The following is a 264,063-nucleotide window of genomic DNA, read 5'->3' as shown; positions in this document are numbered from 1 at the left end:
TCCCCATGGGAGACCGGTTAGCAAGGTAAGATCTCACTTAATACAGGGAGAACTAGCCATTTGGAATCAGAACTGGCTCGAAGGTAGAAGACAGAGGGTGATAATGGAGAGTTGCTTTTCAGACTAGAGGCCTGTGACCAATGGAGTGCCACAAGGATTGGTGCTGGGTCCGCTGCTTTTCATCATTTATAAAAATGATTTGCATGTGCAGATAGGAGTTATAGTTAGTAAGTTTGTAGATGACACCAAAATTGTAGTGGACAGCGAAGAAGGTTACCTCAGAGTACAATAGGATCTTGATCAGATGGGCCAATGTGCTGAGGAGTGGCAGATGGAGTTTAATTTAGATAACTGCAAGGTGCTGCATTTTGGAAAAGCAAATCAGGGCAGGACTTACACACTTAATGGTAAAGTCCTGGGAAGTGTTGCTGAACAAAGAGACCATGGTGTGCACATTCATTGTTTCTTGAAAGTAGATTCACAGGTAAATCGGATAGTGAAGAAGGAGTTTGGTATACTTCCCTTTATTGGTCAGAGTATTGAGTATTGGAGTTGGGAGGTCATGTTGTGGCTGTATAGGATGTTGGTTAGGCCACTTTTGGAATATTGTGTGCAGTTCTAGTCACTTTCCTATCAAAAGGATGTTGTGAAGCTTTAAAAGGGTTCAGAAAAGATTTACAAGAATGTTGCCAGGGTTGGAGGATTTGAGCTATAGGGAGAGGCTGAATAGGCTAGGGCTGTTTTCCATGGAGCATCGGGGCTGAGGGATGACCTTATTGAGGTTTATAAAAAATCATGAGTGGCATTGATAGGGTAAATAGACAAGTCTTTTCCCCCAAGGTGGGGGAGTCCATTATTAGAAGGCATAGGTTTAGGGTGAGAGGAAAAGATGTAAAAGGGACCTAAGGGGCAATGTTTTCACACAGAGGAAGGTGCATGTATAGAATAAGCTGCCAGAGGAAGTGGTGCAGGCTGGTACAATTACAACATTTAAAAGGCACCTGGATGGGCATATGAATAGGACAGGTTCAGAGGGATATGGGCCGGATGCTAAAAAATGGGACTAGATTAGGTTAGGATATTTAGTCGGCATGGACGAATTGGACTGAAGGGTCAATTTCTGTGCTGTACATCTCTATGACTCTATGACTCTTCTTATAACTCAAATCTTCCAGTCCAGGTAGCATCCTAGTAAATCTTTTCTGCACTCTTTCTAGTTTAATAATATCCTTTCTAAAGTAGGACAATCAGGACTACATGGAGTACTCCAAATGTGGTCTTGCCAACATCTTGTACAGCTGCAACAAGACATTCCAATTTAATGCTCTGATTGATGAAAACAAGCATGCTGAAAACCTTCTTCATCACCCTGTCTATGTGTGACACCACTTTCAAACATCTGATCTTTTGATCTTATGGTTTTGTAAAGACAGACCTCGAATACAAAAGCAAAGAATTTATGGGGCGCCTTCAGAAAAGACTGCCTCAGTCTCAAGAGGAGTGCTGAGTCCAATTCTGGGCACTAGTTTCAGAAGGATATGAAAATGTTCAAGAGGGGCAGGGGATGCTAAATTAAGATGAATGGTAAATAGCTAATATCAACAGATAGAGTTAAGGATAATCCAAAGGGGTTCTACACGTACATTAAGGACAAAAGGGTAACCAGGGAGAGAACAATGTAACGCTGAACAATGTATGGAACTGCAGGAGATAGGGAAGATACTAAATGAGTATTTTGCATCAGTGTTTACTTTGTAGAACAATGTGGAAGATTTGGAATGTGGGAAATAAATACAGATATTTTGAAAAATGTTCATATTATAGGGGATGAGGTGCTGGATGGATTAAAATGCATAAAGGTTGATAAATCCCTGGGACCTGATCGGGTGTACCCTAGAACTCTGTGAAGCTAGGGGAGTAATTGTTGGGCACCTTGCTGAGAAGTTTGTATCATTGCTAGTTACAGGTGAGGTGATAGAAGACTGGAGGGTGGCTGATGTGGTGCCACTGTTTAAGAAAGGTGGTAAGGAAAAGCCAGGGATATATAGACTTGTGAGCCTGACATTGGTGGTGAGCGCGTTATTGTGGGGTATCCTGAGGGACAGAATTTACATGTATTTAGAAAAGGTAAGGACTGATTCGGGATAGTCAACATGGCTGTGTGCGTGAGAAGTTGTGTCTCACTAACTTAATTGAGTTTTTTAAAGAAGTAACAAAGAAGATTAATGAGGGCAGAGTGGTGGACATGATCAATATTCCTCATGGTAGACTGGTTAGCAAATTTAGATTACATGGAATGCAGGCAGAATTAACTATTTTGATACAAAACTGGCTCCTAGGTAGAAGATAGGTAGTGAAGGGTTGCTTTTCAGACTGGAGGCCAGGATCGGTGCTGGATAATTTGCTTTTTGTCATTTATATAAGTAATTTGGGTGTGAACATAGGAGGTGTAATTAGTAAGTTTGCAGATGACACCAAACTTGGAGTATAATAGGATCTTGATCAGATAGGCCAATGGGCCGAGGAGTGGCAGATGAAGTTTAATTTAGATAAATGAGGGGTGCTGCATTTTGGGAAAGGCAGACTTATACACTTAATGGGAAGGCCCTGTGGAGTGCTGTTGAACAAGAGACCTTGGAGTTGCAGGTAGATAGGATAGTAAAGAAGGTATTTGGTATGCTTGCCTTTATTGGTCAGTGCACTGAGTTGAGGAATTGGAAGGTCATACTGCAGCTGTAGAGGACATCGGTTAGTCCACTTTTGGAATACTGCATTCAATTCAGGTTTCTGTACTATCAGGAGGATGTTGTGAAACTTGAGAGGCTTCAGAAAAGGTTTACAAGGATCTTGCCACAGTTGAAGAATTTGAGCTATAGGGAGAGGTTGAATAGGCTGGAGCTGTTTTCCCTGGAGTGTCAGAAGCTGAGGGATGACCTTATATAGATTTATAAAATCATGTGAAGCATGGACAGGGTAAATGATAAAGGTCTTCTCCCTGGGGTAGAGGAGTCCAAACTAGAGGGCTTAAGGTGAGAGGGGAAAGATTTAAAAGGGACCTAAGGGGCAATTTTTTCATGCTGAGGGTGGTGTGTGTATGGAATGAGCTGCCAGAGGAAGTGGTGGAAGCTGGTGTAATTACAACATTTAAAAAGCCCCTGGATGGGTAGATGAACAGGACCTCTCCGCCTCCACCCTACTCCGACCTATCACCCTCACCTTGACCTCTTTCCACCTATCACATTTCCAACTCCCCTCCTCCAAGTCCCTCCTCCCTACCTTTTATCTTCTCCTGCTGAACACTCTCTGCTCATTCCTGAAGAAGGGCCTGTGCCCGAAACGTCGAATCTCCTGTTCCCTGGATGCTGCCTGACCTGCTGTGCTGTTCCAGCAATAAAGTTTCAACAGATGAACAGGAAGGCTCAAATGCTGGCAAATGGCACGAGGTTAATTTAGGATATCTGGTCAGCATAGACAAGCTGGACTGAAGGGTTTGTACGTCTCTATGACTTTATGATAACATGAGGAAAATTATCTTACCTATTGAGTGATTAGGATCTAGAAAGGAATGCCTGAGTGCGTGGGAGACACAAATTCAATCATAAATTTCAAAAGGTAATTATATATCTATCTGAAGACAAGAGATTTACAGCTCAGTGTGGAAAAGGCAGAGGAGTCAGTCTAGTTGAGGTGTTCATGCAGATAGCTGGCACAAACATGACAGGAAAGAAGACATCATGCTGTGCTTTAACTATTCCATAATACTAACAAAGGATCAGACGATGAAAGCTCTACTGCTATTGTTATTCAGGTTTTTTCAAGAAATATCTCTCCCATGAATTATTGGGTCAAAAGATGGCACATGTGATTTACTAGGCTGACAGACACCCACAGTTTTTGCAGGCTCTTGAGCAGAGATTTGGGATGAGAAATACATTTTCATAGCAACATGCCTGCAGCAACAGCCCCAGTGGGGTCTGCCCCTGGGGGAGTCATAGAATACACTTAAGTATATTCGGTATCACTGGTAGTAGTGCCACATAACAAATACCTCACCATGCCTTATTGGGAATCTGATCCCCAGTGGTGCCCTCCAGAAGGATTTGTGACATTTGTGAGCAAAACAGTGAAAAGTCAGATTTTTCAAACAATCAGAATGAATCTGTTTGTATGGTACTGCTTCAGTCTACAGACTTATACTGAGTTGGAGGAGCCAGTGTTAGATTGGGGTGGACAAAGTTAAAAATCACACAACTCCAGGTTAGAGGCCAACAGGTTTATTTGGAAGCACTAGCTTTTGAAGGGCTGCTTCTTCATCAGGTGGTTGTGGAGCAGGACCATAAGACAAAAAACTTAGAGCAAAAACTTACAGTGTCAGACTTATATTGATTACTTGCAGGCAGTAATTTATATGGGCATTACCTCCATTGTCCATGCACATTTTTCAATGATATCAGACTGAGTTTTTTGAAGTAACAAATAGGATTGATGAGAGCAGAGCAGTAGATGTGATCTATATGGACTTCAGTAAGGCATTCGACAAGGTTCCCCTTGGGAGACTGATTAGCAAGGTTAGGTCTCACGGAATATAGGGAGATCATTTGGATACAGAACTGGCTCAAAGGTAGAAGACAGAGGGTGGTGGTGGAGGGTTGTTTTTCAGACTGGAGGCCTGTGACCAGTGGACTGCCACAAGGATCGGTGCTGGGTCCACTACTTTTTGTTATTTACAGAAATGATTTGGATGCGAGCATAAGAGGTACAGTTAGTAAGTTTGCAGATGACACCAAAATTGGAGATGTAGTGGACAGCGAAGAAGGTTACCTCAGATTACAAGGGGATCTTGATTAGATGGGCCGATAGGCTGAGAAGTGGCAGATGGAGTTTAATTCAGATAAATGCGGAGTGCTGCATTTTGGGAAAGCAAATCTTAGCAGGACTTATACTCTTAATGGTATGGTCCTAGGGAGTGTTGCTGAACAAAGAGACCTTGGAGTGCGGGTTCATAGCTCCTTGAAAGTGGAGTCATAGGTAGATAGGATAGTGAAGAAGGCGTTTAGTATGCTTTCTTTTATTGGTCAGAGTATTGAGTACAGGAGTTGGGAGGTCATGTTGCGGCTGTACAGGACATTGGTTAGGACACTGTTGGAATATTGTGTGCAATTCTGGTCTCCTTCCTATCGGAAAGATGTTATGAAACTTGAAAGGGTTCAGAAAAGATTTACAAAGATGTTGCCAGGGTTGGAGGATTTGAGCTTTAGGGAGAGGCTGAACAGGCTGGGGCTGTTTTTTCCTGGAGCGTTGGAGGCTGAGGGGTGACCTTCTAGAAGTTTACAAAATTATGAGGGGCATGGATAGGATAAATAGACAAAGTCTTTTCCCTGGGGTCGGGGAGTCCAGAACTAGAGGGCAAAGGTTTAGGGTGAGAGGGGAAAGATATAAAAGAGACCTAAGGGGCAACGTTTTCACACAGAGGGTGGTATGAGTGTGGAATGAGCTGCCAGAGGAAATGGTGGAGGCTGGTACAATTGCAACATTTAAGAGGCATTTGAATGGGTATATGAATAGGAAGGTTTTGAAGGTATATGGGTCGGGTGCTGGCAGGTGGAACTAGATTGAGTTGGGATATCTAGTTGGCATGGATGGGTTGGACAGAATGGTCTGTTTCCATGCTGTACAGCTCTATGATTCTATGATATCAATACTAGAAGTGGCACTACATTAATGAATTTCTTCCTTTTAGAACTGAAACCAGGATGTATAAAATAACATGAATTAGATTTAAGACATGCACAGAAAGCAAAATAAAATTGGGAAAGAAAGATGGCATTAAGAAGAGGTAAAGGAGACAAGGATAAAATAAAGCAAGTTTTTAAAGAAAACTTTCGAACACTAATTACATTCTAAAACAATAAAACTACCTTTGTTTTTCTTCTTAAACATATCCCAACTCCTGTCTCCTCCACCCATGAACCTCTTTGTCGTTAAGATCAAGATAATCTGATCAGCTGCCTTAGCATATTTCCGTCTTGCACCTGCCCAGCAAACAGTATTTTGTCTCCTGGCACTTATCAACATTACAAATTGTATCCTATGCGAGTGTGACAAAAGTAACCTTTCCATTCTCATCCTTTTCAATTTGTCTGCAACCTTTGACACAGTTGTCTAGACAATACTCCTTCCAATGCCTTTGCAGCTGGGTGGGACTGCTCTCCCTCTGCTCCACTATGAATGATCTAATTGCAGCCAGAAATTCAGTTGCAATGATTATATTTCTTGCTGCTGCATGAATACATTTGGTGAACTGTAAGGATCAGTTCTTGGTGCCCTACTGATTTCTCATCTACATGCTGCCCCTGCTGTCATCATCCAAAGGCATTCCATTAATTTTTACATGTATGCTGATGACCCAGGTTAACCTCAAGACCTCTCTTTTGACTTCTCCACACTTGTTAAAATATTAAACTGCTTATCTACATCCAGAACTGGTTGAGAGGAAGTTACCTCAAATTAAATAATGAGAAGACTGAAGCTATAGCTTTTGTTCTCTATTTCAAATTCCATTTCTTCGTTACTCACTCTATCCCCTGTTCTGAAGAATCTGGAATTAAGTCAGGTTGTCATTTGTTCAAGATATGAGGTTACAGCTGACTGAGCCAATACTAATTGCCCATACTTAATTGCTGTTGAGAAGCTGTAGGTGTGCTGCTTTCTTATTGAGGCTGCACCTTATCCAGGCATGTATTCCACTACCGTCCTGTTGATAGTGAACAGGCTTCGGCAAGTTAAAAGGTGAATTACTCACCTCATAACGCCCAGCCTCTGATCTGCTTTTGTCACCACAGCATTAGTATGCAAATACAGTTCAGTTTCAGATCAATGATAACTCTCAGGATGCTGATTCCTCTATTATAGTCCTACTTAAAGATACAATCACTATGTGAATGTTAAAACATTTTCTTACATCCTAATGTTAAAGAGAGTCAGTGATCGAACACCATTGAATATCAAGAGGGAAATGATTAAATTCTTTTTTATTAGAGGTCAGTGTTTGACCTCAAGTAGCATGTAACATCCATATCAGTCAAAGCTTTAATGTTGTTTTGGTCTTTTTGTATATGGATATGGACCAGTTCAGAGCTTAAAGAGTCATGAATTGTGCAATTATCAGTGAATATACCACTTCTGATCTTATGATGGAGGAAATGTTTATTGCTAGAAGAGCTGAAGATGATCATACCTAGCAATGTCCTGGGGCTGAGATGATTGCAGTCCAACAATTGTAAGTGTCTTTCTTTGGTGACTCTAACCAGTGAAGCTTTTCTCCTACTTCCCATTGATTTCGTACTGCTGGGGATTCTTGATGCACTTGATTAAATGCTGCTTTGATGTCAAGGGTAGCTACTCTCGCCTCAGATCTGAAGTTCAGTACATTTAGACTAATGCTGTAATGACGTTAGGAGCTGAGTGGCAAAATCCAAACTGAGCTTGAGATTGTATAGTCGGTGTCATTTTGATCCCAGGATGAGCTTCCAAACTCATATTTATGCCATCTCTAAGATGACCTATTTCCACTCCCTTGACTTTGCTCCACTCTCAGCTCCTCTGTGGCTGAAATCTTCACCCATGCCTTCATTATTTCTTGACTCACCTATTGCAAAGCACTCGTGAATACTGCAGTTCCTCACATTCTCCCCTCTTGTTAACTCAAGGTCATCCAAATCTTTGCTGCCCCATCTTATCTTGCAGCAAGTCCTATTCCAAATTGGAAGTGTGACAGCCACATACTAAGAAGGCAAAAAAATGATAGTTTTTGTGGTTGACTGAGATACATGTACAAAAAGAAGAGAACCCTAATCCTGTCGCAACTGATTGTAACAATGCCCTTGATCTTTCCCATTCTTCTGGGCATCTTTATATATTTTGATACAGTTACCCATGATATATTTCTGTATTATTGTCCTGTTTAATGATACAACCACTATGTCAATGATAAAACATTTTCTCATGTCCTAATGTTAAAAATCAAGAGAAGTCAGAGCAAGAATACGTCACATGGCTTTTGAACCTGTTCTGTCCTTCAACATGATATAGCTGACCTTCTGTGTTGTATTTTCCAATCACATTCCATGCATATTGTTTCTCTGATAGATCAAGAATTTATTCTGCCTCAGTCTTCAAATGACTCAATCATGGAACATCCACAACTCTCTGGTGCAGACAACTCCAAAGACATACAACACTTTGAAGACATTTCTCTTTATCGCAGTTATAAATAATTGATGTCATGCACTAAGACTGTGCCCTTGTGTACTAGATACTTCAGCCAGGACAGCTACTATGGCAATGCCTTCCTTCCCAAACTCCTTCGCAATTTTGTATATTTCAATGAACAAATCTTCCCATCTGAGTCAAACTCCTCACTTAAAACCCAAATTAGACAAGACACTACCCCTTAACTTCAGAGGAATTCTCCAGCCTAACTTCCCAATGAAGCAGCACAGTTCAGTCCAGCAATGGTAGGAGACAGCAGCTGAGTGGATCGGTGCTGAAACCACATCTCACTTTGATGGCAGTAACTGCAGTGTTTTGTGGTGTCACTGGAGGTTCAAAATGGGAGATGGGGGTGTATGTTAGGTGTCTGGGAGGGTTGGGTTGGTATTGGAGCAAGATTGAAACAGGTTCAAAAGCCATGTGCTATATTCCTTCTTTTATTTCTCTTGTTTTTAAACGTTAGGACATGAGAAATTTTTTTAACATTTGTATCATTAAACAGGACAACAATAGAGGAATATATCATGGTTAACTGTATCGAAATATATGAAGATGCCCAGAAGAATGGGAAAGATCATGGACATTGTTACAATCAGGTGAGACAGGGTTAGGGCTCCCCTTTTTTTGTACACCTCTCTTAGTCAAGCGCAACAACTATCTTTTTTTGCCTTCTTAGCTTGTGGCTTGGGTTGGAGTTGGGTGGGAAGGGGGTGCCAGGATTGGGGAGGGTGGTATGAGTCCATAATGGATCAGATGAAGCCGGGGGTTGGAGAGATGTAGTTGGGTTCCTTGGGAGCTGGAGTCCAGGCCAGGGTGTGTTGTTGGCTCTGAGGAAAGGGCTTGAGGGGAGAATCAGTTGGGGGGATGTCCGGTCTGCATGGGGAAGTGTGGACATGGGCTTGGGCAATGGGAGTCAGGTCAGGCAGGGGGTGGGGAAAAGAGGGAATGTCCAGAGGGCAGTCAGTGGTGAGGTAGGGTTTCAGTTTATTTGTTACATTGCAGTTAGAACAAGTTGTAATCCTTCTAACTCTTCATATTATTGTTTGTCAAAACACTTGAAAGTCTTGAGGTTTAACTCAGAATCAGGGATTTTTGCGAAGGATTCCAAATGTCATGTAATTACCCAACTAAAGTTTCAACTTGCCTGAGCAATTGCCATGGAATTTGTTGTATCAGTGTGTCCAGACCTTTCTAATGTTCAATGCTAGTCTATGTTTCAGTGACAACAATCTTCTTGCAGAAGATGTGGGCCAATGAGATCATGTTTCACTCGTCTACACTCCAGAGAGTGAAGGTAAAGTTGTCATAGTCCTGCTGGACCACAGTTCTGCTCTCTCATTAGAGAAAGATAACAAGTGTCAGTTTAATCTGGGGGTCACCTTGTGTCAGGCAAGAGGAGAGGTTGAGTAGGAGAATCCTTTATGGTAACGTTAGCTAGTATGGGAACTGAGCCCACACTGTTAACATCACCCTCCAGAGAGATAGTATATTTCTGCTGTCTACAAGTGCAGAGCACTAAATCATCTCACACTGTAATCCATGATAATACAAACTGGTCAAACACAGTTAGCATAACCCATAACTCATTATGAAATTATGTCAAAATCACCTTCCCCAATGAGCAGCATTGTGGGCATACCTACACAAAAAGGACTGCGGCAGTTCCAGAAAGCAGCTCATCATCACCTTCTTAGGGACAACTAGGGATAGGTGGTAACCGCTGTTCCAGCCAGTGAAGCCCATGATTGGATAATTGTAAAATGCACACACCTGAAGCAGGTGAGACATGAACCAAGTCCTTCTGGTGCAGGGACTCTACCACTGACCCAACTGACCCCCTAAAATCCACCAACTGCTATGGTATGAATTTAAATCTGTGACTCCAGAACATTAGTCTGGGCCTTCAGATTACCAATCTAGTACAAAGTTAAGAATCACACAACACCAGGTTATAGTCCAACAGGTTTATTTGGAAGCAATAACTTTTGGAGCGCTGCTCCTTCATCAGGTGGCTATGTGATTCTTAACTTTGTACACCCCAGTCCAACACCAGTGTCTCCAAATCATGACTAATCTAGTAACATTACCACTTACATCACCACCTTCAGATTACTAATCTAGTAAAGGTACTTACTAATCTACTAATCTAGTAAAGGTACTTACATCACCACCTTCCACCAGCTTGTAATTATATGGTGATGTCACTCAGCTCTACTTTTCCATCATTTCTCTCAGCTACCTCAATTTGTAAGATTGCAGCTGTCTGACACCAAATCAGGAATGTCTACATTTTCTCCAGACTAAAATGATGGCAGTGAAATTGTCATCTCCCAATCATAGTGATAAAACGCAGTGTGGAGAGACACAGCATGGTGCTCAATATTCAGCTCTGCCGCAAATAGGACACAAAGGATTTTACACAAAAGCAAAACACTGCAGATTCTGGAAGTCAAATAGACCACAAAAGGTTTTGCACAGTTTGCTACAACTTGAACAAATGGTAATAGAGCAGAGCATATCAATGGAAATTCCATTACCTGTTTATTGTGCATTGCTAGCTTTAGCAGTCAGTTGGCTGGCTTGTTTATGATGTGAGGAGATGTCAACAGCATGGGTTCAATTTCTACACCAGCTGAAGTGATAATGAATGTCCCACCTTCTCAATCTCACCTGAGATGTGGTGTCCTTGAGGTTAAATTCACAACCACTCATCTCTCTCTCTAATGAGAGAATGGGACTATTGTGAATTTAGCTTGACTAAATTTGCAAGCATGACCTGAAAGTTTATAAAGCTGGTTAGGCCAGAGTGGCAGGAATTTCCCTGAAGCACCAAGAAATTCAATGGTCAACCAGATTCTAATCAGTTGACAAACATGCATTATTATGTAAGTAGAGCCATTCATCCAATGTAAGTTATCCATTTTCTGGAATTAACAATTGATGCATCTTCAATTGCAGTCCATTCCTGCAGGCAAAATCCGTTCTAAGTAATCAATCAGGACTGATAAAAACTCAAAAAAGTCTTTGGTTTGTAAGACTACAGCTTGAACTCTTAACATGAACAATTTGACTGAGATGAACAGTACTTTTGATCAATTAAGATAATCTAGATTAAATAACAGATATCCTGACAACACAATTCAGCCCCTGAAATTAAAGAAGCAAAGACATATAGTTAACATTACAAGAAGGTGACATAAGTTTATCCAGCTCTCTAGTTTAACTAGACCTAATAAATAAATGTTTAAAAAAAAAGATAAACCTCAGTTATGTGGGCAACAGAAATCAAATTACTTGCAAAGAGGTATATACAACAAATGTTCAATGCCAGACTTCTGTCAGGTGAATTAAATGCAAACTCGACTATTTGGTTATCTCTGGCAGAGAGAAAGAAAATTGCAACCGGCTCATTTATTGAATTTGGATTTGCAGAAGGTTCTGCAGTAGTAAGATAAATGTTATTAGAAATGAGTCTGACATGTGGCAATACATCACTCATGCCAAGAACAAACTGTCAATGAGAATACTTTAACCTTGTTCAAACAACCTTTGCATCTGCACATTCCTCTTCACTACAAAATAAAATCAGAATTCCTAATTCTTCAAAAAGTCTCAGTCAGAAAATTCCCTGTTTTAATTAGCTTCATTAAGCAGAATACCTACGGGTTGAATGGCTGCTATTTTTAGATGCTATGTATGTGCTCTGTAGCTATAAGTGCAAATATATTTTGATGTACACTAAGGATAACACAACTAGGGTATAGTTACTGATTAGCAAAAAATAACTTTCCCTAATCAAAAGATTTGATCCAAAGTATCTAATTTAGCAATGCACAGACTACAGAAGAGAAGGGATAATTACTGAGTTTTGAATTACCTTCCACGAAATATCATTACTGCAATTTGAAAAACAAAAAAGAAAACCCTGTTTTCAACAATTCAACTATGTTTGCTTTCTTCATTAGAGGCAAGTGTCAATGGACTTCATTTGCTGCCCATTCTAATTGCCCTGGAGAAGACCGTGGTGAGTTGCCTCCCAGAATGTCTATCTGGTGTAGGTTGATTCACAGTACTGTAAGAAAGTTTAAGATTTTGGTCCACTGACAGTGAAGGAATGGTGATACAGTTCAAAGCCAGGATGCTGCGTGAGATGGAGGGAAACTTGCATGTAGTGGTGTTTCCATGCATCTGCTGCCTTTGTCTTTTAAAAGAGGCTTGACAAGTTGCTGCAGTGCATTGTTGACACTGTACATTGATAGTGGAAGAGAAAATATGTAAGGTTGTGACTGATTAAGGGAGCCTGTCGAGTAGGCTGCCTTACTGAATGATGTTGAGCTTATTGAGTGTTGCTGGAGCTGTGCTCATCCAGACAAGTGAAAAGTATTCCATCACATTGCTCACTTTTGCCTTATGGACAAGCTTATGGAAGTCAGGAAGTGTGTTACCTTTCATTGAATTCCTAGCTCTTTTTGCCATAATTCTTTTTGGCTGGTCTGGTTAAGTTTCAGGGAGGCAAAAGTGAGTACTGCAGATGCTGGAGATCATAGTCAAGAGTGTGGTGCTGGAAAAGCACAGCTGGTCAGGCAGCATCCGAGGAGCAGGAAAATTGACATTTCGGGCAAACGTCCTTCATCAGGATTGAGGCTGGAAGCCTTGGGGGTGGAGGGATAAATGGGATGGGATGGGGCTGGGGGAAAGTAGCTGAGAGTGCAATAAGTGGATGGAAGTGGGGGTAAAGGTGATAGGTCGGAGAGGAGGGTAGAGCGGATCGGTGGGAACTATATTGGTCTGAATGTGATTTGGAGTCCATGTGGGATCAGTTGGTTCCATAGGCAGGCACTGAGGAAGATGTAGCTGTAGTAGTTAGTCTGTTTTAGAATGCGGCTGAAGAGCTTCAGGGCAGAGGAGATGACCTGGCGATTGCAGTGAGAACTCACTGAGATCCTTGTGGTGAGAGGAAGAGAACTTCTTCAAAGTAGGCATCCTTGGAAGAATGCCTGAAGGAAGAACGCTTCATCACCCTTCAACCATAGAGCATCAATGTGGACTTCACCAGTTTCTTCATTTCCCCTCCCCTCACCTAACCCCAGTTCCAAACTTCCAGCTCAGCACTGACCTCATGACCCATCCCATCTGTCCATCTTCCTTCCCACTTATTTGCTCCACCCTCCTCTCTGACCTATCACCTTCACTTGCACCTCCTATTGCACTCTCAGCTACCTTACCCCCAGCCCCACCCCCCCTCCCATTTAACTCTCCACCCCGAGGCTCCCAGCCTCATTCCTGATGAAGGGCTTTTGCCCGAAACATCGATTTTCCTGCCTCTTGATGCTGCCTGACCTGCTGCTTTTCCAGCACCACACTCTCAACTCTGATTAAGTTTAAGGTAAATGGTAAACCCTGTTCTCTTGATGATGTGGTATTCAGCAATGGTAATACCATTGAATTTCAAGAGACAATGATTAGGTTCTTTCAAGTTCAATAGTTTATTAGAAAATGTACTGGAAAATGGATCACATATTAGGTCATAATATAACATTTACACTTTAATACTTGGAACAAAGTGTCTACTGACACCACTGTCAACCAATGAGCAGAATCATGGATTCCCTGCAGTCTGGAAGCAGGCCATTTTGCCCATGGAATCCACACTATCCCTCCGAACAGCATCACATCCAGGCCCAGCCCCCTACTCTATCTCTGCATTGCCCATAACTAATCCAACTAACCTACACATCTTTGGGCTGTGGGAAGAAGCCAGAGCATCTGTGGGAAACCCACATAGACAGGGGAGAATGTGCAAACTCCTTACAGACAGTTGCTTGACGTGGAATCACACCCATATCCATGGCACTGTGAGGTAGCAGTGCTAACCACAGAGTCACTGTGCCTCCCCAAACAGGAAGAGTTGCAGATGGAGTGACACTTAGAGCAAACCTACTGTAAATTGTCTACAGCAAACAAAGTCCATTTACTTAGAAAGATGTAGAGTCTGTTTAAACAGCACACTCCTGTAAGCAGTCAATTTATTTCAGATGTTCATCCAAATTAATCTTTACAACCTACAGGTTTATTTGAAATCCCAAGCTTTCGGAGCACAGAATTTATAGGCAGAGAGATCAATGGGTAGCAAGAGATTTTGTGCCTGTGTACTTCTCTCTCACTTCCCCTGATGAAGGAGCAGAGCTCCGAAAGCTTGGGATTTCAAATAAACTATAACCTGGTGTCGTCTGACTTCTGACCTTGTCCACCCCAGTCAACACTGGCACCAAAACATCATTTAAAAACTACAACAAACATAAAACTTGATCAAAAAACGAGCAAATTCTCCCAATAAAAGTAGGTTATTTCAGGAATAGTTGTGTAACATTAGTTATATTTGGAAGAGGGCTTATGCCCGAAAAGTCGATTCTCCTGCTCCTTGGATGCTGCCTGACCTGCTGCGCTTTTCCAGCGACACATTTTTCAGCTCTGACCTCCAGCATCTGCAGTCCTCACTTTCTCCTAGTTATATTTGGAATGTCAATTTCAACAACTTTAAATAAGATTAATAGGACAATAGTTGTTAAAGTGCGGAGCTGGAAAAAGCACAGGAGGTCAAGCATCACAGGAGCAGGGGAGTCGATGTTTCAGATTGAAACCTTTCATTAAGGCAATTTCCCAATCAACTTTCTCTTGGCTGGTATTGGTGGTGCCACTAATTAGACATTTTTTGTATATTAAAACAGTTGCTGCCGGAAAGACTCAACCGATCCAGAAATATCTTTGGGGAAAGAATGAAATATCACCACTTCAGAACAATAACCTTACATCAGCATTTGGATAATGTTGGAGATTAACAGTCAGGGTAAAGGGAATGGGAAAGGAGATGGGGAAAAATAAATCTGAGACTAATGGTCGGCATGAGTGATTCAAAGACAAAAGTACTGATGATGCAAGACAATAGGGAATGATAAAAACACAAAAAAAATTGAAATAAAAGACAGGTCCAGTGGACATTCAGTTGGTCACAGGAAAGTCAAGGAAATGGTGAAGGGTGTTGTCACATGTAGAAACAGACTACCCTAAATGCTGAATGAAAAAATGTTTCTGATTCGACTTGACAATTTAGGTTCAGTGTGCTGTATACAGGAAATACAAGTCATCAGGCACTGCCAAAGCAGAATTTCATCGAATCATAGTATGACACAATCCAGAAAGAGACCACTTTGGCTCAACCTCAAATACTTCCATTCCCCTACTACTTCCCTTCAAATACTGGAGAGCAGAACTCTTTAAGATGCTGGATGGTGAACGTAGATTTTAGATTGCAGTCCTTTCAGCGAGCTGTTCTGACACCAGAGACTGGAATCCAATATTTAAGTGTTGCCGTGTCGCAACTCTTGGAACGAAATGTTCCAAAGTTATTACTAATCATAGATTGCTGGCTTACTTAGTACAAAAATTGTTAATAAATAGAATGTTTCATCACTCTAAATTTTTGACAGGATTACAGAGACTCAATACTGAATATAGCATCATGTCAAAGAAGGATGTTCGATCATTAGGTCTTTACACACCCAGGAAGATATTGCATCCTTTATGGAATCATGTTCAGAAGCAACCTGAGAAAATGACCAAAACAGGAATTGTTTCCCAAGTGACAAAATCAACCAAATGCTCTTCAGGAATGGTTATTGTACCCAAACTTATTAAGCCCATGAGAATATTCAATGACAACAAACATCAACCAGGTGTCATGTGGAAAATCCACCCTGTACATGCATTAGGCTAGACTTTAGCCAAGTTTTCCCAAGAGTACATTTATCATTACATCCAATTTTCATTAAATACAGGTGCCTTTTGACTGTTTATGACATTCATTAGTCCATCTGAAAGATTTTGCTTCAACCGACAGGTGATTTGTAATCATTTTGCTTGAGAGATTTTTTTTCAATGCTATGAACAATATATTACCATGTTTAGAAGCAGTTATATGCAACATTGAAGACATGGGGAGATAATTGATGAATATGACCAGAAGCTGCATGCAGTTTTAAAATGCCTACAGACTGAAGGAGTTACCCTAAATGACTAATGTGAATTTTCTAAGAATCTCACATAGGTTTGCTTGTATGATTGTGTCAGATAATGGACCACAGTTTCGTAACGAGTCTTTCAGTCTGTTCTCGACTTGAACAAGTTCTGGAGCTTGAGGGAGACCAATTTGTCACTTATGTCCCTTAATAATCTTGGTAACAATTAGTGTTCTCTATAATACTTTGTTTTGTTGCACGGGCTTCCGAGCTCTTCTCACAGTAACAAGTAGAAACTGTTCGGCATGCGCTGAACTGCCTAGTGGCCATACAGTTCAAGTGGAAGAGTGGTAACAATATCTAAATAGCTAAGAGAACATGGACCCAATTATAATAAAACAGTGAACTAAATCTTTTTAGACAAGAGCCTCTTCTTGATAAGACTCAAATGATTGTAGCTCTACCACTGAAAATTAAAAAGGCCCTTCGGCCCAGTGAAGGAAAGAGAAATGATGGTAGCATTCTTTTATCTACAAAACCAGAATGAATTACTGTAGTCTTTGTATGTAGGTATACTCTCAGAGCTGCTAAGAAGGGAGTAAACAAATGTAGTTACTAAAAGTGCACAATCCTTTATCCAAATATCTCGGGACAAGCTGGTTTTCAAAATTCAGAATTTTTTGAATTTTAGGATAATTGACAGATTGATGGTGAAATTTTTAAAAATCTTACCAAAGAACAGACTCACTGAGAGTAAAACCGGCCCTCAGACAGAATTGAGGCCTGCCAGTGCAGGGCTACGCCCTCCCACATCTGAGTGACAGGCATTGAGTGGGTGTGGGGTTGGGTTAACTGTTTGCACGCCAAACAACCTTGTTAATGAGAAAAGCACTACACAAAAAACCTTCGGGTTTCAGAGCTTTTTGGATTTTAGGATTTTGGATAAAGGTTTGTCTACCTGTACAATTAGGTCCCGTTCTCCAATTTGTTATGGATCCTTTCGGGATGTTCCAAATTGTCAAAGTCTCAGGTGAGCCAGGATGAAATTTAATTCCCTGATTATTCACCCAAGATTAATTTAAAGTAAGTGTCTGCTGACACCCAGCATTGTTTGAAACTGCCCACTGCACCAACCTAGAAATGATACATCATCACCAGAGTTCCAATGACATCATATGGAAAGGAACTGCGAAAGCGCAGAAGTGCATTACTGAAACGGAGCTCAGGAAGAGGGAGTGAAGGACAGTGAAGCTGGGTAGGAGTGAAGCTGGGTAGGAGTGAGAATGGGGAGGAATGTGAAGTAGGAGGGCAGGGATGGGAGAAGGCAGAAGGGGACTGTGATAGAAGAGAGAAGGGACAGGCTTGGAAATAGGACAGGACAGTGATGGGGTAGAGAAGAATTTATTTTCTGCAGCAATCCTCTTTAAAAACACTCACATTTTGGAATTATAAACATAGATTAACTATAAATACTTTGGGATTCTGATCCATTGTTGTAACAGTAGTAAACAATGACATAGATAGTAACAGACTTCAGGAGGATTTAAACAGACTGGTAAAATGTTCAGACATTTGAAATTGAATCCTTTCTTAGGCAGTCCTTTGGGTTTGAGGTGACTTGCTTCTATCCAAATTCAATAAGTCGTAAGAACCCTGGTAAAACCAATGTGTGACGTGGAGTCTTTTTTATTCTTTATTCATTTGTGGGCCATGAGCATTTCCGGCTGGCTTTTGCCCATCCCCTTACAAATATGGGCAGCTGGGGTTTGAAGTGTTTGGTAGATGAGGCTGTTTGGAGGCTTATGCCCTTCCTCCAATGCCTCCATGCTGTTTTTACATGTTCCTATTGCAGTCTCTCAGTGTGTTTGGTACATTCCCAAATGTGTCTTCCCCTTTTTGGTTGGTCACAAACTAGGGTCTTCCAAGAGACAGTGAGTTTGCTTGCCTTCTAGGGACCTCCTCAAAAAGTGCTTCCATCGTCTTTCTGGGGGCTTCGCGCCAAAGGCAAAACCGGTGTTTGAGAGTCTAATATCAGGTACATGAAAAACAAAACCCAATCAACTGAGCTTGGTTTGTGTAATTAGTTGGTTAAGCAGAGGATGGTACTGTTGAACCCTCTTTATCATCATCAGATTTGGAGGAACATGGGATGGCATCACTGATGGTCATTTTCCAGTGCTTTGAAGTGTTTGCTGTGGATTATCAAAGTGTCCAGAGCAAACTATAGGTGTGTGGGAATCAAAGCAGCTTGGTAAACTATCATTTAACTCTTGGGTTTTAGATTCCTGGTCCTCAAATACTCAGTTAAATACTGGCCTAGTGCATTGGAAGTAATAATTAATTTTATCTGCATTCACCTTCATTGAGAGGAAGCTCCCAAGTTAGAAAAACTTAAGTTCACATTTTCCAGGATTTTGCTGTTGATGTTCATCAAAGGTGGTAATGTTGTATAGCAGGAATTGATAATAAGAGGACATGAGCTTTCTCGGTGTTTGGTGAATGGCCCACTTTGTCATAGGCTATGGCTATTGGACATTAACCTGGAATTCTGTTTGAATGAGCACATGTAAGCATCCTCTCTATACTGAAGCTCCAGGTTGGAGTGCTTTTGCTTCCGGATTAATAGCAGCACAAGTTGCACACTTTCCAGCTGTACTGAAATTTATCTACACCATTACCTTGTAGGTAATTTGCTGGAGGTGAGGTGAAGGATTACAATGAGGAAAATAATGTGGATTGCTACAATGACAAAGCTTTGATTGACATGTTTACACTCAATTGGCTCAGAGCTTGCATGTTATCATGCAGTAAGCAGGGATGGTGACAGATTTCAAAGGTTGGTCAAATTTGAAGAGGAGATTGCATTAGCTTCATGAGTGACAGAAACAAAGGTTTTCAGTTGGTGAAAAAACAGCTGGTGCTGTTCCTTGCACTTTCCTTCAATTTGCCATGCCGCGTTCGTAATCAGGTTTTGTAGAGGAAATGGGTTTGCTAAGAAGTGGAAAAGAAACTAGAGTGAGAGTTCATCATTAGGCCAGTCATGTGGATATTTTGAGACAAAATTCCATGAATTATACACACTTGGCACCACAGATAAGGGTGGAGGGTTGAGGAAAGTGGCGTAAGTAGGGAGATTTTTCAATTAACATCATAGAGTGAGATCACCCTTACCATATAGGGTACTCGTGGATTATTTCTGGATTTCCAGTTGGTGCTAAATGAGATGTGGTAATTCTGTATTTACCTGTCTGAAAATGACTAACAATGTTCCTTTTTTACAACCAAAACAAATTTTGAACTTGGGACATGCCAAAATCCATATACCATTTAACGGTAAAGAACAATGTTAGCTCAGCTGCTTTTGCTTCATTCCTGCTTTTTGCTTTGATCGCATTTGAATTGAGTATTTTCTCCAACTAAACATATGATTTTCTTAAATTAAATAGATTTTATTGTTGCTGCTTAAATTGGGACAATACCAATTTTCCCAATTTGCAGTGGTTACTTTTCCCCTATTACATCATTTAAGCTTAATATGCTTTTTAATTTTAAGATAATCTTAATTGTTTCGTTATAAAACAACTCCACAAAACCCATTCAATAAGTTTCCAATATATTTGCTAATTATTTTCACATTCTTATCTTGCAATTATAAAAGTTCTAAACTTTTTTATAAAGTCTGAGAAACATGACCTTATAATTAGAATTATACATAAACATATTTCTAATTATTGGGCTGTGATGATTTAAGGAATTTATTGAAGGCAGACCACCCAGATATAACATTTATGGATATCTGTCAGTGGAAAAAAAGTTTGTCACAATCAATGGGACATAAAATTGAACAAGTATAAATTATAATACTTGCAACCAGTAGTCTAATAATTTTCCTGACAAAACATTCCTTTAATAAGAATTGGATGAGTGTCTTACTTTAAACAAGTTTGTTCATACATTGCTCCATAACAGTGACTGCACTTCAAAAGTGACCTATTTGCTGTAAAGTGCTTCTGAGACAACCCTTAAGATGTGTTAAGGATTAATGACATTACTTTCTTTGCTGAAAGCAGTAATAACTCATTGTCCTTGATAGCCATTCATGGTAATGAATATCATATCTCAAATATTTAATTATGGCAGTGTATTGGGTAATTAAAATATTTTCTGCATACTTAATATTTGGAGATCCAATTTGAAATTTGATCACAAGTAATTTAATAGAAATGAGTTGACTAGATGAGAACATTCTAACAATCTGCATTAATTACACTTTTTGGAGGACATACTGTCAGTTTTGATCACTTCCATTCAAATGGGGCATAAAGACAGGTGGTAGTATGATTTTGGTTCAGAACATAACGAGATTGACAGAAATATATTACTTCAGTGGTTGATATGTAGAGTTGATTGTCACCACGGAACAGTTATAAGTGGTTGTTGCTTTCACCCACTGCAAATATTAGAACAATTTAGCCCGTACAAACAATCACAAACCTTAATCTACAAATCAATATAAAGCACGTTTCAAGAGCTGTAGATGTTTCCAAGTTTTATTGTTAATCTGAAGAACATACAAGCTTGTACGGATTTTGCATTAACCATCAGAATTGAAGCCTAATACAAAAACAAGAGTAATGTTACATAGTTGCTAAGATTGCAGTGGTTACTTTTCCCCTATGACATCATTTAAGCTTAATATGCTTTTTAACTTTAAGATGGTCTTAAGCCACATTTTTCCAAGATATTGATGAGTAATTTTCATACAAGAATAAAACAAGCCCATCAAATAATTGAAGTCAAAATCTCATTTCAGACCTTATTGTAATGTCCAACAATGGAAAGTCAACTTCTCTAATAGGAATGAGATATAAATGAACACAAATATCAATACTTTCCCTTGGACAAATCACACAATGCTAATACATATTTTAAAAGTGTTTTGCATAAATTACTTGCAAAATTATTCATTTTGGCAACAGCTTTAACAATAATGATTACTTTAACTATTTCACACACAAGTTGGGTAAATTGATAAATGTCCTGAAATAACTCACAACAGACATATGTCTTTGAGCTGCACAAATTTCTTTTCTTGGTTTGAATAGTGTCTTAGTTCACTTTTTTGAGGAAAGTGATTTGGTAGCAGTTCCATCAGTGACACCAAGGTAACTAACTTCTAGTTTAGCAAATCTATTCCTAATTCTCCAAACCATCTAATGTAACTTTCGCGAGCTATCATCAAATGCCCATAAGTGGCAGAAACATTTACTTGGATCCCAACAATCTTCAACCAGGTTTACAGTGGAAAATCAGGAAGTCATGGAAATTACATAGAATACACCATAACGATGCATTCATACATTTTCTCATCACCAAACTCTGTCCCCACTTTGATCAATTTCCCATCTTTCTCAAAGAGCAGTACAACAATATGTATGGTTGTGATGAAGGTGACAGAGTCTATTTTGCACTCAAGTGGATTGAAGAACAGAGGATAGATTTACAATGGTACAGATAAGGAGGTCATCCCAACCCAGGGCAGTTGAATATTTATGAGAATTAATAATACCAGGGGAAATGGTCATTTTAATTATGCATTGAGCTCTTATCATATGAAATGTACTATTTGAAAGGACAGTGGAAGTAGATCCAGTTGTGAATTTCTAAAAGCAATTGGGGATATACTTGAAAGAGAAAGAAAGTACTGGATTATGGTTAATGAGTACCAGACAGAAGGATAATTAAATAACTCTTTTAAAAAGCTGACACAGATACTATTGACTGAAAGACAACTTTTTTGCCTAAGACTCTATGGCAGAGATTTTTGTGGAGTTGGAATGACGGTTGTGGAGAGCGGCCTGCACCTGCAGCAGAGGGAACCAGCCTCTACTTGTCCATTCTGTGCATTCATTTAAAAAAAAATACAAAAAGTCGAGCTTCTCTTCCTGTAGCACCATCTTCAAAATTGATTTCTGCCACTTATCAATGAGGTGTGAGCAACTTTCTCTTTATAAATACACCACCCTACTGGTGGTATTTTTAAATAAATGCACACAGCATGTTGGTGTCACTGGCTAGGCTAACATTTATTGCCCACTTCTAATTGCACACTTGGCAGTTAAGAATCATTGCTTTCAGCCTGGACTCGGGCATGTAGGCCAGATCAGATAAGGATGGTAAATTTCCTTCCCTGAAGGAGGTTAGTGAACTAGGTTGGTTTTTACAATTATAGACAACTGTTGCACTGTTGCCACTGGCTAGCTTATTACTCCAAATTTTTATCAAACTTGATTTTCACCTTCTGCCATGATGGGATTCAAATACATGACTCCAGAACATTTGCATGGGGTTGTGGACTTCTACAACAAAAAAGAAAGTACAGTGAATGCTGGAGATCTGAAATACAAACAAAAAGTGCTGGAAAATCTCAGCAGGTCTGGCAACATCCGTGGAATCAAAACTAAAGTGAGCATTTTGCATCCAATTTGACTGTTCTTCAAACTTATATCAGACTCAAAACATTAACTTTGTTTCTGTCTTTACAGGTGGTGTCTAGACCTGCACTATGATTCAGAACCTAAAATACCAATCTTGAAAAAAACATTGCTGTTCTGACAATCTTATGACAGTGTCAAACAGAAAGACTATTAAAGTATCAAAAGTCTTCAAACACTCAAACCCCTTGGTTGTAAGCCCAGACTAACTGAAACATTAACTCAGCGTTGGGTTATGTTTAATAACTGAAATGTTTGACTTTATTTCATTGAATATTTAAGTGGTTATAATAAGTTGTTCATTCTGTAATCTCTTTTGCCGATGGTTCAGTTTTTAGTTGGGAAAAATTAAGAGGTGTGAAGTCCTTGAAGCCAGTTACTGATTCTGTCTGACTTACATTTATGCGATTGGTAGAACAACAATTTTTCTCAAGATTTGTTTTTTTTTCTTAGTGGTTCCATGCTTGAGAAATGAGGACTAGAGGGCCAAAAGGCTTCTAATGCAGCTGGGACAGTGTCCAGAGAACCAAAGTGGGCCTTTTAATCAGCTTGCTCAGGACTTGCCTTGCTTGTGCCCACCAAATGATCTGCATCTGGAGGCAGTGGGCCTGACTGTAAAACTATACCCTTGCCCCATACTTCACTTCCATGTATGTTTGCTGAGGCAAGTTGGGAAGTTTCCAGATTATTGCAAACAGACTTGGTAGCCAAAATCCAGCCCTAAATCCAGTATTCGGTATTCTATCTTGTGTATGCACATCTGCAATTCTGAACTTGATTTGGAAAGTACTGTTTCATTTTGTTTAGAGCATAATCATGGGAAAGTAGGCTTCTGGAGGATAAGAATGAATTGCATAATACATTTTCCATTGTCTTTGTAGTATCTGTCTACCAACTTGTTTCTGAGGAAGAAATTGCTAATTTGTTGCTTGGGTGATAATATTAATTAGAAGTTATACTTCGCTAACTGATGTTTATAAACAGCATGATGCTGCTGTAATGGGCAAGTGTGTATATTGGGAAAATCTTCCCTTTTATCAGGTACCACAAATGACAGTTTATCATTCGTATGCTATGTCAGTCTGAATCCCATAGATTTGAATTTAATCAATTCATATGGACTCCATGCCCAATATAATTTTGATGGTTGACTTTCCTTTTCATTTCATTTACATATCAATATATTCTTAAATCACTCAGTGCATCTCAGGGCCAGGAATGCTGTACAATCAAAGACATGCTAACAATCTAGTGGTTTGAATAGCTTGTAGCAAAATTGATTTCTCCACAAATCCTCTGCTGTTCTACAAAAGCTACAAATGAAGCATATATTTTGTTGTCCTTCATAAAGCCAATTTAAAATTATCCACATCAGTGAAAAAGAAAATTGCCTTAAACCTTAACGCAGTGTATTCTTTCTGGGGAGGTCAGACTTCCCGTATAAAATTTGATTGTGTTAACTCCCTTGCTGATTGTGTTAGCCTCCTTCTCAGCATGACAAATATGTAAATATAGCTTTATAAATGCCAGACTGACCGACTTCTTGGTGATAAATCAATTTTGTGTAAGGTATGTAACTTCATTTCTTTTCAAGCTTGCCATAAAAGCAGTGAATAAAAGGTTCACAAGTTTTACCATCTTCAGCATCCAACAAAATTCTAAGCAGCAAAACTCAATTATATGAATTGAATTTGAAAAGACGACTGCAAGATCTGTTATTGGATAACTATCATTTTTAATACTCGTCAGCCTTTGGAGACACATTAAAAAGGATACTGCAGCTCTGGAAAGATTCCAGAAAATAGGAAATATTCTAATCTAAAGTAGCTCTTGTGAAAATTAAGAGACTTGTAAAGCTATTATGATTAAACTGAAATATCAGTAACATTACCAGACAAATGAAATTTTGGCAATGAGGATGCAACTTCTAAAATGTTGTACCTTCTAAATTACCTGTGCAGATTATGAATATTTTGCAAAACGTTTAACATTTATATATTTATCATACCTAGTCAATGTGAGATTGGTGTGATATAATAGCCAGCAACCTTAGTTCTCAAATCAGGGATAAATAAATAGTGTGCATCAGAGTTGTAATAAAGTTTGTGGTTTGGTTTAGGGTACTTATCCTCATTACTAAAGCTCTGAAGTTTGTGCCATTTTATCCAGGAACAAGGTGGAAATTACTATTGCGGGGCATTAAAAGAGATGCAATTGACTGGAACATTCAATCAGATATTTTTGCAAGCTTTGTTACAGTCCTGTGCCTAAAAAAATATGAAAGCTATACATGACAGCGCCACATGTGAAAGCCTAGCTTCATAGACAGAGGCAACAACTAACAGAACTGCCAAACACATGGTTTAGTTGTTATCTTACAGTAAAATGGTACTTATTTAAAATGCTCATTAATGTTAGATACACAATATAAACACCAATATTCAAGTCGCAAATAATTTAGGGATCCCAGTCAATAATGCTTCAGTGCACTACATGGTCCTTTTCCTTTATCATTAAACAGATGCTTACCACTCATACACACTGACTATTTTATAAGTTTAGTGTTTTTATACTATATTGACTGTAATAAGTGCTTTTAAAAACAGATATGATAATTAAACTAAACCAACACAATAACTGAACTATTTCAGTACGTGAATAATTCTGAAAGTGTCAAACAACAGCATCTGAATCACATTACATAGGTGTGAATTTTGTATGACTTTGTTATAATTTAATTTGCTGTATTGCAAAAATTAACAGTAGGACAATACCATCTGTATGCATCAAGCTACTATATAACGAATGACTCAAACTGAGTGACTTACAATGACATCATGTAGTATGTTCATTGATATACAAAGGTCATTTTACATTTATTCAAATCAGAACATAACTGAATATATTAAGATTGAACAGACAGCTCATTATATTAGCTCACTCAATCTTAAATCCACACATCTTTTTTTTCCCTTTAAATTAATCTCCTAGACAATAATTGCCTCTCTTTTGATTAAAAAAAAAACTTTCAACAGAATTACTTTATTTGAAAATGCCAACATGCAGTACAATAATGATTGACTTTGGAAACCTGGCATGCACTCCAAACAAAAGGTGGCTGATGCATACCCACACATTAGCATTTATTATCTTGTGTATTCATGAATTTATTGTTCTTCTATCTTTAGGGTCACAAACTGTCTTGGTTTTCTCCTTTAATATTTTAATTATATGTCCAATGCACATACACTTGCATCATCAAGTTTGCAAGTAGGAAGGTTTTTAAGTATAATTTCATGCATGTGGAAGAATGGCACCTAGAGACAGTCATTGCCTCTTACAATGTGGGACATGCATAATTTGTGGAATGAAAACTTTATCAGTGCTCAATTGTTTCATTGTCTGGTACATTGTATTAATAAAGAGGAACGGAAACTGAATGATTGAAAAGTCTATCACTGTCAGGAGCCAAAGAGAAATAAATGCTTACAATAAATAGGATACAATAATGGCACCTACAATAATGATGAGAGATTTTAGTCCTATGCATATCAATCAATTTTGCTGGAGGCGGGGAAAGGACGAAAAGTTCGCAATTATAAAAAGATTTTTTTCATTATGTATAAATTAACAAAGCACATGAAAATAAACTTTTAAGGAAGAAAAATCACCATTTGAAAATTTGATAAAGGGCAGACCTTGACCAGATATCTTGATTCATGCCGATCACAAACTGAACACTAGTTCATGAAAACCCTTTGATATCTTACAGGTTTGTGCAGTTTTTGTCGAGATATTCTAAGGACAATTTTCTTGAAAATAGCCAGTATTCATCACTCTTCGGTGCATCCCAGTAACTCCATCCGCAGTGTGATTCTGCCATACCATGACCAGGGCAAGATCCTAATATATCGTGCGTAAATAGGAGGATCTATTACATTTTTTCTGTGTGTGTCATTGTCGAAATTACCTTGGAAAACCTGTCAATTGAAAAATAAAATGTGTTATTATTAGACCAATCAGTAACATGACACCTCAGCCACTACTAAACATTACCATTTGGTCATTTATGAGGAGGCCCTGGCATAACGGTAATGCTAGGGGGCTAGTAATCCAGACCCTCATGCTATTATTTTGAATTCATGGATAAAAACTCCAGCATGACAGAAGGCATAACTTGAATTCAATAAAACATGGCATTAAAATCGAGTTAAAAGTGACCATGTAACCATTGTTAATTGTCATAAACACCTACCTGGTTCACTAATCTCCTTTAGGAAAGGAAATCTGTTGTCTTACCTGGTCTGGCCTATATGTATTCCAGAACCATAGCAATGTGGTTCAAACTTAACTTCCCTCTGAAATGGCCTATCGAGCCAAATAGAATGAGCAAGAAATGACAGCCTTGCAGTGATGTCCACACCTCATAAAATATTTTTAAAAATAATATTAATCAGGAGATTTCAAGTTACCATGAAGGAAACAAAGGATTCCAGAAATGGCTTGATAGAATGGGAATGGTTATACCAAATAGATGTGGAAAGAATGCTTTCAATACAAAACTACAGGCAATAATTATTATGAATACATCCAGTGGAAATAAGGAGAAATTTTTTGATTCGGGGTGGTTTTTAAGTACATTGAGGTACCATAGCAAATGGTTGAGGCAAATATCTTAGAAGCTATCAAAAAGAAACTCGGTTCATACAAAAGAGAAAAGGAATAGAAAAACAAGCTGAAAGGTTGAAATGAAGGAGATAGATTGGGAGAAGACTTACGAGGGTGTGTAAACATAGGCACAAACTAGGTGAAGCCAAATGGCCCATTTCTGTGCTAAACTCGGAGTGTAAGGCTCTTCTAAGATACTGATTCACTTAACAAATGAATTTCACTCTCTTGGCCTTCACCATGTGGTACCAACAAGCCAATTGTCTATGGAATGCTGATTCAGTTTCATTCCCAAAGGCATTCAGCAGCTCTGACCTTTGCTTGTTTTGGGTATTACAAGGAATCGCTTTCCACATTCAAATTCTTGTTCCTTTGATATTTTTTACGTTTATTTGGGGCAGGAATAAAACTAGATCATGTAAATTGGAACTGAACAAGTAATTTAAACATATTCTTTTGCAAGCTGATCCAATTAACTTGCTCAGCCAGGGCATAGACACTATAGAATCAATAGCAACAATGTCTATTGATATGTTCGCATAAATACGGAATCCCTAAAGTCTTTCCAGTTCTGAAGAAAGATGACTACAGATCCTGCAGCACACTTCTGAGTCTGGGCTTTACAACATTTTCAATTACATGTTAATATGCTCGGACCTGATGCTTCAGGATCAAACTAGTGATGGGGTTTGGGATTTCTCAGCTTTTGCTGCAAATAAAAGTCTATTTGATTCACTTGCCAATAACTTGACCACCATCTACATTGCAAATTGCTTCCTCTCTTTGAATTGGGTTTTTGTCTGTTGATGTTTTAAAATGCAAATTTGAAAGGGAATCATCAATTTTGCAGACTTTTATACCAAGGTGCTAATTTTGAATAAAGCTCTGAATGTGCTTTAGTACTTGCCTTCAGAAAAGCAAAATCTGATGTGTTTTAATTATTTTGGGTGTAAATGAAATATATGAAATGGGAAATAAAATCTTCAGAAATTTTCAGGAACTCAAGAAATACTGTTAACTTTTTTGTTTGAATCAGGCCCACTTAATATGTAAAAATTTTATTTTTCCCAATACCAACCTTATCCTTTTGTTGTTTTATGTCTTTATAAATATACCAGGTCCTTCCGTCATTACTGTAGGCAACTTTGTATGAACCCACAAACTGTATGTGTCCAAAATCTTTTGCACCCTGGGTGATTATACCAGTCACCTTAGTCGGAACAAGCAGATCAATCTAAAAGTAGGAGAAATGTAAATTATTGAGCGCTTCCGGCATAACAGAGAAACCCACCAGCTTATTGAGAAGAAAAAGTAGTATTCCAACTTATGCATGTGAAGTGAAACAGTAACTTTTCTGTTATATCTGCATTAAATATTTTCCTTATCAAAGTAACTTTACACTCACTTAAACTATTCAAAATATTATCTATTTAAGTCATGGCATAGTATACTACTAACAAAGAATAAACAAAATTAAATTCAAGTTGAGGAAATGAAATTTATAACAGTTTCTGAATGATTGTGCTCATTTTGATGTAGAGGTGCTACCACAGTTGTTTAGAGCTATGTACAATAGTGTACATTCAAAGAATTTGGGCAGCATGGTGGCTCAATGGTTAGTACTGCTACCTCAGTGCCAGGGACCCAGGTTTGATTCCAGCCTTAGATAATTGTCTGTGTGGAATTTACACATTGTCAACATGTCTGCATGGATGCTCCAGATTCCTCCCACAATCCAAAGATGTGCAGGTTAGGTGGATCAACCACAGTAAATTTCTCCATAGTTCCAAGGATGTGCAAGTTCAGTGGTTTAGCCATGGTAAATGTGGGCAGGATGCTCTATTGAGGGTCAGTGCAGACTCAATGGGCAAATAGCCGCTTTCTGTACTCTTGGGGTTCTAATTTGTTGCAATAGTTATATATTTACAAATGAATTCCAAAAAGAATGAAATTCATAACTGAGTGGGCTAGATTTTCTATTTGCAAATCGGGCAGGCTAGCCTCCCAAACAAACATAAAATAGGACATGATGTGTGAATGTAATCAAGCCAATTTCCAACATTCCAAAAGGTGAGCAGGCAAGGATGGCAGCAACTTGCCTGTCTTTAAGAAATTGTGAATTAACAAGCTATTGCATAAAATCAGTAATTCAACCAGCTGAAATTTTTCAATGTTTGCTGCCTTTTCGCAGCTTCAGACTTGAAAATGTTTGGGAGAATTCCTTGTGGTAAATGTATCAAGGTGATCTAAAACTGGTAGAAAAGCCCTGGCTGAATGTAGCTGCAAATTCTGATGTGGATGGCAACATCTCTTGTTGTCGAATTCTGTCAAACCATCCACAAGAAATCAAGAAAGATTCAGAGATCTTGCAGCCGTGACTAACTTCCTGTTCACAACATTACCACTCTCCAACATGATGTTCTATCCTAAGGTCCTGACTGGGTCTGAAGTGCCCTTTGAAACTATAGCTGGCTGTCTTTTGACGAGGAAACACTGTTTGGCTGTCCACTGCATGATTCAGTGAGCTGAGTAGGTAGAAGTGAAAGCAAGTGGAAAATTTAGTTTCCGTTCCACCTCTCTCACCACACTGAAAACAAAATCCAGTCCAAAGCTTCTAAATCTTTGTGACTGGCTTCTATATTATTTTAAAACACTTAGTAAAACAGTGTTAGTTTACATTCAATAGCAGCAAATATATAAATGTGATAGTTGTAGTGTCACTGGACTAGTAATCCAGAGGATATGGAAATTAAAGAACATGAAAGCATGGGAAGGGTTAAAGCATGAAGATCACTGGTAACCTGTGTCCTGTGGAATGCAGGATGGGATAACCACAGTGGAACATTCTTACACCAATTAGCAGAGTAAGGTTAAGGCTAAAAGGTCACTATGGCAAGATGAGATAACACAAGTAATAAAGCAAGTTTCTCTGTTGAGTGTTATTATGACAGGATTGGGACAATAAGTATTTGGGACATGACATTAAAATATCGAATTAATAGTTAGTAGAGTCAGCTTGAGACAGGAGACTATTGTACTAGATGGAATAGCTAAATATCTGTCAGGATAGGTTAGTCTGCAATGGAAATAACTGTAGTAGAAGTGATAATAAATATCTAATCATGACATTGGGAAAATATTAAGTAGGGTCTGGAATGAAAGACCACTGTAGCAGAGTTAGCAATAAATATCTAACCATGACATTAGAATCACATTAGGTAGAATGTACAACTAAAGAGATAATGGGAACTAACATCACTGGTTTATTGTGTAGCTAGAGTGAGGTACTTTAATTAATATAGTTGGACATGCTGATAAGCTAACAGAAACATGATAAAAAAGATATAAAAATCCACGGACCCTGAGGTTCGTGGCCATTTGAGAATCTGCTTTCTCAGTGTCATGGTTTTTTGTTTACAAATAAAAGACCTACTTCTTGAAGAACTCTCTGCGTCTCCTGGTGGTTCTCTATATTTTCTCCACAACAAGGGTTAATACTTTGGGGACACAGGTTCAAATCTCAGCATGATTGCTGATGGTATTTAAAAACAAAGAATCATAGAAATTCAATTAACAAAATCAGGGATTATAAACTTGCAATGGTGATAGTGCAATTATTGTCTTAAAATCCCATCTGATCCACTAGTTTCTCTTTAGGGTAGAGAATCTGTTATTTTATGTGATCTTGTCTACATGTGATGTTAGATATGCAGACACATATGCAGGAGACCCCTCTTGCAGATACAGGTCCAGTGCTGGTCGAAGGAGGCAGAGGATCAACTCCGGTGCTGCCTGGAATTGGCTGACTGGGACATGTTCAAATAGTCTGCAGGTCCCTTGGTTGGCTATGCCACCACCATCACAGACTTTTACAGCAAGTGTGTGGAGGACAGCATACCAAGGAAGTCAATCCAGGTGTTCCCCAATAGGAAACCCTGCATGAATCAGGACTTACAGAATGTGCTAAAATGCAGGTGTGAGGCCTTCAGATCAGGAGACCCACTCAAATATAAGGAATCCAAGTGTGACCTTGCAGAGCCATTAAGACAGCCAAGGATTAATAACTAGAGACCCAGACAGACACTCGGTACAATGGAAAGGACTGAATGAAATCACAGATTCTAAAAAGAGACAGTGCAAGATAGCAGACGATGACACATCCCTCCCAGATTGTCTCAATGCCTTCTATGCAAGCTTTGAGCAGAATTTTGGCAGAGAGGTAACACCTATTCCAACAAGTCCTGACAAACCTATCCCAACTGTCAATGCATCAGAGGTCAGATCAGTTTTCCTTTGTGTGAATCCGAAGGAAAGTGATGGGACCAGGCCGTGCACTCAGAACATGCGCAGATCAACTGGCAGAGGTCTTCTCCAACATCTTCAACCTCTCCCTACAGCAGGCCACTGTCCCTGCCTGTTTCAAGAGGGCCAACGTCATCCCTGTGCCTAAGAAGGCTCATGCAGCATGTCTCAATGACCACTGCCCAGTGGCCCTAACCTCGGTGGTCATGAAGTGCCTTGAAAGGCTGGTCATGGCATTAAGCAACTCCAGCCTCCCCACTACACTTGACTCACTCCAATTTGCCTTTCGGACAAACAGATCCACGTCAGATGCTATATCACTTGCCCTTCACTCCTCCCTAGAAGATCTTGACACCAAGAACAGCTACGTAAGAATCCTACTCATTGACTACAGTTCAGCCTTCAACACTATTATCCCCTCGAGACTAATTACTAAACTTAGTGATCTTGGACTAAGCCCCACTCTCTTCAACTGTATCCTCAGTTTCCTGACCCACAGACCATAATCAGTGAAGATTGGGGACAATATTTCATTCTCACTAACACTCAACGCTCGAGCCTCCGAAGGGTGCATTTACAAGTTCGCTGATGACACCACCATAGTTGGTCGAATCTCAGATGGCAACAAAACAGACTATATCTACGAGGTGGAAGACCTGGAAAAATGGGACATTGAGAACAACCTAGCTCTCAATGCCAGCAAAATCAAGGAACTCATTATCGATTTTCAGCAGGATGTTACTCATGCCCCCCCTACACATTAACAGCACAGCGGTGGAATGAGTGGACAGTGTCAAGCTCCTGGGAATGGTCATTCACAACAATCTTTCTTGTACTCTTCATGTGGATGCACTGATTACAAATGCCTGACAACATCTCTTCTTCCTTAGGCAGCTGAGGAAATTTGGCATGACAGCAAATGCTCTTGCCAACTTTTACAAGGTTCATCAGCAAGAGCATTCTGTCTGGATGTATCACTACCTGTACCATTCAAGATCGGAGATGGTTACAGAGAGTGGTGAACTCGGCCCAGACAATCACAAAGGTCAAACTCCCATCTATGGAATCCATCTTCCAAGCCTGCTGTCAAGGAAAGGCTGCCAGCATTCTCAAAGATCCATCCCACCCTGGCAATGCTTTTCTACAACCTCTACCATCAGGGAGAAGGTACTGAAGCCTGAAAACATGCACCAGCTGGATTTGAAACCGTTTCTACCCTACTGTTGTCAGAATACTGACTGGATTCACAAACTCTTAACATTCGCCTGTACCTGTGTTTTTGTTTTGCCGCTGTTTACCTATTATTTACTTGTCTAGGCTATTTAACTATGTGATCTGCCTGTAAAGCTTTTCATTGTGCCTTGGTACACGTGACAATAAATTCAATTCAATTCAATTCTGAACAGCCCAATGAGATGACCAAGCAAGGTGCTCAGTTCAAGGGTACTTAAAGATGGGCAATAAATGCTGGCCTTGCCAGTGAAGTTCACATTCTGTGAAAGCATAATTAAAAAATAAAATTCCTCTTTGGACATGTTTTGCTCCATTCCAAAATATCTAAACCCAATTAGAATTTGATTTGTTTTTCTTCTTTCATTAAAAGAATATTCTGAAGTTGCTGGATACAGAGTGATGCCAACAATGTGGGCTCAGTTCTGCTTGGCTGAAATTACCATGAAGGATTCTCCTTCTCAGCCTCTCTCCTCACATGTGGCATGCTGATCCTTGGGTTAAACCACTATCAGTCACCTCTCTCTGTCTCTAATGAGACAGCAGCCCAATGGTTTGGTAGGACACTGGCAACTTTACCTTTATCTATTCTAAACTCTCATCATTTTTAAATGGATGCCAGTCACCAGAAGTTTTCCAAGTGCTAAATTATCATGTGGCTGACATAAATTCTGATATTTGTTTGTGCAAGAACTTCTAGTCATGAACACAATTCATTTATCTTTCCAGCCACAGATCATAATTTATCTTCTAAAAAATTGCAAAACCTCACACAGCCAATGGATTTCTTCTCATTAACACGGACCTCTGTGCATCTTTTGATGCGATCAACTTCCCAATTATCCTTCAAAGCCTCTTCTTTGTTGTCCACCACAGTTGAATTATCCTTGCTTGGTTCCACACTGCCGGTTTTCTCATTAGCAGGATAATCCTTGGTCACCTCTTCTTCTACCTCAGCGCCAGTGCTTCCAGAAATCCCAAGGATAGACCTTTAGCCTGTTCATTTCTTCATGCTATTTCTTGTGTTATTATCTGAAAACATCGGGTCAGCTGCTATCACTACTCAACCCAATTTCACCAAAATCTTCTTATGACCTTCCCACTGCAATTGTGTTGTTAGACCATTAGTTAGGCTTTCATTTTTAATTCAAACTTTCCATAACTACTGACTTGGTCTGAAAGAAAAAAAACTATTTACAAGCTTGGCACCTGAAATGGTCAGGAACTGAGCTCCCAAATGCATAACACAAATGCAAAACACAAGAGCAACACCCATGGCTCTGTGCTTAGCAGTGCTACCTCACAGTGCCTGGGACCCAGGTTCGCTTCCAGCTCGGGTGACTGTCTGAGTGGGTTTCCTCAGGGTTCTCCAGTTTCCTCTCACAGTTCAAAGATTAGGTGAATTGACCATGCTAAATTGCCCATAGTGTTCAGGGATATATAGGTTAGGTGCGTTAGTCATGGGAAATGTAGAGTAAGAGAGGTAGGGGAATGTGTAGGGGTGGGATATTCTTCAGAGGGTCAGTGTGGACATGTTGGGTCAAATGGCCTGTTTCCACATTGTAGGAATTCTATGCTTATTCAGTTACACTGTTATTGAAACAATTGCCCACAACCTTGTGGCAAGTACATTAGTTTATTTCATACCTTGTTTAATTGGTCTCCAATTAGACTGGATATTTTACTCAATCCAAACCTCTGCTAACTGTATCCTTTCCTGTGACATGACCCATGCACTGATTACCAGCCCTCATTAATCTACTTTGGCTCCTGGACTCTTCACCTACATTAACATTATTCATTCTGCACCCCACCCTGCATTCCATTCCCCACAACTTCAGTCACCACCAAACACCAGTGGCGCAATCTCACCCTCGTGGCTGCCATGTCTTCAGCTGACTAAGCCTCAAGCTTTGCAACATCCTCCTTCACTCCACCTCTTCTTTAAACCCAGCTCTTTGATCAAGCCTTTGATCACTTCTCCCAATATCTACTTTTGTGATTATGTCTGTGAAGTTTTCCAGGATGCTGCACTAGACTAAAGTTACAAGTTGCTGTTAAGAAAAGATTTTCTGTTTTCCAGGTGGCACGGTGGCACAGTGATTAGCACTGCTGCCTCACAGCGCCTGAGACCCAGGTTCAATTCCCGCCTCAGGTGACTGACTGTGTGGAGTTTGCACGTTCTCCCCGTGTCTGCGTGGGTTTCCTCCGGGTGCTCCGGTTTCCTCCCACAGTTCAAAGATATGCCGGTCAGGTGAATTGGCCATGCTAAATTGCCCGTAGTGTTAGGTAAGGGGTAAATGTAGGGGTATGGATGGGTTGCGCTTTGGCTAGTCGGTGTGGACCTGTTGGGCCGAAGGGCCTGTTTCCACACTGTAATGTAATCTAATCTAATCTAAAACCTCAAGTGTCCAGTAGTGTGGATTGAGCTATTTTAAGAAATTGATCATGAAGGTCGCTTCTGCAAATTTCAAATTTGAGTGGGTAATGTTAATTGAACAATTTTGAATGAAGAGGAATTGACAAGGAGAAAGTTCCTTTTTTATTGTGAAGTAAGCACAAACTTTAAAATCTAAGTTGAAAATGGTTTGTCCTTTAAATGTCTGCCCTCCTGTATGTTTTATTTCTCCCATGACTATAAAAGAGAAATGTAACATATAATTTCTAGGCTTATACCAAAATGTCATGTGAAGAAACAAAGACACTTTTCTGTAATCTAAACACTGTGAAAATTACATTAAAATCAAGCCAAACCACTCAAAGATTTAAAGTATTCGGTTGTCATGCCAAAAACATAAATCTCAAATCAATATAGTGAAGTAATAAATTGTTCTGGAATAAAATACGTTAATTCTTTTATGAGAAAAGCTTCCATGTGTGAGATCACAGCAGATACTGAAAATGCAAGTTTAGTACCAAAAGACCATAATGATGGTGATCTATTTTGAAGGAATTTTCTATACAAAATCTAATTAGATTAAAACTATAAAATTACCCATGTGACAGAAATCAATAATGAAAACTTAATTTATGATGTTACAACATTCTAAAAAAATTAATAGTTCTAACCATTGCAAGTAAGAGTTTAATTCAGCTAACAAATGGTCTAAATGCGACTTTACACTTAGAGCAATGTTGCTTCCTCTTAGCTGATCTTTGAAAAGACTGAGCAAGCCACTCAGTTCAAGAGCAATTAGGAATGAGCATAAATCTTACCTGAGATACCCACATCCCATGAAAGAATAAAGGAAACAAAACCCAATGCTTCATCTTGAAAGATGTGATATCAGAAATTAATTTTAAGGAAATCTGCTTACCTAAACATGACTTAGTCCTTGAGTGCATTTCAAACTAAATGGCCAGAATGCTGGCAAAGAACACTGAGGACCTGTTTTACTGTTGGGGTGAAATGAAGGACCCAGTGAGATTGATCCTATTTAAAACCTGCAGCCCTGCAGTACATGGCAACAAAACTTTAAACAATATTTTGCCATTTGTGGGGCAGGAGGAGTGCAACTGGCTTCACAAAATCATTCTCTAATCTACCCAAATATCCCTCCAAAGTGACAATTTGGGCCTCTATAACTTTAATGCTTTGTTTACAGCAAAATAAGCAAGTAATTTCCTACTCTTTGAACAGTTCCTTTGGAACTTGCATGCTATTATTAACAGCTAAAAATTATTTTCCTTTTTAAGGCTGAATCACAAAAATAGTTTGTGGACTGAAAAACATCATCTGGTAATGTGGCATGTGCTGCAATTGAAAATCGCTTCCCATGTGTCCATTGGTAATCAACGGCATTCATATCACCACTATTCGTGTTGATTAAATGTGTAAGAGCTGATTTTCCTCACCTAAATCTCTAGATATAAAACTAAGGGAGAAGAGAAGGAAGAATCATTGCACCAGGTCTCCAAGCCCTTGCTATACTATCGGTATAACTTACTCCTGGGTTGGGGTGGCGGGGAAGGGAGAATAGGATTTGTTATACAAAACTATGATGATTAGACAGAATTATGTGAAACTGGCACTGCTATTTATCCTCCCCTTCCAACACCAGATGGACACCTATTTAAAAGACACCCTGAGACGGCCTTAAGCTTTGTGCCTGGATTTTCTCAGGTCAGTGATTCCAAAACAGGCAGGTAACAAAACGATGCATGCTTCTAGATAACATCCCTGTGCCTGAGGGTTTTTCAGTGCTACTTACAAATGGTAGCAGGATTGTTTTCATAACCAATACTCTAAAAGAATTTTGAAACCTATTTTGTACTTTCGGAAAAGATTTATTGTATTGTATGTACTTTTATTTGGTTATGGCATTTTAAAATTTTAATTAACTACAATAGCAGTATTGAAATTCAGAATAAATGTGCTTGAAGAATAAAAACTGGTTTTATTCTATTCATTTCCGAATGAAACTGCATTATGCACACATACAATTATTCACTTCAGAGGAATCTAATTTTACAAAGTATGAATATATGCTGAATATATAACTCTGATGTTGAAACATACCCTGAGCCCAAGTGAAAAGGTTTGTAAGGGCACACTACAGTTTGGTCATATTGGTATTGGAAACAAGCCGTTCAAATTGTAAAATGTAGACAGGTGGCCATTCAATCATGCACACTTCATTGGATCAATAAAATAGTTATTGTATTGTGAATGACCACTTTTCACTGTCAGCTTGTTATGGAACAATTCTATCTGTTCTCTTAAGCAGTGAGTACCTGAAAGGGTAACTGACATTGCTCCACTAATCAGGATATAGTGGATTGTTCCTGGGAGGCTCTATCAGATTTGTTAGCATTCTGTAACTGCTACTGGTGCTGAGAGAGAATAGTTTAGTATTCTATTCTATTTAGTACTCTATTCTCTGCGTTGATCTTGATATCTTACAACAAACCATCTGTATCTCAGATGTAATGTAACTAACTGTTAAGTAAAATGTAATTAACTTGTTTGACATTGATCAAGATTGAGCCTACCTTATGTCTAAGGTATCATGTAGGTATCGTCCTCCCCACATTATATCAATAGACTAATGCCAGCAAAGATTGGTGGTAATAAATTCAACTAAGGCATTCCAGATGATTCAGGCAGATGACCAAGACTACATAACACTATCAAAAAAGTCAATAAGGCACATGCTTTTTCTCAATTCAAAGCTGTTTTAAATTTGCTTGCATTTTTGTGTGCTAAATTAAAAACTGCACAATTTGCAGTTGTTTCTAGTGTCATGAACTTTACTATTGATAATTCCAATCACATGCTGTTACACATCAAAAAGAATTCATTTCTAATCAGAGATATTGTTTATATGGCTAGGGATAGGACTGAGTGTGATATTGGATTCACTCTCTGTGGTTTTCCCTCTCCCACCTGGATTATGATTTCAGATGGATACAGGAAAAGCTCTTCAATGTGCAGGTGGCAAGGTTCCTAAGTAAATAAACAACTAATGCTGGAGATCACGGCCAGCCAGACAGCATCCATGGAGAGAGAGCAAGCTAATATTGAGTGTAGACGACTCTTCATCAGAGCTGATGAGCATTTGTTGTTTTCAGTGCAGATTCCAGAATCTGGAGAAATTTGTTCCTAAGTAGATAAACTTGCGTAGGCCCAAATCAGTTTCCAGTGGCTGTACTGAACCATTTGATATTACTGCAAGTGTCTCATGAAAACAGTAGCACACAAAGTGGAATTATTACTCTTGTATATTCAAAAGCTTCTCTGAAAATAGCATGAATGCATATAAATGGGCAGGATGGGATGGCATTGTAAAGACAGTGTTAGGTGTCTAAAGACTCCCTTTCTCTGCAGCATGATGTGCTATACTTGGGCTTTGTTTGACGTACACTGGATGCCTTAATAGAAATGTTTTATCTTAGCAGTGCTCATTATCATCTTAAGCAGATCTTTCAGCAAACTAAAATAAACATGATCCTCCCAGGTGAGATTTGATCTGAGACAGCAAAGTGTACAAAAAAATGGGGGCTAATACAACAAGCAGGGAGAATACAAAATGTCTTCATATGTTTGACTATAATTTTGTGTCAAAGATAAAGAAATAAATCTCCTTTGTTCTTTTGTGATAAAGATCATAATTACAAACTATTTCTTACTACAGGCAATTATTTAAGGTTGCAGATGCAAGAAAAATGTCAGCAAATCCTATGCGTATAAACACACAAATTATTGAATTTAAATAAATTAGCCTTTTGAAGTATTTAAAAATAAATTAGTTGCAGGCTTTAAAACAAATGTTTTCCATTATAACAGGAATACTGTATTTAGGGCCTATATGCCAACCAAGTATATAGGATGACCCCAGATTTTTAATGTCAAAATACACATCGAGGCCTATTATTGGCATATAATTTAAATCCCCATTTTTCAGCTTTTAATTTCATATCCAAGGCAAAGTTCATATTCAGAGTTGGTCTCAATTTTTTTCAGCTCAGAAATGTATGTTCAGGTTTATACTCATTTCCTAAGTTGATCCATTGTAGCAAACCAAGCCACATTACAGAATCACTACAGTGCAGAAAGTGGCCATTCAGTCCATGGAGGCTGTACTGACCTCTGAAGAGCATCCAACCAGGCCCAGCCTCCAAACCTATTCCTGTAACCCCATATTTCACATTGCTAACCCACCTAGCCTGCTGATCCCTGGACACTACTGTAATTTCAGCATGATCAATCTACCTTTTTGGACTGGGGAAGGAAACTGGAGTACCTGGCAGAAACCCAGGCAGACACAGGGAGAACATGCAAACTCCACTCAGTCACCCAAAACTGAAACTGAATCTGGGTCCCTGGCTCTTTGAGGCAACAGAGCTAACACTGAGCCATTGTGTTGCCCTGAACATTTTTGAGTTAAGAAAATGCTTTGGAGTTGAAGATACGCTCATAGAGAGCAGACCACACTTAGAGACCAATGAACATGAATGGGTCCTTCTGCAGTAAGATTAATAGTTCACATTTTATTTTCAACATATGAGTCAACCTTTCTTTTTGGAATAATATATCAAAGCTCCAAAGGTTGACTTAAATGCTTCAACCTATTGTAATACAAATTTAATAATGTAATTCAATTACAAATCCCAATGTTAGAAATAAAAGGTCACTTTCTATGAAGTGCAGCCTTTTAAAAAGATTTTTTTGGACAACTTAAGATGTCTTCCAAAATCACAGCTAGCCTCTGTAATATAATTTTACCTGAAGTTCAAATATAATCCCTTCAGATAAGCAGAAGCTATAGGATTCATCAACTCAAAAGCATAGGAAATAGGAACTAGAGCATGCTATTCAACTCTTTGAACCTATTTCACTACTCAGCAAGATCATGGCTGTTCTGACTATTGTCGTAACTTTCTTAGCTTTTTTGGGTTTTATTCAGTTTTCAGAATTATTTTTTTTCTACAGTTAACTACATACTATTTCTTTCTTCTTGTCCTTTATTGATGTTCCACTACTTTCACAAAATAATGATAATCATATTTATTGTTGCTGTTATACCTTCATTATCTAAAGTTAAAACTGTTCCCTTTTTCACTGAATCACCCTATTTTCTTTCAGTGTTCTTTAACTTGCTGTAATTATAAGGCCCCTCCTATATTACCTGCTACCCTTCATATTCATGTATAGTTCTCTAAATCTCATTTTTTAACCTCCTCATTACTATGTTTATGGTTTGTCATAATATTTCTATTCCAAGTAATATTATACACCATACATGTTGTGTTTAGTTTGTGACACTCTCTTTATACAAAGGTAAATATAATTCATTGATACAACCATCAAAATTAATGTTTGCTGAACATTATTCTCCTTATATTTTAGTTTTAAAATACTCAAGGGGTTTCCACCACTCATTACTTAATAGCTTCTTTTAATTTCTTGTTTGACAGCAACTAGATAGTGTCTACTCAAGCAAAGCTTTCTGTTCTATTTCAGTAGTTTTATGAATCCTACTCTCCCTCGTTAACCTAAGAAGCAGATTTGCCCATGTTCCCGACAAAATAATCGGAGTCATTCCTAGTGCCCTATTTAGCCTCTCCATTAATTCACTGCTTCCATTATGATTTGGGTGAAGGCCCTTAAAATTGTCTTTTCAAGTTGGAGGGGTTACTTTCAGCTGGTCCCCTTTGCACCAGCTTGTTCTTTCGAATTTTCCAATGCGTGACAACAAGTTAATCGGGAAATGTAAACTTTGAGAAATTGCTTTTCACTTTGGTGCATAACCTTTTAATCTTTCTTTTTAATACCTTTAATTTTTATTTAGACCCATTACTTTTGGCTGCATTCTCTTTTAATGCACTAAAGGGTAGAAATTGGGCCTTCAGCCTCATTGGCATATTGCTGATAAACTGTAGAGCACATCTAACCACATCTCTTTTGTAATCAATTACATACCTATTACCATCCTGAAGTAGCGCACAGGACATCAGAAAAATATCTTTTGGTAAAGAAGTGAATTTAAATAAATCTTAATGTAAAATAAGTTGCACAAGGCAGAATATCAATACTTCTGCTTAATTATTCCTTTTAAGTTACATGAAATAACTCCACAGAGGCTAGTATCCCATCACCAAGTCACTCTTTATTTATATATGGAGCATCCTGGACACTGATAATGCTCTCTCAGAGCCAGCTGTCAGAGTGAACAGGATCCCTGACACTCCTGTTCTTATCTTCAGCCAGACTCCCTGATTGGACCAGAATAACAACCCCAGTCAGGGAACTCATATTCTATGATGCTGACCTTGTTACAATCGCTACAATAGACACCACATTGTTCTGGCCTTTCACACTTCACTGACTTTGTAGCATGATTCAATGAACCAATTAAGTCATAATGACCGCTGACTGGGGAACAGACGCTAAACTGCATGATTTGCAACCAACAGAACACAGAGCCAGTGTAGATACTCCCTCAAATAAAATCAAAATACTGTGGATACTGGAAGTCAAATACAAACACTGAATCATTGAAGAAACTCAGCAAGCTGACAGCATCTGTGGAGAGATACAAAGTTAACATTTTGAGTTCAGTATGACTACTCTTCTCAGCTTGAAATTTTAATTTTGTTCTTCTTTCTCCACAGATGCTGCCAGACCTGCTGAGGTTCAGTCCAGCATTTTCAACGTTCATCCCACAGTTGCCGAAGAATAAGGCTTAGATCAACAGCGGGAACATTGACATAATGTTCATGTTCCTCCTTAGGAGCTTGTGTCAGAAGTGGGGGAATTATCCTACAGACTAGTTATGTAGCAGCTTTACATAGGTAAATGTCAATGAATATAACTGACAGGACTAAATTTGTGAAAAACTAGAAGGGCATCACATCTTAGCCAAAATGATGGCCAGATGTTCTGCCTCTTTATCTGGTGGCTACCAATTTCGCCATGTAGAAAACAGTGGTGAGACAGATTTCACACAACTGCAGCTCACAGAAATATTTGCACATTTAAAAAATGCTATTTCCTTCAATCACAGCAGTTTCAATGACCCAAAATGTCCTTATCTTTGTCGTAAATGTGTGACGGCTTAACTTTAAACAGTGACCCCCTCGTTCAACATTCTCCCATGCAAGGGAATATCCTTTTCACATGCATCCCAACAAAACCGCTCAGGTCTTATATGTTCATTCAACTCACCTCTTACTCTTGTCTAGTTTGTCTAATCTTTCTTTATAAGACAACCCATTCATTCAAGCTATTAGTCGAGTATATCTCTATGAAGTGTTTCCAATGCATTTGCATCCTTCCTTTAATACGATGAACAATACTTTGCACTATATTTCAGATGTGGTGACATGGTGGCCAGGGTTCGAATCCAACCTTGGGCGACTGTGTGGAGTTTGCAGATTCTCCCCATGTCTGTGTAGATTTCTTCTGGGCGCTCCTGGTTTCCTCCCACAGTCCAAAAACCTAATCTTAGGAAATAAGGCATGGCAGGTCACTGAGATGTCAGTGGAGGAGAACTATGGGGCCAGTAACCATAATTCTATTAGTTTTAAAATAGTGATGGAAAAGAATAGATTAGATCTAAAAGTTGAAGCTCTAAATTGGAGAAAGGCTAATTTTGATGGGATTAGGCAAGAACTTTCCAAAGCTGATTGGGTGCAGATGTTTACAGGAAATCAGGAGGGCAAAAAGGGACATGAGATAAATTTGGCAAATAGAGTTAAGGAGAATCCAAAGGACTTTTATGAGTACATTAAGGACAAAAGGGTAACTAGGGTGATAATAGGGCCCCTCAAGGATCAGCAAGTCGGCCTATATGTGGAGCTGCAGGAGATGGGGGAGATACTAAACAAGTATTTTGCATCAATGTTTACTGTGGAGAAGATGTAAAATGTGGGAAAATAGATGGTGATGTCTTGAAATGCATATAAATAGATAAATTCGCAGGACCTGATCAGGTGTACTCTAGCAAATCTATTTCTTTGAAATAATTTATTATGAGACATTATCTGGTTCCTTGTGTGTGGGCATCAAGTTATGGTTGCTCATATTAAAAAAAATAGTCCAAATAATAGGATGTATTTTTCCTTTGTCAGCCAATAGTAAGCCTTTATAGTATTACACCATGATGTTTTAATTTTTCCTGAATATCAGGCAATAAGGATATTTTGAGTAGTGATTAATTTGGTGTAAAATGAATTTTGTAATAATTAGATTATCATAATAACAGCTTGGTACAGATCAGTTATATAATTTTAGGTTTTCTTATTGTAATTGTCTAGAAACTATTTTAACACGTAATTAAATGGCGCAGTATTCAGATGATTTTTAATATTCCCAAAGCATAACGTTATGGTGATTAGTGAAAAATAAATGGAACAACACAAGCAAGGGATCACATTGTTAGGTTATATCATTGTCTTGTATGCATAGTTGAAACTCATATCACCTTGAATAAAACGACAGTCCTCGGAACTGACTATCAATTTGACTGGCTTTTTAAAAATTAAAAATGGCAAAATATATATTTATTGATTCTCTGGTCAGGTTTTCTGCCTCATTCATATCAGGTTTGGTCAGTAGTGTTGAAAAGCCGGCAGTAATTCATTACAGAATCATAGAAATGCTGCAACATATGGAGGAGGCTTTTTCAGCCAGTCACATAGCCCTCTGCAATAGCAACACAACTACTCTCACTATCATTTGGTTTACTGTAGATTTTCTGTTCCGATATTTAGCCAACTGTATTCTGAATGTCTTGCTTGAACCTGCCTCCACCAGGCTCTCAGGCAATGTATTTCAGAACCCAACTACTCCTTGTTTGAAGATGTTTTTTTCCTTTGGGTTGTTATTTCTTCCTTCATTTACTAATCATCTTAATTTATCCCCGTCTAGTTCTTAATCTTTGCACCAATGGGAAGTTTTCCCTATACACTAAATTCCAAGCCACTCAGCATCTTGAATTGGAAATATACTCCTTACTATCACCATCATGGATCTCTCTCGGACAAGTGGACTGCAATGCTTCTCAATAGCAATTAGGAATGGACAGTAAATGCTGGCCCAGCCAGTAAAGACAGCAATGCAGTCCCAAGTTCTGCATCATCTGTCACTTTTGAAATCACGTTCATGCACCACCCAAGTCTTGGTCATTAATGTTTAAGAGAAACATTATGCCCTTAGGAATATCATAGAATGACAGAATCCATACAGTGTGAAAAAGGGCCATTCAGCCCATCAAATCCACACTGACCTTCCAAAGAGCATCCTACCCAGACCCACCTCATCTCTGTTACCCTCCATTTCCCATATCTAATCCACCCAACCCACACATTCATCGACACTATAGGGCAACTTAGCATGGCCAATCTATCTAATCTGCACATCTTTAGACTTTGTGAGGAAACTGGAGCATGCGTAGGAAATCCATGCAGACACAGGGAGAATGTGCAGACTCCATACAACCAGTCACTAAGGGTGGAATCAAAGCCAGGTCCCTTGTGTGGGAAGAGTTTTCAAACAGAGTTTTACTTGCCAATAAAAGTTGGTTTTGTCCATATGCCATGCATGAATAAAGGAAAATAAAACTGAGTGAACCTCAGCAAAAGCAGGACAAGGTCCTTATTTATCATCTGTTGGTAAGGAGCAGGCAGGAAAGTTGACCATGGGCAATTTCATCAATAACTTAATTCTGGCAGGCATAAGGTAGTGGTGGGCTGAAAATGTGTTGCTGGAAAAGCGCAGCAGGTCAGGCAGCATCCAAGGAACAGGAGAATCGACGTTTCGGGCATAAGCCCTTCTTCATTCCTGAAGAAGGGCTTATGCCCGAAACGTCGATTCTCCTGTTCCTTGGATGCTGCCTGACCTGCTGCGCTTTTCCAGCAACACATTTTCAGCTCTGATCTCCAGCATCTGCAGTCCTCACTTCCTCCTCTAAGGTAGTGGTGGGGCCCATACACCCTTATTTATTCTATTTTCCATTCTTTGCCCCTTCAAGCTCACAATCAGTGGCAGAACATTCCATTTCAGAGCTTAAACAGAAAAATCAAAGCAAACATTCCATTGCAATCCTGAGGGAGCGTGGCATTATTGGAAATGCCATGATTTGGATGAAATTTTAAGCAGAGATCCTTTCTTCCTGCTTGGGTTGATGTAGAAGATCACATGGCACTTCCTGATGAAGAGCTTTTGCCTGAAGCGTCAACTCTCCTGCTCCTTGGATGCTGCCTGACCTGTTATGCTTTTCCAGCACCACACTCTCGACTGTAATCTCCAGCATCTGCAGTCCTCACTTTCAGCACTGTACTAAAGGCAGCTTATCGCATTCTCAGTTACCTTCCCCCCAGCCCCACCCCCCTCCCATTTATCTCTTTACAAAACTAACATTCTTTCCATCACCTTTTCAGGGAAAGTTCTAAAGACTCGACAACCCTCTGACAGAAAATCTTTGGTCTGCTGTTTTAAATGGGCAACTCTGAGTTTTAAATGTAGGTTCAAAATGTACCTCATTGGTTTAAAGGTTTAAAATGTACCTCATTGGGCTTTCATCATGTCTGTTAGTTTTGTAAAGTGCTATACAAATGAAAGTGTTTGTTTCTTATTCATTACTGGAAGCCCATATTCCCATTTCAAAGACTAATAAAAATATTTGGGACCATTTATCACCCCAGGCATTATCCTGAGAACTTACCGTTTGTGAGGAATGCAATAGTTTTGTGCAAGGGTTGAAATTGTAAACATGACTATTGTTCAAAATGAGCTGAAAATGTGTTGCTGGAAAAGCGCAGCAGGTCAGGCAGCATCCAAGGAACAGGAGAATCGACGTTTCGGGCATAAGCCCTTCTTCAGGAATGAGGCAAGTGTGTCCAGCAGGCTAAGATAAAAGGTAGTGAGGAGGGACTTGGGGGAGGGGCTTTGGAAATGCGATAGGTGGAGGGAGGTCAAGGTGAGGGTGATAGGCCGGAGTGGGGTGGGGGCGGAGAGGTCAGGAAGATGATTGCAGGTTAGGAAGGCGGTGCTGAGTTCGAGGGATTTGACTGAGACAAGGTGGGGGGAGGGGAAATGAGGAAACTGGAGAAATCTGAGTTCAGCTAAGATAAAAGGATCATTGTTCAAAATGATCAAGCACACACAAGTACAAGAAATGCAATTTTTGAGTGAGATACTGTCACCAATGACACTGGATTGGAACATGGGGAGAGAAGGAGGAAAATGAAAGGAGGTGTGGGCTTGCTGATCAAATTGGTTTCATAAATTAAGATCAAATAAAAATAGTTCAAGTGAAACTGTCCACCATTCAAATTATCTTACACTAATATGTTCAACTTGACCTAATGTGAGTTTTACCGATGCAATTTCATCTCCGGTGGCAAGTTATTACAAAATTATTCATTGATTGTTCCCTTTCTGAAAAGACAACAAAAAAGTGTTCTACCTTCACATCCCACATTGTTCATCCCTGACCAATTAGCTTCCTGGAATGTCTTGGAATCTCTGAGGTCCAAGAATTCAGATATCAGAATGTTTCCACACTGTGGTCAATCATCTGTTTAATTAACCTAATAAATAGTTAGCAGATATTTTAATGATGTGGAGCTTCAGCCCACCTGCCAAGTTTTAAATCTACAGGGCTGCTAATACCAGGCAATTATTTTTCTTGTAAACAAAGCAACTGCTACCTCTTTGCTTATTCAAACAGAGGGAAAAAAAGCAAAATCTTTGACTTTGCACTGATCTTAGGAAGGTCAGTTACATGCAGTTTTTAAAAAATATATGCAATGACAAAACCTATGTTTCTATTTGATAAGGTAACCGATAAGAGGTTATACACACAATAGAAATCAACACTTATAAATCAGAGCAATGTATGACAGCCTGCAGTTCACTTTGACCAAAAGCTCTGCAAGTCTACCTCACACACATTGGCAGAAACTTGCCGAGGTGATGGGGTTTCAGGAGGGAAGGGCAGAACCAGTGAGATCCCCATGTTCTTGTTTTCAAGAAGGTCCACTGCATCTCGTGCCACACAAAGACTTAACAAGTCAGAAGTGGGCCTTACCTCAAGGCCAAGCCCTGCCTGGCAAGAGCTGCCATCCAATCAAAGGCTGGAAGTTCGCTGAATCGCAGTGACACTGGCAAAGCAGTGGCTGCTGCTGGTATCACACTCATTGGAGACTGTGCATCATGGGGGCAGGGAGGGGATGGTGCAAAAGTTAGCAGCAAGGTCAGGAGCCTGTCTTTCAGTAATCTGGCTTCCTTCTCATTCCCTCAATCAGGAACTGAGTTCCTTTAAATGAGGAACCCCTCCCCGGGAGCTTGGAAATGAATTTGCCAGTTTCATGTGTCATGTTTCTTCCAAACCAAGAGCCTTCATCTCTGCTGGATTACCATCAGTGGAGAAAGCATGATGCTATTAATTGACCACTTAAGGGAGGCAGGAAACATGTTTCCGCTGATGGGTGAGTGCCGAACCAGAGGACACAGCTTAAAAATATGGGGTAGACCATTTAGGACAGAGATGAGGAGAAACTTCTTCACCCAGAGAGTGGTGGCTGTGTGGAATGCTCTGCCCCAGAGGGCAGTAGAGGCCCAGTCTCTGGATTCATTTAAGAAAGAGTTGGATAGAGCTCTCAAGGATAGTGGAATCAAGGGTTATGGAGATAAGGCAGGAACAGGATACTGATTAAGGATGATCAGCCATGATCATATTGAATGGTGGTGCAGGCTTGAAGGGCAGAATGGCCTACTCCTGCACCTATTGTCTATTGTCTCTTGAGTGAGAAGACCATCCACAGCAGACTTAATCAGGATAGAGATGGGAAAGTAGGACAATCCCCATCTGTCCCTTGATTAAACACCCCTATAACCAACTCATCATGGCAGGAATATCAAAGACACTACCTTGTTCAGAATTAGAATTAGAATCCCTACTGTGTGGAAACAGGCCATTTGGCCCAACAGGTCCATACCAACCCTCCAAAGAGTATCCCACCCAGACCCATTCCCCTATATTTATCCCTGACTCATGCACCTGACCTATATATCCCTGAACACTATGGGCAATTTAGCATGGCCAATTCACCTAACCTGCACATCTTTAGATTGTGGGAGGAAAATGGAGCACCCGAAGGAAACCTACGCAGATGCAGGGAAAATGTGCAAAATCCACACAGTCGCCCAATGCTAGAAGTGAACCCAGACCCCTGGTGCTGTGAGGCAGCAGTGCTAACCACTGTGCCATATATTGGGTTTCAAAGAATACACTCTGTTGTTTCACTGTTACCAAATCGATCAGCCTTTCAGGCAAATTAAAAATACTGATTTTGTTTACTGTTCTCACTGGAATGGACCATTGTTATTTTTTATCAGAAATTAAGGCAGGTCTGAAAAATGCACAAGAAAACATAGGCCGACATGTTGAATGTTACATTCCCCTGACAACATGCTTGACAATGGAGTAGTTTGTAAAAATGCAATGTGTGGCTTGCCTGCCTGACCCAGACTGGTTTCCCACTGTGAAAGTTGGGGATTGGGGGGAGGAAAGACAGCTTGCTCACCTTTGAGTCTATTGAGGCCCGTAAGCAGTCAAGTAATGGTCTCCTTACGTGCCTCAGCCTATTTCATCACTGATGACTGTTTGCTTCCATAAAGCGAGCACATTAGTGAACCATGTGGTACACTTTTTCCCTGACAATCAACAATAGGTTCAAGGTCATCATTAGACTCTTAATTTTTATCGAATTCAAATTCCACATCAGCCATAGTGGGATTTGAGCTGACATCTTCAGATCAACAGTCCAATGATAATATCACTACGCCATCACCTCTCTTTACTTTTACTAGGCAGCTTGCTGTTGGGCAAAGGATTGTACCCTCCTTGAAGCGTTCCTGATGCTCATTGGAAACACACTTCCCCCCAAGACCATACCATTTGTTTAACTATCCCCTGGGCCTCTCAAACCTAACCCAGGTCAGTCAGTCAGTCTTATTGATACCACTGCATTTGTTTTGGGGAGGCCCAGAAATGACCAACACTCGAGCCTGCAAATACTGGGACAAAAGAGCTGCCGACTAATCTAAATGGTTGGCCACACTCTCAGGCTGGAATCTTCCCAAATTGGGACATAAATCCTGCCCTGAGACAATTCACCTGTAAATGGCTACCATGCAACTGCTGGTGGACTTCTTACTGAAAATTTTGTAAGGGACAGATAGGGGAGTGTGGTCAATAGCAGGGAATATGATATCCTATACAGACTTCAAAGGACACAAGTGAGTTGAGACAAAACTTGGAAAAGTCTTCATTTCCACGGGGATGCTGTTTCCTTCCTAAGAATGAACAATACTTATAATTCTGGAACATCAACATTGCAAGGTTCATTTTGATTTTATCTATAGTTATGTCAGGTAAAAAATAACTACCCTGTGCAATCAGGAACTGTACCTGTGCAAGAATGTTTCAAATGTGCATCACAGATTTTTTCCTAACATCATCCATGTTCGTATGTCCCTTGTGTTAGCTTTGTTTTTAACATCTTTTTCCCTCTTATTTCATTGCAGTCTTTTCAGGATCTATGTTTCAAAATTTAACTGTCAAACTTACACTTAGTTACTTCACACATAGGACTGCAAGAGACATTGAGAAAGACTAAACTTGAGCTTTAAGCTCAATTAAAGGGAAATATTTTGCCGATATTTAGATTAGATTGCTTACAGTGTGGAAACAGGCCCTTTGGCCCAACAAGTCCACACCAACCCGCCGAAGCGCAACCCACCCATACCCCTACATTTACCCCTTACCTAACACTACAGGCAATTTAGCATGGCCAATTCACCTAACCTGCACATCTTTGGACTGTGGGAGGAAACCAGAGCACCCGGAGGAAACCCACGCAGACACGGGGAGAATGTGCAAACTCCACAGTCACCTGAGGCGGGAATTGAACCCAGGTCTCTGGCGCTGTGAGGCAGCAGTGCTAACCACTGTGCCACCGTGCCTCCCACAGTGTAGTAAAACGGGAAACGGTTAGATACTGTGTCATCATTTTGACAGTTTAGAGGGGGAAGGTGTAGAATGGGAAGTCATTGAGAACTGAAGCCAACATGAAATCACCAGTGTAAAGCAGATATCCTCAGGTCAGCTATACCAATGACTGGTGCTGCCAAGTGCAGGTCCTCGAGGCAAATAATCCTGATTTTCTTTGGGTGTGACAACTTGGAACCACTTTCACAAGGAGACTTGGGGCCATTGATGCTTTTGCCTGGGGTCCACAAATTTGCAAAGATTGGTGGACCACTGAATAGGATCTGAGGCTATTATATCAAGAATTGCCACTGCAATTGCTGCAGGCAACACAGCGAAAGGCATCTGAACGCAACAGAGACTAAAAGACAGCAACTAGAAGGCAGCAGTAACCTCTGCACAGAATCTACAGGCCAAGGGTCACTTTCCTGGAATTCTGAGAGCAGCAGTGATGACAAGTGCAGCCCTGTTGGCTCAAATGATCACCGACCTCTGTATCCCCATGAAGATGATGTAAAGCCATCAGGAGCAGGTGCCCATAAAGATCAAGATGATCATGACGCTTAACTGTTTTTGCATCTCGTTCATCCAAGAGCTCAGCTGCTGACAACTGCGGAACAATAGAATCCTCAGGCAAATTACTGCATCAGCGAGATGACAGATGCTTTACTTGGGAGGGCACCACTATAAGACTGATGCTGCTAGTCAAACCTGGAGGGTTGTATGCTTTGCCTCCCTGGCAAGATTTGCCCAGGTCTGGGCTATTACATACTGCACCCATGTGGGCAATTATGATTCTGGTGTGCTGGACCATCAGAGGTTCCTCGTCTCCTTGAAGGTCCATCTGGTGTGTGATCACCAGGAGGTGTGCATGAAAATCCATGGAATTAACATCATGCCTTTTTCAATTTCCACTAATTGATACTATTTTACTTGTGGCACTCATTTTACTTTTAGTCTTTTCAGTTTGGAATCTATGTCAAGTTTTAGATGTGGCCTGAAAAACAAATACAGCATTCTTGATAATTTGAGTCAACTATTATTTTTCTCCTCATTCTTAGCCAATAAAACTACTTCCAACACTGCTCTTTAAACCCACTGAAGTCTCCCAGCTGTTTATTTCAGCAATATGTGACAAAGAATTACCTTGGGAACTGATTAAACAGATATTTTTAATAGGCTTTTACCCAGATATAAAATGTTCATTCTGCTGGGTCTTGCCTGCGCTATCTTACTTTTATACTTTTCTATAAAAATGTGCTTTGTGTGTGTAAGCATCATTATTAATCATTAAATTCCTGGTAATGGGATTAAAAGCATTGCAAGTTTGGGTGTCAATGCATCTAGGCATATAGAAACTGCAAGCAGCAAATGATATTCTAAAGTGTACCATCAAATATTAGAACATGACTAAGACAATAATACAAGGAGATTGGATCAGTAATTGGCTTGCTGAAAGAAAACAGAGGGTTGTAATTGATGGAACATGTTCATCTTGGTGTCCAGCTACTAGCGGCGTACCGCAAGGGTCGGTGTTGGGTCCACTGCTGTTCGTCATTTTTATAAATGACCTGGATGAGGGCGTAGAAGGGTGGGTCACTAAATTTGCAGATGACACTAAGGTCGGTGGAGTTGTGGACAGTGACGAAGGATATAGTAGGTTGCAGAGAGACATAGATACGATGCAGAGCTGGGCTGAGAGGTGGCAAATGGAGTTTAATGTGGACAAGTATGAGGTGATACACTTTGGCCGGAGTAATCGGAATGCAAAGTACTGGGCTAATGGTAGGATTCTTGGGAGTGCAGATGAGCAGAGCGATCTCGGTGTCCATGTGCACAGATCCCTGAAAGTTGCTACCCAGATTGACAGAGTTGTTAAGAAGGCATACAGTGTTTTGGCCTTTGTTAATAGAGGGATTGAGTTCTGGAACCAGGACGTTATGCTGCAGCTGTACAAAACTCTGGTATGGCCACACTTGGAGTATTGTGTACAGTTCTGGTCACTGCATTATAAGGAGGATGTGGAAAGGGTGCAGAGGAGATTTACTAGGATGTTGCTTGGTATGGAAGGAATGTCTTATGAGGAAAGGCTGAGGGCCTTGAGGCTGTTCTCGTTAGAGAGAAGAAGGTTGAGAGGTGACTTAATAGAGACATACAAGATAATCAGAGCGTTAGATAGGGTGGACATGGAGAGCCTTTTTCTAAGTATAGGAACGGGGCAAACACGACGGGACACAACTTTAAAGTGAGGGGAGATAGGTATAAGACAGATGTCAGAGGTAGTTTCTTTACTCAGAGAGTAGTAAGGTTGTGGAATGCTTTGCCTGCATCGGTAGTAGATTCGTCAAGTTTAAGTGCATTTAAATCATCATTGGACAAGCAAATGGACGTACATGGAATAATGTAGGTAAGATGGGCAGATTAATATGACAGGGCGGCGCAACATCGAGGGCCGAAGGGCCTGTACTGCGCTGTAATGTTCTATGTTCTACGTTCTATTGGAGAATTAAATTGGTGAGTAACCAACCCAACCTCACCAATTACCTGCCAGTTGGGAGTGCTTAAACAATTACCATTATTTTGGAGTTCTTGTCAAATCTGTTACCAGTTTTCACACAACACAATAAATACACAGTTCAGTTTGGCTATTTTGGGGGACTGAACATTTTGGAAAGACTAATTACACTCTAAAGGAAGAGATAATTAATTAGTAGGCAACAACATGGATTTTAAAGAGGAAGGAATATTGTACTTCACAAACCCTGTAAATGTTTTTGAGGAAATTATAGATATGGCAGTTGGGGGATTGCGCCTAGACTATGATAAAATATCAGGCAGGGGACTATTGTTGAAGATTATGGAATATGCAATTTTAGGAAAATTAGCAAGTTGAATGAAAAACTGGTTAGAAATTTAAAACAGAGTGAGAGATGAAGGTTGAGCTGAAAATGTGTTGCTGGAAAAGCGCAGCAGGTCAGGCAGCATCCAAGCAGCAGGAGAATCAACGTTTCGGGCCTGAAGAAGGGCTCATGCCCGAAACGTTGATTCTCCTGCTCCTTGGATGCTGCCTGACCTGCTGCGCTTTTCCAGCAACACATTTTCAGCTCTGATCTCCAGCATCTGCAGTCCTCACTTTCTCCTGAGAGATGAAGGTACCCATTTGCTGGAAGCAGACAGTACAATATTAGACAGATCTAGTCCAGGATGCCTTCTGTTCACTGAATTCAATGATTAAATGGAGGGTGAGAAGGAGTAGGAGCTTACCCAAAAACAAATCCAAAAAACATATAATTAAGTCCAACAATCAAAAAATACTAATGAGGTGGTCAACAAAAGGCAAAACAAACCTGATAACATGCAATTAAATGCAGGGAGGCAGGAGGCTGGAAGAACACAGCAAGCCAGGCAACATCAGGAGGTGGAGAAGTCAATGTTTTGGGTGTAACCCTTCTTCAGGTCTGGGGGTGGGTGTGGTGGCAGCTGCAGATAAAGAGGGAGGTGGGGCAGGGTGGTGAAGTGGGCATAGGAGAAGACAGGTACAGGGTACAACTTTCTTGGTCAATGGTGGGGAATGAATCTGGGTTGGGGCAGGGAGCAGTGGAAGGGATGGGGAGGGGCTGGGAAGGGAGTCAGGGGATGGGGAGGGAGGGTATTTGAAACTGGAGAACTCAATGTTGAGTCTTCTGGGCTGTAGGGTGCCCAGGCAGAAAATAAGGTGTTGTTCCTCCAGTAGAAGCGTGGTTTGTTATGGCAATGGAGGAGGTCAAGGATGGTCATGTTGGAAAGGGAGTCGTTGGGGGAATTGAAGTGAGCAGTGACTGAGAGGTCCGGTCGGCCACTGCGGACCCGACTATGATGCAATGCCAGTTTGTGTGGTGTGAGGTAGTTTGGTAAATCAAAAATAATAATTACCTTTGGATGGGAGAGGTCATATTGCAGAAAATCCCAGGAACTTGTAGGTTCACAAGACATAAAAGGAAGTACCTCAGGCAGATAAGACAACAAAAAAGTCATGGAATTGCTTCTGCGGCGAAAGGTACAAATATGGAAGTTGAAATTAATAGTAAATTTGTCCTAAACCTTACTCAGAGTACAATTAGAGTACCCTTCACAGTTCTGGGCTCTGTGATGGATGAATGTTGAAGGATTAGGCAACATTAGGTGCACATCCACTGAGGTATAGCCTGGTATGAGGATATCACATAACAAAAGGTTTGAAGATTTGATATTGTTTTCATTAGAACAGGGAAAAGCATGATGCAATTTGATAGCAGTTTCTAAATTATGAAGGGATTTCAGGGACTGGACAAAATTGATGGTTTTGAATGGTTGAGAAGACATGGATGTTATAAATTTAAATTTGAAAGATTCAGGGATAAAAGAGCTGCAGAATTCTGTTTTTTATACAGCAAGCCATGAACCAGATGAATGCACAATGAACTGCTTCGATCTTGTAAATTCCATGTAAAATGATAAAATGGAATGCTCACTGACTTTTGCCATCACTCCAAAAGAATAAATCAGCATTTCACCGTTGAACTGTTTTGAATTCGAAGAGCGTACATAAATAAATAAATAAATAAATAAATAAAGGGCATTCAATTCAGTCATGGGATTATGGTTTCCACTTAAAGAAGAGATAGAGTGTTACATGAGATAACAAATTGTGAACTTCAAAATCTGGCTGCAGATTTTTATTAAACTACATTTTCTAAATTCTAGGAGCAAGAAATTTATTAGCAGGTTCCAGTTGGATTTATTTTAAACTAGGGCCTCCTTTGAATATATTAATTGGCAGCAGAGACACAGCAAGTGCACAGGTAATAAAAGATTCACAGTTTCAAAATTAAATGAATACCTGTAGCCACTGTGACTGATCACTGCGGCCTGATGTCCAAGCATTAATCTTCCCTTGTTTATCCAGACGGGCTTTACTAGGTTCCCACGTAAACATATCCATGTTTAGGGTCCGAAAGATGTTGGAAGCCGTAATCTGATAATCCTGGATTTGTCCTGACTTCATCCCCAGAGGCTCTGAGCAGCCTAAAGGAATAGAACAAATTTAAAATAAAACAAATACAGCACAATATACCAGACATTACCTTTTCATACATACAAAAATTCAGCAATGCTAAACTTGAATTTAAGTCATCATAGTGATGTTTTCTGTTTCAAAAACATGTTAAATCATTTGGCTACTTCTTTTCCTCATTATTTTTCCAATGTTCTAACCTCCTAATGCAAAGGTACCAGCTTCTTACTGTTTTAACGATGCCATTTGTCATCCAACAATTCATACAACTGAATTAATATTTGGGCATGGATGGAGATCACAGATTATTCAGTCATTAGTGGAAGTATAACCATACCCAAGATGTCTTCATCCAGCATTCACATGAGCACACTTCCAGTCTTAATATTAGCTAATGATCACACATGGGAATCCAGCTTGAATGTTGATCCCAGATTCAGGAGGCTGAAGCCAATCACTGCATCACCAAAGTTATCATCCCATCTGAGGTCTTATACTTCAGTCTAAATTTGAGATTTGATCTAGCTACCTGCTACCAGTCAAGGTATTGACACTCATCACTTGACATAGATTAGTGCTCTCCTTCAGAGCAAGAGATTATCATCATCTAAAATAATCTGCACACAAATGAAACATTAGGTATAAGCTGTCACACTCATGTTGGTATACATGATTTGGAGATGCCGGTGTTGGACTGGGGTGTACAAAGTTAAAAAATCACACAACACCAGGTTATAGTCCAACAGGTTTAATTGGAAGCACACTAGCTTTCAGAGCACTGCTCCTTCATCAGGTGGTTTGAGCAGCGCTTCAAAAGCTAGTGCTTCCAATTAAACCCGTTGGATTATAATCCGGTGTTGTGTGATTTTTAACTCATGTTGGTATAGATAGTGAAATAGGAGAAGCTCTGGCTGTGACTTCAATTGCATTAAATGAGGTAACCTAATATCTGACTTATGAGTAACATTTGAATGATTTTTAAGATGGTGAGTTTATGGGATTGGATAGGTGGATGGGGGGATGAGGCAGAGGTTTGGATGTTATAATCAGGAAAAATTGTAAAGTGCAGCAGAAAGCAGAAAAGCTCTGATTTTGCAAAGGTGGAACAATGGCATTTCTCTGTGTACCACTGCTGGGCTCAGGATTCACTTCACTTGTCTATAATTTGACAGATTGAAACTGGTAGCAGGTTAGAAGGTGCATGCTTGAAGTGCATTTCTATGTAATAATAAAAGGTTGTATAAATTGGCTCCAGTACTATATCTTATCATGAGGCTTTCTAAACACGCTACTGGCATTTTAAACATGTTAATGAGACAGGCAGCATCTCAGCCCTCATGCAGCACAATGGTAGTGTCCCTACCCCTGGATCAGGAGGCCTGGGTTCAAGTCCCACCCGCTCTAGAGGTGTGTAATAAAGTCTCTGAACAGGTTGATTAGAAAAATAGGCTAAAATAAACATAACATGTATGGCTTTTTGCAAGGCGAGTGCAGCTTTGGGGAAAAGATAGGTGTCTTTTACAGAGAGGAGAAGCAGAAATGTTTCTCTTCATTTCCCAAAGAATCATGAAGAGGTGATAGCCTCATAATATTGTTGCTGGACTCATAATCCTGTGACCATGGCAATATTCTGGGGACTTGGCTTTGAATAGTGGATTTTCAGTTTAATAAAACAATCTAGAAATGTCTCAAATAATACCATCACCATCCAAGGGTATGACCTGTGCCAAAAGACCTCAATGTCCACCAACAAGAATGGTTGGGCAGCAGCACTACTGACTGAACTAGTCAGGTCCTGAAGGCCACTGCAGCTAGACCAGGTCCATAGCAGGTGGTGAGGGAATCACCAAGAAGTAAAAACATACTTGTCCTCATCCTCACTAATTTGCCTGTTGCAGATGCATCCGTCCATGACAATGTTGGTCAGAGTAATCACCGAATGGTCCTTTTGGAGACAAAGTCCCATCTTCACTTTGAGAATACCTGTCATGAATTACACCTCTAATACAGTACAAAAGACAACAGACTTCAAATGGATCTTAGCAACTCAAGACCGGGCATCCATGAGGTGCTGTGGGCCATCAGCAGCAGCAGAATCATACTCCAACCTAAAGGCCGACCATATCCCATACTCAACCATTATCATCAAGCCAAAGGATAAACTCTGGTTAAATAAAGAGTGCAGGAAGAGCATATCTAAAAATGGGGTGTCAACCTGGTGAAGCTACCAAACAGGACTACTACCATGCCAACAGAATAAGGAGTAAGTGATAGACAGAGCTAAGTGATCCCACAACCAAAGGATCAGATCTAAGCCTGCAGTCCTGCCGCACCCAGTCTTGAATGATGGTGGACCTTTAAACAACTCATTGGAACATTGTAGAACGAGGGTCTACAAACATTCCCATCCTCAACGATAGGGGACACAAGCACGTGCAAAAGATAAGACTGAAGCATGCACAACAACATCCAGCTAGCATTGCTATGTGGATGATTCAAGGTGGCCTCCATCAGAGGTCTCCAGTATCACAGATTATAGTCTTCAGCCAATTTAGTTCACTCCATGTGATATTAAGAGACTGTTGGAAGCATTGGATACTGGAAAGGATATGGGCCCTGACAACATTCCAGCAATAAACTTGTGTTCCAGCGGTTACCATGCCCCTGGCCAAGCAGGACAGCCAAAATAGAAGCAAAATACTGGAAATATTAAAGGAAGATTAAAAATGCTGAAGAAACTCAGCAGGTCTGGCAGCACTTGGGAGAAAGAGAAACAGATGGTTCAACTCCAGTATGGCTCTTTAGTTTCTCTAGTATATTTTGGTGTTTGCTTGGTTCAGCAATTTGGCTGGAGTGATTGCAGGTGGGCCTAACATAGCCTCGAGTGAACCCTGCATTAGAGAAGAGTTTGGGTTCCCAGCAGCATCCATGTCCAGCGCAGATTAGGGAGGTGGTGGTGGAGGTGAGTTTAGGTCTGGGTTGGGATCCAGTGGCACCAGCTGTAGCTGCATTGGTGAGATGGGCCCGAAGTGGAGTCATGGCGGCGGCAGGGTCAGGTTTGGACCGCCAGTGCAATTGGTGTCACCTGCAGTGACGAGGTCAACTGAGGACTCACAGTAACAAAGGGTATCATGGAGGCAAGATGGTGCTGAAGAGCGGGCAACATTTATTCCAGTGGCGGCCAGTGAAGGGGGCTTGTGTCTGGCCAGCAGGCCCACGGCAGAGCACTTAACAAGAAGAATTGTAAAGTTGGACACCTATTCTTTATTTCTTCCTCTTTCTGCTTTTATATTCCATACTTTGGTTTATTTTTTCGTGTTTTAAAATGGTGCCGGAGAATGGCAACACCATACAACACTTTTCACTCTATTTTGTAACAAAATACTCATGACAAAACAATTAAAAGCAAAAGCCACAACACTGACATTTACCTGACAATGTGGAAAATTGCTCTGTATGTCCTATGCATGTACACAAAAAGCAAGTGAAATTCAATGCAGCTAAGTACCATCCCATCTGTCTTCTCATGATCCTCAATAAGCTTGTATAAAGTAGAAACTTTATTGCTGGAACAGCACAGCAGGTCAGGCAGCATCCAGGGAACAGGAGATTCGACGTTTCGGGCACAGGCCCTTCTTCAGGAATTCCTGAAGAAGGGCCTGTGCCCGAAACGTCGAATCTCCTGTTCCCTGGATGCTGCCTGACCTGCTGTGCTGTTCCAGCAATAAAGTTTCAACTTTGATCTCCAGCATCTGCAGACCTCACTTTCTCCTTGTATAAAGTACCATCAACAGTGCTATCAAACAGCAAAACAGCATTTTGTTAGCTACTGCCTGCTCACTGGTGCCCACTTTGGTTTCAGCTGGAATCATTTTCCTCCCGACTTTATTACAGTTTCGGTTCAAACATGGATAAAATTACTGAATTCCACAGATGAGGTAAGAGTGACAGCCCTTGACATCAAGGCTATATTTGACAGAGTGCGGCATCAAGGACCCCTGGCAAAACTGGAATCAATGGGAACTGGGGGCAAAATCTCCACTAATTGGAGTCATACCTGGCACATAGGGAGATGGTTGTGGTTGTTGGAGGCCAGTCATCTCAGCAGGAGTTCCTCAGAGCAGTGTCCTCACCCAACCATCTTCAACTGCTTCATCAATGATCTTCCCTCCAATACAACATCAGAATCGGAGATGCTCGCACAATGTTCAGCACCATTCACAACTCTTCAGATCCTGAAGCATTCTATGCCCAAATGCAACATTACTGGAATAACATCCAGGTTTGGGCTGACAAGTGCTAAGTATTTTTTTTTCTATTAGTTCACAGAATGTGGGAATGAATACTGATGTGGGATTTAAGAGTTTAATGATTACTGTGAAACCACTGTTGATTGGTGGAAAAATCTATCTGGTCCACTAATGTTCTTTAGAGAAGGAAACTGCCATCTTTGCCCAGTCTAGCCTCCATGTGAGTCCAGATCCAAAGTATGGGTAGTAGTACTAACTGAGGACCTCTTATAGAGAGCTGACACAGAGATGATTGGCTGAAAGGTCTCTTGCAGTGATTTGATTATGGGATGAGATATTGCCATTGAGTTCAGGCTGCATAGTTAGGTCAGGATGAGCAGTCATCCCATCAGGCTAAGGTGGATCTGAAGAGAACGTCTTCAGAGGGGGACAAGAAAGGCTGCTTTTATCGTGTGATCCCACAAAGAAAATTTACTGCCTCCTTGTCTCAGAGTTTTCCTATTCTGGAAGGCATGGCTCATGTGGGAAGTCCTTGAACCCAATCCCATTGACGACTTTGTATTTTGACAACACACAATTTTCTGTGTCTTCCTCCGTAATTTACATCTCACTAAAGCTTCTTTGTAACTCCTGGCAGTTTGGGATATTCTCATACATCAAGTTATTAAAACCATTACATTTTTATTATTATTTTTACTTACTATCATATTGTAATTATTATATTCAAATTCAGCAAACAAAACTTCTCTGAAAGTCCTCAGAAAAGTAGGTTTTATTCAAGAAATGTTCAGTCAAGTTCAGAAACTCATGTGGCAATCCAATTAATTGCTCTTTGCAATTACCCAAAAATGTGAGAGAGATTTCCATTGGGAATACCAATTATGTGGCAATTTTTCCATGATAAAACATTAAAGTGCTGTTAACTGTGCATACATCATATTTTATTGCAATGATTTTGCAGAAATCTTACTCTATATATGTCTATTTAGAACAGCATAGCTCGACCTTGATTCACACTGACTTTGGTTCTAAATTCCCCTTAGATGCAAAAGTGCAAATGCACATGCAACTAGAGATTTCACCTGCAGAAGCAATATTATAAATATGGAGCTGCTATAGATAGTTTGTTAGATTCAGTGATGTTAATTATTCCATGGTGCTTATAATCCTGTTGGTGCCTTGTATCTGATCATGCAAAGTAATATTGGAAGCTTGGAAATGCGGAGTTCAAACCCAACAGTAAGCAGTTGCAGACTACGGTAGACTGCCCCCGTGACTGGAGATCATAAATTAATCTAGGGAGGCTTAGAGAACAGCAACCAGGAGGGATATAAAGATTGAGGTGGGGGAATGGGATCTGAAAATGACAGGATAAGAAATTGCAGAGACAAAGAGAAAATTCCTTGAGTCAGGGACAAGTCTAGGTTAACTAGCAGGGATTTTGGGGATGAGATTTCATGACTGATGGACATTATGGCAGGAGAGATCATGAGAAGGAGAGATTGCAGGGTGATAGAATGAATGGATAAAAAAGATGGTTGCTTAAATCATAGTAACCGAATTGTGTTCAAATTTTCTAACAATAACTCCATCTATTCAGAGAGGGTACCGAGCCAACCTCAAAGCTGCCATGGTGAAACCAAAGGTAAGCAAGCTCATGGGATGCTGTCATAGGTTTTTCACAGTTACTCACTTAATAGCAGCTTGCCCCACCACACCCTGATCATAGCCTGTGTGTTTTGTGGGAGGTTAAATTTATCCTCATCTTGCTTTTGTGCGCTTCTCTGACCGTTCAGAAAGAGGACTAGTTTACATTTCATGGAAATATAGCAAAATATTATTCTATTTACAGAGCAAGAGTCATTAACTTCAATTCTTACTTGTATTTACATAATATCACAAATTAACGAAGGAACTAAGATTGTAGTTTCTTTTTCTAATCTCGGAGTCTGGCAAAAATTTGCCAGTGCAGCTTTCAGAGTCTATAACCTGTGTTGAACTTTTTGCCATCTGTGTTCATAATCAGAAGAGCGAGCCAATGGCCAATAATCCCTACTGTACAATTAGGATCAATGACATCCAAACAGAATTGGTGAAGTGCTTGCTAATTACTGAGAGCAGTGAACAAATTGCTTCTCATAAATCTATAGGGAAATAGCTTCAGTGCTTAGTTCATTAGCATTTTCATCACTTTTCATCTCAATACTTTAAAATTGTATTCATATGCCTAATTTTACAAGTCTTAAGTGCAATTCTTTTCCAAATGCCTTTTTTTATTTCAAAATTGGTCCAAACAAGCTAATACCATATCAAAATACTTCTGCAGTAGTCTCACACTAAAGTACAGGGCAGTGTATACTGTAATTCTAAAACCAAACAAAGTAACACTTCAAGGAATATAACTTATTTCTACTTTCAACTATGCTTAAAGAACCAAGGAAATAACCAAAACACTGACATTAAAAAACCATTACAGGTTACGTGACTACCTGTCTGGTTTGTTGGATGACAGAATATTATACTTCCACAGGCTACAGGCCAAAGTTCAACTTGTCCTAAAACAGTAAAACGGTGGATAAGATTGAAAACTTGAAGTGGAATATAATTCTGTCCATGGTAATGAGTGTTGAGCTGAAAATGTGTTGCTGGAAAAGCGCAGGTCAGGCAGCATCCAAAGAGCAGGAGAATTGACACTTCAGGCATGAGCCCTTCTTCAGGAACCCTGCTCCTTGGATGCTGCCTGAGCTGCTGCGCTTTTCCAGCAACACATTTTCAGTTCTGATCTCCAGCATCTGCAGTCCTCACTTTCTCCTCCTTAATGAGTGTTGAGGCAGATATAGCAGTCCATTAGGTATGGTAACTAGACGCCACCAAATTCCAGCCATGGCAGAACTATGGCATGGGCAGTCAGGCATGTCCTTCATGCCACACTGTGAATAAAGGCTCCAAAATGACCAATTATGATTGCCTAAGGCTCTTAGCCTGCCTCTGCTAGGGTTAACCTAGCTGCAGACATTCCTGATTGCTACTATCTGAGACGGGTCCCTTGATAAACACAGTGTTGGAGCAACTGGGCATTGAGCAATAGGTAGACTCTGGGGAGCTAGCCCCTTGCTCCTGCACCTAACCTCCCTGACTCCCCTCTCCTGAAGCACCTTATCCTACTGCACTTAGCTTAGTACTGGATTGTCTGTGATACAGGAGTACTCTTCCAGCAGCAGTCTCCTTCATGCATTGCTGTGTACAGGAGCTGTCAGTCTCTGAACAGCTCTCACTTGGCAGGAAACTCTGTGCCTGGGGAGCTGGTCCATGCCCTTGCCACTGCTTGAATGGCTTATGGTTCGGCAGGCGTTACGTGGAGGACGGAGTGCCACTGTCTTGCTGGTTCACTAGATAGTTGAATCGACCCCTGATGCTTGAAGAAGAATCCACCCTTTATTTCAGCATCTTTGGGAAGTACGAGGAGAACACACTAGCTAGAGTCTCCACCTTTGCATGCTGTAATGGCTTATACAAAATAACTACATTCACATAGATGTTGATTATCTCAGATTAACTTTCAAGTACTGAACATCTTTTAGAGCTTGCATGTTTAGTCAACAGCTGAAAGAAGATTAAAAAATAAGATGCTGGCAAGACACCAGATGCTATTGGCCTCTATGGATCGTATTATAGCAGGAAGCAAAATAGTGTGTTTGGCAGAATGGGGAATTGGTGGGAGGTGGTGGTGGGGGAGATAATAGTCATTACATCTCCCTGTGCGCCAACCAAATTTTGCAGGATATTGTAATTTTGCTCTGCGGTGGTCAATTTATGCAATTAGTTGAAGCAGAGATGTAAGGTTTGCCATTACAGTGATGCTGCAGCTTACCATGTTCATTTGTGTGCATGTAGTAATTTATCATCTGGAAAATTCAGCGTGCAGAGAAGGTCAGTCAGTGGCAGGAATTCATTAGGGAGGGGGCAATGGGTCCGTCTGCAGAACAATAGGACACTAAGGGAATAATATGTCAATGAGGTAGAACATGTTAGATGGGCACAGTCGGTGAGTATGGGAGACGGTAAGATAAAGGAAATATTTAGTCAGTCAGTTTGTGAGAAAGGATGAGTCAGAGAAAGACAATCAAGTCAATGAGAAAGGACTGGTCAGTAGGAAGGACATTCAGTCAGTTAGTGAGAGAGCACTAGATAGAATAAGACACAATAAGTCAGTCAGTATGAGAGGTGGATAGAGCCGGGGCAATTGGTCAGTTAGTATTGGAGCATGGGTCGGGTTTGGAGGGGGCAGACAGTGGACTAGTCATCGATCAGGAACAGATCAGAAGGGAATAATCATTCAAGCGGGAAGGGAGAGCAGGCTGGAGAGGAGACAATTGGTTAGTCAATGTGGGCTTGCAGGTCAGAAACGAAGATAAAGATCGAAGTTACAGCACACTTAGAGTCATAGAGTTATACAGCATGGAAACAGACCATTCAGTCAACTCATCCACACCAAGCCTAATATCCTAAATTGATTTAGTGCAGTTATATCAACTTTCAGAAGTAAATCAGCTTTATACACAAGGAAGAAAAGTACTGTAGGGAAATGGTGAAATGATGAAAATGAGATTGATTGATGCTAATTGGGTAGACCTTTCGCAGAGTGAGCAATGGCATAGCTGGCCAAAAGAATTTCTGTGATATAAGTTTGAAGAAAATTGGAGCAATCTGTAAATTAGTATTCAGTGCTGTGGTTTACACTGCATTTACACCACTGCATGAGGACAGGAATAACATTTAATTTTCTTCATTGAATGTTCAATCAAACAACAGTAAAGAGAAACAGATATTGAAAGTCAATCAATACAATCAGGCAATGGATATAATAAGAAGATATTTAATGACAGCTAGACTGTTGTCTGGTCATTGAAATCCTTCTTTGCAGAATTGGTGGAAGGGAAGGGGTACAGCATATCGAGTATAAAAGCTGCCCAATTCTCCAAGATAGGTGGGAAGTGAAACAAAACGAAAATAAATCAACCAAGATAGCAACAATATTGAAAGAACAAGACAGACTTGCATTCATATTGCACCTTCTCACGCTATTGAGAAATGTGTCTGATTTGAAATGAAAAAATAACGACCTTGTTTCCATAATGATTGGTTTCTGAAAGCACATTTGAGTCTGCAAGGCTCCTCAAACTTGTTTAATAATGAGCCAACTTCTGCCCTGTAATAATAATGCAACACTTTTCATCTGTGTGGTCCCTTGCCAGTCAACCAACAAATTTCAGTCTTGATTCCGTAAACCTTCGCTTGAACCTGTGAATGACTGCCTGTGTGATTAGGATTCATAACTAGTGATTAATCACAGTTGCAAATCCTAGAATTTTGATCGGAATTACATGAAGTGGAACAAATTCATTCCTGGAAAGCTAATATATAATTCATAGTTTAATCAAAAAAATTAATCACTTTCATAGCAAATCTTTTAAAGTAGGTATTTCCAACAGTACACATCCCAAAGAGTGTTAATTTACGATTACCTGACATTTCACAGCCAAGCAACTCCATCCTCAATGTACAGTGTCTCCTGCAGACTTGAGGATACAGTCTTATGTACTGGGCCTCTATAGGTGGATTAAAAGAATTTGCATGTGGAGTGTTGTTGTCGACATTTCCACGGAAGACCTGCAAATTTTGAACAGAGTATATTTAGTGGGACAGTGCAATGTGTCTGAGTTATGAGGTTGATTTATTGATGCAACAGATCTTTTGCCCACTTAAGGTGACCAGATTATTCTCACAAAGTATTACATTCAAACAGATTAACCTATACAATAACTAAACACATCAATGAAACAGTCTCTGCCATTATAAATCCCTAAGCATAATGGGACAAGGCAGCATCACAATAAAATGACCAGCTCCCAAGCTAGCTTTGAAGGAGAATTTATCACATGCCTGGACATATCTGCAAGGGTATTGGAAGATACATTACAAAATCAAAGTGGAGCAGCATAATGAAATGCAGGGAACATTCACTGCTTAAATCAATAGCTAGAAACAAATGTCAGAGTGTAATCACTTTTCTCATATACTTCTTAGACATATGTCTGCTTTGATCTATATAATGTGAGAAAACCAATGAATGAGTTATTGCCAGTATTAATGTGAAAATGCAGAATTACTTGTAAAGTGGATCACGTTCATTCCACCATAATGAAAAGGACCCTATGGTTGATAATGGAAATTGGAAGACAGAAAACCAATTTTGTTTTTATGTGCAGGGTAGCAGAAACTACCCAACCACAGACAAACAAGTGTGAAGAAAGAAATAAAGACATGCATTTATATAGCACCTTATATAACCTCTGGATGATCTAAGTCACTTTATAATAATGAAGCACCTTTGAAGTGTAGCCTCTGTTGTAACATAGGAGTTTTTTTTTCTTTTGTTATATTATCCCCACACTACCGCCTAACTGCGGCAGTGCTTATTTTTCCACCGCACCCATGTTGTGTGTGTGCAGGTGTGAGAGACAGTGAAAGATGCAAGGTGTATGAATCTTTATTCAATTTCCACCATCAGGAAGAAAAGAAACACCCAAGTGGCCAATGACAAGCAGTGCCCTTCACATCAAAGGTCAATGCTGTGTGATCAAACAGTGAAGGGGAGGGAAGGGATTAGATCAAAATAGAATTGGACGGGGAAATAATGCACTCCATTCCCTGCGGTGCCCACCTCTCCCTGAACAGCTCAAGAATATTGGTGGACACCGCGTGCTCCCTCTACAGAGACACCCGGGCTCTATTATAACCGCAGAAGTGGGGCAGGCAATCGGCCCTAACAACCCCCTCCCCGGCCCACAGCCTGGACCTGTTTATGGCCAGTTTGGCCAGGCCCAAGAGCAGACCCATGAGGAGGTCCTCAGACTTGCCCTCCCCCCCTCCATACTGGGTCCCCGAAGATCAGGAGCATGGGACTGAAGTGCAACCAAAAATAGAGAAGAAGGTTCTTTAGAAAATCAAAAAGGAATGCAAACGCCCACACCCAATATACACGTGGTCCACAGACTCCACAGCACCACAGAACAAGCAGTTGGGCTGAGAGTCAGTGAACCACTGCAATCTGTGGTTGCAGGGGACCGCTGCATGCAGCACCTCCACCCCAGATCCCCGAGAGAAAGGGGGAGGACTCCCACATAGAGAGCCCTCCACTGGGGATCACCACCACCCGGTGGCAAATGGGCACGCCAAGGTGTGTCTGGGCGGTGGATGAGGGAGAAGAGGTGGACGGTGTGCAGCAGCAGTCAATACAGTGCCTATCATTTTATGTCCTTAAAAGGTACAAAACTAAAATTCCGGAGGTGGCTCAGGTTGTGGAACACAGGTTCCCGGGGGAAGTACGGGACCATGGGGCCAATTTGAAATTCCGTAAGGGCAGACGGGATTCCCCCGTATACCTGAGCGTCCTCCAACTGGTGCACTACGTTGGGTCTGAGCACTGCTGTTCTAAGGCATCAATGGCAATGGCCACGAACTGGATGTCTACCGCTGCCCTGCTCGCTATATCCTGCGGCAGCGTCCAGCCAAGGCCCCCACCACCCAGCACGTCCCCGACCCTGGTCACCCTCGCCGCCACGGCCCTCCCCTCCGACAGCCACACGAACCCATGAGTACGGAGGTGCAGATTCCTGAGCAACGGCTCCCTGAAAACAGCCGCTACTCCTGCCAGAGAGTAGGTGCAACGTGTTGCGACCATGTTCCAGACAGTGATCAGGTCCTGGTAAAAGACAGGCAGCGTCCTGAGGGCGACCGCCAAACCGTCACGGTCGATGAACAGGAGCTGCATGTCATAGTTGAGGTTACGCACCTGGCGGAAAAAATACGTCGCCAAAGCTCACCACCTAGGAGGAGGCTCAACATAAAAGTATCACTGCATGGCCTAAAGATGGAAAATCACCACCTGGGTGCGAACACACACCAGCGACTGACCCCCACCCCCCCCCCCCCCCCCCCCCTCCTCAATAGGGAGACGCAGAACCTGCACAGTGACCCAGTGCATCTTTTTGTCCCAGAAGGAGTCGACCAACATTCTCTGGATGTCAGTGACAAAACCAGGAGGAGGGGCCAAATGGACCAACTGGTACCACAGCATGGCAGCCACCGACTGGTTAACATAGGAGTTTGTGCATAGTATCCAATCTGTGCATAGCCAATTCCCAAAAACAATGTGATGCTAGCCAATACTTGATGTCAAAATATTGAGTTTAATGTGTGCGTTATTACTAATGCATAAATCAGCTGAAACTAGTGGCAAGGAAGTGAGTTGCCATGAATTATGAATCATCTTAAGCTGCTGGCCAATGGTTTGGCTGTTAGGTTTGCAAAATCAGGAACTTGCTGACAATCTAGCTTGAATTTAGGAAATTGCTATACATATGTGTTAATTGCCAATTAAACTCCCCACAGCAACGTTGGGGTCTTGTACTGAACAGCATTTTAAAAAAAATGAAAATCTGTTCAAACCTCATCAGTTTGAACCTCATCAGTTCAAAAATGGAACAACTGAAATTATAAAACCTCAGAAAAAGAGCATTAGCTTTTGGAGATTTTGATCAATTTCAGTTTATAAATCTTATTTTTCCTTTTCCTTTTGTCGCTGTCTTAATTCAAACCCAATCTTTCTTTATCTGTCTTTATTACTCTTTACTTGATTTAACTCCTGTCCATCCCATTTCCTGCTCAGCACTTTTCCTTTTCTTTCTCAATCCATAAATGTCAATTTTAAGAGAGAGAGACTGGTGGCACCATCATTCAATGAAATCCCAGATGCCCTGTTGCTTTCAGCACACCATTCTCAGCTCAAACTACTGACAAGCTATACACATAAACTGAAAGATATGGGGAAATATCTAACAAATGGGATATTCCATGAGATGCACTGCTGCAGCAAATTTGCCAACATTTTAATTCAGCTTCCTCACACTGTCAGTATCAATGAGTCAACTGGCTAGTTGTCCCAGTCAGTCCTTATTCAAATGTTTCTAAACTCAACAAAACCAAAGGTGAGCCAATCTCTGTCATGTTTATATTTAGAAGAGCATTGATGAGCTGCTCTTTAAAAGACAAATTGTATCATTTGATACAAAAGTCACCATAGTCTTGGCAGATCATGGTTGGTGTTGTGTCACCATAGTCTTCCCAGATCATACAGCTGCTCTCTCATTAGAAAAAGATGACTGACTGATGGTGCTTTAACCGGAGGGTCATCACACCTCAGGCGAGGGATAGGTAGAGAAAGAGAGTCCTTCATGGTAATCTCAGCTCACACAAGAATTGAACCTATGTTGTTGGCATCATTCTGCATCACAAACCAACCATCCAGCCAACTGAGCTTGCTCACCACTGTCACTTAACAGAACCATAGGGCTGAATCTCCTGCTCTGTCTAGTGGCAAGCTTGGAGGCAGGACTTGCATTTTCAATAGGGAAGGTGGAAGCATTCCTGAAGTTCCCCGCACATTCCTGCCTGAATCTGCGATTCTGTCAGAAAGGTCCACATTGATGTACCTATCCCGCCACTGTCTGTGGCCCTAAACTATGTACTTACGGTTCTCATCCGACCTCAACTGGTATTAGCTCAGTTATGGACAGAGATGTCCTTGTAGCTATTTGGCATGCACGGTAGCTGAAACTGAGCAGCAGATTGTCACCTTGTGTTGTTGGGGGAAGGATCTCTTGGTCAAAGATACTTAAAGCCTGATCAAGAGACTGGACACTGGGAATGCAAGGTGGGCCAGTGAGAGTCTGTCCTTGCTCTTAAACTTTCTGCTCCCTTCTCCCCCAGCATTTCTTAACTGTGGCCTAGCTGCTCTGGGGCACAGGTTCTTCCTGCAGCAACCATGGTACTATTGCATTGCTGAGCACAACAGCTGCCAGCTTCTGATTGGTTGGGAGCTCGGAGTAGGCAAGATGATCAATTCTGGGGCCTTTAATCTACAGAAAGGCCCATTAGTGGTCTCATCACTGCCTTTTCAGTCTTAAGAACCTTCTTTAAAGAGGCAACCAATGTCTCTCACCAGCTCTGCAGCAGCAAGTGAGGTCTCTGATGCCTTAACACCATTCCTCCCATAGAATTATTCCAACATTGAGGGAGGCCATTCCTGTCTACGTGAGCTCCAACAACAACTTTGCTCAGCCCATTCCCTGACCTTTTTCCTTTAGCTCAGCAAATCATCTCTCTTCAGGAGCCTATCCAACTCTAATGACCTAACTGATTCTGTTTCCACCATGCTCTGAGACATTGCATTCCAGTTTCTCATTGTTCTCGGTCAAGGAAAACACTTTTCAGAGTGTTGCAGTGGCTTAATTTGTTTATTCATCTTAAAACAACAATCTCTGCTGCTTGATCCGTCTGCCAATGGGAAAAAAATTCTCTCTCAGTAATTATCTCATGATTTTGAGAATCCCTATTTAATTTCCTACAAATCTTTTCTTCTTGAAGGTGAAACACCTTGACTTCTCTAATGTATAACTGTAATTGTGACTTGAGTCTCTCAATCCCTGAAAACATTCTCGTAAACCTTTTTCTGTAGCCTCTCTAAGGGCTTTGTTGTGTATTTCACTGAGAAAGATTAACATGTGGACTCGCAGCAGGCGCCCATAATTGATCTAAACTTATTTGCCGAAGAGAGGATAGAATAACAGAACATTTGACTGTTAAAATATGCCTGTTACTACACACCCTCCCTACTTAAAAACATGCATATTAATATGTAAAATGGTGCTTATAGATAATTTCTCAGAATATACAACACTAAACCTACATCAACGTACCCGAAAATTTAACAATTTGGATTGCTTATTTGTCTGCGCAATCATTAAAACATTTCTCACTCCCGTAGTAAACAAAAATGTTTTTACTTAACATCAGGAATGTGCTTATCAAAAATAAAATTGATAAGTAGTAATTAAGTAAAAACACTATTTCTTCGCGAAATCAAAATGCTGGAGAAACTCAGCAGGTTTGCCAGCATCTGCAGGAGAAACTGTGGGAGACTACAAACTCCACTTAATGGTTGGAATTTGCACCATGATTAATGTATCTTAACCTAAAACATGACTCACTTAACTGGTGAATTTTATGGTAATGTTTTAGCTTCATTTCGAACTTTGTGAGGCATGGGTCATCTCCAATGAGAGAATGTAACCATCACCATTTGTCAGTCAATTGCATTACTATTACTATAAATATCCTGGGGGTTATTATTGAGCAGAAACTGGGTTGGTCCAGTCATTTAAATTCCATGGTTACAATAGCAGGTCAGAGTCGAAGAATTCTTCAATGAGTAACTCACGTTCTGTCTCCCAAATATCTTTCTACAATCTACTAGGCACAAATCAAGAGTGTGATGCAAAACTATCTACTTGCCTGGATGAATGTAGCTTCAACATCACTCAAGAAATTTTACACTATCCAACACAATGCAGCTCACTTGATTAGCACCTCATTCATCACCTTCAGCATTCACTCACTTCACCACTGAGGCATAGTGGCAGCAGTGTGTACCATCTAATAAATGTCCTGCTGAATTTCACAGGCTCCTTGGACAGCTCCTTCCAAATCCATAGCCAGTAGCATCTAACAGGACAAGGGCAGTAAACAAATGGGAACGCTGGCCAACACCTGCAAGTTCCCCTCCAAGCCACATATTATCCCAATTTTGAAGTATTCCATTAACTAATTCCATAACTATTGCTTGAGCAAATACTGGAAATTCCCTCTTCGCAGCACTATGGGTGCCCCAGTGCAGTGGTTCAAGATGGCAGCCTGCCTCCACCTTCTTGAGGGTACGCAGGGATGGGCAATAAATGCTGTCTTACCCAGAGACAGCCAGATCTCATGAACACATTTTTTAAAAATGCTCTTTTTAACTCCAGTGATTTTTTTGTTTTAACCATGACCTCTGGTCAGCAATGAGCTCTACAAATCACATCACATCTTCACTTTTCTCTTACTTCGTTATTCACCTCAAGCTCAAGCTGTGTCCCAGGAGTATGTTTAAACATTAATTCACAAGGTTAATAACCTGTTCCAGAATTGAAAACCATTTCGCTTATCCTGTAAAGAACCTTAGAAATTATTCTCTTGTTTGTAACCTAAAAAATATTTCTTCAAAGATCTCTTCACAACTAGTACAGTTCTTTCTGCAATGCTGCCTGCATGGTAATTCTGGAAAATGCTGACTCCATTCTTGACTGCATTCTTAGAGATATATTTCAAACAATTTTGTCATAAACTGTGGATTATTATATGACATCAACATTGTTGACAACCCATAAATTGGAAACCAACTTCTCAAAACCTCAATAATTTTGGCACTTGTATTGGGCATTTATATCCACTCACTAAAGCTATCAAACCAAACAAAGTGCTCTTTCTCTTCCATTTTAAAAAGTTCCATATGTGTTCATTCCCATGGTTTTCTTGGGTTTGATTGTGGAATGAAATGAACCTTGGGTGGATTATTTCTGATTCTTGGACATACTCCACAACTTTTCACTATTTTATTTACTCTATGATTGATACCAAAGAAAAACTTCTTTCTACTGCTTTCATATAGACAATGAATTTGTGCTCTTTGTGAAATTTATCTAACAATCTCACTCTAAAACTTTGTGGAATAGTGGCTCTTTCCCTTAGCAGACAGCCTTGATCCGCATTTGGTTTGATGCTGAGTACATCATCATACACTTGGCTACCATTTCCTTAAAATATTCACTTTTCCGAAAAGCATATCCTTGCGTCTCTTCACTAATTTCTCTGGCAGACACCAGCATGTAATTTGTGCATGTTAAGTAATTCACAGGTAATTCATTGGCTGGAAATGAATCAGTATTCATGGCAAAGAATGCCTGCGTTTGCACGATTTGCTGACTTACTGTGTACAGTACTGGTCACTGTATCTTCAGACAGTTCATGTATTGGAAGCAGTCAGAAAAGATTGACTAGTCTAATACGTAGAATGAATGGATTGGCTTATGAGGACAAGAGAAACAGGCTAGGACTATATCTTCTGGAGTTTAGCAGAGTCAGGTGGTGACTGAAGTGAAATTTATAAGATCTTGAGGGGACTTTACTGGATGGATATTGAAAGAATGTTTCCTCTTGTAAATGAACTTTGAACTAGGGGTAATAATTTAAAAATAACAGGGCACCAATTTAAAACGGAGATGAGAAAACATTTTCTGTCAAAGTGTTGATAGTCTTTGGAATCCCCTTCCTCAAAAGACAGTGGATGTACAAACTTTAATTATTTTCAATGCAGAGGTAGACAGCTTCTTGATTACAAAGGAATGAAAGATCACCAGGAGTATGCAGGAATGTAGAGTTAAGGTTAAAATCAGATCAGCCATGATCTTATTGAATGGTGGAGTTGGATTGAAGGGCTAAGTGGCCTACATTGGTTTCATGTTCTTGTGTTCATATGCTAGTATGATACTTATATGAAATTGCACTGACAGCCCATTACAATCAACTCTCAAAGTATGTTGCCACAAGAGATGGTGTCCCCTTCTTCAAAACAAATAAGAGCTTGTGATCTGTTACCAAAGTGAGCCTTGTATCATACAAATATTCATAGAATTTAGCAACACTGTGTGATTTCTGATGTGGTTAATGTACATAAACTACATATTAAAGACTTCTTCATAGTGTCTTCCATTACAATAAATTATGGCAAGGCATTGCTGCTAAAGCCAATTGTTTCTTAGGATTACAGTGAATCAAAGCAGCATCTATATTCAGTACTTGTTGCACATCTCTAATTTGTTTCTGACACTCATAGAGAAGTATGAATCTATTCTGTCTTTGATGGTTGTTTGATAACTGCAATCTGGAGTTTTATTCCATCACCTTTCTGGAGTCTGAAAAAAAATAACTGTTTCACGTCAAGCAGCAAAATTTGGATCAAATGTAACTGCTCTTCTATGGGTTTTAGTTTTGTTGACAAGGCTGTTATGGACACCCATCACCAAATGCCTCACTATTTCTTATTCTGTTCAGTAAACAGAAAAAGTACATTTACTAAACATCAGAAACAAAAGCAAATCATTTTCAGAACAAAGTAAAATAGCTTTTAACAAACATTACATTTTTCACCACATTAGACTGCAGGAAGAATGTTATATAATTGTCTCAGATCACAAACTGGATGGATGCACTGATGTACTGAACAATTTGTACACTCCATTGTCATTGTAGCACACAGAAGAAACAGCTGGAGAGTGGATATAACTTCCAAATTCCTTCAAAGTATAAATTTTCAAAAAAGGTTGGAAAAGATTGTTTGGAACAGAGAAAGAAGCAAATAATCACGAGTCTCTTTTAATATTTGAGTTTGGAAGCAATATTGTAAACAGCAAAAATATATATTAGGTTGTTCAAACAAAGTGAATTTCTTTTTCATTCCAACACTGACCCTTCTTTCTATTATGAACTTCAATCCAGGCTGTTAGGATAAATCATCCCATTCAGTTACGTATGATTTGCATTTAGTGGAAAATACACAAATTATTGTCTGTTAGGTGTTTTCTTACTAGTAATCATTGAGGTTAATTTAATGCTATCATCTAAGATTCAGCAGCATGAATTAATACCAGCTATTCATATTTTTGAAATATAATCACCTAACCAGTACAGAAAAAATAACATTAGAGTTCTAAATATACCTATAACACTTAGCCCATCTATTTATCTAAATAGGTAAATTAAATAAAATATGAGGGAAGATATGATTGCAAAAAGAAAACAAGTTTGACTGAAGAAAATAGACTAACTCCTAAATTCTGAATATTTCCAGTTTTAAAAATGATGAAGAACCCACTTGAGCTTCCGTTGACTCACGGGGTGAGTGCACTCTGTTATGAATCATAGCAAACAGGATCAATTAGCCAATTTGTTCTGAGAAGGTAGCAGCCGCACAGCATCAAACATTGAAACAAAGGCCATGTCAACTATGAATAAAATGTTAGAGGAATAGAGCGAGCTCATGTGATTAAAGCTGATGTAAATTAGAGCAAGGGTAAATACAAGGTAAACACCATCACAGACTCGTTGGACTTAATTGATGATTTCTGCATTGGAATTTGAATGTAATATAATTCCATATAACTGGCTTTTTGCAATCCAGATTGGAGTAAAATTAAAATATCCAGAACTCCTTCCCAGCATTCATATTGGATTTAATTGGGACAGGGTTGTACACAGTGATTACCCAAAATATCATGCCAATACTTCCTTAGACTCAGCGATAATTTCTTGGTCTAAGTATTAGACGGCTGCTGCCATTTGGCGAATACACCACAGCTTAAATGACCACAGACAAGAACGGTAAAACAGGAAATAGAGAAACGTGAAAAGAGCAAAAAGTATCGCAGTCCTGAAGCATCAAGTCTTGAGGGACAATTTAACTGACAATGTTTCAGTGTGTTTATTCATCTATGGGATGACGGTGTCACAGGCTAGGCCAGCATTTACTGCCCATCTCCAATTGCCCAGAGGATTGTTAAGAGTTGCTGTGAACACCTCATCTTCTGCCTCGGAACACTTCTACCCCAGGGCATCAATGCAGACTTCACCAGTTTTCTCATTTCCCACCCTCCCCCCAAGTTCCAACCTTCCGGCTCAGCATCATCCTCATGAGCTGTCCCACCTGCCAATCTTCCTTCCCACCTATCCGCTCCACCCTCCTCTCTGACCTATCACCTTCATCCCCACCTCCGTCAACCTATTGTACTCTAGGCTACCTTCCCCCCAGCTCCACTCCCTCCCATTTATCTCTCCACCCTGGAGGCTCCCTGCCTCATTCCTGATTAAGGGCTTTTGCCCAAAATGTCGATTTTCCTGCTCCTCGGATGCTGCCTGAGGTTCTGTGCTTTTCCAGCACCACTCTAATCTAGACTCTGATTTCTGGCATCTGCAGTCCTCACTTTTGCCACATTACTGTGGGTCTACAGTAACATGTAGGCCACAGCAGATAAGAATGACAGTTTCCTTTCCTAAAGGACATTAGTTAATCAGATGGGGGTTTTTCTGATAATCAACATCATTAGATTCTTATTTCCAGTTTTACTGAATTTAAATTCCATCAACTGCCATGGCAGGATTTGAACTCTGCTTCCTGGAACATTACCTAGGTCTCTGGATTAACAGTCCAGCTATAATAGCATGAGGTCATCACCTTCCCCTGCCATAGTTTCAGTTATGATGAGAGATTGGATAGACTGAGACTGTCTTCCTTGTAGCAGATGAGGCTGGGGGTGAAGGCATGTTTAAGATGTACGAAGTTATGAGAGACAGGGTAGACAGGTGATTTCACCCACAAACTTACTAACTATACACAAGTTAAATAAAAGCATAGGGCTGAAACACATTTCAATTTTTTTCATTTTACCTTGTCCTCATAGGTGCCTTTTACTTTGTAAGTCGTCCAGGTTTTGCCATCACCACTATAAGCAATCTTGTACGATTTCACATATTCTGGGCTGCCAAATCTTTTAGCACCTTGGCTAATCAATCCTGTGATTCTCATGGTGCGTTGCAGGTTAATCTGAGGAAAGGAAATCATTCAATAAGAAGATAAACACGTAAAGTTTCATTTCTTTAAAAGCTTCAGGTTTTTGGTATCATAGCTGACACATGGATGAGCTTCTAGTATTACCTTCACTGTGGCACTAAGACTGCCCACTTCTACCTCTGTAATGTCACCTGACTTCACTCCTTTCACCATTCGTTGATATTGTAACCATCATCCACATCTTTTGATACCTCTTGACTTGATTATTCAGATCCATTCCTTGCTGATTTCCCACATATTACCCTTGACAAACCTAAACTCACCCGAAATACTGCTGTCTGTGTCTTAATGCACGTCAGGTCCCATTGACCCATCACCATTGTGCACAATGGTTCTTGGTCAAACACCATCTTGATTTTAAATTTTCATCCTTGTTTCCAAATCCATTCATGGCCTTACCCACTTTGTAACCTTTGCAAACAGCATAACCCTTTGAGATATCTTCACTCATCTAGTTCTTAAATGTTCTTGATTTTAATCCTCCCCCATCCATGCAAACAACCTTCATTACTCAAGCCCTAAAGTTTGGAACTTTTTTGTCAAACAGACTGACTTCCCTGTTCTGACAAGTGGTCACTGGACTTGAAATATTAACTTTGTTTTTCTCTCAACAGATACTGCAGACGTGCTGTTTCTCCAAGCATTGTGTTTTTGTAGCCATCTTCCTCTCTGGTATTTTCCTTTTAAGACACACCAAAAAAAACTACTGTTGTTCCTAGTTTCTGTGTTACCTCTTTGACCAAGCATTTGGCCATTTGTTCTGATGCATTATACTGTATAGCTTGTTGCCATATATAATCCTGCAAAGTGCTTTGGGATGTCACATGGCCCCTGTGCTATCTAGATATAAATTGTTATAAGAGGTTTATGTTTTCTGGCATTGGGCCATAATCAGAGAATTGAAACATGGAACAGTAATGCAGGGAGCCAGAAAGGTTTAGTCTGGAGTCTGGACTCAAGAGCCTGATAACAGTTTTAAAAGAATTCAAAAAACCTTGAATGCCTTGAGTTCAGACACTGGGCTTGAGTGGATTGTAAACGGGCAGAATAGATGACTTACTTGTCATCTTATGGGAGGATGAGGTAATACACAAGTACTGCTGCAGAGGATTTAATTTCAGGAAGCATGTAGGAAAGCATTGAATGGGCTTGCACCAGAGATGTTGGGTTCACTGGATTTCCAGGCAACCTCCTCTCACTATGCAATCCACATTTCATATCATGGGGATGCAGGGTGTATGAAGACCATCAGCGACAATAGGTGTGAACAGCTTCCATTGTAACTCAGCAAAAGTACAGGCTCAACTGGAAATCACCTGGATCCATTAACCAAAGAAGAAGCTGCACAGAAGTGAACTAATTAAAGCTATTTTTTGGAATATACAATGGATTTTTGAACCTCGGAAGGTAACAAATGAGAAGTCTTATGGCCTCAGCTTTATGAGTGTGTTTGGATTGGGTGACAAATGGTGCCAGCAGGAACAAAGCAGCAGTTGCTGTGTTCTCTGTCTCTTTTCAGTCTAATAGCCCAGCCTTCAGCTCTGTCCAGTGAGTCTTGAAGTATGTTTGCATTCTTGCAAACAATCAGACAGAATTCTACAGCAAAAGTCTTCAAATTTCTATGGCAACTTCTCCAGAAGAAAAGGAGCATTCTAGCTACATCATGAAACATTGGGCTGGATATTTCATGCCCTCACCAGCTTAGCTTTCAATGTGGGGGCACATAAAAGAGGGTGAATGGCTAACCCACTGTCACACTCACTTCCCCACACACTCACCCCCCCCCCACTATCATGTTTACACCTCCGTACACTCAACCCCATCACGCACAGCCCCAGTGTCACGCTTAATTCTCCGCGCACTCACCCTCCCGTCATGCACACACCCCCAGTGTCACACTCACACCCTACACACTCATTCTCCCATCACACACACACCCCCACTGTCACACTCACACTTTGCACACTCACCCCCTTCACCCTAACTCCTCCTTACCTTGTCCACTCACAAGGCGCACCCCATAATACAGGTAGAAAGAAAGGCAGCCCATCCCAGCACAACAAAAGGGTCTATTGGCTCCAATAATAGCCTGGCTTGACAGGAGTGGCCAGGCTGTTTCAAGACCTTCTATGAAAACTATATAACCAATCAGATGGGCCAGCAGCTCAAGGTTGAGATTTCCTACCAAGTGAAGGAATGAAGTCCCACAACTTGGTAAAATAGCCCACTGCAGTGTGTAATTGGTGCAGGGTGGATTTATTTCTGATCTGTTAGCAGTCTGCTGCACACACAGTAATATCAGCTGAGATCTAAATATCTGCAAAATTCCACAGCCAGACAGACTACCAGTCATCCAAATGACTCTTGCATTTTTCACTGCTGAATATTTGGTCAAACTTGTGAACCCCTCCTTGTAATCTGGATACACCAATCCATAAAACTACAGCGTGCATGTATTGCGTTTTCAGTCTTAGCTTAACTCTTTAATGATCTTATCTCTGTTAAAAAAACTCCAGAAAATATTCCTTTGCAAACAGCATATTAACAGTTAAGTCCATACACTGTACTGACAAGGCTGTCTTTTGATTTTTAAGCACACCTCTTACGATCAAACAAGGAGGGAGAAAACAGGAAAACTATTCCATCTCCCCTCACTGATTGTAAAAGAGGCAATGTTGCAGCTTCATGCTTCTTCTTTTCCAGAGTGGAAAACACAGCGGCAGCCAGGACCTGCATTGTCAATTTTTTATATCCTGTCATCAAATTTCCTATTCATCAGTGTGGCCTCACGATGTTTCCATGTGTTCGGATGTACCCAGGGAACACATATTAAAAATAAACACACAACAGGTAGTACCCCATGTGCTGCCGGCCTTTGTGGAGCAGAAATAATCCTGCACCAGCATCTGAAGGAATTTCATGGATATTATTTCTCATCAGCATTAAGATGGTGTTCAGTAATGGCTCAGTATGGGACATAAATAGGTTATGCCATAACTGGTCCTATGCAGGACCTTGTATTAAAAGAAACTCCAAGATCGGGAGAGGAAAATCTGTATGCTTGAGTATCCTCGCACAATGAACTATGACATCTTTTAAGACACTAAACTATTCAAAATTATCATCAGCAAATGAATTATAATCTTTAGCACTATGTTATTCAGGTTGGTCAACTGATTGGAACTTTGTTTTCCCTGAATTTAAGGCACATCTTTTAGTGGGTCTTATTTTGTCAGATGTTGACTCTGGTTTGAACATTCTGCTGTTATCCTCTGCAGTAATCTTTACTTGGCAGATGTAGAAGCATACCTTTACAAGTACAAAGTATTTTGAAGACACAGTAAGAGGTTATACAAGCCAAATTGTACCGCAATACAAGCAATTTAAAGGCAGAGATGTATGTGTCACTTAATTGTACAAGTTGTGTGAGATCAAGGATTGAGAGAGCTGAGCCTCCTAGCTTAGATACAATCACTCATGTGGAAGGTGGATTCAGAGGATTTAAGTAAAACAGATGATCCAACATCAAAGACTTGATGTTCCAGAAATTGACACTGTCATCCTAGGAGAGTAAAAAGCATCAATTTAGCCATGTCACTCAAAGACAAGGTTGTACACTCGCTGGAAACGTTATTAGCTACTACCATAAAAGTCATCTGTTCAACAGACTGATGATTCAATGTTTTTAACTTCACAATTTTCGAAAAAGTTTATTCCGAGAGTAATGTCACCAATATGCAGTATTCCCGGACAGTGGTCTCAACTTCCACTTAATATTCAGTAAACCTATTAATAATGAGATACCAAAAAACCTTTGCAACTTCTTATTTATTAATTTTTTGATTAAGTAAGTCTGCCTGAATATTATAGTATATATATAAATTGTTATATCTGAATGTTTGAAATAAGGCTGTGATAATTTTTGCTTTGTGCATCACTTAACATTTTATTTCATTTTTTGATAATTTGGCAGGAAAAAGATTAAATTCATTCACCCAATGGTTTGTGGGTACCCTAATTCAAATAGTAAATTTCATCTTAAATTCAATCAAAATACAAAGTGATACAGTTTGATGAGTCAAGTCAAGGCATTTGTACTTAAGGCTTGTGGAGATAATGTGATAGAGTTAAGGATTCATTGATGAATTCATTTTTCAAGATAACATCTCTGCGTTTTACATGTGGGTACTGGGCCATATGAAATGCAAAAACAAAGAACACTGCAGTCCTAACACGTTTTGTCATTCAGTTGCTGAACAGGGAAAAGCCAAGCTCAATCTACTCAATGCAATTGGTCCAGATGTAAATCAAGAAGTCAAAAAGGAAAGATAAGCCAATTAAATATTAATATGTAAAGACAAACAAACTACACTGACAAATAAGCTCAACTCAAAAGTCAGGTTATAGTCCAACAGGTTTATTTGGACACACTAGCTTTCAGAGCACTGCTCCTTCAGCGGGTGGTTGTGGGGTATAAGATCGTAGGACCACAGAGTTTAGAGCAAAAGTAGATGGACCTCAGTCCAACACCGGCCCCTCCAATCATGACACCACTAACTGCTGGCTCAAAGTGGAGAGGATCTCCAAGAAGACCGCACATATCGACACAGACATCAAGTTTCTACAGAAATGCAGGAAAGCAGGAAAGATCCCAAAAGGATTATGGATCACAAACCCACTCAAGTCGATTTACAACACAGACTATGCCACTGCACCTCTCGTAAACTCCTCAATCATCTCATGTACCAACTCTACAGCAGGCACCACAACCTTGAAATTAAGACAGAGTCCACACTCAGCCTGCACTCAGGATACAGCAGTACAGTTGCTGGACATTGCCAAACAGGCAAGGCGACAAAACTACAGCATGTATGTACACGCCAAGAACAAGAAACTGAACAAACTTGGCATCACCACCAGCGGTAACCAATCCTGCCCTGGCACCACAGTGGAAAACGTTAACACTGCGGGAAAGTCGATCGTCAACTTATGGGACCACACCCTTCAACTCTTCAGCGATTGAAGTTCTTAGCAGGGGTCTCAATTTCTGCCCCACCAGCAAAATGGAACCCATGGGTCTTGCAGCAGACACAGAGAAATCCATCAGATGAATGAGGCTCTGGGAATTTTTTCAAGATGGCAGCAGTGATCCCGACGAGCTCACCGAGGAACTGAAACCGGAACAGTTATCACAGGTGACCAAAGAAGGAGTCACCTTGGACCCTACCGGAGGGCTGCTGCCCTGGGCTTGACATGTATGCTCAAACCGTCAGGAAATATATCAATGCCAGATTCATCAGCTGCAGCCACAAGGTAGAGCAAAACATCGCCTGAACAACACACAACACCATCCATGCTCTCAAAACCAGTCACAACATTGTCATCAAAGGAGGAGCCACTGTCATTCTGAACAGAACAGATTACTGCAAGAAAGTGTAGTGACAAGAAAGTTCTAAAGTTTACATATGAAAGAACTGAAACCAAAATGCCCCATCCTAAAAGATGGGAGACTTAACAAACAATCCAGGTCTTTTTCAATATATAATTTCAGTTACATCACACTGTAAACTTTGGATATAAATTCTGTGCCCTACGATCTTATATTTCACAACCACCTAATGAAGGAGCAGTGCTCCAAAAGCTAGTGCTTCCAAATAGACTTGTTGGACTGTAACTCGGTGTTGAGTGATTTTTAACCTGGTTCAGATAAGGCTACGTCTTATCCCTTATACAATTTGTTTTCGACACATGAGCAAGTCATCTGGCATCACAATGTCCTCGTTAACACTGGTGTCTCAAACACATCAGGAAAAGCAGCTTATCTGACCTTTCATTCATCTGCTGTCTGAATACCTTGGGTGCATGTAAATTGGCTAGTCAACAAGAATAACTGCACCTCAAGTGAAATAAATGATTGTAGAATATTGTTGGACATATTATGGAAATGATAACATGATGTTATCAATGCAAGTTCAGTTTTCTTCTTTGTCCTCCATGCAAAAGTTGACATTTCATTTTAGACGTTAATGGAGAGCCTCTGGGGTTACCATGTTTGGGATTTGCTGACGATTGCATCACTGGAATTATTCAGAACCGTGTTTAAACACTAGGGATTTTAAGTAAAATGCATTCAAAGAAGTTTGAGAGAGGTAGAAAAAATCTGAACGTTAATGGTTAATAAAACGGAGCTAATTTACTGTTGTTCTGCAAAAGACAGTAAATGAATAACACTTTAGTCTGTCTCACCAATCATTAATCATAGAGACTGGCCCAGATACTTCAATAGGAAGATAGTAATAGCAGCATTGTACACAGGAACTATCCACTGGGATAATGCAGAAGTCCCAATGCTGTTGACACCCTCAAAATTGCCTGAACATTGAAACTTCTGATTAGCTATTACCTGCATCTGCAACTCTTCAAATAGTCACTAACTCTGAGTTGGGGTCACAGCACCTTGAGGATTTTGACTGACTTAGCTAAATAGTTACCAGATAAAGGTAGAAGAATTATAACCTGCTTTTGCTCAATGGGTAGCTATTAAACTCATCCCCTACCTGACTCATCATTGAACCCCTACTTCTACTCCTGATGGTTACCCATCACCCCTCTTCCCCAGCTCCACTCTAAGGACTGCCACACTGCCTTCAGCCACTTTCATCTTTCTCTGCTCACTCATCTGACACCCTGTCCCTTTCCATCCAGTTACCACACTAACCCCCTCATCCATTTGCAACTACCCCTTACCTACATTCCACTCTAACGCTTTACCCACCTGGAACCCTATCTCCTCCTCCTCCACTTCCCACCCAATTTACTCACCTCAAGTAGTATCCAAACCTAACATCTACCTTCCACTATAACCCCTTACCCAACTGTTAGCCTATCTCTCACCTACCTGCTCTATTTTCCCTGACTCACTTGACACACTACCCACTCTCACCTGTCATCTGAACTCTTCATCTAACTAGCACCCAATCTATCAACGATCTGTAACTCCAAACTCTTCATACAATAGCATCCTAACTCTCACTTATCCTGACACAACATCCTTATTGTCCTCCATGATGAATCAATGTTCTTTAACACTTGGAGGAAGCCCTGAAAGTGAAAAGGGCACAGAATGTACTCAGGTTAGGGAATTTCAATGTCCGTCATCAACAGAGACTCGTAACAGTGCTACTGAATAAACTGGTTACGTCCTAAAGGACATAGCTGTTAGACTCGGTCTGTGATAGGTGGTGAGGAAACCAACAAGAGGAAAAAAAAACCTTGACTTCACCCTCACCAATCTGCCTACCACAGATGCATCTGTCCATGATAGTGTACATAAGAATGGCCACTGCACAGTCCTTGTCGAGGTGAAATCCTACCTTCACATTAATACCATCCATCATGTTGTGTGGCTCTATCACCATGCTAAACGGGACAGACTTCAAACAACTCAAGACTGGGCATCTATGAGGTGCTGTGGGCCATCAGCAGCAGCAATCCAGCACAATCTGCAACCCCATGGCCTGGCATATCCCCCCTTCAAACTTCACCTCATGCCAGGGGATCAACCTGGTTCAATGGAGAGTACAGGAGGGCATGCCAGGAGCACCAGCAAAAAAAAAGTGTCTACCTGGTGAAGAAGCTACAAAATAAGGTACTCGTATACCAAACAGCAGAAGCAGCAAGTGATAGACAGAGCTGAATGATCCCCCAATCAATGGATCAGATCTAAGCTTTGCAGTCCTGCCAAATAATGGTGAACAATTCACTTAAGGAGGAGGCTTCATAAATATCCGCATTCTCAATGATGGGAGAGCCCAGCACATCAGTGCAAAAGATAACGCTGATTCATTCACAACAATCTTAAGCTAGAAAGGCTTCCTAATGAAGTGCTTTTGCCTGAAACATCAAATTTTCCTGCTCCTTGGATGCTGCCTAACCTGCTGTGCTTTTCCAGCACCATTCTAATCTTAAGCCAGAAATGCCAAGTGGATGATCATCTCAGCCTCCTCCAATGGTCCCCAATATCGCAGATACCAATCTTCGGCAATTCAATTCACTCATATGATATCAAGAAATGGTTAAAAGATATTGGATACTGCAAAGGCTCTGGGCCCTGACAACACTCCAGCAATAGTACTGAAGGTAGATGCTTCAGAACTTGCTGCTCTTTCAGTACAGTTACAACTGGCAAATACCCAACAATGTAGAAAATTGCCCAGTTATGTCCTGTAGACAAAAGGACAAGTCTAAACATCAGTCTATTTGTGATTATCAGGAAAATGATGGAGGATGTCAACAATAATGGTATTAAGTAGCAACTGCTCAGCAATAACCTGCTCAGTGACACTCAGTTTGGGATCCCCCAGGACCACTCAGCTGATGACTTCATTACATAGTCAGTTCAAACACTGAAAGAAAAAGCAGAATTCCACAGGTGAGGCGAGAGAGACAGCCCTTGACATCAAGACTGCATTCGACTGAGAGTGGCATTGAGGATCCCTGGCAAAACTGGAATCGGGGCAAATTCTCTGTTGTTTGGAGTCATAACTGATACATAGGAAGATGGTTGCAGTTATTAGTGGTCAGTCATTTCAGATACAGGATATCTCTACAGAGTTCCTCATGGTAATGTCCTCGGCCCAACCACCTTCAGCTGCTTCATCAATGACCTTCCCTCCATCATAAGGACAGAGGTGGGGATGTTCACAAATGATTGTGCAATGTTCAGTATCATTCAGATACTCGGATATGGAAATAGCCCAGGTCCAAATGCAAGAAGATCTGAACAATATCTAGGCTTGGGCTGAAAAGTGGCATGTAGCATTCATATCACACAAATACCAGGCTATGACCAGCTCCAATAAAAGACAATCTACCCACCGCCCTTGACATTCAATGGCATTAAATTACTAAACTCCCTCCACCAACATCCTGGGGTTATCGTTGACTGGAAACTCAGCTGGATTCACCAGATAAATATTGTGCAAAAGAGCAGGTCAGAGGCTAAGAATACTGCAGCAGGTAATTCACCTCCTGACTCCCCAAAGCCAGTCTTCAAGTTGGGAATGTGATGGAAAACACCGCTGGATGGGTGCAGCTCCAACAACACTCAAAAAGTTTGACATCATCCTGGACAAAGCAACTCACTCAATTTGCACCATGCTCAAAATTATCCCCTCTCTCCACCACTGATGATCAGTAACAGCAGTGTGTACTGTTTGCAAAAAATACATCCCACAACCACATCCAACTAGAAGGACAAGGGCAACAGATCAAAAGTGGGTTCTATCACCAACACCTGCAAGTTCTCTTCGAGGCATCTCAAAGCTCTGGCTTGGAAACATATCAATGTTTCTTCTGTATCACTGGGTCAAATCCTAGAATTTCCTCTCTAAGGGCATTGTGGGTCTACCAGACTGCAGTGGTTCAAGAAAGCAGCTCACGACCACTTTCTCAAGAGCGACTAGGAGCAAGTAATAGATGTTGGCCCATCCAGCAATGCTCATGTCCCTCAAATGAATAAAATCAACATATCTTCTCTTAAGCAGTGGATTTGGCTTCAGAATTTTGAAATCCTGGAATATGATAGAAATTGCTGTGAAAAGGGGGCTGCTTTGAATACTAATCCACTTTATTGCTGTGATAGAGTCATAGAGATGTACAGCACGGAAATAGACCCTTCGGTCCAACCCGTCCGTGCCGACCAGATATCCCAACCCAATCTAGTCCCACCTGCCAGCACCTGGCCCATATCCCTCCAAATCCATCCTATTCATATCCCCATCAAGATGCCTTTTAAATGTTGCAATTGTACTAGCCTCCACCACTTTCTCTGTCAGCCCATTCCACATATGTACCACCATCTCTGTGAACAAGTTGCCTCTTAGGTCTCTGATATATATTTCCCCTCTCAGCTAAAATCCAATGCCTCTAGTTCTGGGCTCCCCAACCGCAGAGAAAAGACCTTGTCTATTTACCCTATTTATGCCCCTCATGATTTTATGCACCTCTATATGGTCACCCCTCAGCCACTGACGTTCAAGGGAAAACAGCCCCAGCCTATTCAACCTCTCCATATAGCTCAAATACGCCAACTCTGGCAACATCCCTGTAAATCGTTTCTGGACTATTTCAAGTTTCACAACATCGTTCCGATAAGAAGGAGACCAGAACTACATGCCATATTCCAAAAATGACCTAACCAATGCCCTGTACAGCCACAACATGACTCAATACTCAATACTCTGACTAATAAAGGAAAGCATACCAAATGCCTTCTTCACTATCCTATCTACCTGCGACTCCACTTTCAAGGAGCTATGAAGCTGCTCTCCAAGGTCTCTTTGTTCAGCAACACTCCCTTGGACCTTACCATTAAGTGTAAAAGTCCTGCCAAGATCTGCTTTCCTAAAATGCAGCACATTGCATTTATCTAAATTAAATTCCATCTGCCACCTCTCAGCCCATTGCCCCATCTGATCAATATCCTGTTGTAATCTGAGGTAACCTTTTTCGCTGTCCACTACACCTCCAATTTTGGTGTCATCTGCAAACTTACTAACTATACCTCTTAAGCTCACACTCAAATCATTTATATAAATGACAAAAAGTAGAGGACCCAGCACCGATTCTTGTGGCACTCCACTGGTCACAGGCCTCCAGTCTGAAAAACAACCCTCCATCACCACCCGCTGTCTTCTAACTTCGAGCAGTTCTATATCCAAATGGCTAGTTCTCCCTGTATTCCATGCTAACCTTGCTAACCAGTCTCCCATGGGGAACTTTGTCGAACGCCTCACTGAAGTCCATAAAGATCACATCTACTGCTCTGCCCCCATCAATCCTCTTTGTTACTTCTTCAAAAAACACAATCAAGTTTGTGAGACATGATTTCCCATGCATAAAGCCATGTTGACTGTCCCTAATCAATCCTTGTCTTTCCAAATACATGTACATCCTGTCCCTCAGGATTCCCTCCAACAACTTGTGGGCGGCACGGTGGCACAGTGGTTAGCACTGCTGCCTCACAGCGCCAGAGACCCGGGTTCAATTCCCGCCTCAGGCGACTGACTGCGTGGAGTTTGCACGTTCTCCCCGTGTCTGCGTGGGTTTCCTTCAGGTGCTCCGGTTTCCTCCCACCATCCAAAGATGTGCAGGGTCAGGTTAATTGGCCATACTAAATTGCCTGTAGTGTTAGGTAAGGGGTAAATGTAGGGGTATGGGTGGGTTTCGCTTCGGCGGGTCGGTGTGGACTTGTTGGGCTGAAGGGCCTGTTTCCACACTGTAATCTAATCTAAACTTGCCCACCACCGACATCGGGCTCATTGGTCTATAGTTCCCTTGCTTGTCCTTACCACCAATCTTAAATAGTGGCACCATGTTAGCTCACCTGTGACTATCAATGATATAAATATCTCAGCAAGGGGCCCAGCAATCATTTCCCTAGCTTTCCACAGAGTTCTAGGGTACACCTGATCAGGTCCTGGGGATTTATGTATTTCAAGACATCCAACACTTCCTCCTCTGTAATGTGGACATTTTTCAAGATGTTACCATCTATTTCCCGACATTCTATATCTTCCATGTCCTTTTCCCCAGCAAACACTGATGCAAAATACTCAGTTAGCATCTCCCCATCTCCTGTGGCTCCACACAACAGCTGCCTTGCTGATCTTTGTGGGGCCCTATTCTCACCTTAGTTACCCTTTTGTCCTTAATGTATTGGTAATAACTCTTTGGATTCTGCTTAACTCTATTTGCCAAAGCTATTTCATGACCCCTTTTTACCCTCCTGATTTCCTTCTGAAGTATATTCCTCCTGCCTTTATACTCTTCTAAGGATTCACTCAATCTATCCTGTCTATGCCTGACACATGCTTCTTTCATTTTCTTAATCAAATCCTCAATTTCTTTAGTCACCCAGCATTCCCTATACCTACTAGCCTTCCCTTTTACCCTGACAGGAATATACTTTCGCTGGACTCTTGTTATCTCACTTTTGAAGGCTTCCCATATTCCAGCCGTCCCTTTACCTGCGAACATCTGCCCCAAATCAGCTTTTGAAAGTTCTTTCGTAATACCATCAAAATTGGCCTTCCTCCAATTTAGAACTTCAGCTTTTAGATCTGGTCTATCCTTTTCCATCACTATTTTAAAACTAACAGAATTATGGTCGCTGGCCCCAAAGCGCTCCCCCACTGACACCTCAGTCACCTGCCCTGCCTTATTTCCCAAGAGTAGGTCAAGTTTTGCACCTTCTCTAGTAGGTACATCCACATACTGAATCAGAAAATTGTCTTGTACACACTTAACAAATTCCTCTCCATCTAAACTCTTAACACTATGGCAGTCTCAGTCTATGTTTGGAAAGTTAAAATCCCCTACCATAACCATCCTATTATTCTTACAGATAACTGAGATCTCCTTACAAATTTGTTTCTCAATTTCTCTCTATTAGGGGATCTACAATATAATCCTAATAAGGTGATCATCTCTTTCTTATTTCCTAATTCCACCCAAACACAGGTGACCCTCAATTATCAGAATGTGATGGGCGGGCACTATTTTGTTCAAATAACCGATTATTTGGTGAAGCGATTAAAGGCCTTTCCTCTGGGGTTTGGAGTTTTAAAAGTCTGCTCCTCGTTCAGGAGACTGCAGCAGCACACAGTGCGCAAGGCCCCACCCCAACCCGCCCTCCCCGTCCAAATACCGCCCCTGCCCCTGACGCCGTTCAACACTGCCCCCACCACTGAGCCCGTGCAACACTTCCCCCGCCCCCGACCCCATGGAACACTGCCTCCAGCCCCAACCTTGTGCAACACCGCCCCCCCCACGAAAATCGACCCACACCCCCAACCCCATGCAACACTGTCACCACCCCGACCCTGTGCAACACCACCCCACGCCTGACCCCGTGTAACACTGCCCCCTGACCCCAAAACTGTCCCCAACCCCATGCAACACCAGCCCCCCGCCCCCTTGCCCTCAACCCTGTGCAGCACCGCCGCAGCCCCAAAACCGCCACTTTGCCCTCAACCCTGTGCAACACCGCATTCCGCCCCCAACCCCATCCAACACTGCCCCCCGCCCGTCCCCTCCCCGGGGCAGGTGGACTGGACACCAACAAGATTGCTGCAGTTGCCTTTGTGGGGTAAGTCTCCAAATAGCGCGCACACACACACACAGCCACACACACAACTTTTTACTGCAAAGTTTTGACAGGTTCCACCTTTGCCCTGTATAGGGCAATGTTGGAGAGATTATGTGGGGAGGGGGATTTAAGGGTACACCCCACTGTAGAACTCCAGGGAAAGTGTGGGAAGAGAGAGAGGGCGGGCAGTCAGTCATTTGGAGACATGCCTGTTTAATCACTGTAACTAAAGACGCGATCACTATTGGAAACACATCTTTGATGTAATGTTTCCTTGGGGACCTCAAGATCTCCAGTTCTCTGCTTTGTCCCTGCTTGCCCAGACTGCTTTATTCACGTCTGTTCTCAACAGTACCAGTCTCAGATTGATCTCTTTCCTCAGTAACGCCCTGGGTCCCACTCACCTCCCCCTGCCCCACCCCCATCCACCATCTGACTAGTTTAAATCCTCCTGAGCAGCTCAAGCAAATCTCCCTGCCAGTATATTCATCCCCTTCCAATTCAAGTGCAATCCATCCTTCTTATACACGTCAGTGTGGATTCTTGGCCTGGACAAGACTGCTTCAGCTGGGAAGGTTCCTGTCCTGGTAGTTCACATAGAGAACTCCTCTAAACACAGTTTGCATTTTTTTTTCTGATCAGGATCAGAAATAGCATTTCCAATTCCGATTGGAAGACATGGGTCCTTGTGGTAGCAGGTCCCATGTTTGACAGAGATTGTCTGACTGGCTCACTCTTTGGAATTGTAAACACGGTGATAGAGACTGAAATACAGGCAGTCAATATCATTCTAGTTTAATGATATATTTTCATCAGGCTCGAAGGAAGACTGCAAAGGAGCAGAATGTGCATGCAGCACCCACCTAAATCAGAAGGCCTCAGGCTGGATGACAATCAGCCTTGGGCTTCGCATTAAATGCTGCTGTCACACCTCTACAGGAAGCTCAGTACTTTTCCATGAAGTGATTTGGGCTGGTAGCAGTTCCTAGGTATGTCTCGGTTAAGTAGGGCGCGATAGGAAGGGCAAAGGTCGCAGGCACAGCCAAAATCTTAAAGAACAGTCCTGGGAGAGCTGTGTAGCTTGCTGGAATATTTCTATTCAGACAAGAAAAAAAATACTGAGAGCAAACTTCATAAAACTGATCCCCTGAATAGCTGACAGCATGTCCAGTTCCCACCCTGATTCAGTAGTACAAAACTGTTTGAAGTGGTGGAGTTTTAATAATTTGTTTTCTGGAATAAAAAGATTATAAAGATCTGCTAGCATTACAAAATTATCACTGGGATTTTGAGACCTGCCATTACTGACACTTTTGATTTGTGACATTTCTTTGACTTTTTTTCCCGAATGTATAGGGCTACACTTTCTGCAGAGTTATACACAGAGGAATATTTGGTCACTGGAAAAAGAAACAAGCATATTTTCCAAGTTATACACATTTTTCCTGGCCATTTGCTAGCATTCCACTCACCCACTTTTCCTTCTCAAGTTGTGTTTCAATCATGCAAGAAAGATTATTGAATATACCAGCCTATTTTTCTCTATTATCCTTCACCAAGCTACATATTCGCCTTCCAAAATCACCAAGCTGAAAAGGTCTACAAGTTACTTTCCAAATCTCAAGCGCACTACACTGAGTAAAATATGACCCAGCTAAATTGGTTCATATTTGCTGCACCATATATTTCTGAAAAAAAAATACAATGATTTACACATCAGCAATCTTCAGTAATAGGCTTCCCAAACAGTCCAATTGAGATTAGGCTTCCAAGCTTCTGTTACCATCAGTAGTAACATTAAGATGTGCAGTCCAGATAGGGAATCAGTTACAAACAGTTTGGAATTAAAATAGAAACAGTTATTGAGCAGCTTTAACCTTTGAAGATGGAATCTCAAACCATCAAGCTATTAACTAATGAGTTGAGTCACTGAATGTAGAATTAAGCACTGGAAAAGCAAGTGTGAGGGTTCTGAGGTACTAAGGGAATGGAAACTAACAAATAAAAACAACACTAAAATGTGAATGAGCCACATTTTCAAAAAGATTTACACTTTCTCCATCTACCATCCTTATTACCTGAGGATTCGTCCCCTCTGCTATGCTATCAGTTTGAAGTAATGTGTGAAGACAAGCCCCAATTTTAAACATACAGAATACTGATTGGCTTCAGCAAAGTGGATATTGGGAAGATGCTTCCATTGGTAGGACAGACAAGGAGCTGAGGGCACAGCCTTAGAGTAAGGGGGAGACCTTTTAGAACAGAGATAAGGAGAAATTTCTCCTGCCAGAGAGTGGTGAATCTATGGTATTCATTGCCACAGAAGGCTGTGGAGGCCAGGTCATTGAATATATTTAAGACTGAGATAGATAGATTCTTGATTGTCAAGGGGATCAATGGTTACAGGGAGAAAGTGGGAGAATATTGATGACAAACCTATCAGCCATGATTGAACAGCGGAGCAGACTCAATGGACTGAATGGCCTAATTTCTGCTCTTGTGTCTGATGGTCAATTCCCTATTCCAGAGAGCTGTGGAAGCATTCATTGAATATGAATGAGGTGGAGTTTGTCAGATTTCTAAATGCCAATCATGTGAAAGGATATATGAGGGTAATGTGGGAAGAAACACATTGGAATGGATGGTCAGCCCTGGTCGCATTGTATGACAGAGTGGGCTCAATGAGCTCAACAGTTTGCTGCTGCTCTTATGTTCCTACTTCAGTCAGCAGGTGGATCAAAACCATTTGACTCTACCACTCTGCAGCCAACTGAGCTAAAACAGCAAATTAGAAAAGGAAAAATTCAAAGAATTTAAAGAAATTTTGAAAATCCAACATCCACTGAGTACTTAGCTACAACTATATTTTAATTTCAGGTCTGCAGACTCTTAACATAACAATTTGTACTTAAATCATAACCCAGAAGGAAAAGAAGTCAATAATACTTGTGAATGATATATACAACCTGATTTAGACTTCAAAATGGAGCTCAGCATAACCAATTGCATTCATTTATAAATATTTCTGTTTTTTTCATTTGTTCTTCTCTTGGAAAAATACCATGCCATTACTTTTTCATCAAACTATCCCCAAAGTACTGCACTTCTTGCTATCTATTTCAAATCAGCACACATTGGTCACGTTATACAGGAAGAACTTTATGAATTTCTATTTATCCAACAATTTATACTATAAAATGACAAACCTCTTATTTCAGCAAATGGAGTACCTACTGTTACTTCTTTGACTTAGGTTTCTTCGAAGCATTGAACCATGGAAATGATTGGATCAGACAATCCTGGCAAAACCGTAACTTGGAATTGCCCCACACCCATTCCCTGATGCAGTTGATTGGTACTATGCGAGGAGACCAGTCCTATTGATTAGCTAGACCTCCAAATTGGCAGGGAACTGGTCAGTGATGGTAAGGACAGCAGGTGAGTCTACACGGGGTGGGGGGTACTAACTGGAGGCCAATTGAATGATGTTGTTTTGGGGGTGGGGTGGGGGGAAGAGGTGGTGCTGATCAAGTCATTTGCTAATATAGAGAAGAAAGCCTGAAGCTGCAATGCCTGAAGCAGCTGGATGGAAGGCAGGTGAAGGATTAAAGGCCTCAGGCAAGAGCTGAATTGGAGCTTTGTGGAAGTGGGGGGATTAGCACTATTGAGGGAATACAGAGCCATTGCAGAGTAGTGAGATCTGGGGAATGGTCATGTGGACACTGTATGTGGGATGGGTGAGGGGGTGATATGGCACTAATCAAGGTTTCTCAGCCAGTGCCAAGTGGAGGAGGCAGTTGTGAAAGTATGTAAATACTGACCAAGCAGTGAGATTATTAGGATTTTTAATATATTTAATGCATAAAATGGTCTTTGTTTTGATTGGCAGGATGTGACAAGAGGTCCCATTGGGATCTGTGGTATTGCCTCAAAAATTTACGATTTATATCAATGATTTAAATCAGGGAAGCAACTGCAGGGAGTGACATTTGTAGATAAAATCAAGATAGGTAGGAAAGTATGTCATGAAGAAGACATTATAAGGTTCCAGATAGATATAGGTAGGTTGAGTGAGTAAGCCAAAATCTGACAGATGGAGACTATTTTGGGAAAATATGAATAGTTCATGCTTGCAGGAAGAAAATTTTAAAATGTATTTCTCAAATGGAGAAAGACTGTTGAATTCCAAGATGCAGAGTCACAAAATCATTAGTGTGCAGTTACAGTGCATAATGAAGGAGGCTAAAAGGATGCTATCCTTTATTACCAGAAGAATTGAACATGAAAGTTTGGATGTTATACCTCAGCTAAAGAGGTAATTGATAAGCCATATCTTGAACACTTTGTGCAGTTTTGGTCTCCTTACTTAAGGAAGGATAGAAATGGGTAAGAGATACTTCAGCTTAGAGTAATGCCAGGAGTGAGCATGTTGTCTTATGTACATAGGATGGACAGGCTGGGTTTGTTTTCACTGGAGTTTAGAAGGGTAACTTGTTTGAAGAGTGTAACATACCGAATCGTCTTAACAAAGTGGAAATTTTGTTTCCACTGGTAGATCAGTCCAGAGTTAAGGGGCGCTATTTTAAAAATATGGGTTGACCTTTCAGATCAGAGATAAGGAGAATTTTCTTTCTATCAGTGTGTGTGCAACTTTGGAACTCCCTGTCTCAGAAGACAGTGGATGCAGGTCATTGAATATTTTTAGGATAGAGGCGGATGGATTGTGGACAGGCAGGGAGTCAAGAGTTATTGAGGGAAGATGAGAATGTGGAATTCAAAACATAGACAGATTAGCCATGATCTTATTAAATGACAGAATAGAATGGTCTAATTCCACTCCTATTTCTGTCTTTATGTCAGATTTTTAACACCTGCAGTATTTTGCTTTTATACACATAAAACTGAGATATGAACATTATGAAGCTATAACGCGTTATTACAAGCATGTCAACAGCACAAGCAACATGCAATAGAAAGGGTTAAATGATTTCATAACTCATGGATCCTGCATAGGCTAAGCAGTCCAGCCACATCTTGTCATGAAATATGGTGGATAATGAAATGATTAACAGAAGGAGGGGGGCCGAAACGTGTGGCCCTGGAAAAGAACAGCAGGTTAGACAGTACCCGAGGAACAGGAGAGAAGATGTTTCAGACACAAGTCCTTCATCATGAGGAGGAGACTGTTCCACAAATATCACCATCCTCAAAGGCAGGGAACCCAACACATCAGCACAAAAATAAAGCTGGAGAAATGTAAGCAGCAAATAGACGTGTCACATGGATGATCCATCTCCTCTTGAGATCCTCAAGACTCACAGATGCCAATTCAGTGAACTTTTTGTGATATTAAGAGATGGTTGAAGACACTGACTGGCTCTGATGACTCCCTTGTATGAAATCTGCTATCCTGTATTCCATAAAAGTATATATAGTGAAAGATTATGGGAAAACTTAGGCTCCAGAACCAGCTGAACCCTTAGTAGCCTGTTCCAGTACAGCTATAACACTGGCATTTATTCAACAATGTGGACAATTGCCAAGGTATAACCTGTCCATAAGATACAAAACAATCCAATCCAGCCAAACACTGCCGATCTGGCTGCTCGTCACAGAGGGTTCAGCATCAGTGCTTTCATGAGGAACTTGCTCAGTGATGCTCCATTTGGGTCTGCTAGGGCCACTCAGCTCCTAACCTCATTATAGCCTTGCTCTAAACATAGAAAAATAGCTGAACTCCACAGCTGAGGTGAGAGTGACATCTGTAATTGCACTATAGGAGTTCATTATTTTACATGTACTTCAAATTCCATGCTATTTATTTGACAGTAAGTTGGATAAGGCTTCAAATAATGACATTTCACAAAATGTTGAAGTACATTTCTTTTTGTTCATTAAGGAAAAACATTCTCCAGTACAGTAAGATCCGTCCTTAGTCCCTAAAGACTATCTCTTGCCTGAAAAGAGATTTTACACCTCATGAAGTCAAGTGAATACATTAGTTGCAATGGAAAAAATATATTTAAAATCATAGAATAGGTTTTACTGCTATCCTGTGTTCCATAAAAGTATATACAGTGAAAATTTATGGCATAACATAGCTACTGCACTTTAAGTACATGTTCAGAGGCAGAGGTCTTGAAAAGCAAGAAAGTGAAAGATCAGGGGAGTAGAAAAGCAAAGGAGTAGATGGGAGTATGGAGTAATTAGTTATGCCCTGATCAGGGGCCCAATAGACTGTTTCTGCTCTAAATTTGTACCTTCGTATGTATGTTTCCATAACCTACCAAAAAGATTGAACACATTGAGTACAAGAAAGCTGGACTTCAGAACAAGGCTAAACAGGACAGTATTTGTAGTCAGATCCAGAAGCAAACACCTACTAGTCCAGGGTAGAGAGAGAATGACATTTTGACATGGACACAGAAATACCTCAACAAGCCTGTACCATGAGTGGATAAGTGCCTGACAGAGGTAATATACAAACATAGAAGGGGTAGATGTGACAGAGTGAAGACAGAATCAGAAAGTTAAATAATCAAGCAATAATCAATCTGTATTGCAGGAAATGTGACTTCTGATCGAAAGGGTATCGGTGTGTCTCTGTTCCAGTTCCAATGGGAAGTAGTAGAAGCAAGAAAGGTGAAGTTGTGTGTTATTATTGTCAAGAAAAAAATCTTGTAAATCTGACCTAGCTGATCATATGGGGACAAGGGTAACTTAAAAAAAGGGGGGTGGGGGGGGGGGGGGGGGGGGGGAGGGGGTGTTAAACGAAATTATTGAAAAATTCAAACAGAAATTGCCACATAACATTTTAATGGAGGTGAGTATAATCACTCTGTTCTCGGGAGGCTGGCTGGCTGGCTATTGAATTCTTTTTAAGGAGGTTTGAGTGCATCTATTTGAACATGGTTTATATACTCTACTGCTGTTTCCTGGCTTTTCCAGTCCTCTGGAAACACAAGTTTATCTTGTAACCATTCCCTTTCCTCCTGCCACTCTGAACCCCACAATCTCTGAGCTGTTATGTTGCCAAAGGCCTCAGTGACGTAAGACACACACCCAACACAAACATTGATCACTCCCCCGGCCCCTTCTCCACAAACCTGTGTCTTGGTTGTGGCCCTACCCCAGGCCTTTTCTCACTGGACAGCCAAGCGAGCCAGTCAATCAAGCTACTACGTATGGAGAGGGAACCTGGAAAACCCCAGTATTGCTGTGGAAACTGCATTTTGGAGTGAGTTAGTCTGCCTCAGTTATCATGACCATTGCTTCCATAAGGTAAAAACAATGACTGCAGATGCTGGAAATCAGATTCTGGATTAATGGTGCTGGAAGAGCAAGGCAGTTCAGGCAGCATCCAAGGAGCTTCGAAAGCCCCCTGATGAAGGGCTTTTGCCTGAAACGTCGATTTCAAAGCTTCTTGGATGCTGCCTGAACTGTTGTGCTCTTCCAGCATCACTAATCCAGAACATTGCTTCCATACACCACTGCCTTGTGTCATGCTAATCTGATGAATGGATGTGTAATGCTTCAAAGTGGATTGCCCTCGTGGAAAGCTTGGTTTATGTTAAACCACCATCACTCATTTAAGTGTAACTGTGCAATTTCAATACACAAGGTTATGACTCAGTTAATTGTCTCAACCAGCACCTTGCAGACAGTGAAGGATAGTTTCACATTCTAGTGATCGTTTCCACTTATTGCTGCTGTGACAACTCAATTTATCTGAATGTGGCAGGGGTCATTGCCAAGTTAAGTTTCTGGATTCTGGTGAGTTTGACTGAACACTGACCCCAGGCTTATGCTGACTAAAGCAGAGAAAAGCAAAAGACGACATAGACAAGCAGATCTGTTCCTCAGTTACGGCTGAAATATTAGATTTTGGTTTCTTCAAACCAGTTTTCCAGAAAGAGTGACAGTTTTGGAAATAACAACAAAATAATGCACCAATATCAATTGGAATAACGAGATCATTATTTTCTTTATTTTGAGATGCAATGTAGAAAATGTTTTGATTACAACTGGTACTCTGTATATTTACATGCTTGAAAATGTATTATTCATATCAGGCCTCAACTCACCAAGTGTTCTGTTTGCTTCAGAAACGACTGATATACTCAAGCAAACGTGATTTGATTGAGGTTTTGAAAGGGTATTCATATCACACATCTTCTATTGCCATGTTACACTGTGATGAAGATGCACCTCAGTAGTGTCAGTAAAATTGTTTTAAAATGAAATGCTTAGATGTATTACAGCACAACTCAAGCACTTGAACCCAAAAAATGGCAGAACTTTATTTGCAACAGAGACACTTGCTTCTTCCCACTGACCACATAAATTGCTAAACTGGGATGTTACATTATTGCATTGCACCTTGTCCTTATATATGTACTTGTTTTGGCACAATTATTGTTTCTATCTACACTTTCAGTTAGATTAGATTCCCAACAGTGTGGAAACAGGCCCTTCAGCCCAACAAGTCCATACCGACCCTCCAAAGAGTAACCCACCCAGACCCATTTCCTTTGAGTAATGCACCTAACCTTACGGACAATTTAGCATGGCCAATTCACCTGGCCTGCACATCTTGGACTGTGGGAGAAAACCAGAGTACCCGGAGGAAACCCACAGACACAGGGAGAATGTGCAAACTCCACACAGACAGTCACCAAAGGCTGGAATCAAACCCAGGTCCCTAGTGCTGTGAGGCAGCAGTGTTAACCACAGAGCCACCATGCTGCTGGGCATGTTCTGGGCAAGTCTCACAGACTCCTGTCAACCTGGCTATCAGAGTGCTCCACTGTATTTTACAGCTGAGAGAGAACCACAACACTCATACAATGAATTCCACAAAATGTCCACTGCAGCTTTATTATATATAATAGCCTTAGCCTTTCATCTTTTCTTCTTTCCAAACTGTGAAAATTAATTTTGTTTTAAAATGCAGGACCCTTAAGCATAAGTCAAACTCAAAGTCCTTTGTGAAAAAAGTAAATCTAAATCCCAGACTGCGACACTAAGTAATTATTGACTAATTGCTCTAACATCAGTTCCAGAGAAGCTCTTAGAATTCATAATTCAGGATTATATTAGTGCCAATTTAGAAATACATGGACTAATCAAATACCATCAGCAGGGATTCATTACAAACAAGTCATACTTGAAAATTTTAACACAGGACTGCATTTAACACCCGCATCATCTTTTCAGTGGGGTCACAAAATATGACATGTAGCTGACCTTCCCATCTAACCTGACTTGCTCCCCATAAAATAGCAAATGAGACAAAAGAGACAATTAAGCTTAATAAGCTAATTGATCTGAATATTACACTGCACTCACCATAACATAATTGTCATGGTTGGCTGGGTGGCAGTTATAATGTCACTTTTTAAAATACATTGTTCAAGAGGTGGGAAAGAAGAAGGAGATGCATCAATCCATGGGTGTCCATTGTAACAGTCCTAGCAATGCTCTACTTAATTTTGATTAGGACTTCAGACCAATGAAGGTTCGAAGTTTGACCCTTACCCCCTCATACCTTCCAGAGCGCATAATGGCTGTGAGCAGCCTTGTGGAATGTTAGTTGGTGTGGCATCAACTTTTGTTCCTGTGGGAGAACAGGAAAAGGGGGCATGGGCAAGCAATACATACTCAGTATATTTATCTATCGATTATATAGATATTCAAAAACATTGTATAATTAGATTTTAGTACGGGTGCAAGGATGTCATACTGCAGCTGTTCAGGGTCTTAGACGGGTACTGTATATGCCATAGAAAAGTACAGCAAAGGCTAATTCCAGGTTTGGCAGACTGTCATATCAGGCGAGATTGTCAGTTCAGTCTGTGTTCACTGGATTTTAAAAGGATGGGACAGAATCTTGTTGAAATACATAAAATTCTGATGAGGCTGGGCAGACTGGATGCAGGGAATGATGCTCCCTCTGGCCGGGATGAAGAACAAGGGATCACAGTCTCAGGATACTGGGCAGGCCATTTAGGATTGAGATAGAGGATCAGCCACGAATAGCAATGTGGTGAGCTAAAGAAGGCGAGTCAATTGCTAACATCCACTGACAGCTCAACAGACCTTCACTGCAGTATTATAAAATGATAAATAAGCATTTAATGTGTCAGTCAATGTGCTAGACCAGAGCTGATGGGAGCAACTCCTTGAAGTAAATAGTTTGCAATAAGAGGAACTTGATGCCATTCCACTGAAACCAGTTGCAAAGATAAACAGCTGAATTGACCTTACATGGACACGTACTTGGCATACTGTAGGGCTGTCTGGACTCCCTTAGCCATCCACTGTAAAGACTACCTGCTGCTATGATCTTGCATTTCTGGCATCCACCCTCCTCTTTTTAATTCAGCACATTTGCTGTCAACATTAATGTGTGGCTCTGTCAATGAGAGTGCTCTGGTCTTTCTTTAAATAATTAGCCCTTATTCAAATATCGGACTTCTCTTCCGTCCAATGCACCAAATCCAAATAAAAACCTAGAGGCATCTCATAACTGATGGAGTCTCACAAAATGTAACCATAGGGCAAATTATTTGTAGTGCTACAGTACCAATTTAAACAAAGTCCTGATTCTCCGTTAAAAAAAAAGTCAGATTTTGCAGAAAATAGTGACATCAACATGAATCACTGAACCTGGACTATTGCTCCTGTGCTCAATGTTACTGGATCAATGTCTCATACTACAGTTGGCATACCACCATAACACATCACTAGGATGTCTTTGTAGTGCCTGCTGTCATCAGCACATCTTTTTCCTTAACCTAACCTTTATGTAAATAATGTTTGAGACTGTATTCTCAACAACTGCCAATGTGGAAACAGTCAGCTTGAGATCTCTGTTTTGTATCATTTATTTTTAGCTGAAAATGTGTTGCTGGAAAAGCGCAGCAGGTCAGGCAGCATCCAAGGAACAGGAGAATCAACGTTTTGGGCATAAGCCCTTCTTCATTTATTTTTGCCAGGTTAATTTTCTTCATGATTACCAAATACAGCGAGTGATGAAAATAGATCCAGAATCAGATACATGATACTAACGGGAAGAAATTTATTTGCATTCTGTTGATCCTTCAGGGTTAACCAGAACCACAGACTGCAAGGAATGGCTCAATGGTGTCAGTGAAAAATGCCACATAGGTCAAGCAGGTCTGAATCATGGCTCTGCCTCACACAAAGGGTATTGTTGTCCTTAGTGAAGTGCTGGAGGAAGCATCACTGTGTAACTACACTTATCCCCCAAAACATAGATATACCCAATTCTCAGCCAACAAATGAAACAGACTGAATACATTCATATCTTAAACTAATACACTAACTATCCACATCTAATATAATGGAAACTAAAGCCATTGTTTTGGACATAATTCAGAGTCATTATCTAAAAGAATCTAATTTTGGGTTCTTCTGTCCTCCCATCACCACCGAATCAACAGCCTTGGGACTAGGAAGAGATGGATTAAGTCAGCCATTTTCACAGCCTCCTATCGGAGTTTGATTAACATATAGTGACAAATTGAACTTGTGCAGAACCATTGCGATTAGTCTTCCCAATTGAGGGAATCAACTGACATAGCAATTTAGAAACTGTATGGTTCTCAATGTTGACTAAAGTACTGAATATCGCATTGTGAAAGTCATGTTTTATCATCCAGTGTGGTGTAACTTTATATTTGGAATTTGTGACAATAGATCAATAGATCAAATTTGGTAGCAAGGCACTCTGAGACAGTGACTTAAAATGATGATTTCAATCTCTCAAGTGTCAAAAGCTTGTGGGTTCATGTCTCACTTTGGAGATTTGAGCACAAAAATTCAGGCTAATTCTCCAGAGCAGTGCTTGAGGGACTGCTGGAGTGTTCAGGGTATGGTCTTTATGTTGCAATGCTAAACTGAGTTCTGATCTATTCCCTCAGGTGGACAGTATGTTCCTCATATCAACATGGAGATAAAGAAAAGGAGCCAAGGACTTACTCGTAAGAGGTACAAGAGGGAACAATTCAGAGACAGGAAAATAAATCAGTGTAGCTCTGCTTTGGCTCCAACTGGATAGACAAATGTGGAACCAAGAGAGGGCAGTACCACTGGAGAAGTAATAAGGTGAGAATGATGTTGTGGCCAAACAAATGAAAGCTGTAGAGATCTATGGACTCAATAGACAAGCGGTTGGGCAGGGAACTTAGCATGGGTTGGTAATTGGATGATTTTTTGGTGACAAAGAACTTCGTAAGCTTTTTATAATCAATACTAGATCTGAAAGTGGAGGAAAAGTTGAGGAGATCTTTTGAGGAAAAATTTATACTCATCAGGATGAATTTGGGGGCAGTGCATAGTTTTGAAATAAAAGACTGCAGTGTGGTGTGCGATATTGTGTTATAGGCTATCTTTATTAACTATCCCGCCAACTCGCTATATTCATTAATACCGGGTTCCCCTTCATTTATTCATAACCCTTTACCAACCTGTTATTTACTATAACACTGTCATTTATTCATTCACAAAACTGCAAACCTGTAGTATCCAAATTAAAAAAAAACCCTTTCAAACCCACATTGCATTCCCACACCTTATCAGCCCCTGCTACAAGCAGTGTTTACCTCAGAAATCAGAACAATACCATCTCTATCAATCTCCATGAAACATTATACTATTAATCAGTGGTCACTAACCATCTCATATAGAACAATATCATCCCCATCCAGTTTCCATGAAACATTATATTAATCATCAATGTGGGCTTCACCAGTTTCCTCATTTTCCTTCCCCCTACTTATCCCAGTTCCAACCTTCCAACTCGGCACCGCCCTCATGACCTGTCCATCTTCCTTCCCACCTATCCGCTCCACCCTCCTCTCTGACCTATCAACATTACCCTCACCTCCATCTATCTATCACACTCTCAGCTACCTTACCCCCAACCTCATCGCCCCTTCCATTTTTCTCTCCACCCCCCAGTGCTCCAGCCTCATTCCTGATGAAGGGCCGTTGCCTGAAATGTCGATTCTTATGCTTCTTGGAAGCTGCTTCTTGTGCTGTGCTTTTCCAGCACCACACTCTTGACATTAACTAGCCCTTACCAACCATCCCCTCGACCTGAATATATTAAGTACCTGTTAAACACCTTTTAATGAGGCCATTATACCTTTAAGAAACTAACTGACAAAATAGAGCTTGCATGAAATTGCATGTATGAATGAAACTCAAACCGGCAAATAGTAAATAAATCTCACAACCTAGCTGCAGTAATTAGTTTAATATGCTTTACTCTTTTATTATGATTTCTAACTTATATAGAGCATATAGGCCTAGTAATTTTACTAACATTTACTAAAATAAAAGGCAAAAGAACGAACACTACTTGATTATGCAAGCAGACCGGACATACATCCTGGCAGAAGCAGCAGCTAGCATTTAGCACGTTTCAACCCATCTCCTGTCTCCCAAGACAGAAGCTCTTCAAACCTTTGTTACTATTGATACAACAATGTAACACCATAATAATGAGATTTTAATATATGTAAGAACTGTGTATAAAGGGGCTCTTGTAAGAACTGTATTTCGGGATTCTATTGCTGCCTCGAACTTGTGTTGTGATTGTTGAATAAAGAGGCTATTTTCGCCAAGCACTGACTCCAGTCATTATTTGAACACGATCCCACAGTGGTAAACAACTTGACTTAATTCTGTAATTGTGAACCCTAATCTCAGGGGAGCATGCAAGCAATTTTCACCTGACCTGGCTACATCCCTTCTTCAGCTGGTCTTTTCACACCCTCCCCTTTCCACAATCACGTCAGAGCCCCCAGAATAATTTCAATCTGTATGCTGTGTACGATGACATGTATGGTCTTAGACTCATTCTATTTCACCCATGATGCATCATAATAATACCATGTTTAATAGAACGTCATGCACAGTACCACACACCAAATTCTACCCCCGAAGTTAACATCTTGTGGAACAACACCATCCCATCACCTTCATAACTTATCAGTCTCTTGATTAGAATCCAACTGTTAAAATACGTTCTGACAATTAAGGCTTGTTAAGATAGTTCTGTCCACAAGACTGAGCTGGAAATACAAAGAAAGATATGTTCTTGCTCTTGTTTTGATTAAACCATTATGTTTCATTCTGACAGCTTCTATAAGTGAACTGGTTAGACAAACCAAAGAATCAGACAGTTTTACTCTGCTGGATAGTTGCTTTATTTCCAAATGTAATAATTACCATTTGAAGGAAACAAAGTTAAGCCAGTTTAGTAAACTCACAAACCAAAATAATCCTATCTCTAATTCTTTGTAATTCTGCTTTTGTTCCCTAGCAGCTATTTTAGTGATCAAATCATGACAGTGATTAATGTCATTCAGCCACATGTTAGGCTGAATGACATTACAAAAAGACAGACAATAACATTAATTTTTAGGTGCAAATGATTGCTGTTTTAATTTCATGGTTGTTTAAAATATGCCATTTCTGCATGAAAAAAAATGACTGTTTTAGGGCTTACTACTTCACATTTTACATAGTCAGCAACAGGAAGAGAAAGTTGCAAATTATTTTTTAGTCTGTCCCTCTTTGTACACCAACTGTTACCTGAATCCATGGCCATCTGTCATTCTCTGCAGCTGTCCAGGCATTTACAAGGCCTTTTCTATTCAGTCTGGCATAGTATGGGTACCACTTCTGCAGGCCAAACAGAGCTCGGTGTGTGGATGATGCAGAAATCTGCTGATTCGATACAATACCCCCCTCCATCCCGAGAGGGCCTGAACACTCTGTGGGCAGAGAATAGTTTAAACACTTGTTAGCAACAGGGACAAGTGAGAATTTGTTTCTAAGCAAAAATGAAGATACAATGTAAAGATAAATCAACCATTTTAAAGAAAAGGTTGTGCATATATAAAAAGAGTTGAGTTTTTAGTAAGGACCAGTTTATTGTCATTGTGCAGCATTTGCAAGGATTTATAACATGAGTGTTTCCACCATAGCTAATGTTCTTTGTTTTTCTAGCCAAAGTATATGACCAAACGGATGAATTCATTGCCATTTTAACAGTGAATTGTTGTAAATGAATGTGAGGGGCAGATGTTCGTAGGTAAAGGGACGGCTGGAAAATGGGAAGTCTTCAGAAATAAGATAACAAGAATCCAGAGAAAGTATATTCCTGTCAGGGTGAAAGGGAAGGCTGGTAAGTATAGGGAATGCTGGATGACTAAAGAAATTGAGGGTTTGGTTAAGAAAAAGAAGGCAGCATATGTAAGGTATAGACAGGATAGATCGAGTGAATCCTTAGAACAGTATAAAAGAAGTAGGAGCATACTTAAGAGGGAAATCAAGAGGGCAAAAAGGGGACATGAGATAGCTTTGGCAAATAGAATTAAGGAGAATCCAAAGGGTTTTTACAAATACATTAAGTACAAAAGGGCAACGAGGGAAAGAATAGGGCCCCTCAAAGATCAGCAAGGCAGAAAATGGAGCCACAGAAAATGGGGGAGATACTAAATGAGTATTTTGCATCAGTATTTACTGTGGAAAAGGATATGGAAGATATAGACTGTTGGGAAATAGATGGTGACATCTTGCAAAATGTCCAGATTACAGAGGAGGAAGGCTGGATGTCTTGAAATGGTTAAAGGTGGATAAATCCCCAGGACCTGATCAGGTGTACCCGAGAACTCTGTGGGAAGCTAGAGAAGTGATTGCTGGGCCTCTTGCTGAGATATTTGTATCATCGATAGTCACAGGTGAGGTGCCGGAATACTGGAGGTTGGCTAACATGGTGCTACTGTTTACAAAGGGTGGTAAGGGCAAGCCAGGGAACTATAGACCAGTGAGCCTGACCTCGGTGGTGGGCAAGTTGTTGGAGGGAATCCTGAGGGACAGGATGTACATGTATTTGGATGACTGAAGAAATTGAGGGTTTGGTTAAGAAAAAGAAGGCAGCATATGTAAGGTATAGACAGGATAGATCAAGTGAATCCTTAGAACAGTATAAAAGAAGTAGGAGCATACTTAAGAGGGAAATCAAGAGGGCAAAAAGGGGACATGAGATAGGTGTACCCGAGGATTGATTAGGGATAGTCAACATGGCTTTGTGCATGGGAAATCACGTCTCACAAACTTGATTGAGTTTTTTGAAGAAGTAACAAAGAGGATTGATGAGGGCAGAGTGGTAGATGTGATCTATATGGACTTCAGTAAGGTGTTCAACAAGGTTCCCCATTGGAGACTGATTAACAAGGTTAGATCTCACTGAATACGTGGAGAACTAGCCATTTGGATACAGAACTGGCTCAAAGGTAGAAGACAGAGGGTGGTGGTGGAGGGCTGTTTTTCAGACTGGAGGCCACTGGAGTGGAGTGCCACAAGGATCGGTGCTGGGTCCTCTACTTTTTGTCATTTACATAAATGATTTGGATGCAAGCATAAGAGGTACAGTTAGTAAGTTTGCAGATGACACCAAAATTGGAGGTGCAGTGGACAGCAAAGAGGGTTACCTCAGATTACAACAGGATCTTGATCAGATGGGCCAATGGGCTGAGAAGTGGCAGATGGAGTTTAATTCAGATAAATGCGAGGTGCTGCATTTTTGGAAAGCAAATCTTAGCAGGACTTTTACACTTCATGGTAAGGTTTCCTGAAGAAGGGCTTATGCCCGAAACATCAATTCTCCTGCTCCTTGGATGCTGCCTGACCTGCTGCGCTTTTCCAGCAACCTTTTTTTCAGCACTTCATGGTAAGGTGCTAGGGAGTGTTGCTGAACAAAGAGACCTTGGAGTGCAGGTTCATAGCTCCTTGAAAGTGGAGTCGCACATAGAGAGGATAGTTAAAAAGGTGTTTGGTATGCTTTTCTTTATTGGTCAGAGTATTGAGTACAGGAGTTGGGAAGTCATGTTGTGGCTGTACAGGACATTGGTTAGGCCACTGTTGGAATATTGTGTACAATTCTGGTCTCCTTCCTATTGGAAAGGTGTTGTGAAACTGGAAAGGGTTCAGAAAGATTGACAAGGATGTTGCCAGGGTTGGAGGATTTGAGCTACAGGAAGAGGCTGTACAGGCTGGGGCTGTTTTCCCTGGAGCGTCGGAGGCTGAGGGGTGACCTTATAGAGGTTTACAAAATTATGAGGGGCATGGATAGGGTAAATAGACAAAGTCTTTTCCCTGGGGTCAGGAAGTCCAGAACTAGAGGGCATAGGTTTAGGGTGAGAAGGGAAAGATATAAATGAGACCTAAGGGGCAACTTTTTCACATAGAGGTTGGTACGTGTATGGAATGAGCTGCCAGAGGAAATGGTGGAGACTGGTGCAATTGCAACATTCAAGAGGCATTTGGATGGGTATATGAGTAGGAAGGGTTTGGAGAGATATGTGCCGGGTGCTGGCAGGCGGGACTAGATTGGGTTGGTATATCTGGTTGGCATGGATGGCTTGGACCAAAGGGTCTTTTCCGTGCTATACATCTCTATGACTCTATCATCTTCACCCTTATCTTCATCTACCTTAAGCATTCCCAGCTCACTTCCCCCACAGCCCCACCCCCACCCATTAGTCTCTCAGCCCCCTTGGGCCAACCCCTCATTCTTGATGAAGAGCTTATGCTTGAAACGTTGACTTTCCTGCTCCTCGGATGCTGCCTGACTGGCTGTGCTTTTCCAACACCACACTTTTCACCTGTAGATTAACAGTCCAGCAATAATATCCCTGGGTAATTACCTCCTTTGCAATGTTATATCAAGTCCAACATTATACCAGCCAAAAGGATAGATTTGTGCAAATAGCAGGGTTGATTGTCACAGTGGATTCTTGGACATGAGGTCCTTTTTAAGAGTATTTGAATTGGCACAATTTAAGCTGTTTTCTGCATCATTATATTAATGAAAAAACTATGGAAAAAAAACAATAGCAAAACAAAACTGATGCAACTCGTGACCTTTTTGATAAGATATAACTTCATCTCTGGCTAATCTGTTCTGTGTCTGTAAGATAATAGTTTCAATAGTCCCATTCATATTATTGTTTATGCGTGTTTGTTCCTGGGATTAATAAGAGGGTTATTGTATTCTTTTTCAATGTCTGGTCCTGAGACGATGGGAAAGGCCATATTCCCAAGATCATACAAGTCAGTAGCAAATGATTGCTTGTCACTGTTTGTAACATGCTTAAATGCTTGTGAAACATGGTATATACCATAAACATATCAAAGGATTGGCCAAGAGACAAAAGCAAGAAAAACGTCTGGTGATTATTTTTTTTTTCTCAAATGATGTGTGATTTGCTGACTATTACAGATGCTTTACATTGTTCAAAAGGAAAATGTGCATCTCAATCCCGTAATATGTAATCTAGAATTTCTTTTACCTCTTTTAGGTTTCTTCAACTTTTCTCTATTCTTCCTCTCCACTGAAAATTTACCAGTTAGGAAATATTTCTGTTGGCTGATCTTTATCAAACAATGTATAATTTCAGATTTATTTAAGTTACCACATATCGTCCGTCTCCTCTGGCTTGTTTATACCTCTTGGATTTTACCTCAGATAGCCATGTTGTCTAAAATATTGTCCTCAAATTTTCAACATCCCACTATTTATGTAGATGAAAAACAATAGAAAATGTGACAGAGATCTAAAATTTGTGTCAGCTTATCAGACGAGCTTTCTGTATCCATGTCACCAGACCCTGATTGGCTCATGCTGTTTAAATAACCATTCATTATAGTCTCTAGCAGTTTTCAAATTGTTCAAGTGAGGCTAACTGGTCTATAATTATACAAATAATTATTTTGCCTTTTTTGAACTGCAGTGTAGAATTAGCCACCTTCTATCCCTTTCATTTGATATGCTTCTCAAAATGGTTTTGAAAAATTATGGTTGGCAGATGCTATTATCCCACAGACTTCTCAGTATTCTGGGGTGTGTGCTGACCTGAGCTTAATGAATTATCAACTTTAACTCCTCGTAAGTATGTCATTATCTACATCAGTTAGATTGTCTTCTACATCGTCCTCCACCCTGCCTTCATTTTCTGTTGTGAGAACAGAGTAAAACCTTTGCTATTTGTGAAATCCATCAGCTGTCAACTTCATCTCTAAGTGGTTTGACAATTGTTTTGACTATGTTTTTCTTCGTAATAACATTTTTGAAGTTTTTACATCCTTGCCTGTTGACCACCTTTTTTCACAATTTCTGGCCCCTTTTAATATTCATTTTTACTTTGTTGCATTGCCATAACTTGTTTTTCTTCTGTACTGAACATTATCATAGATCTCTATTAGCAGACTTGTTTGTTCAAATCTCTTAAATTTTCTACAGAACTGTGGGTTTAAAAACAGTCCCTTTATTCTTGTTTTTAATTAGTAGCATATTCATCTCATGCATAATTATCTTTCCACTAATCTGCTGTTTCATCTTCAAACAATTGATTAGGTTTCCTTTTGAAAATTCTAACTGCAAAACATTTGATTGTAAACATTATCATTGGATAATGATTTTTCCAATTCAGGGTCAGATTTTTGCTTTAAATCACTCAAAATAAGAACTTTTTTTTCCAATTCTGATCATCTCTAGATTTCTTTTACATGCAGTCTTTTTTCTGATTAAAGTTTTTTGTTATTATAGTTTGCTTGTGAAAACCCCTCAATTATCTACAATCTATTTCTCTCACACCTTATGGTGGTCTATGATGGGTGTCCAATATTTTTTGGTTGATCGACATAAACTGTCAGTCAAGCAATGTCTTAACTTTGAAGTTCTGTCAACACTCTTTGTCTCCCCACGTCTCTCCCCTTTCTTCATTGGCCTCGTAATTCATTTCCAGATCCAACTTCTTGATTCAATCAAATTATCCCCATATTCTTAAACCTACTTAGTCTGAATTCTAAACTTGGCCTTGATTTTCACAGGAGAACAACTATTACTGTATTAAAGTCATATTATTTTTGGAATATTTCTAGATGTTGTAGGTAATATTAATCATTCAGAAAGCACATTACTTACTGTATTGGCAGTTTCTGCCCATGAATTCTCCTGGACACTCGCAGGAATAGTTTGCAATGAGGTCAGTACAAATACCACCATTTCTACAGGGCTCAAACTCACATTCATTTATATCTGGGAGGACAAAGAACAAAAATTATTCAGCAAAGTACTATCTATGCTTATAATAAAACATAACATCGTTTAAACATAAATATTTACTAATTGTCATTTGCTCTGTTACAATTAGCATGTGCTTTATTCAAAGCAAGGCTATTTACTTTTGACTCAAATGTTACAAATTAAATAAAATCAATAGCATCATTGGATTTGCAAGTTGTTTTAACTGATCAGTTAATATGTCCCATCCTTACACATCTTACCCTGTCAAGCTGAATTTTAAAGAGTCCTGTATCCCCTGCATGAAGCTCCCAATCCCTGACTAAAACACCAATTGGATGCCTGCAGCTATTTTACACAGAAAACAGTGTTAATTACTAAGATTAAGGTTTCTGTCCCCATCAAAATGTCCTACCTTACAGAGCTTCCAACTAAATTGTAATTCCAGCCACTACTGGGACTACAAGTGGACCCTGAATACAAGGTGGTGGAGAAGGCTGGTAAGTCTGGCTAATTAGCAGGGCTTAGTTGGCATTTTACAGTGATGTGAGTGAGGCATGGAGAAGGGCGCGTTTGAGAGGCTGGGATGGGATGGTTAAAAGGCTTTATTTCATTTTGAGGATGTTCCTCGAATAGAGAGGAAGCAGAGACATGTGGGCTCCCAATAAGGAATCTCCTCCCCACTCTGCCACGCTTAATCAGCCATGCAGTAAAAGCAGGAGAACATGAGCACTGCAGATGCTGGAGATCAGAGACAATAAGTACAGTGCTGCAAAAGCACAGCTGGTCAGGCAGCATTCATGGAGGAGAGTTGATGTTTCAAGCATAAGCTCTTCACCAGGAATATTGGGGGGACTCAAAGGAGCGGACAGATAAATGGGAGGGGTGTGGGGCTAGGGGAAAGGTAGTTGGCAAGGCAATAGGTAGATGAAGGTGGGGGGTGATGGTGATAGGTCAGAGAGGAGGGTGGAGTGGATAGATGGGAAGGAAGATGGACAGGTAGGACAGTGCCGATGTGGAGGGGTAGATTTCAGATAAGTTGGGGGGAGGGGAGATCAGGAAACAGGTGAAATTGACATTTATCCCGTGTGGTTGTAGGGTACCAAGGCAGAAGATGAGGTGTTCTTCCTTCAGGCGTCAGGTGGCTAGAACTTGGTGGTGGAGGTGGCCCAGGATTTACATGCCTTTGGTGGAGTGGGAGGGGGAGTTGAAGTGTTCAGCCACTGGGCGGTGGGGTTGTTTGGTGCATATGTCCCGGAGATGTAAAGTTGCTGTGCTATCCATCTGATGTGGGCCTTCCTGTGCCAAGGCTAAAATTGCGCAGAAAGAGAATGAGGTACTTAACTGGATCAAACAAAAACAAAATGCTGGACAAACTCAGCAGGTGTGGCAGCATCTATGAACAGAGTAACAGAGTTAAGATGTCAAGTCCAATAACCCTTCAGCATTAGTTGGCCACTTTCAGGCCTGAATAAATCGAAGTGGAGGCAGGCTGCCTGACAGATTTTGCTGACCACTGTAAAGTGGTAGACAGTTCAGGGGAGCATGTAAAATGGTAAGAAGGTCAGGTGTTGCTCTTACAAATTAGCATACCCCCAGATTCGCGTAATTAACGTAAAACCATAATTCTCCACAAAACAGACTCCCTCCCTCTTCTGTCCTCATCCTAACCATAAACCCAGCTTTCGCTTGTCTGTTGAAAATTTGCACTGACAGTTTTGCTGTGATCAAGGATCCCAAATCTGCTGGGACCACAAATTGTGCTAATACTTCGAGAATATGAAGTAACTGTATTTCATCACTCTGATAGTGATTATTAAAAGCCATGAAGTATTTTTAAGTTATCCTAGTGAAACTATCTATAAAGTACAGTTTATTTCCTGGATAACTTTTTATGTATGCCTTACGTTACATTGACAAATAGTTTTAATATCAAAGGCATGCTTTGTTTCTTGCGTATGTTTCTCTAATAAAAATAACTATTCACAGAAATAACTTGAGTGGCTTATTTGGCTAAATCGCATACTGTACAATTCTGATGAAGCAGCATTCTTGCACACAAAGTTAATTGCACTTGTATGTGTGTGAAGGTGACAAATACTGACAATATTCGCTTGCAGTACATATAATTGCAATTTAGGCAACAATCTCCAAAGAGAATACATATTCAGATCCTTTGGTCAAATATAAAAGAAACCATTTCCTATATTACTGCAAAGGCCCAGTGCATCATGAGCTGCTTTCAAAATAGAAGACAAGGAACATAAAAGCAGAATTCAAACATAACTTTTGGCTTGGAATGGTGCAGTATTTATCTATGTTTTATTGCTCAGGGCCATAAGCTGTTGTATGTTGGGCTCGTTGAATTTCTAGATACTGCCTTAAGTGATCCTTTTGAAACAAACTAGACTCAGATTAGTAGACAACTTAACATTTGAGGTTTTAAGCGTATGTGGCTTATCACTGCAAAAGCTCTTGCGCCCATAAATGGGATTCTTCCACTAAATGCTGGCCTAGCCAGCAATGCTCACATCCCATGATGGAATCAAACAAATTTTTCATCTAGCTTTCATCACAGGCACGAGTAAGATGAAACTGATCCCCAACCAGTTAATCTGTATTGCTGTTTGGAACTACTGACGGAAGGAACAATAAGGACATTGGGCAGAATTAATGCAATGGAGATGGATTCAGCCCAATGTTTCGAGAACCTGTAAAAAAGAATGGTGTTGGTTCTGAGTGGGCCAACCAAGCTAGGTGACCCTCATTCTTTTTGTTTTCTCAAATTATTCAAGGGATGTGTGCATCACTGGCAAAAGCAGCAATTATTGCCCCTCCTTAATTGCTCTGGAAAAGTGGTGAACTGCCTTCTTGAACAGTTGCAGTCCTTGGGATGCAAGAACACATTTAGTGCTGTGAGGAAGGGAGTTCGAACATTTTGTCCCAGCAACAGCGATATATTTACAAGTCAAGTTTGCATACTATCTGAAATGGAATTTGGAGGTCATGGTGTTCCCATGCATCTGCTGTCCTTGTCATTCTATGTGGTAGAAATCTTGGGTTTCAAAGACGCTGTTGAAGGAAATGTGGCAATTTATTGTGGTATATGGGCACTGCTACCTCACAGCGCCAGGGACCCAGGTTCAATTCCAGCCTTGGGCAACTGTCTGTGTGGAGTTTGCATGTTCTCCCCGTGTCTGTGTGGGTTTTCTCCGGGTGCTCCGGTTTCCTCCCACAGTCCAAAGATGTGGAGGTCTGATGAACTGGCCATTCTAAATTGCCCATAGCATTAGCTAGAGGGAAATGGGTCGGTGTGGGTTCTCTTCGGAGGGTCGGCATGGACTTGTTGGGCTGAAGGACCTGTTTCCACACTGTAGGTAATCTAATCTAATCTAAATAACTTGTAGATAGTACACATTGCTGCCCCTTGGCAAAGGTGAAGGAAGTGAATATTGAATGTGGATAAGATGCCAATCAAGCAGCTTGCTTTGTCGTGGATGGTGTCATGCTTATTGGGTGTTGTTGGAGCTGCACCCATCCAGGCAAGTGGGGAGTATTCCATCACACTCCTGAATGGTGCTTTTTAATGGACTTTGGGGAGACAGGAGGCTGGTTACACACCACAGGATTCCTAGCCTCTGACCATTCACTAATGTCACCACTGACACACAGTAGCAGCAGTACGTACAATCCACAAGTTGCACTTCAACAACTCACCGAAGTTTCTTAGACAGTACTTTCCAAACCTGAGCCATCTTTCATTTATAAGGACAAGGGCAGCAGATTCATGGGGACTCCTTCACATGCAAGTTCCCCTCTCAGCCACATACCATCCTGTCTTGGAAACATATTAACATTCCATCATCATTATTAGATCAAAGCCCTGGAACTCGCTTTCTTATAGCACTGTCCATTGCAATGAATCCATTAGATGCCTCACTACCACTACCATCAAGGCTGGTAAGAATGGGCAATAAATGCCCTTCTAGGTAGTTAGATAGTATTTTTCGTCAATTAACCTTTTAAAAAAGGCCTGCATCTGATCCCAGGCTCATTGCTCAGGCTCATTCATTGACAACAGGAAGGATCTTTAAATACACATCTTGAGAAGAAAGGAGAGGAAGCTGATTACTGGTGTGTTACTAACAGGAAAGTGGTTGATCGGCCTCATAATCCTCCCCTAACTGTGAAGACAGAGAAAAAAAAAGAGATGGGAATGGACACATCTAAATGCAGCACGTGCCAAGAGAACATTAGAGGCCAAACTGCCAGTGCACTCCAGAATCATGCAGAGCTGGACCTCAGTTTCAAGACAAACACTGGACCCTGATGCATCGTGACACTGGTCAGACAGGCTGCAGTTTATTTCCTTGCCCTGAAAATAGCTTTAAAGAGAGGATTGAAGGCTCTGAAATTAAAGGAAAGACACCTGTAATGAAGTAACAGAAAAGGGTTGATGAGGATCATGCAGTGGGTGTGGTTTTACATGGGCTATAGAAAGATGTTTCAACAAGTTCCACATAAAAGATATGCTTGCAAAATGAAAGCTTAAGGGATGAAAGAGACAGTGGTCATGAGGTAAAAAAATTGAGTTAAGGAAGCAGAGAGTAGTGGTGAACAGCTGTTCTTCATATTACCTCTCCCACTAATGTCATTTTTTTCAAGCAACCCACTGTGTCCCTTTGTAATAAATGACTTATCTGAACTTGCATATGCAGGGTTTATTTTCAAATTGTGCAGATATTAAAGTTGGAAGTTTTGTACACAATAAGGGGGTGGTATAGAACTTAAAAGGACCTAGACTGTAAAATGAACAGACACTGCTTAATGCAACCATGTATTTACTCCTGGTCATTGTGAAAATCCATCTGGTTGACCAGTGTCTTTTGGGAAGGAAGCTGCCAACAATATAGATCCAGCTTTCACAAATCTTCAGACCTGCAGCAATGTGTGTACTCGTAACTGCCCTGTGGGCAATTAGGGATTGCTTAGAAAGCAATGCCCAATCCCGTGAATGAATGAATGAATAAAAAGCTAAATTAAATTTGTAACACAGATATGAAGGGAACCATTTTATTCTGGAAGAATGAGGAGAGGCAACAGAAAGAAAATAATAGTTTGAAAAGACATTGATGAATGGAGAAGATAGTGAAAGAATGCACATAGGCTTGAATGCTGGCAAGACAAGTTGCATTTTGGATAGTGAAGCTGAGGAATTAGGCTAAAGATTTATCAAATATGTTTAGGCCTCAGCTTGAGTGTCATTTTACCTGTGGCTTCAGAATTTAGGAAAGATTTCAACATCATGTAGGCAATGCAGAGAAGATTTACTCAAATTAAATCGATAAAATTATTTAGAACACAAAGCGAAGAGCAGACCTTCAGCCAATCAGGCCATGCTGGATTTATACTCCACATTGGTCTTTTCCAATTCCTCATCACTTAACTCTTGGTATAAACCTCCTTTTCCCTTTAATACAAATCTAACCTCCAATTAGATGTATCTATAGTATGCATCTCATTTCATCTCATACTTTGGATAAAGAAGTTTGCTTTGAATTTCCTATTTGATTTCCTGGTAAGCATTTAATATTCATATTTTGCTCTTCCTCACGAGGGGAAACACACTACAAAACCTGACAGACTTTGAAGGTTTTCTTCATTCTTCTCAATTGAAGAGAGTATTCCATTCCTGATAAGTATGCCTCATACTTCTGAGGCCATCCTTGTGAATCATACTTGCATCCTCTCCAATCCCTGTATATTCTTTTTGTACTACAGCAAAGAGAATTGTTCAAAATAATCAAGGCATAATCAGTTTTGCATAAAATTCTCCACTTCACAATTCTATCCCTCTAGAAGTAAACTCTAGTGCATGTCTCACCTTTTCTAAATAGCCATACTAAGCTCATTGCTATTTTTACTAACCTGTATGTTTGTATTCCCCACTAAAATTCATTAGCTCCTGTATCCATTTTAGACTAGATTAGATGAGATTACTTACAGTGTGGAAACAGGCCCTTCGGCCTAACAAGTCCACACTGACCCGCCGAAGCGCAACCCACCCAGACCCATTCCCTTACATTTACCCCTCCACCTAACACTACGGGCAATTTAGCACGGCCAATTCACCTAACCCGCACATTTTTGGACTGTGGAAGGAATTTCGAAGCAACATGTGATTTGCGTATTTGTCTTACCAAAATTTAGTTCCTCACATTTATCTGTTTTAAAATTCATTTGGAATGGAATTAGGGATGAGGGATTTCAGTTATAGAACACAGAACTATATAGTGCAGGAACGGATGCGTCAGCCCACAGTGTTGTGCCAAAAATGATGCTAAATTAAACTAATCCCTTCTACCTGCCCTTGGTCTATGCATATTCATGTGCTTATTTAAAAGTCTCTTAAATGCCCCCAACATATTTGCCTCCACCACCACCCCTGCTGGCAGCACGTTCCACACTCCTACCACTCTGTGTAAAAAAGACTTGTCCCCCACATCTCCTTTGAACTTTCCCCCTCTCACTTTAAACACATGCCCCCAGTATTAGACATTTCAACTCTGGGGAAAAAGATTCTGACCATCAACCTTATCTATACATCTCAATTTTATAGACGTCTATCATGTCTCCTTTCAGCCTCTGCCACTCCAGAGAAAACAACCCACGTTTTTCCAGCATCTCCTTATAGTTCATTCCCTCTAATACAGGAAGCATCCTCGTAAACCTCTTCTGCACCTTCTCTAAAGCCTCCACATCCTTCTAGTAAGGTGGCAGCCAGAATTGAATGCAAAACTCCAAGTGTGGTCTAACCAAAGTCTTATGAAACTACAACATGACATCCTGACTCTTGTACTCAATTCCCTGACCAATACAGGCAAGCAAGCCATGTCCCTTCTTCACCACCCTGTCTACTTGCATGGTCAAGTATGCAGAAAGATTGAAGAACCCTTAGAATAGTAGAAAGGCAGGAGGAGTATATTGAAGAGGGAAATTAGGAGGGCAAAAAAGGGACTTGAAATAGCTTTGCCACAGAGTTAAGGAGAATACAAAAGGGTTTTTACAAATAAGTTAAGGACAAAAGGGTAACTACAGAGTAAATAGGGCCCCTCAAAGATCAGCAAGGTGGCCTTTGTGATGAGCTGCAGGAGGTGGGGGAGATACTAAATGAGTATTCTGCATCAGTGTTTACTGTGGAAAAAGACATGGAAGATATAGAATGGAGGGAAATAGATGGTGACATCTTGAAAAATTTCCAGATTACAGAGGAAGAGGTGCTGGATGCCTTGAAACACATAGAAGTGGATAAATTCCCAGGACCTGATCAGGTGTACCCTAGAACTCTGTGGGAAGCTAGAGAAGTGATTGCTGGGCTCCTTGCTGAGGTATTTGTATCATCGATAGTCACAGGTGAGGTGCCAGAAGACTGGAGGTTGGCAAACGTGGTGCCACTGTTTAAGAAGGGTGGCAAGGACAAGCCAGGGAACTATAGACCCGTGAGTCTGACGTTGGTGGTGGCAAGTTGTTGGAGGAAGTCCTGAAGGACAGGATGTACATGTATTTGGAAAGGCTAGGACTGATTAGGGATAGTCAACATGGCCTTGTGCGTGGGAAATCATGTCTCACAAACTTGAGTATTGATGAGGGGCAGAGCAGTAGGCGTGATCTATATGGACTTCAGTGTGGCGTTTGACAAGGTTCCCCATGGGAGACTGGTTAGCAAGGTTAGATCTCATGGAATACAGGGAGAACTCGCCATCTGTATACAGAACTGGCTCAAAGGTAGAAGACAGAGGGTGGTGGTGGACGATTTTTTTTCAGACTGGAGGCCTGTGACCAGTGGAGTGCTACAAGGATTTGGATGTGAGTTTAAGAGGTATAGTTAGTAGGTTTGCAGATGACAACAAAATTGGAGGTGTAGAGGACAGTGAAGAAGGTTACTTTAACTTGCAATGGGATCTTGATTACATGAGCCAATGGGCTGAGAAGTGGCAGATAGATTTTAATTTAGATAAATGCGAGGTACTACATTTTGGGAAAGCAAATCTTAGCAGGACTTATACACTTAAGGGCAAGTTCCTATGGAGTGTTGCTGAACAAAGAGACCTTGAAGAACAAGTTCTTAGCTCCTTGAAAGTGTAGATAGCATAGTGAAGAAGGCATTTGATATGCTTTCCTTTACTGGGTATTGAGTACAAGAATTGTGGCTGTATAGGACATTGGTTAGGCCACTTTTGGAATATTGCATGCAATTCTGGTTACCTTCCTATTGGAAGGATGTTGTGAAACTTGAAAGGGTTCAGAAAAGATTTAACAATGATGTCGCCAGGATTAGAGGATTTGAGCTATAGGGAGAGGTTGGATAGGCAGGGACTGTTTTCCCTTGAGTGTCAGAGGTTGAGGGATGACCTTTTGAGGTTTATAAAATTATGAGGGGCATGGATTGGATAGATAGACAAAGTCTCATACCTGGGGTGGGGGAGTCCAGAACTAGAGGGCACAGGTTTAGGTAAGAGGGGAAAGACATAAAAGAGACCTAAGGGGCAACTTTTGCACACAAAGGGTGGTATGTATATGGAATGAGCTGCCAGAGGAAGTGGTGAAGGCTGGTACAATTTAAAAGGCATCTGGATGGATATATGAATAGGAAGCTTTTGGAGGGAAAAGGGCCGAGTACTGACAGGTGTAACTGTATCTGGTCGGCATGATGAATTGGACCAAAGTGTCCGTTTCTGTGCTGTACATCTCTATGACTCTAAGCTGAGAAGTATGACAGGAAGGTGATTTGATAGAGATGTTCAAAATCATGAACGGCTTTGATAAAGTAGGTAAGAAAAAAATGGTTTTCAGTGGTAGAAAGGAAAACAGAAAATAGGGCATAGATTTAATGCGATTGACAAACAAACCAGAGGGAACACAGGCAAACACATTTTACATAGTGAACTTTGTGACCTGAAATACAATGCCTGCAGGACGTATGAAAGCGGACTAAATAGTAACATTGAATAAATGTTTGAAGAGGAAAACAAATCAGGGCTAAGAGAAATAACTAGTGGAACAGCTTTTTAAAAATTAATTCATGGGATGAAGCTATCGCTGGCTAGGCCAGCATTAACTGCCCATTCCTAGTTGCTCAGAGGGCAGTTAAGAGTCAACCACATTGCTGTGGGTCTAGAGACACATGTAAGCCAGATGAGGTTAGATTAGCAGTTTCTTTCCCTGATGGACATTAGTGAATCAGACAATCGACAATTGATTCATGGTCATCATTAGAATTCAAATTCCACCATCTGCTGTGGCAGGATTTGAACCCAGGTCCCCAGAACATTATTTTGGATTAACAGTCCAGCGGCAGTACCGCTAGGTACAATACCACGGATATCTACAATAAAGAGCTGGCATTAGAACAAAGAGCGTAATAGTCTCCTATTTTCAGTTTCATTCTTTGGTTCCCATTTAGCTGAATATGGAGGCAGGAGAATCAGAAATGGATCATATTGAATATATGGGCTGCTGCCAGTCCCCTCCCAGACTCACCAGGATCTTCTCCATCTGCAGTAGCACAAAAGTTATTGTTGTTGCTAGGTTTCCATCAACTTTGGCTGTACACAAATTTCTACTTCCAGGTGTCTCATTTTAATCCAGTGGTACCACTACTGGTGTATCATGAGACTCCAGGATAGAACCCTCACAAATTTATTCTCTAGCACTGAGTTTTGAAGAGTTCTTGTATTCCCATGAAACATGATGGATAGAAATTGTTTTTATGAACATATTACAAAACCAAGTCCAGGATATCATGCATACTCCATGGGGATCTCACCATTTTGCGCCCTTCTATGAAAACAATCGAATTAAAATGAGATCTTTAAGCTGCATGGAAGAGATTTCTAATTGCAAATGTACAATGGAATAATTTTGCATCAATCCACCTACTAATGTGATGAAAATAAAACCAACTACGATATTGCTCTCCTCTCAAGTAAAAATTGGGGAAAGAAACTTCAATATTGTTCTCCTCTTAAATAAGAAGTGATAAATAGGAAAAAGAAAACAATATTTTGAGTGAAATAGCTGTAAAATTAATTTGAGTGACCTACGGGGTTGCCAGGAACATAAATCAAAATGTAAATTACTACCATTGTTTACTCATCAATTTAGAAAAAGTGCTGTTTGAATTATTTCCTTATATTAAGCAGTTATTTTCTGAGGGCTAGACTGGAGCTCCATATAAAACATACCAGAGCTATAAATCTTCATTACATTAAATTACCTAATATTGAATAGTAGATTGTCTTGAGCTGTACCTGGAAGCCTGCAGATCTAAATAATCAGACACTGTCTTCTCCAAAAACACTGTCTTCTCTTTTTTAACAGGCAACTTTAAACAGTTTAGCTCATTGTAAAATCAAAACTCAAGCAACAATGTTCTCACCCATAAAATGTTTTTGTCAAAGTTATGAAAATAAGAACTGACAGAATAAAAGCAGGAAAAACTATAGATAAAGAATTTGGAGAAAAGGTTTAGTTTCCATAAATGTTCATTCATTTTCCATGTCAGTATCATAGCAAAGATATAGGAGAATTCTGTTCTGTCATGAACACGTGAGTCTGCTACCCCTCCATGGGAATTTCATAAATAATAGTAACATAGCTTTTTCATGGTCAAGGGAACATTTCACATTCAACAAATGTGACAAAATTGATGTACAACACATTCTAACACAGTGATGCTAGGCTGCTGGCACTAATGGGCTAATTGATTCCACTTCAAACTACAAGCTTTCAAAGATGAATCTTGATCCAAATGATTTAGCAATCATCAGTTGCTTGAAATCTATTTAACTCTGTAAATCAATGAAGAGAGGTAATGCAAAGCTTCTACAAATCATTGGCTAGGCTTTTGTGAATATTGTGCTCATCTTTCAATGCTGTATTTTAGTAAAGATATCAAACACACATTGAGCATAAAATAATGCTTCAGAATGATGGAATCAAGGTTTTGTGATGACAAAAAAGTAGAAAGTTTGGGTAATGGACAAGCAAAGGTAGGAAGAAAGAACTGTGATTCAAACATAGCAAACATCAACTACATATTGGAAACATGCAAGGAATAGGAAGTTAGGGGTCATTCCCTTGAAGACACTTTTCTCATGGACTTCAACAAAAATGTTTCCAAGGTCTGGCTGAGAGGGGATGCCATGACCATATCATCAATTTGGGATCCACAGTGTCGTTAAAGATAAAATCAACTGTAATTATTGAATTAAGTGTTTCCTTTACTCTCAGAAATGAGGCTCGAAGCCATGACCATTTAATTGATAGTCAAGAATGATCTCATTGCTGGACTTATACAAAATGTTTTGTCTTATTCACACATGGGACATGGGACATTGCTGGATGGCCAACATTTACTGCTCATCTGTAGTTGCCCTTTATAAGGAAGTAAGAAAGTGAGGACCGCAGATGCTGGAGATCAGAGCTGAAAATGTGTTGCTGGAAAAGCGCAGCAGGTCAGGCAGCATCTAAGGACCAGGAGAATCGACGTTTCAGGCATGAGCCCTTCTTCAGGAATCAGGATTCCTGAAAAAGGGCTCATGCCCAAAACCTCGATTTTCCTGCTCCTTGGATGCTGCCTGACCTGCTGCGCTTTTCCAGCAACACATTTTCAGCTTTATAAGGTAGTGGGGAGCTGCAGTTCATTTGCTGTAAGTAGACCCACAATGCCCTTAAGGAGGGAATTCCAGGATTTTGACCCAGCAACAGTGAAGGAACAGTGATATATTTCCAATCAGGATGGTGAGTAGCTTTTTTTCGAATTAGAATTGGAATCCCGACAGTGTGGAAACAGGCCCTTCAGCCCAACAAGTCCACACCGACTCTCCATAGAGTAACCTACCCAGACCCATTACCCTACATTTACCTCTGACTAATAACGTACACAAGGGGGAATTTATCATGGCCAATTCACCTAACCTGCACATTTTTGGACTGTGAGAGGAAACTGGAGCACCTGGAGGAAACCCACACAGACACAGGGAGAATGTGCAAACTCCACATAGACAGTCGCCTGAGGCTGGAATCGAACCCGGGTCCTTGGCACTGAGGCACCGTGCTGCCTTTGAGCTCAGCTTTGCAGTTGGTAGTGTTCCCATGTATCTGTTGCCTTTGTCCTTCTAAATGGGAATGGACATGCATTTGGGCAATACTGTCTAAGGATCTGTGGTGAATATCAGCAGTGCATCTTGAAGATAGCACACACTGCAGCTACTGAAACTTGGTCGTGGATGGAGTAAGTGTTGGTAGATGTGGTGTCAAGCAGGAAGGCTGATTTGTCCAGGATTGTATAAAGATTAGATTCCCTACAGGGTGGAAACAGGCCCTTCGGCCCAACCAACCCTCAGAAGAGTAATCCACCCAGACCCATTTCCCTCTGACTAAAGCACATAACACTATGGGCAATTTAGCATGGCCAATTCACCTGACCTGGACATCTTTGGATCATGGGAGGAAACTGGAGCACCCAGAGGAATCCCACACAGACAGGAGAATGTGCAAACTCCACATAGACAGTTGCCCGAGGCTGGAATTGAACCTGGGACCCTGGTGCTATGAGGCAGCAGTGATAACCACTGTGTCACTATGCCGCCCTCAAGCTTCTGGAATATTTTTGGAGTTGCACCTATTTAGGCAAGTGGGGTGTATTTTGTCATTACCCTGCATTGTGACTTGTAGATGGTGAATGGACTTTGAGAAGTTAGGAGAGAAGCTATTCGCTGCAGTATTCCTAGCCTCTAACCTGCTCATATAGTCAGTGTTTATGCACCAAGTCCAGTTGAGTTTCTGATCAATGGTAACCCTCAGGATGTTGATAATAGGAGATTCAGTGATGGTAACACCATTGAATGTCAAGGGGCAGTGGTTAGACAACCTCTTATTGGCGATGGTCATTGCCTGGCATTTGTGTGATGCAATGTTACTTGCCACTTGCCAGTCCAGACCTGGATATTGTCCACATCTTGTTGCATTTGAACACAGGCTACTTCAGTATCTAAGGAGTCACAAATGGTGTTGAACATTGCTCAATCATTTGTGAACATGCCCACCTCTGACTTTATAATGGAGGGAAGGCCATTGATGAAGAAGCTGAAGGTAGTTGAGCCTAGGGCACTACCCTGAGGAACTCCTACAGAATTATCTTGGAGCTGAGATGACTGACTTCCAATATCCACAACCATCTTCCTACATGCCAGCATAACTCCAAACAGCAGAGCTTGTGCACCCAATTTCTCTTTAATTCCAGTCTTGCTAGGTTTTCTTGATGCCATATTCAGTCAGATGTGGCCTTGATATCAAGGGTTGTTAGTCTCACCTCATCTCTGGCAACTCATTTGTGCATATTTGAACTAAGGCTGTAATGAGATAAGAAACTGACAGAACTCCAAGTGTGCGTCACTGAGCAGCTATTGTTGATACCTTCCATCACCTTACTGATGATCAAGAGTAGACTGACGAGGCTGTAATTGCCTAGGTTGGATTTGCCCTGCTTTGAACGGATAGGACATACCTGGATAATTTTCACACATTGTCAGGTTGATGCCAGTGATGGAGTTGTACTGGAACAGCTTGGCTAAGGGAGTGACAAGTTCTGGAGCACTAATACTCAGTACCATTGCTGGAATGTTGTCAGGGCTCATAACCTTTCCAATATCTAATGCCTCCAACTGTTTCTTAACATCGCATGGGGTGAATTGATTATAAAGTTATGAAAATGTTGGTAGGGTAAAACTTGAATTGGTAATGAATCTATAGGACAACTTTAACTCTCAGCTGCCCTTATTACCATACAACAGGATTGATGATAACAGAGTGCCCATTCTTAGATGCACTTAGAACATCTGAAGTGTTTTATAATGGATCTGGAAATAAGTGGATCACTCTTTGTTCAAAGCAGGCAGAAGTGCCATCAGGTTTTGTTCAATTTGGAACCATCATTATCACACAGTTAAAATAGTATCCTTGGGCTGCAACTTCATTATATGAATGAGCACTTTGCTGTTCCGTACAGATAGCCGACTTAAACACTATTTCAGGCAAATGGAGATGGCAGAAGGTGCTAATTCTCCCCCTGACTAACTAAAACCTCACACATACCCCATTGTCATTAGAAGAGGGTTTTAAATAACCTCTCATTCAAAAGCATGTCAGCTTCAAAGAACATGCCTTATTTGTTGAGAGTTTCCAGTAATTTCTGTTTTTACTTCACATTTGCAACATTTATTACATCTTGCTATTAGCTGACATGATGTCTTTGTGATAATGTGCACAATATCTATTCTGTGAATTAAGATAACATCTTCAAATTAAAGGAGGCACTTTGAATAAAAAGGCACAGCCATTATTTATTAATGTTAATCTAGTTTACTTCTGTTTAATAAAACAGAACAATTAAACAAATAATTCTCAACAATTATATGTTAAAGTAATAAAATCAGAAAGAAAATGTTTAGCTTTTACCCACTGTATTAAGTATATTTTTCTACCTCTACCAGCACATTACCCTATAGGCCTCTTCCAAAGAATATAAGTCACTGGAGTAGGACTCACTATGCTGACAATGAATTCCACTGAATCCATCAGGACACTTGCAGATGTATCCGACAAATGTATCACCCCGGTAATTATCACTCACTTCACAAATCCCACCATTATGACATGGGTTGGGTTGGCAAGCTCCTGTATAACAGAAAAAAAAATTATTAATTATGAATGGCATTCATGAAGTGCTTGTTCTAGTTTTTCCCTGGCCAGTTTCCTAAAAAGCACAAATTTAATTTTACTGCATAAAACAAGGAAGGACAAGTTGATGAAGATTACATTTTTTCCTTCACGCACAAGCAACAATTTCTGTACAAACTGAAACTACATGCAGCCTTTAAAGATAAGCTTGAAAATACTGCCAGACTTGGTTTCTAATCCCAGTCTTTGATTAAAGGGGTCAGCATGGACTGGATGGGCCGAAGGGCCTGTTTCCACACTGTAGGGAATCTAGTCATCTAGTCTAGTCTAGTCAAAGTGCATGAGTGTGAATGTTGCAGGAGGGTGGGCTCGGACTCATCAGCAGTGTCTCATTACAGAATGAACATGTTAGTATAGTAACAAGGGTGATCATATCTATGGATTCATGAGTCAGTAGTTGTCACAACCTTAAGGTAGTCAGGAGATGGTGGTGGCATGGGAAGGTGAGAGGGTGAATAATGGAGCAAAACTGGGGAAAAAACAGGAAAGTATGTGCATTAAAACAAAAATGCTGATGACACCCACAATGGTCAAGTGTGGATGATATATCTTTTATTCAAGTTTCAAAGCATTTAATTTAAAAACAATAATTTAAAATTGTTTAAGCTGAATAGGTAAAGCAACAGAGTTCCTTACTGACCCTGAAGAAAGTAACCCACAATAATTATCAGTCTCTGCAGTGTGTATTTATCTTCTCAAAAGTCAGTTTGACTTCAGTGACAACTCAAGAAAATCTTGAAGAATCCAGCAGCAGAGATTTCTGCAAGTGGGTTATCAACCAAACACATAGAACTGTTCTCAAAGATAATAAACCAGGAAACTAAAAGTATTGATTATTCTTCCTTTTTATTGTAAAGTTCCAAATAACAAAATAAATTATTAATACTAAATCCAAATTATTAATACTAAATACAAAGTTTAAAATTTTTTAAAACTATAGATTTTTGGCATCATGGAGAAACTTGACATTACGCAAACAGCTTTCAGGGTCATTCAGACAGTTTAGCAGACACTATAAACTTAGAACACCATTAAAAATCCAGGCATACCTCATTCAATAAGATGCAATATTTTCTGACAGTTAGGGATCACACTATGCAGATGCAAGAGAGGGCCTCAACAGCACAATCTTTGAAAGAGTGTGGAATCATTTACACTGTTATTTGGATTTCTGTCCGTTTCTGCATTTTTAAAATGTATTTATTCACAGTGTCTGAAAATCATCGGCTAGGCTAGCATTTATATTAATTTTTTTTGTACAAGCTCCAGAGTTGCTGTTTATTGCAGTGGAGCAATGATGGCAAACAAAGTTTTAGCAATATTCCATTGCAGCATCCAGTCAATGTTTAATTTAGCAGTAGATGTAAATATTTTATTACTTGTAAATGCTAACAGTTGCTGATTGATAATTGGAATGTTTAATTTGGACAATGACACCAAACAGTGACCACTGCATAGATAGATAGGATGGCATTCTTTCACAATTAAGCGACTGAAATGGGCCCTGGTCCTGTTCTCATCAAACTTGTGCAGCTTAGTTATGAAAAACCAAATCCCAGCCAAATCTTTTTTCCCAGTTGTCAGAATGCTGAGCCCAATTAAATTCATCCAAGTACATAAAAACATACACAACAGGCACAGAATCAAGGACATTCCTTTCACTATGACTCAGTCCTGAATCATCATTTATTTTGCCTGGCCTCAAAAGGTCTCAACTGACTCACAGAAATATCTGTGGTTTCCTTCTTCAGCAATGCGTAGACATTGCTGTATAACATTTCAGTTGTAGCATCAAAGCTTAAGTTCTTACTGGATTTCAATTAAGTTATTGAGCTCACGTTACAAGTTGCAAAAATCTTATGCTGTAAATTTTAACTTAAGCTGACATGTTTTGGTCGCTGATGTATATTTTGTATATTTGTTAAAGATTCTTGGTCCTGAATTCCATAAGAATTGTTTTTCAATACAGAAAACGCTGGAAGCATCTCTAAGCATAAGTGCTGCAAGATTGACTGAATATTTACATAACTTAGTGTTTCAGATTTCTAATGTATGCAGTATTGAATTTTTTTATAAATAGTTTTTTTAACGTAAGATTATGAGCTACGCTGAGAGTTTAATAGTTAGGTGATGAATTAGGCATTTATTTATTTGGATATTGTACCTCAGAAATTTATATTACTCATCATCTCTACTGATTTACAGGCATTCAAATTCAGTTTGCTTTTCCTAATTGTTTTATTTTTTCCCCATCTCTCCAAAAGCATCTTGCACCAAAGAGCCAGATGTAATTCACAATGAGCCATATATTCACATTGTCACAAGCTCAAAATAATGCAAAACTGAATTTAAGTCCACAAACCTCTACACTTATAATAGAAATAGATCTCAAAGAGAGACATCAGAAATATGAAGGATAGAGGGAAGCTTTAAAATATGAAGGATAGAGGGCGGCACGGTGGCACAGTGGTTAGCACTGCTGCCTCACAGCACCAGAGACCCCCCCAGGTTCAATTCCCACCTCAGGTGACTGACTGTGTTGAGTTTGCACGTTCTCCCCGTGTCTGCGTGGGTTTCCTCTGGGTGGTCTGGTTTCCTCCCACAGTCCAAAGATGTGCAGGTCAGGTGAATTGGCCATGCTAAATTGCCCGTAGTGTTAGGTAAGGGGTAAATGTAGGGGTATGGGTGGGTTGCGCTTCGGCGGGTCAATGTGGAGTTGTTGGGCCGAAGGGCCTGTTTCCACACTGTAATGTAATGTAATCTAATCTAAATAGAAATTAACAACTTCAATAATATCCAGCTGATGACTGAAGAAGTTCTTCATGAGTTTCTATTCCAAGACAAGACAGACAGCAATGTGATTCTTCAGAGTAGAATACGCATGAGCAGGCAGCAACAAATAAATACAAGGTAAGCCTTACTAATAACTTGTTCAAACAGTGCAAAAAGCATTGTGGTCTTGAACAACTATATTTCACCAATAAGATCATATATATTTGTTAGTAGCTCTTTACTGCAATAGTTTACAGGGATAGACAATGAAGAGAAATGTTTGGCTTGCATTTTAAATGGATTCAACAATGGTTGTATGGACTGGCTTTCGGAAAATTTGGCATCTTAGAGAATTATAGACTCCTAGCAGTGTGGAAAGAGACTAGTCTGTACTGACCCTGTACTAAAGTCTGCAAAGAGCATTTATAGCCTCACCCTTCTGCAGTATTTAATATCTGCCTGACATGTGGAAAGGAGGAGTTGAAAAACACACTTTGTCCTTGCTACTGAGCTTTCAGGGGCCTCAGTCTTTGCAATTGTCCAACAGGTTCAAGGTATTTTCATCTTGTTAAAATGAAAGTGAGGACTGAAGTTGGATGAGCAAACTAGCCATGGTACTGCAGCACAGAAAGCCATTCAACTTTGTTGCCATGTGTCTCTTTCTATGGATGAGCTGAAAAGCTATTTAAATTTAACAGTTTTAGGTTCTGACGATAGGCAAACAACTTGAAACCTTATTCTCAAATCAATTACATCATTAAACTTGATCTGCATATTTCAAATTAAACCCTTTTTGCTTCCTGCAGGTGTCCTGCTCGTTTGCTCAAAAGAACAAGTTAATATGGGTCACACAGGAAGTAGGTTTGGTTGATGCGGTACGAACTTTCTTCCTACTTTCTGGCACTGAGGTCCCACATTGGAATTCCCACCTGTAATAATTCAGGAATCCTGACTAGAAAGGTATATTATTTATTATTGAACAACAAAATAGTACTACTACTTGTGATATTCATAGGCTAATCGATGGGATAAACAGTTCTGCAATTTTTGAAAAAGATTTAACCTATTTTTTGAAACTATCTGTTCAGAGATGTTATTACACACTGTTGGAGCAGGTGGGACTTGAACCTGGGCCTCTTGGTCCAGGGGTAGGAACACTACACTGCACCACAAGAGCTCCATCATAACTGTTTTTTGTTGAGCTCAGGTGATTAGTTCCAACTGAGTAGGCCATTGCCTGTTGCCCTGAGGACTCATACACAATGATCTCCACAGGAAGATTAATTAGCGATTCCCATGAACCTTGTAGGGGTTATCAGACAACCCTAAATTGTTCCGCATCACTCTCCTTCTTAAAACCCACATTTTCAATCAGGTCTCACATGATATCGTATGTATTGAGAAAGAGACCATTCATTGTACTAGTCTCTACTGCTCTTCATACTCAGTGCAAGTCCAATCCCACACCTCATTGCATCTTGTCACTGTTTTTATGTCCTTTTCTGTCATGGAATTATCAAATTTGCTTTTGAAAGCAAAGAAGCTCTTTATATCAAACACTTTCTGTGATAGTTGGTTCCACATACTAGCTGCTCACTGAGTAATTTTCTTTTCTTTTATTCTATTAGAAGTTTCAATAAAGCTCTGTGAAGTGACATCCATTATTTTCTGATTATACCTTTCTGAAGCACATTGAAAATGCTTGCATGAATCCCTGACATCTAAACTTTTTTTTTAGAAATTACACAATACTCCCCGGTCTCACAATACAGAGTATGTTTTGGACATGAACAATATTTATCATATAGAGAACAGCATAATTTTAGCCCACACTAAGCACATAACAAAATATGGCACAAGAAAAAATTTGAACTGACCATTTGAAGTGAACACAGATTAGACATTTTTTCAACACAAAGCTCAATTTACTGGAGTTAAACATGACTGATAGTGCTTCATTTGTTTAAAAAGAGTTTGTATTTTCTTGTAAAATAGCAATGTGTTTTGCAATAAATTATGTCTCAATTATTCGATCAGCCATTTGGTATGTTTTGAGAAATGGCACAAGAATTCCATAATTTTAGTGCCTTGTGGGAAGTTGATTGCTTTTAAAGGTTGTCAGCTATTAACAATATTTTACACCTGGAGTGTTACAATTAGTCATAGGTTCTGAACGGCTGTCACGAGATGTTTATAAATTAGCATTTAACTCCAAACTTCTCAATCATTACCAGAGAAACTTTTGTGAAAGTAATACATCTCTTTTAAAGAATGTAGTCAAGAATTTACTAAAGCACACCCAGATGTCATAACTGTAGATAAATTGCTTTTGGTCATCAAGCTGTGGTGTGAGTTTGCCTCCAGCTGTGTTTTACCTAATTTGGCACAAGTGCATCAAGACTGCTCTTGATGCAAATCACATTGTTTCATCTGGTTTCCCCATGATGATATCAGTGATGTAGTCCAGGTAGAAGGCTTTGCCAACATAGCTGGTCTCCCCTAGGTGTGGGGCACAATAGTTTGTACACACATCACATTGAGTGTACAGTTTCAAAATGCTGCTGACTTCATCAATAGAAAGAAGTTCCATTCCATCAATGTGCAAATCATCTGCGATCATCAATACCACATCCTCGACGTCTGCACTAGGTACCCCGGAAGTTGCCACAATAGTGATATCTCCTTGAGAATTCTCATGTTCCTGGTTCATTTCAAGGCTGGATGCCTTACAAGGATGGTGACTGAGGGACAAGAGCTGCCCCCTGCAACCATGGCTGATGATTCTAGAACATACCTCACTGATTGAGGCTGAATGTAGATGTATTGCTTCCCATGAGGAGCAGACATGAGGCTTCGTGAAGACGTCATTCTGATATTTGAATCGGTCAATTGATACTTTTGTCCAAGGTGTGAATGGAATATCATGTAGACATTCTGTCTGCTAATGGGGTTTATGCATTTGACAAACATCACTTGCATTCACAAGTCATTGAATATCCTGATTCATTCTTAGCCAGTACCTAGCTTCATATGCTCCTCCTCTTGTGTGTTCAATAGCCAATTGTCCATGGTGTTACATGGACTTGATCCCTTGGGCATTAATGCTTCTCATATTAGGACATGTTTGCCTTTGAAAGTGACTTGTCATGACATACCAAGTTCACCTGTGTTTGGCTAATAATGAATAAATCTTCTCAGATACATATTTCATATTGTCAGATCATCCATGAATAATGAACTTTCATATCTCTTGTAGCTGTTCTGCAAAATGGAACAGAATGCATTCCAACTTCACAGTCAAGAACATCAATGTGTGAACCAAGTATATGACAAACTGCATTATGTCGAATACTAGAGTGAAATGTCGTGCACTCTCTATTGGAATTGTTGGTTTGTGCAGATGGAAGGGTTTTTGAACCAAAGTTGAGAGTGTGGTGCTGGAAAAGCACAGCACATCAGGCAGCATCTGAGGAGTTGGAAAATCAATGTTTTGGGCAAAAGCCCTTCATCAGGGCGGGAACCAAAGGCTACAGTTTCTCATCTTATAGAAGGCATACTCTTAGGTTTTTTTAAACAAATAATCTACTTTGGGAATCATGGTTTTCCTGTGGTCATAGAACTGCTTAAGCAACATTTTGCTGATGGAATTTGCTTGAGAGAATCAAAGACGTCTTGTCAATACACAGGGGATATCCTCAATGGGCAATTCTCTTTGCAAAGATTTATTATCCATGACAATAGAAATGCATGGTCATGGAAAAATCCAAGGTAACATTGCAGAGCCGCTTCATCCAGTAAGGTGAGTGTTTAACATCCTTGATCTCACCTGGATTGGAATGGACTCCATGGCATAATAAATACACCCAAAGAGGTTTATCTGGCTGATGTTGACCTGACATTTCGCTTTGTTAAATACGGAAATCCTTATTGTTGCGCTGCTGTCATCAGTATGAGAATGTCATGCTCTGCCTTTATTTCACCCATGACCACTATATTGTCAGCTTTGCAAAGCCAAATTCTCAAAAGTCATATCCGTGTGCTGCTAGAATATATTTCAGCTAATTAAGAGCTGTAATGGAAACTCTCAAAAACAGTACAGTCTTAATAGTAACCTAAATGTCATCAGTTGTTGAGAGCCTTTTGCAAACCAGAATCTGTGTTTTGCATCTAGCTTGGAAAAGAATCTTGCACTGGAAAATTTGCCATTAATTCTTCTTCCAGCATTTTTGAAATGAAAGATTGAGGTGCTGTGGATGAAAGCGTGCTCTTCTGGTGTCATCTTCCTTTCAAGCACAGAAGATGCAGCTGCAGCAATCTGTGTGGAGGTCAACTTTGCCATTTCACTTCATCTCTTTCAATTCCACTCAGAGCTTCTCTTGAATGTGAATAAACTGTACTGCATCTTCTTGGGACAATCAATAACTGGGGTCCTTATAATGCATTTTTTTGTATTCAGCTGATTTTTTTAATCAACCCGTTCACAGATGTTATTACACACCTCTGGAATGTTAGGACTTGAATCCAGGCATCCAGTCCAGGGATAGGGACACTACCACTGTGCCATAAAAGACCCCTTTTATAATGCAATACCATATAACCCTTAACTATTTCACTGGTTTCAAATCATCTGGGTACAGGTGTGTGAGATCAATGACTAATACATTTGTGTCACACGTGATCTGTTTTGAGGCTTGTAAGTGAGGTTTGAATTGCGAATGGTGTCAACACTTCAATCTGTGTAGACTTGTAGTATCTCAGATATAGGGATGCTGCATAGCCAATATCTCAGATATTGGCTATGCAGCAATTAGAAGGACTATAGCATGGCTGGGGAGCGGGGGGAATCTAAACTCCGGTTTGGGATAGAGAAACCTTGCAAAAACAAAAGGAATCCAACAGTCAAAATGACCCTGAGACTGAGATGCTCCCACATGCACTTTGACCATTTAAAATGTGATGTCAGGCTGTGTCCAGAATGTAAGGGTATTAAAAATAGATGGACGACTTCATACTTCATCATTTGCCATGGTTTCAAAGCACGTTTTGTATTTTTTGTAAGTTAAGTCACTTGGGTTTGTCAATAAATACATCTTTTCTTCCTGGAGCAAGCGGCTTTTGCCTTTCATCATTTTGTAAGTGTCTATTTACATTGCTTTCACTGAATGTGAACTCGTCACAACTTGTACCAGCTCAATTAATAATGGAAAAATGGACACATATTTCAAATAAATCTATTGAATACATAGCTCAAAAAATCATATGGAAATACAGTTGATATCTATCAGGCAAACTATGAGTTAAATCTTACCCACTGCACTCCGTCCTCTTTACGCTGGCTGCTGCACAAGGCGAAGAGTATGGACCGAAACAATACACCAAAGCCAGATTATAACCCAAATGAAACCCTTGGGTTTACAGATCAAGCTCGGATGGAGAATACTTTAAAAGCACCCAAGTTAGGACTCAACAAAAGGACAACTTGAAAGAATCAAGCCTGTGCGGGTTCTTAAAGGAGAGCAACATGGAAACCATTCCAGAAATCACAAATATTTTGAGGGGTGGATGGGTTGTGGGAGGGAGAACATAAAAACGAAAAGTATATTCAACATGCAGATAAATATAAATATGGCCATTAGTACTCTGGATAAATGAATTATTTTCCTGATGCTGATGCAACAGCATTGTAACAGGAACTGCACCAGGAATGTGTTTGCTATGCAAGTCAATTTGGATATTAACACAGGATATACCCAACAATTTAGAACTAGATTTTCACCAGTGGCCATTAATAATCCATAACACTGTTTAACTAGCTCTAATCAAAGTGGATTAAAGTACACTTGAGCAGAACTGAACATGCAGGATTGTCATGTAACAGGTAGCATGCATATTCAAATGAAATGACGACTGTGGGCAAGGTATTTGCAATATCCCACCTGCTGTAGTTGACTCTTCTCCATCTGCAGCTGTTGGCATTAAATATGGAGTTAGTAAATGGATAGAAATGATCAAAACACAGTACACAGTACAACTATCAGCCAAAATACTCATGCATGGATACTTGCAACACTTAATCAGAAGCTGCATCCAATCTAAAAACATTTAGACAGCATTACAAACATTTCAAGTTTGTCAAACTAACAGACTTTCAAATGTTTACAGCAGCAAAGAAACAATTTGACATTTAAACTCAAGTCCCGATTTCATTCCATTCAATAACTGACACCATTATCAGGATACGCTTTCAAACAGTATCTATAAAACAAGATCAGAGTCACATTACACCAGGTTATCAGACAGGTTTATTTGAAATCACAAATTCAGACAAAGGGGCTGCTCTCCAAAAACTTGTGATTTCAAATAAACCTGTTGGACTACAACTTGGTGTTGTGTGACTTCTGATTTTGTCCACCCCAGTTCAACACCAGCACTTCCACATTGTAAAACAAGATGCTTCCCCTGTACGTTTTAATAAATGTAACATATCTTTCCTCTTCAATCTCTTCAGCGACACCATTATACACCTCTGGAGCAGATGGGAATTGAACCTAGGCCTCTCAACTCAAACACCTACAGTTAGTATTCCCAGGTGGTCTGCCATCCTCACCAGGCTTGAATCTGCTTGGCTCCCGCGATCTGATTATACTGGGAAGTGATTTTGTAAAACTAGCAAGGTCATATGCAAACCTTGTTTTAAATTTATTTAGTTTATTTTTCTAATCAATCTGTTCAGATATGTTATTTCATACCCCTGGAGCAGTTGGGACTTGAACCTAGGCCTTTCAGTACAAGGGGGGGCTTCCCCTCCATTTTATTTGTGTCTCTGTTCAATTAGCTCTAACCTGCAGCAGACCCTGAGATGATTTTGTTTTTCAAGTTTGATGTAAAATAGGGAGAGTTTGCAACACAACTGGTGGGAAATAGAATGGTAAAGCCCACTGAATTCAATCAAGCGGAGAGCAGCATTCAAACTTCCTGTTGTTTTCTCAACTCTGTCAAAGCTTAGTCTATAACTGGAAGTCCCATGGTCATGCTTTCCACGCCACCAAACAAAAGCCTTTTTAAAAAAAAAAGGGTGGCACAGTGGCTAGCACTGCTGCCTCACAGAATCAGGGGACCTGGTTCAATTCCTGCCTTGGGTGACTGTCTGTGGAGTTTGCACATTCTCTGTGTCCATGTGAGTTCCCTCTAGGTGCTTCAGTTTACTACCATAACAGGTGGATTGGCCTTGGCAAATGCAGGATTGGGAGCAGTGGGATGCTCTTCGATATGCCAAATAGTCTGCCTCCATACTGTGGGGATTCTAAGTGAGCAATTAGCGATTGTTTAAAGGGTTCATCCTCCCATTGCCAGTATTAACTCCGTAAACAAAATAGTGTATGCTGCTTGTGGTCTCCTACGGAAGATGGTGCATCTCTCATTCAAAGGAACTCAGTGCCTGACCGATGCCCCTCGTCTGGATGGGTCCAGTTGAGACCTAACCTCTCTCACCCTCCCAAGGTCCTTGCAGACAAAGCCCTCCTCCCCCAACTTCCACATTACAAAAGCCCTCCTGCCATGACTTAGGTGCGGCCTGGCTTGCTCTGTGATCGCAGACCTCCAGTGGGTTTGATCTCATGGTACCTTGAAGATACTGGGAAGCAAAAGACCCTTTTGTTCCTGAAAAGCATTTAATACTGGCAAACCTTCTCAGAGTAGGCAACATAGGTCTCATAAGCAGGACCCCGATCCTTAAAATCCCCTCCAACCAGATAGGACTAACAATCTGAACTCCCACACTAATGATTCCACCATGCTAGCTGGCGAATTTAAGTTCAATCAATTAAATAACTTTGGGACAAAAAGATAGTAAGGTTGATCAAGAATCAAATAGAATCATCAATGCAACACACTAATGTTCTTTAGGGAATTGAATAAACTATGCAGAGCTGCAACAGATTGTAGGATATGGGATCAATAGCTACATGCTTATAACTAGACTACAGCATCAGTGATATCAGATCATATGGACTGAGGACTTGAACAAAGGAAATTCTAGTGAAAGTTTTAGTTGCTCTATTAAACCATGCCTCTGCAAACAGTGTAAATGGTAAATAAATGTTTACCAGTTTGCACCTGCATGGTGTTTAATCTTTTTCAGTCTATGACTCCCAGAACTATTATCATATTCACACACAGAGGATATTTGATCTGCAGCAAAATGGTATTCTCCTAAGTGCACTTTGAAATGGCTTGGCTTACCACCTCAGTTGTATTCAAGATGACGGTGATGAAAAAGCTGCAGCAGTTCAAGGAGACAGCTTCTCATTATAACCTCGCCAGTGACTCCAACACCCCATAAGTGAACACAGGAGTAAAATTGGCTGGAACAGGTAAAATGAGTTACAGGGCTCCTTTTAGGCTGCTTCATTTTATGATTCCATGAGATTTAGCATGATAGAGTTATGGAGATGTACATTATGGAAACAGACCCTTTACTTAACCTACATATATTCCTTTGTAGACTCTGTATATCCTCATGACAACTTATTATCTACCCTATCCTTAGGCCATCAGCAAACAAGGCATTCAGTGCCTTTGTCCTAGTCATTTACATAGATCAAAAGACCTGCACCCCTCCGTCAAGCGCTCACTCTGTCATAATCCACTACTTCCAGTTTCCCAGCTCAAAAATGAATCATTTAGAGTCATAAAGTCATGGAGATGTACAGCATGGAAACAGACCCTTCGGTCCAACCTGTCCATGCCGACCAGATATCCCAGCATCTAGCCCATATCCCTCCAAACCCTTCTTATGCATATACCCATCCAGATGCCTTTTAAATGTTGCAATTATAATAGTTCCACCAATTCCTCTGGCAGCTCATTCCATTCACGTACCACCATCTGCATGAAAGCGTTGCCCCTTAGGTCTCTTTTATATCTTTCTCTTCTCACCCTAAACTTATGTCCTCTAGTTCTGGACTCCCCCACCCCAGGGAAAAAGACCATGTCTATTTATCCTATCCATGCCTCTCATAATTTTATAAACCTCTATAAGGTCACCCCTCAGCCTCCGACGCTCCAGGGAAAATAGCACCAGCCTGTTCAGCCTCTCCCTATAGATCAAATCCTCCAACCCTGGCACACCCTTGTAAATCTTTTCTGAACCCTTTCAAGTTTCACAGCATCTTTCCGATAGGAAGGAGACCAGAATTGCGCGCAATATTCCAACAGTGGCCTAACCAATGTCTTGTACAGCCTCAACATGACCTCCCAACTCCTGTACTCAATACTCTGACCAATAAAGGAAAGCGTACCAAACACATTCTTCATTATCCTATATACCTGTGACTCCACATTCAAGGAGCTATGAGCTTGCACTCCAAGGTCTCTTTGTTCAGCAACATTCTCTAGGACCTTACCATTAGGTGTATAAGTCCTGCTAAGATTTACTTTCTCAAAATGCAGCACCTCACACTTATCTAAATTAAATGCCATCTGCCACTTCTCAGCCCATTGGTCCATCGGATCAAGATCCCATTGTAATCTGAGGTACCCTTCTTCGCTGTCCACTACACCTCCAATTTCTGCACCTTACAGTTATCCCAGAGCAACTTCAACCTTGTATCTTTCTCTTCCATTGAATTTGCATGCATGAAAATGAAAATTTCTTAGTTGGAGACATAAAGTTGAAATTTCAAAGCCTTGTTTTAAATTTGAATTTAATCAAATGCATCCCTCACACATAAGAAAAAAACCTGGAGATTTTAATTAGCATTTCAAGTGCTTCAGTAATGACAATGTTCAGTTATATTTCTGATTATTTAAAGAACATAAAGGAAGCAATGAATTTAATATTCATTCACTGAAATCACAGAATCATAAAATACAACAGCACATTAGGGGGCTATTTCATCCTTTGAGTCTCCAATGCAGTTAATCCCATTCCCTAGCTCATTCTCCACAGCACTGAAATCTTTACTCCAAGTATTTATCCAAATCTCTTTTGAAGGCTACAATTAAATTTATACACACCACACTCATACAGTTCTAGATCCTGATTAATCATTGCATAAGAATATATTTTTATTCTGACATTTCTGGTTCTTTTTATCCAATTATCTCAATTGCATGCCCACTTGCTATAACTCTTCAGCCATTGGGAAGAGTTTAAATTTTCATGCATGTTACCAGAGTTGGACGGTTTGAGTTATAAGAAGAAACTGGATAAGCTGGGGCATTTTTCGCTGGAGGGTAGGAGCTTGAATAGAAGTTTATAAAATCATGACAGGCACAGATAGGGTGAATAACAAAAAGGTCTTTTCCCTAGGGTAGGGGACTTCAAAACGAGATAGCATAGTTTTAAGGTGCGAGGAGCAAGATAAAAAAGGGATCTGAAGGGCAATTTTTTCAGCAGAGGGTAGTTCAAGTCTGGAATGAACTGCCAGATGAAGTGGTCGATGCAGACACAGTTACAACATTTAGAAGACATTTGGACAGATACTTGATTAGGAAAGGTTTAGAGGGATTTGGAACAGGTGCAGGCAAATGGGACTAGTTTAGTCTAGGAAACCTGGTCAGCATGTATATGTTGGACAGAAGGGTCTGTTTCCATGCTGTATGATTCGTGATTTCAAACACCTCTATCAAAATCCCTCTTAGCTTTCTCTGTTCTATGGAGAATAATCCAAGTGTTTCCAGTCTATCCACATAACTATAATAATCATCTGATACCATTCTAATAAATCTTTCCTGCACTGTCTTCCAAGTTTTGCAGTTCTTCTAAGGTGTGGTACTGTATCTTGAACTGAATATAATATTCCAGTTGAGATCAGAGCAATCGTTTTATTTTAGGATTTGTCTCAGTACAGAGTCATAACATAGCTAAAGCACATTCAACCCCTTACATGTGCACCACTTCTTTCAGTCTGTTTCTGTATGGGCAATTTGTATTTTAAATGACACACTGCTATGTGCCTCATAATTAACATTTTAAATTTAACCCTGACCTGTCAGGTATTCTGTACCTTGAGAAGTCCTGCACCTGAAGAGAATTGACACCACTATATTCAGGAATGAGGTGCTCTTTCACCTAGATGTACATCAAGAAAATGGCTGTGGACCACGACAACTCAAACTTGTGCATCCAGTACAGCTACACCATTGACATATGCCCAAGAATCTGTCCTAAACACAAAAACCAGGATAATTCCAAATGGCCAATTAGCCCCACCAGGAGAAAGTGAGGACTGCAGGTGCAGGAGATTAGAGTTGAGAGTGTGGTGCTGGCAAAGCACAGCAGATCAGGCAGCATCCATGGAGCAGAAAAATCTATGTTTCAGGCAAAAGCCCTCCATCAGGAATGAGGTTTGAGAGCCTCGGGGGTGGAGAGATAAATGGGGGGTGGAGAGATAAATGGGAGGAGTGGTGGGGCTGGGGGAAGGTACCTGAGAGTGTGATAAGTAGATGGAGGAGTGGGTTATGATGATAGATTGCAAAGGAGGGTGGAGCCGATAGATGAGATGGAAGTTCGACAAGTAGGACAGGTCAAGACGGCAGTGCTGAATTGGAAGTTTGGAACTGGGAGAAGGTGAGGAGAGTGGAAATGAAGAAACTAGCAAAGTCCACATTGATGCCATGTGGTTAGAGGGTCCCAAGGCAGAAAATGAGGTGATCTTCCTCCAGGCATTGGGTGGTTAGGGTGTGGTGATAGAGTAGGCCCAGCAGTTGCATGTCCATGGTGGAGTGGGAGGGGGAGTTGATGTATTTGGCCACAGGGTGGTGGGGTTGGTTAGTGTGGGTTCCTGGAGATGTTTAGATTAGATTAGATTACAGGCCCTACAGTGCAGAAACAGGCCCTTTGGCCCAACAAGTCCACACTGACCCTCAGAAGAGTAACCCACCCAGACCCAGTTCCGTCTGACTAATGCACCTAACACTATGGGCAATTTAGAATGGCCAATTCACCTGCCCTGCACATTTTTGGACTGTGGGAGGAAACCGGAGCACCCAGAGGAAACCCACGCAGACACGGGGAGAATGTGCAAACTCCACACAGACAGTCACCCGAGGCTGGAATTGAATCTGGGACCCTGGTGCTGTGAGGCAGCAGTGCTAACCACTAAGCACCATGCCTCCCCTCTCTGCAAGTTGGTGTCCTTTTTCGCCAATGTAGAGGAGACCACATCGGGAGCAATGGATACAGTAAATGACATGTGTGGAAGTGCAGGTAAAACTCCGATGGATATGGAAGGCTCCTCTGGGGCCTTGGAAGGAAGGGAGGGTGGAGGTATGGGTACAGGTTTTGCAATTCCAGCGATGGTAGGGGAAGATGCCGGGAGGGGAGGGTGGGTTGGTTGGGGCCACTGGTGTGACGAGGGTGTCATGGAGGGAATGGTCTTTACAGAAAGCAGATAGGGTGGGGAGAGAAATATATCTCTGGTGGTGACGTCTGATTGTAGTTGGCGGAAAACGCAGAGGATGATGCAATGTATATGGAGATTGGTGGGGTGGAAGGTGAGGACCAGGGGGTTCTGTCCTTGTTGCGACTAAAGGGTGGGGTTCGAAGTTGGAGGTGCAAGAAGTGTATGAGATGCACTGGAGGGCATCATCAACCACATGGGAGGAGAAATTGCAATCTTTGAAGGAGGAGGCCATCTGGTGTGTTCTGTGGTGGAACTGGTCCTCTTGGGAGCAGATGCGGCAGAGGAATTGAGAATAGGGGACAGCATTTTTACAGGAGGCAGAGTGGGAGGAGGTGTCCAGTCTATTCTCAATTGTCATTAAAGTACTGCAAGGAGTCATTCAACAATGCTTGCATGTAGCACTTGCTTCACAATAACCTGCTCATTGACACTAAGTTTGGTTTCCACCAGTGCCATTTAATTCCTGACCTCATTACAGCCTTTGTTCACATGTGGACAGAAGAGGTGAATTCGAAAGGAGAGGTGAGAGTGACAGCCCTTGATACCAAGGCCGTGTTTGACATAGTGTGGTATCGGGGGAAAGCTGCCTGCTGTGGAAAGCATACCTGGTGCAAAAGGAAGATGGGCTATGGTTGTTAGAGGTCAGTAATCTCAGGTCCAGAACATCTCTGCAGGAGTTCCTCAAGGTAGTGTCCTAGGACTAACCATCTTCAGCTGCTTCATTAATGACTTTCTTTCCACTGAAAAGTTAGAACTGGGGGGTGTTTGATAATGTTGAGCACAATTCATGACTCCTGAGATACTGAGGTAGTGCATCTTCAAATGCAATATGATTTGATCATTATCCAGGTTTGGTTTTAGAATTGGCAAATAATATTCATGGTACACAAATGCCAGGCAAAGACAAACTCCAATAAGAAAGAAACTTTTAATGGCTTTACCATCACTGAATCTCCCACTATTATTCCTGGGGTTACCTTTAACCAGAAACTGAACTGGAACAGTCATATAAACTCATTGGCTACAACAGCAGGTCAGAAGCTAGGGATCCTGCACCATATAACTTATCTCCTGATTCTCCCCTAAGCTGTCCACTATCTACAAGGCACAAGTCAGGAGCATGATAGAATATTCCCCACTTTCCTGAGTGAGTACACCCCCAACAAAACTAAACAAGCTTGACACCATCCAGAACAAAACAGTTCATTCATTTGGCACCATATTCACCGACATTCACTCCCTTCACCTCCAATGCTAATTACCACCAGTTGGTGCTTCCTATCTATAAGATGCACTCCAGGTATTCACAAAGACTCCTTTGAGTTCATCTCCCAACCTCATGGTGACTACTAACTAAGGGGATAAGGGTAGCAGATACATGGGGTCACCACCATCTGCAAGTTTTCCTCTAAGTCACTCATATGCTGGATAAAACATATCATCACTGCTCTTTAAATGACACTGGGTCAAAATCCTGGAACTCCCTCCCTAATGAATTGCAGCAATGCAAGAAGATGGTTTATGTCTTGCAGGGCAATTGGACTTCAGCAATAACTGCCAGCTGAGCCAGAGATACCCATATAAATAAAAATGTTCTCCACATCATTTAAGAAAATCTTTTCTTCTCAGTTTCACCCATATTTACAATACTACAATTAACTGAAGAGTGCAATGAATTTCTAATTGAATTTAAAACACGTTAACCATACATATAATTTAGTTTCATATAACTAGTCAGTGTATAGTCATTTTCAACAAAAAGCCCTTACATTAATTTTCATTCATAAAACATAGTTCTGAAAGTATTGCAAAATGCTGAGCTAATTTTAAAAAGACATTAAAATTGATTTTTCTAGCATTCAATATTGTACAGGGAAGGGGGTCAGAACTAATTTTAACTTTGTGAGTTAGTGTGCAACTGATATTGTTAAATTCAGTCTGTTTTACATCTCTGACAGTTTTCATTACCAGTGAAGTTAAGAGCTATTAAAATTAAAAAAAATTGGAACTACAAAATGGGTTGTGAATTTGTTGTTACCTGTTGTACAAGGTCAAAATTACTGCCAGGATCTTTGCTCAAAGGGTAAAAATACCTATTCACATACAAGGGCAGGCGTGGTATGATACAAGTGATTTCACTGACAGAACTTGCTCAGCTGTTTTCACCTGATATGTGATTTATCATAATTATCCATCTGTGCAAGCTTCCATCTGCATAGGGGGTTGCCTGAGGGAGTGTTTCCATATCTGACAGGAATTTAAGGACAGATGAGAGGTGGATTTAAAGTATTTATATTCCTGTAGCATTATTGGAAGGAATAAATGATTTTGATTCTATGTTTGCCAATGCATTCTGCTACCAGTGGATTGGCTTAACTAAATAGTGGCTGAATATTATAACTAGCTACTCCTCTGTGCATTATTGTTAACATATTAAGATGGCATGAAAAAACTAGGCACTTCAATTTGGTTTCATATCGCAATTCTTGCTTTTCTAGAATGAGTGATTCAGCCATGCATGTCCAGTTAAATGGATATTGTGCTTGAAGCAAAATTGGGTGAATAGGAAGAAAGAAGCACTGTCATTGGTGATAATGAATATGAGGTAGTATTAGCAGGTGATGGATTGGGGGAAGCAGGCGGTGGGTTGGTATTTGTGGGGTGCTGGGTGCTGGTGGTTAATGCTTAGGGATGGTTGGGGTGGAAAATATGATTCGGTTAGGGGATGAAAATAGAACCAGGGAAAACCACATTTTGTCTACAAAGATCATTCCAAAGCAGTTATTGATCAGCTACTTCTACCTCTTCTTGCCATCTGAGCAGGATAAAATGCACATCAGCTTCAACAAAAGCAGAAATAAAGGAAGCTAAACCAAAAACTTAAGAGGATATCCACAGAAGACAGGGAGAGAATTAAGCAAAAGTATGGATGGAGGAAGAAATAGCAGCACAAAGGCAATAGGGATAGGTGAGTGAGTTGTCACATTCCAAGAATTGTGTTTCATTATGAAAATATTAATCATATACATGTGCACATTAACACTGTTTTCATATATATGGGGATCAGCACAATTACCTTCAGGTGAAAGAAGTTTGATGAAAGAAGCTAATGCAAACTAGTTTTGCAAACATAATTCAATTCTCTATTTCAAATAATTTATAAATGATCTGATGTCATATTATTCTTTGTTCATGAGCAAAACACACAGCAATGTGGAGATTAATGCATGCAACGGTGAGGTGTTATGTCTTCGGAACAATAATGTAAAGAATCTGAATTCAACTCACCGCAGCTGTTTCAGAATTTGAATTCAAGTTTAAGAAAAGGAAAACTGATAATCAGTGAAATCAATCTGCTGTTTGACATAAAACCTTTACTGACTTACTTATGCCCTTTATGGAAGGAAACTGACCATCCTCACACAATCTGGCCCATGCTAAACTTCAGACCCACCACCACATGGTTGACTTTTAACAGCCCTCCAATGTAGCCCAGTAACTCACTCGGTTGCATCAAACTGGCAATAAATGAGAACTTTTTTGAAAAATGCCTGTTTAAGCCTTTCCTGGTAGCACAAGGTAGAGAAACTGGCCGATACAACAGTAAAGTACTGCAGCATTACTACTGGTTAGTGAGTACAATTACATCATGACAAGTCAACAGGCAGTTCCTGGTACAAATGTCGAGATTGGCAGAAAGGTTTGATAAAAACATGACGACGGAAAGAAAGGTTAAGTATGAGACAAAATGTGTACTAATTGTAGAGTCCCTCCTGTCAGTTTTCTGATGGAAAGCTACAGCAACTGAACCATGCCCAGAAATTGTACTTGATATTATAGCAAAACACAATTTGTTGTAATTCTGTACTAATTTTATATTAACTAAAACATGAAATAAGGAATAAGTATTAAAATAAAAATAGAGCTTATTTGTTCGTGATGTTGAGCAGCTACTCTAGCATTTCCAAATTTTAAAAATATATTTCTTTCTTACTTTAAAATGTAGTCCCACAAATGTATTCAATAAATAGGCCAAAATGTATTCCGAAAATAAAAGGAACCTGTACAGAATGGTTCCCAAAAGGCATTAATGAAATAGAGTCTGTGAGCAATATAATTATGTAGCAGACTAATATATACTAAGAATATTTTAATCAATAATGTTTTCACCTACAGGCAGGGCAAGGGCTGAGTGGGAATATTTATAAACACATTTATATTACAGTCAAGACCAAGTCAGGGAATTTCCATACGAGTTTATAATTCCAGATATCACCCAACTCTGTGGAGAACGTTTATATTAAGGTTTTGGAGACGACAGCAGAGTCTAAAGACTGAGTCAGGATTATTTTCAAGAATTTGGTTCAATTAGGAGCTTGGAACTTTTCTTTCACGTTCGCATAACTGATTAGGGATTGAGTTTCAGATGGAATTCCATGCCAAAAAGCAAAGTGTTTTTTAAGCAAATTGTTAGAAGAAAGACGGGTTGGTGCTGGGATAGTCAGGAAATTAGGAGTCCGTTCAGCTTTGGGGAACTTATTTGCTTTTATTGCACATATCTCTTCTGACTTCAACACCTTAAATTTACCTCAAGATTAGAGTGGTCAGGTCAGGCAGCATCCGTGAAGCAGGAAAATCAGCGTTTTGGGCAAAAGCCCTTCATCTGCCTGACCTGCTGTGCTTTTCCAACACCACTCTAATCTTGACTATGATCTCCAGCATCTGCAGTGCTCATTTTGGCCACCTTAAATTTACCCTCAGTTGCAACCTCAGTATCTACCTGCAGCTCCAAGACACGTTTATTGCCCCTTGCCACTTAACATTCCCTCTAAAATCAAACATAATCTCTAAGATGCAATTATCAATGGCATCCTCACATTTTCCTCCATTGCACGCGCTCTTGTATTCTCTGCTCTTCATCCTCATTGTTTTCCATAGCAAAGTCACTTTCACTCTAATATCTCCATCTCATATTTGAACATTCATCTTTGCATGCTGTCTAGTATTTTACAAGTATTCATTCTGTTAAAGACAGATTGTATGTTTTAAAACAAATATCTCTCCCTATTATCATCTGTTCATACGCAGATTGAGGCTTTTTTCCCTTCATTTTCAAAACAGCAGTGGCTATTTCCCACACTCCCTCTGCTTGTGGATTCTGACTGCGCACTGTAACAACAGAGTGGGAAATTTAAACCAAAAGTAGAGTTTTACGCCATACATGCTGAGATGCGAGGGAATACTTCACAACACAGGCATGCTTGCAAACATACACAGAGATTGAATCAGAAAGGATCAAGAAATCATTCAATTTGCAATAACTTTGATACAAAAGAACTGAAGTATACTGATGATCAATGTCCTTGCTTTTAAAGGTGGAATCCCAAAGCATAAAGATAGAGTTAGTAGTTTGGAATTTCTTTATGGAAATGGTTGAGTAGCTAGCCAGCTGTAGAAAAATCATAAAACAAAATCTCTTCAAAAGTCAGATGAGAAAGATTTTCTGAAGTCGAACTTCTGTTTCATTGTTCTGATGAAAGCAAGTTTTACTTGCACAGAACACAAATACAGAACGTTGGGTGTTTTTATAGATCAGAGCCTTTACCTTTGAATGCTAGAATTAGGGATGCTGATATTGAGAGTATATTTTGTACACAGCATCACTGGCACCTAAACTGACTGCTATTTCAAAATTGTTTGGTTAAAAGGAGTGGATTCAGTATTAGATAGTCATGTGTTCAAGCTTCCCAAAGGGGAGAAGCAATACCATCATGACAGAGGCTTGTATTAAAGCCAACTGTCTATGGCCCATTCCAGAGGTTCAGTGGACATCTTTTAGGATGAGTACAGCTTGCAACTCTATAGTATAATGGTTTCTCTTGTAGATGGTTCTCTCTGTAGAAGGTTTCAACACAACAGCCAGCATCTCAGACAGATCAGGAAGAACATTCTTTCTAAGTTACATAACTGTGTATGTGATCAGTCACTCTGATGCTCCATGCATGCTGATCAGTGCGGCAACTCAGATTGCAGCATTGTCTTCCAGTTGTCATGCACAGATGTTGGGGGTTTCCATACAAGACAAAAAAAAATTAGAGGAAATGCTGATCAGGAGATACTTGAGTATTGAGCTTTAGAGTCATAGAGATGTACAGCACAGAAACAAATCCTTTGGTTCAACTCGTCCATGCTGACTAGATATCCTAACCTAATCTAGTCCCATTTGCCAGCACTGGACCAATATCCATCTAAACCCTACCTATTCATATACTCATCCAGATGTCTTTTAAATGTTCTAATTGTATCAGCCGCAATTACTTCCTCTGCAACTCATTCCATACACACACCACCCTCTGCGTGAAAAAGTTGTCCCTTAGATATCTTTTATATCTACCCCTCACCTTCTAGCTCTGGATCCACACACCCCAGGGAAAAGACTTGTCTATTTATCCTATCTATGCTCCTCATGATTTTATAAACCTCTATAAATATCACCCTTCAGCCTCTGATGCTCCAGGGGTGACATTTAGAGGTTTATAAAATTATGAGACTGAGTAGACTTGGGCTCCAGCCCCAGTCTATTCAGCCTCTCCCTATAGTTCAAATCCTCTGTGATGATAGCTTCCAAGATGTTTCTGGGAGGTTATTGGCAAGTCCAGCCACATATACAGCAGCCTTCTTCTGGGCTGCTGAATATGTTTTCAAAATAGTCATGAAATATATTTCTATATTTCTATTAAAAATGAGTTTTACTCCATTCATGACAGTAACCACTGAGGTATGCAATAGAAAGCCTAAATGCTCACACTATAATAGAGACACATCAGTCCTAAAAAAATAATCTTAAAATTACTTGCTTCCAGCTGTGGAGCATGATGGAAGAAGAGGTGGGGATTATAAATTGGCAACAATTAAGAATGGGTCAGGGAATAGAATCATAGCAGGTTGAGGACAGATAAAAATGGTGGCCATCTTGAAGATGAAGAAGCTTAAACAGCTAGAAATTGAGCCTGGAAGTAGAGAGGGCTAGACAGACCGTAAAACAAAATTAAAAATAAAGTTGTTAAAAACTTAACAACTAAAGATAAAGCTGCTAAGAAAGACAGCATTCATTTGAAAAATTCCGGCCCACGTCCTTGAAAATATTCAGGAACCGTGTGTGGCCACCCGGTGGGCAGAGCATGTTAGTACATGGAAATTTTCAAAAGTGACCAGGAATACATATTTCACATGACTACAGGAAATTATGGTGGGAAAAGTCAACACAAGAGTGAGAAAATAAAGCATGAGGGCTAGAAATAAGGTGTTATTGGCAGGACATGTGTGCAAATGCAACATTCACAACAAGAATTAAACACAGATGTGTAACTGTTCAAAGGTCCAAAGCTTCAGCGGCTAATTTTAAGCGCCAATCTTTGTATCAAATCACAGTAACAGTCTATAAGTAGCATCAGGTCAATTATGATTTTGGTCACACTAGCAGCGACATCTTAGATTAAATATTGGCATACAAAAGATCACAATTATATTGTTCATGTACAAATATAAGGTTTAGTGGAGAACCAAGCTGAAAGAAGTTTAGAAGAGATCTAAAAAGGAGAGAGAGAGACTTTGAGAATGATTAGCAGTTAACATAAAACTGAACTCAAAAGGTTTTACAAATATATACTTGTAAGGAAACTTGCATTGGATTATGCAAGTCCGAAGTGGCACATTATGATTGGATGAAGTAAATTGCTCCATTTTAAACAGATTACACAAAATTTAAGGTTTTTGAAAGCATGAATGGTTTCAGTCAAGTAAATAAATGGGAATGACCAATAACCAGAGAACACAGATTTAGAGTGATGGCAAATGAACCAGAAAAGTTTTTTTTTCAATCTTGCAAGTTCTTGTGATCTGGAATGCACTGCTTGAAAAGGTCGTGGAAGGAAACACAACAGCAACATGCAAAAGGAAATTGGACAAATCCCCAAGAAGAAAAGTTGCAGACTTTTGGGGAAAGATGAGGAATTGCATCAAGTTTGACAGCTCATCCAAAGGTTCAACACCAGTATGATGGACTGAGTGGGCTCCTGACATAGAGTATTATTTTACGCAGTGGACATGACATTCTCCCTCTGTCCCCAAATATATTTGAGGGTGGGTGCACAATTAGTAGAGCAGGTGACATTCCCTCTGACTCCACACCCACACCTTACCCGTTTTGTAAATTGTGCAGGCAGCCTGCCCACCCTTAAGCTGATTGAGCCCCTTAAGTGGTCCATTAATGGCTATTTGGTGGCACTAATCTCCCTCTACAGCTTTTTAAAGTTGGTGAGGTACAGGCTGAGGTAAGGTTGTAGTCTAGCAGCTTTCATTAAGGGTGTTGGTGTTGGACCTTTTTGAGAAAATTCCCTGACCCTGCCAGCAGTACCCACCAATTCCAGTTCCCATAGGAGTTGACCAACTTTAATCCCCCACACTAGCATCTCAAAACTATCCACTTTTTCCTGCTTGGACTGCAGCCAGGGCTGTCAAAGTCCTTGACTTGAAGTTAAGTTCAGGTTCCATCAGTCTTCTTTCTGTAGGACAGCATAGCTGGCAATTGAATGTGCTCTGCAGATTAACAAACAGATCTTTAAGGTAAGGGAGCGGAGGTATAGAGATGTAAGGGAAAACCTTTCACTTAGAGGGTGGTGGGAATCTGGAACTCATTGCCAAGGAGGGTGGGAGGGCAAAAGCACTCAAAGTTTATGAAGTAAATGGGATTAGAGGAGTTTAGGATACCTAGTTGGTATGGACGCGTTGGACTGTTTTGTGTTGCATAACTCTATGGCTTTAAGTATTTATATGTGCACTTGCAATGCCAAAGCATACAATGCTATAGGCCAAGTGCTGGAAAATGAGACTGGAGTAATTAGGTGATTGTTTTCGCTAAGTGCAGAAGGGCCTTCTTCTGTGTTGTAGGTCTCAGTGACCCTGGGACAGCACTTCCTGCTTAACTGGGAACACATGCTCCCCTCTGAAACTACTAATGTTGTCCCCGTATTATATGATTGCAGGACAGTCAGCTTTTCATCAGGCAGGCTAACAACCAGATTTTTGTTTGGACTGTTTGGGGGTTGAGGGATACAATGGTTGCCCCTGCATCTCTCCATGACAGCATTGATAGGAGGGAATACTGCACAGTCCTTGTGGAGGTGCAGGAACATTTTTACACTTACTAAACCGATCACGGAGTGTGGAAGTATCATCATTTAATGTGTATAAATTCAGACCTTATTCAACAACTTCAAACTGGGCATATATGAGGTGCTGTGAGGCATCAGAAATCACAGAATTGTCATACAATGCAGGGTCTGGCATATCTATGACTCTGCTGTTACGATCAAGGGAGGGATTAGTTCTGGTTCAATGATTGAGCAATACCAGCCATACCTGAGGGAAATTACAACACCACACTATATGCATGCTAAGCAGCAGAAGCAGCATGTGAGAAGTGATCCCAGAACCACCAAACCACATCAAAGCTCTCCAGTGCAACCTTGTCAAATCCAGAGTGTTGAACAATCAAACAACTAACATGAAAAGGAGCCTCCAAAACTGTTCCTATCTTCATCAATGTTGGAGCCCAACATATCATCATAAAAGCCAAGATGTGCCAGAAATCTCAAGTGAATTATCTATCGTGTTCTCCTTCTGAGGTTTTGATCATCATAACTTTCAATGTTTGGCCAATTTGACTGACTCCACACGGTGTCAATAAATGTCTGAAAGCACTGGACATACTGAGTGGAATTTTATAGGAGTTTGAGCAATATTGGCTACGTATGTATGTGTGGCAGAATCGGGTGACAAGGATAATGAGGCCCATCACTGAAAATAAAGTAAAGAAAGTTGTGAACACAGCCCAGACCATCTTGCAAGCCAATCTTCCATCCATTGACTTCATCCACACTTCCCTTTGCCACAGAAGGGCAGGCAAAATCATCAAAGACCCCTCCCGCCCTGTTTATAATCCCTCCCAACCTCTTGTCAGACAGAAGATTTAAACACAGATTTAAACACATGCTTAAACACATGTACCAACATGTTCAAGCACAGCTTCTTCCATGCTGTTATTAGACTTCTGAATAGATCTCTCAAATTCCAAATCTGATGTTGATCTTGCCTTTTGTGCACTTTCTTTGCAGCTGTAACTTTATACTCCTTGCTCTGTTCAATCACCTTATATTCTTTGTATGTTATGATCTGCCTGTATTGCATGCATAACAAATGTTTCACTGTACTCAGGTACATGTGACAACAATAAATCAAATCTAAACCTTACCCTAAGCCTATCTCAACATCAAGATCAATTTGTGACTTTTCATTCACAAGCGGTGTGATGAGAATCTTGCTAGGCAGCAGCACGTTGTTTATTGGCAATGAATAATGACTGTTAAATACCTTGTTAACAATCCAATTTGCCTCATTAATATTCAGCTTTTCATCTTACCAAACAAGAAAGCAGAGCGAGCTTGTGGCAAATCCAGTTTGTTGCTTGCTCCCAATGATCTCCATTTTTGAAACTAGGCACCTGCCACATGCACCATGCCCATGGACATTGGCATCTGACATGCTGCCAGCCTCTAAAACCGTCATGGTGCAGTGGGCTGCTTCAACAACGATCATTGTAATTTCTGCTGTCTTTCAGTGTCATTCAGAGTAGGCACAAAGACAGGAAGCTTGTCATAGTTGACAGCAGGACTCAGTCAAATCAAGGGGGGTAGCCTTTCCTCAGGGTTTTAGGCAGAATCAGTGAGGGACAGTCACTGATAACAGTTCAAACCTGCTCAAGGTGGTCAGATTCAGGATCTTCTGCTTATAATGGGTGAGGAGCTAAATGACAGGTAGCACACCCCTGCCTTGACCCTTTTTGCTCTGTTGTGAGCTGTTACTCGCATGGAATGAGAGAGAGGCAGATATTATGGGTGATAAAAGCAGGTACATTTATAGGACTGAAATAAAGAAAACTATTTGCAGGTAACTTTATTTTTAGACATCAAAAGAATTTTAGAATGAGTAAAGGCAGTAAAATAATGTCAAAAGAAGAATATGAGAAACTTCCCTGAAGTAAGGTGCAGGCATATGATAATTTGAGAGTTCTATGGCATTAACCTCAAGAAAGGATCTTGTGCAAATGACTTATTGTTTTCTGAAATTGCAACTCCATTGGAATTGCAAATGAGCTAGTAACTGGAGAGGTTAACAAATTCAATAATTTCAAATCTTTCCCCAAGCCAGTAAGTCATGACCAACATCATTACTATTCAGAAAACAGGTGACAGCTATCACCAAGCTTGAAGATAGTAAATCAGGATGTTGGATGATGAAAACATTTTAAACATGAACAATTATAGGATAGAATAAATAAGGCATTAAGCATTTCCACAGTTCTGATGTCCCACAATAGGAAGTCATGGGACAAGTCCTGATTTCAACAATTAAAAACATATGGAATGGCATATTTGGTCAGCCCGTCATCAACCACTACAGGGTTATGCAGATATATCCTTTAGGACTTGACAATGGTAGGCAGTAGAGGTACTACTACAGAGCAGTGAAGCCCCCACTTTGAGTGCATTATATGTCCTTGTGACTACCAGTGCTTCTTCCAAGCAGCGTTCAGAATGGAGGACGACTCCATTAATTGGAGATGCAGGTAGCTGGTAGTCAACCAAGCCCAGTTTGATTTAATACCATGAGTCTCTATCAGGTCAGGAATCAATGTTGATGATACCTAGGGCCACACATTCCTAACTGTATATCACTGCACTGCTACCTCTGTTAGTGGGACAGGATGCATCCAAGGATGTAGTTGGTAGAAAGTGAGGACTCCAAATGCTGGAGAGTCGAAGAGTGTGGTGCTGGAGAAGCACAGCAGGTCAGGCAGCATCCAAGGAGCAGGAGAATCGACGTTTTTGGCATAAGCCCTTCATCAGGAATCAGGAAACGCCGATTCTCCTGCTCCTCGGATGCTGCCTGACCTGCTGTGCTTTTCCAGCACCACACTCACAACCCTACATCCAAGGATGATTTGGATATTGATCTGCAGAGGAGTCCAAGATATTTTACAAACATTTTTCCTTTATTCTTCCATGTGATGTGGGCATCGCTGAGAGGGCTAGCATTTGTTGCCTGACCTAGCTGCCTCTCAACTGAGTGTGTTGTTAGGCCTTTTCAGAGGGCATATACGAGTCAACCACCCATTATTGTCAAGTGCAGGCTACACCAGGTAAAGGTTACAAATTGCCTTCTCTAAAATGGATATTAGCAGAACAGATAGGGTTTTACAACAATCTGGTAGTTTATTGATTTTCAATTCTCTCACTAGCTTTCTCAACCAGGTTTGTTAAATTAATTGAATTTATATGCTCCCATTGCTTTGGTAGCATCTGAGAGCAGGAGTGGAAGTTTCTAGGCCTGTCCAGAACTTTCAGAAGGACCCGGGGAGGATTTAATTGGGTCGAAGGGAAAAATTTGGGTTCCTGATGGTGGATTCAAGTTCTGCTATTGAGTTATCAGTACTTTTCAGGTGGGTCTGCTTTCCAGTCAGGAACCTCATTTGCAATCATTAGCTTGTTATCAACAGTCATCAATATCTTCGGCTATTGGAACAATGGTTATGGATGTAATCTTCATATCCAACAGGAAACAAGAATGTTTACAAACCAACCGGATATACTAAACTTATACCTAGCAGGGTGGATGACTTCTTCCAGTATCAAAGAGTAAAAACATCTTCCACTTTTTGTATGCTTCATAGGCAATCTGTATCTTTATGCAAAGATTATAATTTTAGGACTGAAACTGATCCACATTGATCAGCTCGTGAGAAATTTCAGTCATATGCAGTCTAGCTTATGGATGTTTAATGTTTACACCACCAGGGGTGAAGTCTAACTGGGACAACAAGCCAAACATAGCAAAGCAGCCACACTGAATGATGCCAGCAAACATAACAGGGGCACAGAAATGGGGCTGAACTCAAAATGGGGATCAACATTTTGTGATTGTATCCTTGTCCCATGGGAGTTGTTGATGAATAGCAATAAAAATGCATATTTTCCCAGTTGTGATGAAAGATCAGTATTTTGGATTAGTGGTGCTGGAAGAGCACAGCAGTTCAAGCAGCATCCGAGGAGCAGTAAAATCGATGTTTCGGGCAAAAGCCCTTCATCAGGAATCCATGAAAGATCAGTAGCCTACCGCAAGGATATATTTTGTGACCACTGCTGTTTGTCATTTTTATAAATGACCTGGATGAGGGTTAGTAAATTTGTGGACAACACGAAGGTCAACAGTGTTGTGGATAGTGCCGAAGGATGTTGTGGGTTACAGAGGGACAGAGATAAGCTGCAGAGCTGGGCTGAGAGGTGACAAATGGAGTTTAATGCGGAAAAGTGTGAGGTGATTCATTTTGCAAGGAGCAACAGGAGTAAAGAGTATTGGACTAATGTTAATATTCTTGGTAGTGTAGATGAACAAAGATATCTTTGTGTCCATGTGCATAGATCCTTGAAAGTTTCCACCTAGGTTGATAGGATTGTTAAGAAGGCATATGGTGTGTTATCTTTTATTAGTAGAGGGATTGAGTTTTGGAGCCATGAGGTCATGCTGCATCTGTGCAAAACTTTGCAGTGGCCACACTTAGAATATTGTGTACAGTTCTGGTCACCGCATTATAGGAAGGATATGGAAGCTTTGGAAAGGGTTCAGAGCAGAGTTACTAGGATGTTGCCTGGTATTGAGGGAAGGTCTTATGAAGCAAGGCCGAGGTACTTGAGGCTGTTTTCGTTAGAGAGAAGGTGATTGAAAGGTGACTTAATTGAGACTTAGAAGGTAATCAGAGGGTTAGATAGGGTGGACAGTGAGAACCTTTTCCTCAGATGGTGATGGTTAGCATGAGGGGTCATATATCTATCAACTCTCAATTAAACCTAAGACACACGTCAGAAGTAGTTTCTTTTCTCAGTAATAGGGGCGTATAACAGCCTGCCTGCAACAGTAGTAGACTCACCAATTTTAAGGGCATTTAAATGGTCATTGGATAAACATATGGATGAAAATGGATTGATGTAGGTTAGATGGGTTACAGATTGGTTTCACAGGTTGACGCAACATTGAGGGCAGAAGGGCTTGTACTGCACTGCAATGTTCTATGTTCTGATAATGCCTGAGCTACAGAAGGTTGTCGCTTCTTTTCTGTTTGAACCCAGGATAATGTGTGAGAGGAAGTACCACAGTGGTGCCAGCCCTGTTACAATGGTAGCTGTAATGAAATGACAGACATTAATACACGGGAGACATCTAATGGAGATGCCTGCTATCCAACCTCCAATATGACACTCCTCTGCAGTGGCAACCTTACAATGGTAGCTCATTCACAGGGGCATTATTGAACACAGCAGCAAATACCCTGGTGGAGCCATCCTTTAGTGGCATTGTAGGCAGTTTCTCTTGTCCAGATTAATGGCACAGCCCTCTACAGCCACCACTATCCAGGCTTCCTTCATCTGCCGAGATGGTCTCTTTTTGCCATTTGTAGGGAAAACAACTTCAATCTCTCCTGTGGCACTGAATTCTGCCTGTTCTCTGGCATCTCTTCAAAGACCGAAGTTCAGTCTGGTTGCCTTTTAAATGTGGTGCCTGGATATTGGAGCCCAGACATTCTGGTCAGGCTTCAGAACTTGTAACTTTCAGAGTTTTTACTCACACACAAATAAGCATGAGGATACCTGACCCAACCCTGAGCAGATGTTCCTCTCACATTTAGAGCCTACATGCTTAATCTGAAGAAAAACAAATCTGGCCCAGGTCTCTGGAGCATTAGTCTGGGCCTCTACATTACTTGTCTGGTTGAATTACCACTGCACTACCATTCCCATGAACTTGATAATGTTAAGAAAATAACTCAGTTTAGTTTTAGAAAGGAAGGAAGAAAAAAAAAGGTGTGTCTCTGTGTCGAGAAGTCACCCTGCAGCATCTTTTCATAGCCTGTTAGTTAAACAGGACACCATTAATTCATTCCTCTTGGTTGGGAACAATATATGGTGGAAATGAATTAGGAAGGGTGTGGAAAAAAAGTAATTTCAGGAAAAAAAAAGCAAAAACCATCTGAAGCTCATGCAAAACTTCAATAATCAAAATGAATTTTCAGCCTTATCTCTTTTAAGCAATGCCTATTCATTCCACCATGTACTAATCCTATCACTTCACTTTTACTGGAGAGAAAGCTATTCATAAGGATCCCAATAATTAATTAAACCTTTTAACTAGACAAAGATATCTAAGTCCAATATTATCTTCAGCACTAAATGAAATAGATGAAAAAATACCTTGTCAGTTTTTGAGGACATAAATAGCTTCTTCCATTCCCAATATTCTATTATTCTCAATATGTCAATCAAGTTACCAAAACCAAATACAAAGCATCACATTTTATAATGGAAATTCAAAAGGATTATTAAGAATAAGATCACCCTAATGAATAAAATCACCACAGTAACATCAGTTCTGCCAACCACTGAGTTAGTAAGTGGTTTTTTTTAAAATCGTAATCAGAATGGTTGTTCAGACTATTATCATTTGTATTTGGCCAGTGAAGTTGGAACAAAGCCAGAGGAGAAATGGCTTTAAAACAAAATCAATCTGCACTTTATCCTTTGCGTCTGAGATATCCCCAACAAGAGTTTAACTGCATGCAAGCAAGTCTTTGTTTCAGTAAATACCATTCAAAACAAGAGATTCTTGCAAGTTCAGCTTTTAAATATTCATCCTGAAGATGGAGAAGTTGATGGCATGCTTAATATTTATTGTCTTCAGTGTTTCTAAGAAAGTGGTGAGTACCCACTGACTGTACAGAAATAGCACTAATGTGAGGATGGTTTTATTTTCATTCACCGACTTCCTTTCTAGGTGGTGAAGTTTGTGGTTTTCGAAGGGATAGCTGATGATTGCTTAGTGAATTTCTAAAGTATAATTTGTAGATAATGTACCTAGCAATCAAAACACAATAAAAAGAGGAAAAGGATATTTAGACTAGTGCAGGAGGGCAATCAAATGCATTGCTCAGATCTAGGTGCTGTTGAGTCTCCAGAGACTTCTAGTACTGTAAACATCCAGGGCAAAGGGCACTATTCCATCACGTTATGACTTGTGCCTTGTGATTAATTTGCATTCTGAATCCTCAAAGCACTTACAACAGAATATCTGACATGCCTCCTTAAGTATTGTTGGTCCAATTAATCTGGTTAATAGTGACCACAGGATGGCAATGTTGGGGAAACTGGTGATGGTAACTCATTTGAGTACTAAATAGGAGGAGCTTGGATTTTATCTTTCCAATAAGATCATTGCTTGCCGTTTGTGTAGTGTAAATGTTGTTTGTCACTGAACAGCCCAAGTGTAATTGTTGTCAATGTTTCAGTGCATGCAACAAATTGAGCTAACACTGCGCAATCATCAAGGGGCCTCAGCTCTGTTTTATAGAGTCATAGAGATGTACAGCATGGAAACAGACCCTTCAGTCCAACCCGTCCATGCCGACCAGATAGCTCAACCCAATCTAGTCCCACCTGTCAGCACCCGGCCCATATCTCTCCAAACCCTTCCTACTCATATATCCATCCAAATGCCTCTTAAATGTTGCAATTTAACCAGCCTCCAACACATCCTCTGGCTGCTCATTCCATACACGTACCACCCTCTGCGTGAAAAAGTTGCCCCTTAGGTTTCTTTTATATCTTTCCCCTCTCACCCTAAACCTATGCCCTCTTGTTCTCGACTCCCCAACCCCAGGAAAAAGACCATGTCTATTTATCCTATCCATGCCCCTCATAATTTTGTAAACCTCTATAAGGTCACCCCTCTGCCTCCGATGCTCCAGGGAAAACAGCCCCAGCCTGTTCAGCCTCTCCCTGTAGCTCAGATCCTCCAACCTTGGCAATATCCTTGTAAATCTTTTCGGAACCCTTTCAAGTTTCACAACATCTTTCTGATAGGAAGGAGACCAGAATTGCACGCAATATTCCAACAGTGTCCTAACCAATGTCCTGTACAGCTGCAACATGATCTCCCAACTCCTGTACTCAATACTCTGACCAATAAAGGAAAGCATATCAAACGCCTTCTTCACTATCCTATCTACCTGCGACTCCACTTTCAAGGAGCTATGAACCTACACTCCAAGGTCTCTTTGTTCAGCAACACTTCCTAGGACCTTACCATTCAGTGAATAAGTCTTGCTAAGATTTGCTTTCACAAAATGCAGCACATTGCATTTATCTGAATTAAACTCCATCTGCCACTTCTCAGCCCATTGGCCCATCTGGTCCAGATCCTGTTGTAATCTGAGATAACCCTCTTCGCTGTCCACTGCACCTCCAATTTTGATGTCATCTGCAAACTTACTAACTGTACCTCTTATGCATGCATCCAAATCATTTATGTAAAAGACAAAAAGTAGAGGACCCAGCACCGATCCTTGTGGCACTCCACTGGTACAGGCCTCCAGTCTGAAAAACAACCCTCCACCACCACCCTCTGTCTTCTACCTTTGAGCCAGTTCTGTACCCAAATGGCTAGTTCTCCCTGTATTCAATGAGATCTAATCTTGCTAATCAATCTCATTTCATTTTTTAAATGCCCAGCAGTGCTCTTACAACTGAATATTTTCTTTTCCCCATCACCAAATCACCTGTGACATTTTTCATCTGTTAACCACCATCAGTTTTCCAGTTAATTAATTTACATATACAGAAATGCAGACTATCAACGGTGAGCGAGAGGAAAGGGGTATATTTGTCTTTATAACAAAAGAAAGGTCATTGATGAAGTAGCTGAAAATGATTGGTCCAAGGACATTACCCACAGGAACTTCTATTCTGGGCTAAGAGGATTGCTATAGCACAATTACAAAATTATTTCTTTTCCTTTTGATTCATATTGACTTTAGTTTTACTGAAGCTCCTGCATATCACATTCAACTGATTACTACCTGTGTGCCTTGATACTTTATCAATACTTGATATGTATTGATACTTTAAGAATCCATATTATGTCTACAAGTTATTGAATATTTTTAAAGTGGAAGATGATTCTTGTCTAACAGTGGACTCAAAGGTTGTCAACAGTAGGTCTGAAATGTGGAGTTGAGACCACAATCAGATTAGCTATGATCATTTTGAATGGTGAAGCAGGCTTGAGTGCTCAAACAGCTTACTCCTGATCCTAATAACTAAGAATAGTTACTTGGTTACCATGAGACCTTTCAATCTCAGATGATTTTTATTGAATTCATGTTTCATCACTTGGTATGATCTGATCTGACAATGCTCCCAGAACATTAGCCTGGGGTTTTGGATAATTAGTGCAGCAACATCACAACAATGTCTCTGCTTCCCATAAGTGTGCCTTATAAATGGTAGAGAGGGTCAGGAGGTGAGTTCCTACTTGTTAACCTGCTCTGTGGCCAGCTACATTTGCTTCATATCCGAATCATTGTGAAAGGTGCTGAACAATACAATCATTGATATACTTTGCCTATGGACGGTTAGACACTGGTGAAACAACTGAAGGTGGTTGGGCCTTGAACACTGCCCTGAGGAATTCCTGCAGGTACAAAGAATAATATAGCATAGGTACAGGCCCTTCATCTCTCCAAGCCTGCACAGACACATTTTGATCTTCCCTTACAAGATCTGTACCCATCTATTCCTTTCCTATTCACATATTCGACCAGGTGCTTCTTGAATACTGCTATTGTGTCTGCTTCCACCACTTCCCTGGGCAGCGCATCACCACCCTTTGTGTTAAAAGCATGCCTCACATCTCTTTTAAACTTGCTCTCCTTCACCCAAAACCTTGAACCTGTGTCCTCTAGTAATTGACTCCTCCACCCTGGGAAAAAGCCTGATACTTTCCACTCTATCCATGCCATTCACACAATCATATAAATTTCATCCCTCAACCTACTGCATCCCAGTAAAAACAAATCCAGCTTTTCCAGCTAAAATCTTCCATACCAGACAACATCCTGGTAAACCTTTTCTGTACCCTCTCCAAAGCATCCACATCCTTCTGGTACTCTGGTGACCAGAACTGGAAGCTAACCAAACCCGAACTGCAATATTCTAATTGTGGCCCGAGTTTTAGAAAGCTATAGCACAACTTGCCTATCCTTATACTCAATGAAGGCAAGCATGCCATAGATCTTTTTTACTGCCTTATCTACCTGCGCTGCCATCTTCAGTGATCTGTGGATCTGCACAACCAGATCCCAATGCATGTCAATACACTAAGGATACTACCATTCGTTGTATAATTTCCACCTGTACTTATCCTTCCAAAATACATAACCTCACATCTGCCATTTTACTGCCCAGGCCTCCAATTGATCTCGATCCTGCTGTGTCTTCTGACATTCTCAACATCTGCAACTCTACCATCTTTGTACCATCTGCAAACTTAGGCATTTGACCAGCCACATTTTTCTCCAAATTATTTCTGTAGACCACAAAACAGCAGAGGTCCCAGCACTGATTCTCTAGTCACTGGTGACAATCCTCCATTCTGAAAAGTCATCCTTCCACCACTACCCTGTCTTCTATGATTAAGCCAGTTCTGTATCCATCTTGCCAGCTCATCTGATGCCATGTGACCTCACCTTTTGCACCAGTCTGCCATGGGGGACTTTACTGAAGTCCATATAGACAACATCAACTGCTATGAGTTTGGGTTTGAGCTGCTTCATCTCCCAATAACAACGTGTTAATTTCTGTTGGTATGACTCCAAAAAGTGGAGAGTTTTCCCCTGATTCCCAGTGACTTCAGTTTTGTGAGGATTCTTTGATGCTATACTTAGTCGAATGCTGCCTTGATGTGAAGGGCAGTCATTCTCACCTCACCTCTGGAGTTCAGGTCTTTTGTCCTTGTTTGAAGTAAAGTTTGAGCGAAGTCAGGAGCCAAGTGGCTGGCAGAACCCAAAATGAGAGTCCGTGAGCTGGTTATTATTTTTCAAGCATCATGCAATAGCACTGTTGACGACACCTCATCACTTTGACTGACAGTAGACTGATAGGATGATAATTGGCTGGGTTTAATTTGTCCCACCTTTGTATACAGGACATGCCTGGGCAATTTTCTATATTGCTATGTTGATGCCAATGTTGTAGCTGTACTAGAAGTGCAAGGCTAGGACTTAGGTAAGTCGACAAGTCCTCAGTACCATAACTGAAATGTCAGGGCATGTAGCCTTTGTAGAATCCAATGCCTTGAGCCTTTTTTTGATATCACACAGAGTGAATCATACTGTTTGAAGACTGGCATCTGTGATGCTGCTGCAATAGATCATCCACTTGGCACCTCTCACTGAGAGGAATGCATGCCTTCAGCCCTGCCTTTTAGATGATCTTAAAAAGGAATATATTTCTCTTGTCTTTATCTTCAAAGAAAAAAAACCAAACTCTACTATTTCCAAAGTTATCATGCAATGTCCATTAAGTTTTAAAGGAACATTATATCCTGTACATTACAAAGCAGAGAATATCTATCATATACTTACGCTGACTTGATTCAAGTTATTATCAGCACAGTTATTACTGGCTTTCCATAGAGTCATATGGGAAAGAAAAAGACTCTTCAGTCCAATGTGTCAGTGCCAATCATCAAGCATCTATCGACACTGGTCCTAATTTCCAGCATTTACCTTGTAGCTTTGTTTGCTATGGCACTTCAGATATTCATCTACATACTTCCCTAAATCCCCTCTAAACCTAACCTTTGCTTTAAATCTATGGCTCCTGGTTATTGACTCCTCTGCTGAAGGGAAAGATTTCTCCTTACTTTTGCTCGTAAGATAGAGTCATAGAGTCATACAGCGTGAAATCAGACCCTTCAGTCCAAACATCATCCCAAACTAAACTAATCTCACCTGCCTGCTCTTGGTCATATTGCGCAAGGGTCCCAGCTATGCCTGCCTCTTGGTTGGGTATATGGAACTGTCCATCTTCCACAGCTACACCGGCACCATTCCCCACCTTTACTTCCGCTACATCAATGACTGTATCGGTGCTGCCTCGTGCTCCCACGAGGAGATTGAACAGTTCTGCCACTTTACCAATACCTTCCACCCCGACCTCAAATTCACCTGGACCATCTCAGACTCTTCCCTCCCCTTCCTAGACCTTTCCATTTCTATCTTGGGCGACCGAATCAACACAGACATTTACTATAAACCGACCGACTCCCACAGCTACCTAGACTACACCTCCTCCCACCCTGCCCCCTGTATAAACGCCATCCCATATTCCCAATTCCTTCGTCTTCGCTGCATCTGCTCCCAGGAGGACCAGTTTCAACACCGTACAACCCAAATGGCCTCCTTCTTCAAGGACCGCAATTTCCCCCCCCCAACGTGGTTGACGATGCCCTCCACCGCATCTCCTCCACTTCCCGCTCCTCCGCCCTTGAGCCCCGCCCCTCCAGTCGCCACCAGGACAGAACCCCACTGGTCCTCACCTACCATCCCACCAACTTCCACATGCATCGTATCATCCGTCGTCATTTCCGCTACCTCCAAACGGACCCCAACACCAGGGATATATTTCCCTCCCCTCCCCTATCAGCGTTCCGAAAAGACCACTCCCTCCGTGACTCCCTTGTCAGGTCCACGCCCCCCACCAACCCAACCTCCACTCCCGGCACCTTCCCCTGCAACTGCAAGAAATGCAAAACTTGCGCCCACACCTCCCCCCTTACTTCCCTCCAAGGCCCCAAGGGATTCTTCCATATCCACCACAAATTCATCTGCACCTCCACACACATCATTTATTGCATCCGCTGCACCCGATGTGGCCTCCTCTATATTGGGGAGACAGGTCGCCTACTTGCCGAACATTTCAGAGAACACCTCTGGGTCACCTGGACCAACCAACCCAACCACCCCGTGGCTCAACACTTCAACTCCCCCTCCCACTCCACCAAGGACATGCAGGTCCTTGGACTCCTCCATCGCCAGACCATAGCAACACGACGGTTGGAGGAAGAGCGCCTCATCTTCTGCCTAGGAACGCTCCAACCACAAGGGATGAACTCAGATTTCTCCAGTTTCCTCATTTCCCCTCCCCCCACCTTGTCTCAGTCAAATCCCTCGAACTCAGCACTGCCTTCCTAACCTGCAATCTTCTTCCTGACCTCTCCGCCCCCACCCCCACTCCGGCCTATCACCCTCACCTTGACCTCCTTCCACCTATCACATTTCCAATGCCCCTCCCCCAAGTCCCTCCTCCCTATCTTTTATCTTAGCCTGCTGGACACACTTTCCTCATTCCTGATGAAGGGCTCATGCCCGAAACGTCGATTCTCCTGTTCCTTGGATGCTGCCTGACCTGCTGTGCTTTTCCTGCAACACATTTTTAGCTCTGATCTCCAGCATCTGCAGTCCTCACTTTCTCCTCCATGTAAACTACGTCCACTGCATTATTCTCATCCACATATCTTGTCACCGAGAAAATTCAAAAGGTCAGCTGACTAAAAAATCAGTGATCTTTCTGTAGTTCTGAAGTTGAGTCACGAGACTTGAAATTTTAACTCTGCTTTCTTTTCACAGATGCTGCCAGATCTGTTGAGTTTTTCCAGCAACTTTTATTTTTGCTTCAGATCTTCAGCATCCACGTTGTTTTGTTTTATTTAAAGTCACCTGATTATCCTGGATTCATCCTTGCCTCTCCAGGGTGAGACTGATTCAACTTTCATAATTTTTTCTAAGTTTTCTCTACCATTGATGTTGGACTCACTGGTCTTTCACTCCCTGCTTCATTTGTTATCCTTCTTGAATAATGGTAACAAATGAACTGTCCTCCAGTACCTCTCCTGTATCCAGAGTTGATTTGAAAATTAATGCCAGGTCCCTCGCAATCTCCTCTGTTACCTCCCACAATTTTCTCCACTTCTGCTGCGTATTAATTTCCCTGAACTACAATCAAGTTGTAGAGTCATAGCCATGTACAGCACAGAAGCAGACCTGTTGGTTCAACTCATCCATTCTGATCAGATATCCTAACCAAATCTAGTCCCATTTTCCAGCAATTGGCCCATATCACTATAAACTCTTCCTATTCATATACCCATCCAGATGCCATTTAAATGCTGTAATTGTACTAGCCTCCACCACTTCTTCTGGCAGCTCATTCCATACACGCACCACCCTCTGTGTGAAAATGTTGCCCCTTAGGGTCCATTTTAAATTTTTCCTCTCTCGCCTTAAACCTATGCCCTCTGTTTCTAGACTCCCATACCCCAGGGGAAAAGGCCTTGTCTATTTATCCTATCCATGCCCCTCATGATTTTGTAGACCTTTATAAAGGTCATTCCTCAGCCTCCGACGCTCCACGGAAACAGCACCAGCCTCTCCCTATAGCTCAAATCCTCCAACACTGGCAACATCCTTATAAATCTTTTCTGAACTCTTCCAAGTTTCACAACATCCTTCCGAAAGATGGGAGACCAGAATTGCACGCAATATTCCAAAAGTGGCCTAAACAATGTCCTCTACAGCCACAACAAGATTTCCCAACTCCTATACTCAATACTCTGGCCAATAAAGGAAAGCATAACAAAATGTCTTCTTCACTATCCTGTCTACCTGCAACTCCGCTTTCAAAGAACTATGAACCGGCACTTCAAAGTATCTTTGTTTAGCAACATTCCCTAGGACCTTACCGTTAAGTGTATAAGTTCTGCTAAGATTTGCTTTCCCAAAATGCAGCACCTCGCATTTATCTGAATTAAACTCCATCTGCCACTTCTCAGCCCATTGGCCCATCTGATCAAGATCCCCTTGTAATCGGAGATAACCTTCTTCACTGTCCATTACATTTTAGTGTCATCTGCAAACTTACTAACTATACCTCTTATGCTCACATCCAAATCATTTATATAAATGATGAAAAGCAATGAACCCAGCACCTATCCTTGTGGCACACCACTGGTCACAGGTCTCCAGTCTGTAAAACAACCCTTCACCACCATCCTGTCTTCTACCTTCAAGCCAGTTCTGTATCCAAATGGCTAGTTATCCCTGTACTCCATGAGATCTAAACTTGCTAACCAGTCTCCCATGGGGTACCTTGTCAAATGCCTAACTGAAGTCCATATTGATCACGTCCTCTACTCTGTCCTCGTCAATCCTCTTTACTACTTTGAAAAATTCACAGGTTCTCACAGGTTTTGTTTGACAAATTGGAGAAGTCAACATATTGATTGGAAAACATTTACAGTAAAATCCATATAAAATTTATGACATTCTTAATAGCCATGGTCAACATTTATAACTTTCATACAGGTTATATTATCATAAACATGATTATCTTAAAAATAGTCATGCACATCAATTCAACCATTCCATATTTGCTCTTGTGACAATATTGGAATATAGTCAAAATATAGACAAGCGCAAGCTTTAACAAAGACTAACAACACAAGGCACGGCAACAAATATAACTAGTGCACAATTAATATTAGCCAGACATTCACCTGAGAAAGGTCAATATTTGGTGACTGCTGTGACAATACTATGGCTTTAAGAGGTATACTTTGTCCTGGGTTTTTTTTGTGAAGAGAGTTTGAGACAGATGGTGAAGTGGTCTGCTTCAAGCCAATAAAAAGTAAACGGCTTGTGAGGTTTTGGGGTTTTTGTTTTAAAGTTGGGACAATAGAAGCAGCCTGAATGGATAGGGTCAAGCTCCCACAGAATCAGGATTTTAGTTTTAACTTGCAGTAGCTGTTGGGGGTTGTGAAAGCTGCAACATCTTTGATTGCTACAGCTCAAAGCTAGGGTTCTCTTCCAGCAGCTAGAACTCCATGTGAGACAATGTTAATGAATTTGTCTTTGCCAAGGATGTGTGTATTCTTAAGTATTTCTTTACTTTTAATCTGTATTTTAACAGTAGTGTATGAATAAAAGAATGCTTTGCTTCAATCCTGGTAGTTTGACCAATTGATTTGCATCTGCAATGCAACTACAGGCAGTTGCCTTTAAAATAAGAACAAAGAAGGGTCTATGCTATCTTCTTAATATATTTGGGGAATTTGGTCTGGTCCATAGCACTGTGAAAAGCTTAAGGAAAAGATAGACATGCAAGAAAAAGGTTTTGCCATTGTTTGTGCTTGCACTTACCAACCTCCACAATACTAGAACAGTTGGGACCTGTGAATCCATTGGGACACTCACATGAAAAAGGTTCATCTGCCAACCCCCTCATGCAAATGCCTCCATTCTCACACGGGTTGGGTCCACATATTTCCCCTGTTAATTGAAATTTTAAAGAAGTCATTATTAAAAGAGATGGCACTATAAAAAGTGATAAGATCAAAAGCTTACATAAAAGAGAGCAAGACAAATTGATAGATCATAATTATGTCAACTGGATCATCACCAAAAATAATTATAGAAACCCTGTAGGTAACAATGCAGCAGTGAATTCATCTAATAATTTAATGTTTGTGGTACATCCAAAAGGAATGATAGATCACTGTCACCTTCCTATTTGGCATTTTAAAAGTACCCATTTGCACCAATTATGCAACTAGATCATGATGTAATGGACCTTTGTTATTCTAAAAGATCTGTTAAGATAAAGTGCAAAATCCAGTATTGGGATAGTATGGTGGGATTGCATACAATTGATAAAGTAACTGAGTGTTTATAAAGGCACGATTTTGCTGTGTAAAGTACTCATTCATCAAAGTCTGAAGTTTGTTTTTAGTCTGCCAGTTATTAATGGAGAAAACAGTGACCATTCTGATGGACACAGCACAAACAAGGATTCTTCTCTCTAATCTGCACAGGGACTCCCTTCCACATTCAATTGATCTTCAGCTTCAACTGGACTGATTCCTAGATATTCCTTTTTTTGACTTAGATAAAATGACAATCAAGAACCTTCAGTTTCCACATCAGCCTTGGACAAGAACAAGAAACCTTTCAATTAATTAGTGGAAAATAGTGGCAGAGTTGATATTTAATTCTAAAAACCCATTTTGAAGAATTTATTACCGCAAAAATACTACAACATTCCAAGCGTAAGAATAAATGTAAAATTCATAATACAGTAAGAAACATAAATCTTCTGTTGTGGAGGATAAATTAAGGATGAAGCAGCCAAATCACCCTATCTTGACAGAACTCCACTGAAGAGGACTGAAATATTTTTACCTCTACCCTAAAAGCAACTAATTCTACACACACAAGGGATCCTAATCTTCTTGGCAAAGACTCAAGAGTTCACTGTTCTAATCAACAGTACCAACAGGGGGCTCACAAAGAATAATTACATTAATTAGTGTGGTAGGGGAAGGAGACATTTACATATTTGCTTTGCAATTGCTATTTTTGTGGTTAGGCACCCTGTGCACACTCAGCATTAACTTGATTGGTGAGCCCAGTCTCTGAGTCAGAAGTTAAAGTTTTAAGTCCTATTACATAGTCTTTAACACAGTCTGGGATTTTTGTGATTATTTTTATCCCCCACTAGGGTGAGTGCTTTTTCTGGTAAGCAACACCCCGCAAGATCAAGCACCAATCAGGTACTTAATCAGGTGTCCTCTTCGACTTAAAGCCCCGGTCAATCAGTTTCTCGTTTGGAATTCTCCACTTTACATTTTCTTAATAACTAGACTTCCTATTCACCATGTCAAGCTCTCCAGAATTTGAAACTCCTTTTGGGAAATTCATAACCATTTCCACATCTTTTTGTATACCAATTTCTGCATCAAAAATATCACCTTCTGGAATTATCTACCATTGAGAGTTTAGTTTCAACTCAAAGCAAAAAGTCACAGAAGATACCAGGAGCTGAAACCATAAAAAGAAATGTTAGGATCACCTTGGAAATGATTTTTTTATTACATAACCTCCTAACTTAAAAACATTAGCTATTGCCTTTGTTTCTTAATGTTACCATGCGGATTATATTTTGCCAAATACAATGAAAGGGTCTTTATCAGCTTTAACCATAGTGATCAACATTAATAATGATGGTAATTCAGAATGCAACAGCTTCCAACATTATCCATCATTGCAGTGTTTCACTAAGTTAGTCAAAAATACATATACCTGCCAGTCCCCATGACCTCTTTCCACTCTTGTGCTGCCATTTTCAGTTGATTTGAGTTATGAAATTCTTCACAAGTTACTTCTAATTCTTAATATATATTATAAGCCAAGGATATAAAACTTTAGTCACCGACATTACATCTCATTTGATCACCATCTTGTATGAATTTGGAATCTCAAACTGAATCTTAGATCCATGAAGGAACAAATTTTCTGTAAGAGTAGTGTGCCACACTTTACCCAAGCTGCATGAAAGTAGTAAAATGTCAGAAATTCCAGAAATTGCTCATTTTGCAAGCATATCAGAACCATAAATATAGTGTTTCTTTCAATCCAATAAAAGCTACAACAAATCTTTGCAGCCACTCTAGAGAATAAGATTGCTTCATTGAAGAATTAGTAAGCTTACTTTCTGATCGAAAAGAGGGAGATGGAGAGTGAGGAAAACAAAAACAAAGCGAAAGGGAGCTATATGAACACAACATATGAAGAAAACAAATCCCTTTTGTGCTACGTTTCTCAGTAGAAAAGGAATTAGAACGGTTTGATTCTGAAGAGGAGACTATTGGACTTGAAATGTTAACTATTTCTTTATTCATGGATGCTGCCAGACCTGTTGAGTTTCTTCAGAACTTTGTTTGAATTTCAGATCTCCAGAAATTCTGATCTCAAGTATTTTGCTTTTGTTTTCGATCTCCAGTATTACTAGTTAAGTTATAGTGATTAAATGGAGCCATACAGGACACATAGATGCTATGCAGTCACCAAGTAGTCAAAAGCTGCTTAGGATGCCATCTCAGTAAATGGGTTGGCATAAGTTCACTTGTCACAAACATCTGCCAGAGCAAACAGATTCTGTCATCAACCAAAGCACAATGTTCACTGGCCATTTGCCAACCCACACTCCAGTCAACACTGTAGTTGTCTGCCACAGCTAAGCATGGCAATAAACAGAATGAAGGAACTGATCTTCACTAGTGCCACATGGGCCAATCACTGACCACAAACCTAAATATAAATTTGCCTGCATCATTTCTTCAGGTTGTTCATGTTATTGAGCATTTTTTGAAGCTTTCTTCTGGATTACATTTTGGACACTCCACAGAATGTAATCTGGCTGCCACTGAAGCAATTACCTGATCAGTTAAAAGGAGCTTTTGAGTAACTTGCAGTATCTTTCAGGGTGGCCTGATAGAATTTCATCTAAAAAAGTATGACAGGGAGAGTGAGGAGACTTCCAACCAAATAGGAGAGGCCGACTGGAAGTTAGTGGTGGTTGGGGAGGGTGAAGGTGGTCAATTGGGTAGGGGAAAGGTAGGCAGCAGGAGTAGGCACCCAACAGGGTCCACTAAGGAGCTTTAAGAAGAAATTTTCAACTCCATGAGGGCCAATGCATGAAATGTCCTCACTTCAGTAAAGACTGACATTTGCCAAGCTTGCAGCTTAAACTGTAACATCAAAACAGGACAAAGGCAACATTACTTGTGGCTGACATGATGAGCCTGATTGTTAGTGTTTACACAACTAACTTTTTTCTGATTGTCACGAGAAATATAAATACACTGACGTTCTCCATGTGCAGATACATCTCATTCTCTTGTCAGAGACAGACAGGTAGAGCAAGCACAAAGGTTTGCAAAACTTGTGGACTTCCTCATGGTACACAGTGCCTTGCAATATCATATGAGCTCTCTCAAATTGTTTAAACAAAAGGAATGCCATTCCTTCCACACTCACTGTTGTCAAAAAGTTCGTTGGCGTCCGAGCATCTGCTGTACGTGCAGACTTTCCATCATGGGCTCCAAGTTCAGCACAACACTGTGCCCAATTGATGCCAGTTTTCTCCATGCTGTTTGGCCACTGACCATAGATGTCTCAGTCTGGCTGGTTCTACAATGCACCAAGCATTGATCTATGTGCACCAAGTGTTCCTCAACCAACTGGCCCAGTGAAGTCCTCAGCTCACTTCTTCATAAAAAAAGTAGTAAAATCCTGTTCTCCAGTGAACTGGCCCATGTGCTATCCTTTCCCCTTGTCCTGGCTTCTGCACACTTTTATCCCTTTTCTCATTGTGTATAGCTGCATTCTGTATTCTAGCTTTTAAATTATATACAATGTCAGTGGCTGAACTGTATTTTTTATTCATCTACAGGATATGGCTGCCATATGCTGGGCCAGCATTTACTGCCCATCCCCAATTGCCCAGAAGACAACTAAGAGTCATTACATTGCTGTGGGTCTGGAGTCACATGTAGGCCAGACCAGGTAAGGATGGCAGTTTCTCTTCCTAAAAGGAGGAGATCAGTGAACCAGATGGGTTTTTCCTGACATATCGATAATGGTTTCATGGTCATCATTAGACTCTTACTTCCAGATTATTATTGAATTCAAATTCCACCATCTGCCATAGCAAGAGTTGAACCTTGGCCCACAGATCATTACTTGGGTCTCCACCCCCAAAGGCACCAAGCCTCATTCCTGATGAAGGGCTTTTGCCCAAAACATCAATTTTTCTGTTCCTTGCATGTTGCCTGACCTGCTGTGCTTTTCCTGCACTACACTCTCGACTCTCTAGATTAATAGTCGAGCAATAATACCACTAGGCCATTACCATTCAAATGAATGCTGACAGTGTAAACTGATTCTGCATTCTCCCAAAACAAAAACAGAAATTGCTCAAGCAACTCTTCAAGTTTGGCAGCATCTGTGGTCAGAAAGCAGAGTTAATGTTTTGGGTCCAGTTCTGAAGAAGGGTCACTGGACCTGAAACGTTAACTCTATTTGCTCTTCACTGACGCTGCCAGGTCTGCTAAGCTTTTCCAGCAATTTTTGTTTTTGTTCATCTGCAGTTCTCTGGTACTTTTCTATATTCTCCCAGCCCTATTATGCAGAAGATAGGGCTAAAAAATAGTAAGGGTTGGGAGGATGTCGTCATCCCATTGCCATGTCATATTAGCAACTGCAGGTACTGCAACTGGTGGCCTGTTGAGTCAATTATGGGCCTAAGGGCCATCTCCCACATGAATAGAGAAGTCCCAAGTCAGAGTGAGGAACCTGTGTTGGACTTGGGAGTAGTGGCAGTGAAGTTATAAGGAGAAGCAAGAGTGGAGGGGTTGCAGAAGCAGACACGGCAGCTTCAAAATAATTAATGTGTGATGCCACTAGAAAGTGTGTAGGTAACTGCTGCACATTTCTCTTCTGTCTCTTGTGATGGAATGTTGATTTAAGACCATATTTACAGCTTAAAACTTGTATATAGATTATCAGGGCTTTTAGTCCATTGGCACACAGTTGTGAGTATAGTACAGGAATAGAAAGATGATGCAGGCAAATGTGTGGCTGGAGAGGTGATGCAGGTGGTTTGAGACATTAGGACCACTTCTGTGGGAGATGGGACTTCTACAAACTGGATGTGGTACATCTGCACAGGAATGGGACCAACATCCTTGCAGAGATGTTTACTCATGCAATTGGGATAGATTTAAACTAGATCAGCAGGGAATGGGATCCTGACAAGTAGTTCAAAGGGAAGAGAAGATGAAATGGAATTAGAAGGTAAAGCATTACTGAATCTGGAAGGCAGATGGAGCATAGGCTAGGTAAGAAAGAAGTGAGTTTAGCAAACTAAAGCCAATGTATTTTAATGCAGCAAGCCTGAGGAATGAAACAGTCTGGCTGACGACACAGATAATTATGATATCATACTCCAATGAGCCAATGATTGAGACTTGGCTGAAACATGGTCAGGATTGGCAGCTCACCATTCCTGGCTACAGCGTATTTAGATGAGATAGAGCTGTTAAAAAAAAAAGTAGGGTGTAAATCTTTTCTGAACCCTTTCAAGTTTCACAATATCCTTCCTATTGCAGGGAGACCAGAATTATAAGCAGCATTCCAAAAGAGGCTTAATTAATATCCTGCACAGCCACAACATGATCTTCCAACTCCTATTCTCAATGCACTGACCAATAAAGGAAAGCATACAAAATGCTTTATTCACCATCCTAGCTACCTGCACCTCCACTTTCAAGGAACTTTGAGCCTGCACTCCTGGGTCTCTTTGTTCAGCAACATGCCCCAGGACTTTACCATTAAGTGTATATGTCCTGTCCTGATTTTCTTTTTCAAAATGCAACACCTCACATTTATCTAAATTAAACTGCCTCTTCGTAGCCCTCGGCCCAAGACCCTGTTGTACTCGGAGGTAACCTTCTTCGCTGTCCACTACACCTCCAATTTGGTGTCAACAGCCAATGTACTAACCATACTTCCTATGTTCACATCCAAATCATTTATGTAAAATGACAAAAGCCAGTGGACCCAGCACCGATCCTTGTGACACAAATCTCTAATCTGAAAAGCAAATCTCGACCACCACTACCCTCTGTTTATGATCAGTAAGTTCATGGATGTCACCAAAACTGTAGGGTGATAAGTAGTGAATATAAGAACAATAAACTCTAGAAGGGTATCAATGGACTCAAGACAGCAGAGCAGTGGCAAATGAAATTCAACTCTGAAAAATGAGAGGTAATATACATGGGGAAGGCTGACAAGGCAAGAGATTACACCATAAATTGTAGGACCCTGGAAAGTACTGGAGGTAAAGGGATTATGTTAGGCATTTGTGCAGATCCCTGAAGGTAGCATGGTAGAACAACTAGGTGTTTTAAGATGACATATGGGATGCTGCTTTTACTAGCTGAGGCACAGAATACAGGAGCAGGAAGGTAATTCTGGAATTGTATAAAACAGCAGTTGGATCATAACTGGTGTACTGTATGAAGACCTGCTCATCATGTTATAGGAACGATGTATTGCACTAGGCAGGGTGGAAAGGAGATTTACCAAGAGGCTACCTGGGCTGGAGGGTCTGAGCTATGGAGGAAAGGCTGCAGCGGTTTACTTTGAAGCAGCAAAGGTTCAGATAGAACCTGATAAGACATTTAAAGAATAAAAAGGACACAGGTTAGGTGGATAGGAAGATATCTTTTCCATTAATGGATGGAGAAATAGCCATAAACTTAAGCTTTGAAATAAAAAGCTAAGAGGGAAGTTGAGGAGCAACATTTTCAATCAGAGTAGCTGTAGGAGTCTGGAACTCATTGCATGAAAAGGTGGTTGAGTAAGGAACTCTTGAAACATTTGAGATATTCACTTGCATTGCTATAGCCTCCAAGGCTTTAGGCCAAAAGCTGGAAAGTGGGATTAGTGCAGTCAGATCTTTTTTGATGGGTACAGACATGGGCTGATAGACATTTACAGCCCTGAAGAAATCCTGAGTTCTTCCAGTTCTGTATGATTGTTTTCGGAGCTCCACTCCAGGCACTGAAGTCAGCTACCATTACATTCTACTGCCTCATCATATATACTTCTGAGGAGACAGATTGTCCTTCATTACAAGTCTTTTAGCACATCATCCTGTCTATGGTCAGAAAATATTGCTGCTTCTCCACATGTATGTTTAACAATTGCTGATTAACTTTTTAAAATACTCCCACCACTTCTTCCTGTCACAATCCATTTCTGTCGTATGGGTGCAGATTGCCTTTAGGTACTGTTAGTCACTTGTAATCTCAGGCCCCACATAATGGTGCAGCCAATGATCAATGTAAACTACATTGGCTGCAACTAGTAACTCATTTCAAACAGAAGGCAAACAGAATTTAACACTGCAATACCAAAATGGGTACAGGTTAATTGCAAACCACAATCATTGTGCTGGCTTTTGAGAGTTATCTAAATTAACCACCTATCTCCTTTTCTAATGAATTGAGGACACCTACACATGTTTACAAAATTACATTGACCTTTGTCCTGCAGTTTGTAGTTCTCATAATTAGAGTTTCAGAAATTTGCAGCAGAATGAGAAAGATAGCAATCTTACAAAGTAGTGTACCTCAATAGCACATTACATTGCAAATATATCTGGAATTTACTCATTGCATCTACGTTGATGTAGTAGACAGGAAGTGAGGAGTTTCACATCCATACTCAAAATAGAATAATGCATTTCATGTAGAGCAACAGCTTTGCCTAGAGAAGGAACAAATATGCAATCCTTTCTATCCTTCTCTTTGGCAGAGAACATGACTGTATTATTAAGCCATGCATGGTTGAATTGTCAACCAGAAGTGCTCCAAAAGTACTAGGAGGGGAAATATTACAGTCAGAACTAAAGTTGAAACAGCCATTTGATAGCTGAAAAGCAACAAGGCCTCTGAGCAGACAGAACCCCTGCTGAAACATGACAGGCACATATTCCTTGGAAGGATGTGTAGTTTATAAACCTAACATCATACTTGCAATGCAAAAGCTCACCCAGAACTTGACTATGGCAGGAGACCCTCAGGAGAACAGTAGAAACACCTTCAGTCTGTTCTCAAAGCACCTGTAAAAGAGATCAAGAATCCTTGCTGATTCATGCAGATGCTGGTTTAGGACCAAAATAAAATGGAGAAAGCTAATCCTTCTCATCTTGAGATCTCTAGAGATGTGGGTGTTGAACAATGGACTTCAGGACCGAGAAGCTGCCAGCAACTGTCTGGCAACATCTTGCAACCTGAGACTCTAATTTTGAGGTCTGTGACTCACTGAGAAACTCGCCCATGCTTGCCTGTCAGCTTCTATTAAGCCAAGTGGCAGGTGATCAAATGAAGTGATGGAGATAGAATCTTAGTCATCAATTAAATAAATGTTAAATAATAAGTCTGCCATTTGATTCTTCTGACAAAATTGCATAATGCAGCATCCAACGTGGTAAAGATGAGAAGGAAGCCAGAGGATTGGAAAACCTTTAAAAACCGGCAGAGGACAACAAAAGAAGCAATAAGATGAAATATGAGAGTAAGCTTGCTATTAATATAAAAGAAGATTGTAAAAATTTTATTTAGATGTCCATGAGGTAAGAGTAGACTTTGGCCCACTGGAAAATGAGACTGGGGAAATACCAATGGGGAACAAACAAATAGCAGAGGAATTGAATAAGTACTTTGCATCAGTGGAAGGCACCAACAGCATACCAGAACTTCAAGAGAGTCAGGGGCAAAGGTAAGTATCGTGGCCCTCACTAAAGAGAAGGTGCTGAGGAGGCTGAAAGGTCTGAAGGTGGATAAATCGCCTGACAAGATGGACTATATCCCAGAGTTATGAAGGAGATATCTGAGGAAATTGTAGAAGTATGAGCAGTGATCTTTCAGGGATCACTGGAGTCAACGATATTCAAGAAGATGATCAGCCATGATCTTATTGAATGACAGAGCAGGCTCAACAGGCTAAATGGCTTACTCCTGCTCCTATTTCTTATGTCCTTATGTTCTTATAAGACTAGAAAATGGCTAATGTATTGTAATATCCATATTTAAGGGAGGGAGGCAGAAAACAAGAAACTATAGACCAGTTAGCCTGACCTCAGTCATTGGTAAGGTTATTGAGTCTATTATTAAGGATGAGATTGTGGAGTACTTGGGATGTTTATGATAAAACTGGGTTGAGTTAGCACAGTTTCATAAAGGGGAGGTCAACGCTGACAAATCCGTTAGAATTCTTTGAGGAGGTAATGAGCAAGTTAGAGCCAGTGGACAAGAACTATATGAATTTCCAGAAGGCCTCTGACAAGGTGTCGCACAGGAGGCTCCTGAATAACACAAGAGTCCATGATATTAGCCGCAAGACAGAGGATAGATAGGCATAGATAGAGGATTCACTGACTGGCAGAAGGCAGAGAGTGTGGATAAAGGACTCTTTTTCAGGATGGTAGCTGGTAACTAGTGGAGTTCTGCAGGGGTCAGTGTTGGAACCACAACTATTCATATCATACATTAATGATCTAGATGAAAAAACTGAGAGCAGTGCTGTTACATTTACAGATGACACAGATAGGTGGAGGGACAGGTAGTGCTGAGGAAGCAGGGAGGCTGCAGAGGACTTGGATAGGCTAAGAGTGGCAGATGGAACATAATGCGGGAAGGTGGGAGGGTTATGTACTTTACAGGAAGAAGAGAAGTGTAGACTATTTTCTAAATAGGGAAAGGCTTTTGAAAGGGAAATATAGAGGGACTTGGGAGCCCTAGATTAGGATTGTCTCAAGGTTAATGTGTAGGTTCAGTTGGCAGTTAAGACGATAAATGCAATGTTAACATTAATTTCATGAGGGCTAGAATAGAAGACCAGGAATATATTGCTAAGGCTGTATAAAGCTGTGGTCAGAATGCATTTGGAATATTGTGAGCAGTTTTGGGCCTCATATCTTAAGAAGAATATGCAAGCATTGGAAGGGTTCCTGTTTAAAAGAATAATCCCTAAGATGAAGGGCTTGTCCTATGATGTGCATTTGAAATCTCTTGGACTGTACTGGATTGAATTTGGAGGGATGAGTGGGGATTCGATGGAAACTTAGAATGCTGAGAGGCCTAGGTAGAGTGGACATGGAGATGATATATCCACCAGTCAGAGAGACTAGGTCCTGAGGGCACAGCCTCAGTGAAGGGATATCCCTTCAGAACCAAAACGAGGAAGCAGTTCTTCAGCCAGAGGTTGGTGAATCTGTGGAACTCACTGCTGCAGAAGGCTGTGGAGGCCAAGTCATTGACTATATTTAAGAGAGGGACAGATAGGTGCTTGATTGGTAAGAGGTTATGGGGAGTCATGATCAAATGGCAGAGCAGTCTTGTTGGGCTGAATGGCTTAATTCTGCTCCTATATATTATGGTCTTCTAATTACTGGTCATTCTGTTATAACGTACATTTCAATGCAAATTTGCTGTAATGAGATTGACGAATTCAGGATGCTGTTTCTACAGCGCAAACTTTTAAAGAGTGATGGCTGTAACTTGGTTTCAGTGTCAATACTTTAAGCACTGTCTCTAAATCCGAATTTTTCTACAATGAGGATTGCACAAGAACGCAATCAATAGAGAATAGGTGCAGGAGTAGGCCATTCTGCCCTTCAAGCATGCACCATCATTCAATATGATCATGGCGGATCATCCTCAATCAGTATCATGTTCCTGCCTTATCCCCATAACCCTTGATTCCACTATCCTTGAGCGCTCTAACTCTTTCTTAAACAAATCCAGAGACTGGGCCTCCACTGCCCTCTGGGGCAGAGCATTCCACACAGCCACCACTCTCTGGGTGAAGTAGTTTCTGTCCTCATCTCTGTCCTAAATGGTCTACCCCGTATTTTTAAGCTGTGTCCTCTGGTTCGGCACTCACCCATCAGCGGAAACATGTTTCCTGCCTCCAGAGTGTCCAATCCTTTAATAATCTTATACATCTCAATCAGATCCAGTCTCAGTCTAAGCTCAAGGGTGTACTAGCCCAGTCGCTCCAATCTTTCAACATAAGATAGTCCCGCCATTCCAGGAATTGACCTCGTGAACCTACGCTGCACTCCCTCAATAGCCAGAATGTCTTTCCTCAAATTTGGAGACCAGAACTGCACACAATATTCCAGGTGTGGTGTCACCAGGGTCCTGTACAGCTGCAGAAGAACCTCTTTACTTCTATACTCAATCCCTCTTGTTATGAAGACCAGCATGTTATTAGCTTTCTTCACTACCTGCTGTACCTGCATGCTTGCCTTCATTGACTGGTGTACAAGAACACCCAGATCTCTTTGTACTGCCCCTTTACCTAACTGGACTCCATTTAGGTAGTAATCTGCCTTCCTGTTCTTGCCACCAAAGTGGATAACCATACCTTTATCCACATTAAACTGCATCTGCCATGCATTTGTCCACTCACCTAACTTGTCCAGGTCACCTTGTAATCTCCTAACATCCCCCTCACATTTCACCCTGCCACCCAGCTTTGTATCATCAGCAAATTTGCTAATGTTACTATTAATACCATCTTCTATATCATTAATATATATTGTAAAAAGCTGCGGTCCCAGCACTGATCCCCACTGGTCACTGCCTGCCATTCTGAAAGGGAGCTGTTTATCACTACTCTTTATTTCCTTTCAGCCAACCAATTTTCAATCCAAGTCAGTACTTTGCCCCCAATATCATGCACCCTAATTTTGCTAGGAGAAAGTGAGGACTGCAGATGCTGGAGATCAGAGCTGAAAAATGTGTTGCTGGAAAAGCGCAGCAGCCCTAACTTTGCTCACTAACCTATGTGGGACTTTATCAAAGGCTTTCTGAAAGTCCAGGTACACTACATCCACTGCATCTCCCTTTAATCTTCTGGAATTTTTTGAGGATGTAACTCTGAAGATGGCAGTCAAGCATGATTTCCCCTTCATAAATCCTTGCTGACTCTGACCTATCCTGGTACTGCTATCCAGATGTGTCGTAATTTCATCCTTTATAATGGACTCCAGCATCTTTCCCACCACTGAGGTCAGACTAACTGGTCTATAATTTCTTGCTTTCTCTCTCACTCCTTTCTTAAAAAGTGGTACAACATTAGCCACCCTCCAATCCACAGGAACTGATCCTGAATCTATCAAACTCTGGAAAATAATCACCAACGCATCCACGATTTCTAGAGCCACCTCCTTCAGTACCCTGGGATGTAGACCATCAGGCCCCGGAGACTTATCAACCTTCAGACCTAACAGTCTCTCCAACACCAATTCCTGGCAAATATAAATTCCCTTCAGTTCAGGTCCTTCAGCCACTGTTACCTCTGGGAGATTGCTTGTGTCTTCCCCAGTGAACACAGGTCTGAAGTACCAATTCAACTCTTCTGCCATTTCTTTGTTCCCCATAATATATTCCCCTGTTTCTGTCTTCAAGAACCCAATTTTAGTCTTAACCATTTTTTTGCCTTGCACATACCTAAAAAAGCTTTTACTCTCCTCTTTTATATTTTTGGCCAGTTTACCTTCGTACCTCATTTTTTCTCTGCATATTTCCTTCTTAGTAATCCTCCCAGTCCTCCATTTTCCCACTCATCTTTGCTATGTTATACTTTTTCTCTTTTCACTTTATATGTTTCTTAACTTCCCTCGTCAGCCACAGCCACCCCTGTCTCCTCATAGGATCTTTCTTCCTTTTTGGAATGAACTGATCCTGCATCTTCTGCATTATAGCCAGAAATATCTGCCATTGTTCCTCCACTGTCATCCCTGCTATGGTATTGCACCATTGAACTTTGGCCAGCTCCTCCCTCACAGCTCCATAGTTCCCTTTATTCAACTGAAATATTGTCACTCCCTTTCAAATTGCAGATTGAAGCTTATTGTATTATGGTCACTACCTCCTAATGGCTCCTTCACTTTGAGGTCCCTGATCAATTCTGGTTCATTGCACAATACCAGATCCAGAATTGCCTTCTCCCTGGTCGTCTCCAGCACCAGCTGTTCTAAGAATCCATCTCGGAGGCACTCCACAAAGTCTCTTTCTTGAGGTCCAATTCCATCCTGATTCTCCCAGTCTACCTGCATGTTGAAATCCTCCATAACAGCTGTAGTAACAGGCCAATTTCAGCTCCTTATTCAAATTACACCCTACATCCATACTATTGTTTGTGGGCTTGTAGGTAACTCCCAAGAGGGTCTTTCTACCCTTAGAATTTCTCAGCCCTATCCATACTGACTCTACATCCCCTGATTCTAGATCCCCCCTCGCAAGGGACTGAATATCATCCCTTACCAACATGGCCACCCCACACCCTCTGCCTGTCAGTCTGTCCTTACGATAGCACGTATAGCCTTGAATATTCATTTCCCAGGCCCTGTCCACTTGAAGCCACTTCTCAGTTATCCCCACAATATCGTAGCTGCCAATTTCCACAAGAGCCTCAAGCTCATCCATCTTATTTCTAATACTTTGTGCATTCATATATAGTATATGAATGCATTATAAAAGAACTGACTGTACTCACTTTCCTAAATCTGCTGCCATCTACCAAGATTTTACTCACTCACTCAATCCATCTATATTCTATCCTCATCCTATGCTAGCCCCATCAACATTTGACCTTGCATTTACTTTTGGAGCTTCTGCAAATATTATGCTCTGCCCCCTCCTCCTAATCATGAACACAGATAATCAGTAATTGAGACCTGAGAACTAATCCTTGTGGTACTCCACTAGTTAGATCTTTCCAACCCGAGAAAGACCCAGTACTTTCCACTGTCTTACATGTTAACCAATCCTCAATCCATGCTAATATATTGGCATTAAGCCGTTTTATGTAGAAACTTAGCATATGCCTTCTCAAAATCAAAATACATAACATCTACCAGCTCCTCTTTAACCATTCTATTTATAATATCCTCAAAGTACTCTTGCAAATTTGTCAAACTTTGATTACTCTTTTACAAAACCATGTTGACTCGGTTTCATTGTTTAAAGTTTTCTTAATGTCTTGCTATTTTTTTCTTAATGGGGTCCAGCATTTTCGAAACGATCTCTGTTAGGCTAACTGGTCTATAGTTTCCTGCATTCTGTCTCCCACCCTTCTAGTACAGGGGAGTCAAATTGGCAAATTTCAAATCTACTGGAACCCTTCTATAAAATGGTGAGTTCTGGAATTTTGACTTATGCCTCCAGTATTTCTGCAGCCATTCTCTTTAAAACCAATGGATGCAGATCATGAGGTCCTAGAGACTAGTCTGTTATCAGTCTCATTAGTTTGGCAAATACTTTGTCTCATTAGTACTCATCTGTTGTCTTTGGGATATTTATGTCCTTATTTGAAATTCATTTATTTATTTTGCATACCATATATACGCAAATAATAGTCAATCTCACGTAGACGTTGACCCCCTATCTTTGGTCACAAAATCTGGAATTTTCCATACAACCCATTTAAAAGTCAACCCCTAATTCTTCAAAAAACAGATCAACAGTTATGAGTCAGTGTGCCGGTTGTCCTGCTCCACTCTGGCTCTTCCAGTCTGCCGGCCTTCGTACGCTGTTCAGAATTACTGTAATTCAATGTGTTTTTTCCTTCCTTTAGAAATCAATTGGACTTCTGTTAATGATGCACATCCAAGTTCATATTGTATGAATTTCAGCCACTCAAATTACAGTGTCCACATAATAGCAAACTCAATAAATTTAACCTTAAAAAGTAGTCAAAAATATTCGACTATTACTTGAGTATACATGGTATAGAGTCCTTCACCACGAAGATTGATGAAAATATTGGTTTATCTGCCACTTCCCTGCTTGTCAATATTAATTCCCCTAGATGCATCCTCAAGACTCTTATTTTTACTCTTCTCTTTCCTTTTATATATCTATAGAAGCTTTCTGTTATATTTCTTGCTAATTTGTTTTCTTAATCGATTTTTCTCCCCTTTTATTCACATTTTAGCCATCTGCCGGTGGATCTGAAGAAACAACAATCTGACAGCCTACCAATAAGTTTTGCTGCTGTGAATGCCTTCATTTTTTAACTGACCACAAGAAATAGGAACAGGAAGAGGTGGTTTGGCCTCTCTAGCCTACTACGCCAATCAACAGGATCATGGCTGATCCGACATTCCTCACATTGACTTCCCTTCCGTTTTCCCTTAACCCTTGATTTCTCCCACTGATCAAGAATCTATGTAGCTCAGCCTTAAATATTCAGAAGAAATTTTGCCTCACAGCATTCTGTGGCAAGGAGTTCCAAAGACGTACATCTCTCGGTCAGGACAAATTCCTTCTTACCTCAATCTTAAATTGACACCCCTTGACTCTGAGACTATGCCCTCTCATCCTGGGCTCCCTCATGAGGGGGAAGCACCCTCTCAGCATTTTCTCTGCCAGGTCCCTTGGACTAGATACTCACCTTGACCACCTTTGCTCACCACAAGTGGTACATCCTTCTCAGCAAGTCCTTCTTTTGACCAGAATAAATTTTTGCTGATCATTACGAAGTCTTTGCTTCAGTGTCTGTTGGAGCAGTTTTGTTATCATCCATTTTCCTATCCCACTTTAAACAGCTCTTTCTTCACATCTCTAATTGCCCTTATTTAAACTGTGGATCCAAGTTTATCTCCCTTAAATTGAATTTTAAAATTCTCCCAGCTTGTGATCGGCATCCTCTAGTTGCTCCTTAACTATGAGATCTCTCAATAATCCTATGTCATTACACATTACAAGATCTAAAATAGACTAAGTTCCCAAAAAAATTCCCTAAATTAGTGTTCCCAAATATGTTCTGCAACATACTTTCCTAAGAAACAATCCCAATGCACTCTAAAAATTCATCTTCCGTGTACTCATGCCCACCTGATTTTTCTGTCAATATGTCAATTGAAATCAACTGTGACAATTCTAGGGCCCACAGTTGGCTCAGTTGACTGGTCAGTAGTTAGCAATGCAGGGTGATGCCAACAACACTAGTTTTATTCTGCACCAGCTGAAGTTACTGTCCTCTCAACCTCACCTGAGTCATAGTGATTCTCAGGTTAAATTCATCACCAGTCATCTCTGTTTCATGAAAGAGCAGCTCTATGATCCTATGGGACTATAATAACTTTACCTTTTACATACTGCCTGTCTTTCATACTTCCATTGTTTTCCCCCAATTTACACTTTGTCCTACAATGAGACAATTTTTGGGGGGTCCTACATGTAATGCCCATCCATAACTTCTTTCCCATGTTATTCCTCCTTTCCATCCAAACCGATCCCACATTATAAACCATTGTACCTATGTCGCTACTCGCCATTGCACTGATACCTTTCTTTACTAACAGAGCTACACCAGCTCAATTTTCATTTTACTTGTTCTCCTGGAATGTTAATACCTTTGTGTATTGAGTTCCTTGTCTTGATCACCAGGCAACTACATTTCCATAACATCTTTTAAGTCACATTAATTTATTCCAATATGTGTCATAATCATTTATTTCTAAATGGAGTATTGCATCACACTTCTGACTTGTGCCTTATAGGTGGTGGACAGTCTTTAAGGAGTGAGATGAGTTAATTGCTGAAGAATTCCAAGTATCTGAAGTGCTTTTAGGGTGATTATGTGGTCAGTCTAGTTCAGTTTCATTGCTGCTTAAGGCTGTGGAGAAGATATTATCACTAGGAGGCGAAACTAGGACCCGCGGGCACAGCCTCAGAATAACATGGAGCAACCTTTTAGAACTAAGATAAGGAGGAATTTTCAGTCAGGTGGTGGTGGTGAATCTGTGGAACTCATAGCTGTATAAAGGTGTGAAGGCCAAGTCATTGTGTGTATTTAAGACAAAAATAAATAGGATATTGATTAATAAAGGCAACCAAACTTACAGGGAGAAGGTAGAAGAATGGGGTTGATAAAGCTATCAGCCATTATCAAATGGCAGAGCAGACGTGATGGACCAAATGATGAGGCGGCCTGGTAGCTCAGTGTTAGCACTGCTTCCTCACAACACTAAGGACCCGGGTTCAATCTTACCCTCAGGTGATAGTCCGTCTGTCGTCTGCAAATTCTCCCTGCATCTGCATGGGTTTTCTCCAGATGCTCCAGTTTCTTCCCATATTCCAAAGATGCAGATTAGGGGTGGATTGCCCAGAGTGTCCAGGGATATGCAAGCTAGGTAGATTATCCAAGGGAAATGCAAGGTTACAGGGAAAGGAGGAGGAGCAGTGGGTCTGGGTGAGATGTTCTTCAGAGGGTCAGTGTGGACTCGATGGGCTGAGTGGCCTGCTTCCATACTGTAGGGATTCTGTGAATGGCCTAACTGTATTCCTATGTACTTTGTACGTATGAATTATGAACTACATTTTCATAACACCTAAACCCACCTACTATTCAATCTTGCTGCATAAATCCCTGATTCCATTAAAGAAAACAGAAATTCAGGTCAAAGAAAATTCAGAATAAAGAAATTTAGTTTGTTCTTCAGGAAATTGTTGAAGCAAATATGCTACCCACGTTTACGAATGCCTTAAGTGTGCCAAATGTGTCCCTTGCAGCAGTGAGCATAGATTTAAGCTTTAGTTAAATGTGTCAATTTAACTATTTTGTTCCTATTTCCCATTTTACAAAAGAAAGGTACGAAACAGATATTTCTGGAAAATCTCAGCAAGTCTGGCCACATCTGTGGAGAGAAAGCACAGTTAATATGTTCAGTCCAGTGACCCTTCCTCAGGATTTCTGAGGAAGGGTCACTGGATCTGAAACAGTAACTCAGATTTCTCTGCATGGATGCTGCCAGACCTAAGATTTTCCAGCAATTTCTATTTTTGTTTCTGATTTCCAGCATCAGCTGTCCTTTCAGTTTTTCTCTTCCCCGCATCCCAACCCTTTTTTTTTTAAAAGGTTATATTTTGACCTCATCATGAATACCCATCTTTGCTCCCTGTTGCAAAAGACACCACCCAAGAAAATCTGCTTCTATTATCAAAAATTCAACCTTATGCATTTAATATTTGAGATTTCTTAATAGACAGATAGTAAAGAACCTCTCTCTTACCATAAATAAGCTGCTGGGTAGTGCATCGATGTACTTTATGTGGCTCATGTCACTTTATGAGACAGTTAGAATTTCAACTATACACAAGTGCAATTAATTATTGGAAAGGCATGATGCATAACATTTTTCTTTCATGAAATTAGGGTATTGCTCATTAGATCAGCATTTATTCCCCCATCCCCTAAATGGTGTGGACAAACTTTGGAGCAAAACTCTGGAATGGTACAGACAGGGTTCATAAAATTATCTGACCAGGTAAAGCATCAAATCTTTCTGACTGAATTTGAAAATGACTACTTTGAGAAAAGAATAAATAATCCTATTCCTCAGCGAGTAGAAAACATCACCTCTCTAAATATCCAGTAAACCTAAGCTTCGGGTCTAATTTACCTCTGTGTACCATAAAATCAACCAGATTGCTAATACATAATATATACCATTCTCTTCCATTCACAACAATTCCTTTGAAAATAAAAGACATTCCTTTTGAAAGTTGGCTGAATAATGCCACAGTATTTTTAAGCTATATAAAGACAAAACCGTATGGATTACCAGATGGGGTTTTGCAAGAGGTTCACAAATCTATATTTGTTCTAATCTGGGTGATGCTCCATTCACTGAATAAACTTTCCTGAACATAAGTATTTTGTTTTCTTCTCACTTCTGACATCAACATGTCATCATCTGGTTTTTAAATCAAAAAAAGACTGTAGTAGTAATTCTCATGTATAAATTAACATTAGTATTAAAAAAAGAAAAACAGGAAATTGTATTTTGTCACAATGTCAGTTAATTTTCCACTTTGTTAGCATTACAAATAATTTGTAAGTAAAGGTGAGAAATGCCTTCTCTATGAGAAAAGAAGGGAATTCTTCTGCTTTTCAGCCATACATTGGATTTACCAGTTTTATGCATCTTTACAGTTTAGAGGTTATTATAATGAAAATTATAGTCTGTAAATTCCATTGGTCATTTATATCAATGTTGTGCCCTAAGGCAGGATACATGCCCACTAATGCATACCAGCGTTGACCTAGCCCAGTAAAAAATCCATTAGTGTTCAGTGACAAAACTCACGTTCAAGAAAAGCACAATGTACGAGGCATCATTGTAATTATAGTTTTTAGAAAAACACAAATCACTGAAGATTGCAGTGGAGGTAGGTTGGTGGGAGGGACAGCAGTAAAAATCAGTGGAGTATTTTACTCAGTGAGCTGATAGATGGCTCATATATAATTTTGTACAACTTTCAAAATGTGTGCTCTGGTCCTGGCTGAGGTGTAGCAAAGGAAAAGCAGACTGCTCGGTTTGTAGATCATGAAATAATGGAAAGAAATAGATCAGAGGTGCTGACTTCCATTTCTTCTGTCCCCAAAATTGCAGACAAGTGCAGGAAAGAGGTTGATGACCCGTAAAACGTGGACACGAAAACACACTAGCAACTTTGCTTTAATTTTCTTGGGCTCCAAGGCTATTCCACTTCCTCTCAAAAATAATGGCTGCACAAATAAACACCTGGACTGCTCTTTATAGGGCAGTAAAGGCACTGAATTTGGATGTGAAAAAGGTGGCACTGAGTTGCTATCTTTATTACAGCCCTTCAGCATTTAGACTCCACAAAAATAAAATAGCTGCAATATGATCCTAAATCATGATGTGACTTTGGAGGGGAAACTTCAATTGTGGTGGTCCCTTGTTCCTTAAGGTTTTGACCTTCTAGATGGTAGAGGTCACAGGTTTTGAGATGCTGTTTGAGGAGCAAGGTGTGTTACTGCAGTGCATCTTGTAGATGGAGTACACTGCTGCCAGCGCACATCATTGATTTAGTGAGTGAATATGGTAATAGATATGCTGCCAATCAGGCTGGCTATTTCCTGAATAATAACAAATTTCTTAAACGTTGTTGGAGTTGCACTCAACCTGGCAAATAAACAGTAATCTATCATACTCCTGACTCATGCCTAATAGAAGCTGGATGGATTTTGAGGAGACAGGAAGTGACTCACCACAGAATTCCTAGACTCTGAACTGTTGTTATAGCCATAATATTTGTGTGGCTGGTCCAGTTCAGTTTCTCGTCAATGTTAACTCCCAATATGCTGACAATGATGTATTCAGCAATGGCAATGTCATTGAATGTCAAAAGATGATGGTTGGATTCTCTCTTGTTGGAGATGATCATTTCCTTGCACTTATTTGACGCAAATGTTAATTGCTACTGACCAACCCAAACCTAGATATTATCCAGGTCTTGCTGTATATGAACAGAGTCTGCACCAGTGTCAGAGGAAAGACAAATTGAATGTTGAGCAATCAGCAAGCATTTCCACCTTTGAACCTATGATGGAGGGAGGAACATTGAAACAAATAAAGAAGCTTAAAACAAACACAGAATGTTCCAGAAGTTCAGCAGGCCTGATAGCATCTATAGAGAGAAAGAGTTAATATTTTGAATCTGGTAAAGCTCTTCTTCAGAAGAAGGTCAAGTCAAGTCCAGCATGTTAAAGAAGTCATGTCCTGGAACTGAAAAGACTGATATTCAACTTACACAACTGTCTTCATATGTTCTAGGTATGACTCCTACAAGCAGTGCATTTTCCTCCTCAGCAGAATGTAGGAATGCAGAATTGAGGTTAAAATCAGATAGCCATGATCTTGCTGAATAGTGGAGTGGGGTCAAAGGGCCCAGTGACCTAATCTCATTCCATGTCTGTATATTTATAACAACTGAAAATTGTCACTATTACATTACATTTTAATCCAAACGTCACAACTGCATTTCACCATCTGCTCTGGTCAAACCAATATGCCCTGAGCATTGCCTAGCTTTCTGAATTAGAACTGAATTATCCTTACACCATTACCTCCTCTTGCTCTGAAGTCTACAGCCTTCATCCACTAATATGATAATTAAGTTTTACCTTTATTACTAACATCAACAGAACTCATGCAATGTTCATTGTGATCTGCAACAAAATCCTGATATTAGAATCAGCTCAGGATTGTTGTACCTCTTTACCCAACAAAATACCAAATACTCTGAGGACTAGAATAGGGTGCTCCAGTGGCTCAGTGGTTAGCGTTGCTGCCTCACAGCTATGGATCTGGGTTCAATTCCATCCTTGGGTGATTGTGTGGAGTTTGCACATTCTCTGTGCCTGCATGGGTTTCCGCTGGTACACTGGTTTCTTCTCAGTCCAAAGACGTGCAGGTTAGGTGGATTGGCTATGATACATTGCCCACAGTATCCAGGGATGTGCAGCTTAAATGGAATAGCCATTGGAAATGCAGGGATAGGGTCAGGGGGCTGTGGCTCTGCTCTTTGGAGAGTTGGTGTGGATTCGATGAGCTGAATGACTTGCTTTCATGCTGCAGGGATTGGATGTTACAGGCCAATACCTTTCTGGACTCTCAGGATTTGATCAAAAACATTATACCAGTCAGTTCACTGAAGTGGAAACCTTAACCTGGGCCACAGATGAATGATAATGGCTGGAGGTGACCATTAGATTGCTGTTTCTTAGGACAGAAAACACATATTAGACACTCTTACAGCATTAAACATGTAATACTTCAGAAGCAACAGTTAGACTGACAGTTGCTTCTGAGCTACAAATAGGCAATTCACAATTCCAGTACATCTGGGGCACTACATACTGGTTCAATCACCGTATTTAAGATGGGATATAATAGCTATAGAAGCAAGTGGAGAAATTTCACTTGACTGATTCCTGAAATAGAGAGATTGTCTGCTTTATGAAGAATAGGTGGACATATGGACCCTGTTTCCATTGGTGTTTAGAAGAATGATCTTATTGAAATATATAAGGTCCTGATGGGACTTGACAAGGATGGGTGCTTACATAATCTTTCTATCTGTGGGAAAGACAAGAACTCGGGGCAGAGAGTAAAATAAGGAACCTCCCATTCAGTTGGAGATGTGAAGAATTTTCTTTTCTCAGAGTGTTGCTAGTCTATGGTGTTCTTTTCCCCAAAGAGTAGTAGAGGCTGAATCATTGAATATCTTTAAGGCTGTTTGACATAATTGTCAGTCAAGAAATTGTCTAAGGATTTAATGATTGCCAGGCAAGTAGAGGCCACAAACAGATAATCCATTATTTTAACAAATGTGGGCAAGCTGCCTACTCCTCTTGTTGCTTATATGTTCTCCATTTCTCCTACTTCAGGATCAAAATTTTTAGCGGATGCTGGGAACATATATATCTATTTTGTTCTGAAATATCCTTTGTGCAAAAGGAATAAAAATTATGGGATTTAAAATCAGTAATGTTACTACTGCCAGGTTAAATGCATACAGTAGTTATTGACATCCAGCATCATCAGGGAGTTTGATTTTGACTCAGGAAGCTGTACAAGGTGGTGTTCCAAAGGTAAGATAATGTTCATAATCCTCCAAAATTACTGGCACACAGATTTTATGCCTGAATTACAAGGTACATTTGGGATCTATATTTTTATTTTAGACATTAAACTTACCTTTTCACTAGGGAATGCTCAATATGGATTTTAGATTACATATTTTATCATGCACCAATTACCTGACTAGTTCTAGCATGAATTAGACAACACATTAACACTAAGCTGACAGTAGAATTACAAGACTGGTCTTACCTTGTTGCAGTCAAAAACATATTCTCTTTCTCATGGGTAACAGTTAATTGTGTAGAAACATTGTAAAGCAACTATCAGAAAATGCAGCAATGCACAATGGGTTTGTGCTTTATTGCTACATACGAAGCTAAACCAGTCCTTGGCTTTAAAATGCATTCACTTTTCGGAAAGCATAAAGTGTTAAATTTCCAAACTTATTTTTAATCCAGTTTGTCCCGTTTTCTTTAAAATTGTCTGGGCTGCAGATAGAATGATAAATATTTTGCTATTTCTGTTATAGGTTAGTGCACAGGAAAGAGCTTTTATAGTTTAGTCGGACCTGCCGCTTGAAATGAAAGCTTCCGACCACACAATTGCTCTACGTTTCTTTTAAGCTTGTAAATTTTTATTCAAGCCACTGATTACAGACATCTCATATTGGATTCTGATAGGAATGATAATTGAAACATAAAACTGTTTGACTGAATGACTACAGAACTTATAGAACGTGACTACTAATTTATAGAAAATACATTAATCTTAGAATTTCATGCGTAATTAATAAATTAATATCTCCCTCATATAACTTCCCAAAAAGCAATCACCTGAATAAAGTGATAACATTAGACAAATTATGCTATGCTATTAGTTCCTTACCTTATAGCAGACAACTGAATAGTTACTGATCTCAGTTCAGTTACATAGGTCACAATTCAATGAACTAATAAACCATTTTTTGGTGTTGTCAGAACTCTGCAATGTGGTTACCCATTAAATCCAGCAACATATAAAACTCCAAAATATATGCATTAAGTCTTTTTCAGTGTTTCTCAAGCATAGCTGTTAGGAAAACTGCCTTCACGCGACAGTATTTCAGAATAGCCTGACACTTCAATGACTAAGAATTGCTACATTTATGCATGTGCATAGTCACCAAGCAAGCAAATCCAGTATATAAATGAAAAGAACTCAAACATTGAAGAAATTCCCGGAAGAATGCTTCGTTACTAAAAATAATTCCTCGATTTATGTAGAGCTCAAATTTAAATGATATTCATCCTTTGAGATGCACAATGACAACTTTGTAACTGTTTTTCAGCTTATGCATGGAGTGCGGAAATGATCATTTGTTCCAACTACTTCCACCTGTTATTTATTACACCAAGTAGCCAAAAATCCTCAAAATATAAGTAGAATCCAAAATTACATATTTCTTTGGAAATGCAATTAAAAGTCTCAAGAGAATCTCATCTTGTGAAAGAAAATTCTGATTCTGATACTTCTCCCTCAGTTTTGTTTGATTTATATTCACTCTGGTTCTCAGGAGGAGGATCTTGTTTAAATAGTTCCTGCAATGCTTTATTATTGTGTTCAAAATTTCATCCAGTATCAATTGCATCAGTTGCCAGCTAGACCATCAAGCTCCAAGATGTTCCTTGTAATCTCATAGATATTCCATTATATCCCATTTTGTACGAACCGATTAAATTCCATAACTATGTCTCTTCAAAACAGTTTGTAATCTGTCCTATGAAGGAATTGCAGGTTTCAACCAGTGCATATGATTCAAGAGTGTCAGCCAATGAGGGATTTAGCAATAAAATAATCTTGTCCTAAGAAACCAATGATCAAGACTAAAGATTCTGCAAAGCTCTTTTTCTAATTCCAGAAGTCGGGGGACTGGCAAGGTTAGTATTTATGGCCTATGGTGAAGGTACATTCTCAATTCTCAGAGTAGGGAGGAAGCAGGAACAGCCTAGGTCCAGATGCTACCCATCTTTTGATATCTGCAGGGATAGACTACTTCACTAAATGAGAAATTATGAATGGAGCACATTTCATGTTTATTTCAAGACCATGAAGAGACCTCAGACTGAGTGTGGAACTCAAGCTGAGCATCAGTAGCAGGTTGATGAGGAGTAAATTTGGTAGTATTGTTAATGACTTCTTCTACAAGGGAGGCAGTAGTTCAGTGGTAATGTCATTGGACTAGTAATCCAGCAGCCGAGGTATATGATTTGGGGACGTGGGTTTAAACCTCACCATGGCAGAGGGTAAAATTTTAATTCAACATATTCTGAAATTAAAACCCAGAGGAAAAATCTACTAATAATTGTAAATGAATGTATTCATTCTCCATTTTGAAGTATATGAGATGCATTGTGCCAATTTTATTGTTTTATTTTCTTCTAGGAATCTAGTCTAATGGTGACCATTATCAAATTTACTAAGGCTATTTAGGGAAGAAAACTCACATCTTGTCTGGCTCAGATGCGATCCAAATTCACAGCATTGTGGTGACTCTTAATTGTTCTCTGAAATGGCTTAGCAAGTTACTCCTTCAAGGGCAATTAGGAAGTGCAATAAATGCTGGCCTTGCCAACAAGGCCTATATCCATGCAAGAATAAAAACTCTGACTGAGACAGACAGAGGACAGTTGGTGAGTGGAATGAACTGTTTTGATGACAAAGTAAATTTCAACTTTGGCTAATTTCCATCTGCTTTATCACTGATCTTCCTTCCTCTGTAAGATGAGGAGTGACAACTCGCTGATAGTTGTACAATATTCAGCACAATTCATAACTTCTCAGATCCTGAAGCAGTCCACGTCCAATACAGCAAGACTTGGCTGATATCCAGCAAAGTGGCAAGCAAAATTCACACACAAATGCCAAGCAATGATAATCTCCAACAAGAGAGAATCTAACAATCACCCCTCGATCTTTTAAATAAAATCATTTATAGGATATGGAATTCATTGGCTTGGCTGACATTTATTGTCCATCCCTAAATACCCAGAGGGCAGTTAACAATCAAACACGTTGCTGCTACATGGAATTACATGTAGGCCTGACCAGATATGGAGGGTAGCTTCATTTCCTAAAGGATATTAGTGAACCAGTTGGATTTTCTCCCAACAATCATCATCATTAGACTCTTGATTATAGATTTTTATTGAATTTAAATTTCACCATCTGCCAGGGCCAGATTCAAACCCAGGTCCCCAGTACATCTGGGTCACCGGATTAATAATCTAGTGATAATACCACTATACCATCACCTCATCCATGACATTACCATCACTGAATTGCCCACTATCAACATCCTGAGGATTAAAATTAACCAGAACCTGAACTGGATGAACGATACAAATAGTGACTATAAAAGCAGTCAGAGGTTAGGAATCCTGTACCAAGTAACTCACCACAGGAGTCTGATGGAATACAGTCCACTTACCTGACTGAGTGCAGCTCCAATACTCAACAAGCTGAACAACATCCGGGGGAAAGCAGCCTGTTTGATTAGAATTACATCAACAAACATTCACTCACTTCACCAATGCTGAGTAGTAGTATATCATTTACAAGTTGCACTGTAGAAATTCACCTCAGCTCCTTAATAGCACCTTCCAAACCCACAATAATGACCATCTAGAAAGAAAGACCAGCAGAAACCTGGGAACACCAACACTTCCAAGCCACTAACCCCATCATGGTAAAGTATTTCACTGTTTCTTCCAACATTATTGGTTCAAAATCATGTAACACCTTTCCAACAGCATTCTCTGTATAAATACGCACATTAAAAATGGACCACGGTTATTCAAGAAGGCAGTTCACCATCATCTTCTGAAGCTGAAAATGTGTTGTTGGAAAAGCACAGCAGGTCAGGCAGCATCCAAGGAACAGGAGAATCGACGTTTCGGGCATAAGCCCTTCTTCAGGAAGCTTATGCCCGAAACGTCGATTCTCCTGTTCCTTGGATGCTGCCTGACCAGCTGCGCTTTTCCAGCAACATATTTTCAGCTCTGATCTCCAGCATCTACAGTTCTCACTTTCTCCTCGATCATCTTCTGAAGGGCAACTAAGAATGGGTAAATAAGACTGGCCCAGCCAGTGACACTCACTTCCCATGAATGAGTAAAAAAGAGCCAGTTTTGCATCTGTAGAGAAATAACTTGAATGGAAGTACTGCTAGTCTGATAGCACAAATCCCCAACTCTGTTGAGAACAAAATGTTGCAGCCGTAACATTTATGATGTACAATGCAGTTAGCTGTTTTCTGATATGATTTGGAGTGAATCAGGTAAACTGAAGACTGACATCTTGAATACTAGGAAACCTCAGGAAGAAGCTGAAAATGTGTTGCTTGAAAAGCGCAGGTCAGGCAGCATCCAGGGAACAGGAGAATCGACGTTTCGGGCATAAGCTCTTCTTCAGGAATGCTTTCCTGAAGAAGGGTTTATGCCCGAAACGTCGATTCTCCTGTTCCCTGGATGCTGCCTGACCTGCTGCGCTTTTCCAGCAACACATTTTCAGTTCTGATCTCCAGCATCTGCAGACCTCACTTTAACCTCAGGAAGAAGCTTAGTAGCATCATTGAATCACCATTTCTGCCTGAAAGTTGTTGGCCAAGTTTTAACCTTGCCTTTTACACTGATATTCTGAGTTCCACAACCATTGAAGGTGAGGGTGTTAATGAAGAATTTTCCTTCTGTAAGTTCCTTAATTGTCTGCCACCAACCATGACCGAGTACAGCTAGGGTAAAGAGTTTTTGCTTTTTTTTGTCCTTGTGGATGTGGGCTTCACTGGCTAGCCAGCATTTATAGCCTGTCCTGAGTTTCCCTTGAGAAGGTAGTCAATAAGCGGCTTTCCTGAACCACTGCAGTTGGTGTACTGTAGATAGACCCACAATGCCAAGGGAGGGAATTTCACAATTTTGACCCAGTGACAATTAAAGAATGCTTACATATTTCCAAGTCAGGGCACTGAGTGGCTCGGAGGGGAACTTGTTATTCTCACTGCCCCTATCCTTCTAGATGGAAGTGGATCATGGGCTTGGGAGGCGCTAAAGGTCTTTAGTAGTGCATCTTGTAGACTGTACTCATTACTGTTACTGACCATCATTGGCAGAGGGAGAGGATATTTATAAACATGGTGCCATTCAAGGGGGTTGCTTTGTCCTTGATGTTGTCAAGTTTGAATGTTGTTGGATCTGCAGTCATCCAAGCAATTCATAAAATCTCCTGACTTATGCCTTGTAGATGGTAGACAGGCTCTGAGGAGTCAGGGGATGTATTATTCTCTTTAGTATTCCAAGACCTTGACTTGCTGTTGTAGCCACTGTATTTTTTTTATTGTGAGTCTAGTTCAGTTTCTGGTCAATGGTAACTCCCAGGATTTTGATAGTGGAGGGTTCAGTGATGATAATGCCATTGAATATCAAGAGGCTATATTTAGGTTGTCTCTTGTTGGAGATAGCCATTGCCTGATCTGTTAATTGTGGTAGAAGTTAATCTTGCTCTGTAACTTGTATGTGCTGTACATCTGTTGTGCGATGATCAAGTTGACCTTTAAAATAGAGCCTTTGGAGGTCCTGCAGAAGGGAGGACATGTCTATGATCCACGTGTTCTCTTTGGGAAAACTCAAATGTACTGAGCAATGGATCATGAGGGTCTTTCTATCCTCTATTGGAGGGAACAGGCTGTAGGTGCCACAGGTCAACCCATCAAGAAATTCTCCTATGCAGGGGAGGCCTGTCAGCTAAGTCACATTTTAATTTCAAAATATAGATACCTTGTGATAGGGCACCCCAATTTGTATGGCACTTGGTGATCCCCATTCTCCAATGGAAGAGCATAAGTAGAGCTTCCATCCTTCTAAGGTTGTGGGTCTTGTGATTTGGCTTATAACCTATGCCCACAATCCATAACTGAGCAGCAGAATTGGAAAATAATCATGACATGATGAATTACTCACAAATATACACTTAAGTTTTACTTTGCCAGCTTGTAGACCCCAAAGAGCTCAAATATTCTAATTTAGACTTACTCACTTTAGCTCAAATCTCCTTTAGTTCCATTTAATGACTGTCTAAAAGAAATATCTCTTCCACCCACTGTATAGTTCATACTCCACCCCCATCCATCTGTTGTTTCTTTTCTTTCATAATTTGTACTGCTGCTTGGCAATAGCTTTGTTTTTGCAGTACTGCAAAATACTTTCAAGGGAACTGGCTACCAAGGCCCAAGAATACTGAGTGTTCAGAGTACCACTGCTCTCAGCTTTCAACAATTTGCTTTAATAGCAAGGACATGAAGAATGATAGGAGCAGCAAGATGAGAAATGTGAAATTGTCAAGACAGTATAAAGTAATTTACAAACAAGGAATTAGAGTAAAACACTTGGCCTTTCAAGCCTGCTTTGCCATTCAATAAAAACATGACTAATCTGATTTTAACCTCAATTCTACATTCCTACATATCCTCTTGGTAATCAAGAATCAATCGAACTCTGCCTTAAAAATATTTAAACATTGCATTGACTGTCTTTTGAAGAAAGGAATTGCAAAGACACTCAATCCTCTGAGAAAAAAATGTTCTCTTATTTCTATCATAAATGGATGATCGATTATTTTTAAATTAGGACATCTAGTTTTAGATTCTCCTATAAGAGGAAAAACCCTTTTGACATTCACTTGGTCAAATTCCCTCAGGAACTTCTATGTTTCAATTATGTCTGTACTCCAAAGGATACAGGCCTAACAAGTCTAGCCTTTTCTCAGAAGGCAATCTGCTCATTCCAGGTATAGCATAGAGAGACCTTCTCTGAACTGCTTCAAACACACTAACATCCGTCCATAAGTACTGCAATCAATACTGTATATAATACTCCAGACGCAGACTCACCAGTACCCTGTATAACTTACGTGTGACCTTCCTAATCTTGAATTTTATTCCCTTCACAAATCGTAACATTCTGTTAACTTTCCCAACTACTTGTTGTACCTGTATACTACATTTCTGCAATTCATGCACTAGGATACCCAAATCCCCCTCTGCATCTTGGAGCTCTGGAATCCCACTTTTTAGATCATATGCCTCTTAAAAAATTTCTATTTGCAATTTCACACTTTTCCACATGGTACTCTATTTGCCCGATCTTTGTCCACTTATTTAACAGTGATGATGCCAACACGGCGGGTTTATTTCATGCTCAATGAAATTCCTGCCTTCTTGACCTTGCCCCTTGCCTGAGGATGGTGATCTTCCGGTTAAACCAGTTATTTCTCTCACATGCAAGAGCAGCCCTCTGGTCCTCTGAGACTGTGGTGATTTTACTTACCATATCTGCATCCCTTTTGTCGGCTCTTTATTCCCTCTTCACAACTCATGTTCCTACCTATGTTCGTGTCACCAGTAAGGTTAGCTGCCATAACTTCACTTCCGTTATCTAAATGATTTCTATAAACTGTACTGAGACCACAGCATGAACCACTGTCAAACACTATTCGTGACATTCTGCCAGCCTGAAAATGACTCCATTTATTCTTTCTTTCTGCCTAGCTAACAGGAAGCAATCTACTACATATGCTTCCTCATGAACTTTTATTTTTCCACAATAATCTTTGATATGGCACATTATCAAATCTCTTCTGAAAATCTAAGCACAATACATCCATTGATACCCTTTTATCTACAGCACAAATAAAGGCCTCCTAAATAATTAATCATGATTGCCCTTTGGCAAATCCATGTGGGCTTTGCTTGATCACCTTCAACTTATCCAAGTGGCCTATAATAATGTCTTTAATATTAGCTACTGATTTTCTTCCCTCTTCCCTTATGTTAAACGCATGAAGAAACATTTTCCTGTCTAGCTTGAAGAATCTGTTGCTGATTTACCTTTAACCATAGAGCTACCAATACATTTTGAACTGGTTGACCCTCGTACATCTCTGCATTTTTCTTCCATTCCTCCCTCTTTTTCTTGTGGTATTCAGTTCATGATAAAGGAAAGACTTTATGCACTTGTTCCACCTTTTAAACATCTCCAAATAATTTACAAACAATGTGACCTATGTAAGAAAGCTCAGAAATTAACTTCTGTAAAGAAACATCTGGAAACAATCAGAGGATGAAGGTCCAGTTAACTGGTTTTACAAGTGTTTGCTTGAAGTCAGAATATTGGTAAGGACACCAAGGATGCCTCGCAACTCCTGTTTAAGATCTCTTTCTCTTGCAAGTAAATTAGATTAGATTAGATTAGATTACTTTACAGTGTGGAAACAGGCCCTTCGGCCCAACAAGTCCACACCGACCCGCCGAAGTGTAACCCACCCATACCCCTACATTTACCCCTTACCTAACACTACGGGCAATTTAGCATGGCCAATTCACCTGACCTACACATCTTTGGACTGTGGGAGGAAACCGGATCACCCGGAGGAAACCCACGCAGACACGGGGAGAACGTGCAAACTCCACACAGTCAGTCGCCTGAGGCGGGAATTGAACCCGGGTCTCTGGCGCTGCGAGGCAGCAGTGCTAACCACTGTGCCACCGTGCCGCCCATTAATTGATGGGTTAGATTCAATAACTCAAAAGGAAATGCAAATAAAAGCAAATTACTGTGGATGCTGGAATCTGAAATCAGGAAATGCAAACAACTCATCTAGAACCACAACTGTGCACTGACTCCTAGTGTAGATCCTCCTTTTAGGCTCCCTATGTTTGCCTTAAATGGTTTTCATTTTTACATGCTTATAGAATACTTTTGGATTTCCTTTCATTTCAGATTTGTGTCTCAGTCTGTCCTTGTCACTCATATTTTTGCTTCACTTCCCTCTAAAATTCCTACATTCAGTGTGGTTCCAAACTGTATTATCAACTAGACATCTGTCACATGCTCTTTTCTCTGCTTCATTTTACTCTCAATCAATCTTATCACTTGGACCTCTGCATGTGGTTCAGCTACATTACTGCCTCCTAGGAAATTACCTTGACTGTATTCTATATAATGGGAATAGATAAAAGGTAAGCTCAGAGTTTAAATTATCCACTTTTTTTCTTAGAGTCAGAGATGTACAGCATGGAAACAGACCCTTCGGTCCAACTCATTCATGCCGACCAGATATCCTAACCCAATCTAGTCCCACCTGCCAGCACCCAGTCCATTGTCTGTGAAAGCTAGCTAACAGGTGAACGACTCATTCTCACTCATTAATTTACAGCTTTTCTACCTCATTAACATTCATTCTGTTTGCAAAGCAGGGGAAGCTGTTGGTGAAATTCAATTAAACATATTATCAAAACAAAGTTACACACGTTCAAGCAGTATAACTCACAGAAATGTTAAAAACAGTGAATCAAGTATTGGCCTTTTTGAATCTTTATGTTTTACTGTCTTTTGCAGGTGGACACAGTGGTATCAGACTATGCTTCAATGTTCTTACATCAACAATAAGGGAATCAGACTTGTCAGTACAGGTATACTATAGGATAGTGTTACATTGCAAAACTTCATATTCTTCAATTATAGATGTGTGATATAATTTTTATAAATTTGAGCAGTTTGAATACCCAGAAAGAAATGCAAGCAAGATTAGATTTTAATTACATTTTCTACCATCACCTTGAAAAAAGCTATTATCTTGTGCATTTTCTAGTTAACATTTAGGCTAACAACCAATTGCCAACACTAATGAGTCCAATTGCTGAGCGATATGTCAGCAGATAATATAGAACATGTCATCTCACACTCTGCCTTGATCCCTGACTATCTTATAGTGAGAAGTAGTCATTCATTATATCCTCAAACTGTGAAAATCAAGCTGTTAATCTCAAATCATTGAACCTATATCAAACTAGGAGAAAGTGAGGACTGAAGAAGGGCTTATGCCCGAAACGTCGATTCTCCTGCTGCCTGGCCTGCTGTATTTTTCCAGCACCACATTTTCAAACCTATATCAAACTGACCTGTTATGTGGACAGAAGGTTTTCTCGTGTTCTGTGACTGACAGAAAAGTGTTTTTGTTGATAAGAAATTAAAGCATTGTGAGAAACCCACCTCATTGTACAGTTTTAGTTTGGACTCCTGATCAAGAGGGTTTTTCCATATTTTTCCACTCATAATTGGTCTGCAGAGTTCTGTTTCATCACATTTGCATGTGTTATAGATTAAGGGGGATATAGTTTAATTCTACATGGTAGAGAACTTGTCTGCCTTAATAAGTAAATACACAGCACATCAAGTGAAAAATACTACGGATGAGGTTTTACTAGCTCCCAGCTGATGGGGGCGATTACAGTAGAGCTTCTAAAATGGTGGGGGTCTTTATGGATACCTGATACATCTCCACTACTGGGAAAATTTCTCAAAGGTAAACAGGTAGCAAAATAAGGAAGGCCCAGGTTAGCAATGGGCAGGCAGAGATTATTAAGCAGTCAATTGCAAGCCATGTTTCAGTTCTTTTGAAGATTAGATTAGATTCCCAGAGGGCAGTAGAGGCCCAGTCTCTGGATTCATTTAAGAAAGAGTTTAGATTAGATTACAGTGTGGAAACAGGCCCTTCGGCCCAACAAGTCCACACTGACCCTCTGAAGAGCAACCCACCCAGACCCATTCCCCCCCAAATGTACTAAAATTTGCTTTCCATTCACAAGAACATCCACTGCTTATCATTCTTTGCCTCCCATCATGAGCCAATTTTTGATCAAACTTTGCACATTCCTTGTATTCCATAGGCTTTTTTTTGTGACTGGTCTGTCATGTGGGAAACATCTTGTTAACATCCATGTACATAACATCCACAACACCACCATCATTAATCCTCCTGGTTACATATTGAAGATGCTTAATTTTGTTATGATTTGGAGATGCCGATGTTGGACTGGGGTTCACCAAGTTAAAAATAACAACACCAGGTTATAGTCCAACAGGTTTAATTGAAAACACTAGCTTTCGGAGCGACGCTCCTTCATCAGGACAACCACCTGATGAAGGAGCGGTGCTCTGAAAGCTAATGCTTCCAATTAAACCTGTTGGGACTATAACCTGTCATTGTGTGATTTTTAACTTTGTACACCCCTAGTCCAAAACCGGCATCTCCAAATCATCTCCGAGCAGAGGCTGATAGCCAAGTTCGGTTCCCATGGGAATGGCCTCAAACAGGACCTTGGGTTCATGTCACACTACAGGTGTGCACTATACACACACGTTAAGGGGGTGAATTTGTTCTTGCAGAATTACATTTTACTTGGCTCAAAAACTGCATGAATCCATGTAAGGATCTGAAAATCGTTTTTTACATTAGAATCTGTCTGACCATTGTGGCACAGACAGCCTCACAGGGAGTTAACACCTTCAATACCTTATTTTGACCGACACGACACCAATTGTTAAGGTGCACTTGAGAATGTAACTTCTCAAAGAAAGGTTCTGCGATTTACATATGAAAGAACTGAAATCAACATGATCATTCTAAAAGATGAGAGACTTAAACAATTGGGTCTTTTTCAATATATAATTTCAGTTACATCACACTGGAAACTTTTCCTATAAACTCTGTCTTACACTCCTATTTTCCACAATCACCTGATGAAGGAGCAGCGCTCTAGTGCTTCCAAATAAACCGGCTGGACTATAACCTGGTGTTGTATGATTGTTAATTTTGTTAGAAAGACATGACTTTCCCACAACACAACCATGCATTCTCTCCCTGATTAATCTGAATCTATGCAACTATTAGAAGTAATATCAGTATTGATTCTAATAATTTGCTCACCACTGATAGTCAGCATTATTCTCCAGTAATTCCCTTCTCATCATGCTTATTTTATCAAGCATGTCATCCCCCTCATTAACGAGAATGTCTACATCATTCCTCTCATATGCAAAGCTAAAGTACTCAATAAGAATCCTGCCCACATTGCTTGTATCCAGGTGCAAGTTACCTGATATATCTCAGATAGGTCCAATCCTTTCTTTAGACATCATCTAAATTCAACCTGCTCCAAGTATTTCTTTAAGCTTTCCCAGAATGAAGGATGGAGCAAAAACACTGCCAGAAATCCTGTTCTGCCATGCTTCCAAAGGATCAACATGTAGGATTACGTATCAAAAAATTCAATTACAATATCACAGCAAATATCCATTACCCCTCCTGGGGAAAACAGTGGAACACTCTTTTGAATATAAAAGGTCAGACTCAGTGATCCCACTCATACAGGATTGTTCAGCATGCATTAACCTTTTAACTGTACACTGAAAAATCAGTCCAAAGTTTTGCACTCTGTCCCTATGGGCCAATGTCAATCTTTGAAAACTGAAAAATGAACCATTTTAAAATTGAATGCTATAAATCTGCTGTCTATTGGATCAAACTAAAGAAACTATCTGGATTCTCAGAAAATCCAAATTCAAGTGAACTTAGTTTAACAAGAATTTAAGTCGACATAGTGTATTTAATGCAACTAATATTTCAAAATGCCTTTTCCAAGGTGAAAATGAATGAGAGCCAAGCTACAGAGGTAAGAATTAGAAGGAACAGAAGAGATGTCACTACTGAAGATGTGCGAGCTGATTTCATATAAGAGTAGAGTCACATGAAAGCAAAGCCATGGATGGAAATGAGCAGAGAATTGACAGTGGATAATCTGACATATCAAATGTTACCAATTCGACAAAATGGATGGAGAAGAAAGAATAGAAGCCAATCAAAATGACATGCCAATTGTTGCAAAATAATTAGACGGCAAAATAATTCCAAGCAGTACTGACCAGAAGCTCTTTGCAAGTAATTCTTAAAATTATTGTAAGCTTTGAGGTGCTTTAACTGATTTTATAGTGGCAAAATTGAGAATTAGCTCAGCAAACAATAACTCAAGCTATTGAAAAAATTTGGAAGTACTGGGTAATGAATATCCATTTTCTGTGGAAGAATTCAACATATCATTTAAAAATACTTTTATTTGTAAGTAAGTGGACAGAAAGCAGGTCTCAACAATCAGCACCTTGCATTAAGTAGCCCTTCGGACAACTTAAATGCATCTTCAATATTAATTTTTCAAACTAACTATACTGAATTTCCATTTTAAAACACATTTGCAACTAGTAATACACAATAGAAATAACAGTGAAATAATAAAGTTACAAGTAAAAGGAAAATCCCAATGTCTTCTAATAAGCACATCAATAGAATAGGACTGGTGAAAGAGGTGTTGAGCCAATTAGGGACCATAAAGGGGATTTATACTGGAGATAAAAGGTGTGGCAGAGGTGTTAAATGAACACTGCATCTGTCGTTATCATTGAGGCAGATCCTGTTCAAGCTACAGTGACAGAGGAGAAAACTCAGGAAAGGTTTCAAACTGCTCATTTTGAGATTTCAATACACTGTCAATACATAAGTTGATCAGACATCAAGATCAGATGAAATGCATCCAAAGATATTTCAGGAGGTACTAGCAATAATATTTCACCCTTCTCTGAATTCAGCGGTGGTGCTAGAAGATTGGAGAATTGCAAACAGTATACCTTATTTCAAAAAAGGTTGGCCCAACAACTACTGATAGTCATTTAGCTTCAGTGCTGTGGTCATGCTCTTCGGCCCACCATCTCCACGTCAACCAACAAACACCAAACTATACCAATTCATTTTCCTGCATTTAGTTCATAGCCTACTATACCCTAGCATTTTAAATGATCATCCAGATGCTATTAAATATTGACAGAGTACCTGTCTCCACTGCCCTCTGAGGCATATTTCCACCAAGCTTTGTTTTTTTTAAAAAATTCCTCCAATCTTCTCTAAACCACCTACTCCTCACCTTAAACGTATGCCCCCAGTCTTAAACCCATCTGCCATAGGGAAAGAGTCTCAATCTACCCTGTCTTTGCCATTCATAGTTTTGTAGAACACAAATCAGATCTTCTCTCAGCCTCTTCTCCTCCAAGAAAAGTAAATATAGCTCATTTAGTTCCTCTTCATCACAGACATATCCTCTGCACTCATTCCAATGTAATCACATCCTTCCAATAGTGTGGCGACCAGTACTGCACTTTGTGGCTTAACCAATATTGTACATGGTTGTAAGAAGACCTCCTTGCTCCTATATTCTATATCCTGGCCAATGAAGGCAAGCATCCCATATACTTTCTTCACCACCCATGGTCCTTTTGTGAGCCTCAGTGCAGGCTTGAAGAACAACATTTCCACTTAGGGACTCTGAAGCTTCGAGGACTTAACACGAAATTCAAATTGGATTAGAAATTGGCTTTCTGTAAGAAGTCAGTGAGTGGTGCTTGATCGAAAATATTCAGCCTGGAGTCTGGTTACTAGTGGTGTGCCACAAGGATCTGTTTTGGAACCACTGCTGTTTGTCATTTTTATAAATTACTTAGATGCAGGCATAGGTGGATGGGTTAGTAAGTTTGCAGATGACACTAAAGTCAGTGGAATAGTGGACAGTGTGGAAGAATGTTACAGGTTTCAGGGGGTCTTGGATAAACAACAGAAGTGGGCTGAGAGGTGGCAAATGGAGTTCAATGCAGATATATATGACATGATTCACTGATTCACTTTGGGAAGAATAACAGGAAGGCAGAATACTGCATCAATGGAAAGATTCTTGGTAGTGTAGATGTACAGAGGGATCTTGAAGTCCATATACATAGATCCCTGAAAGTTGCCATCCAGGTTTGATAGTGCTGTTAAGAAGGAATACGGTGTGTTCAATTTTATTGGTTAAGGGATTGAGTTCTAGAGCCATAAAGTCATGCTGTAACTATAGAAAACGCTAGAGCGGCCGCACTTGGAATATTATGTGCAGTTCTGCTCGCCCCATTACAAGAAGGATGTGGAAGCATTGGAAAAGGTGCAGAGAGATTTACCAGCATGTTACCTGGTCTGGAGGGAAGGTCTTATGAGGAAAGGCTGAGAGACTTGGGTCTGTTCTTCTTCAAAAGAAGGCGGCTCAGAGGGGATTTGATAGCAACATACAAGATGATCATAGGGTAGACAGTGAAAGTCTTTTTCCTAGGATGATGACGTCCAGCTTGTACAAGGGGGCATAGCTACAAATTGAGGGGTGATAGATGTAAGACAGATATCAGAGGCAGATTCTTTACTCAGAGTGGTAAGGACATGGAATGCCCTGCCTGCCAATGCAGTTAACGCAGCCACATTAGGGAGATTTAAACAATCCTTGGATAAGCACATGGAAGATGATGGGATAGTGTAGGGGGACGGGCTTAGATTAGTTCACAGGTCTGTGCTGTATTGTTCTATGTTCTATAACTTTAGAGAATGATTTCATCCTTCCATGTTTTTTACCCACACCACACCAAGTCCTGTAATGATATGGGGTACTTTTAGCACCATCACACATTCTCACCCACTTCAAGGCTTATTATCACATTGTATGTTTTGCTTCAGTACAGCTCAACCATTCCCTCCTACTTTAAGTTCTTATTATCATGTGTTCAGTTTTTCTTCTGTCCTAGCCTGCTATTCATTACCTCCTTGTTTACCTGCCCCTTTCATATTTCTCTCACTCTGGGCTCCATCGCCATCTATCTGTTCACCTTTCCCCTTTTGTTGGAAATCTTTGATGTTATATTTTAGACCAGTAGTTGAATAGGATTTGCTAACCACCAATATCATCTTCCAGAGTTACTTTCTATTTTAGTAAAAAAAGATTTTTCACCAAAAATATTTGCCAGCATATAAACAAACGAACCCAGTTTATCAATGGCAAAGCAATTAACTCACTTCTCTATGTGCCATATACAGATATATAACTATTTCTCTGAGACATAGCTGCTTGGCAACAAAACAAAATGACATTTGTGTTAACTGCCATCGAAAGGTTCTACATTGTCTAAATTGGACAACTTAAATACTATCCAGGCGAAATGCAGGATTAATGTCCTGTTTCAGAATGCCAACCACACAATTTGTAAATATCCAGTCATATATTCTGTAATTTTGTATGTATTCACACCCTAATGCTTGTATTGTTCCAATACAGCTACAACACTGGCATCTGCCGGATAATGTGGAAAATTGCCTCGGTATGTCCCTTACGAAAAAGGCAGAATAAATCCAATCTGGTCAATTACCACCCCATCAGTCTACTCTCAATCGTCAGAAGGATGATGGAAAATGTCATCAACTGTGCTGTCAGGTGAAATTTGTACTCAGCAATATTCTCCTCACTGATATTCAGTTTGGGTTCCACCAGGGCCACTAACCTCTTGACCTCATTATAAGCTTAGTCTAAACATAGATGAAAGAGCTGAATTGCAGAGGTGAGGTGTGTGTGACTGGCTTGACAACAAGGTGACATTTGACCCAGTGCAGCATCAAGGAGCCTGAAGAAAACTGAAGTTATTGTGAATCATGGGGAAAACTCTCCATTGACTGGAGTCATACCTTGCATAAATGAACATTGTTGTTGGATTCAGTTGTCTTAGTCCCAGGATATGACAGCAGGAGATTCTCAGAATAATGTCCTTGGCCCAACCACCTTCAGTTACTTTATTGTAAGTGGGAAAGTTCTCTGATGATTGTGCAGTGTTCAGCATCTGCTTGTTATATCCTCAAAAAACTCTAGTAAGTTTGCCAGACAGCATTTCCCTTTCACTGACCACTGCCTGATTGTATAAGACATCAATGCAATACTCAAAGAAGGAGAAAGTGCCAGAGGAGTAGGGGATCAGACTGAGGTGTGATCGGGTGATATATACCACATCACCTCTATAATAGTCTTAGTGCAGCAAATGATAAAAGCTGCAGCTCAGCCAAGAGGTTTCATTAAGAAGAAAGAAGTCATTATCACTCTGCCAACTTTTGATTAAGACCACGACGATGCTGCAATCATCAACAATTAATCGATAGATGATAAGGGGCTTGTTCAAAAGTGAACCAAAATGCTGGAGGTAGACACACAAAGGGGATGTGTGAGAGTGCATCCGCTAGCAGAGTTCACAGAGTCAGCAGTGGGAGGGTTGATTTGGACAGGAAGGAGATTGGTAAGTTTAACTGACAGCAGACACGATGGGTCGGAATATTGATAATAAAATGGGATGGGGCAGCTAATTGTAATGAGCCAGTGCAGAGTGCCTTGATGATCCCTTCGGATGATGTTGAGTGTGGCAAGGAGGGAATACGTAGGCTTACTTAAGAGGGAGTCAAACCTGGAATAGCAAGGAAAGAGGAGCAGTGCATAGCAACGTTAAAGGATTGAAGTAGGGAATTGGTGCGGCAAAGTGCAAAGAGTGGAGAAGTGAAAGGAAGAGTGATGACAAAAGGAAGGGGTCTAGGACAGGGGGTCTAGGAGAGGTAAAAGACAAAAAAGGAAACAAAGAACAACAATGGGAATAGTGCGTCATGCACCAATCTGCTGAGTGGTCCTGGCAGATTCCAACTGGAAGTCAGTCGTGAGTAGGTAATTCATTTGCAAGTGCTGCTTGGTAGCACTGTCAGGACTCTTTCCATCACACTGCTTGTAATCAAGAGTAGACTGATAGGGGGATACCCGGCTACAGTGTAATTCTCCTAATTTTTGTGAACAGGAGAAATATGGGCATTTTTTTCACATTGCCACTTGTGACTAATAAGTATGACTAAACTAACATGAAGAATAATACCCGAAAATGCAGCAGATTAGGTTACAAATCTATTACTGTAACTACAACGAAAACAGACATGACCAATATTTCCAGAGTAATTTACATGTCAAAACATCCTTAATGTCGTCAACAAAAATGTCATCATTTGACAAGAAACAATGAAGAGGAAAATACTGCCAAAAGAAACAAAATGGAGGTACAAAGAGAGAAACCTTTTCCAGCAAGGTCTTATTGAGAGCTAAAGTACTTTACTTCACAGCAAGTTTAATTAAGGCATTCAAGAGAGATTTAAAGAATTATCCAACTAAAGTGTGCAAGGTTATGGAGATAGGCATCTATTTGATAGGATGCAGCATTAGATAAATCAGACATTTGGAGAGTTTGCACAGACAAAAAAGTGGGCCAAATGACTTCCTTCTGTACAGTACATATTCTGTGATCATGAGAAGAACTTCCTTCTTTTTCTTCCCTACATATCTTGAAACAATCTGGTGTTTCTCTTTTGCTGTCTGTGTATCTATCAATTTTCATTTGCATTACTCTGCTCGTTCAAGATATCTGTGTCAAATATAAATTACCTAGTACTCAATTCTTCAAGTTTCATGTCTTGCTTTTCAATTGACATCAGGCTGAAGGAAACTAAATTTTATCTTAGGGGGTCATTTAAATGCTAACTCAAAGGTGAGCAACCAGTTCTAGACACTGTGGTACTCTGAAAGAACAAAAACTCTTGCCTATTTGTAAAGAAACATCAAAATACTCCCCTGATTGTCACAGAAACTGGGAGCAGGCCATTTGGCCCATTGAATCTGCTCTACCATTCAATATAATCTTGAAATGATCCTCAATACCATATTCATACTTTATCCACATATCAAATTATGCTTTTAAAATCAAAAAATGGTGTCTCTTTCTTGAATATATTCAGTGACTTAGCCTCCAAAGACTTCTGTGGCAGAGAATTCCACAGGTTCACTAGAACTTTGAGTGAATAAATTCTTGCTTATCCCAATTCTAATTTATTCTTAGGCCTACCATTCCTAAGATTATGACCCAAGTATTTAATACTTCTGCAGAAGTCTCTGTACAATCTGTACTTTCTTTGTGCAACAACCATTCTGTGCTGGGTGACATAGTGGTACTCTAGGGGGTTTGATTTATTCATACTCAAATATTTCAAACTCTTCGAATGTAAGCTATGGACCATTAGCTGACACCATCATCTCTGACATGTCAAATTTTAAAGCAACTTTTCAGACCCTTAATTGTTCTGGCACTTGTGGTAATGAGTATCGACTCAACATCTACTTGCCCAAACTATCAACCAACATAAAGCACTCTTTGCCATTCACACATACTCATACCCTTACTGTTCTTGTGTTTGACTATATGCTCTCTAATGTGAGCAGCTATTTCCCAATTGTTTCTAACTGTTCATAAAGTACAAGCCAAGCCTTGGAAAACTGTGCTGTACATTGTCTTTTATCTTGACCACAAACGTGTGATGTTTAGTTTTATCATCCTTGGTCATCCTTGTTTAAAGGAGAAAGTGAGGTCTGCAGATGCTGGAGATCAGAGATGGAAATGTGTTGCTGGAAAAGCGCAGCAGGTCAGGCAGCATCCAGGGAACAGGAGAATCGACGTTTCGGGCATTAGCCCTTCTTCAGGAATGAGGGAAGTTGGTCCAGCAGGCTAAGATAAAAGATAGGGAGGAGGGACTTGGGGGAGGGGCGTCGGAAATGTGATAGGTGGAAAGAGGTCAAGGTGAGGGTGATATGTCAGACTGGGGTGGGGGCGGAGAGGTCGGGAAGAAGATTGCAGGTTAGGAAGGCGGTGCTGAATTTGATGGATTTGACTGAGACAGGCTGGGGGGAGGGGAAATGAGGAAACTGGTGAAATCCGAGTTCATCCCTTGTGGTTGGAGGGTTCCTAGCCGGAAGATGAGGCGTTCTTCCTCCAACCGTCGTTTCGCTGTGGTCTGACGATGGAGGAGTCCAAAGACCTGCATATCCTTGGTGGAGTGGGAGGGGGAATTGAAATGTTGAGCTACAGGGTGGTTGAGTTGGTTGGTCCGGGTGTCCCAGAGGTGTTCTCTGAAAAGCTCCGTCCGGGTGTCCCAGAGGTGTTCTCTTCCGGGTGTCCCAGAGGTGTTGGGACACCCGGACCAACCAACCCAACCACCCTGTAGCTCAACATTTCAATTCCCCCTCCCACTCCACCAAGGATATGCAGGTCTTTGGACTCCTCCATCGTCAGACCACAGCGAAACGACGGTTGGAGGAAGAACGCCTCATCTTCCGGCTAGGAACCCTCCAACCACAAGGGATGAACTCGGATTTCACCAGTTTCCTCATCTCCCCTCCCCCCAGCCTGTCTCAGTCAAATCCATCAAATTCAGCACCGCCTTCCTAACCTGCAATCTTCTTCCCGACCTCTCCGCCCCCACCCCAGTCTGACCTATCACCCTCACCTTGACCTCTTTCCACCTATCACATTTCCGACACCCCTCCCCCAAGTCCCTCCTCCCTATCTTTTATCTTAGCCTGCTGGACCAACTTCCCTCATTCCTGAAGAAGGGCTAATGCCCGAAACGTCGATTCTCCTGTTCCCTGGATGCTGCCTGACATCCTTGTTTAAAGTTCACTTTGTACTCTTAGTACTTACTGAATGATGCATTTATTCTTACTGATTTCTACTGTAAATATCAAGCCCAATTCCTTTCCATCAGGGAGATGTTGTACTCTCTTACTACTATAATGGCAAATAATACATTATTGTACCTCACTCTTAAGTCTAACTTCACCTTACACTGGCATACTGTTATTGAAATAAGTAGCCAATTTCATTCTTGTTTTGCATCAGGGAATGTGACTTAAGGGCTGCTTGTACTCTCCTTCCAAGGCTGCAGTTGTATCAATGAAGAAAATGGATTGTGAATTCCTGATTTTCATTTCTACTGCAGGTGCTAGAATTTTATCCTCAGCCCTTTGCTTTCTGCTTATCTTCAAGTCCTGTTTGTCTTGTTCTCTGATGAATGACAATTCTTGAGCTTCCTGCACGATAAAAACAACTTCTGTTTCTAAATTTATCTCATGCACTTTTGAAGATTGTCAGACTCCTGAACTAGATTTAGACGTACCGTGGCTCCTGCATGACTATCAGCTGGAGCTTTATCCATTACTTTTACTCAATTACTGTCTGGATATTACAGATTTTCTCACAGGCATTACAACTTGCTGGAATTGGATGCACTTAAATGATTGATGGCTATCATGGCAACAGCACCATCAAAACGTTCTGACTTTGAGACTGTGCTTGAATTTTGCAGCAACCTAGTTGACCTCCCTGCTGGCTCAGAAAAAGACCTCCTTTGCAGTTTGCAATTATCTTTACTGCCATATACATGGTTCTGACCTTAACATTAGCATGTTTCTGTGTCTGCTTATATCCTTGTTTAAAAGTTTGGCATGGATTTTATTGTTCTTTAGACTTCCTAGAAAGGTGTTCCTAAGGTTGATGTTTGAAATTGCATTATCCCCACAACAATAAGAGTTTCTTTAATTTGAGAACATAATTTGCAACAGTTACACTTGCCAACTACTTCCTTTTGCAGAATATAACTCTTGTGCAATCTTAGTAGCTCTATAATAAATGTCCAATATGGTATTGGTTTCAAAATTATCAATATTATTGATGTCTTTCAGGCAACATTGGTTTGATACACCTTAAAAGTAACCTGACTCATCAGGAGAGAAACACTTACCCATCCACTGCACCTTATCCATCCACTCAATGTCATAACAGCTTAGAATCAGAGCCTTCAGCCCACCATATCAATGCTGACCAGCAAACACCAAACTCCACAAACAAAATCAGATCAGTAATGAAGAGCCAAGTGGCCTACTCTTATTCCTTCTTTGCATGTTCAAATCTGAAAAGGAAATATTTGCAGGGCTACAGGAAAAGAAGGGGAAATGATATTGGTTGAATGACCCCTTTAAAGAGCTAGCATTCTTGATTAACTAATGTGCTCTATGTCTTAACCATTTTAGAGTTCTAATGATTCTGTACCTGCAATGCTGGACATTGTACTGGGGGATAGCTACAATGCTGGTTAGCAAATGGAAAGATGCATGACATTTGACATAATTGTGCAAATAAGCATCTAATCAAAATCATTCATTCCAATAGGATTCCTCCTAAACAGAAATTTAAAGTCCACCATCTGAGGGACCAGTGCTGATGACTCAGACAAAGCTTTCAACAATTTTATATATAAAAGAAAGTTAGAGTATAATCCAAAACACTGCTTCACTTTCAACCAGATGTGTAAATTTCGAACGTAATTACACCAGCCCTCTCTGTTTTCGCTCAATTCCCATTATGACGAAATTTACCTTTACTGTCCATTTTTCATAATTATTGTTTAAATTACTTATTGTTCCAGCTCACTGTGTACTTGAAATAGTTTGCACTCAGAACAATCTTTTAAAATTGTTCAAACTCTTTCAAAATTGAATTTAGAAATTCCAAAAAGTGACACCTGTTCTTAATTTCACAAATGAATCGTGAAAGAAAACTCATCCCATCCTCTATTGTGTATAAGAAAAAGAGCACATACACAGCTGCATGCAACCAATATTTAACAGCTTCACTTACATCTCCTCAACAAGGAGGGCAGCAGAGAGCAAACAATATTCAGTTGCAATGTGTTTCTGTTTATCTGTCTCTTCCAAATACAGAGAACACAACAAACTCACTCCAATATATGTCGCATGAAGACCTTAAGAGATTTTGTTAAACATTTCATTCTTATGGTGACAGAATTTACTAATTGTTTTCATGAAGAATTTATTTCAAAGAAATGGGAAATGTGATTGAGGTGTAGAAGAGAAAGGCAAAACAGGGATGCTAAAGAGAATAGAAATGGAATTTGAATTTATAAACTTGTGTTAATCAAGAGCAGGAAAATTGTAAAATAGCACTGATTAGTACAGCAGATTTACAAGACTAACAAATGGATGCAGCTGCATTGCCAGTTATTGCATAATGCACAGATGATGTAGAATTTGCCAAGAAGCACTGCAAAGTACTAGACACATGACTCATAGAACAAACTAGCTTAAGGAAAAGCTTGACTGCACTGCTAAAACAACTTGAAGATCACAGAAAATGGTCATTGTCAGGCTCAAACTAAATGTTGTATTGGAAATGTGCTAACAGGCTCATCACCACCTTCCCAAGGGCCATTAGAGATGGGTAACAAATGCTGGCTGACCTAACAATGCCCCCGTTCTATGAAAGTAAGATTTTTGTTTTTAAAAATGCAACGCTGAAGCTCAGAATTCTGCTCAACTTCTATTCCACAACGGAGGTCGTCTTCAGAACCGATCATTATGATCATCACTGTCATGCAATAATATTTTCTGAAGCCCTATTTCATCCTGCACAAAACACTTTTACACAGAACAGACACTCCTATAGCACCAGAAGCAGATGATATTTCACAACTTTTGACAAGATACAAGGCATCTTTTACTACATGCATAAAGGTATGTGTGAGCCTAATCTAATAGGTCAATGAAATTCACCAATGTGCAATCAGGAATTCATGTAAAACTTTCAATTGCAGGAAAATATTGTCCAACTCTTTGGATGAGAAGAGGTAAAGTGCTAGCTTATTAACAGTGTATTTATGCCAATAATTCTCTACCAATTGTGCAACACATGTGGATAAACCAGAAATTCCAGCAATCATACTTAGAGGATGCTAAGTCAACTCTTTGCAGATTTGGAGTGGTCAGTGGATCCTATTGAAGATGAAGGATCTATAACAGTATGTTACACGTCTCACAATAGTTCCATGATAAAAGCTTCATCACAATGAACAACAGCAAATCATGGAAAATTGAGCTGAAGTCAGAGGGGTTCAGGTAGGTCCCATTACCCAGTTTTGTATTGTGGTCTACAACTGATCAATGTTCCTTCAATTATCATAAGATCATAAGAATTAGGAACAGGAAGAAGCCATTCAGCCCCATCAGGCCTACTCAATAAGGTCTTGGCTGATCTGACTGTGGTCTTAACCTATCTTGCTGCCTCTCTGTCTCCCTTGTGGATCAGAAATCCTTTGTGGAAGATAATTCCAAAGATGAGGGAAAAATCCTTTGAAGGAAGAAATTCATCCACATCCCAATCTCAAATGGGAAACACCTTACTTTGAAAATTTCCCTCTAGTGTCAGAAGTCTCTATACAAGGAAATATTCTCTCAGCGCTGATCCTGTCAAATCCCCTCAGAATTTTATATGTTTCAGTAAGATCACCACTCGTTCTTTGAAATTCTAATGGCTCAATCTTTCATCACAAGACAAACCCCTTCACCACAAGAATCACTGAAGTTAGACTTCTTTGACCTGCTTCCAATAAGTCAGTTTCTCCAAAAGTAAAACGGTCCTGGAAGTGTACTTTAAATGTGATCTCACCAATATCCTGAACAGTTATACCAAGACATTGCTACTTTTATATTTGTCCCCTTTCTTATAATTGCCAACAATCCATTTGCCTTTCTTACTGTAGCTGCATGTGAATCTTTTATAATTCATGTACAAGTTCATCCACATCCCTCTATACTACAACATGCTGCCGTCTCTCTCCATTTAAATAATATGATACCTTTTGGTTTTCCTCCTAAAGTGGAGAATCTCGTTTTCTGCATTATACTTCCAAGTTTTTGCCCACACACTTAAGTTGTCCATTCACAGCCTTTTTAACATGACCTTCCCAACTCATTTTTCAACCAATTAATATTGTTCACAAACAGGCTCCAGTAATGAAGCTGAGATACTTGACTAGTTCGACAGTTTGCCAATCCAAGGTCCTGAAACTTTATTGCCTGTTCATTAGCTAAATATGCATCCATGCAAAAATATCATCCCCAAGACCCTGCACTGTTATATTGACACAGAAATTTATTACACATCTATCAAATGTCTTTCATGAAGTCAAATGCAATACATCTACTGGTCCCCCTTTATCTACACTGCATGTTGCATCAAATACCTCTAAATTTGAGAATGAGAATTTCCCCTTCACAAACCATGTTGACTCTGCCTGAGTACAATGTTAGCAATGCAACTTATTTCTTGCTTTGAGAACTACATATGTTCAGTCAACAAAACTCATGCTTTCACTTCTGAACTAAAGTCTGTTGTAAGAGAATGAGAGGTAATTAGGTGTTGTTATGCATAGGTTTTAAATGTTTCAAACCACACCAAATGTCAGTTGCAAAAGCTAATAGGGTGCATTCTCCAGATAATCAAAAAGTACAAATGCATTGCTGTCCAGTATTGTTAGGATCCATCTAGTATATTGGAGTATACCTTCTGCTTTAGGCATGCTCAGAAATCCAGGCTAGACCACAGGACCATAAGAAATAGGAACAGGAGTAGGTCATTCAGCCCCCTGCCCCCGATCCTCCTCCACCATTCAAGATGGAGTATGACATTTCTCATATATACTTTTTTGCCCTTTCCCCATAACTACTGTTCTGAAAAGCAGCCTTAAATATACTCAAGGACTCTGCCCTCACGGCTGTCTGTGGTAAACCATAATAGCTTGCAGAAGTGTTTCTCTTTGTTCAAATTTCTACTCAAATCAACTTGCATATTACAAACTTGAAATCTGCCATGGACCAATGCAAACTGACAATATTGTAGAGTGTAGTCTTTTAAATTAGTAATTACAATTAGTAATTAGTATTTGCAACAGTGCAGGTAGAGGCCATTTGGCCCATGAAATCTACACTGACCATCTGAAAACCATCCCGCCCAGACCTATCACCTCCCCTATCCCCATAACCCAGCATTCACCACATCTAATCTACCAAGCTTGCACACCCTGGACACTACAGGCAATTTACCATGGCTAACTCAAACTAGTAGTCTTTGGACTGTGGGAGGAAACCGAAGCACCCGAAGGAAACCCACGCAGATATGGGGAGAATATGCAAACTCCACACAAACAATATTTGAGAAAGAATCTCAGGAAATTTTACTAATGCAGCTGAACATCTGTCTAATCACAAAATAAACATTTCTCATCAGTGTACCTGTGGGGATTTCCTAAATTCTTTTTTTTCTTTTAAATTTATGAAGACTTTTTGATTTTATTTTAAACTATTCCCAGGAGATTGCCTGGCTAGTGGTAGGTCATGAGAATTGAGGATAGATAATCATGCTTAGCTGCAAAATTGTGCAATGGAATAGACTTAATAAACATTTGATCTTTCTGTACTCATCTTCCCTATACTGTTTAGATGTAAAGTAATGAGAGATTACAAAATATGGTGAAAGATAATTTTATATACTTAAAGATACATGTAATAATTAGGTACACATCAGGCATGTACTCTGTGCTTGCAACTGTAATATCTATATCATCAGTAAAAGGAGTGGTAAATACCTTCAGAGTAAACCAATCATGTAACATGATTTCCTGCATCTACAGACACACCTCTGTTCTATCAATGCTAGAAATATCATCTGCTTGAGTTGCATTGCTTTCTGAAATATTTATTGAAGAAAATGCAGAGCTTTCTTGAATTGCTGCTGATATCACTGTCATTCAGCTGCTTCTATTCATCTGAGTTTCTGTCCATTGCTGGAAGCCACCTCCTCACAAAACTCTCTGATCTTTTGTAGTGCTGAATATTAGATCTTTAGGAGGTCTTGTTTATCTACAACCCCCGCTGTTTTAAATTTCTCAACTGCACCTTGCTTTTTATTTAAAAAAAACATTCCACTGTAGGAGTGTTAGCCTTCATGCCAAAAGCCCCTATTGTGTCAATATGCGGGTGTGACTGGAATGGGCACTGGTGCAGTTCTCTGATCTATGGAATACACCCATGCAGACATCATGTGTCGCCATGGGTTTTGGGCCAGGTAACTGCTCAACACAGTCCATTTTGTTAAAAAAAAAAGAATTCTATTGGAAATTAACATGAGCCAAGAGCACTTTAGGTCTCTGCCCTTCACCTGCTTGCCTCCTTCATCAATCACTTCCTTTCCAATTTCTTCCTCAGTATTTTATGTCAGAGCTCATGCTTCTTCTGCTGTATTATGATCTGCCACAAGGGAAGCAGGTTTTGTGCTGATTGATGCTATAGTACCTTCCAACTCTGAGGAGAACAGAGGGGTTTTGAGTATGTAAACACACTTCCACTTGGATAATATTGTCATTTACATTAACTACTAAGCACTTATGTGCAGACAGTGTGGATACATTATGATTTGAAAAATGCACAATACAATATGATTTATATCAGACTGATCACTCAAACCAATGCCAGAGTTAACATTAAGGCAACAAAATACATTATAGATAGTTAAATGCCTCCTTGGCAAGTCCATAATTGTGCCATTCATTGTCATCCAGCTGTGTGCCAGCTTGAGCTCAAAACATAATGATGGTATGCATTAACATTATTGATTTCAGCTACACAAGTTCTTTCTTGCTGTAGCTTCCCTTTGTCACAAGGGCACAGTGATAGGATTTCATTGCACTTTCATTTTTCCTAGTTCTACCATCCTTTCTTCTACTTGGCTCTGTAGCCTTTAAAACTGTAAATTCCAGGACTTTTAAATTTATATCTATATTTGTTCTTGATATTCTTATGTTATGCGGCTACTCTTTTATTAATGATAGATTTATTTGATCTCCTTCAATATCCTTGAAGGGCTAGCCTTATTGTGTTTTTAAATTTTACCACTTATCAGATGTGACACACTGATTCTGAATGAAAAGACAATTCTATTTTACACCAAGCAATCCAACACTACTGGCAAGTCTTAGCCTTTAAAGCAGATTTCCCGAACATTTTGTGCAATCGTTTTTAACAGTACTAACCTCAATTAATCACGTTAATTTTAGCCACTAAGTTCTTAATAAGCATTGTTAATGTTTAAGCCTGGTCTTTTTTCTGTTATTCCTATTAATCAGAGGTGGATGAAGTTATCTGCAGTAAAATTGAAAGCACCCACTACTGTGATTGACAGCTCTTTAAAAATCAAAAATACCAACATTAAAGGATGCAAAAGAGGTAAAAAAAAAATCCAATGATCTAATTTCATATAAAATCTCCAAATGCTGGAAACCTGAAATACATTGGAAATGGGAGTAGAGATTAGAGTGGTGCTGGACAAGCACAGCAGGTCAGGCAGCATCTGAGAAGCAGGAAAATCAATGTTTCCAGCAAAAGCCCTTCATCAGAAGACTCCACTTTAATTTCCAGAATATGTAGTACCCACCTCCGCCTACATTGGAAATGCTCAGGAGAGTAGGCAGCACCCATGAAGAGAGAAACATGGTTTAACATTTCATGTTGATGACCTTTCTTCAGACGTCAAAATGTTGGGTCATATAGCAGGTTTTATAAACTATGGAACAACAGAAAAGCACAAATGGAAAGGCCTGCAATTGCTGAAATACAGAAGTGATATCAAGAATGGGATGGTGGAACTGTTTAACAGAATGATATCCATATGCTGAATTAAGCAGCAAAAGATTTTCAGAGATTTATGAGTGCTTTATTGTAAATCTATGGTTTAGTACAAACATTAGTTTCCCCATTTCCTCTCTGGATCCTTTCCCAACCCAGGAGCCAACTCTCCACTGGGGGAAAGCTCCAGTTTTTAAATTCAAAGTCCAATTAGTACTACCTGCTCTCCAATCAATTTTGAAGGTGTTCAAGCTAAAAACTTCAAAGATCCTGTATTTTTAACATTGACAGTGCAAGGGTGACAATAGACACCAAAATAAACATGGGCCTCGAGGAGCTGTAAATGGAATCAGCAAAATGATTACTGTCACTTGCTTCCTGAAAAAATATGGGAGCAATTTTTAGAGTCCGAACTCGATATCAAATCTGAAAGGTTTTGAAATGTGTAATCAGAACATTCTGCAAGCCTCCATTTAGCTTCACTGAAACAATGTCAGGAGTTAAGAACAAAAAGGTTAAAGTGAGAATGTAGTGGGGAATTAAAATGGCAAACAACCAGAAGCTCTGGGTCATGTCTGTGACCTGTGTGAAGTATCTCACAATCAGCCAATCTAGGTTTGTTATCCCTAGTGTAGACAGGGCCATGTTATGCACAGTGAATACAATATGTTGAAAGAAGTTCAAGCAAATCACTGTTTTAACTGATAGGGGTCTTGGTTCTTGGAAAAGCAGGAACTGCAAATATTGCCTCTCTTGCACTAATGTGGGAAGGCACTGTGAAAATTGAGGGGTTGGGTGGGGTGGGGGTGGGGGGGGGGGGGGGGAAAGTGAGTTAGAGTGTGAGGAAAATGTAGACTTATGTCAGGGAGTGAACTGTGTGTAATGCTGAAAGGGATAGGGAAAGGTGTGTTTGGTGATAGCATTATGATGGTAGAAGTGGAAGAGGATGATCTCTTGATGTGGAAGCTGCTGGAGTGGAAGGTAACAGAAAGGAGATTTTGAAATGACAACACCAGTGTGAACTCATCTCAAACTTTAGTATAGAATTTGAGTTCAGATCAGTACCACCATTTCTAGGTTTTACTCTTTTGACTGTTTTTTTTTGCCCTTTGTGGTTCGGGAGTGTGAAGATGGAGTGAGAGCAGAAGTGTAGGAAATAGGTCAGGCAGTGTCATGGTAAACAAAGATGAATGGAAATCCTTGGTTGAGGAAAAAGCTATCTGAAATGCTGTTGTGGAAAATAGCATTGTCAGAATAGACAGAACAGAGACAGAGAAGAGAGCTAAGAAGAATGAATACAGTTCTTTCTGGAAAAGGGTAAGGAGAAAATATAATCAAGGTAGCTATGGGAGATAGTGGACTCAGTGAATATTGGTTGCAATCTGCACTGACAGAAGTAAATGGAGAAGTCAAGGAAGGAAAGAAATATGGATGGACCATGTGAAGGCACAAGAAAGATGAAAACATGAAGCAAAGCTGACGACATTTTCCAGTTCAGAGTGACAGCAGGAAGGAGCACCAAAACAAGAGGTGAGGAAATAGAACTAACAAAGAATATTCCTCCTAGCCTATGAAAGGCTGATATAGCTAGGACCCATAATAGGACCTATACAGACACATTTTATTTAGGGAATGTGAGAAGGGTTTAAAACAAAGTTATCTGATCTAAGAACAAGTTCCAGGCTGATGATTGTAGTATTGATAGAGAATAATCACACCTACATTCAAGGAAGCAGCAGAGGAGATGCAAATCATACCAGTGAGATTGGGGGTACAGGGGCAGCAGATGTTCATAGTGAAAACAAGATGTTTCGGGCTAGGAAATTGGAAACTATAAAAGTAGTAGAGTGTATCACAAATCATAGAACGAGGTCAGAAAAGGTTTGGACTAGGGAGGGCATAAAAATAACTAAGAAAGGAAGAAATCAATACAAGGGATGGGAATAGGCTGAAACAATGGATCGAGCAGCAAAGAATGGCTCTACTGTTGCCATTTGAGACATCTCAGCTAATATGTCTAATATTCTCATCACCACTCCTTCTATTCCACATCATAGAGTCATAGAGATGTACAGCATGGAATCAGACCCTTCGGTCCAACCCGTCCATGCCGACCAGATATCCCAACCCAATCTAGTCCCACCTGCCAGCACCCAGCCCATATCCCCCCAAACCCTTCCTATTCATATACCCATCCAAATGCCTCTTAAATGTTGCAATTGTACCAGCCTCTACCACTTCCTCTGGCAGCTCATTCCATACATGTACCACTCTCTGTGTGAAAAAGTTGCCCCTTAGGTCTCTTTTATATCTTTCCCCTCTCACCCTACACCTATGCCCTCTAGTTCTGGACTCCCCGACCCCAGGGAAAAGACTTTGCCTATTTACGATATCCATGCCCCTCATAATTTTGTAAACCTCTATAAGGTCACCCCTCAGCCTCTGCCGCTTCAGAGAAAACAGTCCCAGCCTGTTCAGCCTCTCCTTATAGCTCAAATCCTCCAACCCAGTCAACATCCTTGTAAATCTTTTCTGAACCCTTTCAAGTTTCACAACATCTTTCCGATAGGAAGGAGACCAGAATTGCACGCAATATGCCAACAATGGCCTAACCAATGTTCTGTACAGCCGGAACATGACCACCCAACTCCTGTACTCAATAGTCTGACCAATAAAGGAAAGCATACCAAACGCCTTCTTCACTATCCTATCTACTTGCGACTCCACTTTCAAGGAGCTATGAGCCCGCACTCCAAGGTCTCTTTGTTCAGCAACACTCCCTAGGACCTTACCATTAAGTGTATACATTATCCCTGCCATGATTTAATCACATCTGCTTTCCACCTTACAGATCATTTTTTTGTCCTATCCTCCAAACCCCAATCCCTTTCCGGGTCTCTGTACTTCCTTAAAACCTGTTACTTCTGTAACATTATCATATTCTTATCAAAGTCACAGATGTGAAACACTTTCTTTCTGAAGATGCTGTCTGACCTGCTGGGTATTCCTTTACATGTTCTATTTGTATTTTAAGTGGATTCATATTTTGCTTTCTCCAGTGGACACACACTTAAGAGCTAATAAACTTGATCAATTAACATTTCTTCTTGGTAAAATGTTTTACTCACTTTTCAGAGCACATATTAAGAACTTAATATGTACCTTAGTTTTAAGGAGGGCATTTTTGTCAAATTAAATCTGCAAATTGAATGACAGTTTCTGTCATGGTACAGTTTCTAATCATGAATTCCTCTAGTTTCCCATCAGCTGCTTAAGATATGGTCTTAGTTATCAGTTCAACCTTGCAATTGTAAGTTATTAAGTAGCAGCAGATTTTTTTTAAAACTTAGGATTACATAGGATAAATGGTACAAAAAGGGCCTGCCAGCACAAAAAGCCAACACTGATATTTGTGAAGTATGCATGCTCACTTCTATCTATAGTGGTCTACATCCACAATCACAGCCATCTATTCCCTTCTCTTTGTATGCTTGTCAAGCTTCTCTTTAAATGCATCTCTACCATTTGCTTCAGCCACTCCCCTCTGGTGCAAATTACGACTTTTTGGAGCCTTTATAAGTGTGCCAAAATACCCTTCCTAATTGTCAGATTCACCTTAAAAAGTGACAAATGTTACATGGCAATGTATATTTTTAAGGCATCTTTAACTGAGTAAACCACAGCAAGGTATTTCATAGGAATCTTGAAAATTAATATTGTGCTACATCTGGAAATATTCGGACAGATAAACATAAACTTGGCCAAAGATGTAGGTTTTAGCAAGCATCTTACGGAGAGGTTTGGGGCAAAAAAGGTTTGGGAGGAAATTCTCAGTCTTCAGGCATTGGCAACTGGAGGCAAGGCCACCAGTGATGGAGTAATTAAAATCATGGTGTCAAAAGCTAGAATTAGATGATTGCCAATTTCTTGAAGGACTGTGGGACTCAAGACTGGCAGGGTTAATTCCATGGAAGAGTTTTTTAAACAAGCATGAGAATTTCACAATCACGATGTTGTCAAATTAGTTACAATGTTGGTGAGGGCAAGGTTGATGTACAAATAGAACCTGGTGCTGGGATGGGGAACTGTAATCACAGGCTCCTCCTATCCCTAACCTCCACTCCTGCTCTTGACTTGAGCGTAGTATTTCCTTTAGACCCACAGGCCCAGGTATGCCCACATTGTCCCAGGACTTGCCTTGTGTGCAAATTAGGATACAGACAGCAAAGGCTGGATGAATGCAAATGCAAGATGGAAAACTGGTGAGAACAACCATAGGATTTGAATTATTTCAAATGATTCTTATGATTCAATTGTAAACAGAGACATATTACTTTGGAATATTAAAACTTTTTTTAATAAAAAGACTCAGCCTCCCAGGAAGGCATTCAAATATAGCAGTCATAGAAGGATATGGGTATTCTTTAATCATGTTTTACACATTATTGATCCATGGGGTTTCAATGAAAAATAATGGAAAATGTGCGCCTGAAAAAGCACCTGAGAATGATGCATTTCACAATGTGTCCGTCCAGCTCTTTCAAATGATGAACTGCATGGTGGTCATTTAACAGACCAGGACAGACAATGTTATTTATAAAGTAAATGTAATGTGATGTCAATTATGGCAATCTTCCAGAAATCTTATGGGACAAACTATAGGAAATGAGAGTTCAATAATCGACAGTTTTGAAACCACATGTCAATTTTTAAAAATTACATTTGCTCTGGTGCAAGTATGATCCTTTAAAATGCTAAAAGTTAAATTGAAATGGAGATTTAATTTTCCTTTCACAAAAGAGGACCTTGAAAAGAAAGATGCATTTATTCTGCTTATTATTGCATCCTTAACCTATGCCTTACAATCAAAGGATTATTTTTAACATGCAGTTACTATTGTTATATAGCAGGCAGTTTGCAGACAAAGAACAAATAAATTACAGATCAGATAATCTCTCACTGCTGGTGGTTAAGAGAGTAATGTTGGTTAAGACATTGTCATTCCTCAGTTAATGCAACAGGACCTTTTACATGCAGAATAGACAGATGTAGCAATGATTGACATCCTTTCTATAATGCACTGTATCAGCTAGTCGATGTGATCAGAGTGACTAGAGCAACAATGTGGGTGAGGGCAAGGTTGACGTGACTAGTGCTTGAATCTACAGCCTTCTGACTCAACCATAACTGTCAACATATCTCAGATGTCTGAGTGACAATTTGGGTGCAACTTGAATACTGTTGCCAACAGGTTTTGCTCATTTGGTCCTTCTGCAGATGTCTCTAGTTTAGTAAAAGGTCTGAGCCGCAATTTTAAAAGTTTAGTTAATGGATGCTAGTACTTATACTGTAATGGACTGGGACATTTGAGCAATAATGTGCATGTACAAAGTAAAAGAATCTCAATTTCGTCAAATGAAATTGAAGAGAGATGGACATGCATTCAAACACTAGATCTTAAAAACTCACTTTATTTAGTTTAAACTTTGTGTTTTCAGTACTAGGAGAAAGTAGGACTGAAAATGCTGGAGAGTCAGTGTTGAAAAGTGTGATGCAGGAAAAGAACAGCAGGTCAGGCAGTATCCAAAACAGGAGAATCAATGTTTTGGGCATAAGCCCTTTGAAATGTCAACTCTCCATGTTCCTCAGAAGCTGCCTGTCCTGCTGAGCTTTTCCAGCGCCACACTTTGACACTGTTTACAGTACTGAACAAGTAACTCGGAACTCTATTTCAAATTACACCATATCAGCTGTGAGAACTGAATTAAATAAACCCAGTAATTTGTCAGATCACACCAGAAAAACAGGCAGGACAGCTGCTGAATTACTAAATAATCAAACTAGTTCATTCGTGAGTAATTCTTCAGGAAGATAACCCACCCCTATCCGTTTGGCTTCCACATGACTCCAGTCATACAACAAGTAGACAATACTGGCAATAACTTAGGTTTCATATCAGGAAAAGACTTAGATAAATTCAATCCAGTGGACTCTCCAGTTGCTCCTCACTCACATAGGCGTACTCTGGCCAATTTGGAAATTGTCCCACATACTAGACAAACAGCTTGATTTGGCTTTACTCACAGAATTCTGTCCATCAGCCAACATCCTGGACTCTTCCACTACCATTACCTGGTTATGTCTTGTCCCACCAGCTGGACAGACAGCAGATGGTCAGCAGGACATATTGATATGCAGTCAAAAGAGGCTCCAGACTTCATGAAATTTCATGGTTTCAAGTTAAACATCTCGGAAACCGTTTGCTGATCATCACCAACTGGCTCCTTGCATCAGATGAGAAATATATTACTCTGTTTCAGGCAGCATTTTGAAGAATCAGAGAGAAGCAAAACCACAAACTGCATTCTCATTCTCTGAACACATTATGTTGATATACCGTAGCTGGCTGAGCCCTAAAGGATTTAGATGTCAGCAAGTTGAATTTTAAAAATGCTCCCTATTTTAAGCTTTACCAACACCATGCACCTGCTTTGTCACAGCTGTGATGAATTATCAGTAATTTGGTATTCCACATCTGGTAGGGCTACTTATAGCAATGGTAGTTTCCCTAACTCTGGACCAGAAGGCTTGATTTTAAGTCCCACCTGTTCCAGACGTCTGTAATAAACCACCTAAACAGGCCGATTCAAAATATCTGCTCCACAAATGGTGAATACAAGGCGTGATAAATTAGATTGGAGTTCAGTTTTGCCCTTATTCTCTATTATCCCCACTGATCCCAGAAGCAAGTCACAAAGACTTGATGGATCTTGGCTTGCATTCTAATATCAGCAATCTGTATCATTGGACTAAGCTAAGGGAAATTATAACTAGCAATCTATAAACATCGCCATTGTGGAGCTACATTACTTTTTCAAGGAATGTTAAATGTGCACATTTAAAAATGGCAAGTTATTTTGAAGTAAATGGATCCTTTATGGAATTTTTACCCAATATTCATGATATTGATAATTTATAGAGTGCATTGCAAAACCATTTCCAACTATGTTGCACATTTTCAATAACTTGGTAAATACCCACAAAAGTACCCATGACTGGTTCTGTAGCTTCTAGTTACATTTTGCAAATTGCCATGTGAGTGTACGTAGCATAATAATATTAGACAGTCTTATTTGTGCACTTCATCTCATTGGTATAAAGAATATTTTCTTCAGAAGGTCCCTTTCAAAGAAATTTGGCACAGTTAAGGTGTGAATCAGAAAGGGACTGCAACAGGGAGGAATTAAGTATTACCACGACAGAAAAGAAAACAGAATCGAGATTAAAAGAAGTCAGTCAGATATATTTTTTCGCGGTCGTAAAGATACAAAGGGAAGTAGGATCACAGAGGATTTGATATGAATCACCTGCTCTGTACAATGGATACGCCCTTATATTAACCGTTACGGGGCTTTGATATTTTTAATTACTATTTGAAGCCCTAAATTCTAAAATATATTTTCAAATCTACTCCATCAATAAGTAGCTTTAATGAAACAGCTAACTTTTTAAAAAAGACTGGTTTTGTTTTAGATGATTTTAATTACTCAATAAACACCTGATCCCTAAATTCAACACGACTAGTGCACTTCATCTTAATCATTTATCTTCTACAGAGGAGCTCTGATACCTTTTTATTTTAAACTTGACTGGGAAAAAGAAAGAGGGGAATTCGGTTAAAACCTGCCCAAAAATAAGTTCTAAAAACAAGCATGCATGCTGTGTAGGAACACAGGCGTACAGCGGCAGCGTGCGTTTTCAAGCAGCATTGTGATTAATCATTTACAAGGTGATAAAATATTCAGCTTGATGACAGGGCTATGGGTGTCGTTGTAATTCCGAAGATTTGACAGTCGACATTAAATTATTCGGATTTTATCGCGCCTCAAATCGTACTTCCACGAGAAAGCAAGTCATCAACAATAAAATCGGCTGAATCGGATCAGCGAAGAGGGTTCAGGGGAAATCGTTCGTTCTATCGTTTATGGAGTAAAGCGCATTTTATTTCAGTATCAGAGATTAAACAGTGGGGGACGTCAGGACGGAAAAGCCTCGCTGTTCAAAGGGGTGGCTTCAGTCGCCTTTGTGTCTACAGGGGGCATTCTGTTATCAGCCGGAGAAGCTGAGCAGGGCGAATCGATGCTGTCCCCTGCGCTTTGGGGATATTTTGTTCCTCTTGGTTTGAAGGAACATTTGGGGAAATAGCATCATGTTGCAGACGGCATGGGGAGTTGTTTCGATTCTGCTCGAGAGTAAACGCTAGGCATTCAGGTTGCGACCTCTCGTTTTTCTCTCTCTCTCTGTGCCAGTCTCAGTCCGAGCCTGTGATGGGCTGGGGTCGCTCCGTGTTCCTACAGCCTTTCCCGAGGCTCTTGTGATGAACGGGGCGGAGTAGAGTGTGGAGCTAAGTGGACAGACCGTCTCACTGCTCCCACTGACGCAGTCCACATTTCTCTTAGCTTTGTCCTCCAAAGATAGAGAGATCAGCAAATAACCTCTGCGGGGCTCACTGAATCTTCCAGCAGACCGATTAAACAGTTGCAATTGTATTCGTTTAAAACAAAAGAGACTTACCTGGCCCAGACGGGACGAGTCTAAACAAAAATAAAATACCGGACCAAACCCTAATTTAATTGGGACCTAGCGAGTCCGGAGTTACAGACCGAAAATAAAAAGGGAGCGTGGTTAACAAAGGGCGGATAGGGGACAGGCTTAAAATGACACATTTCATTGAAGTTTCCCATCAGGATCCATCATGTTAGGGTGGATTGGAGGAGATCAGTTACAGTTTACAAAAGGAAAGGTTAATCTCCGCTTAGGGTTAGAGAAGCAACACACAGACACACAGGATCAGTGCTTGGGCAATGTCAACGTCCCGATCTGATCAGTACTTTGCTGGCGTCCCTTATTATCTCTCACGAATAGCTCATGTACCACTCCCCATTCGCAATATCTTCTCAACAAACAGCTGCGGCTTGTTCCCTACAAACAGTACCCAGTTCCCAAGCCGGGCGGAGGGAATAATCAGACATCACAAAATAAAGCGTACAAGGTACCACTTTCCCTTTCCCCCTTGCTTCTTTCCGGCCGGAGATAGAGAACAGAGGGGAAAACAAGGAAAGTGAGGCTTATTTTGGTCTCGGAATCTTTCACTCACAGGATGGAGAAGGGTTAAAACTTTCCCGGGGCCCAGCAATATCATACAAACTGCATATTTCGTGCGATCAGCGATAAATGACGTCCCGAGACGGTGAGGTTTAGACAACAGAAGACACACACACCTCTTCCCCTCTTAACCCTGTCCCAGAACAGCAGAAAGCCTCTAACATCGCTTTCCTTTTAAAATATCCAAACAGAAACCTTGAAAATGATGTTTGTGACGAACAGCGTGCACAAAAAGTGCTACCATCAGAAAGGTTTATCTTGGCAGTTTATTTTCACAGACTGTTTGCAGGAAGTCCTAAAATCGAAACAATCACAGGTAGAGGTACACAGAGACAGACGTTCAAACAGTTCCCTTTAGGCTGTGTTATTCAGGTGTGTGAATAAACTTACCTTGGGCGAGCTGGAGGATAGTCAGGCTGATGGACAGGATGAAAGTGGCAGAGAACTGAAATATTCTCATGTTGACTGCTCTCACTCTCCCCTCTCTTTTCTCTCAATACAGCTTCGTACCCAGGGTGTCGCCACCAGTCTCCAGATCAGCTGCTCACTCGGCTTTTGCTGGGTCAGTGTGCTCAGTCAACGGCTGCAGGGAATGTACTGAAAGACTGGGCACTTTCAATGACGCCGAATGATGCTGCGTGTCAGTGCAAGCAGGGAGAAAGAGAGAGAGAGAGCAGTGAGGAACAGCCTGAGATAGCGCTGCCTGATACCGTGTCTCCCCCCTCCCCCTCCCCAATATCAAAACACATCCAGACAGAGACAGCGCCGCTACTCCACGTGTTCCTCTTCGCCAACACCACCCTGGAAACGACTCACCTTCCTTCACACCCCACTCCTCGACACTGCTGTCATCTGCACCCTGCACCACTCCATTCTCTGCCCGCACCTCACTCAATACCCTCTGTGCCCTTCCAGTCTCCTCAATCATCTGCCGGCAGCCTGCTCATCCACTTCCCCACGCACTTTCTCACTTCTCTCCGTGTCTCTCCCTCGTCCGCTCTATCCTCCACTCTTCCCCCCCCACCCCCGCACGCACTTTCATTTTAATAACCAGCAAATCGGTTTGATCCAGTCTTTAAGTCTATTTATTTAATGTCGCGACAGTTGCTCGACAATGCGTAATTCTTGCAGCTTGAACTGATTAGATTGATTTTGCAGTTCACCGATATTTAAATAGGCGTGTTGGAGTTGCAGATGTAAACTCGAAGCCTTGCAGATCTCAACAAATCTGGGCTAAATAAGAGTGCGCGAAGGACTTGTGCTGAAGGAGTGCTCTGAGTTGTCCGTGTTGTGATGGAACTGAAAGCTCACTCGTGCATTGTCGATGGTGTGATCTTATTTTATCATCACTGGTAGCATTTTCGCTGGGCGCTGCATCCGCTGTTACCGTGTAATCGCAGTCCGTTGTCATTTCGCCATGCAAGCTGTGCTCTATGTATCAAAACACGTTTAAAACGTAGCAATTCGCACCAGCACGTTGTTCAACTGCAACTCGTGAGAAAAGTTGTTCTGATCACCCATTAGTGGTAGGTGCGTTCACCTTGTTGGCAACAATGGGGACAGAATTCCAGCTCATTGTCAGAACCGGATGCTGAACTGAATCGTCGAAATGTTATGGTGCACAAGGAGACCCTTCGGCCCATCGTACCTGCACAGGCTTTTTTAAAAAAGCATCATGACATAATGCCAACCTCTTTTTTTGCCTCTATACCCTTACACACTAATTTTATCCAAATAATCATCTGATGCCCTCTTGAAGGCAGAAATTGAACCTGCCTCCACCCCAGGCACTTTTCAGGCGGTCTGTGCTCCATTTTGAGTGGGGACTGATTCTTCCTATCAACATGATCCAGCCCACTCATGATGTTGAAGATCTCTGACAAGTTTCCTGTCAGCTTTCTCTCCAAGGAGAACAGACCTAGCTTCTTCAATCTGTCTTCCTAACTGAAGTTTTTTTTTATTCCTAAAACTATCCCTGCACTCTCTCCAATGTATTCACATCTTTCTGTTAGCGTGGCATCCACAACAATACCCAATATTCTAGCTGAGGCCTAACAAGTGTTTTATACAAGTTCAACATCACCTCCTTGCTCTTGTACTCTTTGCTTCTATTATTAAAGGTCTCTATATGCTTTAACTGTTCTTGCCACTTGTCCTGCCGCCTTCAATCTTTTTCTTAGTAACATACATCACTTCAATTTCCCTGCATTGAAATTCATCTGCCATCTATCGCCCCACTCCACCAATTGTTAAAATCCTTTTGGAGTTTTACAATGTTTAGAATTCTTCTAAGGTACATGTCATCTTTAAAATCTTTGAAATTGTCTTTTGCACATCAAGATGTTTCATTATGTATATATAAGAAAGCAAGAATCTCATTACTGACTCCTGGTGAAATTCATTACAAACCTTCCTCTAGCCCAAAATATATCCATTGGCTATTACCCTCTGTTTCCGAACACTCAGCAAATTTTGTATCCATGTTAATGCTTACCTTTTTATTCCATGACTGATTGCTTTCTTAGGTTAAAAACAATGACTGCAGATGCTGGAAACCAGATTCTGGATTAGTGGTGCTGGAAAAGCACAGCAGTTCAGGCAGCATCTGAGGAGCTGTAAAATCAACGTTTCTGGCAAAAGCCCTTCATCAGGGATACAGGCAGAGTGTCTGAAGGGTGGAGAGATAAATGAGAGGAGGGTGGGGGTGGGGGTGGGGGTGGGGAGAAAATAGCATGGAGTACAATAGGTGAGTGGGGGAGGGGATGAAGGTGATAGGTCAGAGACGAGGGTGGAGTGGATAGGTGGAAAAGAAGATAGGCAGGTAGGACAAGTCATGGGGACAATGCTGAGCTGGATCACAAGCCTGTCATGCAACATCGTATCGTACACCTCTAGGGTCCCATGTACACTACATTGGTAGCATGACTTTCAATATCCTCTCTTGTTACTTCTTCAAGAAAAACTAGCAAGTTAGTTAAATATGCTTTCCCCTTTAGAAATCCATGCTGACTTTTCCCAATCAACTCATGTATTTTTATATGATGACTAATTTTGTCAGGAATAATTGTCTCTAGAAGCTTCCCTATCATGAAGTTAAGCTGACTGATTTGAAATTGTTGGCCTTATCCCAAGTCGAGGAAAGAGTGAAAGGTTATGACCAGCCCTTTTAGGTGTTAGATGTGATTTCCTCGAATTCCAGGAATTCCAATATAAAATTATTGTTTTATATGCTGCTGCATTGTTTTGGAACTTTGGGGGAGAACGATCAAAACAACGGCAGTTTAAAAAGGAGGAAGACAGACATGGTCAGAGAAAGAAACCTGCACCACTATCTGACACAGCAGTGAAGCTGCAGAGGTGCTGCCTTTGCTGCTTGAGTTCAAGTATCTCTAGGCATCTGAGTGTGTCTAGGAAAGATTAACAAAGAGTGAAATTCACAGCTGACTTTGGAGGAACCTGTGTGGGAGAGGTCACAGCACTAGAGCACGTAACTACATAGTTTTTAAGTGTAACTTTGCTGCAAATCTACAATCGTGAGTAGAGTGGTTTCTTTCTTGATTATATGTTTTACTATGAGCTGTCTCTTGATTAAATTTTAAAAATATAAACCATAATTACTGAGTTAGCCTGGAGCAGTGTTTTGTTTTAGAGCAATAAGACGGTGCTGTTTTCTGGGTGCGTAGATTGTTAAGGTACAAAGATGGCCTTTAGTAGAGAGATGTAGCCTTCTTATTGGATGTGAGAGATTAGAGAGACTTTCCATGTGACTGATGATTATGTCTGCAATAAGTGTCTTTGGTTGCAAATCCTGTCAGATTGCATAGATTGGTTGGAGTGGCAGTTAGATGCAATGAGGAATTTACAAGAGCTAGGAGGTCTGATGGATGGCAGTTATAGGAAGGGAGAAATCCTGCAGATACAGCCAGATAGATGGGTTAACTCCAGGAAAGGTAGGACAGGGAAGCAGGTAGTGCAGGAGTCTCCTGTGGCTATTGCCATCTCAAACAAGTATGTTATTTTGGAAAATGTAGGGGGTGATGGACTCTCAGGGGAATGTATCACGAACTGCCAAGTTTCTTGTACTGAGAATAGTTCAAATGTAATGAGGGGTACAGCAGGTTCCAAGCGATCAATTGTGATAGAGGAAACTCTAGTCAGAGCTACAGACAGGCATTTCTGCGACTGGCGGAGAGAAATCAGAATGGTGTGTTGCCTCCCTGGTGCCAGGATCAAGGATATCTCACAGAGGGTGCAGAATGTTCTCAAAGGGAAGAGGGATCAGCAAGAGGTCATTGTACACATTGGAACTAATGACATAGAAAGGAAAAAGGATGAGATTCTGAAAGGAGAACATAGAAAGTTAGGCAGTAATTTAAAAAGGAGGTCTTCGAGAGTAGTAATATCTGGATTACTCCTGGTGCTATAAGTTAGTGAGGGTCAGAATAGGAGGATAGAGCAGATGAATGTATGGCTGACGAGCTGGTGCAGGGGAGAAGGGTTCACATTTTTAGATCATTAGAATCTCTTCTGGGGTAGAAGTAACCTTTATAAGAAGGACGGATTACACCTGAATTGGAAGGGGCTTATATACTGGCAGGGAGATTTGCTCGAGTTGCTTGAGAGGATTGAAACTAGTAAGGTGGTGTGGTGGAGGGGGTGAACCCAGGGAGACAGTGAGGAAAGAGATCAATCTGTGACTGGTACAACTGGTAAAAGGAGTGAGTCAAACAGTCAGGGCAGGCAGGCACAAAGCAGAGAACAAGATAGGGCGGATAAATTAAACTGCATTTATATCATTGCAAGAGGCCTAACAAGGAAGGTAGATGAAGGCATGGTTAGGAACTTGGGACTGGGATATCATAGCAATTACAGAAACATGACTCAGGGTTGGATAGGACCGGCAGCTTAGTGTTCTGGGGTATAAATGCTATAGGAAGGTTAGAAAAGGGGCAAGAAATGAGAGGAAATGGTATTTTTGATAAGGGATAGCATTATGGCTGTACTCGGAGTGGATATTCCTGGGAATACATCCAAGTAAGTTATTTGGGTGGAACTGAGGAATAAGAAAGGTATGATCACCTGATTGGGATTGTATTATAGAGCCCCCAATAGTGAGGGGGACATTGAGTAACAATTCTGTTAGAAGATCTCAGTTATCTGTAAAAATAATAGTGTGGTTGTGGAAGGGGATTTTAACTTTCCAAAAATAGACTGGGACTGCCATAGTGTTAAGGGTTTGGATGGAGAGGAATTTGGTAAGTGTGTACAAGAATTTTTTCTGATTCAGTATGTGGATATTCCTACTAGAGAAGGTGCAAATCCTGACCTACTCTTGGGAAATAAGGCAGGGCAGGTGACTGAGGTGTCAGTGGGGGAGCACTTTGGGGCCAGCGACCACAATTCTATCAGTTTTAAAAATAGTGATGAAAAAGGATAGACTGAATCTAAAAGTTAAATTCTAAATTGGAGGAAGGCCAATTTTGACAGTATTAAGCAAGAACTTTCAAAAGTAGATGGGGGCAGATGTTCACAGGTAAAGAGATGGCTGGAAAATGGGAAGCCTGCAAAAATGAAATAACAAGTGTCCAGAGAAAGTATATTCCTGTAAGGGTGAAAGAAAAGGTTAGTAGGTGTGGGGATAACTGAATGCCTAGAGAAATTGAGGTTTTTGTTAAGAAAAAGAAAGAAGCTTATGTCAGGTACAGACAGCAGAGAGTGAATCCTCAGAAGAATATAAAGTATAAAAGTATACTTAAGAGGGAAATCAGGAGGGCAAAAAGGGGACATGAGATAGCTTTCGCAAATAGGGTTAAGGAGAATCCAAAGGGATTCTATAAATATATTAAGGACAAAAGGGAGCTAATAGGGCCCCTCAAAGATCAGCAAATCAGTCTATGTGTGGAACCACAGGATTTTTGCATCAGTGTTTACTGTGGAGAAGGGTGGGGAAGTGGATGGTGACATTTTGAAAAATGTCCATATTACAGAGGAGGAGGTCCTGGATGTCTTAAAATGTAACTGGGTGGGTAAATCTCTGGGAGCTGATCAGGTGTACCCTCGAACTCTGTCGGAAGATGGGTAAGTGATTGCTGGGCTTCTTGCTGAGGTATTTGTATCATCAATAGGCACAGGTGAGGTGCCAGAAGACTAAAAATTGGCTAATGTGGTCCCACTATTTAAGAAGGACAAGCCAGGGAACTATAGCCCAGTGAGTCTGATGTTGGTGGTGGGCACGTTGTTGGAGGGAATCCTGAGGGACAGGATTTTCAATTCTTTGGAAAGGCAAGGATTGCATAAGATAGTCAACATGGCTTTGTGCGTGCAAAGTCATGTCTCACGAACTTGATTCAATTATTTTGAAGAAGTAATGAAGAGGATTGATGAGGGTAAAGTGGTGGATGTGATCTATATGGACTTCAGTAAGATGTTTGACAAGGTTCCTCATGGTATACTGGTTATCAAGGATAGATCTCATGGAATACAGGGAGAACTAGCCATTTGGATACAGAACTGGCTCAAAAATAGAAGACAGAAGATGGTGGTGGAGGGCTGGTTTTCAGACCCGTTGCCTGTGACCAGTGGAGTGCCACAAGGATCAGGGCTGGGTCCACTGCTTTTTGTCATTTATATGTTTGCAGATGACACCAAAATTGGAGGTGTAGTGAACATTGATGAAAGTTACCTCAGAGTACAATGGGATCTTGATCAGATGAGGCAATGGGCTAAGGAATGGCAGATGGAGTTCAATTTAGATAAAGGTGAGGTGCTGCATTTTGGAAAGGCAAATCAGAGCTGGACTTATACACTTCATGGTAAAGTCCTGGAGAGTATTGCTGAACAAAGAGACTTTGGAGTGCAGATTCATAGTTCCTTGAAAGTAGGTAGGACAGTGGAGAAGGTGTTTAGTATGCTTTCCGTTATTGGACAGAGCATTGAGTATTGGAGTTGGGAAATCATATTATGGCTGTGTAGGACATTGCTTAGGCCATTTTTGGAATATTGTGTGAGGTTCTGGTCTCCCTCCTATTGAAAGGATGCTGTGAAACCTGTAAAAGTTCAGAAAAGATTTATAAGAATGTTGTCAGGGTTGGAGGATTTGAGCTAGAGAGAGAGAGAGGTTGAATAGGTTGGAGCTGTTTTCCCTGGAGCGGGTGAGGAATGACCTTATCGAGGTTTATAAAATCATGAGTGACATGAATAGGGTAAATAGGCAAGGTCTTTTTCCTAGAGTGGGAGAGTCCATAACTAGAGAGCATAGGTTTAGTGTGAGAGGGGAAAATTTAAAAGGGACATAAGGGGCAACTTTTTCACTCAGAGGATGTTACGTGTATTGAATGAGCTGTCAAAGGAAGTGGTGGAGGTTGGTATAAATACAACATTTAAAAGGCAGCTGGATTGGTTTATGAATAGGAAGAGTTTGGAGGGATATGTGCTGGGTGCTGGCAAATGGGACTAGATTAGGTTAGGATATCTGGTCGGCATGGACGAGTTGGACTGAAGGGTCTGTTTTCATGCTGTACATCTCTGTGACTCTACGGCTCTAATTTTCACTCTTATACTTCCTTTAAAATCCTTTGATGCATCTCATCTGATCCTGATAACAGCCATATCATTTGGAGCCCCAACTGTCTGAGCAGGGAGCCCCCAATGTCCGAGCAGAGATCTCCATTCACCAACCCAGTTCCTGAGTTGCCAAGGCTTTTCCCCTCTGATCTGGTTGCTTGCTCTAACACAGAACCTAGTATTTTAATTCCCTGCAAGGATGGCACACAATGGTTAAGATGGCAGCATGGAGAGGCAGTCCAAAAGACCATAAAACATAGGGGCAGAATCATACTATTCAGCCAATTCGATCACAGCTGATATGTTTTTCAAACCCATTCTCCTGCCTTCTCCACATAACCCTTGATCCCCTTACTAATCAAGAACTTATTTATACCATAAAAGCAAAGTCCTGCAGAACCTGGAAAACAGAAACAAAAACAGAAATAGCTGGAAAAACTCAGCAGATCTGGCAGTATCTATGAAGCGAAAGTTCTGAAAAAGTGTCACTGGACCCAAAATGTTAATTCTGCTTTCTCTATCTATCTCTGTCTTTACATACACTCAATAATTTGGCCCCCACACCCTTCAGCAGCAAGAAGTTCCACAGATCCACAACTCTCTGGCTGAAGAAATTACTCCTCATCTCAGTTCAAAAGGGTTCTTTGTTCATGCTGAGGTGATGCCTTTGGGTCCTAGTCTCTCCTGTTAGTGAAAACATCTTCTCCACAATCACTCTATCCAGGCCTCACAGCATTGTGTAAGTTGCAATGTGATCCCTCTCATCCTTCTCAATCCGTCATCCTCAGTTAGATTCAAAGGTCTCCATTTCCTGATCAAAACTTAATATTTAAGATAACAACATTCTGAGGCACAGATTCTTGTTCTGTGTATGCTCTTTGATACAACAGCTTTAGGTTTTCCTCCTTCCTTCAGCTAGCCTTTCTGAACTAAAAATATCCATTTTTTTTCTTCTACCTGTCCTTGTTTTTCTTCTCATTTGATCAAACAAAGCCTCTGAGAATTGTACTTCAATTTCCTTATCTTTACTCCTTGATTTCTCCTCCTGCTTCACCCTGTGGCTTTGTGACACAGTTAGGAAAAATCCCAGCATATACTTTCTGTAACAAACCAATTGCCTGATGTTCCACTGGCTTTTCAACCATATCAGCATCATTTCCACCTGTGATCCAGTTATATCATTAGGAAGGATAAATGTTATTTCAGGAACAGAGAATGTCTCTATTGTACCTACCACCACTTCACCACTTTTCACTCGACTGTCCAACCTCACTTTATACAATGATACACTGCTCTTCTCAGCACAAAATCATATTTACCATCTTTTCTGACAATGCTCCTTCCAAATTACGTTTTTCCTCATCTTTCACCATCAAAGATTGACTTGCTCTTGGCATCTCTTCAAATTTTAATTTCTTGACCTGCTCCTCCTGACAGTATACATGAGTAAACCTTATCCATGCAAGTAAATTATTTAAAGCGATCTAGTACTTTCTTCTCAACCAACCCCCAAATACAGTCTTTTGTAGTTTTTTAGCTTCCATGATGCCTTTTTTTAACCACTTTACCATTTGTCCAAATGTCTTTTAAAAGTTGTAACATTGTCTGCATCCACCATTACCTCTGGCAGTTCATTCCACATGCAAACCATTCTCTGTGTAAAAAAAGTTGTCCTCATATCCTTTGAAAGACTTTCTCCTCTCTCCCCACCTTATGGAAAAGACCATTGCTATTCACCTTATCCATTTACCTTTCTTCTCCTTTCACCTTTAATTCAAACCATTTCATTTGCAATTGAATTTTACCCATTTCCAAAGATTCTGATGGCATTTCTGGCAATTGTAAATGTTGAACTATTGCTGTAGTTACTTCCTATTTTCACACAGACAAAGGCAACTCCAACTCTAGCTTGTCTGCCAATTGCAAATGCTTTGTCTTGCTCACTTTCTATAAAATTCCTGACATGACTCCTTCCACTCCCAAGAAACTCTTAGTGACTGAAAGAGCTATTAATACACAAGGCTTACCCTATTTAAACCAACTGAGTACAACGTCCGAAAAAGACCCATTAACACTCATCACCTACTGTCTTTGAGTCCTATAATCCTAAATCCAACCTGGAAGTAAAGACTTTGACACAAAACTGAATTTGCTGGATCAACTCGGCAGTTCTGGCAGCACTTGTGAAGAAAAATCAGAGTTTGCATTTTGTGTCCGGTAACCCTTCAGTTCTGAGGCAGGGTCACCGGACCCAAAACGTGAACTCTGATTTCTCTTCACAGATGCTGCCAGACCTGCTGAATTTTTCCAGCAACTTCTGATTTTGTTTCTGATTTGCAACATCCACAGTCCTTTCATTTTTTATTAAACATTCTGATCCTGACAAGTGCTCCCAGTTTGTTATGGACAAGACCAAACCCCCTCAAAATACATTACGAAGGTAGCTGAGACCCATACTTTATCATATTTTCAAAGGTGTTGTGTTCCATATGCAACTTGATTGGTCAAACTACCAGGTTTGAAGCAAAACACATTTTATTTTTACAGGGTAACTAAACTACCAATAAAAGAAAGAAGAATTGGAATAACATTATTGGAAAACTCAAGAGAATAATAGACTATTTAACCACTATGCAGCAACTGTTCCAATAAAGTAATAATTCATAAATACCCTCCTTGGCAAAGGTAAATTCAATAAAATAGATTGTCTCACTTGCAATTCCAGCAGCAGGAAGAGACCCCAAGCTTTCAGCTGTACCAGAGAGAGGAATAAGAGTTTCCACATCTAGCTTCAAGACGACTGAAAGCCAAAATTAAAAATCCTGGTTCTATGGGAGCTTGACCCCACTCCTTCATGCTGCTTCTATTGTTCCAACGTTAAAAGAAAACCAAAGCTAGTTGGGGTTCGAGCAGACAGCTTGGTTCCAAGTTTACAACATATCGAAAGAAACATGACAGAACAAATCCTTCTTAAAGGCACATCTCAGAAGACTGCTAATATCAAAGCCAAAGTGCATGACCAAAAATATTGATGGAATAGAATCCATAATAGATTTTGTGAAGGGTGTAGCATGTATGTTATAAAATGTGGTGGTTATATTGAATGACTAGTTCATTGAATGACCAGATGCCTAAGGTAATAATCCTTTTAAATAACATCAGTTTAAATAACACTGTGATTGTTTGAGAATTTAAATTCAGTTGAAAAAACATCTCAAAAATTCATCACAAAACTGTTGGATTGCTATTAAAAAAAAACAATCGGTTCACTAATGAGGGAAGGAAACCTATTGATGTGTGACTCCAGTCTTATGTCAATGTGATTGATTCTTCACTGCTCTCTGAAGTGGACTAGCAAAGCTGTTCTGTCACAAAATCACTAAAGTCAGGTGAAAAATGCCAATTTAGCAAGTGATGACCATGCCGCAAAAGTTAATTTGTAAAATACAACTACTTGAGAAACAAACTTGAAAAGCCACTGGGAAGGATCAAAGTTAGGGAATAAATGGTATAGGCAACAAGGACTGAATCTTTTTGTGCTGTTATAATCAATGTTGCCTATCCCTGTTAAAGAAAACAATAACACTTCTGTAAAGGTACTGCCACTTCTCGTGGTCCATAATTTGTCTCCTGGGCTCCTAACTGGTGAGCAAATTATATCTATATATGACTGAAGTCAGACTAATAAAACTATCAATTTGCAGTAAAACAAATGCAGTCCACTGAAGCTCTGTAAAATTGATAGTCAACTGAACAAAAACAAGAATATACTTATATTGTACACGGCGAATACCACTTTGCAATAGCTATTTTAAAAATATTTACCTATATCTGATATATGTATATATATATTCTATATAAATATATAAAACTCACAAGAAAATGGAAAAAGAGAATAAAAGTCCAGTGTTCATATTAAATATTCACTTTGTTCTCATTCAATGGAAACGTTTATCCCCTTAAATGTAGGTGTGGTCAGATGTACAATTCTATAGCTGCACTTCAAGAATACCTAACTTTAGAAGAGGACTTAATATTGAATAAGTGTGATTTTTTTTCTCTTTCAAGCATTCACATTTTGTGATGATTTTCTGAGGAAAATTGTCAGTGATTTCCCACAAGCTAATTCAAGATATGGATGTACCTACAAGAAAGGTGCAAAACTTGACCTACTCTTGGTGAAATAAGGCAGGGCAGGTGACTGAGGTGATAGCAGGGGAGCACTTTGGGGCCAGCGACCCTAATTCTACTAGTTTCAAAATAGTGATGGAAAAGGATAGACCAGATCTAAAAGTTGAAGTTCTAAACTGGAGGAAGATTAATTTTGATGGTAGTAGGGAAGAACTTTCAAAAGCTGATTGGAGGCAGATGTTCACAAGTAAAGGGATGGCTGGAAAATGGGGAGCCTTCAGGAATGAGATAATGAGAGACCAGAGACAGTATATTCCTGTTAAGGTGAAAGAAAAGGCGGGTAAGTATAGGGAATGCTGGATGACTAAAGAAATTGAGGTTTTGGTTAAGAAAAAGAAGGAAGCATATGTCAGGTATAAACAAGATTGATCGAATGAATCCTCAGAAGAGTATAAAGACAGTAGGAGTATACTTAAGAGGGAAATCAGGAGGGCAAAAAGGGGACATGAGATTGCTTTGGCAAATAGAGTTAGGGAGAATCCAAAGGGTTTTTACAAATACATTAAGGACAAAAGGTAACTAGGGAGAGAATAGGGCCCCTCAAAGATCAACAAGGCAGCCTTTGTGTGGAGCTGCAGGAGATGGGGGAGATATTAAACGAGTATTTTGCATCAGTATTTACTGTAGAAAAGGACATGAGAGATATAGAATGTATGGAAATAGATGGTGACATCTTGAAAAATGTCCATATTACAGAGGAGGGAGTGCTGGATATATTGAAACACATAAAAGTGGATAAATTCCCAGGACCTGACCAGGTGTATCACAGAACTCTGTGGAAAACTAGGAAAGTGATTGTTGGGCCCCTTGCTGAGATATTTGTTTCACTGGCAGTCACATGTGAGGTGCCGGAAGACTGGAGGTTGGCTAACGTGGTTAAGAAAGGTGGGAAGGACAAGCCAGGTACATCCTGTCCCTCAGGATTCCCTCCAACAACTTGCCCACCACCGATGTCAAGCTAACTCTACTATAGTTCCCTGGCTTGTCCTTACCACCTTTCTTAACTACGTTAGCCAACCTCCAGTCTTCCAGCACCTCACATGTGACTGCCAATGATATAAATATCTCAGCAAGGGGCCCAACAATCACTTTCCTAGCTTTCCACAGAGTTCTGTGGTACACCTGGTCAGGTCCTGGGAATTTATCCACTTTTATGTGTTTCAATATATCAAGCACTCCCTCCTTTGTAATATGAACATTTTTCAAGATGTCACCATCTATTTCCATACATTCTATATCTCTCATGTCCTTTTCTACAGTAAACACTGGTGCAAAATACTCGTTTAATATCTCCCCATCTCCTGCAGCTCCACACAAAAGCTGCCTTGTTGATCTTTGAGGGGCTGGAAATGTGTTGCTGGAAAAGCGCAGCAGGTCAGGCAGCATCCAGGGAACAGGAGAATCGACGTTTTGGGCATAAGCCCTTCTTCAGGAAGGGCTTATGATCTTTGAGGGGCCCTATTCTCTCCCTTGTTACCTTTTGTCCTTAATGTATTTGTAAAAAAATCCTGAGGGACAGGATGTACATGTATTTGGAAAGGCAAGGACTGATTAGGGTTAGTCAACATGGCATGGGAAATCATGTCTCTCAAACTTGATTGAGTTTTTTGAAGAAGTAACAAAGAGGATTAATGAGGGCAGAGTGGTGAATGTGATCTATATGGACTTCAGTAAGGTGTTTGACAACGTTCGCCATGGGAGACTGGTTAGCAAGGTTAGATCTCATGGAATACAGGGAGAACTAGCCATTTGGATACAGAACTGGCTGAAAGGTAGAAGATAGAGATTGATAGTGCAGGGTTGTTTTTCAGAATGGAGGCCTATGACCAGTGGAATGTCACAAGGATTAGTGCTGGGTCCACTACTTTTTGTCATTTATATAAATGATTCGGATGTGAGCATAAGAGGTATAGTTAGTAAGTTTGCAGATGACACCAAAATTGGAGGTGTAGTGGACAGCGAAGAAGGTTACCTCAGATTACAACTGGATCTGGACCAGATGGGCCAATGGGCTGAGAAGTGGCAGATGGAGTTTAATTAAGATAAAGGTGAGGTGCTGCATTTTGGGAAAGCAAATCTTAGCAGGACTTATACACTTAATGGTAAGGTCCTAGGGAGTATTGCTGAACAAAGAGACATTGAAGTGCAGGTAGATAGGGTAGTGAAGAAGCCCGTTTAGTATTCTTTCCTTTATTTGTCAGAGTATTGAGTACAGGAGTTGGGAGGTCATGTTGCGGCTGTACAGGACATTGGTTAGGCCACTGTTGGCATATTCCGTGCAATTCTGGTCTCCTTCCTATCAGAAAGATGTTGTGAAACTTGAAAGGGTTCAGAAAAGATTTATAAAGATGTTGCCAGGGTTGGAGGATTTGAGCTATAGGGAGGGGTTGATTAGGCTGTGGCTGTTTTCCATGGAGCGTCGGAGGCTGAGGTGTGACCTTATAGAGGTTTATAAAATCATGAGGGACATGGATAGGATAAATAGACAAAGTCTCTTCCCTGGGGTGGGGGAGCCCAGAACTAGTGAGCACAGGTTTAAGGTGAGAGGGGAAAGATGTAAAAGAGACCTAAGGGTTAACGTTTTCACACAGAGTGCGGTGTGTGTATGGAATGAGCTGCCAGAGGAAGTGGTGGAGGTTAGTACAATTGCAACATCTAAATAGGAAGTGTTTGGAGGGATATGGACCAGGTGCTGGCAGGTGGGACTAGATTGGGTTGGGATATCTGGTCGGCATGGATGGGTTGGACCGAAGGTTCTGTTTCTTTGATGTACATCTCTATGACTCTATGACTCTATAATGTTTATATTTTCAAACTGATCATAATAGTCTAAACAAGTGCTTCCACCTACCTCCTACCCCCTCAATTACCTGATTATTTTTGTGGATTGGAACCACTCCTGTGTCTCAAGAGAGAAGAAAAAGAAACTTCCAGGTTGTATTTCAGCACATAGACAGCCATTTGATTGAGAAAACAAAAGTCTTGAGGCTTGTGACAGGCCATGTGATGAGAAAGCTATTTTGTTCTCGATGTGTTTTTTTCAGGAGAGTTTCATAAGAAAGTCATTGAACCAGCTGTAAATACCTAAATAGCCAAGGTCATAAACAGCAATAATTTGCAAGTGGGAGAAGGACATCCCCTAACCTGTTCCAGCCTCTGGTTTATCTGAGAATTAACCTCCTTGAGGTTCGACTACAACAAGTCTTGCAGCATACTAAAATGCCTTGCTTTACAGGGACTTCATTTTAATTAAAGTATCAACTCATCAAAGAAGATGCAGTCTGTCATTAAAGAAACTGAGATAATCAGATGTCACAGTTGCATTATTTTACAATCATCTGTACCTGATTTGTGTGTGTGTGTGTGTGTGATAGTGTTTGAAATGAGCGAGCGAGACAGCACATTTTAAACATCCGAAGAAGTGTGTAATGATAAACAACTGTTAGAACTCTCAAAACAACTAACTGCTGAGATTATTTAATCAAGACAATCAATCCGAAGGGGGAGGAAAGCACACACTTCTTAACACAAAAACATTGTTCTTGGCCAATAAAAAAAAGGACCATACAAATTCTATACATGTTAACTGAATTATAGATATGCCTGAGCTAAACAATGTCACAAAGCTGGTCCCTTTTTTCTGAAAGCTGTTCCTTTTCTCAAAGATACTGTGTACTTGTTTTTTTTCAGAGGGGTAATAAAACTCTCCTGGTTCCAATTAGACTGGTTTGGTACAGAGATTAATGAGTATTAAGAGGCCTTTTTGTTTATATGTAAACAGATGAGACTTCAGGCCAAAGTGGTCATGTTTTAGAAGTGACCTGTATAATAAAAGGGGAGTGGTCAGCTCACTGCTGAGCAGTTCAGTCCAGAACTAGTTAGGAGTTCAGCTGTGTGGGAACAGTCTCTTTCTCTCTGCCCTTCTAACTTCAATTTCTAAGCATCTGTTCCATTTGTACTGTTTTTTTAAGGGGGTTTGCATATTGGGTCTGTTGTGTATATTTGGAACAGTATAATTAAGTCTAGTTTGGATAATCTGAGTTCTGCAGGGATTCTATATTCAGTTCCTTGTGTTTCATTGTGTAATTTTGTCAATAAATTTCTGCCTGTTTTAAAACCTAGCAGTCAACCTAGCGAACTTACTCCAGGTAATTTTCGCTGTGCATTTACCAAAACAAATTGCAAAGCTATGCTCTGGGTTGCCTGCTCAAGAATGCTTTGATTGGTCTAGCTTAGTCCATAACAACAGTTCTGATCCTGTAGAAGTGTACTAGATCATTTGTTTCCATGAATTTTATTCTTCTGTCCTTTAAGTTAAAAATCACACAACACCAGGTTATAGTCCAAGCGGTTTATTTGGAAGCACTAGCTTTTGGAGCACTGCCTTTTAAGTTAATTGTGATCAGCTTGTTTTTCTGTTAAAAATGAGAAAAATGTTTTGTTTGTTTTAGAGATTTTTTTGTGAATTAAAATAGCTCTGTACAAAATTAAGGATGGTGTTTCTCTCATGCACAGTGGCTCAATAGTTCGCACTGCTGCTTCACAGTACCAGGGACCCAGGTTCAATTCCATGCCCGGGCAAATATCTGTGTGGAGTTTGCATGTTCTCCCTGTGTCTGCGTGGGTTTCCTCCGGGTGCTCTGGTTTCCTCCCACAATCTAAGGATGTGCAGTTTAGGTGAATTGGCCATGCTAAATTGCCCATAGTATTCGGGGATGTGTAGGTAAGGGGAATGGATCTGGGTGGGATACTCTTTGGAGGGTCAGTGTGGACTTGTAGGGCCAAGCAGCGTTTCCACTCTGTAGAGATTCTATGATTTGAAGAAAGGCACAGGTTGATAATACAATCAGCAATAACCCAATTATTTTTCATTATATCTCATAATTCCCTGCACTTTTCCTGCACTTACCACACTCCGGCTGCATAAATATTTCATATATTTGTCAGCTGTTCTAGATTAAAATGTTCTTTGACTGTGCACAGAACTAGATTACCCTGCAGCACAAACAGCAATAAATATTTTTTTACTCGTGCAGAGCTGAAATCCCCAAATTGTTTAATTTTTTGCCAGTGCTTATTTAAAGATAAGGTACAATATTTCAAATTATCTACAGTAATTGAGTCAAACAATCAATTCTGGTGATGTTTTATTTTTCACTGCAAATGTTAAAAGAGGAAGTTGTTTATTGAATAAATTCATAAACAATTGTCACGGCTGGGGTGAGTTTAACTCTTGCATGATCTATCTGTAGCCATCAACATCACAGCAGCAAATGGTTGAATGTTGGAATTAGAAGTGTTTCCTATGAGGTGACTTAAACTTGACTTCAAAGCACTGTCTGTATTTAATGTTGCATGTTGTCCACTGTTAGTTCTCTGACTAGAGCATGTGAACGTGACAGACCCTCGGCTATTGTTTTACTTTAAGGAAAGTAAATGCTTTAATTCAATGCTGTTTTAGAAGCAGTGTTGTATGAAGAGGGTGTAATAAAAAAATCTAAGGAACTATTTATTCTGGTAACTGTAAGTCATTACAATAGTTTGATTTGCATCCAATTACCACATTTTAAAAATATTATTATGTGCTGTCAGCCCTGCATCTCATGCTTGCACCAACTGGACATTGTTTTACATATCTTATTCTAATTTGTACCCTGGAGACTGATAAAACTACGTGCTGCTAATACTTTATTTCATCTTTAACTGTACAGAAAGCAAAAAGTCATCTTTTGCGATGTTAAAAAAAAGTTGTTCCCCTAATAACAGACCAGAAAGAGTCAAAGAATTAAATAAAATCCAGAATACATTTGCATCGATGGTCTCATTCAAACAATTATTTGGGTTATATTAAATAAAAACAGAAAGTGCCAAAATATTCATCAGATCAGGCCGTATGTGTGGAGACAGAAACATAATTAACATTTCAGATTAATGACATTTCAAAAGTCATTTATTTGAGTATTTTCATATTTAAACCAAATAGGAACAGAATCTTGAAGACAGTAATTACATTATTATAATGCAAGTACATGTTTTCCTTACTATGTTGAAGATTGTATTTTCTTTGTTTCTGAATGACATGCCATTTTTCTATTATTAGTCCAGAATTCTGCTTCTGCAGCTGAAACTCTGGTGAGAAGTTTACTTATTTGATCTATTGACATACAACTAACTTCCTTATTCATATTCTTTTTTTATTATTCATTCATGGGATGAGGGCGTCACTGCCTAGGCCAGCATTTATTGCCTATCCCTCATTGCCCAGAGGACAGTTAAGAGTCACCCACATTATTGTGAGTCTGGAATCCCATGTAGGCCAGACCAGATAAGGATGGCAGTTTCCTTTCCTGAAGGAAATCAGTGGACCAGATGGTTTTTCCCAGTCAATAATGGTTTCATAATCATCATTCGACTCCTAATTCCAGATTTTCTATTGATCTGCCATGGCAGGATTGGAACGCAGGTCCTCAGAACATTCGGTGGGGCTCTAGATTAATAGTCCAGCAATAATGCCATTAGGTCTAGATAGCAGAGAACTGTTTTGAAAAGTTGACCTTATTATCTCTTTTATGCTTTTTTTCTTCTACGTACCGAATGCATTCTGGTCACTTTATACCCATTCAGTTAAGTCTTCTCTTGTGAATTTAATGATAATTAAACTCAGGTATTTACAACCAACATTAATTTTTTCAACCTCTTCCAATTTAGTATACTTAGATTAAGGCCTGTTTCATGTTGGTACATCTTAAAAAGAACACTCAAATTTAAGGCAATTCCTTTGAAGTCAATGAGTTTGACACTTCTTGTGTGACAGGAATTTCCAAGGGATTAAATAGTTCCTTGCAGCTAACCGACCAATGTGTGAACGAAAAGATTTGGAAAAAAAATTAATCAAGACTTTTTTTTCAAACATGGCTGTTGTGCTTAATAACAAAGAGAATCCGGTGATATGGAATAGTACACCCAGTCTTCACTTCAAATATGTCTAAGCTGCAATAAATGAGTTTGTTGCTGTGCTAACAATAAGCTGCAGCCTTAGTATTCAAAGAGCTCCTCCCTTTTGCAGTACTGTTACATTTATTGATATTAAAATATATTAAAGATTACATTGAAGTTTGAGGTCATTTTGGTGTTCTTTAAGTTGTTTTCACTTGGGAGAGTTTCCACAATGAAACTTCAGCAGGAGATCAGTGGAAACTCCAGTGAAACAGTATATGTGATTTTTCTTTGGTGCACCCTCAAAGTTATTGCAGAAGAAGCTTTGTAAGCCCATTGGTAACAGGTCTATGATCACAATATGTGCTCCAATAGAACCCATCCGCAAAAAAATACTGTTGAAAAAAATTGAAAAGGAATTTTATATATAGGACCATAGTGCTACTTTAAAACTATGTTGGGCGTTTGAATGTTTTGGGATAATTTATAATCAGCTGGATGCTTGGGCTATTTGGATTTAAATGCAACATGAATGTTTTAATGAATCTGAATTTTGTTCATGTTTTTTGTGGGTACCGATTGCAATGGTGACAACAGTCCTGCAATTTGCAGCATGAATGTTTTTGTTTGTCTGAAAGGTGGGAAATGGGAGGTGAATCATTTCCTAATCTTGGTGTGGTTTGATTAACACACCAGACATTTTATGAAGTGCATTCACTTGTCAATTGGAAGAATTTTTGTTTTAATCATATTTTGCCTTTTTTGGAATCCATGGAAATGTAAATAAGATGGGCTTAATGAGCAACTGTAAACTGAGAACTAGAAAGAGCATGTATTAGAGTGTATGTGGCAATGCATTTATTATCTGAACATTGATGGGTACTAAAATTATCAAACCTTAAGTGAAATTCACAGAAGTGGTGATGCTACAAGAAAATCTGTTGACACACAGCTGTATCTGTACATTTTCTCCTAAAACATATATTTCAAATTTCCAATGAGGATTGTCCACCCTATCCCTGTCCCAAAATAAATGTTTTAAACACAATACTTGGAAACGCATTTTTAATATAGACAACGCACACTGGTCACAAAGTTCATTTTCGTGACTGCCTAATTGATAAAATGCATTAATCTAGCATTGCCCAAAGGAACATAAAAAAAATGTAATTTTGTGAATTGCATGTAACTTCATGTATACTCCTGCCTCCTCATTTGCAATGAAGGGAGAGAGGAAATGTGCTCGTCCCAAAACAATTAACAACAAAGCAGGCTTATTCCATTTATCCTACATTTGTCAAAGTCAACCATTTTGTGCTTTCAAAAGACAAAATGTGTATAAACAACAGAACAGTATTCTTAACTGATAGCAATTCAAGACACGTCTGCCTGAATTGAATTTGTTTCAGATACTTGGAGACGGGTTCCTGATCCCATCTGCTCCAGAGTGGACGCTTTCTCCCCTCTTCCTTAACCCCTTTTTATTTTCTTCTTTTCTCTTTTTCTTCAACTTCTTCCTATCGGCAGCAGCAGAGAAATTGATAATGTGGAGGAGAGTGGACGGACTGAGATTCTTGGCGGTATGGCAGTGCCCTAGTTTGACAACAGAAGCAGGGATTTCTGGTTGTGGTAGGCCCAGAGCAGGGACTCCTGGTGTCATCGAGCTGAAAGCTCCTGGTTGTGGGGCAAGGGGGTCCAGCACGGGGGCATGCTTTATTGACGGCTTCAGCAATATGGGCCCTGCAGCATAGAGATGGCACCTGAAGTGTGGCAACTCTGACGTTGGAGGGTCCAGCACATGCGGTAGTGAGTTGGTGGAAGAGGGGCAGCGGCACAGGTATCGCTGTTGTGCTGGCTCAGGAACTAACGTGGAGGCAGTGGGACAAAGATAGACTCGCTTTCAGTTGTATCTTTTGTTTTATTCTTAAACTATTAAAAATGGTGCCAGATCATGGTGATAATCGAAGCTTTTCACTGTATTTTATATTATTTGCCGTTAAATGCAAGTGACAATAAATCATTCAATTCAATTCACATTATAGGACTTTGTTTTGAAATGGTATTTCCATACTCTCAGTTAAAGAACATGTAAGCATTTTTTTAGTATTTCATTAACTTGTTTTTGGGAATTTAATCAGCACAAAAGGAATATTTTATAAAATGCAGTGGCTTGATAATACTGAAATTAAATGTTGCTGTAAAGTGAGATACATTGCTGGAGCTTTTCATCTTGCACTCACCAAATCATTGATCCATCAATCTAAAAGATGTCTGTCTACTGCACAATTAAGTAATTTCCTTTATGAATTTCATATAATGTCAGATATGTAAGCTGTATATCTCAATAACTATAAAACCAAATATGATCATCCAACTGTTCATTCTAAGCAGAGTACAAACTATACTCAACCAGCTGGCATTTGTAAAGCCCAAAACAAAATGGCTATTGTTATTTATGATTCTGTGATTAGACGGCACTTGCTGAACAATCTTCAAAGTTCTAATTACTATGCTAACCACCAATTTAAGATACTCAAATTTGTAATATGGCCGATTAACAGTTGTTCGAAGGACATATCTTCACATACAAGGCCCCTTCTTTGCAAACAACAAAAAATGTCAAGCCTTGGACTTTTAAAAATTACTTTAAAGCATGGGAAACCATTTTGCTGCTGCTTTCTCCATAATAACGCTTCAGCCAATCCGACACCGGAAAAAAGTGACGACTGCAAGTGTTGGAGAGTCAGATTCGAAAAGTATGGCTCTGGAAAAACAAAGCAGGTCAGGCCTTTCTGAAGGGCTTATGCCCAAAACGTTGACTCTCCAGTACCTCAGATGCTGCCTGATCTACTGTGCTTTTCCAGGACCAAACGTTTCGGCTCTTTCAGCCAATTAGAGTCAACTTGAATTGAATTGAATTTATTGTCATGTGTACCGAGACACAGTGAAAAGCTTTGCCTTGTGAGCAATACAGGCAGATCACAGAGTTAAGTAGCATACATAAGTAAATAACAGGTAAACAGTGGCAAAAACAAAAACACAGCATCAGGCGAATGTTAAGAGTTTGTAAGTCCATTCAGTATTCTAACAATAGTAGGGTAGAAACTGTTTTGAAACTGACTGGTGCATGTGTTCAGGCTTCTGTACCTTCTCTCCAATGGTAAAGATTGTGGAAAAGCATTGCCAGGTTGGGATGGATCTTTGAGAATGCTGGCAGCCTTTCCTTGACAGTGGGCCTGGGAGGTTGACCTTTGTGATTGTCTGGGCTGAGTTCACCACTCTCTATAACTGTCTCCAATCTTGAATAGTACAGTTGCCATAACAGATAGTGATACATCCAGACAGAATGCTCTTGATGGTGCGCCTATAAAAGTTGGCAATGATATTTGCCGTCATGCCAAATTTCCTCAGCTGCCTGAGGAAGAAGCGATGTTGTTGGGCCTTTTTAACCAGTATGTCCACATGAAGAATCCATGTTCATGTTGATGACCACTCCCAGGAGCTTGAAACTCTTCACTCTTTCCACCTCTGTGCTGTTAATGTGTAGGGGGACATGAGTAACATCCTGCCGAAAGTCAATAATGAATTCCTTGGTTTTGCTGGCTGTTCTCAGTGCACCATTTTTCCAGGTCTTCCACCTCCTGTCTGTAGTCTGTCTCGCCACCAACTGAGATTCGACTGACTGTGGTGGTGTCATCAGCAAACTTGTAAATGACATTTGTCTGATATTTAGCAATGCAGTCATTGGTATACAGTGAGTACAGTAGGGGACTGAGTACACACCTCTGGGGGGCTCCAGTGTTGAGTGTTAGTGAGGATGAAATATTGTCCCCAGTCTTCACTGATTGTGGCCTATGGGTCAGGAAACTGAAGATCCAGTTGCAGTGAGTGGGGCTTAGTCTGAGATCACTAAGTTTAGTAATCAGTCTCGAGGGGATAATAGTGTTGAAGGCTGAACTGTAGTCAATGAGTTGGATTCTTACATAGCTGTTCTTGGCATCAAAATGTTCTAGGAAGGAGTGAAGGGTAAGTGATATGGCATCTGATATGGCAACTTGCCAACCAATTAGCACCCTTTTTTTCCTGCAGTGTCAATTGTGATAATAACTTGAAATTTTGCATTTATCCAGATGAGTTTAAGAGAAAAAGCTTCAGCAATATTTATCAGCAATTTTCATTCTCATATTATTGGAATGTGAAGAATACAAGTGCTGATCAATTGGCTTAGTAAGTACAAGTTGGTTTTTGATATTTTATTTTTGGGACTAGCATAACTAGTATCTTTTATTTGCAAATAATGAATCAGGACTTTGATTAAGGTAAACTAAATGCAGATAAATAATCTTTCTGTGCTTTTTAATGATTTTGACCAAATGTATTGACTTTACTAGAGTTATCCACTGAAAATACGCAACGGTTATAATCATTTATCTGAAGAAGTAACCAACATTTTAGATTCAGTGGTGTGTGGCTCCTATTGTGTTGAAGGATGGTTCTTGACTCCAGAATAAAAAGGTTAAATTTTACAAATAACAAACTGCTATTCGCTATCCTCTGAGTCAAAGATTATGAACTGAAATATTTGACTAGGTCTCTAAGACAGAGCATCAAAATGAACACAAGTTTAGCATGGAATATTTAAGTGTAATAAAATTACTTTTATGCGCAAAAAAGAATCCAAAATGAAGGGATCTGTGGAACTTACATTTAAGGGTGGTGCGTGTATGGAATGAGCTACCAGAGGAGGTGGTAGGAGGCTGATACAATTACATCATTTAAAAGACATCTGGATGGTACATGAATAGGAAGGATTTAGAGGGATGTGGCGAAGTGCTGGCCAATGGGACTAGATTAATTTACATATCTGGTTGGCATGGATGAGTTGGACCGAAGGGTCTGTTTCCATGCTGTATTCTCTGTTATTCTATGATTCTAAATTCAACAAAACTGCTATGAAAAGCGATCGGTGGGAGCGTAAGCAGGAGAAGCATCAGGACTCATAACTTCTCTTCTGAGCCATGCTGATTTTTAAACTTAAAACTTAATCTCGTAAACCTGCTTTAATGAATTTCATAAATTCACTGTTGGGTTTATGGCTGCTGTGCCAGATCAGTTTCAAGAGCCAGCAGCACAAAATTCCAACTAAATTCAGCGGAAAGAAGCAGGAAGTCACTTAATAGGTGGAAAAAAAAGCTTGGGTTTGGGGCAGATGATTGGATACAACAACGAACTGATGTGTTGCCTTCATTAATTTAAAGGCAGTAATTACGCCTGTTTCAGTACACTTGGTTCCATGTAGAATTTAAATTAAGTAAACACTTATGTTTGATGTTCAGTGACGTATGAAATTACCAGTAGGCATTAATATGCAAACTCTTCCTATCAGGCATCAGCTAAAGAGGGAGAGAGGAAAAAACACTGGATAAAAACAGATTACAAAGTTTCTGGACCCAACTTAGCTTCCTTCCCAAAATAAAACTTCCAGTTCTTATCACAGTATTCAACTGGCAATTGAAAAGCTTTAGACTCCACTATCATAACTATTAATCTCTTCCAATGATGATTACTTGTGCTTGAAGAACATTTATCTTACATTCTATCTAGGCTTTCTTTGCATCAGTTTGAATCTAGAATCCTTTTCCTACTGTCAAAAGGGATACATGTACAAGCTGCGCAATATCGAGAAAAAAAATAAGAAACATGCATTCTATTGTTATCTTGTTATGTGAGTTACCAGTAAAATTCTTTGCTACAAAGTTGGCTTCACATTTGCAAAGTTTGTACTTGTAGTAACAGAGGGCAGGGTTCAGGACTAAACTATCAAAGCTCTTGGACAGACAGATTTTCAGGATTTGCAGTTTTCTTTTCAATAGTTTAGTGAAAATAAACATTTGCTCTTATTTGGCTTCTTACACCCTTAATCACTTGTAGAACTTTTTTGATGTTTACTATTATTCACAGCAACTTCATTATTGATTCAGATGTATAGAGCAAAAGCAGTTTGGGCAATCACGTGCAGAGCAATTAAGGATAGATTGGCAAATAGAAAATTCAGGTTGACTGAGCTAAAGGTAGCCTTCTGAGGTTTAGAATTAATTACATTATTTGAACAGATTAAAGCAGGGTAATTTAATGAGATTGCATCTCTCTTCTACAGGAAGCATGAAGGTGTCAGGGAAGACATTTCCTAAAGGGAACATTAAACAGGAAACCAGTCTCCTTCATTCTTCATCACTTGTGCACAGGGTTTGTTATTCTATGTCAGGAGGATGATAGCTTATTGCCCATTACAATGAGAACTTTTCAATTGGGAATGCTGTTTCTTCTCTCACAATCAAAAGTTACATTAGTTCATGGTCAAAAGATAAACAAAATGAACTGTTTAAAGAGTAAAAAGTGACCTTGTCCCTGACTCAACATAATGCTTTTAGTTTTTACCAAAATGCTTTGGCAGAATAATACTCCTTATTTTTATCTCTGACAGGATGTTTCAAATATGGGAATACTATTGAATAGATGAACCAGAGTACTGTTTGTCAAACACATTGTTCCATGGAGTAGTGTGATGACTTGGTCAAAACTACATTTTTTTCTGTTGTTGATGTTGAAATTTCAATTACATCACCAATGGGATGAGGGAGGGAGAGGCTGTGGGAATAAAGTGTTGTTTGGGGACATCAAGTGCCAAGGCCATGCATTTTCTCATTGACCAGGAAATAAGTAATTATGATAAGTTACTCCTTCATATTTGTTCTGAGCTGTATCACCTTCCAAATGGTCCAGAGGAATGAGGGGCAAAATAATTTGTCTTTCCTTACCTCTGGAAAAGAGCAAGGATAATTCATAGAGGCACATTGAGGACAGGAAAGAATCTGGCTAATATACATCTCAGCCACAATGTCTGACCTCTCTGCTTCCCACCATCTCCTTTCTTGACCCACAATTAATAGCTAACTGATGTTTGCTGACTCAGCAGGATCAAGAAGCTCTTGTCAAAATATACCATGAGGTGGTTAAATGTTTCTGTTAATATATAAGTTATTGTTCTAGGAGAAGAGGAGAGGGAAGAATATTAGAGTCAAACAAATTTTATCATTTGAAATCTTATGTAGCATATTCAATACATCTACAACAAGAAAATGTCTGTTCTTAATTTCCAGTTGCTCTACTAAGCAATATTATCTGTGATAAAAATGTCTTAAACTACAGAATCTTGCAACATTTTGGTGTCTGAGAATGGCTAAAGTGCTTACATAATACATCAGCTCCAACTTAATCAGAGATCCCTCTCAAGTAACCACTGGAGTATTTGTGAAGGTACCTGTTTTCATTTAGGCTCTCAATGCCTGTCATTTCTAGTTTTCTGTTACTGACGAGTACACCCATTCTGTTCTTCCTATTACTGTATCATAAATAAAATGGAATACTTGATGTACTTGCTGCCAGACTGAATGATAAATGGAGAAAAAATCCTACTGCCCAGCACTTTCATCTGTCATTTTGATAAATGTATATATACACTCGTGCCTGTAAACTTAAAAAGGTTTCCCAGGCCAGGGTTGCCAATTTAATACTGTCAGCTGTACTTCACCCCAAGCATCAAATAATGATCTGTAAAACCAGCACATGTGACTGCAATCTAGTCCAAACATGTGTTAAATTTTAAATATAAAAGTATCAATGGGTTATGTAAAAAATCATGGTCATCACAAGCAAGAAGTTTAGTTCTTAAAAACTCCGTCAAATACTAAGTTAACTTAAATTGGACATATTTAAATTTGACCTTTCAGGTGAGCCACTCGAGACAGGAATTGGAAAAAGTTTGCGATTCTGATATACCCATTGCCTCAAACTTACTAATTTATGGTCAGCTCTGAGTTCCTGGTCACAGTCAGCATTTTGTTTACTTCTTGTAACAATCTCAGTGATAAACATAAGAAATATTTGATAGCAAAAGAAAACACGGTTAAGCTCCAGTTGTACTAAGTGAAAGGTTATATATTGTATTATTTCAAAGGGAGCTCTTGTGCCTAAGTGGTAGTGACCTTACCCAAATGCCAGGAGACCAGAGTCGAACTTCCACATGTTCTAGAGGTGTGAGAAAAATAACCAAATATATTGATTAAAAATATCTGAACCCTTTCCAGCTGTGTTTCTTGGGTTTTGATATGATGCAAGAATCGTGTTAATTTTTCCCTTAAACCCATGGACATTCAGGCCAATTGTGTGCCCTATTGTCCTGATTGAATTTATTTCTTTCAGTTCTTATGACTTGGTAAGGAGCAGTCAAATAATCAATCTGGTTCCATCTCTCCATTGGTAGTAACAGTTGATTTGAAATAATTTGCTTGCTACTTTTATGGCCACTTAACCATTTAAATGCTGAGACATTAAAAGTCACATAGAGCTAGGTCTTCTTATAAGGTTTCAAAGAATGTTGTTTATTGCTCTTAGCACCAAATAGATTATTTTTTAAAAAGGCTCAACATCAGGTGTACCCTAGAACTCTGTGGGAAGCTAGAGAAGTGATTGCTGGGCCTCTTGCTGAGATATTTGTATCATCGATAGTCACAGGTGAGGTGCCGGAAGACTGGAGGTTGGCTAACGCGGTGCCACTGTTTAAGAAGGGCGGTAAGGATATGCCAGGGAAATATAGACCAGTAAGCCTGGCCTCGGTGGTGGGCAAGTTATTGGAGGGAACCCTGAGGGTTATGCAAGTATTTGGAAAGGCAAGGACTGATTGGGGATAGTCAACATGGTTTTGTGCATAGGAAATCATGTCTCACAAACTTGATTGAGTTTTTTGGGGAAGTAACAAAGAGGATTGATGAGGCAGAGTGTAGATGTGATCTATATGGACTTCAGTAAGGCATTCGACAAGGTTCCCCATGCGAGACTGATTAGCAAGGTTAGATCTCATGGAATACAGGGAGAACTAACCATTTGGATACAGAACTGGCTCAAAGGTAGAAGGCAGTGGGTGGTGGTGGAGGGTTGTTTTTTCAGATTGGAGGCCTGTGACCAGTAGAGTGCTACAAGGATCAGTGCTGGGTCCTCTACATTTTGTCATTTACATAAATGATTTGGATGCGAGCATAAGAAGTACAGTTAGTAAGTATGCAGATGACACTAAAATTGGAGGTGTAATGGACAGCAAAGAAAGTTACCTCAGATTACAACAGAATCTTGACCAGATGGGCCAATCGGCTGACATTTGGCAGATGGAGTTTAATTCAGATAAATGCGAGGTGCTGCATTTTGGGAAAGCAAATCTGAGCAGGACTAATGCACTTGATGGTAAGGTCTGAGGGAGTGTTGCTGAACAAGGAGACCTTGGAGTGCAGGTTCATAGCTCTTTGAAAGTGGAGTCACACGTGGATAGGATAGTGAAGAAGGCGCTTGGTATGCTTTCCTTTATTTGTCAGAGTATTGAGTACAGGAATTGGGAGGTCATGTTGCGGCTGTACAGGACATTAGTTAGGCCACTGTTGGAATATTGCGTGCAATTCTGGTCTCCTTCCTATCGGAAAGATGTTGTAAACTTGAAAGGGTTCAGAAAACATTTACAAGGATGTTGCTAGGATTGGAGGATTTGAGCTGTGGGGAGAGGCTGAACAGGCTGTGGCTGTTTTCCCTGGAGCGTTGGAGGCTGAGGGATGACCTTATAGAGGTTTACAAAATTATGATGGGCATGGATAGGGTAAATAGGCAAAGTCTTTTCCCTGGGTTGGGAAGTCCAGAACTAGAGGGCATAGGTTTAGAGTGAGAGGGGAAAGATATAAAAGAGAGCTACGAGGCAACTTTTTCACACAGAGGGTGATACGTGTGTGGAATGAGCTGCCAGAGGAAGTGATGGAGGCTGTTACAATTGCAACATTTAAGAGGCATTTGAATGGGTATATGAATAGGAAGGGTTTGGAGGGATATGGGCTGGGTACTGGCAGGTGTGACTAGATTGGGTTGGGATAGCTGGTCGGCATGGACAGGTAGACTGAATGGTCTGTTTCCGTGCTTACATCTCTATGACTGTATGACTCTATCACATTCTTATGTGCATCTGAGACATACATACACTCATTCACCTACAGATGTATTCTATAAGGATGGTGGGTAAGTTAAATTGTTTAAAGTTAATGCATTGGCTGGTTTCAGGCTGTGTTCAGTCATTTTTCTTGATCTTGCTTGAAGTCATGATGGATGATCTGTTTTTTGTCTGAAACGAACAGCTGTTTTGTTTTATAACATTGTTGGCTACACTGTGTGGTTGGTCAGATACATACAGGGCACATCTTACTGAGAGGCTGGAGAAGGAGAGAAAGAATCATGAAACCTCATTGAGACTTGATATCAGTTCTGGGTAAAACACCACTGCTAGTTTGATTTTGTCTGAGCATTCCTTACCCAATAGCCCTTTTAATATCTGCTACAAGGACTGAGTTCTTGATGAGATGGATTGCTTTACGTTTATTTACAACACTAACTATTTACACTGCTATAAGATCTCAGACTAGCACAGTCATGATTTTGTGTTTACTGACCACATTGAGCAAAGTTATTGTAAATGTAAGTGGGCAATACTATTGGTAATCTTACTGCAAATACAACAACTGAGGAGGAGTTAGGCAATTTAATATTGGGATGTGAATGCCATGTATCTGTGTCAAAGTATAGGTCTTTCTAGTCTGGAAAATATGCTTCAATGCAACATCATCCCTTTCTCCTTGAAAGATGAAGAACCCTTTCCTGATAAACATGTACAAACATGCTTATGATATATTTTCTTGTTATGACACAGGGAAAGCAAACCAAACCAAATCAGCCTTTTATAACTTCAACAAAAATCAACAATACACTATTAATAATGTAACTTTATCAGAACACAGATAGACAATGAGACCATCTAATTAATATGAATGATCTAAAGCCCAATATTCTTTGCTCATAACTGTAAGACCATAAGATATAAGAACAGAATTAGGTAATTCAGCCCATCAAGTCTATTATGCCATTTGATCATTGTTGATATATTTCTCAGCCCCATTATCCTGCCTTCTCCCTGTCACCCTTGATTTACTTACCAATCTATCTTTGTCTTAAATATAATCAATGACTTGGCTTCCATAACTCTATGTGATAACTCCCCCACTCACACAGCCAGACATAGTTAAGTTAAATTAGATGGAAAATAAATAATTGTAATTTACTAGTTTAATAAACCGTTCCAAATGATGAATACTGGTTTACCAGAAATACTTGGACAATGTGTTGTTTACTGGTAAGTAGAGCTATATATCTTGCTTGAATTCCACTGACACTGGTTAATGCAAACAGTTTTAGCAGACTTCCAGACTTATTACTTATTGCTTATAGACTAGGGTTCTTTTCTCAGAACATTTAACAATTCAATAATCACAGGGAATCTACAGAGAATACAAAACAAGAACTGCAGAATGTGAAAGATAACAAAAACAAACTGCCTTCTACCAAAACCAGTCATAACAGTTTCTTTCTTGATATTCTTCTTTCAATCAAATTTCTCTGTTCTTGGCTGGTTAGCACTAGTTCTCCCTTAATTGCCCAATTCAGCGTACAATCAACAGTCAGCCCTGAGCGTAGCAACATCTCAGTGATGAGTCATTTGCAACATCCCTAGATTAGAAGTTAAATTACATCATCTTTCCAGGTCAGTTCCCAACAGAAAACATCTATTTTTATGATCTTTTCTTTTAAAACAAGATGCTGTTCAAAGTTCACTTCTTAACTTCAGCACATTGTTCCAAACCAAAAAGAATAAGAAATACAATAGATAAATAGTAATGCTCTCAACATTCTTTACACTAAAATAAGGCAATAGTGGATGCTAAACATGATCAGAACTATTTCTTGTACAGGAAACATAACTTGGCTACATAAATTCACTCTACAATCAACGTTTTTGGTCTTAGATGGATCATTTGTTGTCGATGTATAGATGTCTGTCAATAACAATACTTCCAGTTTCCAATCTGTCATCCTGAATGATGGGTGATTCATTACATGTAATTTGGCTATTTCAGCTTTTTCTTTATAGGAACTTGAGTTCTGAAAAAGGCTCACTGGACCCAAAGCATTGGCTCTGCTTTCTCTCCACAGATGCTGCTAGACCTGCTCAGTTTTCCCAGCAGTTTCTGCTTTTGTGACTGATTTCTAGAATCCATGATTCTTTGTGCTTTTATTTTATTAATATGGCAATCTTGAGCTCTTATATGTTGTCCTAGTTGAAGTTGGAATAACTGTTTGCATGTTTGTACCATTTTCTCACCTCTTTTCCAAAAATGCACTTTGCAGATGTGGTTGGGCAGTTACTCTATAGGAAGGAAAGAACTGAGTGGATCTGTCTTCCAAACATAAGAATTGTCAGTGAGGGCAAAAGCTTGTATTGTACAATAGTTTTTCCAAACAGAAAATAATTAGGATTGCACTGTCCAGAATTATGGTGAAGACAGGTTCAATTGAAACATTCAAGACAGCATTAGATGATTACATCATAAAAAACACTATTCATGATTATGGGAAAAAGACAGGAGAGTAGCATTGAATCATCATGTCTCATCAGAGAGCCAGTGCAGCACAATGGACTAAACAGCCTTCTTCTACATCATAACAATTATGTGCTTCCCATAGGTGAGACTATTGACAAACAAATCAGACTCACGGAGATAAAAAGTTGAAAAAAACTGAGACAGCTTTGGAAGTCAACATTGACTTGTGGTTTAGGCATCTCCTATATGTCTTCTACTTGGTAAGGTCAGTTCGAATAGTATTTGATAAGTAGATTTATCTGAAGAAATTCTGGGTCATGTTGATTTTTTTTAACTGTTGAATACAAGACCAGAGTTTCTTGCTACTGCTATGATCTGATGAAAGTTTATATCAGGCTCATGTTTATTTCTTCCGAGGATTAAGATGTTATCTATGATACAGAGACATCTTGGTAGGTTCTCAATGACCCAATCCATATGTTTTGGAATATGTCCTAGATGATGGATAATCCAAATGAGAATTAGATGAAACAATACCTAACTAAAGTTGTTCTAAACACTTGTGTGACATGAGGGAATGATGTATGGACCAAAACCTATTCATGATGTTGAGCTTGGAAAAAATGTTTTGCCTTTGAGATGTGAACATGGGATGTATGGTTAGTAGGAGAAAGTGAGGTCTGCAGATGCTGGAGATCAGAGCTGGAAATGTGTTGCTGGAAAAGCGCAGCAGGTCAGGCAGCATCCAGGGAACAGGAGAATCGACGTTTCGGGCATAAACCCTTCGGGCATAAGCGAATCCTCTTACAAGGATGCCTTCCTTGAAGAAGCTCTCTTCCTCCCTCTACAAAGATTTCAGTGAGTCCCTCTCTCACTGCACCCCCCAGGTCATCTCCTCTGCACAGAAGCTCTTCAGCCACATTCTCAAACAGACTCGCTACCACAGCCACATCTCCTTCCTCAGCACCTGCCTACGGAACCGACTTATCCCGCACGGACTCCGGACTACGTTCCGACCAACAAAACTTGGACCCAACCAGGACAACCAGTACCTACAACAAATCCGAAGCCTCCAGCAACAGACCTCCCTCCGGATCCTCCGCTCCACGCTTGCAGCCATGCGCCGCTACCTACATTCCCTGCAACTCGACCTACCCCAGCTCAGGACAACACTCTCACAGACCTGCAAAGGACCTCTACTGTTCTTCATCCACAGAAGGATCCATAAACTAAACAAACAGTTCTTCCTGGCCATATCGGAAGTTAAAGACAGTAAGTACCAAAAACTTTCATGTACTTACCCCCACACTCCCGATTCCTCAACTGTTCCAGAATCTTCCATCGGCCTCCGAAATCAGTCTGGCGGATTCCTCATTCCTGAAGAAGGGCTTATGCCCGAAACGTTGATTCTCCTGTTCCCTGGATGCTGCCTGACCTGCTGCGCTTTTCCATGTATGGTTAGTAGGTTCGCAGATGACACCAAAATTCAACAGTAAAAAAAAATCGACATGACCCTGAATGTCCTCAGATAAATCTACTTATCAAATACTATTAAAACTGACCTTACCAGGTAGAAGACATACAGGAAACAGCGAAGACGGTTACCTCAGATGACAACGGGTTCTTGATCAGGTGGGTCAATGGGCCGAGAAGTGGCAAATGAAGTTTAATTTAGATAAATGTGAGATGCTACATTTTGGAAAGACAACTCAGAGCAGGACTTATACACTTCAGAGACCTTGAATTGCAGGTTCATTGTTCCTTGTATGTGGAGTTTCAAGTAGATAGGATAGTGATGAAGACACTTGGTATGCTTTCCCTAATTGGTTGTTGCATTGAGTAAAGGAGTTGGGAACTGGAAAAGCACAGCAGTTCAGGGAGCATCCAAGGAGCGGGAAAATCGATGTTTCAGGCAAAAGCCCTCGGATGCTGCCTGAACTGCAGTGTTTTTCCAGCACCACTCTAATCTAGAATCTGGTTTCCAGCATCTACAGTCCTAATTTTTACCTAAAGGAGTGGGGAGGTCATGTTGTGGCTGTACAGGACATTGGTTTGGCCACTTTTGGAATATTGTAGGCATTTTTGGTCTCCCTCCTATAGGAAGGATGGTGTGAAACTTGAAAGGGTTCAGAAAAGATTTAGAAGGATGTTGCCAGAGTTGGAGGATTTGAGCAATAGGGAGAGGCTGAATAGGGTGGGGCTGTTTCCCCTGGAGCATCAGAGGCTGAGGGGTGACCTTACAGAGGTTTATAAAATCATGAGGGACTTGGATAGGGTAAATAGATAAATCTTTCCCTGGGGTGGGGAGTCCAGAACTAGAGGGCATAGGTTTAAAGTTATAAGCAAAAGTTTTAAAAGGGGCCAGATTTTTCATACAGAGGGTGGTACATGTATGCAATGAGCTGCCAGAGGAAGTAGAGGAGGTTGGCACAATTACAACATTTAAAAGGCATTTGGATGGGTATATGAATAGGAAGGGTTTAGAGGAATATGGTTCAAGTGCTGGCAAATGGGACTAGATTAACGTAGGATATCTGATCAGTTTCTGTGCTGTACATCTCTATGACTCTATAACTGAGAATTTAGCTCTTTTAGGATAGAAATCTTGTGTGACCAACTCTTTGGCATAATATTCAGTCACCTTGAATTTAAACATACACGTACATCACGATCTCTCCTTGAAACATAAGTAATGAAGTTGCACCAATCATTATGTTGCTCAATTTTATGGATGGTGTTGTTTTCTGCAGTGGAATCCAATTCCAGTTTGAGTTTTTTTTTAATGTAGATGCTGCATCTATAAGGAGGGTCAATGCTAGGTTGTGCTTCATCTTTCAAATATAACACTGCAGCAAGAGTATCTGGGTAAAGGTTACTCTGTCTTGGATAGACTTGATGATCCAACCTGCAACCGTTGATGTTGCAACCAATATGTTTGTTACCTTGAGGATCATAATAATATTCAGATCCCTGCATGCTAATAGACTAATAATCATGCTTTAACAATGTAAAATGTTTCAGGTATCCAGCTTGTGGGGTTGTATTGTCATTTCAGACAGATAATGCTAATGCATGTTTTGTTAGACGTTTTATAACCAGATAGCTTACCATGTGTGGACTATGCCCACTGTGTCAATGTCCTAGGCACATTCTTTGTTAGACTTGTAGAGTGATGAGATCTACACTTTGACCAATGCCAATTTTGGTGTATAATGCATGTTGTCTACTCCTTGTGGGGTATGTAACAATGATGGAGGTAAAGGCTTTAACTTTGCCAATAGTATCCATGTGGTGTGTCAAATTGGCCACATGTACTACCTAACTGGGGTCTATAAGCTGTGATGTGACAAATACTTCTTGGATTTCACCAAAATGCCTATATGCCATGGATTGTTAACATTGGAATTTCCTTGACATCGTTGCTGGGTTTATTCCTCTTCATGCCATTCTGGAGCATTGTGTTTCACTGGGTAACTGGAGTGTTTGGATGTTTTAGCCCAATGTCCTCTTGCATATACCACAAAAGTCTGGACACTGTTTTGCTGGGTGCAGCTGTATCTTAACCAAGAATTACATATCTCATTAATCGTGTTGATGGTTGCAATACTTGTGGTAGAGTCAAGCACCTAAAGATGCTGTAGTGCTGCAGCAATGGCTTTGAACTGATGTTTGTCATCTAACAGTGCACAAATGGCATATTCTTTGGGTTTGACTAAAAGTGTTTTGCTGAAGGACTTAGTTAACGTAGAGACAACAACCTATTTTAGAAGTCTTTTATCTAAATCAGATTTGGTGAAATCACATTTGAACGTTCTTATCAGAATCCTTGGAGTTAAAAGTACTGAAAAAAAATCACTCAATCTACGCGTTCACTCCCCAAAGCAATAAATAGTTTTTCTGCTTGTCTTTTGTTCTCAACTACATTTTGAATTGTGAAGAAGAAATTTAATCTTTGTTTAAATAACTGAAACTCTGACAATATATTAGTGGATTCACAATTCATATTTCAATGGTTATTTTTCATTTTCCTTTGAAGTTCTGTACTCTTTAAAATTATCATAAAAGTAAAATCTATATTGCTTTTAAATGCACTGTTTTGGTTTTAGTTTTTCTTTCTTTGTTGTTTTGCTTTTCTTTTTCTGGTTATTCTAAAAATAGAAGATATGAGTCTGTTTGTGGTACTCATGCCTAAAGTGAGTTGGATTGAGATCGCATGTGCTACTTTTTTGGCACTTGCTCCATTTCTGAGAAGTAACATAGCAGAATCGATCAATGCTACAGAGGAAAAAGAGCTTAGCTGGACAGAGAGCAGTTTTGTCATGCAGCAAGCACTGTTAATGCTGGAGATACTCTGGCAGCATCTGTAGAGAGAGAAGCAGAGTTAATGCTTCAAGCCCAGTGTTATTTCTTTGGTTCTGAAATGTTAACTCTGTTTGTCTCTGCATGCATTCTGCCAAGCTTGCTGAGTTTCTCCAGAATTCTCTGAGATTCTTTCAGATTTCCACTATTTTGCTTTTATTCAGGTTCTATTTTTCCTGCAGTTTTACCTACATTGTGCCCAAGGATCACTTTTCTGAAGATTGCTGCAAGAGTGAAGCTGTCTTGCACCACTTGCATAACTCTCAGTGGTCTCATGGTGAGTTTGATTTCTAATCTGCTGGAGGAATTACATTCTTCATACCAAATCAATGGACAAACTGTGACTTCCCATTTTTGGAGAGTACACACCATTGTGTCTTTTCCATTGAAGTTACTGTGTTTCAAAGTGAGTTGAAACACAACTGCAATTCCTGTTATTACCTTTTAGTACCAATTAGCTGCCAGCAATAGCTGTCAGCATTATGTGGCTTCTAGATAAAACACCCTGGCCCGTATGATATGGTCTGAGTGCTTTCTTTATGTTAGGCTTTGTAATGTAAAACTGGGTTCTTGTTGAGACAGCTGTCTTGAAATTTAATAACAACACTAACTAATTACACTAATATAAGGTCTCACATTTAGACATTGTCTAGATTCTGTGTTTCATGACTACTCCACCAGAAATAGTTGACTTCGTTCTGTGCTCAACAGCATTTAATCACATTATTTGTGAGGGTCTGTGTTTAAGAGTGTTCAGAGTTCCAAATTGTTCATTCAGTCATTGTTTGACATAATAATGATCCACTAAAATCAATGATGATGAACTGAAATCGCACAATTTTCCAGCCCAAAATTTCCAAACACTTATCCTTCTTTAAAGCAGTCAACATTATTTGTGGGCGGCACAGTGGCACATTGGTTAGCACTGCTGCCTCACAGCGCCAGAGACCCGGGTTCAATTCCCGCCTCAGGCGACTGACTGTGTGGAGTTTGCATGTTCTCCCCATGTCTGCGTGGGTTTCCTTCGGGTGCTCCGGTTTCCTCCCACAGCACCAAAGATGTGCAGGTCAGGTGAATTGGCCATGCTAAATTGCCCGTAGTGTTAGGTAAGGGGTAAATGTAGGGGTATGGGTAGGTTGCGCTTCGGCGGGGCGGTGTGGACGTGTTGGGCCGAAGGGCCTGTTTCCACACTGTATGTAATCTAATTATTCAACTGAAATAATTGTAAATTAACTTAGAGTCATAGAGTCATAGAGATGTACAGCATGGAAACAGACCCTTCGGTCCAACCCGTCCATGTCGACCAGATATCCCAACCCAATCTACTCCCACCTGCCAGCACCTAGCCCATATCCCTCCAAACCCTTCCTATTCATATACCCATCCAAATCCCTCTTAAATATTGTAATTGTACCAGCCTCCACCACATCCTCTGGCAGCTCATTCCATATACGTACCATCCTCTGCGTGAAAAAGTTGCCCCTTAGGTCTCTTTTATATCTTTCCCCTCTCACCCTAAACCTATGCCCTCTAGTTCTGGACTCCCCAACCCCAGGGAAAAGACTTTGTCTATTTATCCTATCCATGTCCCTCATAATTTTGTAAACCTCTATAAGGTCACCCCTCAACCTCCGATGCTCCAGGGAAAACAGCCCCAGCCTGTTCAGCCTCTCCCTGTAGCTCAGATCCTTCAACCCTGGCAACATCCTTCTAAATCATTTCTGAACCCTTTCAAGTTTCACAACATCTTTCCAATAGGAAGGAGACCAGAATTGCATGCAATATTCCAACAGTGGCCTAACCAATGTCCTGTACAGCCGCAACATGACCTCCCAACTCCTGTACTCGATACTCTGACCAATAAAGGAAAGCATACCAAACGCCTTCTTCACTATCCTATCTACCTGCCATATCAGGAGACCTACTCAAATATAAGGAATCCAAGTATAACTTTCACAGAGCCATTATGACAGCCAAGGACTAATACTGATCCAAAATAGAGACCCAGACATGAATGTCTGTTGCTGGAAAAGCACAGCAGGTCAGGCAGCATCCAAGCAGCAGGAGAATCGACATTTCGGGCCAGAGCCCTTCATCGAGAGGGCGCTGGCCCAAAACTTTCTCCTAGAGACCCAGACACCTGGCCGCTATGGCAACGACTAAATGACATCACAGGTTCTAAAAATTGACAGTGCAAAATAGCAGACAATGACATATCCCTCCCAGACCGTCTCAGCACCCTCTATGCTCACTTTGAGCAGAATTTCGGTGGAGAGGTAACACTTATTCCGACAAGTTCTGACGAACCTATCCCAACAGTCACTGAATCAAAGGTCAGATCAGTTTTCCTTTGTGTGAATCCTGGGAAAGCGATGGGACCAGACGGAGTACCAGGCCCTGCACTCAGAGCATGTGCAGATCAATTGGCAGAGGTCTTCTCAGACACCTTCAACCTCTCCCCGCAGCAGGCCACTGTCCCTGCCTGTTTCAAGAGGGCCAACATCATCCCTGTGCCTAAGAAGGCTCATGCAGCATGTCTCAATGACCACCGCCCAATGGCCCTAACTTCGGTGGTCATGAAGTGCTTTGAAAAGCTGGTCATGGCATTAATCAACTCCAGCCTCCCCACTATTCTTGGCCCACTCCAATTTGCCTATCGGACTAACAGATGCCATATCACTTGCCCTTCACTCCTCCTGAGAACATTTTGACACCAAGAACAGTATGTAAGAATCCTACTCATTGATTACAGCTCAGCCTTCAACACTTTTATCCCGTCAAGACTAAACTTAGTGATCTTGGAATAAGCCCCACTCTCTGCAACTGGTTTCCTGACCCACAGGCCGCAATCAGTGAAGATGGGGACAATATTTCATTTTCACTAACACTCAACGCTGGAGCCTCCCACAGGTGCGTACTCAGCTCCCTACTATGCTCGCTATATACCCATGACTGCGTCACCAAATACCAGACTAATGCCATTTACAAGTCCGCTGATGACACCACCATAATTAGTCGAATCTCAGATGGCGATGAAACAGACGACAGATGGGAGGTGGAAGAGCTGGAAAAACAATGCACTGAGAACAACTAAGCTCTCAATGCCAGCAAAACCAAGGAACTCGCTACTGACGTTCGGCAGGATGTTACTCATGCCTCCCCCTACACATTAACTGCACAGAGGTGGAACAAGTGGAGAGTGTTAAACTCCTGGGAGTGGTCATCCACAACAAGCTTTCTTGGACTCTTCATGTGGATGCACTGGTTACAAAGGCCCAACAATGTCTCCTCTTCCTCAGGCAGCTGAGGAAATTTGGCATGACAGCGAATACCAACTTTAAAAGTGCGCCACTGAGAGCATTCTGTCTGAATGTATCATTACCTGGTATGGCAACTGGACCATTCAAAATTGGAGACAGTTACAGAGGGTGGTGAACTCGGCCCGGGCAATCACAAAGGCCAAACTCCTATCTATAGAATCCATCTTCCAGGCCTGCTGTCAAAGAAAGGCTGTCAGCATTCTCAAAGATCCATCCCACCCTGGTGATGTTTTTCTACAACCTCTACCATCAGGGAGAAGGTACAGAAGCCTGAACACATGCACCAGCCGGTTTCGAAATAGTTTCTACCCTACTGTTGTTAGAATACTGAATGGACTCACAAACTCTTAG

At 40.4% G+C, this 264,063-nt stretch overlaps 1 protein-coding gene across 5 annotated transcripts; it reads right to left on the bottom strand.

The window, feature by feature from the left end:
* Positions 1–20,822: 20,822 nt before the first annotated feature.
* On the bottom strand, positions 20,823–225,791 carry edil3b (EGF like and discoidin domains 3b). Of its 5 annotated transcripts, none has more exons than XM_043708595.2 (12): positions 225,639–225,791; positions 225,213–225,456; positions 164,836–164,964; positions 133,164–133,193; positions 124,264–124,392; positions 109,555–109,668; positions 104,157–104,338; positions 76,199–76,354; positions 65,286–65,430; positions 55,337–55,521; positions 28,527–28,682; positions 20,823–26,760 (listed from the first exon to the last, which is right to left on the bottom strand). In XM_043708595.2, exons 2-12 carry the CDS (start codon positions 225,280–225,282, stop codon positions 26,614–26,616), a joined length of 1,443 nt encoding a protein of 480 aa, XP_043564530.2. In that variant the 5' UTR covers positions 225,283–225,456; positions 225,639–225,791; the 3' UTR covers positions 20,823–26,613. The 5 variants fall into 5 exon arrangements, with proteins under 5 accessions (XP_043564530.2, XP_043564544.2, XP_043564538.2 ...); XM_043708609.2 differs by having other exon boundaries at positions 164,890–164,964; XM_043708603.2 differs by lacking the exon at positions 133,164–133,193.
* Positions 225,792–264,063: the final 38,272 nt, after the last annotated feature.

Source organism: Chiloscyllium plagiosum, unplaced genomic scaffold (genome assembly GCF_037043375.1).
Source record: "Chiloscyllium plagiosum isolate Xiang-an unplaced genomic scaffold, Cpla_swu_hap1 HiC_scaffold_2, whole genome shotgun sequence".
NCBI lineage: Eukaryota > Metazoa > Chordata > Chondrichthyes > Orectolobiformes > Hemiscylliidae > Chiloscyllium > Chiloscyllium plagiosum.
The sequence above is the reverse complement of the archived record's forward strand: the minus strand, read 5'-3'. Positions and strand labels throughout refer to the sequence as shown.

Excerpts from the sequence above, each read along its gene's own strand:
- edil3b (XM_043708595.2), bottom strand. The coding sequence starts at position 225,282 with ATGAGAATATTTCAGTTCTCTGCCACTTTCATCCTGTCCATCAGCCTG. Across the intron at positions 76,355-104,156 it reads ACAGATGGCCATGGATTCAG|ATTAACCTGCAACGCACCAT; the intron begins GTAACAGTTGGT and ends TCCTTTCCTCAG. Across the intron at positions 55,522-65,285 it reads GCTTGGCTGTGAAATGTCAG|GCTGCTCAGAGCCTCTGGGG; the intron begins GTAATCGTAAAT and ends CTATTCCTTTAG.